The 284473-nt window shown below is 38.6% G+C and overlaps 103 non-coding genes across 103 annotated transcripts; 39 read left to right on the top strand and 64 right to left on the bottom strand.

Annotated features, from left to right (window-relative positions):
- Positions 1-1822: 1822 nt before the first annotated feature.
- On the bottom strand, positions 1823-1896 carry TRNAT-UGU (transfer RNA threonine (anticodon UGU)). Its single transcript has one exon. It is a non-coding gene; the product is annotated as a tRNA-Thr (tRNA).
- A 3118-nt stretch (positions 1897-5014) lies between these two features.
- On the bottom strand, positions 5015-5088 carry TRNAT-UGU (transfer RNA threonine (anticodon UGU)). The gene has a single exon. It is a non-coding gene; the product is annotated as a tRNA-Thr (tRNA).
- Positions 5089-15091: 10003 nt separating this feature from the next.
- On the bottom strand, positions 15092-15165 carry TRNAT-UGU (transfer RNA threonine (anticodon UGU)). The gene has a single exon. It is a non-coding gene; the product is annotated as a tRNA-Thr (tRNA).
- Positions 15166-15177: 12 nt separating this feature from the next.
- TRNAT-AGU (transfer RNA threonine (anticodon AGU)) lies at positions 15178-15251 on the top strand. Its single transcript has one exon. It is a non-coding gene; the product is annotated as a tRNA-Thr (tRNA).
- Positions 15252-17745: 2494 nt separating this feature from the next.
- TRNAT-AGU (transfer RNA threonine (anticodon AGU)) lies at positions 17746-17819 on the top strand. The gene has a single exon. It is a non-coding gene; the product is annotated as a tRNA-Thr (tRNA).
- A 1233-nt stretch (positions 17820-19052) lies between these two features.
- On the top strand, positions 19053-19126 carry TRNAT-AGU (transfer RNA threonine (anticodon AGU)). Its single transcript has one exon. It is a non-coding gene; the product is annotated as a tRNA-Thr (tRNA).
- A 1233-nt stretch (positions 19127-20359) lies between these two features.
- On the top strand, positions 20360-20433 carry TRNAT-AGU (transfer RNA threonine (anticodon AGU)). Its single transcript has one exon. It is a non-coding gene; the product is annotated as a tRNA-Thr (tRNA).
- Positions 20434-22928: 2495 nt separating this feature from the next.
- TRNAT-AGU (transfer RNA threonine (anticodon AGU)) lies at positions 22929-23002 on the top strand. The gene has a single exon. It is a non-coding gene; the product is annotated as a tRNA-Thr (tRNA).
- A 1233-nt stretch (positions 23003-24235) lies between these two features.
- Positions 24236-24309, top strand: TRNAT-AGU (transfer RNA threonine (anticodon AGU)). Its single transcript has one exon. It is a non-coding gene; the product is annotated as a tRNA-Thr (tRNA).
- A 1233-nt stretch (positions 24310-25542) lies between these two features.
- Positions 25543-25616, top strand: TRNAT-AGU (transfer RNA threonine (anticodon AGU)). The gene has a single exon. It is a non-coding gene; the product is annotated as a tRNA-Thr (tRNA).
- A 1233-nt stretch (positions 25617-26849) lies between these two features.
- TRNAT-AGU (transfer RNA threonine (anticodon AGU)) lies at positions 26850-26923 on the top strand. Its single transcript has one exon. It is a non-coding gene; the product is annotated as a tRNA-Thr (tRNA).
- A 2495-nt stretch (positions 26924-29418) lies between these two features.
- TRNAT-AGU (transfer RNA threonine (anticodon AGU)) lies at positions 29419-29492 on the top strand. Its single transcript has one exon. It is a non-coding gene; the product is annotated as a tRNA-Thr (tRNA).
- A 1233-nt stretch (positions 29493-30725) lies between these two features.
- Positions 30726-30799, top strand: TRNAT-AGU (transfer RNA threonine (anticodon AGU)). Its single transcript has one exon. It is a non-coding gene; the product is annotated as a tRNA-Thr (tRNA).
- Positions 30800-32032: 1233 nt separating this feature from the next.
- Positions 32033-32106, top strand: TRNAT-AGU (transfer RNA threonine (anticodon AGU)). Its single transcript has one exon. It is a non-coding gene; the product is annotated as a tRNA-Thr (tRNA).
- A 1233-nt stretch (positions 32107-33339) lies between these two features.
- On the top strand, positions 33340-33413 carry TRNAT-AGU (transfer RNA threonine (anticodon AGU)). Its single transcript has one exon. It is a non-coding gene; the product is annotated as a tRNA-Thr (tRNA).
- Positions 33414-34646: 1233 nt separating this feature from the next.
- On the top strand, positions 34647-34720 carry TRNAT-AGU (transfer RNA threonine (anticodon AGU)). Its single transcript has one exon. It is a non-coding gene; the product is annotated as a tRNA-Thr (tRNA).
- Positions 34721-35953: 1233 nt separating this feature from the next.
- TRNAT-AGU (transfer RNA threonine (anticodon AGU)) lies at positions 35954-36027 on the top strand. Its single transcript has one exon. It is a non-coding gene; the product is annotated as a tRNA-Thr (tRNA).
- A 1233-nt stretch (positions 36028-37260) lies between these two features.
- On the top strand, positions 37261-37334 carry TRNAT-AGU (transfer RNA threonine (anticodon AGU)). The gene has a single exon. It is a non-coding gene; the product is annotated as a tRNA-Thr (tRNA).
- A 1233-nt stretch (positions 37335-38567) lies between these two features.
- TRNAT-AGU (transfer RNA threonine (anticodon AGU)) lies at positions 38568-38641 on the top strand. The gene has a single exon. It is a non-coding gene; the product is annotated as a tRNA-Thr (tRNA).
- Positions 38642-39874: 1233 nt separating this feature from the next.
- Positions 39875-39948, top strand: TRNAT-AGU (transfer RNA threonine (anticodon AGU)). Its single transcript has one exon. It is a non-coding gene; the product is annotated as a tRNA-Thr (tRNA).
- A 1233-nt stretch (positions 39949-41181) lies between these two features.
- Positions 41182-41255, top strand: TRNAT-AGU (transfer RNA threonine (anticodon AGU)). The gene has a single exon. It is a non-coding gene; the product is annotated as a tRNA-Thr (tRNA).
- A 1233-nt stretch (positions 41256-42488) lies between these two features.
- Positions 42489-42562, top strand: TRNAT-AGU (transfer RNA threonine (anticodon AGU)). The gene has a single exon. It is a non-coding gene; the product is annotated as a tRNA-Thr (tRNA).
- A 1233-nt stretch (positions 42563-43795) lies between these two features.
- On the top strand, positions 43796-43869 carry TRNAT-AGU (transfer RNA threonine (anticodon AGU)). Its single transcript has one exon. It is a non-coding gene; the product is annotated as a tRNA-Thr (tRNA).
- Positions 43870-46364: 2495 nt separating this feature from the next.
- On the top strand, positions 46365-46438 carry TRNAT-AGU (transfer RNA threonine (anticodon AGU)). Its single transcript has one exon. It is a non-coding gene; the product is annotated as a tRNA-Thr (tRNA).
- Positions 46439-50195: 3757 nt separating this feature from the next.
- TRNAT-AGU (transfer RNA threonine (anticodon AGU)) lies at positions 50196-50269 on the top strand. The gene has a single exon. It is a non-coding gene; the product is annotated as a tRNA-Thr (tRNA).
- A 1233-nt stretch (positions 50270-51502) lies between these two features.
- TRNAT-AGU (transfer RNA threonine (anticodon AGU)) lies at positions 51503-51576 on the top strand. Its single transcript has one exon. It is a non-coding gene; the product is annotated as a tRNA-Thr (tRNA).
- Positions 51577-54071: 2495 nt separating this feature from the next.
- On the top strand, positions 54072-54145 carry TRNAT-AGU (transfer RNA threonine (anticodon AGU)). Its single transcript has one exon. It is a non-coding gene; the product is annotated as a tRNA-Thr (tRNA).
- A 2495-nt stretch (positions 54146-56640) lies between these two features.
- On the top strand, positions 56641-56714 carry TRNAT-AGU (transfer RNA threonine (anticodon AGU)). Its single transcript has one exon. It is a non-coding gene; the product is annotated as a tRNA-Thr (tRNA).
- A 2495-nt stretch (positions 56715-59209) lies between these two features.
- Positions 59210-59283, top strand: TRNAT-AGU (transfer RNA threonine (anticodon AGU)). The gene has a single exon. It is a non-coding gene; the product is annotated as a tRNA-Thr (tRNA).
- A 2495-nt stretch (positions 59284-61778) lies between these two features.
- On the top strand, positions 61779-61852 carry TRNAT-AGU (transfer RNA threonine (anticodon AGU)). Its single transcript has one exon. It is a non-coding gene; the product is annotated as a tRNA-Thr (tRNA).
- Positions 61853-66961: 5109 nt separating this feature from the next.
- Positions 66962-67035, top strand: TRNAT-AGU (transfer RNA threonine (anticodon AGU)). Its single transcript has one exon. It is a non-coding gene; the product is annotated as a tRNA-Thr (tRNA).
- A 1565-nt stretch (positions 67036-68600) lies between these two features.
- Positions 68601-68674, top strand: TRNAT-AGU (transfer RNA threonine (anticodon AGU)). The gene has a single exon. It is a non-coding gene; the product is annotated as a tRNA-Thr (tRNA).
- Positions 68675-70239: 1565 nt separating this feature from the next.
- On the top strand, positions 70240-70313 carry TRNAT-AGU (transfer RNA threonine (anticodon AGU)). Its single transcript has one exon. It is a non-coding gene; the product is annotated as a tRNA-Thr (tRNA).
- A 12416-nt stretch (positions 70314-82729) lies between these two features.
- On the top strand, positions 82730-82803 carry TRNAT-GGU (transfer RNA threonine (anticodon GGU)). Its single transcript has one exon. It is a non-coding gene; the product is annotated as a tRNA-Thr (tRNA).
- Positions 82804-87948: 5145 nt separating this feature from the next.
- On the top strand, positions 87949-88022 carry TRNAT-AGU (transfer RNA threonine (anticodon AGU)). Its single transcript has one exon. It is a non-coding gene; the product is annotated as a tRNA-Thr (tRNA).
- A 1704-nt stretch (positions 88023-89726) lies between these two features.
- TRNAT-AGU (transfer RNA threonine (anticodon AGU)) lies at positions 89727-89800 on the top strand. The gene has a single exon. It is a non-coding gene; the product is annotated as a tRNA-Thr (tRNA).
- Positions 89801-93640: 3840 nt separating this feature from the next.
- On the top strand, positions 93641-93714 carry TRNAT-AGU (transfer RNA threonine (anticodon AGU)). Its single transcript has one exon. It is a non-coding gene; the product is annotated as a tRNA-Thr (tRNA).
- A 1704-nt stretch (positions 93715-95418) lies between these two features.
- On the top strand, positions 95419-95492 carry TRNAT-AGU (transfer RNA threonine (anticodon AGU)). Its single transcript has one exon. It is a non-coding gene; the product is annotated as a tRNA-Thr (tRNA).
- Positions 95493-99332: 3840 nt separating this feature from the next.
- On the top strand, positions 99333-99406 carry TRNAT-AGU (transfer RNA threonine (anticodon AGU)). The gene has a single exon. It is a non-coding gene; the product is annotated as a tRNA-Thr (tRNA).
- Positions 99407-117529: 18123 nt separating this feature from the next.
- Positions 117530-117603, bottom strand: TRNAT-UGU (transfer RNA threonine (anticodon UGU)). Its single transcript has one exon. It is a non-coding gene; the product is annotated as a tRNA-Thr (tRNA).
- A 4488-nt stretch (positions 117604-122091) lies between these two features.
- TRNAT-UGU (transfer RNA threonine (anticodon UGU)) lies at positions 122092-122165 on the bottom strand. The gene has a single exon. It is a non-coding gene; the product is annotated as a tRNA-Thr (tRNA).
- Positions 122166-122956: 791 nt separating this feature from the next.
- TRNAT-UGU (transfer RNA threonine (anticodon UGU)) lies at positions 122957-123030 on the bottom strand. Its single transcript has one exon. It is a non-coding gene; the product is annotated as a tRNA-Thr (tRNA).
- A 791-nt stretch (positions 123031-123821) lies between these two features.
- On the bottom strand, positions 123822-123895 carry TRNAT-UGU (transfer RNA threonine (anticodon UGU)). Its single transcript has one exon. It is a non-coding gene; the product is annotated as a tRNA-Thr (tRNA).
- Positions 123896-124690: 795 nt separating this feature from the next.
- Positions 124691-124764, bottom strand: TRNAT-UGU (transfer RNA threonine (anticodon UGU)). Its single transcript has one exon. It is a non-coding gene; the product is annotated as a tRNA-Thr (tRNA).
- Positions 124765-126277: 1513 nt separating this feature from the next.
- Positions 126278-126351, bottom strand: TRNAT-UGU (transfer RNA threonine (anticodon UGU)). Its single transcript has one exon. It is a non-coding gene; the product is annotated as a tRNA-Thr (tRNA).
- A 2525-nt stretch (positions 126352-128876) lies between these two features.
- TRNAT-UGU (transfer RNA threonine (anticodon UGU)) lies at positions 128877-128950 on the bottom strand. Its single transcript has one exon. It is a non-coding gene; the product is annotated as a tRNA-Thr (tRNA).
- Positions 128951-131725: 2775 nt separating this feature from the next.
- On the bottom strand, positions 131726-131799 carry TRNAT-UGU (transfer RNA threonine (anticodon UGU)). Its single transcript has one exon. It is a non-coding gene; the product is annotated as a tRNA-Thr (tRNA).
- An 800-nt stretch (positions 131800-132599) lies between these two features.
- On the bottom strand, positions 132600-132673 carry TRNAT-UGU (transfer RNA threonine (anticodon UGU)). Its single transcript has one exon. It is a non-coding gene; the product is annotated as a tRNA-Thr (tRNA).
- Positions 132674-133011: 338 nt separating this feature from the next.
- On the bottom strand, positions 133012-133085 carry TRNAT-UGU (transfer RNA threonine (anticodon UGU)). The gene has a single exon. It is a non-coding gene; the product is annotated as a tRNA-Thr (tRNA).
- Positions 133086-135395: 2310 nt separating this feature from the next.
- Positions 135396-135469, bottom strand: TRNAT-UGU (transfer RNA threonine (anticodon UGU)). Its single transcript has one exon. It is a non-coding gene; the product is annotated as a tRNA-Thr (tRNA).
- Positions 135470-137864: 2395 nt separating this feature from the next.
- TRNAT-UGU (transfer RNA threonine (anticodon UGU)) lies at positions 137865-137938 on the bottom strand. The gene has a single exon. It is a non-coding gene; the product is annotated as a tRNA-Thr (tRNA).
- A 12206-nt stretch (positions 137939-150144) lies between these two features.
- Positions 150145-150218, top strand: TRNAT-AGU (transfer RNA threonine (anticodon AGU)). The gene has a single exon. It is a non-coding gene; the product is annotated as a tRNA-Thr (tRNA).
- A 5154-nt stretch (positions 150219-155372) lies between these two features.
- On the top strand, positions 155373-155446 carry TRNAT-AGU (transfer RNA threonine (anticodon AGU)). The gene has a single exon. It is a non-coding gene; the product is annotated as a tRNA-Thr (tRNA).
- Positions 155447-156495: 1049 nt separating this feature from the next.
- On the top strand, positions 156496-156569 carry TRNAT-AGU (transfer RNA threonine (anticodon AGU)). Its single transcript has one exon. It is a non-coding gene; the product is annotated as a tRNA-Thr (tRNA).
- Positions 156570-183274: 26705 nt separating this feature from the next.
- Positions 183275-183348, bottom strand: TRNAT-UGU (transfer RNA threonine (anticodon UGU)). Its single transcript has one exon. It is a non-coding gene; the product is annotated as a tRNA-Thr (tRNA).
- A 5503-nt stretch (positions 183349-188851) lies between these two features.
- TRNAT-UGU (transfer RNA threonine (anticodon UGU)) lies at positions 188852-188925 on the bottom strand. The gene has a single exon. It is a non-coding gene; the product is annotated as a tRNA-Thr (tRNA).
- A 5276-nt stretch (positions 188926-194201) lies between these two features.
- On the bottom strand, positions 194202-194275 carry TRNAT-UGU (transfer RNA threonine (anticodon UGU)). The gene has a single exon. It is a non-coding gene; the product is annotated as a tRNA-Thr (tRNA).
- A 3968-nt stretch (positions 194276-198243) lies between these two features.
- On the bottom strand, positions 198244-198317 carry TRNAT-AGU (transfer RNA threonine (anticodon AGU)). The gene has a single exon. It is a non-coding gene; the product is annotated as a tRNA-Thr (tRNA).
- Positions 198318-199510: 1193 nt separating this feature from the next.
- Positions 199511-199584, bottom strand: TRNAT-UGU (transfer RNA threonine (anticodon UGU)). The gene has a single exon. It is a non-coding gene; the product is annotated as a tRNA-Thr (tRNA).
- Positions 199585-202214: 2630 nt separating this feature from the next.
- On the bottom strand, positions 202215-202288 carry TRNAT-UGU (transfer RNA threonine (anticodon UGU)). The gene has a single exon. It is a non-coding gene; the product is annotated as a tRNA-Thr (tRNA).
- Positions 202289-204112: 1824 nt separating this feature from the next.
- On the bottom strand, positions 204113-204186 carry TRNAT-UGU (transfer RNA threonine (anticodon UGU)). Its single transcript has one exon. It is a non-coding gene; the product is annotated as a tRNA-Thr (tRNA).
- Positions 204187-205547: 1361 nt separating this feature from the next.
- TRNAT-UGU (transfer RNA threonine (anticodon UGU)) lies at positions 205548-205621 on the bottom strand. The gene has a single exon. It is a non-coding gene; the product is annotated as a tRNA-Thr (tRNA).
- Positions 205622-206982: 1361 nt separating this feature from the next.
- Positions 206983-207056, bottom strand: TRNAI-UAU (transfer RNA isoleucine (anticodon UAU)). Its single transcript has one exon. It is a non-coding gene; the product is annotated as a tRNA-Ile (tRNA).
- Positions 207057-208881: 1825 nt separating this feature from the next.
- On the bottom strand, positions 208882-208955 carry TRNAT-UGU (transfer RNA threonine (anticodon UGU)). Its single transcript has one exon. It is a non-coding gene; the product is annotated as a tRNA-Thr (tRNA).
- A 5287-nt stretch (positions 208956-214242) lies between these two features.
- TRNAT-UGU (transfer RNA threonine (anticodon UGU)) lies at positions 214243-214316 on the bottom strand. The gene has a single exon. It is a non-coding gene; the product is annotated as a tRNA-Thr (tRNA).
- Positions 214317-215046: 730 nt separating this feature from the next.
- Positions 215047-215120, bottom strand: TRNAT-UGU (transfer RNA threonine (anticodon UGU)). Its single transcript has one exon. It is a non-coding gene; the product is annotated as a tRNA-Thr (tRNA).
- A 730-nt stretch (positions 215121-215850) lies between these two features.
- TRNAT-UGU (transfer RNA threonine (anticodon UGU)) lies at positions 215851-215924 on the bottom strand. The gene has a single exon. It is a non-coding gene; the product is annotated as a tRNA-Thr (tRNA).
- A 730-nt stretch (positions 215925-216654) lies between these two features.
- On the bottom strand, positions 216655-216728 carry TRNAT-UGU (transfer RNA threonine (anticodon UGU)). Its single transcript has one exon. It is a non-coding gene; the product is annotated as a tRNA-Thr (tRNA).
- Positions 216729-219143: 2415 nt separating this feature from the next.
- On the bottom strand, positions 219144-219217 carry TRNAT-UGU (transfer RNA threonine (anticodon UGU)). The gene has a single exon. It is a non-coding gene; the product is annotated as a tRNA-Thr (tRNA).
- Positions 219218-221214: 1997 nt separating this feature from the next.
- On the bottom strand, positions 221215-221288 carry TRNAT-UGU (transfer RNA threonine (anticodon UGU)). Its single transcript has one exon. It is a non-coding gene; the product is annotated as a tRNA-Thr (tRNA).
- A 1997-nt stretch (positions 221289-223285) lies between these two features.
- On the bottom strand, positions 223286-223359 carry TRNAT-UGU (transfer RNA threonine (anticodon UGU)). The gene has a single exon. It is a non-coding gene; the product is annotated as a tRNA-Thr (tRNA).
- A 1603-nt stretch (positions 223360-224962) lies between these two features.
- TRNAT-UGU (transfer RNA threonine (anticodon UGU)) lies at positions 224963-225036 on the bottom strand. The gene has a single exon. It is a non-coding gene; the product is annotated as a tRNA-Thr (tRNA).
- A 2415-nt stretch (positions 225037-227451) lies between these two features.
- TRNAT-UGU (transfer RNA threonine (anticodon UGU)) lies at positions 227452-227525 on the bottom strand. Its single transcript has one exon. It is a non-coding gene; the product is annotated as a tRNA-Thr (tRNA).
- A 2415-nt stretch (positions 227526-229940) lies between these two features.
- On the bottom strand, positions 229941-230014 carry TRNAT-UGU (transfer RNA threonine (anticodon UGU)). The gene has a single exon. It is a non-coding gene; the product is annotated as a tRNA-Thr (tRNA).
- A 1997-nt stretch (positions 230015-232011) lies between these two features.
- On the bottom strand, positions 232012-232085 carry TRNAT-UGU (transfer RNA threonine (anticodon UGU)). Its single transcript has one exon. It is a non-coding gene; the product is annotated as a tRNA-Thr (tRNA).
- A 730-nt stretch (positions 232086-232815) lies between these two features.
- On the bottom strand, positions 232816-232889 carry TRNAT-UGU (transfer RNA threonine (anticodon UGU)). The gene has a single exon. It is a non-coding gene; the product is annotated as a tRNA-Thr (tRNA).
- Positions 232890-233619: 730 nt separating this feature from the next.
- On the bottom strand, positions 233620-233693 carry TRNAT-UGU (transfer RNA threonine (anticodon UGU)). The gene has a single exon. It is a non-coding gene; the product is annotated as a tRNA-Thr (tRNA).
- Positions 233694-234431: 738 nt separating this feature from the next.
- Positions 234432-234505, bottom strand: TRNAT-UGU (transfer RNA threonine (anticodon UGU)). The gene has a single exon. It is a non-coding gene; the product is annotated as a tRNA-Thr (tRNA).
- A 738-nt stretch (positions 234506-235243) lies between these two features.
- Positions 235244-235317, bottom strand: TRNAT-UGU (transfer RNA threonine (anticodon UGU)). Its single transcript has one exon. It is a non-coding gene; the product is annotated as a tRNA-Thr (tRNA).
- Positions 235318-236116: 799 nt separating this feature from the next.
- Positions 236117-236190, bottom strand: TRNAT-UGU (transfer RNA threonine (anticodon UGU)). Its single transcript has one exon. It is a non-coding gene; the product is annotated as a tRNA-Thr (tRNA).
- Positions 236191-236928: 738 nt separating this feature from the next.
- TRNAT-UGU (transfer RNA threonine (anticodon UGU)) lies at positions 236929-237002 on the bottom strand. The gene has a single exon. It is a non-coding gene; the product is annotated as a tRNA-Thr (tRNA).
- Positions 237003-238043: 1041 nt separating this feature from the next.
- Positions 238044-238117, bottom strand: TRNAT-UGU (transfer RNA threonine (anticodon UGU)). Its single transcript has one exon. It is a non-coding gene; the product is annotated as a tRNA-Thr (tRNA).
- A 799-nt stretch (positions 238118-238916) lies between these two features.
- Positions 238917-238990, bottom strand: TRNAT-UGU (transfer RNA threonine (anticodon UGU)). Its single transcript has one exon. It is a non-coding gene; the product is annotated as a tRNA-Thr (tRNA).
- A 799-nt stretch (positions 238991-239789) lies between these two features.
- Positions 239790-239863, bottom strand: TRNAT-UGU (transfer RNA threonine (anticodon UGU)). Its single transcript has one exon. It is a non-coding gene; the product is annotated as a tRNA-Thr (tRNA).
- A 1701-nt stretch (positions 239864-241564) lies between these two features.
- On the bottom strand, positions 241565-241638 carry TRNAT-UGU (transfer RNA threonine (anticodon UGU)). The gene has a single exon. It is a non-coding gene; the product is annotated as a tRNA-Thr (tRNA).
- Positions 241639-242437: 799 nt separating this feature from the next.
- Positions 242438-242511, bottom strand: TRNAT-UGU (transfer RNA threonine (anticodon UGU)). The gene has a single exon. It is a non-coding gene; the product is annotated as a tRNA-Thr (tRNA).
- Positions 242512-243213: 702 nt separating this feature from the next.
- Positions 243214-243287, bottom strand: TRNAT-UGU (transfer RNA threonine (anticodon UGU)). Its single transcript has one exon. It is a non-coding gene; the product is annotated as a tRNA-Thr (tRNA).
- Positions 243288-244836: 1549 nt separating this feature from the next.
- Positions 244837-244910, bottom strand: TRNAT-UGU (transfer RNA threonine (anticodon UGU)). Its single transcript has one exon. It is a non-coding gene; the product is annotated as a tRNA-Thr (tRNA).
- Positions 244911-248825: 3915 nt separating this feature from the next.
- On the bottom strand, positions 248826-248899 carry TRNAT-UGU (transfer RNA threonine (anticodon UGU)). The gene has a single exon. It is a non-coding gene; the product is annotated as a tRNA-Thr (tRNA).
- A 799-nt stretch (positions 248900-249698) lies between these two features.
- On the bottom strand, positions 249699-249772 carry TRNAT-UGU (transfer RNA threonine (anticodon UGU)). Its single transcript has one exon. It is a non-coding gene; the product is annotated as a tRNA-Thr (tRNA).
- Positions 249773-250820: 1048 nt separating this feature from the next.
- TRNAT-UGU (transfer RNA threonine (anticodon UGU)) lies at positions 250821-250894 on the bottom strand. The gene has a single exon. It is a non-coding gene; the product is annotated as a tRNA-Thr (tRNA).
- A 1048-nt stretch (positions 250895-251942) lies between these two features.
- TRNAT-UGU (transfer RNA threonine (anticodon UGU)) lies at positions 251943-252016 on the bottom strand. The gene has a single exon. It is a non-coding gene; the product is annotated as a tRNA-Thr (tRNA).
- A 799-nt stretch (positions 252017-252815) lies between these two features.
- TRNAS-UGA (transfer RNA serine (anticodon UGA)) lies at positions 252816-252889 on the bottom strand. Its single transcript has one exon. It is a non-coding gene; the product is annotated as a tRNA-Ser (tRNA).
- Positions 252890-253688: 799 nt separating this feature from the next.
- TRNAT-UGU (transfer RNA threonine (anticodon UGU)) lies at positions 253689-253762 on the bottom strand. Its single transcript has one exon. It is a non-coding gene; the product is annotated as a tRNA-Thr (tRNA).
- Positions 253763-254561: 799 nt separating this feature from the next.
- TRNAT-UGU (transfer RNA threonine (anticodon UGU)) lies at positions 254562-254635 on the bottom strand. The gene has a single exon. It is a non-coding gene; the product is annotated as a tRNA-Thr (tRNA).
- Positions 254636-262371: 7736 nt separating this feature from the next.
- On the bottom strand, positions 262372-262445 carry TRNAT-UGU (transfer RNA threonine (anticodon UGU)). Its single transcript has one exon. It is a non-coding gene; the product is annotated as a tRNA-Thr (tRNA).
- Positions 262446-266720: 4275 nt separating this feature from the next.
- On the bottom strand, positions 266721-266794 carry TRNAT-UGU (transfer RNA threonine (anticodon UGU)). The gene has a single exon. It is a non-coding gene; the product is annotated as a tRNA-Thr (tRNA).
- A 2542-nt stretch (positions 266795-269336) lies between these two features.
- TRNAT-UGU (transfer RNA threonine (anticodon UGU)) lies at positions 269337-269410 on the bottom strand. Its single transcript has one exon. It is a non-coding gene; the product is annotated as a tRNA-Thr (tRNA).
- A 1669-nt stretch (positions 269411-271079) lies between these two features.
- On the bottom strand, positions 271080-271153 carry TRNAT-UGU (transfer RNA threonine (anticodon UGU)). The gene has a single exon. It is a non-coding gene; the product is annotated as a tRNA-Thr (tRNA).
- A 3407-nt stretch (positions 271154-274560) lies between these two features.
- Positions 274561-274634, bottom strand: TRNAT-UGU (transfer RNA threonine (anticodon UGU)). The gene has a single exon. It is a non-coding gene; the product is annotated as a tRNA-Thr (tRNA).
- A 1669-nt stretch (positions 274635-276303) lies between these two features.
- Positions 276304-276377, bottom strand: TRNAT-UGU (transfer RNA threonine (anticodon UGU)). Its single transcript has one exon. It is a non-coding gene; the product is annotated as a tRNA-Thr (tRNA).
- Positions 276378-278911: 2534 nt separating this feature from the next.
- On the bottom strand, positions 278912-278985 carry TRNAT-UGU (transfer RNA threonine (anticodon UGU)). The gene has a single exon. It is a non-coding gene; the product is annotated as a tRNA-Thr (tRNA).
- Positions 278986-281519: 2534 nt separating this feature from the next.
- Positions 281520-281593, bottom strand: TRNAT-UGU (transfer RNA threonine (anticodon UGU)). The gene has a single exon. It is a non-coding gene; the product is annotated as a tRNA-Thr (tRNA).
- Positions 281594-284473: the final 2880 nt, after the last annotated feature.

Below are 284473 nucleotides of genomic sequence, written 5' to 3'. Positions count from 1 at the left end.
GGGTCTCCTGTTTACAAGACAGGCACTTTAGACAACTAAGCCACAGCGCTATGTACTTACCAAATGTATTAAAACTCTGAGCACTGGTTCATTTCTTATGCAGAAGAAACTCTAAATTTCACAATTGCACTATCACCATTGACGTAGCCATGGTAAGTTTGAGGTTGTACGTCAATGGAATTCCCATTTTTAAGATAGGAAGTTTGTTTCTGAGATGATGAAAACAAGGCACTGCTGAGATTCGAACTCAGGATCTCCTGTTTACAAGACAGGCGCTTTAACCAACTAAGCAACAGCGCCACAAAATTTCCAAGTGAAATGCAGGGAACACATAAGAATCAATCGAACATTGCAAGTGGTTAACTTAGCGAAACAACATTGAGTTGAGTTGTATTCCATGCACAGCAAAAACGTGGAACAGGATTTCATTTCCAGTCATGACAATTAAGAAAAAAAGTAAATTATGAATAGCATTCATTCAACGACATTGACAATTTGCAGTATGCAATAGATTCTGGTTCAATGACAAGGCCTTATGTTTTGAAATTCTATAATTGAATGATCCATCTTTTAGCACAGCTTCAATTTGGGACTTGTTTTTCTTCCAAGTTATGACACAGAATAGGCAGATTGAAGGAATGCCACAGCAGGGCCAAAAGGAGGAAAAATTAGGAAAGATTGAAAAGTTGGAATTAAAACCCTGAGGACTGGTTCATTTCTTATGCAGAAGAAATTCTTAAAATCACAATTGCATTATTAGTAGAGACGTAGCCACGGAAAATTTGAGTTATACGTCATTGAAATTCCCATTTCTTAGCTAGGAAGTTTGTTTCTGACATGAATGATGAAAACAAGACACTGCTGAGATTTGAACTCAGGGTCTCCTGTTTACAAGACAGGCACTTTAGACAACTAAGCCACAGCGCTACGTAGTTACCACATGTATTAAAACCCTGAGCACTGGTTCATTTCTTATGCAGAAGAAACTCTAAATTTCACAATTGCGCTATCACCATTGACGTAGCCATGGTAAGTTTGAGGTTGTACGTCAATGGAATTCCCATTTTTAAGATAGGAAGTTTGTTTCTGAGATGATGAAAACAAGGCACTGCTGAGATTCGAAACTCAGGATCTCATGTTTACAAGACAGGCGCTTTAACCAACTAAGCCACAGCGCCACAAAATTTCCACGTGAAATGCAGGGAACACATAAGAACCAATCGAACATTTCAAGTGGTTAACTTAGCGAAACAACATTGAGTCGAGTTGTATTCCATGCACAGCAAAAACGTGGAAGCACAGCTTCAATTTGGGACGTGTTTTTCTTCCAAGTTATGACACAGAATAGGCAGATTGAAGGAATGCCACAGCAGGGCCAAAAGGAGGAAAAATTAGGAAAGATTGAAAAGTTGGAATTAAAACCCTGAGGACTGGTTCATTTCTTATGCAGAAGAAATTCTTAAAATCAGAATTGCATTATTAGTAGAGACGTAGCCACAGAAAATTTGAGTTATACGTCATTGAAATTCCCATTTCTTAGATAGGAAGTTTGTTTCTGAGATGATGAAGACAAGGCACTGCTTAGATTTGAACTCAGGGTCTCCTGTTTACAAGACAGGCACTTTAGACAACTAAGCCACAGCGCTACGTACTTACCGAAAGTATTAAAACCCTGAGCACTGGTTCATTTCTTATGCAGAAGAAACTCTAAATTTCACAATTGCACTATCACCATTGACGTAGCCATGGTAAGTTTGAGGTTGTACGTCAATGGAATTCCCATTTTTAAGATAGGAAGTTTGTTTCTGAGATGATGAAAACAAGGCACTGCTGAGATTCGAACTCAGGATCTCCTGTTTACAAGACAGGCGCTTTAACCAACTAAGCCACAGCGCCACAAAATTTCCAAGTGAAATGCAGGGAACACATAAGAACCAATCGAACATTTCAAGTGGTTAACTTAGCGAAACAACATTGAGTTGAGTTGTATTCCATGCACAGCAAAAACGTGGAACAGGATTTCATTTCCAGTCATGACAATTAAGAAAAAAAGTAAATTTTGAATAGCATTCATTCAACGACATTGACAATTTGCAGTATGCAATAGATTCTGGTTCAATGACAAGGCCTTATGTTTTGAAATTCTATAATAGAATGATCCATCTTTTAGCACAGCTTCAATTTGGGACTTGTTTTTCTTCCAAGTTATGACACAGAATAGGCAGATTGAAGGAATGCCACAGCAGGGCCAAAAGGAGGAAAAATTAGGAAAGATTGAAAAGTTAGAATTAAGACCCTGAGGACTGGTTCATTTCTTATGCAGAAGAAATTCTTAAAATCACAATTGCATTCTTAGTAGAGACGTAGCCACAGAAAATTTGAGTTATACGTTATTGAAATTCCCATTTCTTAGATAGGAAGTTTGTTTCTGAGATGATGAAAACAAGGCACTGCTTAGATTTGAACTCAGGGTCTCCTGTTTACAAGACAGGCACTTTAGACAACTAAGCCACAGCGCTACGTACTTACCAAATGTATTAAAACTCTGAGCACTGGTTCATTTCTTATGCAGAAGAAACTCTAAATTTCACAATTGCACTATCACCATTGACGTAGCCATGGTAAGTTTGAGGTTGTACGTCAATGGAATTCCCATTTTTAAGATAGGAAGTTTGTTTCTGAGATGATGAAAACAAGGCACTGCTGAGATTCGAACTCAGGATCTCCTGTTTACAAGACAGGCGCTTTAACCAACTAAGCAACAGCGCCACAAAATTTCCAAGTGAAATGCAGGGAACACATAAGAATCAATCGAACATTGCAAGTGGTTAACTTAGCGAAACAACATTGAGTTGAGTTGTATTCCATGCACAGCAAAAACGTGGAACAGGATTTCATTTCCAGTCATGACAATTAAGAAAAAAAGTAAATTATGAATAGCATTCATTCAACGACATTGACAATTTGCAGTATGCAATAGATTCTGGTTCAATGACAAGGCCTTATGTTTTGAAATTCTATAATTGAATGATCCATCTTTTAGCACAGCTTCAATTTGGGACTTGTTTTTCTTCCAAGTTATGACACAGAATAGGCAGATTGAAGGAATGCCACAGCAGGGCCAAAAGGAGGAAAAATTAGGAAAGATTGAAAAGTTGGAATTAAAACCCTGAGGACTGGTTCATTTCTTATGCAGAAGAAATTCTTAAAATCACAATTGCATTATTAGTAGAGACGTAGCCACGGAAAATTTGAGTTATACGTCATTGAAATTCCCATTTCTTAGCTAGGAAGTTTGTTTCTGACATGAATGATGAAAACAAGGCACTGCTGAGATTTGAACTCAGGGTCTCCTGTTTACAAGACAGGCACTTTAGACAACTAAGCCACAGCGCTACGTACTTACCACATGTATTAAAACCCTGAGCACTGGTTCATTTCTTATGCAGAAGAAACTCTAAATTTCACAATTGCACTATCACCATTGACGTAGCCATGGTAAGTTTGAGGTTGTACGTCAATGGAATTCCCATTTATAAGATAGGAAGTTTGTTTCTGAGATGATGAAAACAAGGCACTGCTGAGATTCGAAACTCAGGATCTCATGTTTACAAGACAGGCGCTTTAACCAACTAAGCCACAGCGCCACAAAATTTCCACGTGAAATGCAGGGAACACATAAGAACCAATCGAACATTTCAAGTGGTTAACTTAGCGAAACAACATTGAGTCGAGTTGTATTCCATGCACAGCAAAAACGTGGAAGCACAGCTTCAATTTGGGACGTGTTTTTCTTCCAAGTTATGACACAGAATAGGCAGATTGAAGGAATGCCACAGCAGGGCCAAAAGGAGGAAAAATTAGGAAAGATTGAAAAGTTGGAATTAAAACCCTGAGGACTGGTTCATTTCTTATGCAGAAGAAATTCTTAAAATCAGAATTGCATTATTAGTAGAGACGTAGCCACAGAAAATTTGAGTTATACGTCATTGAAATTCCCATTTCTTAGCTAGGAAGTTTGTTTCTGACATGAATGATGAAAACAAGGCACTGCTGAGATTTGAACTCAGGGTCTCCTGTTTACAAGACAGGCACTTTAGACAACTAAGCCACAGCGCTACGTACTTACCACATGTATTAAAACCCTGAGCACTGGTTCATTTCTTATGCAGAAGAAACTCTAAATTTCACAATTGCGCTATCACCATTGACGTAGCCATGGTAAGTTTGAGGTTGTACGTCAATGGAATTCCCATTTTTAAGATAGGAAGTTTGTTTCTGAGATGATGAAAACAAGGCACTGCTGAGATTCGAAACTCAGGATCTCATGTTTACAAGACAGGCGCTTTAACCAACTAAGCCACAGCGCCACAAAATTTCCACGTGAAATGCAGGGAACACATAAGAACCAATCGAACATTTCAAGTGGTTAACTTAGCGAAACAACATTGAGTCGAGTTGTATTCCATGCACAGCAAAAACGTGGAAGCACAGCTTCAATTTGGGACGTGTTTTTCTTCCAAGTTATGACACAGAATAGGCAGATTGAAGGAATGCCACAGCAGGGCCAAAAGGAGGAAAAATTAGGAAAGATTGAAAAGTTGGAATAAAAACCCTGAGGACTGGTTCATTTCTTATGCAGAAGAAATTCTTAAAATCAGAATTGCATTATTAGTAGAGACGTAGCCACAGAAAATTTGAGTTATACGTCATTGAAATTCCCATTTCTTAGATAGGAAGTTTGTTTCTGAGATGATGAAGACAAGGCACTGCTTAGATTTGAACTCAGGGTCTCCTGTTTACAAGACAGGCACTTTAGACAACTAAGCCACAGCGCTACGTACTTACCGAAAGTATTAAAACCCTGAGCACTGGTTCATTTCTTATGCAGAAGAAACTCTAAATTTCACAATTGCACTATCACCATTGACGTAGCCATGGTAAGTTTGAGGTTGTACGTCAATGGAATTCCCATTTTTAAGATAGGAAGTTTGTTTCTGAGATGATGAAAACAAGGCACTGCTGAGATTCGAACTCAGGATCTCCTGTTTACAAGACAGGCGCTTTAACCAACTAAGCCACAGCGCCACAAAATTTCCAAGTGAAATGCAGGGAACACATAAGAACCAATCGAACATTTCAAGTGGTTAACTTAGCGAAACAACATTGAGTTGAGTTGTATTCCATGCACAGCAAAAACGTGGAACAGGATTTCATTTCCAGTCATGACAATTAAGAAAAAAAGTAAATTTTGAATAGCATTCATTCAACGACATTGACAATTTGCAGTATGCAATAGATTCTGGTTCAATGACAAGGCCTTATGTTTTGAAATTCTATAATAGAATGATCCATCTTTTAGCACAGCTTCAATTTGGGACTTGTTTTTCTTCCAAGTTATGACACAGAATAGGCAGATTGAAGGAATGCCACAGCAGGGCCAAAAGGAGGAAAAATTAGGAAAGATTGAAAAGTTAGAATTAAGACCCTGAGGACTGGTTCATTTCTTATGCAGAAGAAATTCTTAAAATCACAATTGCATTCTTAGTAGAGACGTAGCCACAGAAAATTTGAGTTATACGTTATTGAAATTCCCATTTCTTAGATAGGAAGTTTGTTTCTGAGATGATGAAAACAAGGCACTGCTTAGATTTGAACTCAGGGTCTCCTGTTTACAAGACAGGCACTTTAGACAACTAAGCCACAGCGCTACGTACTTACCAAATGTATTAAAACTCTGAGCACTGGTTCATTTCTTATGCAGAAGAAACTCTAAATTTCACAATTGCACTATCACCATTGACGTAGCCATGGTAAGTTTGAGGTTGTACGTCAATGGAATTCCCATTTTTAAGATAGGAAGTTTGTTTCTGAGATGATGAAAACAAGGCACTGCTGAGATTCGAACTCAGGATCTCATGTTTACAAGACAGGCGCTTTAACCAACTAAGCAACAGCGCCACAAAATTTCCAAGTGAAATGCAGGGAACACATAAGAATCAATCGAACATTGCAAGTGGTTAACTTAGCGAAACAACATTGAGTTGAGTTGTATTCCATGCACAGCAAAAACGTGGAACAGGATTTCATTTCCAGTCATGACAATTAAGAAAAAAAGTAAATTATGAATAGCATTCATTCAACGACATTGACAATTTGCAGTATGCAATAGATTCTGGTTCAATGACAAGGCCTTATGTTTTGAAATTCTATAATTGAATGATCCATCTTTTAGCACAGCTTCAATTTGGGACTTGTTTTTCTTCCAAGTTACGACACAGAATAGGCAGATTGAAGGAATGCCACAGCAGGGCCAAAAGGAGGAAAAATTAGGAAAGATTGAAAAGTTGGAATTAAAACCCTGAGGACTGGTTCATTTCTTATGCAGAAGAAATTCTTAAAATCACAATTGCATTACTAGTAGAGACGTAGCCACGGAAAATTTGAGTTATACGTCATTGAAATTCCCATTTCTTAGATAGGAAGTTTGTTTCTGAGATGAAAACAAGGTACTGCTGAGATTTGAACTCAGGGTCTCCTGTTTACAAGACAGGCACTTTAGACAACTAAGCCACAGCGCTACATACTTACCACATGTATTAAAACCCTGAGCACTGGTTCATTTCTTATGCAGAAGAAACTCTAAATTTCACAATTCAGTAGAGACGTAGCCATGGTAAATTTGAGGTTGTACGTCAATGGAATTCCCATTTTTCAGATAGGAAGTTTGTTTCTGAGATGATGAAAACAAGGTACTGCTGAGATTCGAACTCAGGATCTCCTGTTTACAAGACAGGCACTTTAACCAACTAAGCCACAGCGCCACAAAATTTCCACGTGAAATGCAGGGAACACTGTCATGATCCCAATGGCAGGGGATCACTAAAGGACAAGCACAGATACAAACAAGCTCTAGGGCGATGGAACCTGAGCTGACCGCGACCCTGAACCTAACACACAAATAAAAGTAGCCGGGGAACGTGCCTACGATGATCCTAGACGTCTCGCTCCAGCCGAAGATCTAACTTCCCCTATTAGAAGAAACACAGACCTCTCTTGCCTCCAGAGAAATCCCCCACAGAAATAGCAGCCCCCCACATATAATGACGGTGAAATGAGAGGAAAGCACATACGCAGTATGAAAACAGTTTCAGCAAAATGAGGCCCGCTAAAGCTAGATAGCAGAGGATACAAAAGTGAACTGCGCGGTCAGCGAAAAACCCTTCAAAAAACCATCCTGAAATTACTTGAACTCATGTGCCAACTCATGGTACATGAGGAGCAATTTCAGCCCACTAGAGCAACCAGCAGCAAGAATCACATATCTGCAGGCTGGACTAAAAACCAAATAAAGCAAAACACCAAAACAGGAAAATCCAAACTTAGCTTGACCAGAAGGTTCTAGGAGCAGGGAGCAGAGGTAACAAGACACACTGGATACATTGATAACCGGCGAGGAAATGCCAGCAAAGCCAGGTTAAATAGGAAACTCCCATATCCTGATGGAACAGGTGGAACCCAGAGACCAGGAAAGACAAGTCACCCAGTACCATCAGTAACCACCAGAGGGAGCCCAAAAACAGAACTCACAACAGTACCCCCCCCTTGAGGAGGGGTCACCGAACCCTCACGAGAACCACCAGGGCGACCAGGATGAGCCCTATGAAAAGCGCGAACCAAATCATCAGCATGAACATCCGAGGCAACAACCCAAGAATTATCCTCCTGACCATAACCCTTCCACTTGACCAAATACTGGAGTTTCCGTCTGGAAACACGAGAATCCAAGATCTTCTCCACAACATACTCCAATTCTCCCTCCACCAGCACTGGAGCAGGAGACTCAAGCGAAGGAACAACAGGTACCTCATACTTCCGCAACAACGACCGATGGAACACATTATGAATAGCAAACGATGCCGGGAGATCCAAACGAAACGACACAGGGTTAAGAATTTCCAAGATCCTATAGGGACCGATGAACCGAGGCTTGAACTTAGGAGAAGAGACCTTCATAGGAACAAAACGAGAAGACAACCACACCAAGTCCCCAACAAGAAGTCGAGGACCCACGCGGCGACGGCGATTAGCAAACTGCTGAGCCTTCTCCTGGGACAACTTCAAATTGTCCACCACATGACTCCAAATCCGATGCAACCTATCCACCACCATGTCCACTCCAGGACAATCAGAAGGTTCCACCTGACCAGAGGAAAAACGAGGATGAAACCCCGAATTACAAAAGAAAGGAGAAACCAAGGTAGCAGAACTAGCCCGATTATTAAGGGCAAACTCGGCCAGCGGCAAAAAGGTAACCCAGTCATCCTGATCAGCAGAAACAAAACACCTTAAATAAGTTTCCAAGGTCTGATTAGTTCGTTCCGTCTGGCCATTCGTCTGAGGATGGAATGCAGACGAAAAGGACAAATCAATGCCCATCTTAGCACAGAACGTCCGCCAAAATCTAGACACAAACTGGGATCCCCTGTCAGAAACGATGTTCTCAGGAATCCCATGCAAACGAACCACATTCTGAAAAAACAGAGGGACCAACTCAGAGGAGGAAGGCAACTTAGGCAAGGGTACCAGATGAACCATTTTAGAAAAGCGATCACACACAACTCAGATGACGGACATTTTTTGAGAGACAGGGAGATCCGAAATAAAGTCCATGGAAATGTGCGTCCAAGGCCTCTTCGGGATAGGCAAAGGTGACAACAATCCACTGGCCCGAGAACAGCAAGGCTTAGCCTGAGCACAAACCTCACAAGACTGCACAAAAGAACGCACATCCCTCGACAAGGAAGGCCACCAAAAAGACCTGGCCACCAAGTCTCTAGTACCAAATATTCCAGGATGACCTGCCAACGCAGAAGAATGGACCTCGGAGATGACTCTACTGGTCCAATTATCCGGAACAAACAGTCTCTCAGGCGGACAACGATCAGGTTTACCCGCCTGAAACTCCTGCAAAGCACGTCGCAAGTCTGGGGAGACAGCAGACAAAATCACCCCATCCCTAAGGATACCAGAGGGCTCAGAATTTCCAAGGGAGTCAGGCACAAAACTCCTAGAAAGAGCATCTGCCTTCACATTCTTTGAACCTGGCAGGTATGAAACCACAAAATTGAAACGAGAGAAAAACAGTGACCAACGAGCCTGTCTAGGATTCAGACGCCTGGCAGACTCAAGGTAAATCAAATTTTTGTGATCAGTCAAGACCACCACACGATGTCTAGCACCCTCTAGCCAATGACGCCACTCCTCAAATGCCCACTTCATGGCCAAAAGTTCCCGATTACCAACATCATAATTCCGCTCAGCCGGCGAAAACTTTCTAGAAAAAAAACGCGCATGGCTTCATCACTGAGCCATCGGAGCTTCTCTGTGACAAAACCGCCCCCGCTCCAATCTCGGAAGCATCAACCTCAACCTGAAAAGGGAGCGAAACATCTGGCTGACGCAACACAGGAGCAGAAGAAAACCGGCGCTTAAGTTCCTGAAAGGCCTCCACAGCCGCAGGAGACCAATTAGCAACATCAGCACCCTTCTTAGTCAAATCCGTCAAAGGCTTAACAACACTAGAAAAATTAGTTATAAAACGACGATAGAAATTAGCAAAGCCCAAGAACTTCTGTAGACTCTTAAGAGATGTAGGCTGCGTCCAGTCACAAATAGCCTGAACCTTGACGGGATCCATCTCAATAGTAGAAGGGGAAAAAATATACCCCAAGAAAGAAATCTTCTGGACTCCAAAGAGACACTTTGAGCCTTTTACAAACAAGGAATTGGCCCGCAGGACCTGAAACACCTTCCTGACCTGCTGAACATGAGACTCCCAGTCATCAGAAAAAACCAAAATATCATCCAAATACACAATCATAAATTTATCCAGATATTCACGGAAAATATCGTGCATAAAGGACTGGAAGACTGAAGGAGCATTAGAAAGTCCAAAAGGCATTACCAAATACTCAAAATGGCCCTCAGGCGTATTAAATGCGGTTTTCCACTCATCACCTTGCTTTATTCGTATAAGATTATACGCACCCCGAAGATCAATCTTAGTGAACCATTTAGCCCCCTTAATGCGAGCAAACAAATCAGTCAACAAAGGCAAAGGATACTGATATTTTACGGTAATCTTATTCAAAAGACGATAATCTATACAAGGCCTCAAGGAACCATCTTTTTTGGCCACGAAAAAAAAACCTGCTCCCAAAGGGGACAAAGATGGACGGATATGTCCCTTTTCCAAGGACTCCTTAACATAATCCCGCATAGCAGTATGCTCTGGCACTGACAGATTGAACAAACGACCTTTAGGAAATTTACTGCCTGGAATTAAATTTATATCACAATCGCAATCCCTGTGAGGAGGAAGCGAACTGAGCTTAGGCTCCTCAAAAACATCCCGATAGTCAGACAAAAACACAGGAATCTCAGAAGGAGTAGATGAAGCGATAGAAATCGGAGGTGCATCATCATGAACCCCCTGACAACCCCAGCTTAACACAGACATCGATTTCCAGTCAAGGACTGGATTATGAGTTTGTAACCATGGCAGACCAAGTACTAGAACATCATGCAAATTATACAGTACCAGGAAGCGAATCACCTCCTGATGAACGGGAGTCATACGCATGGTCACTTGTGTCCAGTACTGAGGTTTATTCATAGCCAAAGGTGTAGAGTCAATTCCCTTCAAAGGAATAGGGACTTCCAGAGGCTCCAGACTAAACCCACAGCGATTGGCAAATGACCAATCCATAAGACTCAGGGCAGCGCCTGAATCCACATAGGCATCGACGGAAATGGATGATAATGAACAAATCAGAGTCACAGACAGAATGAACTTAGACTGTAAAGTACTAATGGCAACAGACTTATCAACTTTTTTTGTGCGTTTAGAGCATGCTGATATAACATGAGCTGAATCACCACAATAAAAGCACAACCCTTTTTTCCGCCTATACTTTTGCCGTTCACTTCTGGACTGAATTCTATCACATTGCATTATCTCAGGTGACGGTTCAGACGACACCGCCAAATGATGCACAGGTTTGCGCTCCCGTAAACGCCGATCAATCTGAACAGCCATAGTCATAGACTCATTCAGACCAGCAGGCGCAGGGAACCCCACCATAACATCTTTAATGGCCTCAGAAAGGCCATCTCTGAACTTTGCAGCCAGAGTGCACTCATTCCACTGAGTAAGCACCGACCACTTCCAAAATTTTTGACAATAAATTTCTGCTTCATCTTGCCCCTGAGAGAGGGCCAACAAAGCTTTTTCAGCCTGAATCTCTTGGTTAGGTTCCTCATAGAGCAAACCCAATGCCAGAAAAAACGCATCCGCATTAAGCAACGCAGGGTCCCCTGGTGCCAATGCAAATGCCCAATCCTGAGGGTCACCCCGCAGGAAAGATATAATTATCTTGACTTGCTGAGCAGGGTCTCCAGAGGAGCGAGATTTCAAAGAAAGAAACAACTTGCAATTGTTCCTAAAATTCAGAAAACGAGATCTATCTCCAGAAAAAAACTCTGGGACAGGAATTCTAGGTTCAGACATAGGAGCATGTACAACAAAATCCTGTATATTTTGAACCTTAGTGGCAAGATTATTCAGGCTGGAAGCCAAACTCTGGACGTCCATGATAAACAGCTGGGATCAGAGCCATTCAAAGATTAAGAGGAGGAGGAAGTAACCAGGTTGCAATAAGGCTAGGCAGCAAACTCTGAGGGAAAGAGAAAGAAAAAAAAAAAAAAAAAAAACTTCCTCAGACTACTTATCCTCCTACTTCAGCCAATACAATTAACACTTTGTGGGCCGGTTATACTGTCATGATCCCAATGGCAGGGGATCACTAAAGGACAAGCACAGATACAAACAAGCTCTAGGGCGATGGAACCTGAGCTGACCGCGACCCTGAACCTAACACACAAATAAAAGTAGCCGGGGAACGTGCCTACGATGATCCTAGACGTCTCGCTCCAGCCGAAGATCTAACTTCCCCTATTAGAAGAAACACAGACCTCTCTTGCCTCCAGAGAAATCCCCCACAGAAATAGCAGCCCCCCACATATAATGACGGTGAAATGAGAGGAAAGCACATACGCAGTATGAAAACAGTTTCAGCAAAATGAGGCCCGCTAAAGCTAGATAGCAGAGGATACAAAAGTGAACTGCGCGGTCAGCGAAAAACCCTTCAAAAAACCATCCTGAAATTACTTGAACTCATGTGCCAACTCATGGTACATGAGGAGCAATTTCAGCCCACTAGAGCAACCAGCAGCAAGAATCACATATCTGCAGGCTGGACTAAAAACCAAATAAAGCAAAACACCAAAACAGGAAAATCCAAACTTAGCTTGACCAGAAGGTTCTAGGAGCAGGGAGCAGAGGTAACAAGACACACTGGATACATTGATAACCGGCGAGGAAATGCCAGCAAAGCCAGGTTAAATAGGAAACTCCCATATCCTGATGGAACAGGTGGAACCCAGAGACCAGGAAAGACAAGTCACCCAGTACCATCAGTAACCACCAGAGGGAGCCCAAAAACAGAACTCACAACAGAACACATAAGAACCAATCGAACATTTCAAGTGGTTAACTTAGCGAAACAACATTGAGTTGAGTTGTATTCCATGCACAGCAAAAACGTGGAACAGGATTTCATTTCCAGTCATAACAATTAAGAAAAAAAGTAAATTATGAATAGCATTCATTCAACGACATTGACAATTTGCAGTATGCAATAGATTCTGGTTCAATGACAAGGCCTTTTGTTTTGAAATTCTATAATTGAATGATCCATCTTTTAGCACAGCTTCAATTTGGGACTTGTTTTTCTTCCAAGTTATGACACAGAATAGGCAGATTGAAGGAATGCCACGGCAGGGCCAAAAGGAGGAAAAATTAGGAAAGATTGAAAAGTTGGAATTAAGACCCTGAGGACTGGTTCATTTCTTATGCAGAAGAAATTCTTAAAATCACAATTGCATTATTAGTAGAGACGTAGCCACGGAAAATTTGAGTTATACGTCATTGAAATTCCCATTTCTTAGCTGTGAAGTTTGTTTCTGACATGAATGATGAAAACAAGGCACTGCTGAGATTTGAACTCAGGGTCTCCTGTTTACAAGACAGGCACTTTAGACAACTAAGCCACAGCGCTACGTACTTACCACATGTATTAAAACCCTGAGCACTGGTTCATTTCTTATGCAGAAGAAACTCTAAATTTCACAATTGCACTATCAGTAGAGACGTAGCCATGGTAAGTTTGAGGTTGTACGTCAATGGAATTCCCATTTTTAAGATAGGAAGTTTGTTTCTGAGATGATGAAAACAAGGTACTGCTGAGATTCGAACTCAGGATCTCCTGTTTACAAGACAGGCGCTTTAACCAACTAAGCCACAGCGCCACAAAATTTCCACGTGAAATGCAGGGAACACATAAGAACCAATCGAACATTTCAAGTGGTTAACTTAGCAAAACAACATTGAGTTGAGTTGTATTCCATGCACAGCAAAAACGTGGAACAGGATTTCATTTCCAGTCATGACAATTAAGAAAAAAAGTAAATTATGAATAGCATTCATTCAACGACATTGACAATTTGCAGTATGCAATAGATTCTGGTTCAATGACAAGGCCTTATGTTTTGAAATTCTACAATTGAATGATTCATCTTTTAGCACAGCTTCAATTTGGGACTTGTTTTTCTTCCAAGTTATGACACAGAATAGGCAGATTGAAGGAATGCCACGGCAGGGCCAAAAGGAGGAAAAATTAGGAAAGATTGAAAAGTTGGAATTAAGACCCTGAGGACTGGTTCATTTCTTATGCAGAAGAAATTCTTAAAATCACAATTGCATTATTATTAGAGACGTAGCCACAGAAAATTTGAGTTATACGTCATTGAAATTCTCATTTCTTAGATAGGAAATTTGTTTCTGAGATGATGAAAACAAGGCACTGCTGAGATTTGAACTCAGGGTCTCCTGTTTACAAGACAGGCACTTTAGACAACTAAGCCACAGCGCTACGTACTTACCACATGTATTAAAACCCTAATCACTGGTTCATTTCTTATGCAGAAGAAACTCTAAATTTCACTATCAGTAGAGACGTAGCCATGGTAAGTTTGAGGTTGTACGTCAATGGAATTCCCATTTTTAAGATAGGAAGTTTGTTTCTGAGATGATGAAAACAAGGCACTGCTGAGATTTGAACTCAGGATCTCCTGTTTACAAGACAGGCGCTTTAGCCAACTAAGCCACAGCGCCACAAGCTTTCCTCGTGAAACGCAGGGAACACATAAGAACCAATCGAACATTTCAAGTGGTTAACTTAGCGAAACAACATTGAGTTGAGTTGTATTCCATGCACAGCAAAAACGTGGAACAGGATTTCATTTCCAGTCATAACAATTAAGAAAAAAAGTAAATTATGAATAGCATTCATTCAACGACATTGACAATTTGCAGTATGCAATAGATTCTGGTTCAATGACAAGGCCTTTTGTTTTGAAATTCTATAATTGAATGATCCATCTTTTAGCACAGCTTCAATTTGGGACTTGTTTTTCTTCCAAGTTATGACACAGAATAGGCAGATTGAAGGAATGCCACGGCAGGGCCAAAATGAGGAAAAATTAGGAAAGATTGAAAAGTTGGAATTAAGACCCTGAGGACTGGTTCATTTCTTATGCAGAAGAAATTCTTAAAATCACAATTGCATTATTAGTAGAGACGTAGCCACGGAAAATTTGAGTTATACGTCATTGAAATTCCCATTTCTTAGCTATGAAGTTTGTTTCTGACATGAATGATGAAAACAAGGCACTGCTGAGATTTGAACTCAGGGTCTCCTGTTTACAAGACAGGTACTTTAGACAACTAAGCCACAGCGCTACGTACTTACCACATGTATTAAAACCCTGAGCACTGGTTCATTTCTTATGCAGAAGAAACTCTAAATTTCACTATCAGTCGAGACTTAGCCATGGTAAGTTTGAGGTTGTACGTCAATGGAATTCCCATTTTTAAGATAGGAAGTTTGTTTCTGAGATGATGAAAACAAGGCACTGCTGAGATTTGAACTCAGGATCTCCTGTTTACAAGACAGGCGCTTTAACCAACTAAGCCACAGCGCCACAAGCGCTTGTGGCGCTGTGGCTTAGTTGGTTAAAGCGCCTGTCTAGTAAACAGGAGATCCTGAGTTCGAACCTCAGCAGTGCCTTGTTTTCATCATCTCAAAAAGAAACTTCCTATCTTAAAAATGGGAATTTCACTTGTATGAAACCTCAAATTTACCTTGGCTACGTCTTTACTCATAGTGCAATTGTGAGATGAAGAATGTCTTCTGTATATGGGCCAAAAAGGAAGAAAGATGGCATCAAGCATGACCACTTAAAATCAGTGGATTTTATTTTGAAATTCCTCCTCTTTATGCATCTGACTCGCTAAGCAGGCTTTCCAAAGTATCACACCTTTTTGTCCTTTGGCTTAGTTGGTCTAAGCGCCTGTTTAGTAAACAGAAAATCTTGATTTCGAACGTCAGCAGTGGTTTTCTTTCTTCATCTAAGTTTGGGTCATTTTAGCCAAAAAAAAGTGGACTTTTGTTCTTGTATGACATTAAACAAGTCTTTACCACAGTCATAACATAGTGCAGTTGAGAGAAAAAAAATCTCTGCTGTCGAAACGCTTAAAAAGGAATTAGACGATATAACTTTCTTTAGAGAATAAAGGATGGCATCAAGCATTTCAAAATAAAACCAGTGGAATTACACTTCTAACTCTGCAAAGTTTGATAGCAGCTTTCTTAAAAAGGAAGATAAACTTTCAAGCTTGACGTATCCACAGCTTTGGCTAGAAATGAAAACAAAACAATACAACATGAAACAAGCAGATTAAACCGACGAGGATGGGATTCAAACCCATGCATGCAGAGCACAATGGATTAGCAGTCCATCGCCTTAACCACTCAGCCACCTCGTCTACATGGCGCACATGCGCTAAGGAGAAAAGATGTAATGATTATTTTTACGGGTCAGTGTGTTTTCGTTGAAGATATTACAGTGTCTATTCTTTACAGTTAGATTGGGGCAAACTCTTTTGGCCCTGCTGTGGCATTCCTTCAATCTGCCTATTCTGTGTCATAACTTGGAAGAAAAACAAGTACCAAATTGAAGCTGTGCTAGAAGATGGATCATTCAATTATGGAACTTCAAAACCCAAGGCCTTGTCATCGATCCAGATTCTATTGCATTTTGCAAATTGTCAATGTCGTTGAATGAATGCTATTCATAATTTACTTGGTTTCTTAATTGTCATGACTGAGAATGAAATCCTGTTCCACGTTTCTGTGTGCACGGAATGAAACTCAACTCAATGTTGTCTTGTTAAGTTAACCACTTGAAAGGTTTGATCGGTGCTTACATCTTCCCTAGATTTCATAGGCTTTCCAGCTTGTGGTGCTGTGGCTTAGTTGGTTAAAGCGCCTGTCTAGTAAACAGGACATCCTGAGTTCGAATCTCAGCAGTGCCTTGTTTTCATCATCTCAAAAAGAAACTTCCTATCTTAAAAATGGGAATTTCACTTGCATGAAACCTCAAATTTACCTTGGCTACGTCTTTACTGATAGTGCAATTGTGAGATGAAGAATGTCTTCTGTATAAGGGCCAAAAAGGAAGAAAGATGGCATCAAGCATGACAACTTAAAACCAGTGGATTTTATTTTGAAATTCCTCCACTTTATGCATCTGACTCGCTAAGCAGGCTTTCCAAAGTATCACACCTTTTTGTCCTTTGGCTTAGTTGGTCTAAGCGCCTGTTTAGTAAAGAGAAAATCTTGATTTCGAACGTCAGCAGTGGTTTTCTTTCTTCATCTCAGTTTGGGTCATTTTAGCCAAAAAAAAGTGGACTTTTGTTCTTGTATGACATTAAACAAGTCTTTACCACAGTCATAACATAGTGCAGTTGAGAGAAAAAATATCTCTGCTGTCGAAACGCTTAAAAAGGAATTAGATGATATAACTTTCTTTAGAGAATAAAGGATGGCATCAAGCATTTCAAAATAAAACCAGTGGAATTACACTTCTAACTCTGCAAAGTTTGATAGCAGCTTTCTTAAAAAGGAAGATAAACTTTCAAGCTTGACGTATCTACCGCTTTGGCTAGAAATGAAAACAAAACAACCCATGCATGCAGAGCACAATGGATTAGCAGTCCATCGCCTTAACCACTCGGCCACCTCGTCTACATGGTGCACATGCGCTAAGGAGAAAAGATGTAATGATTATTTTTACGGGTCAGTGTGTTTTCGTTGAAGATATTACAGTGTCTATTCTTTACAGTTAGATTGGGGCAAACTCTTTTGGCCCTGCTGTGGCATTCCTTCAATCTGCCTATTCTGTGTCATAACTTGGAAGAAAAACAAGTACCAAATTGAAGCTGTGCTAGAAGATGGATCATTCAATTATGGAACTTCAAAACCCAAGGCCTTGTCATCGATCCAGATTCTATTGCATTTTGCAAATTGTCAATGTCGTTGAATGAATGCTATTCATAATTTACTTGGTTTCTTAATTGTCATGACTGAGAATGAAATCCTGTTCCACGTTTCTGTGTGCACGGAATGAAACTCAACTCAATGTTGTCTTGTTAAGTTAACCACTTGAAAGGTTTGATCGGTGCTTACATCTTCCCTAGATTTCATAGGCTTTCCAGCTTGTGGTGCTGTGGCTTAGTTGGTTAAAGCGCCTGTCTAGTAAACAGGAGATCCTGAGTTCGAATCTCAGCAGTGCCTTGTTTTCATCATCTCAAAAAGAAACTTCCTATCTTAAAAATGGGAATTTCACTTGCATGAAACCTCAAATTTACCTTGGCTACGTCTTTACTGATAGTGCAATTGTGAGATGAAGAATGTCTTCTGTATAAGGGCCAAAAAGGAAGAAAGATGGCATCAAGCATGACAACTTAAAACCAGTGGATTTTATTTTGAAATTCCTCCTCTTTATGCATCTGACTCGCTAAGCAGGCTTTCTAAAGTATCACACCTTTTTGTCCTTTGGCTTAGTTGGTCTAAGTGCCTGTTTAGTAAACAGAAAATCTTGATTTCGAACGTCAGCAGTGGTTTTCTTTCTTCATGTCAGTTTGGGTCATTTTAGCCAAAAAAAAGTGGACTTTTGTTCTTGTATGACATTAAACAAGTCTTTACCACAGTCATAACATAGTGCAGTTGAGAGAAAAAAAATCTCTGCTGTCGAAACGCTTAAAAAGGAATTAGACGATATAACTTTCTTTAGAGAATAAAGGATGGCATCAAGCTTTTCAAAATAAAACCAGTGGAATTACACTTCTACCTCTGCAAAGTTTGATAGCAGCTTTCTTAAAAAGGAAGATAAACTTTCAAACTTGACGTATCTACCGCTTTGGCTAGAAATGAAAACAAAACAATACAACATGAAACAAGCAGATTAAACCGACGAGGATGGGATTCAAACCCATGCATGCAGAGCACAATGGATTAGCAGTCCATCGCCTTAACCACTCGGCCACCTCGTCTACATGGTGCACATGCGCTAAGGAGAAAAGATGTAATGATTATTTTTACGGGTCAGTGTGTTTTCGTTGAAGATATTACAGTGTCTATTCTTTACAGTTAGATTGGGGCAAACTCTTTTGGCCCTGCTGTGGCATTCCTTCAATCTGCCTATTCTGTGTCATAACTTGGAAGAAAAACAAGTACCAAATTGAAGCTGTGCTAGAAGATGGATCATTCAATTATGGAACTTCAAAACCCAAGGCCTTGTCATCGATCCAGATTCTATTGCATTTTGCAAATTGTCAATGTCGTTGAATGAATGCTATTCATAATTTACTTGGTTTCTTAATTGTCATGACTGAGAATGAAATCCTGTTCCACGTTTCTGTGTGCACGGAATGAAACTCAACTCAATGTTGTCTTGTTAAGTTAACCACTTGAAAGGTTTGATCGGTGCTTACATCTTCCCTAGATTTCATAGGCTTTCCAGCTTGTGGTGCTGTGGCTTAGTTGGTTAAAGCGCCTGTCTAGTAAACAGGAGATCCTGAGTTCGAATCTCAGCAGTGCCTTGTTTTCATCATCTCAAAAAGAAACTTCCTATCTTAAAAATGGGAATTTCACTTGCATGAAACCTCAAATTTACCTTGGCTACGTCTTTACTGATAGTGCAATTGTGAGATGAAGAATGTCTTCTGTATAAGGGCCAAAAAGGAAGAAAGATGGCATCAAGCATGACAACTTAAAACCAGTGGATTTTATTTTGAAATTCCTCCTCTTTATGCATCTGACTCGCTAAGCAGGCTTTCTAAAGTATCACACCTTTTTGTCCTTTGGCTTAGTTGGTCTAAGTGCCTGTTTAGTAAACAGAAAATCTTGATTTCGAACGTCAGCAGTGGTTTTCTTTCTTCATGTCAGTTTGGGTCATTTTAGCCAAAAAAAAGTGGACTTTTGTTCTTGTATGACATTAAACAAGTCTTTACCACAGTCATAACATAGTGCAGTTGAGAGAAAAAAAATCTCTGCTGTCGAAACGCTTAAAAAGGAATTAGACGATATAACTTTCTTTAGAGAATAAAGGATGGCATCAAGCATTTCAAAATAAAACCAGTGGAATTACACTTCTACCTCTGCAAAGTTTGATAGCAGCTTTCTTAAAAAGGAAGATAAACTTTCAAACTTGACGTATCTACCGCTTTGGCTAGAAATGAAAACAAAACAATACAACATGAAACAAGCAGATTAAACCGACGAGGATGGGATTCAAACCCATGCATGCAGAGCACAATGGATTAGCAGTCCATCGCCTTAACCACTCGGCCACCTCGTCTACATGGCGCACATGCGCTAAGGAGAAAAGATGTAATGATTATTTTTACGGGTCAGTGTGTTTTCGTTGAAGATATTACAGTGTCTATTCTTTACAGTTAGATTGGGGCAAACTCTTTTGGCCCTGCTGTGGCATTCCTTCAATCTGCCTATTCTGTGTCATAACTTGGAAGAAAAACAAGTACCAAATTGAAGCTGTGCTAGAAGATGGATCATTCAATTATGGAACTTCAAAACCCAAGGCCTTGTCATCGATCCAGATTCTATTGCATTTTGCAAATTGTCAATGTCGTTGAATGAATGCTATTCATAATTTACTTGGTTTCTTAATTGTCATGACTGAGAATGAAATCCTGTTCCACGTTTCTGTGTGCACGGAATGAAACTCAACTCAATGTTGTCTTGTTAAGTTAACCACTTGAAAGGTTTGATCGGTGCTTACATCTTCCCTAGATTTCATAGGCTTTCCAGCTTGTGGTGCTGTGGCTTAGTTGGTTAAAGCGCCTGTCTAGTAAACAGGAGATCCTGAGTTCGAATCTCAGCAGTGCCTTGTTTTCATCATCTCAAAAAGAAACTTCCTATCTTAAAAATGGGAATTTCACTTGCATGAAACCTCAAATTTACCTTGGCTACGTCTTTACTGATAGTGCAATTGTGAGATGAAGAATGTCTTCTGTATAAGGGCCAAAAAGGAAGAAAGATGGCATCAAGCATGACAACTTAAAACCAGTGGATTTTATTTTGAAATTCCTCCTCTTTATGCATCTGACTCGCTAAGCAGGCTTTCTAAAGTATCACACCTTTTTGTCCTTTGGCTTAGTTGGTCTAAGTGCCTGTTTAGTAAACAGAAAATCTTGATTTCGAACGTCAGCAGTGGTTTTCTTTCTTCATGTCAGTTTGGGTCATTTTAGCCAAAAAAAAGTGGACTTTTGTTCTTGTATGACATTAAACAAGTCTTTACCACAGTCATAACATAGTGCAGTTGAGAGAAAAAAAATCTCTGCTGTCGAAACGCTTAAAAAGGAATTAGACGATATAACTTTCTTTAGAGAATAAAGGATGGCATCAAGCATTTCAAAATAAAACCAGTGGAATTACACTTCTACCTCTGCAAAGTTTGATAGCAGCTTTCTTAAAAAGGAAGATAAACTTTCAAACTTGACGTATCTACCGCTTTGGCTAGAAATGAAAACAAAACAATACAACATGAAACAAGCAGATTAAACCGACGAGGATGGGATTCAAACCCATGCATGCAGAGCACAATGGATTAGCAGTCCATCGCCTTAACCACTCGGCCACCTCGTCTACATGGCGCACACGCGCTAAGGAGAAAAGATGTAATGATTATTTTTACGGGTCAGTGTGTTTTCGTTGAAGATATTACAGTGTCTATTCTTTACAGTTAGATTGGGGCAAACTCTTTTGGCCCTGCTGTGGCATTCCTTCAATCTGCCTATTCTGTGTCATAACTTGGAAGAAAAACAAGTACCAAATTGAAGCTGTGCTAGAAGATGGATCATTCAATTATGGAACTTCAAAACCCAAGGCCTTGTCATCGATCCAGATTCTATTGCATTTTGCAAATTGTCAATGTCGTTGAATGAATGCTATTCATAATTTACTTGGTTTCTTAATTGTCATGACTGAGAATGAAATCCTGTTCCACGTTTCTGTGTGCACGGAATGAAACTCAACTCAATGTTGTCTTGTTAAGTTAACCACTTGAAAGGTTTGATCGGTGCTTACATCTTCCCTAGATTTCATAGGCTTTCCAGCTTGTGGTGCTGTGGCTTAGTTAATTAAAGCGCCTGTCTAGTTAACAGGAGATCCCGAGTTCGAATCTCAGCAGTGCCTTGTTTTCATCATCTCAAAAAGAAACTTCCTATCTTAAAAATGGGAATTTCACTTGCATGAAACCTCAAATTTACCTTGGCTACGTCTTTACTCATAGTGCAATTGTGAGATGAAGAATGTCTTCTGTATATGGGCCAAAAAGGAAGAAAGATGGCATCAAGCATGACCACTTAAAATCAGTGGATTTTATTTTGAAATTCCTCCTCTTTATGCATCTGACTCGCTAAGCAGGCTTTCTAAAGTATCACACCTTTTTGTCCTTTGGCTTAGTTGGTCTAAGTGCCTGTTTAGTAAACAGAAAATCTTGATTTCGAACGTCAGCAGTGGTTTTCTTTCTTCATCTCAGTTTGGGTCATTTTAGCCAAAAAAAAGGTGGACTTTTGTTCTTGTATGACATTAAACAAGTCTTTACCACAGTCAAAACATAGTGCAGTTGAGAGAAAAAAAATCTCTGCTGTCGAAACGCTTAAAAAGGAATTAGACGATATAACTTTCTTTAGAGAATAAAGGATGGCATCAAGCATTTCAAAATAAAACCAGTGGAATTACACTTCTAACTCTGCAAAGTTTGATAGCAGCTTTCTTAAAAAGGAAGATAAACTTTCAAGCTTGACGTATCTACCGCTTTGGCTAGAAATGAAAACAAAACAACCCATGCATGCAGAGCACAATGGATTAGCAGTCCATCGCCTTAACCACTCGGCCACCTCGTCTACATGGTGCACATGCGCTAAGGAGAAAAGATGTAATGATTATTTTTACGGGTCAGTGTGTTTTCGTTGAAGATATTACAGTGTCTATTCTTTACAGTTAGATTGGGGCAAACTCTTTTGGCCCTGCTGTGGCATTCCTTCAATCTGCCTATTCTGTGTCATAACTTGGAAGAAAAACAAGTACCAAATTGAAGCTGTGCTAGAAGATGGATCATTCAATTATGGAACTTCAAAACCCAAGGCCTTGTCATCGATCCAGATTCTATTGCATTTTGCAAATTGTCAATGTCGTTGAATGAATGCTATTCATAATTTACTTGGTTTCTTAATTGTCATGACTGAGAATGAAATCCTGTTCCACGTTTCTGTGTGCACGGAATGAAACTCAACTCAATGTTGTCTTGTTAAGTTAACCACTTGAAAGGTTTGATCGGTGCTTACATCTTCCCTAGATTTCATAGGCTTTCCAGCTTGTGGTGCTGTGGCTTAGTTGGTTAAAGCGCCTGTCTAGTAAACAGGAGATCCTGAGTTCGAATCTCAGCAGTGCCTTGTTTTCATCATCTCAAAAAGAAACTTCCTATCTTAAAAATGGGAATTTCACTTGCATGAAACCTCAAATTTACCTTGGCTACGTCTTTACTGATAGTGCAATTGTGAGATGAAGAATGTCTTCTGTATAAGGGCCAAAAAGGAAGAAAGATGGCATCAAGCATGACAACTTAAAACCAGTGGATTTTATTTTGAAATTCCTCCTCTTTATGCATCTGACTCGCTAAGCAGGCTTTCTAAAGTATCACACCTTTTTGTCCTTTGGCTTAGTTGGTCTAAGTGCCTGTTTAGTAAACAGAAAATCTTGATTTCGAACGTCAGCAGTGGTTTTCTTTCTTCATGTCAGTTTGGGTCATTTTAGCCAAAAAAAAGTGGACTTTTGTTCTTGTATGACATTAAACAAGTCTTTACCACAGTCATAACATAGTGCAGTTGAGAGAAAAAAAATCTCTGCTGTCGAAACGCTTAAAAAGGAATTAGACGATATAACTTTCTTTAGAGAATAAAGGATGGCATCAAGCATTTCAAAATAAAACCAGTGGAATTACACTTCTACCTCTGCAAAGTTTGATAGCAGCTTTCTTAAAAAGGAAGATAAACTTTCAAACTTGACGTATCTACCGCTTTGGCTAGAAATGAAAACAAAACAATACAACATGAAACAAGCAGATTAAACCGACGAGGATGGGATTCAAACCCATGCATGCAGAGCACAATGGATTAGCAGTCCATCGCCTTAACCACTCGGCCACCTCGTCTACATGGCGCACATGCGCTAAGGAGAAAAGATGTAATGATTATTTTTACGGGTCAGTGTGTTTTCGTTGAAGATATTACAGTGTCTATTCTTTACAGTTAGATTGGGGCAAACTCTTTTGGCCCTGCTGTGGCATTCCTTCAATCTGCCTATTCTGTGTCATAACTTGGAAGAAAAACAAGTACCAAATTGAAGCTGTGCTAGAAGATGGATCATTCAATTATGGAACTTCAAAACCCAAGGCCTTGTCATCGATCCAGATTCTATTGCATTTTGCAAATTGTCAATGTCGTTGAATGAATGCTATTCATAATTTACTTGGTTTCTTAATTGTCATGACTGAGAATGAAATCCTGTTCCACGTTTCTGTGTGCACGGAATGAAACTCAACTCAATGTTGTCTTGTTAAGTTAACCACTTGAAAGGTTTGATCGGTGCTTACATCTTCCCTAGATTTCATAGGCTTTCCAGCTTGTGGTGCTGTGGCTTAGTTGGTTAAAGCGCCTGTCTAGTAAACAGGAGATCCTGAGTTCGAATCTCAGCAGTGCCTTGTTTTCATCATCTCAAAAAGAAACTTCCTATCTTAAAAATGGGAATTTCACTTGCATGAAACCTCAAATTTACCTTGGCTACGTCTTTACTGATAGTGCAATTGTGAGATGAAGAATGTCTTCTGTATAAGGGCCAAAAAGGAAGAAAGATGGCATCAAGCATGACAACTTAAAACCAGTGGATTTTATTTTGAAATTCCTCCTCTTTATGCATCTGACTCGCTAAGCAGGCTTTCTAAAGTATCACACCTTTTTGTCCTTTGGCTTAGTTGGTCTAAGTGCCTGTTTAGTAAACAGAAAATCTTGATTTCGAACGTCAGCAGTGGTTTTCTTTCTTCATGTCAGTTTGGGTCATTTTAGCCAAAAAAAAGTGGACTTTTGTTCTTGTATGACATTAAACAAGTCTTTACCACAGTCATAACATAGTGCAGTTGAGAGAAAAAAAATCTCTGCTGTCGAAACGCTTAAAAAGGAATTAGACGATATAACTTTCTTTAGAGAATAAAGGATGGCATCAAGCATTTCAAAATAAAACCAGTGGAATTACACTTCTACCTCTGCAAAGTTTGATAGCAGCTTTCTTAAAAAGGAAGATAAACTTTCAAACTTGACGTATCTACCGCTTTGGCTAGAAATGAAAACAAAACAATACAACATGAAACAAGCAGATTAAACCGACGAGGATGGGATTCAAACCCATGCATGCAGAGCACAATGGATTAGCAGTCCATCGCCTTAACCACTCGGCCACCTCGTCTACATGGCGCACATGCGCTAAGGAGAAAAGATGTAATGATTATTTTTACGGGTCAGTGTGTTTTCGTTGAAGATATTACAGTGTCTATTCTTTACAGTTAGATTGGGGCAAACTCTTTTGGCCCTGCTGTGGCATTCCTTCAATCTGCCTATTCTGTGTCATAACTTGGAAGAAAAACAAGTACCAAATTGAAGCTGTGCTAGAAGATGGATCATTCAATTATGGAACTTCAAAACCCAAGGCCTTGTCATCGATCCAGATTCTATTGCATTTTGCAAATTGTCAATGTCGTTGAATGAATGCTATTCATAATTTACTTGGTTTCTTAATTGTCATGACTGAGAATGAAATCCTGTTCCACGTTTCTGTGTGCACGGAATGAAACTCAACTCAATGTTGTCTTGTTAAGTTAACCACTTGAAAGGTTTGATCGGTGCTTACATCTTCCCTAGATTTCATAGGCTTTCCAGCTTGTGGTGCTGTGGCTTAGTTGGTTAAAGCGCCTGTCTAGTAAACAGGAGATCCTGAGTTCGAATCTCAGCAGTGCCTTGTTTTCATCATCTCAAAAAGAAACTTCCTATCTTAAAAATGGGAATTTCACTTGCATGAAACCTCAAATTTACCTTGGCTACGTCTTTACTGATAGTGCAATTGTGAGATGAAGAATGTCTTCTGTATAAGGGCCAAAAAGGAAGAAAGATGGCATCAAGCATGACAACTTAAAACCAGTGGATTTTATTTTGAAATTCCTCCTCTTTATGCATCTGACTCGCTAAGCAGGCTTTCTAAAGTATCACACCTTTTTGTCCTTTGGCTTAGTTGGTCTAAGTGCCTGTTTAGTAAACAGAAAATCTTGATTTCGAACGTCAGCAGTGGTTTTCTTTCTTCATGTCAGTTTGGGTCATTTTAGCCAAAAAAAAGTGGACTTTTGTTCTTGTATGACATTAAACAAGTCTTTACCACAGTCATAACATAGTGCAGTTGAGAGAAAAAAAATCTCTGCTGTCGAAACGCTTAAAAAGGAATTAGACGATATAACTTTCTTTAGAGAATAAAGGATGGCATCAAGCATTTCAAAATAAAACCAGTGGAATTACACTTCTACCTCTGCAAAGTTTGATAGCAGCTTTCTTAAAAAGGAAGATAAACTTTCAAACTTGACGTATCTACCGCTTTGGCTAGAAATGAAAACAAAACAATACAACATGAAACAAGCAGATTAAACCGACGAGGATGGGATTCAAACCCATGCATGCAGAGCACAATGGATTAGCAGTCCATCGCCTTAACCACTCGGCCACCTCGTCTACATGGCGCACATGCGCTAAGGAGAAAAGATGTAATGATTATTTTTACGGGTCAGTGTGTTTTCGTTGAAGATATTACAGTGTCTATTCTTTACAGTTAGATTGGGGCAAACTCTTTTGGCCCTGCTGTGGCATTCCTTCAATCTGCCTATTCTGTGTCATAACTTGGAAGAAAAACAAGTACCAAATTGAAGCTGTGCTAGAAGATGGATCATTCAATTATGGAACTTCAAAACCCAAGGCCTTGTCATCGATCCAGATTCTATTGCATTTTGCAAATTGTCAATGTCGTTGAATGAATGCTATTCATAATTTACTTGGTTTCTTAATTGTCATGACTGAGAATGAAATCCTGTTCCACGTTTCTGTGTGCACGGAATGAAACTCAACTCAATGTTGTCTTGTTAAGTTAACCACTTGAAAGGTTTGATCGGTGCTTACATCTTCCCTAGATTTCATAGGCTTTCCAGCTTGTGGTGCTGTGGCTTAGTTGGTTAAAGCGCCTGTCTAGTAAACAGGAGATCCTGAGTTCGAATCTCAGCAGTGCCTTGTTTTCATCATCTCAAAAAGAAACTTCCTATCTTAAAAATGGGAATTTCACTTGCATGAAACCTCAAATTTACCTTGGCTACGTCTTTACTGATAGTGCAATTGTGAGATGAAGAATGTCTTCTGTATAAGGGCCAAAAAGGAAGAAAGATGGCATCAAGCATGACAACTTAAAACCAGTGGATTTTATTTTGAAATTCCTCCTCTTTATGCATCTGACTCGCTAAGCAGGCTTTCTAAAGTATCACACCTTTTTGTCCTTTGGCTTAGTTGGTCTAAGTGCCTGTTTAGTAAACAGAAAATCTTGATTTCGAACGTCAGCAGTGGTTTTCTTTCTTCATGTCAGTTTGGGTCATTTTAGCCAAAAAAAAGTGGACTTTTGTTCTTGTATGACATTAAACAAGTCTTTACCACAGTCATAACATAGTGCAGTTGAGAGAAAAAAAATCTCTGCTGTCGAAACGCTTAAAAAGGAATTAGACGATATAACTTTCTTTAGAGAATAAAGGATGGCATCAAGCATTTCAAAATAAAACCAGTGGAATTACACTTCTACCTCTGCAAAGTTTGATAGCAGCTTTCTTAAAAAGGAAGATAAACTTTCAAACTTGACGTATCTACCGCTTTGGCTAGAAATGAAAACAAAACAATACAACATGAAACAAGCAGATTAAACCGACGAGGATGGGATTCAAACCCATGCATGCAGAGCACAATGGATTAGCAGTCCATCGCCTTAACCACTCGGCCACCTCGTCTACATGGCGCACACGCGCTAAGGAGAAAAGATGTAATGATTATTTTTACGGGTCAGTGTGTTTTCGTTGAAGATATTACAGTGTCTATTCTTTACAGTTAGATTGGGGCAAACTCTTTTGGCCCTGCTGTGGCATTCCTTCAATCTGCCTATTCTGTGTCATAACTTGGAAGAAAAACAAGTACCAAATTGAAGCTGTGCTAGAAGATGGATCATTCAATTATGGAACTTCAAAACCCAAGGCCTTGTCATCGATCCAGATTCTATTGCATTTTGCAAATTGTCAATGTCGTTGAATGAATGCTATTCATAATTTACTTGGTTTCTTAATTGTCATGACTGAGAATGAAATCCTGTTCCACGTTTCTGTGTGCACGGAATGAAACTCAACTCAATGTTGTCTTGTTAAGTTAACCACTTGAAAGGTTTGATCGGTGCTTACATCTTCCCTAGATTTCATAGGCTTTCCAGCTTGTGGTGCTGTGGCTTAGTTAATTAAAGCGCCTGTCTAGTTAACAGGAGATCCCGAGTTCGAATCTCAGCAGTGCCTTGTTTTCATCATCTCAAAAAGAAACTTCCTATCTTAAAAATGGGAATTTCACTTGCATGAAACCTCAAATTTACCTTGGCTACGTCTTTACTCATAGTGCAATTGTGAGATGAAGAATGTCTTCTGTATATGGGCCAAAAAGGAAGAAAGATGGCATCAAGCATGACCACTTAAAATCAGTGGATTTTATTTTGAAATTCCTCCTCTTTATGCATCTGACTCGCTAAGCAGGCTTTCTAAAGTATCACACCTTTTTGTCCTTTGGCTTAGTTGGTCTAAGTGCCTGTTTAGTAAACAGAAAATCTTGATTTCGAACGTCAGCAGTGGTTTTCTTTCTTCATCTCAGTTTGGGTCATTTTAGCCAAAAAAAAGGTGGACTTTTGTTCTTGTATGACATTAAACAAGTCTTTACCACAGTCAAAACATAGTGCAGTTGAGAGAAAAAAAATCTCTGCTGTCGAAACGCTTAAAAAGGAATTAGACGATATAACTTTCTTTAGAGAATAAAGGATGGCATCAAGCATTTCAAAATAAAACCAGTGGAATTACACTTCTAACTCTGCAAAGTTTGATAGCAGCTTTCTTAAAAAGGAAGATAAACTTTCAAGCTTGACGTATCTACCGCTTTGGCTAGAAATGAAAACAAAACAACCCATGCATGCAGAGCACAATGGATTAGCAGTCCATCGCCTTAACCACTCGGCCACCTCGTCTACATGGTGCACATGCGCTAAGGAGAAAAGATGTAATGATTATTTTTACGGGTCAGTGTGTTTTCGTTGAAGATATTACAGTGTCTATTCTTTACAGTTAGATTGGGGCAAACTCTTTTGGCCCTGCTGTGGCATTCCTTCAATCTGCCTATTCTGTGTCATAACTTGGAAGAAAAACAAGTACCAAATTGAAGCTGTGCTAGAAGATGGATCATTCAATTATGGAACTTCAAAACCCAAGGCCTTGTCATCGATCCAGATTCTATTGCATTTTGCAAATTGTCAATGTCGTTGAATGAATGCTATTCATAATTTACTTGGTTTCTTAATTGTCATGACTGAGAATGAAATCCTGTTCCACGTTTCTGTGTGCACGGAATGAAACTCAACTCAATGTTGTCTTGTTAAGTTAACCACTTGAAAGGTTTGATCGGTGCTTACATCTTCCCTAGATTTCATAGGCTTTCCAGCTTGTGGTGCTGTGGCTTAGTTGGTTAAAGCGCCTGTCTAGTAAACAGGAGATCCTGAGTTCGAATCTCAGCAGTGCCTTGTTTTCATCATCTCAAAAAGAAACTTCCTATCTTAAAAATGGGAATTTCACTTGCATGAAACCTCAAATTTACCTTGGCTACGTCTTTACTGATAGTGCAATTGTGAGATGAAGAATGTCTTCTGTATAAGGGCCAAAAAGGAAGAAAGATGGCATCAAGCATGACAACTTAAAACCAGTGGATTTTATTTTGAAATTCCTCCTCTTTATGCATCTGACTCGCTAAGCAGGCTTTCTAAAGTATCACACCTTTTTGTCCTTTGGCTTAGTTGGTCTAAGTGCCTGTTTAGTAAACAGAAAATCTTGATTTCGAACGTCAGCAGTGGTTTTCTTTCTTCATGTCAGTTTGGGTCATTTTAGCCAAAAAAAAGTGGACTTTTGTTCTTGTATGACATTAAACAAGTCTTTACCACAGTCATAACATAGTGCAGTTGAGAGAAAAAAAATCTCTGCTGTCGAAACGCTTAAAAAGGAATTAGACGATATAACTTTCTTTAGAGAATAAAGGATGGCATCAAGCATTTCAAAATAAAACCAGTGGAATTACACTTCTACCTCTGCAAAGTTTGATAGCAGCTTTCTTAAAAAGGAAGATAAACTTTCAAACTTGACGTATCTACCGCTTTGGCTAGAAATGAAAACAAAACAATACAACATGAAACAAGCAGATTAAACCGACGAGGATGGGATTCAAACCCATGCATGCAGAGCACAATGGATTAGCAGTCCATCGCCTTAACCACTCGGCCACCTCGTCTACATGGTGCACATGCGCTAAGGAGAAAAGATGTAATGATTATTTTTACGGGTCAGTGTGTTTTCGTTGAAGATATTACAGTGTCTATTCTTTACAGTTAGATTGGGGCAAACTCTTTTGGCCCTGCTGTGGCATTCCTTCAATCTGCCTATTCTGTGTCATAACTTGGAAGAAAAACAAGTACCAAATTGAAGCTGTGCTAGAAGATGGATCATTCAATTATGGAACTTCAAAACCCAAGGCCTTGTCATCGATCCAGATTCTATTGCATTTTGCAAATTGTCAATGTCGTTGAATGAATGCTATTCATAATTTACTTGGTTTCTTAATTGTCATGACTGAGAATGAAATCCTGTTCCACGTTTCTGTGTGCACGGAATGAAACTCAACTCAATGTTGTCTTGTTAAGTTAACCACTTGAAAGGTTTGATCGGTGCTTACATCTTCCCTAGATTTCATAGGCTTTCCAGCTTGTGGTGCTGTGGCTTAGTTGGTTAAAGCGCCTGTCTAGTAAACAGGAGATCCTGAGTTCGAATCTCAGCAGTGCCTTGTTTTCATCATCTCAAAAAGAAACTTCCTATCTTAAAAATGGGAATTTCACTTGCATGAAACCTCAAATTTACCTTGGCTACGTCTTTACTGATAGTGCAATTGTGAGATGAAGAATGTCTTCTGTATAAGGGCCAAAAAGGAAGAAAGATGGCATCAAGCATGACAACTTAAAACCAGTGGATTTTATTTTGAAATTCCTCCTCTTTATGCATCTGACTCGCTAAGCAGGCTTTCTAAAGTATCACACCTTTTTGTCCTTTGGCTTAGTTGGTCTAAGTGCCTGTTTAGTAAACAGAAAATCTTGATTTCGAACGTCAGCAGTGGTTTTCTTTCTTCATGTCAGTTTGGGTCATTTTAGCCAAAAAAAAGTGGACTTTTGTTCTTGTATGACATTAAACAAGTCTTTACCACAGTCATAACATAGTGCAGTTGAGAGAAAAAAAATCTCTGCTGTCGAAACGCTTAAAAAGGAATTAGACGATATAACTTTCTTTAGAGAATAAAGGATGGCATCAAGCATTTCAAAATAAAACCAGTGGAATTACACTTCTACCTCTGCAAAGTTTGATAGCAGCTTTCTTAAAAAGGAAGATAAACTTTCAAACTTGACGTATCTACCGCTTTGGCTAGAAATGAAAACAAAACAATACAACATGAAACAAGCAGATTAAACCGACGACGATGGGATTCAAACCCATGCATGCAGAGCACAATGGATTAGCAGTCCATCGCCTTAACCACTCGGCCACCTCGTCTACATGGCGCACATGCGCTAAGGAGAAAAGATGTAATGATTATTTTTACGGGTCAGTGTGTTTTCGTTGAAGATATTACAGTGTCTATTCTTTACAGTTAGATTGGGGCAAACTCTTTTGGCCCTGCTGTGGCATTCCTTCAATCTGCCTATTCTGTGTCATAACTTGGAAGAAAAACAAGTACCAAATTGAAGCTGTGCTAGAAGATGGATCATTCAATTATGGAACTTCAAAACCCAAGGCCTTGTCATCGATCCAGATTCTATTGCATTTTGCAAATTGTCAATGTCGTTGAATGAATGCTATTCATAATTTACTTGGTTTCTTAATTGTCATGACTGAGAATGAAATCCTGTTCCACGTTTCTGTGTGCACGGAATGAAATTCAACTCAATGTTGTCTTGTTAAGTTAACCACTTGAAAGGTTTGATCGGTGCTTACATCTTCCCTAGATTTCATAGGCTTTCCAGCTTGTGGTGCTGTGGCTTAGTTGGTTAAAGCGCCTGTCTAGTAAACAGGAGATCCTGAGTTCGAATCTCAGCAGTGCCTTGTTTTCATCATCTCAAAAAGAAACTTCCTATCTTAAAAATGGGAATTTCACTTGCATGAAACCTCAAATTTACCTTGGCTACGTCTTTACTGATAGTGCAATTGTGAGATGAAGAATGTCTTCTGTATAAGGGCCAAAAAGGAAGAAAGATGGCATCAAGCATGACAACTTAAAACCAGTGGATTTTATTTTGAAATTCCTCCTCTTTATGCATCTGACTCGCTAAGCAGGCTTTCTAAAGTATCACACCTTTTTGTCCTTTGGCTTAGTTGGTCTAAGTGCCTGTTTAGTAAACAGAAAATCTTGATTTCGAACGTCAGCAGTGGTTTTCTTTCTTCATGTCAGTTTGGGTCATTTTAGCCAAAAAAAAGTGGACTTTTGTTCTTGTATGACATTAAACAAGTCTTTACCACAGTCATAACATAGTGCAGTTGAGAGAAAAAAAATCTCTGCTGTCGAAACGCTTAAAAAGGAATTAGACGATATAACTTTCTTTAGAGAATAAAGGATGGCATCAAGCATTTCAAAATAAAACCAGTGGAATTACACTTCTACCTCTGCAAAGTTTGATAGCAGCTTTCTTAAAAAGGAAGATAAACTTTCAAACTTGACGTATCTACCGCTTTGGCTAGAAATGAAAACAAAACAATACAACATGAAACAAGCAGATTAAACCGACGAGGATGGGATTCAAACCCATGCATGCAGAGCACAATGGATTAGCAGTCCATCGCCTTAACCACTCGGCCACCTCGTCTACATGGCGCACACGCGCTAAGGAGAAAAGATGTAATGATTATTTTTACGGGTCAGTGTGTTTTCGTTGAAGATATTACAGTGTCTATTCTTTACAGTTAGATTGGGGCAAACTCTTTTGGCCCTGCTGTGGCATTCCTTCAATCTGCCTATTCTGTGTCATAACTTGGAAGAAAAACAAGTACCAAATTGAAGCTGTGCTAGAAGATGGATCATTCAATTATGGAACTTCAAAACCCAAGGCCTTGTCATCGATCCAGATTCTATTGCATTTTGCAAATTGTCAATGTCGTTGAATGAATGCTATTCATAATTTACTTGGTTTCTTAATTGTCATGACTGAGAATGAAATCCTGTTCCACGTTTCTGTGTGCACGGAATGAAACTCAACTCAATGTTGTCTTGTTAAGTTAACCACTTGAAAGGTTTGATCGGTGCTTACATCTTCCCTAGATTTCATAGGCTTTCCAGCTTGTGGTGCTGTGGCTTAGTTGGTTAAAGCGCCTGTCTAGTAAACAGGAGATCCTGAGTTCGAATCTCAGCAGTGCCTTGTTTTCATCATCTCAAAAAGAAACTTCCTATCTTAAAAATGGGAATTTCACTTGCATGAAACCTCAAATTTACCTTGGCTACGTCTTTACTGATAGTGCAATTGTGAGATGAAGAATGTCTTCTGTATAAGGGCCAAAAAGGAAGAAAGATGGCATCAAGCATGACAACTTAAAACTAGTGGATTTTATTTTGAAATTCCTCCTCTTTATGCATCTGACTCGCTAAGCAGGCTTTCTAAAGTATCACACCTTTTTGTCCTTTGGCTTAGTTGGTCTAAGTGCCTGTTTAGTAAACAGAAAATCTTGATTTCGAACGTCAGCAGTGGTTTTCTTTCTTCATGTCAGTTTGGGTCATTTTAGCCAAAAAAAAGTGGACTTTTGTTCTTGTATGACATTAAACAAGTCTTTACCACAGTCATAACATAGTGCAGTTGAGAGAAAAAAAATCTCTGCTGTCGAAACGCTTAAAAAGGAATTAGACGATATAACTTTCTTTAGAGAATAAAGGATGGCATCAAGCATTTCAAAATAAAACCAGTGGAATTACACTTCTACCTCTGCAAAGTTTGATAGCAGCTTTCTTAAAAAGGAAGATAAACTTTCAAACTTGACGTATCTACCGCTTTGGCTGGAAATGAAAACAAAACAATACAACATGAAACAAGCAGATTAAACCGACGACGATGGGATTCAAACCCATGCATGCAGAGCACAATGGATTAGCAGTCCATCGCCTTAACCACTCGGCCACCTCGTCTACATGGCGCACATGCGCTAAGGAGAAAAGATGTAATGATTATTTTTACGGGTCAGTGTGTTTTCGTTGAAGATATTACAGTGTCTATTCTTTACAGTTAGATTGGGGCAAACTCTTTTGGCCCTGCTGTGGCATTCCTTCAATCTGCCTATTCTGTGTCATAACTTGGAAGAAAAACAAGTACCAAATTGAAGCTGTGCTAGAAGATGGATCATTCAATTATGGAACTTCAAAACCCAAGGCCTTGTCATCGATCCAGATTCTATTGCATTTTGCAAATTGTCAATGTCGTTGAATGAATGCTATTCATAATTTACTTGGTTTCTTAATTGTCATGACTGAGAATGAAATCCTGTTCCACGTTTCTGTGTGCACGGAATGAAACTCAACTCAATGTTGTCTTGTTAAGTTAACCACTTGAAAGGTTTGATCGGTGCTTACATCTTCCCTAGATTTCATAGGCTTTCCAGCTTGTGGTGCTGTGGCTTAGTTGGTTAAAGCGCCTGTCTAGTAAACAGGAGATCCTGAGTTCGAATCTCAGCAGTGCCTTGTTTTCATCATCTCAAAAAGAAACTTCCTATCTTAAAAATGGGAATTTCACTTGCATGAAACCTCAAATTTACCTTGGCTACGTCTTTACTGATAGTGCAATTGTGAGATGAAGAATGTCTTCTGTATAAGGGCCAAAAAGGAAGAAAGATGGCATCAAGCATGACAACTTAAAACCAGTGGATTTTATTTTGAAATTCCTCCTCTTTATGCATCTGACTCGCTAAGCAGGCTTTCTAAAGTATCACACCTTTTTGTCCTTTGGCTTAGTTGGTCTAAGTGCCTGTTTAGTAAACAGAAAATCTTGATTTCGAACGTCAGCAGTGGTTTTCTTTCTTCATGTCAGTTTGGGTCATTTTAGCCAAAAAAAAGTGGACTTTTGTTCTTGTATGACATTAAACAAGTCTTTACCACAGTCATAACATAGTGCAGTTGAGAGAAAAAAAATCTCTGCTGTCGAAACGCTTAAAAAGGAATTAGACGATATAACTTTCTTTAGAGAATAAAGGATGGCATCAAGCATTTCAAAATAAAACCAGTGGAATTACACTTCTACCTCTGCAAAGTTTGATAGCAGCTTTCTTAAAAAGGAAGATAAACTTTCAAACTTGACGTATCTACCGCTTTGGCTAGAAATGAAAACAAAACAATACAACATGAAACAAGCAGATTAAACCGACGAGGATGGGATTCAAACCCATGCATGCAGAGCACAATGGATTAGCAGTCCATCGCCTTAACCACTCGGCCACCTCGTCTACATGGCGCACACGCGCTAAGGAGAAAAGATGTAATGATTATTTTTACGGGTCAGTGTGTTTTCGTTGAAGATATTACAGTGTCTATTCTTTACAGTTAGATTGGGGCAAACTCTTTTGGCCCTGCTGTGGCATTCCTTCAATCTGCCTATTCTGTGTCATAACTTGGAAGAAAAACAAGTACCAAATTGAAGCTGTGCTAGAAGATGGATCATTCAATTATGGAACTTCAAAACCCAAGGCCTTGTCATCGATCCAGATTCTATTGCATTTTGCAAATTGTCAATGTCGTTGAATGAATGCTATTCATAATTTACTTGGTTTCTTAATTGTCATGACTGAGAATGAAATCCTGTTCCACGTTTCTGTGTGCACGGAATGAAACTCAACTCAATGTTGTCTTGTTAAGTTAACCACTTGAAAGGTTTGATCGGTGCTTACATCTTCCCTAGATTTCATAGGCTTTCCAGCTTGTGGTGCTGTGGCTTAGTTGGTTAAAGCGCCTGTCTAGTAAACAGGAGATCCTGAGTTCGAATCTCAGCAGTGCCTTGTTTTCATCATCTCAAAAAGAAACTTCCTATCTTAAAAATGGGAATTTCACTTGCATGAAACCTCAAATTTACCTTGGCTACGTCTTTACTGATAGTGCAATTGTGAGATGAAGAATGTCTTCTGTATAAGGGCCAAAAAGGAAGAAAGATGGCATCAAGCATGACAACTTAAAACCAGTGGATTTTATTTTGAAATTCCTCCTCTTTATGCATCTGACTCGCTAAGCAGGCTTTCTAAAGTATCACACCTTTTTGTCCTTTGGCTTAGTTGGTCTAAGTGCCTGTTTAGTAAACAGAAAATCTTGATTTCGAACGTCAGCAGTGGTTTTCTTTCTTCATGTCAGTTTGGGTCATTTTAGCCAAAAAAAAGTGGACTTTTGTTCTTGTATGACATTAAACAAGTCTTTACCACAGTCATAACATAGTGCAGTTGAGAGAAAAAAAATCTCTGCTGTCGAAACGCTTAAAAAGGAATTAGACGATATAACTTTCTTTAGAGAATAAAGGATGGCATCAAGCATTTCAAAATAAAACCAGTGGAATTACACTTCTACCTCTGCAAAGTTTGATAGCAGCTTTCTTAAAAAGGAAGATAAACTTTCAAACTTGACGTATCTACCGCTTTGGCTAGAAATGAAAACAAAACAATACAACATGAAACAAGCAGATTAAACCGACGACGATGGGATTCAAACCCATGCATGCAGAGCACAATGGATTAGCAGTCCATCGCCTTAACCACTCGGCCACCTCGTCTACATGGCGCACATGCGCTAAGGAGAAAAGATGTAATGATTATTTTTACGGGTCAGTGTGTTTTCGTTGAAGATATTACAGTGTCTATTCTTTACAGTTAGATTGGGGCAAACTCTTTTGGCCCTGCTGTGGCATTCCTTCAATCTGCCTATTCTGTGTCATAACTTGGAAGAAAAACAAGTACCAAATTGAAGCTGTGCTAGAAGATGGATCATTCAATTATGGAACTTCAAAACCCAAGGCCTTGTCATCGATCCAGATTCTATTGCATTTTGCAAATTGTCAATGTCGTTGAATGAATGCTATTCATAATTTACTTGGTTTCTTAATTGTCATGACTGAGAATGAAATCCTGTTCCACGTTTCTGTGTGCACGGAATGAAACTCAACTCAATGTTGTCTTGTTAAGTTAACCACTTGAAAGGTTTGATCGGTGCTTACATCTTCCCTAGATTTCATAGGCTTTCCAGCTTGTGGTGCTGTGGCTTAGTTGGTTAAAGCGCCTGTCTAGTAAACAGGAGATCCTGAGTTCGAATCTCAGCAGTGCCTTGTTTTCATCATCTCAAAAAGAAACTTCCTATCTTAAAAATGGGAATTTCACTTGCATGAAACCTCAAATTTACCTTGGCTACGTCTTTACTGATAGTGCAATTGTGAGATGAAGAATGTCTTCTGTATAAGGGCCAAAAAGGAAGAAAGATGGCATCAAGCATGACAACTTAAAACCAGTGGATTTTATTTTGAAATTCCTCCTCTTTATGCATCTGACTCGCTAAGCAGGCTTTCTAAAGTATCACACCTTTTTGTCCTTTGGCTTAGTTGGTCTAAGTGCCTGTTTAGTAAACAGAAAATCTTGATTTCGAACGTCAGCAGTGGTTTTCTTTCTTCATGTCAGTTTGGGTCATTTTAGCCAAAAAAAAGTGGACTTTTGTTCTTGTATGACATTAAACAAGTCTTTACCACAGTCATAACATAGTGCAGTTGAGAGAAAAAAAATCTCTGCTGTCGAAACGCTTAAAAAGGAATTAGACGATATAACTTTCTTTAGAGAATAAAGGATGGCATCAAGCATTTCAAAATAAAACCAGTGGAATTACACTTCTACCTCTGCAAAGTTTGATAGCAGCTTTCTTAAAAAGGAAGATAAACTTTCAAACTTGACGTATCTACCGCTTTGGCTAGAAATGAAAACAAAACAATACAACATGAAACAAGCAGATTAAACCGACGACGATGGGATTCAAACCCATGCATGCAGAGCACAATGGATTAGCAGTCCATCGCCTTAACCACTCGGCCACCTCGTCTACATGGCGCACATGCGCTAAGGAGAAAAGATGTAATGATTATTTTTACGGGTCAGTGTGTTTTCGTTGAAGATATTACAGTGTCTATTCTTTACAGTTAGATTGGGGCAAACTCTTTTGGCCCTGCTGTGGCATTCCTTCAATCTGCCTATTCTGTGTCATAACTTGGAAGAAAAACAAGTACCAAATTGAAGCTGTGCTAGAAGATGGATCATTCAATTATGGAACTTCAAAACCCAAGGCCTTGTCATCGATCCAGATTCTATTGCATTTTGCAAATTGTCAATGTCGTTGAATGAATGCTATTCATAATTTACTTGGTTTCTTAATTGTCATGACTGAGAATGAAATCCTGTTCCACGTTTCTGTGTGCACGGAATGAAACTCAACTCAATGTTGTCTTGTTAAGTTAACCACTTGAAAGGTTTGATCGGTGCTTACATCTTCCCTAGATTTCATAGGCTTTCCAGCTTGTGGTGCTGTGGCTTAGTTGGTTAAAGCGCCTGTCTAGTAAACAGGAGATCCTGAGTTCGAATCTCAGCAGTGCCTTGTTTTCATCATCTCAAAAAGAAACTTCCTATCTTAAAAATGGGAATTTCACTTGCATGAAACCTCAAATTTACCTTGGCTACGTCTTTACTGATAGTGCAATTGTGAGATGAAGAATGTCTTCTGTATAAGGGCCAAAAAGGAAGAAAGATGGCATCAAGCATGACAACTTAAAACCAGTGGATTTTATTTTGAAATTCCTCCTCTTTATGCATCTGACTCGCTAAGCAGGCTTTCTAAAGTATCACACCTTTTTGTCCTTTGGCTTAGTTGGTCTAAGTGCCTGTTTAGTAAACAGAAAATCTTGATTTCGAACGTCAGCAGTGGTTTTCTTTCTTCATGTCAGTTTGGGTCATTTTAGCCAAAAAAAAGTGGACTTTTGTTCTTGTATGACATTAAACAAGTCTTTACCACAGTCATAACATAGTGCAGTTGAGAGAAAAAAAATCTCTGCTGTCGAAACGCTTAAAAAGGAATTAGACGATATAACTTTCTTTAGAGAATAAAGGATGGCATCAAGCATTTCAAAATAAAACCAGTGGAATTACACTTCTACCTCTGCAAAGTTTGATAGCAGCTTTCTTAAAAAGGAAGATAAACTTTCAAACTTGACGTATCTACCGCTTTGGCTAGAAATGAAAACAAAACAATACAACATGAAACAAGCAGATTAAACCGACGAGGATGGGATTCAAACCCATGCATGCAGAGCACAATGGATTAGCAGTCCATCGCCTTAACCACTCGGCCACCTCGTCTACATGGCGCACACGCGCTAAGGAGAAAAGATGTAATGATTATTTTTACGGGTCAGTGTGTTTTCGTTGAAGATATTACAGTGTCTATTCTTTACAGTTAGATTGGGGCAAACTCTTTTGGCCCTGCTGTGGCATTCCTTCAATCTGCCTATTCTGTGTCATAACTTGGAAGAAAAACAAGTACCAAATTGAAGCTGTGCTAGAAGATGGATCATTCAATTATGGAACTTCAAAACCCAAGGCCTTGTCATCGATCCAGATTCTATTGCATTTTGCAAATTGTCAATGTCGTTGAATGAATGCTATTCATAATTTACTTGGTTTCTTAATTGTCATGACTGAGAATGAAATCCTGTTCCACGTTTCTGTGTGCACGGAATGAAACTCAACTCAATGTTGTCTTGTTAAGTTAACCACTTGAAAGGTTTGATCGGTGCTTACATCTTCCCTAGATTTCATAGGCTTTCCAGCTTGTGGTGCTGTGGCTTAGTTGGTTAAAGCGCCTGTCTAGTAAACAGGAGATCCTGAGTTCGAATCTCAGCAGTGCCTTGTTTTCATCATCTCAAAAAGAAACTTCCTATCTTAAAAATGGGAATTTCACTTGCATGAAACCTCAAATTTACCTTGGCTACGTCTTTACTGATAGTGCAATTGTGAGATGAAGAATATCTTCTGTATAAGGGCCAAAAAGGAAGAAAGATGGCATCAAGCATGACAACTTAAAACCAGTGGATTTTATTTTGAAATTCCTCCTCTTTATGCATCTGACTCGCTAAGCAGGCTTTCTAAAGTATCACACCTTTTTGTCCTTTGGCTTAGTTGGTCTAAGTGCCTGTTTAGTAAACAGAAAATCTTGATTTCGAACGTCAGCAGTGGTTTTCTTTCTTCATGTCAGTTTGGGTCATTTTAGTCAAAAAAAAGTGGACTTTTGTTCTTGTATGACATTAAACAAGTCTTTACCACAGTCATAACATAGTGCAGTTGAGAGAAAAAAAATCTCTGCTGTCGAAACGCTTAAAAAGGAATTAGACGATATAACTTTCTTTAGAGAATAAAGGATGGCATCAAGCATTTCAAAATAAAACCAGTGGAATTACACTTCTACCTCTGCAAAGTTTGATAGCAGCTTTCTTAAAAAGGAAGATAAACTTTCAAACTTGACGTATCTACCGCTTTGGCTAGAAATGAAAACAAAACAATACAACATGAAACAAGCAGATTAAACCGACGAGGATGGGATTCAAACCCATGCATGCAGAGCACAATGGATTAGCAGTCCATCGCCTTAACCACTCGGCCACCTCGTCTACATGGTGCACATGCGCTAAGGAGAAAAGATGTAATGATTATTTTTACGGGTCAGTGTGTTTTCGTTGAAGATATTACAGTGTCTATTCTTTACAGTTAGATTGGGGCAAACTCTTTTGGCCCTGCTGTGGCATTCCTTCAATCTGCCTATTCTGTGTCATAACTTGGAAGAAAAACAAGTACCAAATTGAAGCTGTGCTAGAAGATGGATCATTCAATTATGGAACTTCAAAACCCAAGGCCTTGTCATCGATCCAGATTCTATTGCATTTTGCAAATTGTCAATGTCGTTGAATGAATGCTATTCATAATTTACTTGGTTTCTTAATTGTCATGACTGAGAATGAAATCCTGTTCCACGTTTCTGTGTGCACGGAATGAAACTCAACTCAATGTTGTCTTGTTAAGTTAACCACTTGAAAGGTTTGATCGGTGCTTACATCTTCCCTAGATTTCATAGGCTTTCCAGCTTGTGGTGCTGTGGCTTAGTTGGTTAAAGCGCCTGTCTAGTAAACAGGAGATCCTGAGTTCGAATCTCAGCAGTGCCTTGTTTTCATCATCTCAAAAAGAAACTTCCTATCTTAAAAATGGGAATTTCACTTGCATGAAACCTCAAATTTACCTTGGCTACGTCTTTACTGATAGTGCAATTGTGAGATGAAGAATGTCTTCTGTATAAGGGCCAAAAAGGAAGAAAGATGGCATCAAGCATGACAACTTAAAACCAGTGGATTTTATTTTGAAATTCCTCCTCTTTATGCATCTGACTCGCTAAGCAGGCTTTCTAAAGTATCACACCTTTTTGTCCTTTGGCTTAGTTGGTCTAAGTGCCTGTTTAGTAAACAGAAAATCTTGATTTCGAACGTCAGCAGTGGTTTTCTTTCTTCATGTCAGTTTGGGTCATTTTAGCCAAAAAAAAGTGGACTTTTGTTCTTGTATGACATTAAACAAGTCTTTACCACAGTCATAACATAGTGCAGTTGAGAGAAAAAAAATCTCTGCTGTCGAAACGCTTAAAAAGGAATTAGACGATATAACTTTCTTTAGAGAATAAAGGATGGCATCAAGCATTTCAAAATAAAACCAGTGGAATTACACTTCTACCTCTGCAAAGTTTGATAGCAGCTTTCTTAAAAAGGAAGATAAACTTTCAAACTTGACGTATCTACCGCTTTGGCTAGAAATGAAAACAAAACAATACAACATGAAACAAGCAGATTAAACCGACGACGATGGGATTCAAACCCATGCATGCAGAGCACAATGGATTAGCAGTCCATCGCCTTAACCACTCGGCCACCTCGTCTACATGGCGCACATGCGCTAAGGAGAAAAGATGTAATGATTATTTTTACGGGTCAGTGTGTTTTCGTTGAAGATATTACAGTGTCTATTCTTTACAGTTAGATTGGGGCAAACTCTTTTGGCCCTGCTGTGGCATTCCTTCAATCTGCCTATTCTGTGTCATAACTTGGAAGAAAAACAAGTACCAAATTGAAGCTGTGCTAGAAGATGGATCATTCAATTATGGAACTTCAAAACCCAAGGCCTTGTCATCGATCCAGATTCTATTGCATTTTGCAAATTGTCAATGTCGTTGAATGAATGCTATTCATAATTTACTTGGTTTCTTAATTGTCATGACTGAGAATGAAATCCTGTTCCACGTTTCTGTGTGCACGGAATGAAACTCAACTCAATGTTGTCTTGTTAAGTTAACCACTTGAAAGGTTTGATCGGTGCTTACATCTTCCCTAGATTTCATAGGCTTTCCAGCTTGTGGTGCTGTGGCTTAGTTGGTTAAAGCGCCTGTCTAGTAAACAGGAGATCCTGAGTTCGAATCTCAGCAGTGCCTTGTTTTCATCATCTCAAAAAGAAACTTCCTATCTTAAAAATGGGAATTTCACTTGCATGAAACCTCAAATTTACCTTGGCTACGTCTTTACTGATAGTGCAATTGTGAGATGAAGAATGTCTTCTGTATAAGGGCCAAAAAGGAAGAAAGATGGCATCAAGCATGACAACTTAAAACCAGTGGATTTTATTTTGAAATTCCTCCTCTTTATGCATCTGACTCGCTAAGCAGGCTTTCTAAAGTATCACACCTTTTTGTCCTTTGGCTTAGTTGGTCTAAGTGCCTGTTTAGTAAACAGAAAATCTTGATTTCGAACGTCAGCAGTGGTTTTCTTTCTTCATGTCAGTTTGGGTCATTTTAGCCAAAAAAAAGTGGACTTTTGTTCTTGTATGACATTAAACAAGTCTTTACCACAGTCATAACATAGTGCAGTTGAGAGAAAAAAAATCTCTGCTGTCGAAACGCTTAAAAAGGAATTAGACGATATAACTTTCTTTAGAGAATAAAGGATGGCATCAAGCATTTCAAAATAAAACCAGTGGAATTACACTTCTACCTCTGCAAAGTTTGATAGCAGCTTTCTTAAAAAGGAAGATAAACTTTCAAACTTGACGTATCTACCGCTTTGGCTAGAAATGAAAACAAAACAATACAACATGAAACAAGCAGATTAAACCGACGAGGATGGGATTCAAACCCATGCATGCAGAGCACAATGGATTAGCAGTCCATCGCCTTAACCACTCGGCCACCTCGTCTACATGGCGCACACGCGCTAAGGAGAAAAGATGTAATGATTATTTTTACGGGTCAGTGTGTTTTCGTTGAAGATATTACAGTGTCTATTCTTTACAGTTAGATTGGGGCAAACTCTTTTGGCCCTGCTGTGGCATTCCTTCAATCTGCCTATTCTGTGTCATAACTTGGAAGAAAAACAAGTACCAAATTGAAGCTGTGCTAGAAGATGGATCATTCAATTATGGAACTTCAAAACCCAAGGCCTTGTCATCGATCCAGATTCTATTGCATTTTGCAAATTGTCAATGTCGTTGAATGAATGCTATTCATAATTTACTTGGTTTCTTAATTGTCATGACTGAGAATGAAATCCTGTTCCACGTTTCTGTGTGCACGGAATGAAACTCAACTCAATGTTGTCTTGTTAAGTTAACCACTTGAAAGGTTTGATCGGTGCTTACATCTTCCCTAGATTTCATAGGCTTTCCAGCTTGTGGTGCTGTGGCTTAGTTGGTTAAAGCGCCTGTCTAGTAAACAGGAGATCCTGAGTTCGAATCTCAGCAGTGCCTTGTTTTCATCATCTCAAAAAGAAACTTCCTATCTTAAAAATGGGAATTTCACTTGCATGAAACCTCAAATTTACCTTGGCTACGTCTTTACTGATAGTGCAATTGTGAGATGAAGAATGTCTTCTGTATAAGGGCCAAAAAGGAAGAAAGATGGCATCAAGCATGACAACTTAAAACCAGTGGATTTTATTTTGAAATTCCTCCTCTTTATGCATCTGACTCGCTAAGCAGGCTTTCTAAAGTATCACACCTTTTTGTCCTTTGGCTTAGTTGGTCTAAGTGCCTGTTTAGTAAACAGAAAATCTTGATTTCGAACGTCAGCAGTGGTTTTCTTTCTTCATGTCAGTTTGGGTCATTTTAGCCAAAAAAAAGTGGACTTTTGTTCTTGTATGACATTAAACAAGTCTTTACCACAGTCATAACATAGTGCAGTTGAGAGAAAAAAAATCTCTGCTGTCGAAACGCTTAAAAAGGAATTAGACGATATAACTTTCTTTAGAGAATAAAGGATGGCATCAAGCATTTCAAAATAAAACCAGTGGAATTACACTTCTACCTCTGCAAAGTTTGATAGCAGCTTTCTTAAAAAGGAAGATAAACTTTCAAACTTGACGTATCTACCGCTTTGGCTAGAAATGAAAACAAAACAATACAACATGAAACAAGCAGATTAAACCGACGAGGATGGGATTCAAACCCATGCATGCAGAGCACAATGGATTAGCAGTCCATCGCCTTAACCACTCGGCCACCTCGTCTACATGGCGCACACGCGCTAAGGAGAAAAGATGTAATGATTATTTTTACGGGTCAGTGTGTTTTCGTTGAAGATATTACAGTGTCTATTCTTTACAGTTAGATTGGGGCAAACTCTTTTGGCCCTGCTGTGGCATTCCTTCAATCTGCCTATTCTGTGTCATAACTTGGAAGAAAAACAAGTACCAAATTGAAGCTGTGCTAGAAGATGGATCATTCAATTATGGAACTTCAAAACCCAAGGCCTTGTCATCGATCCAGATTCTATTGCATTTTGCAAATTGTCAATGTCGTTGAATGAATGCTATTCATAATTTACTTGGTTTCTTAATTGTCATGACTGAGAATGAAATCCTGTTCCACGTTTCTGTGTGCACGGAATGAAACTCAACTCAATGTTGTCTTGTTAAGTTAACCACTTGAAAGGTTTGATCGGTGCTTACATCTTCCCTAGATTTCATAGGCTTTCCAGCTTGTGGTGCTGTGGCTTAGTTAATTAAAGCGCCTGTCTAGTTAACAGGAGATCCCGAGTTCGAATCTCAGCAGTGCCTTGTTTTCATCATCTCAAAAAGAAACTTCCTATCTTAAAAATGGGAATTTCACTTGCATGAAACCTCAAATTTACCTTGGCTACGTCTTTACTCATAGTGCAATTGTGAGATGAAGAATGTCTTCTGTATATGGGCCAAAAAGGAAGAAAGATGGCATCAAGCATGACCACTTAAAATCAGTGGATTTTATTTTGAAATTCCTCCTCTTTATGCATCTGACTCGCTAAGCAGGCTTTCTAAAGTATCACACCTTTTTGTCCTTTGGCTTAGTTGGTCTAAGTGCCTGTTTAGTAAACAGAAAATCTTGATTTCGAACGTCAGCAGTGGTTTTCTTTCTTCATCTCAGTTTGGGTCATTTTAGCCAAAAAAAAGGTGGACTTTTGTTCTTGTATGACATTAAACAAGTCTTTACCACAGTCAAAACATAGTGCAGTTGAGAGAAAAAAAATCTCTGCTGTCGAAACGCTTAAAAAGGAATTAGACGATATAACTTTCTTTAGAGAATAAAGGATGGCATCAAGCATTTCAAAATAAAACCAGTGGAATTACACTTCTAACTCTGCAAAGTTTGATAGCAGCTTTCTTAAAAAGGAAGATAAACTTTCAAGCTTGACGTATCTACCGCTTTGGCTAGAAATGAAAACAAAACAACCCATGCATGCAGAGCACAATGGATTAGCAGTCCATCGCCTTAACCACTCGGCCACCTCGTCTACATGGTGCACATGCGCTAAGGAGAAAAGATGTAATGATTATTTTTACGGGTCAGTGTGTTTTCGTTGAAGATATTACAGTGTCTATTCTTTACAGTTAGATTGGGGCAAACTCTTTTGGCCCTGCTGTGGCATTCCTTCAATCTGCCTATTCTGTGTCATAACTTGGAAGAAAAACAAGTACCAAATTGAAGCTGTGCTAGAAGATGGATCATTCAATTATGGAACTTCAAAACCCAAGGCCTTGTCATCGATCCAGATTCTATTGCATTTTGCAAATTGTCAATGTCGTTGAATGAATGCTATTCATAATTTACTTGGTTTCTTAATTGTCATGACTGAGAATGAAATCCTGTTCCACGTTTCTGTGTGCACGGAATGAAACTCAACTCAATGTTGTCTTGTTAAGTTAACCACTTGAAAGGTTTGATCGGTGCTTACATCTTCCCTAGATTTCATAGGCTTTCCAGCTTGTGGTGCTGTGGCTTAGTTGGTTAAAGCGCCTGTCTAGTAAACAGGAGATCCTGAGTTCGAATCTCAGCAGTGCCTTGTTTTCATCATCTCAAAAAGAAACTTCCTATCTTAAAAATGGGAATTTCACTTGCATGAAACCTCAAATTTACCTTGGCTACGTCTTTACTGATAGTGCAATTGTGAGATGAAGAATGTCTTCTGTATAAGGGCCAAAAAGGAAGAAAGATGGCATCAAGCATGACAACTTAAAACCAGTGGATTTTATTTTGAAATTCCTCCTCTTTATGCATCTGACTCGCTAAGCAGGCTTTCTAAAGTATCACACCTTTTTGTCCTTTGGCTTAGTTGGTCTAAGTGCCTGTTTAGTAAACAGAAAATCTTGATTTCGAACGTCAGCAGTGGTTTTCTTTCTTCATGTCAGTTTGGGTCATTTTAGCCAAAAAAAAGTGGACTTTTGTTCTTGTATGACATTAAACAAGTCTTTACCACAGTCATAACATAGTGCAGTTGAGAGAAAAAAAATCTCTGCTGTCGAAACGCTTAAAAAGGAATTAGACGATATAACTTTCTTTAGAGAATAAAGGATGGCATCAAGCATTTCAAAATAAAACCAGTGGAATTACACTTCTACCTCTGCAAAGTTTGATAGCAGCTTTCTTAAAAAGGAAGATAAACTTTCAAACTTGACGTATCTACCGCTTTGGCTAGAAATGAAAACAAAACAATACAACATGAAACAAGCAGATTAAACCGACGAGGATGGGATTCAAACCCATGCATGCAGAGCACAATGGATTAGCAGTCCATCGCCTTAACCACTCGGCCACCTCGTCTACATGGCGCACACGCGCTAAGGAGAAAAGATGTAATGATTATTTTTACGGGTCAGTGTGTTTTCGTTGAAGATATTACAGTGTCTATTCTTTACAGTTAGATTGGGGCAAACTCTTTTGGCCCTGCTGTGGCATTCCTTCAATCTGCCTATTCTGTGTCATAACTTGGAAGAAAAACAAGTACCAAATTGAAGCTGTGCTAGAAGATGGATCATTCAATTATGGAACTTCAAAACCCAAGGCCTTGTCATCGATCCAGATTCTATTGCATTTTGCAAATTGTCAATGTCGTTGAATGAATGCTATTCATAATTTACTTGGTTTCTTAATTGTCATGACTGAGAATGAAATCCTGTTCCACGTTTCTGTGTGCACGGAATGAAACTCAACTCAATGTTGTCTTGTTAAGTTAACCACTTGAAAGGTTTGATCGGTGCTTACATCTTCCCTAGATTTCATAGGCTTTCCAGCTTGTGGTGCTGTGGCTTAGTTAATTAAAGCGCCTGTCTAGTAAACAGGAGATCCCGAGTTCGAATCTCAGCAGTGCCTTGTTTTCATCATCTCAAAAAGAAACTTCCTATCTTAAAAATGGGAATTTCACTTGCATGAAACCTCAAATTTACCTTGGCTACGTCTTTACTCATAGTGCAATTGTGAGATGAAGAATGTCTTCTGTATATGGGCCAAAAAGGAAGAAAGATGGCATCAAGCATGACCACTTAAAATCAGTGGATTTTATTTTGAAATTCCTCCTCTTTATGCATCTGACTCGCTAAGCAGGCTTTCTAAAGTATCACACCTTTTTGTCCTTTGGCTTAGTTGGTCTAAGTGCCTGTTTAGTAAACAGAAAATCTTGATTTCGAACGTCAGCAGTGGTTTTCTTTCTTCATCTCAGTTTGGGTCATTTTAGCCAAAAAAAAGGTGGACTTTTGTTCTTGTATGACATTAAACAAGTCTTTACCACAGTCAAAACATAGTGCAGTTGAGAGAAAAAAAATCTCTGCTGTCGAAACGCTTAAAAAGGAATTAGACGATATAACTTTCTTTAGAGAATAAAGGATGGCATCAAGCATTTCAAAATAAAACCAGTGGAATTACACTTCTAACTCTGCAAAGTTTGATAGCAGCTTTCTTAAAAAGGAAGATAAACTTTCAAGCTTGACGTATCTACCGCTTTGGCTAGAAATGAAAACAAAACAACCCATGCATGCAGAGCACAATGGATTAGCAGTCCATCGCCTTAACCACTCGGCCACCTCGTCTACATGGCGCACACGCGCTAAGGAGAAAAGATGTAATGATTATTTTTACGGGTCAGTGTGTTTTCGTTGAAGATATTACAGTGTCTATTCTTTACAGTTAGATTGGGGCAAACTCTTTTGGCCCTGCTGTGGGATTCCTTCAATCTGCCTATTCTGTGTCATAACTTGGAAGAAAAACAAGTACCAAATTGAAGCTGTGCTAGAAGATGGATCATTCAATTATGGAACTTCAAAACCCAAGGCCTTGTCATCGATCCAGATTCTATTGCATTTTGCAAATTGTCAATGTCGTTGAATGAATGCTATTCATAATTTACTTGGTTTCTTAATTGTCATGACTGAGAATGAAATCCTGTTCCACGTTTCTGTGTGCACGGAATGAAACTCAACTCAATGTTGTCTTGTTAAGTTAACCACTTGAAAGGTTTGATCGGTGCTTACATCTTCCCTAGATTTCATAGGCTTTCCAGCTTGTGGTGCTGTGGCTTAGTTAATTAAAGCGCCTGTCTAGTTAACAGGAGATCCCGAGTTCGAATCTCAGCAGTGCCTTGTTTTCATCATCTCAAAAAGAAACTTCCTATCTTAAAAATGGGAATTTCACTTGCATGAAACCTCAAATTTACCTTGGCTACGTCTTTACTCATAGTGCAATTGTGAGATGAAGAATGTCTTCTGTATATGGGCCAAAAAGGAAGAAAGATGGCATCAAGCATGACCACTTAAAATCAGTGGATTTTATTTTGAAATTCCTCCTCTTTATGCATCTGACTCGCTAAGCAGGCTTTCTAAAGTATCACACCTTTTTGTCCTTTGGCTTAGTTGGTCTAAGTGCCTGTTTAGTAAACAGAAAATCTTGATTTCGAACGTCAGCAGTGGTTTTCTTTCTTCATCTCAGTTTGGGTCATTTTAGCCAAAAAAAAGGTGGACTTTTGTTCTTGTATGACATTAAACAAGTCTTTACCACAGTCAAAACATAGTGCAGTTGAGAGAAAAAAAATCTCTGCTGTCGAAACGCTTAAAAAGGAATTAGACGATATAACTTTCTTTAGAGAATAAAGGATGGCATCAAGCATTTCAAAATAAAACCAGTGGAATTACACTTCTAACTCTGCAAAGTTTGATAGCAGCTTTCTTAAAAAGGAAGATAAACTTTCAAGCTTGACGTATCTACCGCTTTGGCTAGAAATGAAAACAAAACAACCCATGCATGCAGAGCACAATGGATTAGCAGTCCATCGCCTTAACCACTCGGCCACCTCGTCTACATGGTGCACATGCGCTAAGGAGAAAAGATGTAATGATTATTTTTACGGGTCAGTGTGTTTTCGTTGAAGATATTACAGTGTCTATTCTTTACAGTTAGATTGGGGCAAACTCTTTTGGCCCTGCTGTGGCATTCCTTCAATCTGCCTATTCTGTGTCATAACTTGGAAGAAAAACAAGTACCAAATTGAAGCTGTGCTAGAAGATGGATCATTCAATTATGGAACTTCAAAACCCAAGGCCTTGTCATCGATCCAGATTCTATTGCATTTTGCAAATTGTCAATGTCGTTGAATGAATGCTATTCATAATTTACTTGGTTTCTTAATTGTCATGACTGAGAATGAAATCCTGTTCCACGTTTCTGTGTGCACGGAATGAAACTCAACTCAATGTTGTCTTGTTAAGTTAACCACTTGAAAGGTTTGATCGGTGCTTACATCTTCCCTAGATTTCATAGGCTTTCCAGCTTGTGGTGCTGTGGCTTAGTTGGTTAAAGCGCCTGTCTAGTAAACAGGAGATCCTGAGTTCGAATCTCAGCAGTGCCTTGTTTTCATCATCTCAAAAAGAAACTTCCTATCTTAAAAATGGGAATTTCACTTGCATGAAACCTCAAATTTACCTTGGCTACGTCTTTACTGATAGTGCAATTGTGAGATGAAGAATGTCTTCTGTATAAGGGCCAAAAAGGAAGAAAGATGGCATCAAGCATGACAACTTAAAACCAGTGGATTTTATTTTGAAATTCCTCCTCTTTATGCATCTGACTCGCTAAGCAGGCTTTCTAAAGTATCACACCTTTTTGTCCTTTGGCTTAGTTGGTCTAAGTGCCTGTTTAGTAAACAGAAAATCTTGATTTCGAACGTCAGCAGTGGTTTTCTTTCTTCATGTCAGTTTGGGTCATTTTAGCCAAAAAAAAGTGGACTTTTGTTCTTGTATGACATTAAACAAGTCTTTACCACAGTCATAACATAGTGCAGTTGAGAGAAAAAAAATCTCTGCTGTCGAAACGCTTAAAAAGGAATTAGACGATATAACTTTCTTTAGAGAATAAAGGATGGCATCAAGCATTTCAAAATAAAACCAGTGGAATTACACTTCTACCTCTGCAAAGTTTGATAGCAGCTTTCTTAAAAAGGAAGATAAACTTTCAAACTTGACGTATCTACCGCTTTGGCTAGAAATGAAAACAAAACAATACAACATGAAACAAGCAGATTAAACCGACGAGGATGGGATTCAAACCCATGCATGCAGAGCACAATGGATTAGCAGTCCATCGCCTTAACCACTCGGCCACCTCGTCTACATGGCGCACACGCGCTAAGGAGAAAAGATGTAATGATTATTTTTACGGGTCAGTGTGTTTTCGTTGAAGATATTACAGTGTCTATTCTTTACAGTTAGATTGGGGCAAACTCTTTTGGCCCTGCTGTGGCATTCCTTCAATCTGCCTATTCTGTGTCATAACTTGGAAGAAAAACAAGTACCAAATTGAAGCTGTGCTAGAAGATGGATCATTCAATTATGGAACTTCAAAACCCAAGGCCTTGTCATCGATCCAGATTCTATTGCATTTTGCAAATTGTCAATGTCGTTGAATGAATGCTATTCATAATTTACTTGGTTTCTTAATTGTCATGACTGAGAATGAAATCCTGTTCCACGTTTCTGTGTGCACGGAATGAAACTCAACTCAATGTTGTCTTGTTAAGTTAACCACTTGAAAGGTTTGATCGGTGCTTACATCTTCCCTAGATTTCATAGGCTTTCCAGCTTGTGGTGCTGTGGCTTAGTTGGTTAAAGCGCCTGTCTAGTAAACAGGAGATCCTGAGTTCGAATCTCAGCAGTGCCTTGTTTTCATCATCTCAAAAAGAAACTTCCTATCTTAAAAATGGGAATTTCACTTGCATGAAACCTCAAATTTACCTTGGCTACGTCTTTACTGATAGTGCAATTGTGAGATGAAGAATGTCTTCTGTATAAGGGCCAAAAAGGAAGAAAGATGGCATCAAGCATGACAACTTAAAACCAGTGGATTTTATTTTGAAATTCCTCCTCTTTATGCATCTGACTCGCTAAGCAGGCTTTCTAAAGTATCACACCTTTTTGTCCTTTGGCTTAGTTGGTCTAAGTGCCTGTTTAGTAAACAGAAAATCTTGATTTCGAACGTCAGCAGTGGTTTTCTTTCTTCATGTCAGTTTGGGTCATTTTAGCCAAAAAAAAGTGGACTTTTGTTCTTGTATGACATTAAACAAGTCTTTACCACAGTCATAACATAGTGCAGTTGAGAGAAAAAAAATCTCTGCTGTCGAAACGCTTAAAAAGGAATTAGACGATATAACTTTCTTTAGAGAATAAAGGATGGCATCAAGCATTTCAAAATAAAACCAGTGGAATTACACTTCTACCTCTGCAAAGTTTGATAGCAGCTTTCTTAAAAAGGAAGATAAACTTTCAAACTTGACGTATCTACCGCTTTGGCTAGAAATGAAAACAAAACAATACAACATGAAACAAGCAGATTAAACCGACGAGGATGGGATTCAAACCCATGCATGCAGAGCACAATGGATTAGCAGTCCATCGCCTTAACCACTCGGCCACCTCGTCTACATGGCGCACACGCGCTAAGGAGAAAAGATGTAATGATTATTTTTACGGGTCAGTGTGTTTTCGTTGAAGATATTACAGTGTCTATTCTTTACAGTTAGATTGGGGCAAACTCTTTTGGCCCTGCTGTGGCATTCCTTCAATCTGCCTATTCTGTGTCATAACTTGGAAGAAAAACAAGTACCAAATTGAAGCTGTGCTAGAAGATGGATCATTCAATTATGGAACTTCAAAACCCAAGGCCTTGTCATCGATCCAGATTCTATTGCATTTTGCAAATTGTCAATGTCGTTGAATGAATGCTATTCATAATTTACTTGGTTTCTTAATTGTCATGACTGAGAATGAAATCCTGTTCCACGTTTCTGTGTGCACGGAATGAAACTCAACTCAATGTTGTCTTGTTAAGTTAACCACTTGAAAGGTTTGATCGGTGCTTACATCTTCCCTAGATTTCATAGGCTTTCCAGCTTGTGGTGCTGTGGCTTAGTTAATTAAAGCGCCTGTCTAGTTAACAGGAGATCCCGAGTTCGAATCTCAGCAGTGCCTTGTTTTCATCATCTCAAAAAGAAACTTCCTATCTTAAAAATGGGAATTTCACTTGCATGAAACCTCAAATTTACCTTGGCTACGTCTTTACTCATAGTGCAATTGTGAGATGAAGAATGTCTTCTGTATATGGGCCAAAAAGGAAGAAAGATGGCATCAAGCATGACCACTTAAAATCAGTGGATTTTATTTTGAAATTCCTCCTCTTTATGCATCTGACTCGCTAAGCAGGCTTTCTAAAGTATCACACCTTTTTGTCCTTTGGCTTAGTTGGTCTAAGTGCCTGTTTAGTAAACAGAAAATCTTGATTTCGAACGTCAGCAGTGGTTTTCTTTCTTCATCTCAGTTTGGGTCATTTTAGCCAAAAAAAAGGTGGACTTTTGTTCTTGTATGACATTAAACAAGTCTTTACCACAGTCAAAACATAGTGCAGTTGAGAGAAAAAAAATCTCTGCTGTCGAAACGCTTAAAAAGGAATTAGACGATATAACTTTCTTTAGAGAATAAAGGATGGCATCAAGCATTTCAAAATAAAACCAGTGGAATTACACTTCTAACTCTGCAAAGTTTGATAGCAGCTTTCTTAAAAAGGAAGATAAACTTTCAAGCTTGACGTATCTACCGCTTTGGCTAGAAATGAAAACAAAACAACCCATGCATGCAGAGCACAATGGATTAGCAGTCCATCGCCTTAACCACTCGGCCACCTCGTCTACATGGTGCACATGCGCTAAGGAGAAAAGATGTAATGATTATTTTTACGGGTCAGTGTGTTTTCGTTGAAGATATTACAGTGTCTATTCTTTACAGTTAGATTGGGGCAAACTCTTTTGGCCCTGCTGTGGCATTCCTTCAATCTGCCTATTCTGTGTCATAACTTGGAAGAAAAACAAGTACCAAATTGAAGCTGTGCTAGAAGATGGATCATTCAATTATGGAACTTCAAAACCCAAGGCCTTGTCATCGATCCAGATTCTATTGCATTTTGCAAATTGTCAATGTCGTTGAATGAATGCTATTCATAATTTACTTGGTTTCTTAATTGTCATGACTGAGAATGAAATCCTGTTCCACGTTTCTGTGTGCACGGAATGAAACTCAACTCAATGTTGTCTTGTTAAGTTAACCACTTGAAAGGTTTGATCGGTGCTTACATCTTCCCTAGATTTCATAGGCTTTCCAGCTTGTGGTGCTGTGGCTTAGTTGGTTAAAGCGCCTGTCTAGTAAACAGGAGATCCTGAGTTCGAATCTCAGCAGTGCCTTGTTTTCATCATCTCAAAAAGAAACTTCCTATCTTAAAAATGGGAATTTCACTTGCATGAAACCTCAAATTTACCTTGGCTACGTCTTTACTGATAGTGCAATTGTGAGATGAAGAATGTCTTCTGTATAAGGGCCAAAAAGGAAGAAAGATGGCATCAAGCATGACAACTTAAAACCAGTGGATTTTATTTTGAAATTCCTCCTCTTTATGCATCTGACTCGCTAAGCAGGCTTTCTAAAGTATCACACCTTTTTGTCCTTTGGCTTAGTTGGTCTAAGTGCCTGTTTAGTAAACAGAAAATCTTGATTTCGAACGTCAGCAGTGGTTTTCTTTCTTCATGTCAGTTTGGGTCATTTTAGCCAAAAAAAAGTGGACTTTTGTTCTTGTATGACATTAAACAAGTCTTTACCACAGTCATAACATAGTGCAGTTGAGAGAAAAAAAATCTCTGCTGTCGAAACGCTTAAAAAGGAATTAGACGATATAACTTTCTTTAGAGAATAAAGGATGGCATCAAGCATTTCAAAATAAAACCAGTGGAATTACACTTCTACCTCTGCAAAGTTTGATAGCAGCTTTCTTAAAAAGGAAGATAAACTTTCAAACTTGACGTATCTACCGCTTTGGCTAGAAATGAAAACAAAACAATACAACATGAAACAAGCAGATTAAACCGACGAGGATGGGATTCAAACCCATGCATGCAGAGCACAATGGATTAGCAGTCCATCGCCTTAACCACTCGGCCACCTCGTCTACATGGCGCACACGCGCTAAGGAGAAAAGATGTAATGATTATTTTTACGGGTCAGTGTGTTTTCGTTGAAGATATTACAGTGTCTATTCTTTACAGTTAGATTGGGGCAAACTCTTTTGGCCCTGCTGTGGCATTCCTTCAATCTGCCTATTCTGTGTCATAACTTGGAAGAAAAACAAGTACCAAATTGAAGCTGTGCTAGAAGATGGATCATTCAATTATGGAACTTCAAAACCCAAGGCCTTGTCATCGATCCAGATTCTATTGCATTTTGCAAATTGTCAATGTCGTTGAATGAATGCTATTCATAATTTACTTGGTTTCTTAATTGTCATGACTGAGAATGAAATCCTGTTCCACGTTTCTGTGTGCACGGAATGAAACTCAACTCAATGTTGTCTTGTTAAGTTAACCACTTGAAAGGTTTGATCGGTGCTTACATCTTCCCTAGATTTCATAGGCTTTCCAGCTTGTGGTGCTGTGGCTTAGTTAATTAAAGCGCCTGTCTAGTAAACAAGAGATCCCGAGTTCGAATCTCAGCAGTGCCTTGTTTTCATCATCTCAAAAAGAAACTTCCTATCTTAAAAATGGGAATTTCACTTGCATGAAACCTCAAATTTACCTTGGCTACGTCTTTACTCATAGTGCAATTGTGAGATGAAGAATGTCTTCTGTATATGGGCCAAAAAGGAAGAAAGATGGCATCAAGCATGACCACTTAAAATCAGTGGTTTTTATTTTGAAATTCCTCCTCTTTATGCATCTGACTCGCTAAGCAGGCTTTCTAAAGTATCACACCTTTTTGTCCTTTGGCTTAGTTGGTCTAAGTGCCTGTTTAGTAAACAGAAAATCTTGATTTCGAACGTCAGCAGTGGTTTTCTTTCTTCATCTCAGTTTGGGTCATTTTAGCCAAAAAAAAGGTGGACTTTTGTTCTTGTATGACATTAAACAAGTCTTTACCACAGTCAAAACATAGTGCAGTTGAGAGAAAAAAAATCTCTGCTGTCGAAACGCTTAAAAAGGAATTAGACGATATAACTTTCTTTAGAGAATAAAGGATGGCATCAAGCATTTCAAAATAAAACCAGTGGAATTACACTTCTAACTCTGCAAAGTTTGATAGCAGCTTTCTTAAAAAGGAAGATAAACTTTCAAGCTTGACGTATCTACCGCTTTGGCTAGAAATGAAAACAAAACAACCCATGCATGCAGAGCACAATGGATTAGCAGTCCATCGCCTTAACCACTCGGCCACCTCGTCTACATGGTGCACATGCGCTAAGGAGAAAAGATGTAATGATTATTTTTACGGGTCAGTGTGTTTTCGTTGAAGATATTACAGTGTCTATTCTTTACAGTTAGATTGGGGCAAACTCTTTTGGCCCTGCTGTGGCATTCCTTCAATCTGCCTATTCTGTGTCATAACTTGGAAGAAAAACAAGTACCAAATTGAAGCTGTGCTAGAAGATGGATCATTCAATTATGGAACTTCAAAACCCAAGGCCTTGTCATCGATCCAGATTCTATTGCATTTTGCAAATTGTCAATGTCGTTGAATGAATGCTATTCATAATTTACTTGGTTTCTTAATTGTCATGACTGAGAATGAAATCCTGTTCCACGTTTCTGTGTGCACGGAATGAAACTCAACTCAATGTTGTCTTGTTAAGTTAACCACTTGAAAGGTTTGATCGGTGCTTACATCTTCCCTAGATTTCATAGGCTTTCCAGCTTGTGGTGCTGTGGCTTAGTTGGTTAAAGCGCCTGTCTAGTAAACAGGAGATCCTGAGTTCGAATCTCAGCAGTGCCTTGTTTTCATCATCTCAAAAAGAAACTTCCTATCTTAAAAATGGGAATTTCACTTGCATGAAACCTCAAATTTACCTTGGCTACGTCTTTACTGATAGTGCAATTGTGAGATGAAGAATGTCTTCTGTATAAGGGCCAAAAAGGAAGAAAGATGGCATCAAGCATGACAACTTAAAACCAGTGGATTTTATTTTGAAATTCCTCCTCTTTATGCATCTGACTCGCTAAGCAGGCTTTCTAAAGTATCACACCTTTTTGTCCTTTGGCTTAGTTGGTCTAAGTGCCTGTTTAGTAAACAGAAAATCTTGATTTCGAACGTCAGCAGTGGTTTTCTTTCTTCATGTCAGTTTGGGTCATTTTAGCCAAAAAAAAGTGGACTTTTGTTCTTGTATGACATTAAACAAGTCTTTACCACAGTCATAACATAGTGCAGTTGAGAGAAAAAAAATCTCTGCTGTCGAAACGCTTAAAAAGGAATTAGACGATATAACTTTCTTTAGAGAATAAAGGATGGCATCAAGCATTTCAAAATAAAACCAGTGGAATTACACTTCTACCTCTGCAAAGTTTGATAGCAGCTTTCTTAAAAAGGAAGATAAACTTTCAAACTTGACGTATCTACCGCTTTGGCTAGAAATGAAAACAAAACAATACAACATGAAACAAGCAGATTAAACCGACGAGGATGGGATTCAAACCCATGCATGCAGAGCACAATGGATTAGCAGTCCATCGCCTTAACCACTCGGCCACCTCGTCTACATGGCGCACACGCGCTAAGGAGAAAAGATGTAATGATTATTTTTACGGGTCAGTGTGTTTTCATTGAAGATATTACAGTGTCTATTCTTTACAGTTAGATTGGGGCAAACTCTTTTGGCCCTGCTGTGGGATTCCTTCAATCTGCCTATTCTGTGTCATAACTTGGAAGAAAAACAAGTACCAAATTGAAGCTGTGCTAGAAGATGGATCATTCAATTATGGAACTTCAAAACCCAAGGCCTTGTCATCGATCCAGATTCTATTGCATTTTGCAAATTGTCAATGTCGTTGAATGAATGCTATTCATAATTTACTTGGTTTCTTAATTGTCATGACTGAGAATGAAATCCTGTTCCACGTTTCTGTGTGCACGGAATGAAACTCAACTCAATGTTGTCTTGTTAAGTTAACCACTTGAAAGGTTTGATCGGTGCTTACATCTTCCCTAGATTTCATAGGCTTTCCAGCTTGTGGTGCTGTGGCTTAGTTAATTAAAGCGCCTGTCTAGTTAACAGGAGATCCCGAGTTCGAATCTCAGCAGTGCCTTGTTTTCATCATCTCAAAAAGAAACTTCCTATCTTAAAAATGGGAATTTCACTTGCATGAAACCTCAAATTTACCTTGGCTACGTCTTTACTCATAGTGCAATTGTGAGATGAAGAATGTCTTCTGTATATGGGCCAAAAAGGAAGAAAGATGGCATCAAGCATGACCACTTAAAATCAGTGGATTTTATTTTGAAATTCCTCCTCTTTATGCATCTGACTCGCTAAGCAGGCTTTCTAAAGTATCACACCTTTTTGTCCTTTGGCTTAGTTGGTCTAAGTGCCTGTTTAGTAAACAGAAAATCTTGATTTCGAACGTCAGCAGTGGTTTTCTTTCTTCATCTCAGTTTGGGTCATTTTAGCCAAAAAAAAGGTGGACTTTTGTTCTTGTATGACATTAAACAAGTCTTTACCACAGTCAAAACATAGTGCAGTTGAGAGAAAAAAAATCTCTGCTGTCGAAACGCTTAAAAAGGAATTAGACGATATAACTTTCTTTAGAGAATAAAGGATGGCATCAAGCATTTCAAAATAAAACCAGTGGAATTACACTTCTAACTCTGCAAAGTTTGATAGCAGCTTTCTTAAAAAGGAAGATAAACTTTCAAGCTTGAAGTATCTACCGCTTTGGTTAGAAATGAAAACAAAACAACCCATGCATGCAGAGCACAATGGATTAGCAGTCCATCGCCTTAACCACTCGGCCACCTCGTCTACATGGTGCACATGCGCTAAGGAGAAAAGATGTAATGATTATTTTTACGGGTCAGTGTGTTTTCGTTGAAGATATTACAGTGTCTATTCTTTACAGTTAGATTGGGGCAAACTCTTTTGGCCCTGCTGTGGCATTCCTTCAATCTGCCTATTCTGTGTCATAACTTGGAAGAAAAACAAGTACCAAATTGAAGCTGTGCTAGAAGATGGATCATTCAATTATGGAACTTCAAAACCCAAGGCCTTGTCATCGATCCAGATTCTATTGCATTTTGCAAATTGTCAATGTCGTTGAATGAATGCTATTCATAATTTACTTGGTTTCTTAATTGTCATGACTGAGAATGAAATCCTGTTCCACGTTTCTGTGTGCACGGAATGAAACTCAACTCAATGTTGTCTTGTTAAGTTAACCACTTGAAAGGTTTGATCGGTGCTTACATCTTCCCTAGATTTCATAGGCTTTCCAGCTTGTGGTGCTGTGGCTTAGTTGGTTAAAGCGCCTGTCTAGTAAACAGGAGATCCTGAGTTCGAATCTCAGCAGTGCCTTGTTTTCATCATCTCAAAAAGAAACTTCCTATCTTAAAAATGGGAATTTCACTTGCATGAAACCTCAAATTTACCTTGGCTACGTCTTTACTGATAGTGCAATTGTGAGATGAAGAATGTCTTCTGTATAAGGGCCAAAAAGGAAGAAAGATGGCATCAAGCATGACAACTTAAAACCAGTGGATTTTATTTTGAAATTCCTCCTCTTTATGCATCTGACTCGCTAAGCAGGCTTTCTAAAGTATCACACCTTTTTGTCCTTTGGCTTAGTTGGTCTAAGTGCCTGTTTAGTAAACAGAAAATCTTGATTTCGAACGTCAGCAGTGGTTTTCTTTCTTCATGTCAGTTTGGGTCATTTTAGCCAAAAAAAAGTGGACTTTTGTTCTTGTATGACATTAAACAAGTCTTTACCACAGTCATAACATAGTGCAGTTGAGAGAAAAAAAATCTCTGCTGTCGAAACGCTTAAAAAGGAATTAGACGATATAACTTTCTTTAGAGAATAAAGGATGGCATCAAGCATTTCAAAATAAAACCAGTGGAATTACACTTCTACCTCTGCAAAGTTTGATAGCAGCTTTCTTAAAAAGGAAGATAAACTTTCAAACTTGACGTATCTACCGCTTTGGCTAGAAATGAAAACAAAACAATACAACATGAAACAAGCAGATTAAACCGACGAGGATGGGATTCAAACCCATGCATGCAGAGCACAATGGATTAGCAGTCCATCGCCTTAACCACTCGGCCACCTCGTCTACATGGCGCACACGCGCTAAGGAGAAAAGATGTAATGATTATTTTTACGGGTCAGTGTGTTTTCGTTGAAGATATTACAGTGTCTATTCTTTACAGTTAGATTGGGGCAAACTCTTTTGGCCCTGCTGTGGGATTCCTTCAATCTGCCTATTCTGTGTCATAACTTGGAAGAAAAACAAGTACCAAATTGAAGCTGTGCTAGAAGATGGATCATTCAATTATGGAACTTCAAAACCCAAGGCCTTGTCATCGATCCAGATTCTATTGCATTTTGCAAATTGTCAATGTCGTTGAATGAATGCTATTCATAATTTACTTGGTTTCTTAATTGTCATGACTGAGAATGAAATCCTGTTCCACGTTTCTGTGTGCACGGAATGAAACTCAACTCAATGTTGTCTTGTTAAGTTAACCACTTGAAAGGTTTGATCGGTGCTTACATCTTCCCTAGATTTCATAGGCTTTCCAGCTTGTGGTGCTGTGGCTTAGTTAATTAAAGCGCCTGTCTAGTTAACAGGAGATCCCGAGTTCGAATCTCAGCAGTGCCTTGTTTTCATCATCTCAAAAAGAAACTTCCTATCTTAAAAATGGGAATTTCACTTGCATGAAACCTCAAATTTACCTTGGCTACGTCTTTACTCATAGTGCAATTGTGAGATGAAGAATGTCTTCTGTATATGGGCCAAAAAGGAAGAAAGATGGCATCAAGCATGACCACTTAAAATCAGTGGATTTTATTTTGAAATTCCTCCTCTTTATGCATCTGACTCGCTAAGCAGGCTTTCTAAAGTATCACACCTTTTTGTCCTTTGGCTTAGTTGGTCTAAGTGCCTGTTTAGTAAACAGAAAATCTTGATTTCGAACGTCAGCAGTGGTTTTCTTTCTTCATCTCAGTTTGGGTCATTTTAGCCAAAAAAAAGGTGGACTTTTGTTCTTGTATGACATTAAACAAGTCTTTACCACAGTCAAAACATAGTGCAGTTGAGAGAAAAAAAATCTCTGCTGTCGAAACGCTTAAAAAGGAATTAGACGATATAACTTTCTTTAGAGAATAAAGGATGGCATCAAGCATTTCAAAATAAAACCAGTGGAATTACACTTCTAACTCTGCAAAGTTTGATAGCAGCTTTCTTAAAAAGGAAGATAAACTTTCAAGCTTGACGTATCTACCGCTTTGGCTAGAAATGAAAACAAAACAACCCATGCATGCAGAGCACAATGGATTAGCAGTCCATCGCCTTAACCACTCGGCCACCTCGTCTACATGGTGCACATGCGCTAAGGAGAAAAGATGTAATGATTATTTTTACGGGTCAGTGTGTTTTCGTTGAAGATATTACAGTGTCTATTCTTTACAGTTAGATTGGGGCAAACTCTTTTGGCCCTGCTGTGGCATTCCTTCAATCTGCCTATTCTGTGTCATAACTTGGAAGAAAAACAAGTACCAAATTGAAGCTGTGCTAGAAGATGGATCATTCAATTATGGAACTTCAAAACCCAAGGCCTTGTCATCGATCCAGATTCTATTGCATTTTGCAAATTGTCAATGTCGTTGAATGAATGCTATTCATAATTTACTTGGTTTCTTAATTGTCATGACTGAGAATGAAATCCTGTTCCACGTTTCTGTGTGCACGGAATGAAACTCAACTCAATGTTGTCTTGTTAAGTTAACCACTTGAAAGGTTTGATCGGTGCTTACATCTTCCCTAGATTTCATAGGCTTTCCAGCTTGTGGTGCTGTGGCTTAGTTGGTTAAAGCGCCTGTCTAGTAAACAGGAGATCCTGAGTTCGAATCTCAGCAGTGCCTTGTTTTCATCATCTCAAAAAGAAACTTCCTATCTTAAAAATGGGAATTTCACTTGCATGAAACCTCAAATTTACCTTGGCTACGTCTTTACTGATAGTGCAATTGTGAGATGAAGAATGTCTTCTGTATAAGGGCCAAAAAGGAAGAAAGATGGCATCAAGCATGACAACTTAAAACCAGTGGATTTTATTTTGAAATTCTTCCTCTTTATGCATCTGACTCGCTAAGCAGGCTTTCTAAAGTATCACACCTTTTTGTCCTTTGGCTTAGTTGGTCTAAGTGCCTGTTTAGTAAACAGAAAATCTTGATTTCGAACGTCAGCAGTGGTTTTCTTTCTTCATGTCAGTTTGGGTCATTTTAGCCAAAAAAAAGTGGACTTTTGTTCTTGTATGACATTAAACAAGTCTTTACCACAGTCATAACATAGTGCAGTTGAGAGAAAAAAAATCTCTGCTGTCGAAACGCTTAAAAAGGAATTAGACGATATAACTTTCTTTAGAGAATAAAGGATGGCATCAAGCATTTCAAAATAAAACCAGTGGAATTACACTTCTACCTCTGCAAAGTTTGATAGCAGCTTTCTTAAAAAGGAAGATAAACTTTCAAACTTGACGTATCTACCGCTTTGGCTAGAAATGAAAACAAAACAATACAAAATGAAACAAGCAGATTAAACCGACGAGGATGGGATTCAAACCCATGCATGCACAGCACAATGGATTAGCAGTCCATCGCCTTAACCACTCGGCCACCTCGTCTACATGGCGCACATGCGCTAAGGAGAAAAGATGTAATGATTATTTTTACGGGTCAGTGTGTTTTCGTTGAAGATATTACAGTGTCTATTCTTTACAGTTAGATTGGGGCAAACTCTTTTGGCCCTGCTGTGGCATTCCTTCAATCTGCCTATTCTGTGTCATAACTTGGAAGAAAAACAAGTACCAAATTGAAGCTGTGCTAGAAGATGGATCATTCAATTATGGAACTTCAAAACCCAAGGCCTTGTCATCGATCCAGATTCTATTGCATTTTGCAAATTGTCAATGTCGTTGAATGAATGCTATTCATAATTTACTTGGTTTCTTAATTGTCATGACTGAGAATGAAATCCTGTTCCACGTTTCTGTGTGCACGGAATGAAACTCAACTCAATGTTGTCTTGTTAAGTTAACCACTTGAAAGGTTTGATCGGTGCTTACATCTTCCCTAGATTTCATAGGCTTTCCAGCTTGTGGTGCTGTGGCTTAGTTGGTTAAAGCGCCTGTCTAGTTAACAGGAGATCCCGAGTTCGAATCTCAGCAGTGCCTTGTTTTCATCATCTCAAAAAGAAACTTCCTATCTTAAAAATGGGAATTTCACTTGCATGAAACCTCAAATTTACCTTGGCTACGTCTTTACTCATAGTGCAATTGTGAGATGAAGAATGTCTTCTGTATAAGGGCCAAAAAGGAAGAAAGATGGCATCAAGCATGACAACTTAAAACCAGTGGATTTTATTTTGAAATTCCTCCTCTTTATGCATCTGACTCGCTAAGCAGGCTTTCTAAAGTATCACACCTTTTTGTCCTTTGGCTTAGTTGGTCTAAGTGCCTGTTTAGTAAACAGAAAATCTTGATTTCGAACGTCAGCAGTGGTTTTCTTTCTTCATGTCAGTTTGGGTCATTTTAGCCAAAAAAAAGTGGACTTTTGTTCTTGTATGACATTAAACAAGTCTTTACCACAGTCATAACATAGTGCAGTTGAGAGAAAAAAAATCTCTGCTGTCGAAACGCTTAAAAAGGAATTAGACGATATAACTTTCTTTAGAGAATAAAGGATGGCATCAAGCATTTCAAAATAAAACCAGTGGAATTACACTTCTACCTCTGCAAAGTTTGATAGCAGCTTTCTTAAAAAGGAAGATAAACTTTCAAACTTGACGTATCTACCGCTTTGGCTAGAAATGAAAACAAAACAATACAAAATGAAACAAGCAGATTAAACCGACGAGGATGGGATTCAAACCCATGCATGCACAGCACAATGGATTAGCAGTCCATCGCCTTAACCACTCGGCCACCTCGTCTACATGGCGCACATGCGCTAAGGAGAAAAGATGTAATGATTATTTTTACGGGTCAGTGTGTTTTCGTTGAAGATATTACAGTGTCTATTCTTTACAGTTAGATTGGGGCAAACTCTTTTGGCCCTGCTGTGGCATTCCTTCAATCTGCCTATTCTGTGTCATAACTTGGAAGAAAAACAAGTACCAAATTGAAGCTGTGCTAGAAGATGGATCATTCAATTATGGAACTTCAAAACCCAAGGCCTTGTCATCGATCCAGATTCTATTGCATTTTGCAAATTGTCAATGTCGTTGAATGAATGCTATTCATAATTTACTTGGTTTCTTAATTGTCATGACTGAGAATGAAATCCTGTTCCACGTTTCTGTGTGCACGGAATGAAACTCAACTCAATGTTGTCTTGTTAAGTTAACCACTTGAAAGGTTTGATCGGTGCTTACATCTTCCCTAGATTTCATAGGCTTTCCAGCTTGTGGTGCTGTGGCTTAGTTGGTTAAAGCGCCTGTCTAGTTAACAGGAGATCCCGAGTTCGAATCTCAGCAGTGCCTTGTTTTCATCATCTCAAAAAGAAACTTCCTATCTTAAAAATGGGAATTTCACTTGCATGAAACCTCAAATTTACCTTGGCTACGTCTTTACTCATAGTGCAATTGTGAGATGAAGAATGTCTTCTGTATAAGGGCCAAAAAGGAAGAAAGATGGCATCAAGCATGACAACTTAAAACCAGTGGATTTTATTTTGAAATTCCTCCTCTTTATGCATCTGACTCGCTAAGCAGGCTTTCTAAAGTATCACACCTTTTTGTCCTTTGGCTTAGTTGGTCTAAGTGCCTGTTTAGTAAACAGAAAATCTTGATTTCGAACGTCAGCAGTGGTTTTCTTTCTTCATGTCAGTTTGGGTCATTTTAGCCAAAAAAAAGTGGACTTTTGTTCTTGTATGACATTAAACAAGTCTTTACCACAGTCATAACATAGTGCAGTTGAGAGAAAAAAAATCTCTGCTGTCGAAACGCTTAAAAAGGAATTAGACGATATAACTTTCTTTAGAGAATAAAGGATGGCATCAAGCATTTCAAAATAAAACCAGTGGAATTACACTTCTACCTCTGCAAAGTTTGATAGCAGCTTTCTTAAAAAGGAAGATAAACTTTCAAACTTGACGTATCTACCGCTTTGGCTAGAAATGAAAACAAAACAATACAAAATGAAACAAGCAGATTAAACCGACGAGGATGGGATTCAAACCCATGCATGCACAGCACAATGGATTAGCAGTCCATCGCCTTAACCACTCGGCCACCTCGTCTACATGGCGCACATGCGCTAAGGAGAAAAGATGTAATGATTATTTTTACGGGTCAGTGTGTTTTCGTTGAAGATATTACAGTGTCTATTCTTTACAGTTAGATTGGGGCAAACTCTTTTGGCCCTGCTGTGGCATTCCTTCAATCTGCCTATTCTGTGTCATAACTTGGAAGAAAAACAAGTACCAAATTGAAGCTGTGCTAGAAGATGGATCATTCAATTATGGAACTTCAAAACCCAAGGCCTTGTCATCGATCCAGATTCTATTGCATTTTGCAAATTGTCAATGTCGTTGAATGAATGCTATTCATAATTTACTTGGTTTCTTAATTGTCATGACTGAGAATGAAATCCTGTTCCACGTTTCTGTGTGCACGGAATGAAACTCAACTCAATGTTGTCTTGTTAAGTTAACCACTTGAAAGGTTTGATCGGTGCTTACATCTTCCCTAGATTTCATAGGCTTTCCAGCTTGTGGTGCTGTGGCTTAGTTGGTTAAAGCGCCTGTCTAGTTAACAGGAGATCCCGAGTTCGAATCTCAGCAGTGCCTTGTTTTCATCATCTCAAAAAGAAACTTCCTATCTTAAAAATGGGAATTTCACTTGCATGAAACCTCAAATTTACCTTGGCTACGTCTTTACTCATAGTGCAATTGTGAGATGAAGAATGTCTTCTGTATATGGGCCAAAAAGGAAGAAAGATGGCATCAAGCATGACCACTTAAAATCAGTGGATTTTATTTTGAAATTCCTCCTCTTTATGCATCTGACTCGCTAAGCAGGCTTTCTAAAGTATCACACCTTTTTGTCCTTTGGCTTAGTTGGTCTAAGTGCCTGTTTAGTAAACAGAAAATCTTGATTTCGAACGTCAGCAGTGGTTTTCTTTCTTCATCTCAGTTTGGGTCATTTTAGCCAAAAAAAAGGTGGACTTTTGTTCTTGTATGACATTAAACAAGTCTTTACCACAGTCAAAACATAGTGCAGTTGAGAGAAAAAAAATCTCTGCTGTCGAAACGCTTAAAAAGGAATTAGACGATATAACTTTCTTTAGAGAATAAAGGATGGCATCAAGCATTTCAAAATAAAACCAGTGGAATTACACTTCTAACTCTGCAAAGTTTGATAGCAGCTTTCTTAAAAAGGAAGATAAACTTTCAAGCTTGACGTATCCACAGCTTTGGCTAGAAATGAAAACAAAACAACCCATGCATGCAGAGCACAATGGATTAGCAGTCCATCGCCTTAACCACTCGGCCACCTCGTCTACATGGTGCACATGCGCTAAGGAGAAAAGATGTAATGATTATTTTTACGGGTCAGTGTGTTTTCGTTGAAGATATTACAGTGTCTATTCTTTACAGTTAGATTGGGGCAAACTCTTTTGGCCCTGCTGTGGCATTCCTTCAATCTGCCTATTCTGTGTCATAACTTGGAAGAAAAACAAGTACCAAATTGAAGCTGTGCTAGAAGATGGATCATTCAATTATGGAACTTCAAAACCCAAGGCCTTGTCATCGATCCAGATTCTATTGCATTTTGCAAATTGTCAATGTCGTTGAATGAATGCTATTCATAATTTACTTGGTTTCTTAATTGTCATGACTGAGAATGAAATCCTGTTCCACGTTTCTGTGTGCACGGAATGAAACTCAACTCAATGTTGTCTTGTTAAGTTAACCACTTGAAAGGTTTGATCGGTGCTTACATCTTCCCTAGATTTCATAGGCTTTCCAGCTTGTGGTGCTGTGGCTTAGTTGGTTAAAGCGCCTGTCTAGTAAACAGGAGATCCTGAGTTCGAATCTCAGCAGTGCCTTGTTTTCATCATCTCAAAAAGAAACTTCCTATCTTAAAAATGGGAATTTCACTTGCATGAAACCTCAAATTTACCTTGGCTACGTCTTTACTCATAGTGCAATTGTGAGATGAAGAATGTCTTCTGTATATGGGCCAAAAAGGAAGAAAGATGGCATCAATCATGACCACTTAAAATCAGTGGATTTTATTTTGAAATTCCTCCTCTTTATGCATCTGACTCGCTAAGCAGGCTTTCTAAAGTATCACACCTTTTTGTCCTTTGGCTTAGTTGGTCTAAGCGCCTGTTTAGTAAACAGAAAATCTTGATTTCGAACGTCAGCAGTGGTTTTCTTTCTTCATCTCAGTTTGGGTCATTTTAGCCAAAAAAAAGTGGACTTTTGTTCTTGTATGACATTAAACAAGCCTTTACCACAGTCATAACATAGTGCAGTTGAGAGAAAAAAAATCTATGCTGTCGAAACGCTTAAAAAGGAATTAGACGATATAACTTTCTTTAGAGAATAAAGGATGGCATCAAGCATTTCAAAATAAAACCAGTGGAATTATACTTCTAAGTCTGCAAAGTTTGACAGCAGCTTTCTTAAAAAGGAAGATAAACTTTCAAGCTTGACGTATCTACCGCTTTGGCTAGAAATGAAAACAAAACAATACAACATGAAACAAGCAGATTAAACCGACGAGGATGGGATTCAAACCCATGCATGCAGAGCACAATGGATTAGCAGTCCATCGCCTTAACCACTCGGCCACCTCGTCTACATGGCACACATGCGCTAAGGAGAAAAGATGTAATGATTATTTTTACGGGTCAGTGTGTTTTCGTTGAAGATATTACAGTGTCTATTCTTTACAGTTAGATTGGGGCAAACTCTTTTGGCCCTGCTGTGGCATTCCTTCAATCTGCCTATTCTGTGTCATAACTTGGAAGAAAAACAAGTACCAAATTGAAGCTGTGCTAGAAGATGGATCATTCAATTATGGAACTTCAAAACCCAAGGCCTTGTCATCGATCCAGATTCTATTGCATTTTGCAAATTGTCAATGTCGTTGAATGAATGCTATTCATAATTTACTTGGTTTCTTAATTGTCATGACTGAGAATGAAATCCTGTTCCACGTTTCTGTGTGCACGGAATGAAACTCAACTCAATGTTGTCTTGTTAAAGGGAACCTGTCACCTGAATTTGGCGGGACTGGTTTTGGGTCATATGGGCGGAGTTTTCGGGTGTTTGATTCACCCTTTCCTTACCCGCTGGCTGCATGCTGGCTGCAATATTGGATTGAAGTTCATTCTCTGTCCTCCGTAGTACATGCCTGCACAAGGCAAGATTGCTTTGCGCAGGCGTGTACTATGGAGGACAGAGAATGAACTTCAATCCAATATTGCAGCCAGCATGCAGCCAGCGGGTAAAGAAAGGGTGAATCAAACACCCGAAAACTCCGCCCATATGACCCAAAACCAGTCCCGCCAAATTCAGGTGACAGAGTCCCTTTAAGTTAACCACTTGAAAGGTTTGATCGGTGCTTACATCTTCCCTAGATTTCATAGGCTTTCCAGCTTGTGGTGCTGTGGCTTAGTTGGTTAAAGCGCCTGTCTAGTAAACAGGAGATCCTGAGTTCGAATCTCAGCAGTGCCTTGTTTTCATCATCTCAAAAAGAAACTTCCTATCTTAAAAATGGGAATTACACTTGCATGAAACCTCAAATTTACCTTGGCTACGTCTTTACTCATAGTGCAATTGTGAGATGAAGAATGTCTTCTGTATATGAGCCAAAAAGGAAGAAAGATGGCATCAATCATGACCACTTAAAATCAGTGGATTTTATTTTGAAATTCCTCCTCTTTATGCATCTGACTTGCTAAGCAGGCTTTCTAAAGTATCACACCTTTTTGTCCTTTGGCTTAGTTGGTCTAAGCGCCTGTTTAGTAAACAGAAAATCTTGATTTCGAACGTCAGCAGTGGTTTTCTTTCTTCATCTCAGTTTGGGTCATTTTAGCCAAAAAAAAGTGGACTTTTGTTCTTGTATGACATTAAACAAGTCTTTACCACAGTCATAACATAGTGCAGTTGAGAGAAAAATAATCTCTGCTGTCGAAACGCTTAAAAAGGAATTAGACGATATAACTTTCTTTAGAGAATAAAGGATGGCATCAAGCATTTCAAAATAAAACCAGTGGAATTACACTTCTAACTCTGCAAAGTTTGATAGCAGCTTTCTTAAAGAGGAAGATAAACTTTCGAGCTTGACGTATCTACCGCTTTGGCTAGAAATGAAAACAAAACAATACAACATGAAACAAGCAGATTAAACCGACGAGGATGGGATTCAAACCCATGCATGCAGAGCACAATGGATTAGCAGTCCATCGCCTTAACCACTCGGCCACCTCGTCTACATGGCGCACATGCGCTAAGGAGAAAAGATGTAATGATTATTTTTACGGGTCAGTGTGTTTTCGTTGAAGATATTACAGTGTCTATTCTTTACAGTTAGATTGGGGCAAACTCTTTTGGGCCTGCTGTGGCATTCCTTCAATCTGCCTATTCTGTGTCATAACTTGGAAGAAAAACAAGTACCAAATTGAAGCTGTGCTAGAAGATGGATCATTCAATTATGGAACTTCAAAACCCAAGGCCTTGTCATCGATCCAGATTCTATTGCATTTTGCAAATTGTCAATGTCGTTGAATGAATGCTATTCATAATTTACTTGGTTTCTTAATTGTCATGACTGAGAATGAAATCCTGTTCCACGTTTCTGTGTGCACGGAATGAAACTCAACTCAATGTTGTCTTGTTAAAGGGAACCTGTCACCTGAATTTGGCGGGACTGGTTTTGGGTCATATGGGCGGAGTTTTCGGGTGTTTGATTCACCCTTTCCTTACCCGCTGGCTGCATGCTGGCTGCAATATTGGATTGAAGTTCATTCTCTGTCCTCCGTAGTACATGCCTGCACAAGGCAAGATTGCTTTGCGCAGGCGTGTACTATGGAGGACAGAGAATGAACTTCAATCCAATATTGCAGCCAGCATGCAGCCAGCGGGTAAAGAAAGGGTGAATCAAACACCCGAAAACTCCGCCCATATGACCCAAAACCAGTCCCGCCAAATTCAGGTGACAGAGTCCCTTTAAGTTAACCACTTGAAAGGTTTGATCGGTGCTTACATCTTCCCTAGATTTCATAGGCTTTCCAGCTTGTGGTGCTGTGGCTTAGTTGGTTAAAGCGCCTGTCTAGTAAACAGGAGATCCTGAGTTCGAATCTCAGCAGTGCCTTGTTTTCATCATCTCAAAAAGAAACTTCCTATCTTAAAAATGGGAATTTCACTTGCATGAAACCTCAAATTTACCTTGGCTACGTCTTTACTCATAGTGCAATTGTGAGATGAAGAATGTCTTCTGTATATGGGCCAAAAAGGAAGAAAGATGGTATCAATCATGACCACTTAAAATCAGTGGATTTTATTTTGAAATTCCTCCTCTTTATGCATCTGACTCGCTAAGCAGGCTTTCTAAAGTATCACACCTTTTTGTCCTTTGGCTTAGTTGGTCTAAGCGCCTGTTTAGTAAACAGAAAATCTTGATTTCGAACGTCAGCAGTGGTTTTCTTTCTTCATCTCAGTTTGGGTCATTTTAGCCAAAAAAAAGTGGACTTTTGTTCTTGTATGACATTAAACAAGTCTTTACCACAGTCATAACATAGTGCAGTTGAGAGAAAAAAAATCTCTGCTGTCGAAACGCTTAAAAAGGAATTAGACGATATAACTTTCTTTAGAGAATAAAGGATGGCATCAAGCATTTCAAAATAAAACCAGTGGAATTACACTTCTAACTCTGCAAAGTTTGATAGCAGCTTTCTTAAAGAGGAAGATAAACTTTCGAGCTTGACGTATCTACCGCTTTGGCTAGAAATGAAAACAAAACAATACAACATGAAACAAGCAGATTAAACCGACGAGGATGGGATTCAAACCCATGCATGCAGAGCACAATGGATTAGCAGTCCATCGCCTTAACCACTCGGCCACCTCGTCTACATGGCACACATGCGCTAAGGAGAAAAGATGTAATGATTATTTTTATGGGTCAGTGTGTTTTCGTTGAAGATATTACAGTGTCTATTCTTTACAGTTAGATTGGGGCAAACTCTTTTGGCCCTGCTGTGGCATTCCTTCAATCTGCCTATTCTGTGTCATAACTTGGAAGAAAAACAAGTACCAAATTGAAGCTGTGCTAGAAGATGGATCATTCAATTATGGAACTTCAAAAGCCAAGGCCTTGTCATCGATCCAGATTCTATTGCATTTTGCAAATTGTCAATGTCGTTGAATGAATGCTATTCATAATTTACTTGGTTTCTTAATTGTCTTGACTGAGAATGAAATCCTGTTCCACGTTTCTGTGTGCACGGAATGAAACTCAACTCAATGTTGTCTTGTTAAGTTAACCACTTGAAAGGTTTGATCGGTGCTTACATCTTCCCTAGATTTCATAGGCTTTCCAGCTTGTGGTGCTGTGGCTTAGTTGGTTAAAGCGCCTGTCTAGTAAACAGGAGATCCTGAGTTCGAATCTCCGCAGTGCCTTGTTTTCATCATCTCAATAAGAAACTTCCTATCTTAAAAATGAGAATTTCACTTGCATGAAACCTCAAAGTTACCTTGGCTACCTCTTTACTGATAGTGCAATTGTGAGATGAAGAATGTCTTCTGTATATGGGCCAAAAAGGAAGAAAGATGGCATCAAGCATGACCACTTAAAATCAGTGGATTTTATTTTGAAATTCCTCCTCTTTATGCATCTGACTCGCTAAGCAGGCTTTCTAAAGTATCACACCTTTTTGTCCTTTGGCTTAGTTGGTCTAAGCGCCTGTTTAGTAAACAGAAAATCTTGATTTCGAACGTCAGCAGTGGTTTTCTTTCTTCATCTCAGTTTGGGTCATTTTAGCCAAAAAAAAGTGGACTTTTGTTCTTGTATGACATTAAACAAGTCTTTACCACAGTCATAACATAGTGCAGTTGAGAGAAAAAAAATTTCTGCTGTCGAAACGCTTAAAAAGGAATTAGACGATATAACTTTCTTTAGAGAATAAAGGATGGCATCAAGCATTTCAAAATAAAACCAGTGGAATTACACTTCTAACTCTGCAAAGTTTGATAGCAGCTTTCTTAAAAAGGAAGATAAACTTTCAAGCTTGTCGTATCTACCGCTTTGGCTAGAAATGAAAACAACATGAAACAAGCAGATTAAACCGACGAGGATGGGATTCAAACCCATGCAAGCAGAGCACAATAGATTAGCAGTCCATCAGCCTTAAACACTCGGCCACCTCGTCTACATGGCGCACATGCGCTAAGGAGAAAAGATGTAATGATTATTTTTACGGGTCAGTGTGTTTTCGTTGAAGATATTACAGTGTCTATTCTTTACAGTTAGATTGGGGCAAACTCTTTTGGCCCTGCTGTGGCATTCCTTCAATCTGCCTATTCTGTGTCATAACTTGGAAGAAAAACAAGTACCAAATTGAAGCTGTGCTAGAAGATGGATCATTCAATTATGGAACTTCAAAACCCAAGGCCTTGTCATCGATCCAGATTCTATTGCATTTTGCAAATTGTCAATGTCGTTGAATGAATGCTATTCATAATTTACTTGGTTTCTTAATTGTCATGACTGAGAATGAAATCCTGTTCCACGTTTCTGTGTGCACGGAATGAAACTCAACTCAATGTTGTCTTGGTAAGTTAACCACTTGAAAGGTTTGATCGGTGCTTACATCTTCCCTAGATTTCATAGGCTTTCCAGCTTGTGGTGCTGTGGCTTAGTTGGTTAAAGCGCCTGTCTAGTAAACAGGAGATCCTGAGTTCGAATCTCCGCAGTGCCTTGTTTTCATCATCTCAATAAGAAACTTCATATCTTAAAAATGAGAATTTCACTTGCATGAAACCTCAAAGTTACCTTGGCTACCTCTTTACTGATAGTGCAATTGTGAGATGAAGAATGTCTTCTGTATATGGGCCAAAAAGGAAGAAAGATGGCATCAAGCATGACCACTTAAAATCAGTGGATTTTATTTTGAAATTCCTCCTCTTTATGCATCTGACTCGCTAAGCAGGCTTTCTAAAGTATCACACCTTTTTGTCCTTTGGCTTAGTTGGTCTAAGCGCCTGTTTAGTAAACAGAAAATCTTGATTTCGAACGTCAGCAGTGGTTTTCTTTCTTCATCTCAGTTTGGGTCATTTTAGCCAAAAAAAAGTGGACTTTTGTTCTTGTATGACATTAAACAAGTCTTTACCACAGTCATAACATAGTGCAGTTGAGAGAAAAAAAATTTCTGCTGTCGAAACGCTTAAAAAGGAATTAGACGATATAACTTTCTTTAGAGAATAAAGGATGGCATCAAGCATTTCAAAATAAAACCAGTGGAATTACACTTCTAACTCTGCAAAGTTTGATAGCAGCTTTCTTAAAAAGGAAGATAAACTTTCAAGCTTGTCGTATCTACCGCTTTGGCTAGAAATGAAAACAACATGAAACAAGCAGATTAAACCAACGAGGATGGGATTCAAACCCATGCAAGCAGAGCACAATAGATTAGCAGTCCATCAGCCTTAACCACTCGGCCACCTTGTCTACATGGCGCACATGCACTAAGGAGAAAAGATGTAATGATTATTTTTACGGGTCAGTGTGTTTTCGTTGAAGATATTACAGTGTCTATTCTTTACAGTTAGATTGGGGCAAACTCTTTTGGCCCTGCTGTGGCATTCCTTCAATCTGCCTATTCTGTGTCATAACTTGGAAGAAAAACAAGTACCAAATTGAAGCTGTGCTAGAAGATGGATCATTCAATTATGGAACTTCAAAACCCAAGGCCTTGTCATCGATCCAGATTCTATTGCATTTTGCAAATTGTCAATGTCGTTGAATGAATGCTATTCATAATTTACTTGGTTTCTTAATTGTCTTGACTGAGAATGAAATCCTGTTCCACGTTTCTGTGTGCACGGAATGAAACTCAACTCAATGTTGTCTTGTTAAGTTAACCACTTGAAAGGTTTGATCGGTGCTTACATCTTCCCTAGATTTCATAGTCTTTCCAGCTTGTGGTGCTGTGGCTTAGTTGGTTAAAGCGCCTGTCTAGTAAACAGGAGATCCTGAGTTCGAATCTCCGCAGTGCCTTGTTTTCATCATCTCAATAAGAAACTTCCTATCTTAAAAATGAGAATTTCACTTGCATGAAACCTCAAAGTTACCTTGGCTACCTCTTTACTGATAGTGCAATTGTGAGATGAAGAATGTCTTCTGTATATGGGCCAAAAAGGAAGAAAGATGGCATCAAGCATGACCACTTAAAATCAGTGGATTTTATTTTGAAATTCCTCCTCTTTATGCATCTGACTCGCTAAGCAGGCTTTCTAAAGTATCACACCTTTTTGTCCTTTGGCTTAGTTGGTCTAAGCGCCTGTTTAGTAAACAGAAAATCTTGATTTCGAACGTCAGCAGTGGTTTTCTTTCTTCATCTCAGTTTGGGTCATTTTAGCCAAAAAAAAGTGGACTTTTGTTCTTGTATGACATTAAACAAGTCTTTACCACAGTCATAACATAGTGCAGTTGAGAGAAAAAAAATTTCTGCTGTCGAAACGCTTAAAAAGGAATTAGACGATATAACTTTCTTTAGAGAATAAAGGATGGCATCAAGCATTTCAAAATAAAACCAGTGGAATTACACTTCTAACTCTGCAAAGTTTGATAGCAGCTTTCTTAAAAAGGAAGATAAACTTTCAAGCTTGTCGTATCTACCGCTTTGGCTAGAAATGAAAACAACATGAAACAAGCAGATTAAACCAACGAGGATGGGATTCAAACCCATGCAAGCAGAGCACAATAGATTAGCAGTCCATCAGCCTTAACCACTCGGCCACCTTGTCTACATGGCGCACATGCACTAAGGAGAAAAGATGTAATGATTATTTTTACGGGTCAGTGTGTTTTCGTTGAAGATATTACAGTGTCTATTCTTTACAGTTAGATTGGGGCAAACTCTTTTGGCCCTGCTGTGGCATTCCTTCAATCTGCCTATTCTGTGTCATAACTTGGAAGAAAAACAAGTACCAAATTGAAGCTGTGCTAGAAGATGGATCATTCAATTATGGAACTTCAAAACCCAAGGCCTTGTCATCGATCCAGATTCTATTGCATTTTGCAAATTGTCAATGTCGTTGAATGAATGCTATTCATAATTTACTTGGTTTCTTAATTGTCATGACTGAGAATGAAATCCTGTTCCACGTTTCTGTGTGCACGGAATGAAACTCAACTCAATGTTGTCTTGGTAAGTTAACCACTTGAAAGGTTTGATCGGTGCTTACATCTTCCCTAGATTTCATAGGCTTTCCAGCTTGTGGTGCTGTGGCTTAGTTGGTTAAAGCGCCTGTCTAGTAAACAGGAGATCCTGAGTTCGAATCTCCGCAGTGCCTTGTTTTCATCATCTCAATAAGAAACTTCATATCTTAAAAATGAGAATTTCACTTGCATGAAACCTCAAAGTTACCTTGGCTACCTCTTTACTGATAGTGCAATTGTGAGATGAAGAATGTCTTCTGTATATGGGCCAAAAAGGAAGAAAGATGGCATCAAGCATGACCACTTAAAATCAGTGGATTTTATTTTGAAATTCCTCCTCTTTATGCATCTGACTCGCTAAGCAGGCTTTCTAAAGTATCACACCTTTTTGTCCTTTGGCTTAGTTGGTCTAAGCGCCTGTTTAGTAAACAGAAAATCTTGATTTCGAACGTCAGCAGTGGTTTTCTTTCTTCATCTCAGTTTGGGTCATTTTAGCCAAAAAAAAGTGGACTTTTGTTCTTGTATGACATTAAACAAGTCTTTACCACAGTCATAACATAGTGCAGTTGAGAGAAAAAAAATTTCTGCTGTCGAAACGCTTAAAAAGGAATTAGACGATATAACTTTCTTTAGAGAATAAAGGATGGCATCAAGCATTTCAAAATAAAACCAGTGGAATTACACTTCTAACTCTGCAAAGTTTGATAGCAGCTTTCTTAAAAAGGAAGATAAACTTTCAAGCTAGTCGTATCTACCGCTTTGGCTAGAAATGAAAACAACATGAAACAAGCAGATTAAACCGACGAGGATGGGATTCAAACCCATGCAAGCAGAGCACAATAGATTAGCAGTCCATCAGCCTTAACCACTCGGCCACCTCGTCTACATGGCGCACATGCGCTAAGGAGAAAAGATGTAATGATTATTTTTACGGGTCAGTGTGTTTTCGTTGAAGATATTACAGTGTCTATTCTTTACAGTTAGATTGGGGCAAACTCTTTTGGCCCTGCTGTGGCATTCCTTCAATCTGCCTATTCTGTCATAACTTGGAAGAAAAACAAGTACCAAATTGAAGCTGTGCTAGAAGATGGATCATTCAATTATGGAACTTCAAAACCCAAGGCCTTGTCATCGATCCAGATTCTATTGCATTTTGCAAATTGTCAATGTCGTTGAATGAATGCTATTCATAATTTACTTGGTTTCTTAATTGTCTTGACTGAGAATGAAATCCTGTTCCACATTTCTGTGTGCACGGAATGAAACTCAACTCAATGTTGTCTTGTTAAGTTAACCACTTGAAAGGTTTGATCGGTGCTTACATCTTCCCTAGATTTCATAGGCTTTCCAGCTTGTGGTGCTGTGGCTTAGTTGGTTAAAGCGCCTGTCTAGTAAACAGGAGATCCTGAATTCGAATCTCCGCAGTGCCTTGTTTTCATCATCTCAATAAGAAACTTCCTATCTTAAAAATGAGAATTTCACTTGCATGAAACCTCAAAGTTACCTTGGCTACCTCTTTACTGATAGTGCAATTGTGAGATGAAGAATGTCTTCTGTATATGGGCCAAAAAGGAAGAAAGATGGCATCAAGCATGACCACTTAAAATCAGTGGATTTTATTTTGAAATTCCTCCTTTTTATGCATCTGACTCGCTAAGCAGGCTTTCTAAAGTATCACACCTTTTTGTCCTTTGGCTTAGTTGGTCTAAGCGCCTGTTTAGTAAACAGAAAATCTTGATTTCGAACGTCAGCAGTGGTTTTCTTTCTTCATCTCAGTTTGGGTCATTTTAGCCAAAAAAAAGTGGACTTTTGTTCTTGTATGACATTAAACAAGTCTTTACCACAGTCATAACATAGTGCAGTTGAGAGAAAAAAAATTTCTGCTGTCGAAACGCTTAAAAAGGAATTAGACGATATAACTTTCTTTAGAGAATAAAGGATGGCATCAAGCATTTCAAAATAAAACCAGTGGAATTACACTTCTAACTCTGCAAAGTTTGATAGCAGCTTTCTTAAAAAGGAAGATAAACTTTCAAGCTAGTCGTATCTACCGCTTTGGCTAGAAATGAAAACAACATGAAACAAGCAGATTAAACCGACGAGGATGGGATTCAAACCCATGCAAGCAGAGCACAATGGATTAGCAGTCCATCAGCCTTAACCACTCGGCCACCTCGTCTACATGGCGCACATGCGCTAAGGAGAAAAGATGTAATGATTATTTTTACGGGTCAGTGTGTTTTCGTTGAAGATATTACAGTGTCTATTCTTTACAGTTAGATTGGGGCAAACTCTTTTGGCCCTGCTGTGGCATTCCTTCAATCTGCCTATTCTGTCATAACTTGGAAGAAAAACAAGTACCAAATTGAAGCTGTGCTAGAAGATGGATCATTCAATTATGGAACTTCAAAACCCAAGGCCTTGTCATCGATCCAGATTCTATTGCATTTTGCAAATTGTCAATGTCGTTGAATGAATGCTATTCATAATTTACTTGGTTTCTTAATAGTGTTGAGCGATACCGTCCGATACTTGAAAGTATCGGTATCGGATAGTATCGGCCGATACCCGAAAAATATCGGATATCGCCGATACCGATATCCGATACCAATACAAGTCAATGGGACATCAAGTATCGGAATGTATCCTCATGGATCCCAGGGTCTGAAGGAGAGGAAACTCTCCTTCAGGCCCTGGGATCCATATTAAAGTGTAAAATAAAGAATTAAAATAAAAAATATTGTTATATTCACCTCTCCGGCGGCCCCTGGACATCAGCGGGAGGATCCGGCGTCCGGCACGGCTTCTTTCTTCAAAATGCGCGCCTTCAGGACCTGTGGAATGACGTCCCGGCTTCTGATTGGTCGCGTGCCGCCCATGTGACCGCCACGCGACCAATCAGAAGCCGCGACGTCATTCCTCAGGTCCTAGAAGGCGCTCATTCTAGGACTTTAGCTGAGGAATGACGTCGCGGCTTCTGATTGGTCGCGTGGCGGTCACATGGGCGGCACGCGACCAATCAGAAGCCGGGACGTCATTCCACAGGTCCTGAAGGCGCGCATTTTGAAGAAAGAAGCCGTGCCGGACGCCGGATCCTCCCGCTGATGTCCAGGGGCCGCCGGAGAGGTGAATATAACAATATTTTTTATTTTAATTCTTTATTTTACACTTCCGATACCGATACCCGATATCACAAAAATATCGGATCTCGGTATCGGAATTCCGATACCGCAAGTATCGGCCGATACCCGATACTTGCGGTATCGGAATGCTCAACACTATTTCTTAATTGTCTTGACTGAGAATGAAATCCTGTTCCACGTTTCTGTGTGCACGGAATGAAACTCAACTCAATGTTGTCTTGTTAAGTTAACCACTTGAAAGGTTTGATCGGTGCTTACATCTTCCCTAGATTTCATAGGCTTTCCAGCTTGTGGTGCTGTGGCTTAGTTGGTTAAAGCGCCTGTCTAGTAAACAGGAGATCCTGAATTCGAATCTCCGCAGTGCCTTGTTTTCATCATCTCAATAAGAAACTTCCTATCTTAAAAATGAGAATTTCACTTGCATGAAACCTCAAATTTACCTTGGCTACGTCTTTACTCATAGTGCAGTTGTGAGATGAAGAATGTCTTCTGTATATGGGCCAAAAAGGAAGAAAGATGGCATCAAGCATGACCACTTAAATTCAGTGGATTTTATTTTGAAATTCCTCCTCTTTATGCATCTGACTCGCTAAGCAGGCTTTCTAAAGTATCACACCTTTTTGTCCTTTGGCTTAGTTGGTCTAAGCGCCTGTTTAGTAAACAGAAAATCTTGATTTCGAACGTCAGCAGTGGTTTTCTTTCTTCATCTAAGTTTGGGTCATTTTAGCCAAAAAAAAGTGGACTTTTGTTCTTGTATGACATTAAACAAGTCTTTACCACAGTCATAACATAGTGCAGTTGTGAGAAAAAAAATCTATGCTGTCGAAACGCTTAAAAAGGAATTAGACGATATAACTTTCTTTAGAGAATAAAGGATGGCATCAAGCATTTCAAAATAAAACCAGTGGAATTACACTTCTAACTCTGCAAAGTTTGATAGCAGCTTTCTTAAAAAGGAAGATAAACTTTCAAGCTTGTCGTATCTACCGCTTTGGCTAGAAATGAAAACAAAACAATACAACATGAAACAAGCAGATTAAACCGACGAGGATGGGATTCAAACCCATGCAAGCAGAGCACAATGGATTAGCAGTCCATCGCCTAAACCACTCGGCCACCTCGTCTACATGGCGCACATGCGCTAAGGAGAAAAGATGTAATGATTATTTTTACGGGTCAGTGTGTTTTCGTTGAAGATATTACAGTGTCTATTCTTTACAGTTAGATTGGGGCAAACTCTTTTGGCCCTGCTGTGGCATTCCTTCAATCTGCCTATTCTGTGTCATAACTTGGAAGAAAAACAAGTACCAAATTGAAGCTGTGCTAGAAGATGGATCATTCAATTATGGAACTTCAAAAGCCAAGGCCTTGTCATCGATCCAGATTCTATTGCATTTTGCAAATTGTCAATGTCGTTGAATGAATGCTATTCATAATTTACTTGGTTTCTTAATTGTCTTGACTGAGAATGAAATCCTGTTCCACGTTTCTGTGTGCACGGAATGAAACTCAACTCAATGTTGTCTTGTTAAGTTAACCACTTGAAAGGTTTGATCGGTGCTTACATCTTCCCTAGATTTCATAGGCTTTCCAGCTTGTGGTGCTGTGGCTTAGTTGGTTAAAGCGCCTGTCTAGTAAACAGGAGATCCTGAGTTTGAATCTCCGCAGTGCCTTGTTTTCATCATCTCAATAAGAAACTTATCTTAAAAATGAGAATTTCACTTGCATGAAACCTCAAATTTACCTTGGCTACCTCTTTACTGATAGTGCAATTGTGAGATGAAGAATGTCTTCTGTATATGGGCCAAAAAGGAAGAAAGATGGCATCAAGCATGACCACTTAAAATCAGTGGATTTTATTTTGAAATTCCTCCTCTTTATGCATCTGACTCGCTAAGCAGGCTTTCTAAAGTATCACACCTTTTTGTCCTTTGGCTTAGTTGGTCTAAGCGCCTGTTTAGTAAACAGAAAATCTTGATTTCGAACGTCAGCAGTGGTTTTCTTTCTTCATCTCAGTTTGGGTCATTTTAGCCAAAAAAAAGTGGACTTTTGTTCTTGTATGACATTAAACAAGTCTTTACCACAGTCATAACATAGTGCAGTTGAGAGAAAAAAAATTTCTGCTGTCGAAACGCTTAAAAAGGAATTAGACGATATAACTTTCTTTAGAGAATGAAGGATGGCATCAAGCATTTCAAAATAAAACCAGTGGAATTACACTTCTAACTCTGCAAAGTTTGATAGCAGCTTTCTTAAAAAGGAAGATAAACTTTCAAGCTTGACGTATCTACCGCTTTGGCTAGAAATGAAAACAAAACAATACAACATGAAACAAGCAGATTTAACCGACGAGGATGGGATTCAAACCCATGCATGCAGAGCACAATGGATTAGCAGTCCATCGCCTTAACCACTCGGCCACCTCGTCCACATGGCGCACATGTGCTAAGGAGAAAAGATGTAAAGATTATTTTTACGGGTCAGTGTGTTTTCGTTGACGATATTTCAGTGTCTATTCTTTACAGTTAGATTGGGGCAAACTCTTTTGGCCCTGCTGTGGCATTCCTTCAATCTGCCTATTCTGTCATAACTTGGAAGAAAAACAAGTACCAAATTGAAGCTGTGCTAGAAGATGGATCATTCAATTATGGAACTTCAAAACCCAAGGCCTTGTCATCGATCCAGATTCTATTGCATTTTGCAAATTGTCAATGTCGTTAAATGAATGCTATTCATAATTTACTTGGTTTCTTAATTGTCATGACTGAGAATGAAATCCTGTTCCACGTTTCTGTGTGCACGGAATGAAACTCAACTCAATGTTGTCTTGTTAAGTTAACCACTTGAAAGGTTTGATCGGTGCTTACATCTTCCCTAGATTTCATAGGCTTTCCAGCTTGTGGTGCTGTGGCTTAGTTGGTTAAAGCGCCTGTCTAGTAAACAGGAGATCCTGAATTCGAATCTCCGCAGTGCCTTGTTTTCATCATCTCAATAAGAAACTTCCTATCTTAAAAATGAGAATTTCACTTGCATGAAACCTCAAAGTTACCTTGGCTACCTCTTTACTGATAGTGCAATTGTGAGATGAAGAATGTCTTCTGTATATGGGCCAAAAAGGAAGAAAGATGGCATCAAGCATGACCACTTAAAATCAGTGGATTTTATTTTGAAATTCCTCCTCTTTATGCATCTGACTCGCTAAGCAGGCTTTCTAAAGTATCACACCTTTTTGTCCTTTGGCTTAGTTGGTCTAAGCGCCTGTTTAGTAAACAGAAAATCTTGATTTCGAACGTCAGCAGTGGTTTTCTTTCTTCATCTCAGTTTGGGTCATTTTAGCCCAAAAAAAGTGGACTTTTGTTCTTGTATGACATTAAACAAGTCTTTACCACAGTCATAACATAGTGCAGTTGAGAGAAAAAAAATTTCTGCTGTCGAAACGCTTAAAAAGGAATTAAACGATATAACTTTCTTTAGAGAATGAAGGATGGCATCAAGCATTTCAAAATAAAACCAGTGGAATTACACTTCTAACTCTGCAAAGTTTGATAGCAGCTTTCTTAAAAAGGAAGATAAACTTTCAAGCTTGACGTATCTACCGCTTTGGCTACAAATGAAAACAAAACAATACAACATGAAACAAGCAGATTTAACCGACGAGGATGGGATTCAAACCCATGCATGCAGAGCACAATGGATTAGCAGTCCATCGCCTTAACCACTCGGCCACCTCGTCTACATGGCACACATGTGCTAAGGAGAAAAGATGTAATGATTATTTTTACGGGTCAGTGTGTTTTCGTTGAAGATATTTCAGTGTCTATTCTTTACAGTTAGATTGGGGCAAACTCTTTTGGCCCTGCTGTGGCATTCCTTCAATCTGCCTATTCTGTCATAACTTGGAAGAAAAACAAGTACCAAATTGAAGCTGTGCTAGAAGATGGATCATTCAATTATGGAACTTCAAAACCCAAGGCCTTGTCATCGATCCAGATTCTATTGCATTTTGCAAATTGTCAATGTCGTTAAATGAATGCTATTCATAATTTACTTGGTTTCTTAATTGTCATGACTGAGAATGAAATCCTGTTCCACATTTCTGTGTGCACGGAATGAAACTCAACTCAATGTTGTCTTGTTAAGTTAACCACTTGAAAGGTTTGATCGGTGCTTACATCTTCCCTAGATTTCACAGGCTTTCCAGCTTGTGGTGCTGTGGCTTAGTTGGTTAAAGCGCCTGTCTGGTAAACAGGAGATACTGAGTTCGAATCTCAGCAGTGCCTTGTTTTCATCATCTCTAAAAGAAACTTCCTATCTTAAAAATGGGAATTTCACTTGCATGAAACCTCAAATTTACCTTGGCTACGTTTTTACTCATAGTGCAGTTGTGAGATGAAGAATGTCTTCTGTATATGGGCCAAAAAGGAAGAAAGATGGCATCAAGCATGACCACTTAAATTCAGTGGATTTTATTTTGAAATTCCTCCTCTTTATGCATCTGACTCGCTAAGCAGGCTTTCTAAAGTATCACACCTTTTTGTCCTTTGGCTTAGTTGGTCTAAGCGCCTGTTTAGTAAACAGAAAATCTTGATTTCGAACGTCAGCAGTGGTTTTCTTTCTTCATCTAAGTTTGGGTCATTTTAGCCAAAAAAAAGTGGACTTTTGTTCTTGTATGACATTAAACAAGTCTTTACCACAGTCATAACATAGTGCAGTTGTGAGAAAAAAAATCTATGCTGTCGAAACGCTTAAAAAGGAATTAGACGATATAACTTTCTTTAGAGAATAAAGGATGGCATCAAGCATTTCAAAATAAAACCAGTGGAATTACACTTCTAACTCTGCAAAGTTTGATAGCAGCTTTCTTAAAAAGGAAGATAAACTTTCAAGCTTGTCGTATCTACCGCTTTGGCTAGAAATGAAAACAAAACAATACAACATGAAACAAGCAGATTAAATCGACGAGGATGGGATTCAAACCCATGCAAGCAGAGCACAATGGATTAGCAGTCCATCGCCTAAACCACTCGGCCACCTCGTCTACATGGCGCACATGCGCTAAGGAGAAAAGATGTAATGATTATTTTTACGGGTCAGTGTGTTTTCGTTGAAGATATTACAGTGTCTATTCTTTACAGTTAGATTGGGGCAAACTCTTTTGGCCCTGCTGTGGCATTCCTTCAATCTGCCTATTCTGTGTCATAACTTGGAAGAAAAACAAGTACCAAATTGAAGCTGTGCTAGAAGATGGATCATTCAATTATGGAACTTCAAAACCCAAGGCCTTGTCATCGATCCAGATTCTATTGCATTTTGCAAATTGTCAATGTCGTTGAATGAATGCTATTCATAATTTACTTGGTTTCTTAATTGTCTTGACTGAGAATGAAATCCTGTTCCACGTTTCTGTGTGCACGGAATGAAACTCAACTCAATGTTGTCTTGTTAAGTTAACCACTTGAAAGGTTTGATCGGTGCTTACATCTTCCCTAGATTTCATAGGCTTTCCAGCTTGTGGTGCTGTGGTTTAGTTGGTTAAAGCGCCTGTCTAGTAAACAGGAGATCCTGAGTTCGAATCTCCGCAGTGCCTTGTTTTCATCATCTCAATAAGAAACTTATCTTAAAAATGAGAATTTCACTTGCATGAAACCTCAAATTTACCTTGGCTACGTCTTTACTCATAGTGCAGTTGTGAGATGAAGAATGTCTTCTGTATATGGGCCAAAAAGGAAGAACGATGGCATCAAGCATGACCACTTAAATTCAGTGGATTTTATTTTGAAATTCCTCCTCTTTATGCATCTGACTCGCTAAGCAGGCTTTCTAAAGTATCACACCCTTTTGTCCTTTGGCTTAGTTGGTCTAAGCGCCTGTTTAGTAAACAGAAAATCTTGATTTCGAACGTCAGCAGTGGTTTTCTTTCTTCATCTCAGTTTGGGTCATTTTAGCCAAAAAAAAGTGGACTTTTGTTCTTGTATGACATTAAACAAGTCTTTACCACAGTCATAACATAGTGCAGTTGAGAGAAAAAAAATTTCTGCTGTCGAAACGCTTAAAAAGGAATTAGACGATATAACTTTCTTTAGAGAATGAAGGATGGCATCAAGCATTTCAAAATAAAACCAGTGGAATTACACTTCTAACTCTGCAAAGTTTGATAGCAGCTTTCTTAAAAAGGAAGATAAACTTTCAAGCTTGACGTATCTACCGCTTTGGCTAGAAATGAAAACAAAACAATACAACATGAAACAAGCAGATTTAACCGACGAGGATGGGATTCAAACCCATGCATGCAGAGCACAATGGATTAGCAGTCCATCGCCTTAACCACTCGGCCACCTCGTCCACATGGCGCACATGTGCTAAGGAGAAAAGATGTAAAGATTATTTTTACGGGTCAGTGTGTTTTCGTTGACGATATTTCAGTGTCTATTCTTTACAGTTAGATTGGGGCAAACTCTTTTGGCCCTGCTGTGGCATTCCTTCAATCTGCCTATTCTGTCATAACTTGGAAGAAAAACAAGTACCAAATTGAAGCTGTGCTAGAAGATGGATCATTCAATTATGGAACTTCAAAACCCAAGGCCTTGTCATCGATCCAGATTCTATTGCATTTTGCAAATTGTCAATGTCGTTAAATGAATGCTATTCATAATTTACTTGGTTTCTTAATTGTCATGACTGAGAATGAAATCCTGTTCCACGTTTCTGTGTGCACGGAATGAAACTCAACTCAATGTTGTCTTGTTAAGTTAACCACTTGAAAGGTTTGATCGGTGCTTACATCTTCCCTAGATTTCATAGGCTTTCCAGCTTGTGGTGCTGTGGCTTAGTTGGTTAAAGCGCCTGTCTAGTAAACAGGAGATCCTGAGTTCGAATCTCCGCAGTGCCTTGTTTTCATCATCTCTAAAAGAAACTTCCTATCTTAAAAATGGGAATTTCACTTGCATGAAACCTCTAATTTACCTTGGCTACGTCTTTACTCATAGTGCAGTTGTGAGATGAAGAATGTCTTCTGTATATGGGCCAAAAAGGAAGAAAGATGGCATCAAGCATGACCACTTAAATTCAGTGGATTTTATTTTGAAATTCCTCCTCTTTATGCATCTGACTCGCTAAGCAGGCTTTCTAAAGTATCACACCTTTCTGTCCTTTGGCTTAGTTGGTCTAAGCGCCTGTTTAGTAAACAGAAAATCTTGATTTCGAACGTCAGCAGTGGTTTTCTTTCTTCATCTCAGTTTGGGTCATTTTAGCCAAAAAAAAGTGGACTTTTGTTCTTGTATGACATTAAACAAGTCTTTACCACAGTCATAACATAGTGCAGTTGAGAGAAAAAAAATTTCTGCTGTCGAAACGCTTAAAAAGGAATTAGACGATATAACTTTCTTTAGAGAATGAAGGATGGCATCAAGCATTTCAAAATAAAACCAGTGGAATTACACTTCTAACTCTGCAAAGTTTGATAGCAGCTTTCTTAAAAAGGAAGATAAACTTTCAAGCTTGACGTATCTACCGCTTTGGCTACAAATGAAAACAAAACAATACAACATGAAACAAGCAGATTTAACCGACGAGGATGGGATTCAAACCCATGCATGCAGAGCACAATGGATTAGCAGTCCATCGCCTTAACCACTCGGCCACCTCGTCTACATGGCGCACATGTGCTAAGGAGAAAAGATGTAATGATCATTTTTACGGGTCAGTGTGTTTTCGTTGTTGATATTTCAGTGTCTATTCTTTACAGTTAGATTGGGGCAAACTCTTTTGGCCCTGCTGTGGCATTCCTTCAATCTGCCTATTCTGTCATAACTTGGAAGAAAAACAAGTACCAAATTGAAGCTGTGCTAGAAGATGGATCATTCAATTATGGAACTTCAAAACCCAAGGCCTTGTCATCGATCCAGATTCTATTGCATTTTGCAAATTGTCAATGTCGTTAAATGAATGCTATTCATAATTTACTTGGTTTCTTAATTGTCATGACTGAGAATGAAATCCTGTTCCACGTTTCTGTGTGCACGGAATGAAACTCAACTCAATGTTGTCTTGTTAAGTTAACCACTTGAAAGGTTTGATCGGTGCTTACATCTTCCCTAGATTTCATAGGCTTTCCAGCTTGTGGTGCTGTGGCTTAGTTGGTTAAAGCGCCTGTCTAGTAAACAGGAGATCCTGAGTTCGAATCTCCGCAGTGCCTTGTTTTCATCATCTCTAAAAGAAACTTCCTATCTTAAAAATGGGAATTTCACTTGCATGAAACCTCTAATTTACCTTGGCTACGTCTTTACTCATAGTGCAGTTGTGAGATGAAGAATGTCTTCTGTATATGGGCCAAAAAGGAAGAAAGATGGCATCAAGCATGACCACTTAAATTCAGTGGATTTTATTTTGAAATTCCTCCTCTTTATGCATCTGACTCGCTAAGCAGGCTTTCTAAAGTATCACACCTTTTTGTCCTTTGGCTTAGTTGGTCTAAGCGCCTGTTTAGTAAACAGAAAATCTTGATTTCGAACGTCAGCAGTGGTTTTCTTTCTTCATCTCAGTTTGGGTCATTTTAGCCAAAAAAAAGTGGACTTTTGTTCTTGTATGACATTAAACAAGTCTTTACCACAGTCATAACATAGTGCAGTTGAGAGAAAAAAAATTTCTGCTGTCGAAACGCTTAAAAAGGAATTAGACGATATAACTTTCTTTAGAGAATGAAGGATGGCATCAAGCATTTCAAAATAAAACCAGTGGAATTACACTTCTAACTCTGCAAAGTTTGATAGCAGCTTTCTTAAAAAGGAAGATAAACTTTCAAGCTTGACGTATCTACCGCTTTGGCTACAAATGAAAACAAAACAATACAACATGAAACAAGCAGATTTAACCGACGAGGATGGGATTCAAACCCATGCATGCAGAGCACAATGGATTAGCAGTCCATCGCCTTAACCACTCGGCCACCTCGTCTACATGGCGCACATGTGCTAAGGAGAAAAGATGTAATGATTATTTTTACGGGTCAGTGTGTTTTCGTTGACGATATTTCAGTGTCTATTCTTTACAGTTAGATTGGGGCAAACTCTTTTGGCCCTGCTGTGGCATTCCTTCAATCTGCCTATTCTGTCATAACTTGGAAGAAAAACAAGTACCAAATTGAAGCTGTGCTAGAAGATGGATCATTCAATTATGGAACTTCAAAACCCAAGGCCTTGTCATCGATCCAGATTCTATTGCATTTTGCAAATTGTCAATGTCGTTAAATGAATGCTATTCATAATTTACTTGGTTTCTTAATTGTCATGACTGAGAATGAAATCCTGTTCCACGTTTCTGTGTGCACGGAATGAAACTCAACTCAATGTTGTCTTGTTAAGTTAACCACTTGAAAGGTTTGATCGGTGCTTACATCTTCCCTAGATTTCATAGGCTTTCCAGCTTGTGGTGCTGTGGCTTAGTTGGTTAAAGCGCCTGTCTAGTAAACAGGAGATCCTGAGTTCGAATCTCAGCAGTGCCTTGTTTTCATCATCTCAAAAAGAAACTTCCTATCTTAAAAATGGGAATTTCACTTGCATGAAACCTCAAATTTACCTTGGCTACGTCTTTACTCATAGTGCAGTTGTGAGATGAAGAATGTCTTCTGTATATGGGCCAAAAAGGAAGAAAGATGGCATCAAGCATGACCACTTAAATTCAGTGGATTTTATTTTGAAATTCCTCCTCTTTATGCATCTGACTCGCTAAGCAGGCTTTCTAAAGTATCACACCTTTTTGTCCTTTGGCTTAGTTGGTCTAAGCGCCTGTTTAGTAAACAGAAAATCTTGATTTCGAACGTCAGCAGTGGTTTTCTTTCTTCATCTCAGTTTGGGTCATTTTAGCCCAAAAAAAGTGGACTTTTGTTCTTGTATGACATTAAACAAGTCTTTACCACAGTCATAACATAGTGCAGTTGAGAGAAAAAAAATTTCTGCTGTCGAAACGCTTAAAAAGGAATTAGACGATATAACTTTCTTTAGAGAATGAAGGATGGCATCAAGCATTTCAAAATAAAACCAGTGGAATTACACTTCTAACTCTGCAAAGTTTGATAGCAGCTTTCTTAAAAAGGAAGATAAACTTTCAAGCTTGACGTATCTACCGCTTTGGCTAGAAATGAAAACAAAACAATACAACATGAAACAAGCAGATTTAACCGACGAGGATGGGACTCAAACCCATGCATGCAGAGCACAATGGATTAGCAGTCCATCGCCTTAACCACTCGGCCACCTCGTCTACATGGCGCACATGTGCTAAGGAGAAAAGATGTAATGATCATTTTTACGGGTCAGTGTGTTTTCGTTGTTGATATTTCAGTGTCTATTCTTTACAGTTAGATTGGGGCAAACTCTTTTGGCCCTGCTGTGGCATTCCTTCAATCTGCCTATTCTGTCATAACTTGGAAGAAAAACAAGTACCAAATTGAAGCTGTGCTAGAAGATGGATCATTCAATTATGGAACTTCAAAACCCAAGGCCTTGTCATCGATCCAGATTCTATTGCATTTTGCAAATTGTCAATGTCGTTAAATGAATGCTATTCATAATTTACTTGGTTTCTTAATTGTCATGACTGAGAATGAAATCCTGTTCCACGTTTCTGTGTGCACGGAATGAAACTCAACTCAATGTTGTCTTGTTAAGTTAACCACTTGAAAGGTTTGATCGGTGCTTACATCTTCCCTAGATTTCATAGGCTTTCCAGCTTGTGGTGCTGTGGCTTAGTTGGTTAAAGCGCCTGTCTAGTAAACAGGAGATCCTGTCAGTGTGTTTTCGTTGACGATATTTCAGTGTCTATTCTTTACAGTTAGATTGGGGCAAACTCTTTTGGCCCTGCTGTGGCATTCCTTCAATCTGCCTATTCTGTCATAACTTGGAAGAAAAACAAGTACCAAATTGAAGCTGTGCTAGAAGATGGATCATTCAATTATGGAACTTCAAAACCCAAGGCCTTGTCATCGATCCAGATTCTATTGCATTTTGCAAATTGTCAATGTCGTTAAATGAATGCTATTCATAATTTACTTGGTTTCTTAATTGTCATGACTGAGAATGAAATCCTGTTCCACGTTTCTGTGTGCACGGAATGAAACTCAACTCAATGTTGTCTTGTTAAGTTAACCACTTGAAAGGTTTGATCGGTGCTTACATCTTCCCTAGATTTCATAGGCTTTCCAGCTTGTGGTGCTGTGGCTTAGTTGGTTAAAGCGCCTGTCTAGTAAACAGGAGATCCTGAGTTCGAATCTCAGCAGTGCCTTGTTTTCATCATCTCTAAAAGAAACTTCCTATCTTAAAAATGGGAATTTCACTTGCATGAAACCTCAAATTTACCTTGGCTACGTCTTTACTCATAGTGCAGTTGTGAGATGAAGAATGTCTTCTGTATATGGGCCAAAAAGGAAGAAAGATGGCATCAAGCATGACCACTTAAATTCAGTGGATTTTATTTTGAAATTCCTCCTCTTTATGCATCTGACTCGCTAAGCAGGCTTTCTAAAGTATCACACCTTTTTGTCCTTTGGCTTAGTTGGTCTAAGCGCCTGTTTAGTAAACAGAAAATCTTGATTTCGAACGTCAGCAGTGGTTTTCTTTCTTCATCTAAGTTTGGGTCATTTTAGCCAAAAAAAAGTGGACTTTTGTTCTTGTATGACATTAAACAAGTCTTTACCACAGTCATAACATAGTGCAGTTGTGAGAAAAAAAATCTATGCTGTCGAAACGCTTAAAAAGGAATTAGACGATATAACTTTCTTTAGAGAATAAAGGATGGCATCAAGCATTTCAAAATAAAACCAGTGGAATTACACTTCTAACTCTGCAAAGTTTGATAGCAGCTTTCTTAAAAAGGAAGATAAACTTTCAAGCTTGTCGTATCTACCGCTTTGGCTAGAAATGAAAACAAAACAATACACCATGAAACAAGCAGATTAAACCGACGAGGATGGGATTCAAACCAATGCAAGCAGAGCACAATGGATTAGCAGTCGATCGCCTAAACCACTCGGCCACCTCGTCTACATGGCGCACATGCGCTAAGGAGAAAAGATGTAATGATTATTTTTACGGGTCAGTGTGTTTTCGTTGAAGATATTACAGTGTCTATTCTTTACAGTTAGATTGGGGCAAACTCTTTTGGCCCTGCTGTGGCATTCCTTCAATCTGCCTATTCTGTGTCATAACTTGGAAGAAAAACAAGTACCAAATTGAAGCTGTGCTAGAAGATGGATCATTCAATTATGGAACTTCAAAACCCAAGGCCTTGTCATCGATCCAGATTCTATTGCATTTTGCAAATTGTCAATGTCGTTGAATGAATGCTATTCATAATTTACTTGGTTTCTTAATTGTCTTGACTGAGAATGAAATCCTGTTCCACGTTTCTGTGTGCACGGAATGAAACTCAACTCAATGTTGTCTTGTTAAGTTAACCACTTGAAAGGTTTGATCGGTGCTTACATCTTCCCTAGATTTCATAGGCTTTCCAGCTTGTGGTGCTGTGGCTTAGTTGGTTAAAGCGCCTGTCTAGTAAACAGGAGATCCTGAGTTCGAATCTCCGCAGTGCCTTGTTTTCATCATCTCAATAAGAAACTTATCTTAAAAATGAGAATTTCACTTGCATGAAACCTCAAATTTACCTTGGCTACGTCTTTACTCATAGTGCAGTTGTGAGATGAAGAATGTCTTCTGTATATGGGCCAAAAAGGAAGAAAGATGGCATCAAGCATGACCACTTAAATTCAGTGGATTTTATTTTGAAATTCCTCCTCTTTATGCATCTGACTCGCTAAGCAGGCTTTCTAAAGTATCACACCCTTTTGTCCTTTGGCTTAGTTGGTCTAAGCGCCTGTTTAGTAAACAGAAAATCTTGATTTCGAACGTCAGCAGTGGTTTTCTTTCTTCATCTCAGTTTGGGTCATTTTAGCCAAAAAAAAGTGGACTTTTGTTCTTGTATGACATTAAACAAGTCTTTACCACAGTCATAACATAGTGCAGTTGAGAGAAAAAAAATTTCTGCTGTCGAAACGCTTAAAAAGGAATTAGACGATATAACTTTCTTTAGAGAATGAAGGATGGCATCAAGCATTTCAAAATAAAACCAGTGGAATTACACTTCTAACTCTGCAAAGTTTGATAGCAGCTTTCTTAAAAAGGAAGATAAACTTTCAAGCTTGACGTATCTACCGCTTTGGCTAGAAATGAAAACAAAACAATACAACATGAAACAAGCAGATTTAACCGACGAGGATGGGATTCAAACCCATGCATGCAGAGCACAATGGATTAGCAGTCCATCGCCTTAACCACTCGGCCACCTCGTCCACATGGCGCACATGTGCTAAGGAGAAAAGATGTAAAGATTATTTTTACGGGTCAGTGTGTTTTCGTTGACGATATTTCAGTGTCTATTCTTTACAGTTAGATTGGGGCAAACTCTTTTGGCCCTGCTGTGGCATTCCTTCAATCTGCCTATTCTGTCATAACTTGGAAGAAAAACAAGTACCAAATTGAAGCTGTGCTAGAAGATGGATCATTCAATTATGGAACTTCAAAACCCAAGGCCTTGTCATCGATCCAGATTCTATTGCATTTTGCAAATTGTCAATGTCGTTAAATGAATGCTATTCATAATTTACTTGGTTTCTTAATTGTCATGACTGAGAATGAAATCCTGTTCCACGTTTCTGTGTGCACGGAATGAAACTCAACTCAATGTTGTCTTGTTAAGTTAACCACTTGAAAGGTTTGATCGGTGCTTACATCTTCCCTAGATTTCATAGGCTTTCCAGCTTGTGGTGCTGTGGCTTAGTTGGTTAAAGCGCCTGTCTAGTAAACAGGAGATCCTGAGTTCGAATCTCCGCAGTGCCTTGTTTTCATCATCTCTAAAAGAAACTTCCTATCTTAAAAATGGGAATTTCACTTGCATGAAACCTCTAATTTACCTTGGCTACGTCTTTACTCATAGTGCAGTTGTGAGATGAAGAATGTCTTCTGAATATGGGCCAAAAAGGAAGAAAGATGGCATCAAGCATGACCACTTAAATTCAGTGGATTTTATTTTGAAATTCCTCCTCTTTATGCATCTGACTCGCTAAGCAGGCTTTCTAAAGTATCACACCTTTTTGTCCTTTGGCTTAGTTGGTCTAAGCGCCTGTTTAGTAAACAGAAAATCTTGATTTCGAACGTCAGCAGTGGTTTTCTTTCTTCATCTCAGTTTGGGTCATTTTAGCCAAAAAAAAGTGGACTTTTGTTCTTGTATGACATTAAACAAGTCTTTACCACAGTCATAACATAGTGCAGTTGAGAGAAAAAAAATTTCTGCTGTCGAAACGCTTAAAAAGGAATTAGACGATATAACTTTCTTTAGAGAATGAAGGATGGCATCAAGCATTTCAAAATAAAACCAGTGGAATTACACTTCTAACTCTGCAAAGTTTGATAGCAGCTTTCTTAAAAAGGAAGATAAACTTTCAAGCTTGACGTATCTACCGCTTTGGCTACAAATGAAAACAAAACAATACAACATGAAACAAGCAGATTTAACCGACGAGGATGGGATTCAAACCCATGCATGCAGAGCACAATGGATTAGCAGTCCATCGCCTTAACCACTCGGCCACCTCGTCTACATGGCGCACATGTGCTAAGGAGAAAAGATGTAATGATTATTTTTACGGGTCAGTGTGTTTTCGTTGACGATATTTCAGTGTCTATTCTTTACAGTTAGATTGGGGCAAACTCTTTTGGCCCTGCTGTGGCATTCCTTCAATCTGCCTATTCTGTCATAACTTGGAAGAAAAACAAGTACCAAATTGAAGCTGTGCTAGAAGATGGATCATTCAATTATGGAACTTCAAAACCCAAGGCCTTGTCATCGATCCAGATTCTATTGCATTTTGCAAATTGTCAATGTCGTTAAATGAATGCTATTCATAATTTACTTGGTTTCTTAATTGTCATGACTGAGAATGAAATCCTGTTCCACGTTTCTGTGTGCACGGAATGAAACTCAACTCAATGTTGTCTTGTTAAGTTAACCACTTGAAAGGTTTGATCGGTGCTTACATCTTCCCTAGATTTCATAGGCTTTCCAGCTTGTGGTGCTGTGGCTTAGTTGGTTAAAGCGCCTGTCTAGTAAACAGGAGATCCTGAGTTCGAATCTCAGCAGTGCCTTGTTTTCATCATCTCAAAAAGAAACTTCCTATCTTAAAAATGGGAATTTCACTTGCATGAAACCTCAAATTTACCTTGGCTACGTCTTTACTCATAGTGCAGTTGTGAGATGAAGAATGTCTTCTGTATATGGGCCAAAAAGGAAGAAAGATGGCATCAAGCATGACCACTTAAATTCAGTGGATTTTATTTTGAAATTCCTCCTCTTTATGCATCTGACTCGCTAAGCAGGCTTTCTAAAGTATCACACCTTTTTGTCCTTTGGCTTAGTTGGTCTAAGCGCCTGTTTAGTAAACAGAAAATCTTGATTTCGAACGTCAGCAGTGGTTTTCTTTCTTCATCTCAGTTTGGGTCATTTTAGCCCAAAAAAAGTGGACTTTTGTTCTTGTATGACATTAAACAAGTCTTTACCACAGTCATAACATAGTGCAGTTGAGAGAAAAAAAATTTCTGCTGTCGAAACGCTTAAAAAGGAATTAGACGATATAACTTTCTTTAGAGAATGAAGGATGGCATCAAGCATTTCAAAATAAAACCAGTGGAATTACACTTCTAACTCTGCAAAGTTTGATAGCAGCTTTCTTAAAAAGGAAGATAAACTTTCAAGCTTGACGTATCTACCGCTTTGGCTAGAAATGAAAACAAAACAATACAACATGAAACAAGCAGATTTAACCGACGAGGATGGGACTCAAACCCATGCATGCAGAGCACAATGGATTAGCAGTCCATCGCCTTAACCACTCGGCCACCTCGTCTACATGGCGCACATGTGCTAAGGAGAAAAGATGTAATGATCATTTTTACGGGTCAGTGTGTTTTCGTTGTTGATATTTCAGTGTCTATTCTTTACAGTTAGATTGGGGCAAACTCTTTTGGCCCTGCTGTGGCATTCCTTCAATCTGCCTATTCTGTCATAACTTGGAAGAAAAACAAGTACCAAATTGAAGCTGTGCTAGAAGATGGATCATTCAATTATGGAACTTCAAAACCCAAGGCCTTGTCATCGATCCAGATTCTATTGCATTTTGCAAATTGTCAATGTCGTTAAATGAATGCTATTCATAATTTACTTGGTTTCTTAATTGTCATGACTGAGAATGAAATCCTGTTCCACGTTTCTGTGTGCACGGAATGAAACTCAACTCAATGTTGTCTTGTTAAGTTAACCACTTGAAAGGTTTGATCGGTGCTTACATCTTCCCTAGATTTCATAGGCTTTCCAGCTTGTGGTGCTGTGGCTTAGTTGGTTAAAGCGCCTGTCTAGTAAACAGGAGATCCTGTCAGTGTGTTTTCGTTGACGATATTTCAGTGTCTATTCTTTACAGTTAGATTGGGGCAAACTCTTTTGGCCCTGCTGTGGCATTCCTTCAATCTGCCTATTCTGTCATAACTTGGAAGAAAAACAAGTACCAAATTGAAGCTGTGCTAGAAGATGGATCATTCAATTATGGAACTTCAAAACCCAAGGCCTTGTCATCGATCCAGATTCTATTGCATTTTGCAAATTGTCAATGTCGTTAAATGAATGCTATTCATAATTTACTTGGTTTCTTAATTGTCATGACTGAGAATGAAATCCTGTTCCACGTTTCTGTGTGCACGGAATGAAACTCAACTCAATGTTGTCTTGTTAAGTTAACCACTTGAAAGGTTTGATCGGTGCTTACATCTTCCCTAGATTTCATAGGCTTTCCAGCTTGTGGTGCTGTGGCTTAGTTGGTTAAAGCGCCTGTCTAGTAAACAGGAGATCCTGAGTTCGAATCTCAGCAGTGCCTTGTTTTCATCATCTCTAAAAGAAACTTCCTATCTTAAAAATGGGAATTTCACTTGCATGAAACCTCAAATTTACCTTGGCTACGTCTTTACTCATAGTGCAGTTGTGAGATGAAGAATGTCTTCTGTATATGGGCCAAAAAGGAAGAAAGATGGCATCAAGCATGACCACTTAAATTCAGTGGATTTTATTTTGAAATTCCTCCTCTTTATGCATCTGACTCGCTAAGCAGGCTTTCTAAAGTATCACACCTTTTTGTCCTTTGGCTTAGTTGGTCTAAGCGCCTGTTTAGTAAACAGAAAATCTTGATTTCGAACGTCAGCAGTGGTTTTCTTTCTTCATCTAAGTTTGGGTCATTTTAGCCAAAAAAAAGTGGACTTTTGTTCTTGTATGACATTAAACAAGTCTTTACCACAGTCATAACATAGTGCAGTTGTGAGAAAAAAAATCTATGCTGTCGAAACGCTTAAAAAGGAATTAGACGATATAACTTTCTTTAGAGAATAAAGGATGGCATCAAGCATTTCAAAATAAAACCAGTGGAATTACACTTCTAACTCTGCAAAGTTTGATAGCAGCTTTCTTAAAAAGGAAGATAAACTTTCAAGCTTGTCGTATCTACCGCTTTGGCTAGAAATGAAAACAAAACAATACAACATGAAACAAGCAGATTAAACCGACGAGGATGGGATTCAAACCCATGCAAGCAGAGCACAATGGATTAGCAGTCGATCGCCTAAACCACTCGGCCACCTCGTCTACATGGCGCACATGCGCTAAGGAGAAAAGATGTAATGATTATTTTTACGGGTCAGTGTGTTTTCGTTGAAGATATTACAGTGTCTATTCTTTACAGTTAGATTGGGGCAAACTCTTTTGGCCCTGCTGTGGCATTCCTTCAATCTGCCTATTCTGTGTCATAACTTGGAAGAAAAACAAGTACCAAATTGAAGCTGTGCTAGAAGATGGATCATTCAATTATGGAACTTCAAAACCCAAGGCCTTGTCATCGATCCAGATTCTATTGCATTTTGCAAATTGTCAATGTCGTTGAATGAATGCTATTCATAATTTACTTGGTTTCTTAATTGTCTTGACTGAGAATGAAATCCTGTTCCACGTTTCTGTGTGCACGGAATGAAACTCAACTCAATGTTGTCTTGTTAAGTTAACCACTTGAAAGGTTTGATCGGTGCTTACATCTTCCCTAGATTTCATAGGCTTTCCAGCTTGTGGTGCTGTGGCTTAGTTGGTTAAAGCGCCTGTCTAGTAAACAGGAGATCCTGAGTTCGAATCTCCGCAGTGCCTTGTTTTCATCATCTCAATAAGAAACTTATCTTAAAAATGAGAATTTCACTTGCATGAAACCTCAAATTTACCTTGGCTACGTCTTTACTCATAGTGCAGTTGTGAGATGAAGAATGTCTTCTGTATATGGGCCAAAAAGGAAGAAAGATGGCATCAAGCATGACCACTTCAATTCAGTGGATTTTATTTTGAAATTCCTCCTCTTTATGCATCTGACTCGCTAAGCAGGCTTTCTAAAGTATCACACCCTTTTGTCCTTTGGCTTAGTTGGTCTAAGCGCCTGTTTAGTAAACAGAAAATCTTGATTTCGAACGTCAGCAGTGGTTTTCTTTCTTCATCTCAGTTTGGGTCATTTTAGCCAAAAAAAAGTGGACTTTTGTTCTTGTATGACATTAAACAAGTCTTTACCACAGTCATAACATAGTGCAGTTGAGAGAAAAAAAATTTCTGCTGTCGAAACGCTTAAAAAGGAATTAGACGATATAACTTTCTTTAGAGAATGAAGGATGGCATCAAGCATTTCAAAATAAAACCAGTGGAATTACACTTCTAACTCTGCAAAGTTTGATAGCAGCTTTCTTAAAAAGGAAGATAAACTTTCAAGCTTGACGTATCTACCGCTTTGGCTAGAAATGAAAACAAAACAATACAACATGAAACAAGCAGATTTAACCGACGAGGATGGGATTCAAACCCATGCATGCAGAGCACAATGGATTAGCAGTCCATCGCCTTAATCACTCGGCCACCTCGTCCACATGGCGCACATGTGCTAAGGAGAAAAGATGTAAAGATTATTTTTACGGGTCAGTGTGTTTTCGTTGACGATATTTCAGTGTCTATTCTTTACAGTTAGATTGGGGCAAACTCTTTTGGCCCTGCTGTGGCATTCCTTCAATCTGCCTATTCTGTCATAACTTGGAAGAAAAACAAGTACCAAATTGAAGCTGTGCTAGAAGATGGATCATTCAATTATGGAACTTCAAAACCCAAGGCCTTGTCATCGATCCAGATTCTATTGCATTTTGCAAATTGTCAATGTCGTTAAATGAATGCTATTCATAATTTACTTGGTTTCTTAATTGTCATGACTGAGAATGAAATCCTGTTCCACGTTTCTGTGTGCACGGAATGAAACTCAACTCAATGTTGTCTTGTTAAGTTAACCACTTGAAAGGTTTGATCGGTGCTTACATCTTCCCTAGATTTCATAGGCTTTCCAGCTTGTGGTGCTGTGGCTTAGTTGGTTAAAGCGCCTGTCTAGTAAACAGGAGATCCTGAGTTCGAATCTCCGCAGTGCCTTGTTTTCATCATCTCTAAAAGAAACTTCCTATCTTAAAAATGGGAATTTCACTTGCATGAAACCTCTAATTTACCTTGGCTACGTCTTTACTCATAGTGCAGTTGTGAGATGAAGAATGTCTTCTGAATATGGGCCAAAAAGGAAGAAAGATGGCATCAAGCATGACCACTTAAATTCAGTGGATTTTATTTTGAAATTCCTCCTCTTTATGCATCTGACTCGCTAAGCAGGCTTTCTAAAGTATCACACCTTTTTGTCCTTTGGCTTAGTTGGTCTAAGCGCCTGTTTAGTAAACAGAAAATCTTGATTTCGAACGTCAGCAGTGGTTTTCTTTCTTCATCTCAGTTTGGGTCATTTTAGCCAAAAAAAAGTGGACTTTTGTTCTTGTATGACATTAAACAAGTCTTTACCACAGTCATAACATAGTGCAGTTGAGAGAAAAAAAATTTCTGCTGTCGAAACGCTTAAAAAGGAATTAGACGATATAACTTTCTTTAGAGAATGAAGGATGGCATCAAGCATTTCAAAATAAAACCAGTGGAATTACACTTCTAACTCTGCAAAGTTTGATAGCAGCTTTCTTAAAAAGGAAGATAAACTTTCAAGCTTGACGTATCTACCGCTTTGGCTACAAATGAAAACAAAACAATACAACATGAAACAAGCAGATTTAACCGACGAGGATGGGATTCAAACCCATGCATGCAGAGCACAATGGATTAGCAATCCATCGCCTTAACCACTCGGCCACCTCGTCTACATGGCGCACATGTGCTAAGGAGAAAAGATGTAATGATTATTTTTACGGGTCAGTGTGTTTTCGTTGACGATATTTCAGTGTCTATTCTTTACAGTTAGATTGGGGCAAACTCTTTTGGCCCTGCTGTGGCATTCCTTCAATCTGCCTATTCTGTCATAACTTGGAAGAAAAACAAGTACCAAATTGAAGCTGTGCTAGAAGATGGATCATTCAATTATGGAACTTCAAAACCCAAGGCCTTGTCATCGATCCAGATTCTATTGCATTTTGCAAATTGTCAATGTCGTTAAATGAATGCTATTCATAATTTACTTGGTTTCTTAATTGTCATGACTGAGAATGAAATCCTGTTCCACGTTTCTGTGTGCACGGAATGAAACTCAACTCAATGTTGTCTTGTTAAGTTAACCACTTGAAAGGTTTGATCGGTGCTTACATCTTCCCTAGATTTCATAGGCTTTCCAGCTTGTGGTGCTGTGGCTTAGTTGGTTAAAGCGCCTGTCTAGTAAACAGGAGATCCTGAGTTCGAATCTCAGCAGTGCCTTGTTTTCATCATCTCTAAAAGAAACTTCCTATCTTAAAAATGGGAATTTCACTTGCATGAAACCTCAAATTTACCTTGGCTACGTCTTTACTCATAGTGCAGTTGTGAGATGAAGAATGTCTTCTGTATATGGGCCAAAAAGGAAGAAAGATGGCATCAAGCATGACCACTTAAATTCAGTGGATTTTATTTTGAAATTCCTCCTCTTTATGCATCTGACTCGCTAAGCAGGCTTTCTAAAGTATCACACCTTTTTGTCCTTTGGCTTAGTTGGTCTAAGCGCCTGTTTAGTAAACAGAAAATCTTGATTTCGAACGTCAGCAGTGGTTTTCTTTCTTCATCTAAGTTTGGGTCATTTTAGCCAAAAAAAAGTGGACTTTTGTTCTTGTATGACATTAAACAAGTCTTTACCACAGTCATAACATAGTGCAGTTGTGAGAAAAAAAATCTATGCTGTCGAAACGCTTAAAAAGGAATTAGACGATATAACTTTCTTTAGAGAATAAAGGATGGCATCAAGCATTTCAAAATAAAACCAGTGGAATTACACTTCTAACTCTGCAAAGTTTGATAGCAGCTTTCTTAAAAAGGAAGATAAACTTTCAAGCTTGTCGTATCTACCGCTTTGGCTAGAAATGAAAACAAAACAATACAACATGAAACAAGCAGATTAAACCGACGAGGATGGGATTCAAACCCATGCAAGCAGAGCACAATGGATTAGCAGTCCATTGCCTAAACCACTCGGCCACCTCGTCTACATGGCGCACATGCGCTAAGGAGAAAAGATGTAATGATTATTTTTACGGGTCAGTGTGTTTTCGTTGAAGATATTATAGTGTCTATTCTTTACAGTTAGATTGGGGCAAACTCTTTTGGCCCTGCTGTGGCATTCCTTCAATCTGCCTATTCTGTGTCATAACTTGGAAGAAAAACAAGTACCAAATTGAAGCTGTGCTAGAAGATGGATCATTCAATTATGGAACTTCAAAACCCAAGGCCTTGTCATCGATCCAGATTCTATTGCATTTTGCAAATTGTCAATGTCGTTGAATGAATGCTATTCATAATTTACTTGGTTTCTTAATTGTCTTGACTGAGAATGAAATCCTGTTCCACGTTTCTGTGTGCACGGAATGAAACTCAACTCAATGTTGTCTTGTTAAGTTAACCACTTGAAAGGTTTGATCGGTGCTTACATCTTCCCTAGATTTCATAGCCTTTCCAGCTTGTGGTGCTGTGGCTTAGTTGGTTAAAGCGCCTGTCTAGTAAACAGGAGATCCTGAGTTTGAATCTCCGCAGTGCCTTGTTTTCATCATCTCAATAAGAAACTTATCTTAAAAATGAGAATTTCACTTGCATGAAACCTCAAATTTACCTTGGCTACCTCTTTACTGATAGTGCAATTGTGAGAAGAATAATGTCTTCTGTATATGGGCCAAAAAGGAAGAAAGATGGCATCAAGCATGACAACTTAAAACCAGTGGATTTTATTTTGAAATGTATCCTCTTTATGCATCTGACTCTCTAAGCAGGCTTTCTAAAGTATCACACCTTTTTGTCCTTTGGCTTAGTTGGTCTAAGCGCCTTTTTAGTAAACAGAAAATCTTGATTTTGAACATCAGCAGTGGTTTTCTTTCTTCATCTCAGTTTGGGTGAGTAGTATATAAGGGCCAAAAAGGAAGAAAGATGGCATCAAGCATGACAACTTAAAACCAATGGATTTTATTTTGAAATTCCTCCTCTTTATGCATCTGACTCGCTAAGCAGGCTTTCTAAAGTATCACACCTTTTTGTCCTTTGGCTTAGTTGGTCTAAGCGCCTGTTTAGTAAACAGAAAATCTTGATTTCAAACGTCAGCAGTGGTTTTCTTTCTTCATCTCAGTTTGGGTCATTTTAGCCAAAAAAAGTGGACTTTTGTTCTTGTATGACATTAAACAAGTCTTTACCACAGTCATAACATAGTGCAGTTGAGAGAAAAAAAATCTCTGCTGTCGAAACGCTTAAAAAGGAATTAGACGATATAACTTTCTTTAGAGAATAAAGGATGGCATCAAGCATTTCAAAATAAAACCAGTGGAATTACACTTCTAACTCTGCAAAGTTTGATAGCAGCTTTCTTAAAAAGGAAGATAAACTTTCAAGCTTGACGTATCTACCGCTTTGGCTAGAAATGAAAACAAAACAATACAACATGAAACAAGCAGATTAAGGGCCAAAAAGGAAGAAAGATGGCATCAAGCATGACAACTTAAAACCAGTGGATTTTATTTTGAAATTTCTCCTCTTTATGCATCTGACTCTCTAAGCAGGCTTTCCAAAGTATCACACCTTTTTGTCCTTTGGCTTAGTTGGTCTAAGCGCCTGTTTAGTAAACAGAAAATCTTGATTTCGAACGTCAGCAGTGGTTTTCTTTCTTCATCTAAGTTTGGGTCATTTTAGCCAAAAAAAAGTGGACTTTTGTTCTTGTATGACATTAAACAAGTCTTTACCACAGTCATAACATAGTGCAGTTGTGAGAAAAAAAATCTATGCTGTCGAAACGCTTAAAAAGGAATTAGACGATATAACTTTCTTTAGAGAATAAAGGATGGCATCAAGCATTTCAAAATAAAACCAGTGGAATTACACTTCTAACTCTGCAAAGTTTGATAGCAGCTTTCTTAAAAAGGAAGATAAACTTTCAAGCTTGTCGTATCTACCGCTTTGGCTAGAAATGAAAACAAAACAATACAACATGAAACAAGCAGATTAAACCGACGAGGATGGGATTCAAACCCATGCAAGCAGAGCACAATGGATTAGCAGTCCATCGCCTAAACCACTCGGCCACCTCGTCTACATGGCGCACATGCGCTAAGGAGAAAAGATGTAATGATTATTTTTACGGGTCAGTGTGTTTTCGTTAAAGATATTACAGTGTCTATTCTTTACAGTTAGATTGGGGCAAACGCTTTTGGCCCTGCTGTGGCATTCCTTCAATCTGCCTATTCTGTGTCATAACTTGGAAGAAAAACAAGTACCAAATTGAAGCTGTGCTAGAAGATGGATCATTCAATTATGGAACTTCAAAACCCAAGGCCTTGTCATCGATCCAGATTCTATTGCATTTTGCAAATTGTCAATGTCGTTAAATGAATGCTATTCATAATTTACTTGGTTTCTTAATTGTCATGACAGAGAATGAAATCCTGTTCCACGTTTCTGTGTGCACGGAATGAAACTCAACTCAATGTTGTCTTGTTAAGTTAACCACTTGAAAGGTTTGATCGGTGCTTACATCTTCCCTAGATTTCATAGGCTTTCCAGCTTGTGGTGCTGTGGCTTAGTTGGTTAAAGCGCCTGTCTAGTAAACAGGAGATCCTGAGTTCGAATCTCAGAAGTGCCTTGTTTTCATCATCTCAAAAAGAAACTTCCTATCTTAAAAATGGGAATTTCACTTGCATGAAACCTCAAATTTACCTTGGCTACGTCTTTACTCATAGTGCAGTTGTGAGATGAAGAATGTCTTCTGTATATGGGCCAAAAAGGAAGAAAGATGGCATCAAGCATGACCACTTAAAATCAGTGGATTTTATTTTGAAATTCCTCCTCTTTATGCATCTGACTCGCTAAGCAGGCTTTCTAAAGTATCACACCTTTTTGTCCTTTGGCTTAGTTGGTCTAAGCGCCTTTTTAGTAAACAGAAAATCTTGATTTTGAACATCAGCAGTGGTTTTCTTTCTTCATCTCAGTTTGGGTGAGTAGTATATAAGGGCCAAAAAGGAAGAAAGATGGCATCAAGCATGACAACTTAAAACCAATGGATTTTATTTTGAAATTCCTCCTCTTTATGCATCTGACTCGCTAAGCAGGCTTTCTAAAGTATCACACCTTTTTGTCCTTTGGCTTAGTTGGTCTAAGCGCCTGTTTAGTAAACAGAAAATCTTGATTTCAAACGTCAGCAGTGGTTTTCTTTCTTCATCTCAGTTTGGGTCATTTTAGCCAAAAAAAGTGGACTTTTGTTCTTGTATGACATTAAACAAGTCTTTACCACAGTCATAACATAGTGCAGTTGAGAGAAAAAAAATCTCTGCTGTCGAAACGCTTAAAAAGGAATTAGACGATATAACTTTCTTTAGAGAATAAAGGATGGCATCAAGCATTTCAAAATAAAACCAGTGGAATTACACTTCTAACTCTGCAAAGTTTGATAGCAGCTTTCTTAAAAAGGAAGATAAACTTTCAAGCTTGACGTATCTACCGCTTTGGCTAGAAATGAAAACAAAACAATACAACATGAAACAAGCAGATTAAGGGCCAAAAAGGAAGAAAGATGGCATCAAGCATGACAACTTAAAACCAGTGGATTTTATTTTGAAATTTCTCCTCTTTATGCATCTGACTCTCTAAGCAGGCTTTCCAAAGTATCACACCTTTTTGTCCTTTGGCTTAGTTGGTCTAAGCGCCTGTTTAGTAAACAGAAAATCTTGATTTCGAACGTCAGCAGTGGTTTTCTTTCTTCATCTAAGTTTGGGTCATTATAGCCAAAAAAAAGTGGACTTTTGTTCTTGTATGACATTAAACAAGTCTTTACCACAGTCATAACATAGTGCAGTTGTGAGAAAAAAAATCTATGCTGTCGAAACGCTTAAAAAGGAATTAGACGATATAACTTTCTTTAGAGAATAAAGGATGGCATCAAGCATTTCAAAATAAAACCAGTGGAATTACACTTCTAACTCTGCAAAGTTTGATAGCAGCTTTCTTAAAAAGGAAGATAAACTTTCAAGCTTGTCGTATCTACCGCTTTGGCTAGAAATGAAAACAAAACAATACAACATGAAACAAGCAGATTAAACCGACGAGGATGGGATTCAAACCCATGCAAGCAGAGCACAATGGATTAGCAGTCCATCGCCTAAACCACTCGGCCACCTCGTCTACATGGCGCACATGCGCTAAGGAGAAAAGATGTAATGATTATTTTTACGGGTCAGTGTGTTTTCGTTAAAGATATTACAGTGTCTATTCTTTACAGTTAGATTGGGGCAAACGCTTTTGGCCCTGCTGTGGCATTCCTTCAATCTGCCTATTCTGTGTCATAACTTGGAAGAAAAACAAGTACCAAATTGAAGCTGTGCTAGAAGATGGATCATTCAATTATGGAACTTCAAAACCCAAGGCCTTGTCATCGATCCAGATTCTATTGCATTTTGCAAATTGTCAATGTCGTTAAATGAATGCTATTCATAATTTACTTGGTTTCTTAATTGTCATGACAGAGAATGAAATCCTGTTCCACGTTTCTGTGTGCACGGAATGAAACTCAACTCAATGTTGTCTTGTTAAGTTAACCACTTGAAAGGTTTGATCGGTGCTTACATCTTCCCTAGATTTCATAGGCTTTCCAGCTTGTGGTGCTGTGGCTTAGTTGGTTAAAGCGCCTGTCTAGTAAACAGGAGATCCTGAGTTCGAATCTCAGAAGTGCCTTGTTTTCATCATCTCAAAAAGAAACTTCCTATCTTAAAAATGGGAATTTCACTTGCATGAAACCTCAAATTTACCTTGGCTACGTCTTTACTCATAGTGCAGTTGTGAGATGAAGAATGTCTTCTGTATATGGGCCAAAAAGGAAGAAAGATGGCATCAAGCATGACCACTTAAAATCAGTGGATTTTATTTTGAAATTCCTCCTCTTTATGCATCTGACTCGCTAAGCAGGCTTTCTAAAGTATCACACCTTTTTGTCCTTTGGCTTAGTTGGTCTAAGCGCCTTTTTAGTAAACAGAAAATCTTGATTTTGAACATCAGCAGTGGTTTTCTTTCTTCATCTCAGTTTGGGTGAGTAGTATATAAGGGCCAAAAAGGAAGAAAGATGGCATCAAGCATGACAACTTAAAACCAATGGATTTTATTTTGAAATTCCTCCTCTTTATGCATCTGACTCGCTAAGCAGGCTTTCTAAAGTATCACACCTTTTTGTCCTTTGGCTTAGTTGGTCTAAGCGCCTGTTTAGTAAACAGAAAATCTTGATTTCAAACGTCAGCAGTGGTTTTCTTTCTTCATCTCAGTTTGGGTCATTTTAGCCAAAAAAAGTGGACTTTTGTTCTTGTATGACATTAAACAAGTCTTTACCACAGTCATAACATAGTGCAGTTGAGAGAAAAAAAATCTCTGCTGTCGAAACGCTTAAAAAGGAATTAGACGATATAACTTTCTTTAGAGAATAAAGGATGGCATCAAGCATTTCAAAATAAAACCAGTGGAATTACACTTCTAACTCTGCAAAGTTTGATAGCAGCTTTCTTAAAAAGGAAGATAAACTTTCAAGCTTGACGTATCTACCGCTTTGGCTAGAAATGAAAACAAAACAATACAACATGAAACAAGCAGATTAAGGGCCAAAAAGGAAGAAAGATGGCATCAAGCATGACAACTTAAAACCAGTGGATTTTATTTTGAAATTTCTCCTCTTTATGCATCTGACTCTCTAAGCAGGCTTTCCAAAGTATCACACCTTTTTGTCCTTTGGCTTAGTTGGTCTAAGCGCCTGTTTAGTAAACAGAAAATCTTGATTTCGAACGTCAGCAGTGGTTTTCTTTCTTCATCTAAGTTTGGGTCATTTTAGCCAAAAAAAAGTGGACTTTTGTTCTTGTATGACATTAAACAAGTCTTTACCACAGTCATAACATAGTGCAGTTGTGAGAAAAAAAATCTATGCTGTCGAAACGCTTAAAAAGGAATTAGACGATATAACTTTCTTTAGAGAATAAAGGATGGCATCAAGCATTTCAAAATAAAACCAGTGGAATTACACTTCTAACTCTGCAAAGTTTGATAGCAGCTTTCTTAAAAAGGAAGATAAACTTTCAAGCTTGTCGTATCTACCGCTTTGGCTAGAAATGAAAACAAAACAATACAACATGAAACAAGCAGATTAAACCGACGAGGATGGGATTCAAACCCATGCAAGCAGAGCACAATGGATTAGCAGTCCATCGCCTAAACCACTCGGCCACCTCGTCTACATGGCGCACATGCGCTAAGGAGAAAAGATGTAATGATTATTTTTACGGGTCAGTGTGTTTTCGTTAAAGATATTACAGTGTCTATTCTTTACAGTTAGATTGGGGCAAACGCTTTTGGCCCTGCTGTGGCATTCCTTCAATCTGCCTATTCTGTGTCATAACTTGGAAGAAAAACAAGTACCAAATTGAAGCTGTGCTAGAAGATGGATCATTCAATTATGGAACTTCAAAACCCAAGGCCTTGTCATCGATCCAGATTCTATTGCATTTTGCAAATTGTCAATGTCGTTAAATGAATGCTATTCATAATTTACTTGGTTTCTTAATTGTCATGACAGAGAATGAAATCCTGTTCCACGTTTCTGTGTGCACGGAATGAAACTCAACTCAATGTTGTCTTGTTAAGTTAACCACTTGAAAGGTTTGATCGGTGCTTACATCTTCCCTAGATTTCATAGGCTTTCCAGCTTGTGGTGCTGTGGCTTAGTTGGTTAAAGCGCCTGTCTAGTAAACAGGAGATCCTGAGTTCGAATCTCAGAAGTGCATTGTTTTCATCATCTCAAAAAGAAACTTCCTATCTTAAAAATGGGAATTTCACTTGCATGAAACCTCAAATTTACCTTGGCTACGTCTTTACTCATAGTGCAGTTGTGAGATGAAGAATGTCTTCTGTATATGGGCCAAAAAGGAAGAAAGATGGCATCAAGCATGACCACTTAAAATCAGTGGATTTTATTTTGAAATTCCTCCTCTTTATGCATCTGACTCGCTAAGCAGGCTTTCTAAAGTATCACACCTTTTTGTCCTTTGGCTTAGTTGGTCTAAGCGCCTGTTTAGTAAACAGAAAATCTTGATTTCAAACGTCAGCAGTGGTTTTCTTTCTTCATCTCAGTTTGGGTCATTTTAGCCAAAAAAAAGTGGACTTTTGTTCTTGTATGACATTAAACAAGTCTTTACCACAGTCATAACATAGTGCAGTTGAGAGAAAAAAAATCTCTGCTGTCGAAACGCTTAAAAAGGAATTAGACGATATAACTTTCTTTAGAGAATAAAGGATGGCATCAAGCATTTCAAAATAAAACCAGTGGAATTACACTTCTAACTCTGCAAAGTTTGATAGCAGCTTTCTTAAAAAGGAAGATAAACTTTCAAGCTTGACGTATCTACCGCTTTGGCTAGAAATGAAAACAAAACAATACAACATGAAACAAGCAGATTAAGGGCCAAAAAGGAAGAAAGATGGCATCAAGCATGACAACTTAAAACCAGTGGATTTTATTTTGAAATTTCTCCTCTTTATGCATCTGACTCTCTAAGCAGGCTTTCTAAAGTATCACACCTTTTTATCCTTTGGCTTAGTTGGTCTAAGCGCCTTTTTAGTAAACAGAAAATCTTGATTTCGAACGTCAGCAGTGGTTTTCTTTCTTCATCTCAGTTTGGGTCATTTCAGCCAAAAAAAAGTGGACTTTTGTTCTTGTATGACATTAAACAAGTCTTTACCACAGTCATAACATAGTGCAGTTGAGAGAAAAAAAATGTATGCTGTCGAAACGCTTAAAAAGGAATTAGACGATATAACTTTCTTTAGAGAATAAAGGATGGCATCAAGCATTTCAAAATAAAACCAGTGGAATTACACTTCTAACTCTGCAAAGTTTGATAGCAGCTTTCTTAAAAAGGAAGATAAACTTTCAAGCTTGACGTATCTACCGCTTTGGCTAGAAATGAAAACAAAACAATACAACATGAAACAAGCAGATTAAGGGCCAAAAAGGAAGAAAGATGGCATCAAGCATGACAACTTAAAACCAGTGGATTTTATTTTGAAATTTATCCTCTTTATGCATCTGACTCTCTAAGCAGGCTTTCTAAAGTATCACACCTTTTTGTCCTTTGGCTTAGTTGGTCTAAGCGCCTTTTTAGTAAACAGAAAATCTTGATTTTGAACGTCAGCAGTGGTTTTCTTTCTTCATCTCAGTTTGGGTGAGTAGTATATAAGGGCCAAAAAGGAAGAAAGATGGCATCAAGCATGACAACTTAAAACCAATGGATTTTATTTTGAAATTCCTCCTCTTTATGCATCTGACTCTCTAAGCAGGCTTTCTAAAGTATCACACCTTTTTGTCCTTTGGCTTAGTTGGTCTAAGCGCCTTTTTAGTAAACAGAAAATCTTGATTTTGAACGTCAGCAGTGGTTTTCTTTCTTCATCTCAGTTTGGGTGAGTAGTATATAAGGGCCAAAAAGGAAGAAAGATGGCATCAAGCATGTCAACTTAAAACCAATGGATTTTATTTTGAAATTCCTCCTCTTTATGCATCTGACTCGCTAAGCAGGCTTTCTAAAGTATCACACCTTTTTGTCCTTTGGCTTAGTTGGTCTAAGCGCCTGTTTAGTAAACAGAAAATCTTGATTTCGAACGTCAGCAGTGGTTTTATTTCTTCATCTCAGTTTTGGTCATTTTAGCCAAAAAAAAGTGGACTTTTGTTCTTGTATGACATTAAACAAGTCTTTACCACAGTCATAACATAGTGCAGTTGAGAGAAAAAAAATCTCTGCTGTCGAAACGCTTAAAAAGGAATTAGACGATATAACTTTCTTTAGAGAATAAAGGATGGCATCAAGCATTTCAAAATAAAACCAGTGGAATTACACTTCTAACTCTGCAAGGTTTGATAGCAGCTTTCTTAAAAAGGAAGATAAACTTTCAAGCTTGACGTATCTACCGCTTTGGCTAGAAATGAAAACAAAACAATACAACATGAAACAAGCAGATTAAGGGCCAAAAAGGAAGAAAGATGGCATCAAGCATGACAACTTAAAACCAGTGGATTTTATTTTGAAATTTCTCCTCTTTATGCATCTGACTCTCTAAGCAGGCTTTCTAAAGTATCACACCTTTTTATCCTTTGGCTTAGTTGGTCTAAGCGCCTTTTTAGTAAACAGAAAATCTTGATTTCGAACGTCAGCAGTGGTTTTCTTTCTTCATCTCAGTTTGGGTCATTTTAGCCAAAAAAAAGTGGACTTTTGTTCTTGTATGACATTAAACAAGTCTTTACCACAGTCATAACATAGTGCAGTTGAGAGAAAAAAAATCTATGCTGTCGAAACGCTTAAAAAGGAATTAGACGATATAACTTTCTTTAGAGAATAAAGGATGGCATCAAGCATTTCAAAATAAAACCAGTGGAATTACACTTCTAACTCTGCAAAGTTTGATAGCAGCTTTCTTAAAAAGGAAGATAAACTTTCAAGCTTGACGTATCTACCACTTTGGCTAGAAATGAAAACAAAACAATACAACATGAAACAAGCAGATTAACCCCTTCACCCCAAAGCCTGTTTTCACCTAAGTGACAGGGCCAATTTTTACAATTCTGACCACTGTCACTTTATGAAGTCATAACTCTGAAACGCTTCAACGGATCCTGGTGATTCTGACACTGTTTTCTCGTGACATATTGTACTTCATGATAGTGGTAAAACTTCTTCGATATGACTTGCATTTATTTGTGAAAAAAACAAAAATTTGTCGGAAATTATGAAAATTTAGCAATTTTCAAACTCTTAGTTTTTATGCCCTTAAATTAGAGAGTTATATCACATAATATAGTTAATAAACAACATTTCCCACATGTCTGCTTTACATCAGCACAATTTTGGAAACATAACTTTTTTTTGTTAGGACGTTATAAGGGTTAAAAGTTGACCAGCGATTTCTCATTTTTGCAACAAAATGTGCAAAACCATTTTTTTACGGACCACCTCACACTTGAAGTGACTTTGAGGGGTCTATATGACAGAAAATGCCCAAAAGTGACACCATTCTAAAAACTGCACCCCTCAAGGTACTCAAAACCACATTCAAAAAGTTTATTAACCCTTCAGGTGCTTCACAGGAATTTTTTGAATGTTTAAAAAAATTGAACATTTAACTTTTTTTTCACAAAATTTTTACTTCAGGTCCAATTTGTTTCATTTTACCAAGGGTAACAGGAGAAATTGGACCACAAAATTCGTTGTACAATTTGTCCTGAGTACGCCGATACCCCATATGTGGGGGTAAACCACTGTTTGGGCACATGGCAGAGCTCAGAAGGGAAGGAGCGCCATTTGACTTTTCAATGCAAGATTTGCTGGAATTGAGATCGGAGCCCATGTCACGATTGGAGAGCCCCTGATGTGCCTAAACAGTGGAAACCCCCACAAGTGACACCATTTTGGAAAGTAGACCCCCTAAGGAACTAATCTAGATGTGTGGTGAGCACTTTGAACCTCCAAGTGCTTCACAGAAGTTTATAATGTAGAGCCGTAAAAAAAATTTTTTTATTAATTTTCACAAAAAATGATCTTTTTGCCTCAAATGTTTTATTTTCCCAAGGGTAAAAGGATAAATTGGACCCAAAAAGTTGTTGTGCAATTTGTCCTGAGTACGTCGATACTTCATATATGGGGATAAACCACTGTTTGAGCGCATGGCAGAGCTCGGAAGGGAAGGAGTGCCATTTGACTTTTCAATGCAAAATTGGCTGGAATTGAGATCGGATGCCATGTCGCATTTGGAGAGCCCCTGACGTGCCTTAACAGTGGAAACCCCCCACAAGTGACCCCATTTTGGAAAGAAGACCCCCTAAGGAACTTATCTAGATGTGTGGTGAGCACTTTTAACCCCCAATTGTTTCACTAAAGTTTAGAATGTAGCATTGTGAAAATTAAAAAATCATTATTTCTTTCCACAAAATGATGTTTTAGCCCGAAATTTTTTTTTCCCAAGGGTAACAGGAGAAATTGGACCACAAATGTTATTGTCCAATTTGTCCTGAGTACGCTGATACCCCACATGTGGGGGGGAACCACAGTTTGAGTGCATGGCAGAGCTCGGAAGGGAAGGAGCACCGTTTGAAATGCAGACTTAGATGGAATGGACTGCAGGTGTCATGTTGCATTTGCAGAGCCCCTGATGTACCTAAACAGTAGAAACCCACCACAAGTGACCCCATATTGGAAACTAGACCCCCCAAGGAACTTATCTAGATGTGTTGTGAGAGCTTTGAACCAACAAGTGTTTCACTACAGTTTATAACGCAGAGCCGTGAAAATAAAAAATATTTTTTTTTCCACGAAAATGATATTTTATCCCCTATGTTTTTGTTTTCCCAAGGGTAACAGGACAAATTGGACCCCAAAAGTTGTCCAACTTGTCCTGAGATCGCTGATACCCCATATGTTGGGGGGAACCACTGTTTGGGTGCATGGCAGAGCTCGGAAGGGAAGGAGCGCCATTTGAAATGCAGACTTAGATGGATTGGTCTGCAGGCGTCATGTTGCATTTGCAGAGCCCCTGATGTACCTAAACAGTAGAAACCCCCCACAAGTGACCCCATATTGGAAACTAGACCCCCCAAGGAACTTATCTAGATGTGTTGTGAGAGCTTTGAACCAACAAGTGTTTCACTACAGTTTATAACGCAGAGCCGTGAAAATAAAAAATATTTTTTTTTCCACGAAAATGATATTTTATCCCCTATGTTTTTATTTTCCCAAGGGTAACAGGACAAATTGGACCCCAAAAGTTTTTGTCCAACTTGTCCTGAGAACGCTGATACCCCATATGTTGGGGGGAACCACTGTTTGGGTGCACGGCAGAGCTCGGAAGGGAAGGAGCGCCATTTGAAATGCAGACTTAGATGGATTGGTCTGTAGGCGTCATGTTGCATTTGCAGAGCCCCTGATGTACCTAAACAGTAGAAACCCCCCACAAGTGACCCCATATTGGAAACTAGACCCCCCAAGGAACTTATCTAGATGTGTTGTGAGAGCTTTGAACCAACAAGTGTTTCACTACAGTTTATAACGCAGAGCCGTGAAAATAGAAAATATTTTTTTTTCCACGAAAATGATATTTTATCCCCTATGTTCTTATTTTCCCAAGGGTAACAGGACAAATTGGACCCCAAAAGTTGTTGTCCAACTTGTCCTGAGAACGCTGATACCCCATATGTTGGGGGGAACCACTGTTTGGGTGCACGGCAGAGCTCGGAAGGGAAGGAGCGCCATTTGAAATGCAGACTTAGATGGATTGGTCTGTAGGCGTCATGTTGCATTTGCAGAGCCCCTGATGTACCTAAACAGTAGAAACCCCCCACAAGTGACCCCATATTGGAAACTAGACCCCCCAAGGAACTTATCTAGATGTGTTGTGAGAGCTTTGAACCAACAAGTGTTTCACTACAGTTTATAACGCAGAGCCGTGAAAATAAAAAATATTTTTTTTTCCACGAAAATGATATTTTATCCCCTATGTTTTTATTTTCCCAAGGGTAACAGGACAAATTGGACCCCAAAAGTTGTTGTCCAACTTGTCCTGAGAACGCTGATACCCCATATGTTGGGGGGAACCACTGTTTGGGCACACAGGAGAACTCGGAAGGGAAGGAGCCCTGTTTTACTTTTTCAAAGCAGAATTGGCTGGAATTGAGATCGGACGCCATGTCGCGTTTGGAGAGCCCCTGATGTGCCTAAACAGTGGAAACCCCCAATTATAACTGAAACCCTAACCCCAACCCTAGCCCTAGCCCTAACCCTAGCCCTAACCCTAGCCCTAACCCTAGCCCTAACCCTAGCCCTAGCCCTAACCCTAGCACTAATGGGAAAATGGAAATAAATACATTTTTTTACATTTTATTATTTTTCCCTAACTAAGGGGGTGATGAAGGGGGGTTTGATTTACTTTTATAGCGTTTTTTTGGCGGATTTTTATGATTGGCAGCTGTCACACACTAAAAGACGCTTTTTATTGCAAAAAATAGTTTTTGCATCACCACATTTTGAGAGCTATAATTTATCCATATTTTGGCCCACAGAATCATATGAGGTCTTGTTTTTTGCGGGACGAGTTGACGTTTTTATTGGTAACATTTTCGGGCAGATGACATTTTTTGATCGCTTTTTATTCGATTTTTGGGAGGCGGAATGAACAAAAACCAGCAATTCCTGAATTTCTTTTAGGGGGGGCGTTTATACCGTTCCACGTGTGGTAAAATGGATAAAGCAGTTTTATTCTTCGGGTCAGTACGATTACAGCGATACCTCATTTATGTAATTTCTTTTATGTTTTGGCGCTTTTACACAATAAAAACTATTTTATATAAAAAAATAATTGTTTTTGCATCGCATTATTCTGAGAGCTATAACTTTTTTATTTTTCTGCTGATGATGCTGCATGGCGGCTTCTTTTTGCGGGACAAGATGACGTTTTCAGCGGTACCATGGTTATTTATATCCGTCGTTTTGATCGCGTGTTATTCCACTTTTTGTTCGCCTGTATGATAATAAAACGTTGTTTTTTGCCTTGTTTTTTTTTTTTTTTTTTTGCGGTGTTCACTGAAGGGGTCAACTAGTGGGACAGTTTTATAGAGCGGGTCGTTACGGACGCGGCGATACCAAATATGTGTACATTTATTGTTTTTTTTTTTTTTTTACATAAATAAATGGATTTATTGGGAAATGTTTTATTTTTTTGGGGGGGGGATTTTTTTTTATTTTTTTTTACACATTCTATTTTTTTTTTTTTAACTTTCTAACATTGTCCCAGGGTGGGACATCTCTGTATTAGATCAGATCGTTGATCTGACACTGTGCATAGCACAGTGTCAGATCAACGATCTGACAGGCAGCTTAGCTGGCTCTCCAGCGCCTGCTCTCAGCAGGCGCCGGCTAGCCAGGTCACTTCATGACCCGGAAGGGGTCCGGCGGCCATCTTGGATCCGGGGACTCCTTCCGGGTCACCGGAGCAACGCGATCTCATTGCGTTGCTCCGGTGGGAGAGCGCAGGGAGCCCCCGTCCCTGCGCGATCCCCCTCTATGCCGCTGTCACTACTGACAGCGGCATCAGAGGGGTTAAATGCCCGCGATCGGCGATAGCGCCGATCGTGGGCATTGCTGCGGGGTGTCAGCTGTCATATACAGCTGACCCCCGCACCCGATCACCGCGGCGCTCAGCGCGAGACCGCGGTGATCGGTGCGCCGTACTAGTACTGCTGCTGGCACTAATGCAGTGCCGGCAGCGCAGTACTAGTACGGCGCATGTCGCGAAGGGGTTAAGGGCCAAAAAGGAAGAAAGATGGCATCAAGCATGACAACTTAAAACCAGTGGATTTTATTTTGAAATTTATCCTCTTTATGCATCTGACTCTCTAAGCAGGCTTTCTAAAGTATCACACCTTTTTGTCCTTTGGCTTAGTTGGTCTAAGCGCCTTTTTAGTAAACAGAAAATCTTGATTTTGAATGTCAGCAGTGGTTTTCTTTCTTCATCTCAGTTTGGGTGAGTAGTATATAAGGGCCAAAAAGAAAGAAAGATGGCATGAAGCATGACAACTTAAAACCAATGGATTTTATTTTGAAATTCCTCCTCTTTATGCATCTGACTCGCTAAGCAGGCTTTCTAAAGTATCACACCTTTTTGTCCTTTGGCTTAGTTGGTCTAAGCGCCTGTTTAGTAAACAGAAAATCTTGATTTCGAACGTCAGCAGTGGTTTTATTTCTTCATCTCAGTTTTGGTCATTTTAGCCAAAAAAAAGTGGACTTTTGTTCTTGTATGACATTAAACAAGTCTTTACCACAGTCATAACATAGTGCAGTTGAGAGAAAAAAAATCTCTGCTGTCGAAACGCTTAAAAAGGAATTAGACGATTTAACTTTCTTTAGAGAATAAAGGATGGCATCAAGCATTTCAAAATAAAACCAGTGGAATTACACTTCTAACTCTGCAAAGTTTGATAGCAGCTTTCTTAAAAAGGAAGATAAACATTCAAGCTTGACGTATCTACCGCTTTGGCTAGAAATGAAAACAAAACAATACAACATGAAACAAGCAGATTAAACCGACGAGGATGGGATTTGAACCCATGCATGCAGAGCACAATGGATTAGCAGTCCATCGCCTTAACCACTCGGCCACCTCGTCTACATGGTGCACATGCGCTAAGGAGAAAAGATGTAATGATTATTTTTACGGGTCAGTGTGTTTTCGTTGAAGATATTACAGTGTCTATTCTTTACAGTTAGATTGGGGCAAACTCTTTTGGCCCTGCTGTGGCATTCCTTCAATCTGCCTATTCTGTGTCATAACTTGGAAGAAAAACAAGTACCAAATTGAAGCTGTGCTAGAAGATGGATCATTCAATTATGGAACTTCAAAACACAAGGCCTTGTCATCGATCCAGATTCTATTGCATTCTGCAAATTGTCAATGTCGTTGAATGAATGCTATTCATAATTTCCTTGGTTTCTTAATTGTCATGACTGAGAATGAAATCCTGTTCCACGTTTCTGTGTGCATGGAATGAAACTCAACTCAATGTTGTCTTGTTAAGTTAACCACTTGAAAGGTTTGATCGGTGCTTACATCTTCCCTAGAGTTCATAGGCTTTCCAGCTTGTGGTGCTGTGGCTTAGTTGGTTAAAGCGCCTGTCTAGTAAACAGGAGATCCTGAGTTCGAATCTCAGGAGTGTCTTGTTTTCATCATCTCAAAAAGAAACTTCCTATCTTAAAAATGGGAATTTCACTTGCATGAAACCTCAAATTTACCTTGGCTACGTCTTTACTGATAGTGCAATTGTGAGATGAAGAATGTCTTCTGTATAAGGGCCAAAAAGGAAGAAAGATGGCATCAAGCATGACAACTTAAAACCAGTGGATTTTATTTTGAAATTCCTCCTCTTTATGCATCTGACTCGCTAAGCAGGCTTTCTAAAGTATCACACCTTTTTGTCCTTTGGCTTAGTTGGTCTAAGCGCCTGTTTAGTAAACAGAAAATCTTGATTTCGAACGTCAGCAGTGGTCTTCTTTCTACATCTCAGTTTAGGTCATTTTAGCCAAAAAAAAGTGGACTTTTGTTCTTGCATGACATTAAACAAGTCTTTACCACAGTCATAACATAGTGCAGTTGAGAGAAAAAAAATCTCTGCTGTCGAAACGCTTAAAAAGGAATTAGACGATATAACTTTCTTTAGAGAATAAAGGATGGCATCAAGCATTTCAAAATAAAACCAGTGGAATTACACTTCTAACTCTGCAAAGTTTGATAGCAGCTTTCTTAAAAAGGAAGATAAACTTTCAAGCTTGACGTATCTACCGCTTTGGCTAGAAATGAAAACAAAACAATACAACATGAAACAAGCAAATTAAACCAACGAGGATGGGATTTGAACCCATGCATGCAGAGCACAATGGAATAGCAGTCCATCGCCTTAACCACTCGGCCACCTCGCGCACATGCGCTAAACAGAAAAGATGTAATGATTATTTTTACGGGTCAGTGTGTTTTCGTTGAAGATTTTACAGTGTCTATTCTTTACAGTTAGATTGGGGCAGTATGCAATAGATTCTGGTTCAATGACAAGGCCTTATGTTTTGAAATTCTATAGTTGAATGATCCATCTTTTAGCACAGCTTCAATTTGGGACTTGTTTTTCTTCACAGAATAGGCAGATTGAAGGAATGCCACGGCAGGGCCAAAAGGAGGAAAAATTAGGAAAGATTGAAAAGTTGGAATTAAGACCCTGAGGACTGGTTCATTTCTTATGCAGCAGAAATTCTTAATATCACCATTGCATTATTAGTAGAGACGTAGCCACAGAAAATTTGAGTTATACGTCATTGAAATTCCCATTTCTTAGATAGGAAGTTTGTTTCTGAGATGAATGATGAAAACAAGGCACTGCTGAGATTTGAACTCAGGGTCGCCTGTTTACAAGACGTGCACTTCAGACAACTAAGCCACAGCGCCACAAGCTTTCCGCGTGAAATGCAGTGCACACATAAGAACCAATCGAGCATTTCAAGTGGTTAACTTAGCGAAACAACATTGAGTTGAGTTGTGTCCCATGCACATCAAAAACGTGGAACAGGATTTTATTTTCAGTCATGACAATTAAGAAACCAAGTAAATTATGAATAGCATTCATTCAAAACCCTGAGCACTGGTTCATTTCTTATGCAGAAGAAACTCTAAATTTCACTATCAGTAGAGACACAGCCATGGTAAGTTTGAGGTTGTACGTCAATGGAATTCCCATTTTAAGAAAGGAAGTTTGTTTCTGAGATGATGAAAACAAGGCACTGCTGAGATTCGAACTCAGGTTCTCCTGTTTACAAGACAGGCGCTTTAACCAACTAAGCCACAGCGCCACAAGCTTTCCACGTGAAATGCAGGGCACACATAAGAACCAATCGAGCATTTCAAGTGGTTAACTTAGCGAAACAACTGTGAGTTGAATTGTATTCCATGGACATCAAAAACATGGAACAGGATTTTATTTTCAGTCATTAAAATTAAGAAACCAAGTAAATTATGAATAGCATTCATTCAAAACCCTGAGCACTGGTTCATTTCTTATGCAGAAGAAACTCTAAATTTCACTATCAGTAGAGACATAGCCATGGTAAGTTTGAGGTTGTACGTCATTGAAGTTCTCATTTCTTACATAGGAAGTTTGTTTCTGAGATGATGAAAACAAGGCACTGCTGAGATTCGAACTCAGGATCTCCTTTTTACAAGACAGGCGCTTTAACCAACTAAGCCACAGCGCCACAAAATTTCCACGTGAAATGCAGGGAACACATAAGAACCAATCAAGCATTTCAAGTGGTTAACTTAGCGAAACAACATTGAGTTGAGTTGCATTCCATGCACAGCAAAAACTTGGAATAGGATTTTATTTTCAGTCATGACATTTAAGAAACTAAGTAAATTATGAATAGCATTCATTCAAAACCCTGAGCACTGGTTCATTTCTTATGCAGAAGAAACTCTAAATTTCACTGTCAGTAGAGACACAGCCTTGGTAAGTTTGAGGTTGTACGTCAATGGAATTCCCATTTTTAAGATAGGAAGTTTGTTTCTGAGATGATGAAATCAAGGCACTGCTGAGATTCGAACTCAGGATCTCCTGTTTACAAGACAGGCGCTTTAACCCAGAGGTCCCCAACTCCAGTCCTCAAGGCCCACCAACAGGTCATGTTTTCAGGATTTCCATTGCATTGCACAGGTGATGCAATTATTACCTGGGCAAGACTAAGGAAATCCTGAAAACATGACCTGTTGGTGGGCCTTGAGGACTGGAGTTGGGGACCTCTGCTTTAACCAACTAAGCCACAGCGCCACAAGCTTTCCACGTGAAATGCAGGGCGCACATAAGAACCAATCGAGCATTTCAAGTGGTTAACTTAGCGAAACAACTGTGAGTTGAATTGTATTCCATGCACATCAAAAACATGGAACAGGATTTTATTTTCAGTCATTAAAATTAAGAAACCAAGTAAATTATGAATAGCATTCATTCAAAACCCTGAGCACTGGTTCATTTCTTATGCAGAAGAAACTCTAAATTTCACTATCAGTAGAGACATAGCCATGGTAAGTTTGAGGTTGTACGTCATTGAAGTTCTCATTTCTTACATAGGAAGTTTGTTTCTGAGATGATGAAAACAAGGCACTGCTGAGATTCGAACTCAGGATCTCCTTTTTACAAGACAGGCGCTTTAACCAACTAAGCCACAGCGCCACAAAATTTCCACGTGAAATGCAGGGAACACATAAGAACCAATCAAGCATTTCAAGTGGTTAACTTAGCGAAACAACATTGAGTTGAGTTGCATTCCATGCACAGCAAAAACTTGGAATAGGATTTTATTTTCAGTCATGACATTTAAGAAACTAAGTAAATTATGAATAGCATTCATTCAAAACCCTGAGCACTGGTTCATTTCTTATGCAGAAGAAAATCTAAATTTCACTATCAGTAGAGACATAGCCATGGTAAGTTTGAGGTTGTACGTCATTGAAGTTCTCATTTCTTACATAGGAAGTTTGTTTCTGAGATGATGAAAACAAGGCACTGCTGAGATTCGAACTCAGGATCTCCTTTTTACAAGACAGGCGCTTTAACCAACTAAGCCACAGCGCCACAAAATTTCCACGTGAAATGCAGGGAACACATAAGAACCAATCAAGCATTTCAAGTGGTTAACTTAGCGAAACAACATTGAGTTGAGTTGCATTCCATGCACAGCAAAAACTTGGAATAGGATTTTATTTTCAGTCATGACATTTAAGAAACTAAGTAAATTATGAATAGCATTCATTCAAAACCCTGAGCACTGGTTCATTTCTTATGCAGAAGAAACTCTAAATTTCACAATTGCACCATCAGTAGAGACGTAGCCATGGTAAGTTTGAGGTTGTACGTCAATGGAATTAGCATTTTTAAGATAGGAAGTTTGTTTCTGAGATGATGAAAACAAGGAACTGCTGAGATTCGAACTCAGGATCTCCTGTTTACAAGACAGGCGCTTTAACCAACTAAGCCACAGCGCCACAAGCTTTCCACGTGAAATGCAGGGAACACATAAGAACCAATCGAACATTTCAAGTGGTTAACTTAGCGAAACAACATTGAGTTGAGTTGTATTCCATGCACAGCAAAAACGTGGAACAGGATTTCATTTCCAGTCATGACAATTAAGAAAAAAAGTAAATTATGAATAGCATTCATTCAACGACATCGACAATTTGCAGTATGCAATAGATTCTGGTTCAATGACAAGGCCTTATGTTTTGAAATTCTATAATTGAATGATCCATCTTTTAGCACAGCTTCAATTTGGGACTTGTTTTTCTTCCAAGTTATGACACAGAGTAGGCAGATTGAAGGAATGCCACGGCAGGGCCAAAAGGAGGAAAAATTAGGAAAGATTGAAAAGTTGGAATTAAGACCCTGAGGACTGGTTCATTTCTTATGCAGAAGAAATTCTTAAAATCACAATTGCATTATTAGTAGAGACGTAGCCACAGAAAATTTGAGTTATACGTCATTGAAATTCCCATTTCTTAGATAGGAAGTTTGTTTCTGAGATGATGAAAACAAGGCACTGCTGAGATTTGAACTCAGGGTCTCCTGTTTACAAGACAGGCACTTTAGACAACTAAGCCACAGCGCTAGATACTTACCACATGTATTAGAACCCTGAGCACTGGTTCATTTCTTATGCAGAAGAAACTCTAAATTTCACCATCAGTAGAGACATAGCCATGGTAAGTTTGAGGTTGTACGTCATTGAAATTCTCATTTCTTACATAGGAAGTTTGTTTCTGAGATGATGAAAACAAGGCACTGCTGAGATTCGAACTCAGGATCTCATGTTTACAAGACAGGCGCTTTAACCAACTAAGCCACAGCGCCACAAGATTTCCGCGTGAAATGCAGTGCACACATAAGAACCAATCGAGCATTTCAAGTGGTTAACTTAGCGAAACAACATTGAGTTGAGTTGTATTCCATGCACATCAAAAACGTGGAACAGGATTTTATTTTCAGTCATGACAATTAAGAAACCAAGTAAGTTATGAATAGCATTCATTCAAAACCCTGAGCACTGGTTCATTTCTTATGCAGAAGAAACTCGAAATTTCACTATCAGTAGAGACATAGCCATGGTAAGTTTGAGGTTGTACGTCAATGGAATTCCCATTTTTAAGATAGGAAGTTTGTTTCTGAGATGATGAAAACAAGGCACTGCTGAGATTCGAACTCAGGATCTCCTGTTTACAAGGCAGGCGCTTTAACCAACTAAGCCACAGCGCCACAAAATTTCTAAGTGAAATGCAGGGAACACATAAGAACCAATCGAACATTTCAAGTGGTTAACTTAGCGAAACAACATTGAGTTGAGTTGTATTCCATGCACATCAAAAACGTGGAACAGGATTTCATTTCCAGTCATGACAATTGAGAAAAAAAGTAAATTATGAATAGCATTCATTCAACGACATTGACAATTTGCAGTATGCAATAGATTCTGGTTCAATGACAAGGCCTTATGTTTTGAAATTCTATAATTGAATGATCCATCTTTTAGCACAGCTTCAATTTGGGACTTGTTTTTCTTCCAAGTTATCACACAGAATAGGCAGATTGAAGGAATGAAACGGCAGGGCTAAAAGGAGGAAAAATTAGGAAAGATTGAAAAGTTGGAGTTAAGACCCTGAGGACTGGTTCATTTCTTATGCAGAAGAAATTCTTAAAATCACAATTGCATTATTAGTAGAAACGTAACCACAGAAAATTTGAGTTATACGTCATTGAAATTATCATTTCTTAGATAGGAAGTTTGTTTCTGAGATGATGAAAACAAGGCACTGCTGAGATTTGAACTCAGGGTCTCCTGTTTACAAGACAGGCACTTTAGACAACTAAGCCACAGCGCTACGTACTTACCACATGTATTAAATCCCTGAGCACTGCTTCATTTCTTATGCAGAAGAAACTCTAAATTTCACTATCAGCATTGACGTAGCCATGGTAAGTTTGAGGTTGTACGTCAATGGAATTCCCATTTTTAAGATAGGAAGTTTGTTTCTGAGATGATGAAAACAAGGCACTGCTGAGATTTGAACTCAGGGTCTCCTGTTTACAAGACAGGCAATTTAGACAACCAAGCCACAGCGCTACATACTTACCACTTGTATTAAAACCCTGAGCACTGGTTCATTTCTTATGCAGAAGAAACTCTAAATTTCACTATCAGCATTGACGTAGCCATGGTAAGTTTGAGGTTGTACGTCAATGGAATTCCCATTTTTAAAATAGGAAGTTTGTTTCTGAGATGATGAAAACATGGCACTGCTGAGATTCGAACTCAGGATCTCCTGTTTACAAGACAGGCGCTTTAACCAACTAAGCCACAGCGCCACAAAATTTCCAAGTGAAATGCAGCGAACACATAAGAACCAATCGAACATTTCAAGTGGTTAACTTAGCGAAACAACATTGAGTTGAGTTGTATTCCATGCACAGCAAAAACGTGGAACAGGATTTCATTTCCAGTCATGACAATTAAGAAACAAAGTCAATTATGAATAGCATTCATTCAACGACATTGACAATTTGCAGTATGCAATAGATTCTGGTTCAATGACAAGGCCTTATGTTTTGAAATTCTATAATTGAATGATTCATCTTTTAGCACAGCTTCAATTTGGGACTTGTTTTTCTTCCAAGTTATGACACAGAATAGGCAGATTGAAGGAATGCCACGGCAGGGCCAAAAGGAGGAAAAATTAGGAAAGATTGAAAAGTTGGAATTAAGACCCTGAGGACTGGTTCATTTCTTATGCAGAAGAAATTCTTAAAATCACAATTGCATTATTAGTAGAGACGTAGCCACAGAAAATTTGAGTTATATGTCATTGAAATTCTCATTTCTTAGATAGGAAGTTTGTTTCTGAGATGATGAAAACAAGGCACTGCTGAGATTTGAACTCAGGGTCTCCTGTTTACAAGACAGGCACTTTAGACAACTAAGCCACAGCGCTACGTACTTACCACATGTATTAAAACCCTAATCACTGGTTCATTTCTTATGCAGAAGAAACTCTAAATTTCACTATCAGTAGAGACGTAGCCATGGTAAGTTTGAGGTTGTACGTCAATGGAATTACCATTTTTAAGATAGGAAGTTTGTTTCTGAGATGATGAAAACAAGGCACTGCTGAGATTCGAACTCAGGATCTCCTGTTTACAAGACAGGCGCTTTAACCAACTAAGCCACAGCGCCACAAAATTTCCACGTGAAATGCAGGGAACACATAAGAACCAATCGAACATTTCAAGTGGTTAACTTAGCGAAACAACATTGAGTTGAGTTGTATTCCATGCACAGCAAAAACGTGGAACAGGATTTCATTTCCAGTCATGACAATTAAGAAAAAAAGTAAATTATGAATAGCATTCATTCAATGACATTGACAATTTGCAGTATGCAATAGATTCTGGTTCAATGACAAGGCCTTATGTTTTGAAATTCTATAATTGAATGATTCATCTTTTAGCACAGCTTCAATTTGGGACTTGTTTTTCTTCCAAGTTATGACACAGAATAGGCAGATTGAAGGAATGCCACGGCAGGGCCAAAAGGAGGAAAAATTAGGAAAGATTGAAAAGTTGGAATTAAGACCCTGAGGACTGGTTCATTTCTTATGCAGAAGAAATTCTTAAAATCACAATTGCATTATTAGTAGAGACGTAGCCACAGAAAATTTGAGTTATACGTCATTGAAATTCTCATTTCTTAGATAGGAAGTTTGTTTCTGAGATGATGAAAACAAGGCACTGCTGAGATTTGAACTCAGGGTCTCCTGTTTACAAGACAGGCACTTTAGACAACTAAGCCACAGTGATACGTACTTACCACATGTATTAAAACCCTAATCACTGGTTCATTTCTTATGCAGAAGAAACTCTAAATTTCACCATCAGTAGAGACGTAGCCATGGTAAGTTTGAGGTTGTACGTCAATGGAATTCCCATTTTTAAGATAGGAAGTTTGTTAAAAAGATGATTAAAACAAGGCACTGCTGAGATTCGAACTCAGGATCTCCTGTTTACAAGACAGGCGCTTTAACCAACTAAGCCACAGCGCCACAAGCTTTCCACGTGAAATGCAGGGAACACATAAGAACCAATCGAACATTTCAAGTGGTTAACTTAGCGAAACAACATTGAGTTGAGTTGTATTCCATGCACAGCAAAAACGTGGAACAGGATTTCATTTTCAGTCATGACAATTAAGAAACCAAGTAAATTATGAATAGCATTCATTCAACGACATTGACAATTTGCAGTATGCAATAGATTCTGGTTCAATGACAAGGCCTTATGTTTTGAAATTCTATAATTGAATGATCCATCTTTTAGCACAGCTTCAATTTGGGACTTGTTTTTCTTCCAAGTTATGACACAGAATAGGCAGATTGAAGGAATGCCACGGCAGGGCCAAAAGGAGGAAAAATTAGGAAAGATTGAAAAGTTGGAATTAAGACCCTGAGGACTGGTTCATTTCTTATGCAGAAGAAATTCTTAAAATCACAATTGCATTATTAGTAGAGACGTAGCCACAGAAAATTTGAGTTATACGTCATTGAAATTCCCATTTCTTAGATAGGAAGTTTGTTTCTGAGATGAATGACGAAAACAAGGCACTGCTGAGATTTGAACTCAGGGTCTCCTGTTTACAAGACAGGCACTTTAGACAACTAAGCCACAGCGCTACGTACTTACCACATGTATTAAAACCCTGAGCACTGGTTCATTTCTTATGCAGAAGAAACTCTAAATTTCACCATCAGTAGAGACGTAGCCATGGTAAGTTTGAGGTTGTACGTCAATGGAATTCCCATTTTTAAGATAGGAAGTTTGTTTCTGAGATGATGAAAACAAGGCACTGCTGAGATTTGAACTCAGGATCTCCTGTTTACAAGACAGGCGCTTTAACCAACTAAGCCACAGCGCCACAAAATTTCCACCTGAAATGCAGGGAACACATAAGAACCAATCGAACATTTCAAGTGGTTAACTTAGCGAAACAACATTGAGTTGAGTTGTATTCCATGCACAGCAAAAACGTGGAAGCACAGCTTCAATTTGGGACTTGTTTTTCTTCCAAGTTATGACACAGAATAGGCAGATTGAAGGAATGCCATGGCAGGGCCAAAAGGAGGAAAAATTAGGAAAGATTGAAAAGTTGGAATTAAAACCCTGAGGACTGGTTCATTTCTTATGCAGAAGAAATTCTTAAAATCACAATTGCATTATTAGTAGAGACGTAGCCACGGAAAATTTGAGTTATAAATCATTGAAATTCCCATTTCTTAGATAGGAAGTTTGTTTCTGAGATGAATGATGAAAAGAAGGCTCTGCTGGGATATGAACTCAGGGTCTCCTGTTTACAAGACAGGCACTTTAGACAACTAAGCCACAGCGCTACGTACTTACCACATGTATTAAAACCCTGAGCACTGGTTCATTTCTTATGCAGAAGAAACTCTAAATTTCACAATTGCACTATCAGTAGAGACGTAGCCATGGTAAGTTTGAGGTTGTACGTCAATGGAATTCCCATTTTTAAGATAGGAAGTTTGTTTCTGAGATGATGAAAACAAGGTACTGCTGAGATTCGAACTCAGGATCTCCTGTTTACAAGACAGGTGCTTTAACCAACTAAGCCACAGCGCCACAAAATTTCCACGTGAAATGCAGGGAACACATAAGAACCAATCGAACATTTCAAGTGGTTAACTTAGCGAAACAACATTGAGTTGAGTTGTATTCCATGCACAGCAAAAACGTGGAACAGGATTTCATTTCCAGTCATGACAATTAAGAAAAAAAGTAAATTATGAATAGCATTCATTCAACGACATTGACAATTTGCAGTATGCAATAGATTCTGGTTCAATGACAAGGCCTTATGTTTTGAAATTCTATAATTGAATGATTCATCTTTTAGCACAGCTTCAATTTGAGACTTGTTTTTCTTCCAAGTTATGACACAGAATAGGCAGATTGAAGGAATGCCACGGCAGGGCCAAAAGGAGGAAAAATTAGGAAAGATTGAAAAGTTGGAATTAAGACCCTGAGGACTGGTTCATTTCTTATGCAGAAGAAATTCTTAAAATCACAATTGCATTATTAGTAGAGACGTAGCCACAGAAAATTTGAGTTATACGTCATTGAAATTCTCATTTCTTAGATAGGAAGTTTGTTTCTGAGATGATGAAAACAAGGCACTGCTGAGATTTGAACTCAGGGTCTCCTGTTTACAAGACAGGCACTTTAGACAACTAAGCCACAGCGCTACGTACTTACCACATGTATTAAAACCCTAATCACTGGTTCATTTCTTATGCAGAAGAAACTCTAAATTTCACTATCAGTAGAGACGTAGCCATGGTAAGTTTGAGGTTGTACGTCAATGGAATTCCCATTTTTAAGATAGGAAGTTTGTTTCTGAGATGATGAAAACAAGGCACTGCTGAGATTCGAACTCAGGATCTCCTGTTTACAAGACAGGCGCTTTAACCAACTAAGCCACAGCGCCACAAAATTTCCACGTGAAATGCAGGGAACACATAAGAACCAATCGAACATTTCAAGTGGTTAACTTAGCGAAACAACATTGAGTTGAGTTGTATTCCATGCACAGCAAAAACGTGGAACAGGATTTCATTTCCAGTCATGACAATTAAGAAAAAAAGTAAATTATGAATAGCATTCATTCAACGACATTGACAATTTGCAGTATGCAATAGATTCTGGTTCAATGACAAGGCCTTATGTTTTGAAATTCTATAATTGAATGATCCATCTTTTAGCACAGCTTCAATTTGGCACTTGTTTTTCTTCCAAGTTATGACACAGAATAGGCAGATTGAAGGAATGCCACGGCAGGGCCAAAAGGAGGAAAAATTAGGAAAGATTGAAAAGTTGGAATTAAGACCCTGAGGACTGGTTCATTTCTTATGCAGAAGAAATTCTTAAAATCACAATTGCATTATTAGTAGAGACGTAGCCACAGAAAATTTGAGTTATACGTCATTGAAATTCTCATTTCTTAGATAGGAAGTTTGTTTCTGAGATGATGAAAACAAGGCACTGCTGAGATTTGAACTCAGGGTCTCCTGTTTACAAGACAGGCACTTTAGACAACTAAGCCACAGCGCTACGTAGTTACCACATGTATTAAAACCCTAATCACTGGTTCATTTCTTATGCAGAAGAAACTCTAAATTTCACTATCAGTAGAGACGTAGCCATGGTAAGTTTGAGGTTGTACGTCAATGGATTTCCCATTTTTAAGATAGGAAGTTTGTTTCTGAGATGATGAAAACATGGCACTGCTGAGATTCGAACTCAGGATCTCCTGTTTACAAGACAGGCGCTTTAACCAACTATGCCACAGCGCCACAAAATTTCCAAGTGAAATGCAGGGAACACATAAGAACCAATCGAACATTTCAAGTGGTTAACTTAGCGAAACAACATTGAGTTGAGTTGTATTCCATGCACAGCAAAAACGTGGAACAGGATTTCATTTCCAGTCATGACAATTAAGAAAAAAAGTAAATTATGAATAGCATTCATTCAACGACATTGACAATTTGTAGTATGCAATAGATTCTGGTTCAATGACAAGGCCTTATGTTTTGAAATTCTATAATTGAATGATTCATCTTTTAGCACAGCTTCAATTTGGGACTTGTTTTTCTTCCAAGTTATGACACAGAATAGGCAGATTGAAGGAATGCCACGGCAGGGCCAAAAGGAGGAAAAATTAGGAAAGATTGAAAAGTTGGAATTAAGACCCTGACGACTGGTTCATTTCTTATGCAGAAGAAATTCTTAAAATCACAATTGCATTATTAGTAGAGACGTAGCCACAGAAAATTTGAGTTATACGTCATTGAAATTCTCATTTCTTAGATAGGAAGTTTGTTTCTGAGATGATGAAAACAAGGCACTGCTGAGATTTGAACTCAGGGTCTCCTGTTTACAAGACAGGCACTTTAGACAACTAAGCCACAGCGCTACGTACTTACCACATGTATTAAAACCCTAATCACTGGTTCATTTCTTATGCAGAAGAAACTCTAAATTTCACTATCAGTAGAGACGTAGCCATGGTAAGTTTGAGGTTGTACGTCAATGGAATTCCCATTTTTAAGATAGGAAGTTTGTTTCTGAAATGATGAAAACAAGGCATTGCTGAGATTCGAACTCAGGATCTCCTGTTTACAAGACAGGCGCTTTAACCAACTAAGCCACAGCGCCACAAAATTTCCACGTGAAATGCAGGGAACACATAAGAACCAATCGAACATTTCAAATGGTTAACTTAGCGAAACAACATTGAGTTGAGTTGTATTCCATGCACAGCAAAAACGTGGAACAGGATTTCATTTCCAGTCATAACAATTAAGAAAAAAAGTAAATTATGAATAGCATTCATTCAACGACATTGACAATTTGCAGTATGCAATAGATTCTGGTTCAATGACAAGGCCTTATGTTTTGAAATTCTATAATTGAATGATCCATCTTTTAGCACAGCTTCAATTTGGGACTTGTTTTTCTTCCAAGTTATGACACAGAATAGGCAGATTGAAGGAATGCCACGGCAGGGCCAAAAGGAGGAAAAATTAGGAAAGATTGAAAAGTTGGAATTAAGACCCTGAGGACTGGTTCATTTCTTATGCAGAAGAAATTCTTAAAATCACAATTGCATTATTAGTAGAGACGTAGCCACAGAAAATTTGAGTTATACGTCATTGAAATTCCCATTTCTTAGATAGGAAGTTTGTTTCTGAGATGAATGACGAAAACAAGGCACTGCTAAGATTTGAACTCAGGGTCTCCTGTTTACAAGACAGGCACTTTAGACAACTAAGCCACAGCGCTACGTACTTACCACATGTATTAAAACCCTGAGCACTGGTTCATTTCTTATGCAGAAGAAACTCTAAATTTCACTATCATTAGAGACGTAGCCATGGTAAGTTTGAGGTTGTACGTCAATGGAATTCCCATTTTTAAGATAGGAAGTTTGTTTCTGAGATGATGAAAACAAGGCACTGCTGAGATTTGAACTCAGGATCTCCTGTTTACAAGACAGGCGCTTTAACCAACTAAGCCACAGCGCCACAAGCTTTCCGCGTGAAATGCAGGGAACACATAAGAACCAATCGAACATTTCAAGTGGTTAACTTAGCGAAACAACATTGAGTTGAGTTGTATTCCATGCACAGCAAAAACGTGGAACAGGATTTCATTTTCAGTCATGACAATTAAGAAACCAAGTAAATTATGAATAGCATTCATTCAACGACATTGACAATTTGCAGTATGCAATAGATTCTGGTTCAATAACAAGGCCTTATGTTTTGAAATTCTATAATTGAATGATCCATCTTTTAGCACAGCTTCAATTTGGGACTTGTTTTTCTTCCAAGTTATGACACAGAATAGGCAGATTGAAGGAATGCCACGGCAGGGCCAAAAGGAGGAAAAATTAGGAAAGATTGAAAAGTTAGAATTAAGACCCTGATGACTGGTTCATTTCTTATGCAGAAGAAATTCTTAAAATCACAATTGCATTATTAGTAGAGACGTAGCCACAGAAAATTTGAGTTATACGTCATTGAAATTCTCATTTCTTAGATAAGAAGTTTGTTTCTGAGATGATGAAAACAAGGCACTGCTGAGATTTGAACTCAGGGTCTCCTGTTTACAAGAACAGGCACTTTAGACAACTAAGCCACAGCGCTACGTACTTACCACATGTATTAAAACCCTGCGCACTGGTTCATTTCTTATGCAGAAGAAATTCTTAAAATCACAATTGCATTATTAGTAGAGACGTAGCCACAGAAAATTTGAGTTATACGTCATTGAAATTCTCATTTCTTAGATAGGAAGTTTGTTTCTGAGATGATGAAAACAAGGCACTGCTGAGATTTGAACTCAGGGTCTCCTGTTTACAAGACAGGCACTTTAGACAACTAAGCCACAGCGCTACGTAGTTACCACATGTATTAAAACCCTAATCACTGGTTCATTTCTTATGCAGAAGAAACTCTAAATTTCACTATCAGTAGAGACGTAGCCATGGTAAGTTTGAGGTTGTACGTCAATGGATTTCCCATTTTTAAGATAGGAAGTTTGTTTCTGAGATGATGAAAACATGGCACTGCTGAGATTCGAACTCAGGATCTCCTGTTTACAAGACAGGCGCTTTAACCAACTATGCCACAGCGCCACAAAATTTCCAAGTGAAATGCAGGGAACACATAAGAACCAATCGAACATTTCAAGTGGTTAACTTAGCGAAACAACATTGAGTTGAGTTGTATTCCATGCACAGCAAAAACGTGGAACAGGATTTCATTTCCAGTCATGACAATTAAGAAAAAAAGTAAATTATGAATAGCATTCATTCAACGACATTGACAATTTGTAGTATGCAATAGATTCTGGTTCAATGACAAGGCCTTATGTTTTGAAATTCTATAATTGAATGATTCATCTTTTAGCACAGCTTCAATTTGGGACTTGTTTTTCTTCCAAGTTATGACACAGAATAGGCAGATTGAAGGAATGCCACGGCAGGGCCAAAAGGAGGAAAAATTAGGAAAGATTGAAAAGTTGGAATTAAGACCCTGACGACTGGTTCATTTCTTATGCAGAAGAAATTCTTAAAATCACAATTGCATTATTAGTAGAGACGTAGCCACAGAAAATTTGAGTTATACGTCATTGAAATTCTCATTTCTTAGATAGGAAGTTTGTTTCTGAGATGATGAAAACAAGGCACTGCTGAGATTTGAACTCAGGGTCTCCTGTTTACAAGACAGGCACTTTAGACAACTAAGCCACAGCGCTACGTACTTACCACATGTATTAAAACCCTAATCACTGGTTCATTTCTTATGCAGAAGAAACTCTAAATTTCACTATCAGTAGAGACGTAGCCATGGTAAGTTTGAGGTTGTACGTCAATGGAATTCCCATTTTTAAGATAGGAAGTTTGTTTCTGAAATGATGAAAACAAGGCATTGCTGAGATTCGAACTCAGGATCTCCTGTTTACAAGACAGGCGCTTTAACCAACTAAGCCACAGCGCCACAAAATTTCCACGTGAAATGCAGGGAACACATAAGAACCAATCGAACATTTCAAATGGTTAACTTAGCGAAACAACATTGAGTTGAGTTGTATTCCATGCACAGCAAAAACGTGGAACAGGATTTCATTTCCAGTCATAACAATTAAGAAAAAAAGTAAATTATGAATAGCATTCATTCAACGACATTGACAATTTGCAGTATGCAATAGATTCTGGTTCAATGACAAGGCCTTATGTTTTGAAATTCTATAATTGAATGATCCATCTTTTAGCACAGCTTCAATTTGGGACTTGTTTTTCTTCCAAGTTATGACACAGAATAGGCAGATTGAAGGAATGCCACGGCAGGGCCAAAAGGAGGAAAAATTAGGAAAGATTGAAAAGTTGGAATTAAGACCCTGAGGACTGGTTCATTTCTTATGCAGAAGAAATTCTTAAAATCACAATTGCATTATTAGTAGAGACGTAGCCACAGAAAATTTGAGTTATACGTCATTGAAATTCCCATTTCTTAGATAGGAAGTTTGTTTCTGAGATGAATGACGAAAACAAGGCACTGCTAAGATTTGAACTCAGGGTCTCCTGTTTACAAGACAGGCACTTTAGACAACTAAGCCACAGCGCTACGTACTTACCACATGTATTAAAACCCTGAGCACTGGTTCATTTCTTATGCAGAAGAAACTCTAAATTTCACTATCATTAGAGACGTAGCCATGGTAAGTTTGAGGTTGTACGTCAATGGAATTCCCATTTTTAAGATAGGAAGTTTGTTTCTGAGATGATGAAAACAAGGCACTGCTGAGATTTGAACTCAGGATCTCCTGTTTACAAGACAGGCGCTTTAACCAACTAAGCCACAGCGCCACAAGCTTTCCGCGTGAAATGCAGGGAACACATAAGAACCAATCGAACATTTCAAGTGGTTAACTTAGCGAAACAACATTGAGTTGAGTTGTATTCCATGCACAGCAAAAACGTGGAACAGGATTTCATTTTCAGTCATGACAATTAAGAAACCAAGTAAATTATGAATAGCATTCATTCAACGACATTGACAATTTGCAGTATGCAATAGATTCTGGTTCAATAACAAGGCCTTATGTTTTGAAATTCTATAATTGAATGATCCATCTTTTAGCACAGCTTCAATTTGGGACTTGTTTTTCTTCCAAGTTATGACACAGAATAGGCAGATTGAAGGAATGCCACGGCAGGGCCAAAAGGAGGAAAAATTAGGAAAGATTGAAAAGTTAGAATTAAGACCCTGATGACTGGTTCATTTCTTATGCAGAAGAAATTCTTAAAATCACAATTGCATTATTAGTAGAGACGTAGCCACAGAAAATTTGAGTTATACGTCATTGAAATTCTCATTTCTTAGATAAGAAGTTTGTTTCTGAGATGATGAAAACAAGGCACTGCTGAGATTTGAACTCAGGGTCTCCTGTTTACAAGAACAGGCACTTTAGACAACTAAGCCACAGCGCTACGTACTTACCACATGTATTAAAACCCTGCGCACTGGTTCATTTCTTATGCAGAAGAAACTCTAAATTTCACAATTGCACTATCAGTAGAGACGTAGCCATGGTAAGTTTGAGGTTGTACGTCAATGGAATTCCCATTTTTAAGATAAGAAGTTTGTTTCTGAGATGATGAAAACAAGGCACTGCTGAGATTTGAACTCAGGATCTCCTGTTTACAAGACAGGCGCTTTAACCAACTAAGCCACAGCGCCACAAGCTTTCCGCGTGAAATGCAGGGAACACATATGAACCAATCGAACATTTCAAGTGGTTAACTTAGCGAAACAGCATTGAGTTGAGTTGCATTCCATTCCATGCACAGCAAAAACATGGAACAGGATTTTTTCAGTCATGACAATTAAGAAACCAAGTAAATTATGAATAGCATTCATTCAAAACCCTGAGCACTGGTTCATTTCTTATGCAGAAGAAACTCTAAATTTCACAATTGCACTATCAGTAGAGACGTAGCCATGGTAAGTTTGAGGTTATACGTCAATGGAATTCCCATTTTTAAGATAGGAAGTTTATTTCTGAGATGATGAAAACAAGGCACTGCTGAGATTCGAACTCAGGATCTCCTGTTTACAAGACAGGCGCTTTAACCAACTAAGCCACAGCGCCACAAAATTGCCACGTGAAATGCAGGGAATACATAAGAACCAATCGAACATTTCAAGTGGTTAACTTAGCGAAACAACATTGAGTTGAGTTGTATTCCATGCACAGCAAAAACATGGAACAGGATTTTTTCAGTCATGACAATTAAGAAACCAAGTAAATTATGAATAGCATTCATTCAAAACCCTGAGCACTGGTTCATTTCTTATGCAGAAGAAACTCTAAATTTCACAATTGCACTATCAGTATAGACGTAGCCATGGTAAGTTTGAGGTTGTACGTCAATGGAATTCCCTTTTTTAAGATAGGAAGTTTGTTTCTAAGATGATGAAAACAAGGCACTGCTGAGATTCAAACTCAGATACAAGACAGATGCTTTAACAAACTAAGCCACAGCGCCACAAGCTTCCAACGTGAAATGCAGGGAACACATAAGAACCAATCGAACATTTCAAGTGGTTTACTTAGCGAAACAACATTGAGTTGAGTTGTATTCCATGCACAGCAAAAACTTTGAACAGGATTTCATTTTCAGTCATGACAATTAAGAAACCAAGTAAATTATGAATAGCATTCATTCAACGACATTGACAATTTGCAGTATGCAATAGATTCTGGTTCAATGACAAGGCATTATGTTTTGAAATTCTATAATTGAATGATCCATCTTTTAGCACAGCTTCAATTTGGGACTTGTTTTTCTTCCAAGTTATGACACAGAATAGGCAGATTGAAGGAATGCCACGGCAGGGCCAAAAGGAGGAAAAATTAGGAAAGATTGAAAAGTTGGAATTAAGACCCTGAGGACTGGTTCATTTCTTATGCAGAAGAAATTCTTAAAATCACAATTGCATTATTAGTAGAGACGTAGCCACAGAAAATTTGAGTTATACGTCATTGAAATTCTCATTTCTTAGATAAGAAGTTTGTTTCTGAGATGATGAAAACAAGGCACTGCTGAGATTTGAACTCAGGGTCTCCTGTTTACAAGACAGGCACTTTAGACAACTAAGCCACAGCGCTACGTACTTACCAAATGTATTAAAACCCTGCGCACTGGTTCATTTCTTATGCAGAAGAAACTCTAAATTTCACAATTGCACTATCAGTAGAGACGTAGCCATGGTAAGTTTGAGGTTGTACGTCAATGGAATTCCCATTTTTAAGATAGGAAGTTTGTTTCTGAGATGATGAAAACAAGGCACTGCTGAGATTTGAATTCAGGGTCTCCTGTTTACAAGACAGGCACTTTAGACAACTAAGCCACAGCGCTACGTACTTACCAAATGTATTAAAACCCTGAGCACTGGTTCATTTCTTATGCAGAAGAAACTCTAAATTTCACAATTGCACTATAACCATAGACGTAGCCATGGTAAGTTTGAGGTTGTACGTCAATGGATTTCCCATTTTTAAGATAGGAAGTTTGTTTCTGAGATGATGAAAACATGGCACTGCTGAGATTCGAACTCAGGATCTCCTGTTTACAAGACAGGCGTTTTAACCAACTATGCCACAGCGCCACAAAATTTCCAAGTGAAATGCAGGGAACACATAAGAACCAATCGAACATTTCAAGTGGTTAACTTAGCGAAACAACATTGAGTTGAGTTGTATTCCATGCACAGCAAAAACGTGGAACAGGATTTCATTTCCAGTCATGACAATTAAGAAAAAAAGTAAATTATGAATAGCATTCATTCAACGACATTGACAATTTGCAGTATGCAATAGATTCTGGTTCAATGACAAGGCCTTATGTTTTGAAATTCTATAATTGAATGATTCATCTTTTAGCACAGCTTCAATTTGGGACTTGTTTTTCTTCCAAGTTATGACACAGAATAGGCAGATTGAAGGAATGCCACGCAGGGCCAAAAGGAGGAAAAATTAGGAAAGATTGAAAAGTTGGAATTAAGACCCTGAGGACTGGTTCATTTCTTATGCAGAAGAAATTCTTAAAATCACAATTGCATTATTAGTAGAGACGTAGCCACAGAAAATTTGAGTTATACGTCATTGAAATTCTCATTTCTTAGATAGGAAGTTTGTTTCTGAGATGATGAAAACAAGGCACTGCTGAGATTTGAACTCAGGGTCTCCTGTTTACAAGACAGGCACTTTAGACAACTAAGCCACAGCGCTACGTACTTACCACATGTATTAAAACCCTAATCACTGGTTCATTTCTTATGCAGAAGAAACTCTAAATTTCACTAACAGTAGAGACGTAGCCATGGTAAGTTTGAGGTTGTACGTCGATGGAATTCCCATTTTTAAGATAGGAAGTTTGTTTCTGAAATGATGAAAACAAGGCACTGCTGAGATTCGAACTCAGGATCTCCTGTTTACAAGACAGGCGCTTTAACCAACTAAGCCACAGCGCCACAAGCTTTCCACGTGAAATGCAGGGAACACATAAGAACCAATCGAACATTTCAAGTGGTTAACTTAGCGAAACAACATTGAGTTGAGTTGTATTCCATGCACAGCAAAAACGTGGAACAGGATTTCATTTCCAGTCATGACAATTAAGAAAAAAAGTAAATTTTGAATAGCATTCATTCAACGACATTGACAATTTGCAGTATGCAATAGATTCTGGTTCAATGACAAGGCCTTATGTTTTGAAATTCTATAATAGAATGATCCATCTTTTAGCACAGCTTCAATTTGGGACTTGTTTTTCTTCCAAGTTATGACACAGAATAGGCAGATTGAAGGAATGCCACAGCAGGGCCAAAAGGAGGAAAAATTAGGAAAGATTGAAAAGTTAGAATTAAGACCCTGAGGACTGGTTCATTTCTTATGCAGAAGAAATTCTTAAAATCACAATTGCATTCTTAGTAGAGACGTAGCCACAGAAAATTTGAGTTATACGTTATTGAAATTCCCATTTCTTAGATAGGAAGTTTGTTTCTGAGATGATGAAAACAAGGCACTGCTTAGATTTGAACTCAAGGTCTCCTGTTTACAAGACAGGCACTTTAGACAACTAAGCCACAGCGCTACGTACTTACCAAATGTATTAAAACTCTGAGCACTGGTTCATTTCTTATGCAGAAGAAACTCTAAATTTCACAATTGCACTATCACCATTGACGTAGCCATGGTAAGTTTGAGGTTGTACGTCAATGGAATTCCCATTTTTAAGATAGGAAGTTTGTTTCTGAGATGATGAAAACAAGGCACTGCTGAGATTCGAACTCAGGATCTCCTGTTTACAAGACAGGCGCTTTAACCAACTAAGCAACAGCGCCACAAAATTTCCAAGTGAAATGCAGGGAACACATAAGAACCAATCGAACATTGCAAGTGGTTAACTTAGCGAAACAACATTGAGTTGAGTTGTATTCCATGCACAGCAAAAACGTGGAACAGGATTTCATTTCCAGTAATGACAATTAAGAAAAAAAGTAAATTATGAATAGCATTCATTCAACGACATTGACAATTTGCAGTATGCAATAGATTCTGGTTCAATGACAAGGCCTTATGTTTTGAAATTCTATAATTGAATGATCCATCTTTTAGCACAGCTTCAATTTGGGACTTGTTTTTCTTCCAAGTTATGACACAGAATAGGCAGATTGAAGGAATGCCACAGCAGGGCCAAAAGGAGGAAAAATTAGGAAAGATTGAAAAGTTGGAATTAAAACCCTGAGGACTGGTTCATTTCTTATGCAGAAGAAATTCTTAAAATCACAATTGCATTATTAGTAGAGACGTAGCCACGGAAAATTTGAGTTATACGTCATTGAAATTCCCATTTCTTAGCTAGGAAGTTTGTTTCTGACATGAATGATGAAAACAAGGCACTGCTGAGATTTGAACTCAGGGTCTCCTGTTTACAAGACAGGCACTTTAGACAACTAAGCCACAGCGCTACGTACTTACCACATGTATTAAAACCCTGAGCACTGGTTCATTTCTTATGCAGAAGAAACTCTAAATTTCACAATTGCACTATCACCATTGACGTAGCCATGGTAAGTTTGAGGTTGTACGTCAATGGAATTCCCATTTTTAAGATAGGAAGTTTGTTTCTGAGATGATGAAAACAAGGCACTGCTGAGATTCGAAACTCAGGATCTCATGTTTACAAGACAGGCGCTTTAACCAACTAAGCCACAGCGCCACAAAATTTCCACGTGAAATGCAGGGAACACATAAGAACCAATCGAACATTTCAAGTGGATAACTTAGCGAAACAACATTGAGTCGAGTTGTATTCCATGCACAGCAAAAACGTGGAAGCACAGCTTCAATTTGGGACTTGTTTTTCTTCCAAGTTATGACACAGAATAGGCAGATTGAAGGAATGCCACAGCAGGGCCAAAAGGAGGAAAAATTAGGAAAGATTGAAAAGTTGGAATTAAAACCCTGAGGACTGGTTCATTTCTTATGCAGAAGAAATTCTTAAAATCAGAATTGCATTATTAGTAGAGACGTAGCCACAGAAAATTTGAGTTATACGTCATTGAAATTCCCATTTCTTAGATAGGAAGTTTGTTTCTGAGATGATGAAGACAAGGCACAGCTTAGATTTGAACTCAGGGTCTCCTGTTTACAAGACAGGCACTTTAGACAACTAAGCCACAGCACTACGTACTTACCGAAAGTATTAAAACCCTGAGCACTGGTTCATTTCTTATGCAGAAGAAACTCTAAATTTCACAATTGCACTATCACCATTGACGTAGCCATGGTAAGTTTGAGGTTGTACGTCAATGGAATTCCCATTTTTAAGATAGGAAGTTTGTTTCTGAGATGATGAAAACAAGGCACTGCTGAGATTCGAACTCAGGATCTCCTGTTTACAAGACAGGCGCTTTAACCAACTAAGCCACAGCGCCACAAAATTTCCAAGTGAAATGCAGGGAACACATAAGAACCAATCGAACATTTCAAGTGGTTAACTTAGCGAAACAACATTGAGTTGAGTTGTATTCCATGCACAGCAAAAGCGTGGAACAGGATTTCATTTCCAGTCATGACAATTAAGAAAAAAAGTAAATTATGAATAGCATTCATTCAACGACATTGACAATTTGCAGTATGCAATAGATTCTGGTTCAATGACAAGGCCTTATGTTTTGAAATTCTATAATTGAATGATCCATCTTTTAGCATAGCTTCAATTTGGGACTTGTTTTTCTTCCAAGTTATGACACAGAATAGGCAGATTGAAGGAATGCCACAGCAGGGCCAAAAGGAGGAAAAATTAGGAAAGATTGAAAAGTTGGAATTAAAACCCTGAGGACTGGTTCATTTCTTATGCAGAAGAAATTCTTAAAATCACAATTGCATTACTAGTAGAGACGTAGCCACGGAAAATTTGAGTTATACGTCATTGAAATTCCCATTTCTTAGATAGGAAGTTTGTTTCTGAGATGATGAAAACAAGGTACTGCTGAGATTCGAACTCAGGATCTCCTGTTTACAAGACAGGCACTTTAACCAACTAAGCCACAGCGCCACAAAATTTCCACGTGAAATGCAGGGAACACTGTCATGATCCCAATGGCAGGGGATCACTAAAGGACAAGCACAGATACAAACAAGCTCTAGGGCGATGGAACCTGAGCTGACCGCGACCCTGAACCTAACACACAAATAAAAGTAGCCGGGGAACGTGCCTACGATGATCCTAGACGTCTCGCTCCAGCCGAAGATCTAACTTCCCCTATTAGAAGAAACACAGACCTCTCTTGCCTCCAGAGAAATCCCCCACAGAAATAGCAGCCCCCCACATATAATGACGGTGAAATGAGAGGAAAGCACATACGCAGTATGAAAACAGTTTCAGCAAAATGAGGCCCGCTAAAGCTAGATAGCAGAGGATACAAAAGTGAACTGCGCGGTCAGCGAAAAACCCTTCAAAAAACCATCCTGAAATTACTTGAACTCATGTGCCAACTCATGGTACATGAGGAGCAATTTCAGCCCACTAGAGCAACCAGCAGCAAGAATCACATATCTGCAGGCTGGACTAAAAACCAAATAAAGCAAAACACCAAAACAGGAAAATCCAAACTTAGCTTGACCAGAAGGTTCTAGGAGCAGGGAGCAGAGGTAACAAGACACACTGGATACATTGATAACCGGCGAGGAAATGCCAGCAAAGCCAGGTTAAATAGGAAACTCCCATATCCTGATGGAACAGGTGGAACCCAGAGACCAGGAAAGACAAGTCACCCAGTACCATCAGTAACCACCAGAGGGAGCCCAAAAACAGAACTCACAACAGTACCCCCCCCTTGAGGAGGGGTCACCGAACCCTCACGAGAACCACCAGGGCGACCAGGATGAGCCCTATGAAAAGCGCGAACCAAATCATCAGCATGAACATCCGAGGCAACAACCCAAGAATTATCCTCCTGACCATAACCCTTCCACTTGACCAAATACTGGAGTTTCCGTCTGGAAACACGAGAATCCAAGATCTTCTCCACAACATACTCCAATTCTCCCTCCACCAGCACTGGAGCAGGAGACTCAAGCGAAGGAACAACAGGTACCTCATACTTCCGCAACAACGACCGATGGAACACATTATGAATAGCAAACGATGCCGGGAGATCCAAACGAAACGACACAGGGTTAAGAATTTCCAAGATCCTATAGGGACCGATGAACCGAGGCTTGAACTTAGGAGAAGAGACCTTCATAGGAACAAAACGAGAAGACAACCACACCAAGTCCCCAACAAGAAGTCGAGGACCCACGCGGCGACGGCGATTAGCAAACTGCTGAGCCTTCTCCTGGGACAACTTCAAATTGTCCACCACATGACTCCAAATCCGATGCAACCTATCCACCACCATGTCCACTCCAGGACAATCAGAAGGTTCCACCTGACCAGAGGAAAAACGAGGATGAAACCCCGAATTACAAAAGAAAGGAGAAACCAAGGTAGCAGAACTAGCCCGATTATTAAGGGCAAACTCGGCCAGCGGCAAAAAGGTAACCCAGTCATCCTGATCAGCAGAAACAAAACACCTTAAATAAGTTTCCAAGGTCTGATTAGTTCGTTCCGTCTGGCCATTCGTCTGAGGATGGAATGCAGACGAAAAGGACAAATCAATGCCCATCTTAGCACAGAACGTCCGCCAAAATCTAGACACAAACTGGGATCCCCTGTCAGAAACGATGTTCTCAGGAATCCCATGCAAACGAACCACATTCTGAAAAAACAGAGGGACCAACTCAGAGGAGGAAGGCAACTTAGGCAAGGGTACCAGATGAACCATTTTAGAAAAGCGATCACACACAACTCAGATGACGGACATTTTTTGAGAGACAGGGAGATCCGAAATAAAGTCCATGGAAATGTGCGTCCAAGGCCTCTTCGGGATAGGCAAAGGTGACAACAATCCACTGGCCCGAGAACAGCAAGGCTTAGCCTGAGCACAAACCTCACAAGACTGCACAAAAGAACGCACATCCCTCGACAAGGAAGGCCACCAAAAAGACCTGGCCACCAAGTCTCTAGTACCAAATATTCCAGGATGACCTGCCAACGCAGAAGAATGGACCTCGGAGATGACTCTACTGGTCCAATTATCCGGAACAAACAGTCTCTCAGGCGGACAACGATCAGGTTTACCCGCCTGAAACTCCTGCAAAGCACGTCGCAAGTCTGGGGAGACAGCAGACAAAATCACCCCATCCCTAAGGATACCAGAGGGCTCAGAATTTCCAAGGGAGTCAGGCACAAAACTCCTAGAAAGAGCATCTGCCTTCACATTCTTTGAACCTGGCAGGTATGAAACCACAAAATTGAAACGAGAGAAAAACAGTGACCAACGAGCCTGTCTAGGATTCAGACGCCTGGCAGACTCAAGGTAAATCAAATTTTTGTGATCAGTCAAGACCACCACACGATGTCTAGCACCCTCTAGCCAATGACGCCACTCCTCAAATGCCCACTTCATGGCCAAAAGTTCCCGATTACCAACATCATAATTCCGCTCAGCCGGCGAAAACTTTCTAGAAAAAAAACGCGCATGGCTTCATCACTGAGCCATCGGAGCTTCTCTGTGACAAAACCGCCCCCGCTCCAATCTCGGAAGCATCAACCTCAACCTGAAAAGGGAGCGAAACATCTGGCTGACGCAACACAGGAGCAGAAGAAAACCGGCGCTTAAGTTCCTGAAAGGCCTCCACAGCCGCAGGAGACCAATTAGCAACATCAGCACCCTTCTTAGTCAAATCCGTCAAAGGCTTAACAACACTAGAAAAATTAGTTATAAAACGACGATAGAAATTAGCAAAGCCCAAGAACTTCTGTAGACTCTTAAGAGATGTAGGCTGCGTCCAGTCACAAATAGCCTGAACCTTGACGGGATCCATCTCAATAGTAGAAGGGGAAAAAATATACCCCAAGAAAGAAATCTTCTGGACTCCAAAGAGACACTTTGAGCCTTTTACAAACAAGGAATTGGCCCGCAGGACCTGAAACACCTTCCTGACCTGCTGAACATGAGACTCCCAGTCATCAGAAAAAACCAAAATATCATCCAAATACACAATCATAAATTTATCCAGATATTCACGGAAAATATCGTGCATAAAGGACTGGAAGACTGAAGGAGCATTAGAAAGTCCAAAAGGCATTACCAAATACTCAAAATGGCCCTCAGGCGTATTAAATGCGGTTTTCCACTCATCACCTTGCTTTATTCGTATAAGATTATACGCACCCCGAAGATCAATCTTAGTGAACCATTTAGCCCCCTTAATGCGAGCAAACAAATCAGTCAACAAAGGCAAAGGATACTGATATTTTACGGTAATCTTATTCAAAAGACGATAATCTATACAAGGCCTCAAGGAACCATCTTTTTTGGCCACGAAAAAAAAACCTGCTCCCAAAGGGGACAAAGATGGACGGATATGTCCCTTTTCCAAGGACTCCTTAACATAATCCCGCATAGCAGTATGCTCTGGCACTGACAGATTGAACAAACGACCTTTAGGAAATTTACTGCCTGGAATTAAATTTATATCACAATCGCAATCCCTGTGAGGAGGAAGCGAACTGAGCTTAGGCTCCTCAAAAACATCCCGATAGTCAGACAAAAACACAGGAATCTCAGAAGGAGTAGATGAAGCGATAGAAATCGGAGGTGCATCATCATGAACCCCCTGACAACCCCAGCTTAACACAGACATCGATTTCCAGTCAAGGACTGGATTATGAGTTTGTAACCATGGCAGACCAAGTACTAGAACATCATGCAAATTATACAGTACCAGGAAGCGAATCACCTCCTGATGAACGGGAGTCATACGCATGGTCACTTGTGTCCAGTACTGAGGTTTATTCATAGCCAAAGGTGTAGAGTCAATTCCCTTCAAAGGAATAGGGACTTCCAGAGGCTCCAGACTAAACCCACAGCGATTGGCAAATGACCAATCCATAAGACTCAGGGCAGCGCCTGAATCCACATAGGCATCGACGGAAATGGATGATAATGAACAAATCAGAGTCACAGACAGAATGAACTTAGACTGTAAAGTACTAATGGCAACAGACTTATCAACTTTTTTTGTGCGTTTAGAGCATGCTGATATAACATGAGCTGAATCACCACAATAAAAGCACAACCCTTTTTTCCGCCTATACTTTTGCCGTTCACTTCTGGACTGAATTCTATCACATTGCATTATCTCAGGTGACGGTTCAGACGACACCGCCAAATGATGCACAGGTTTGCGCTCCCGTAAACGCCGATCAATCTGAACAGCCATAGTCATAGACTCATTCAGACCAGCAGGCGCAGGGAACCCCACCATAACATCTTTAATGGCCTCAGAAAGGCCATCTCTGAACTTTGCAGCCAGAGTGCACTCATTCCACTGAGTAAGCACCGACCACTTCCAAAATTTTTGACAATAAATTTCTGCTTCATCTTGCCCCTGAGAGAGGGCCAACAAAGCTTTTTCAGCCTGAATCTCTTGGTTAGGTTCCTCATAGAGCAAACCCAATGCCAGAAAAAACGCATCCGCATTAAGCAACGCAGGGTCCCCTGGTGCCAATGCAAATGCCCAATCCTGAGGGTCACCCCGCAGGAAAGATATAATTATCTTGACTTGCTGAGCAGGGTCTCCAGAGGAGCGAGATTTCAAAGAAAGAAACAACTTGCAATTGTTCCTAAAATTCAGAAAACGAGATCTATCTCCAGAAAAAAACTCTGGGACAGGAATTCTAGGTTCAGACATAGGAGCATGTACAACAAAATCCTGTATATTTTGAACCTTAGTGGCAAGATTATTCAGGCTGGAAGCCAAACTCTGGACGTCCATGATAAACAGCTGGGATCAGAGCCATTCAAAGATTAAGAGGAGGAGGAAGTAACCAGGTTGCAATAAGGCTAGGCAGCAAACTCTGAGGGAAAGAGAAAGAAAAAAAAAAAAAAAAAAAACTTCCTCAGACTACTTATCCTCCTACTTCAGCCAATACAATTAACACTTTGTGGGCCGGTTATACTGTCATGATCCCAATGGCAGGGGATCACTAAAGGACAAGCACAGATACAAACAAGCTCTAGGGCGATGGAACCTGAGCTGACCGCGACCCTGAACCTAACACACAAATAAAAGTAGCCGGGGAACGTGCCTACGATGATCCTAGACGTCTCGCTCCAGCCGAAGATCTAACTTCCCCTATTAGAAGAAACACAGACCTCTCTTGCCTCCAGAGAAATCCCCCACAGAAATAGCAGCCCCCCACATATAATGACGGTGAAATGAGAGGAAAGCACATACGCAGTATGAAAACAGTTTCAGCAAAATGAGGCCCGCTAAAGCTAGATAGCAGAGGATACAAAAGTGAACTGCGCGGTCAGCGAAAAACCCTTCAAAAAACCATCCTGAAATTACTTGAACTCATGTGCCAACTCATGGTACATGAGGAGCAATTTCAGCCCACTAGAGCAACCAGCAGCAAGAATCACATATCTGCAGGCTGGACTAAAAACCAAATAAAGCAAAACACCAAAACAGGAAAATCCAAACTTAGCTTGACCAGAAGGTTCTAGGAGCAGGGAGCAGAGGTAACAAGACACACTGGATACATTGATAACCGGCGAGGAAATGCCAGCAAAGCCAGGTTAAATAGGAAACTCCCATATCCTGATGGAACAGGTGGAACCCAGAGACCAGGAAAGACAAGTCACCCAGTACCATCAGTAACCACCAGAGGGAGCCCAAAAACAGAACTCACAACAGTACCCCCCCCTTGAGGAGGGGTCACCGAACCCTCACGAGAACCACCAGGGCGACCAGGATGAGCCCTATGAAAAGCGCGAACCAAATCATCAGCATGAACATCCGAGGCAACCACCCAAGAATTATCCTCCTGACCATAACCCTTCCACTTGACCAAATACTGGAGTTTCCGTCTGGAAACACGAGAATCCAAGATCTTCTCCACAACATACTCCAATTCTCCCTCCACCAGCACTGGAGCAGGAGGCTCAAGCGAAGGAACAACAGGTACCTCATACTTCCGCAACAACGACCGATGGAACACATTATGAATAGCAAACGATGCCGGGAGATCCAAACGAAACGACACAGGGTTAAGAATTTCCAAGATCCTATAGGGACCGATGAACCGAGGCTTGAACTTAGGAGAAGAGACCTTCATAGGAACAAAACGAGAAGACAACCACACCAAGTCCCCAACAAGAAGTCGAGGACCCACGCGGCGACGGCGATTAGCAAACTGCTGAGCCTTCTCCTGGGACAACTTCAAATTGTCCACCACATGACTCCAAATCCGATGCAACCTATCCACCACCATGTCCACTCCAGGACAATCAGAAGGTTCCACCTGACCAGAGGAAAAACGAGGATGAAACCCCGAATTACAAAAGAAAGGAGAAACCAAGGTAGCAGAACTAGCCCGATTATTAAGGGCAAACTCGGCCAGCGGCAAAAAGGTAACCCAGTCATCCTGATCAGCAGAAACAAAACACCTTAAATAAGTTTCCAAGGTCTGATTAGGTCGTTCCGTCTGGCCATTCGTCTGAGGATGGAATGCAGACGAAAAGGACAAATCAATGCCCATCTTAGCACAGAACGTCCGCCAAAATCTAGACACAAACTGGGATCCCCTGTCAGAAACGATGTTCTCAGGAATCCCATGCAAACGAACCACATTCTGAAAAAACAGAGGGACCAACTCAGAGGAGGAAGGCAACTTAGGCAAGGGTACCAGATGAACCATTTTAGAAAAGCGATCACACACAACTCAGATGACGGACATTTTTTGAGAGACAGGGAGATCCGAAATAAAGTCCATGGAAATGTGCGTCCAAGGCCTCTTCGGGATAGGCAAAGGTGACAACAATCCACTGGCCCGAGAACAGCAAGGCTTAGCCCGAGCACAAACCTCACAAGACTGCACAAAAGAACGCACATCCCTCGACAAGGAAGGCCACCAAAAAGACCTGGCCACCAAGTCTCTAGTACCAAATATTCCAGGATGACCTGCCAACGCAGAAGAATGGACCTCGGAGATGACTCTACTGGTCCAATTATCCGGAACAAACAGTCTCTCAGGCGGACAACGATCAGGTTTACCCGCCTGAAACTCCTGCAAAGCACGTCGCAAGTCTGGGGAGACAGCAGACAAAATCACCCCATCCCTAAGGATACCAGAGGGCTCAGAATTTCCAAGGGAGTCAGGCACAAAACTCCTAGAAAGAGCATCCGCCTTCACATTCTTTGAACCTGGCAGGTATGAAACCACAAAATTGAAACGAGAGAAAAACAGTGACCAACGAGCCTGTCTAGGATTCAGACGCCTGGCAGACTCAAGGTAAATCAAATTTTTGTGATCAGTCAAGACCACCACACGATGTCTAGCACCCTCTAGCCAATGACGCCACTCCTCAAATGCCCACTTCATGGCCAAAAGTTCCCGATTACCAACATCATAATTCCGCTCAGCCGGCGAAAACTTTCTAGAAAAAAAACGCGCATGGCTTCATCACTGAGCCATCGGAGCTTCTCTGTGACAAAACCGCCCCCGCTCCAATCTCGGAAGCATCAACCTCAACCTGAAAAGGGAGCGAAACATCTGGCTGACGCAACACAGGAGCAGAAGAAAACCGGCGCTTAAGTTCCTGAAAGGCCTCCACAGCCGCAGGAGACCAATTAGCAACATCAGCACCCTTCTTAGTCAAATCCGTCAAAGGCTTAACAACACTAGAAAAATTAGTTATAAAACGACGATAGAAATTAGCAAAGCCCAAGAACTTCTGTAGACTCTTAAGAGATGTAGGCTGCGTCCAGTCACAAATAGCCTGAACCTTGACGGGATCCATCTCAATAGTAGAAGGGGAAAAAATATACCCCAAGAAAGAAATCTTCTGGACTCCAAAGAGACACTTTGAGCCTTTTACAAACAAGGAATTGGCCCGCAGGACCTGAAACACCTTCCTGACCTGCTGAACCTGAGACTCCCAGTCATCAGAAAAAACCAAAATATCATCCAAATACACAATCATAAATTTATCCAGATATTCACGGAAAATATCGTGCATAAAGGACTGGAAGACTGAAGGAGCATTAGAAAGTCCAAAAGGCATTACCAAATACTCAAAATGGCCCTCAGGCGTATTAAATGCGGTTTTCCACTCATCACCTTGCTTTATTCGTATAAGATTATACGCACCCCGAAGATCAATCTTAGTGAACCATTTAGCCCCCTTAATGCGAGCAAACAAATCAGTCAACAAAGGCAAAGGATACTGATATTTTACGGTAATCTTATTCAAAAGACGATAATCTATACAAGGCCTCAAGGAACCATCTTTTTTGGCCACGAAAAAAAAACCTGCTCCCAAAGGGGACAAAGATGGACGGATATGTCCCTTTTCCAAGGACTCCTTAACATAATCCTGCATAGCAGTATGCTCTGGCACTGACAGATTGAACAAACGACCTTTAGGAAATTTACTGCCTGGAATTAAATTTATAGCACAATCGCAATCCCTGTGAGGAGGAAGCGAACTGAGCTTAGGCTCCTCAAAAACATCCCGATAGTCAGACAAAAACACAGGAATCTCAGAAGGAGTAGATGAAGCGATAGAAATCGGAGGTGCATCATCATGAACCCCCTGACAACCCCAGCTTAACACAGACATTGATTTCCAGTCAAGGACTGGATTATGAGTTTGTAACCATGGCAGACCAAGTACTAGAACATCATGCAAATTATACAGTACCAGGAAGCGAATCACCTCCTGATGAACGGGAGTCATACGCATGGTCACTTGTGTCCAGTACTGAGGTTTATTCATAGCCAAAGGTGTAGAGTCAATTCCCTTCAAAGGAATAGGGACTTCCAGAGGCTCCAGACTAAACCCACAGCGATTGGCAAATGACCAATCCATAAGGCTCAGGGCAGCGCCTGAATCCACATAGGCATCGACGGAAATGGATGATAATGAACAAATCAGAGTCACAGACAGAATGAACTTAGACTGTAAAGTACTAATGGCAACAGACTTATCAACCTTTTTTGTGCGTTTAGAGCATGCTGATATAACATGAGCTGAATCACCACAATAAAAGCACAACCCTTTTTTCCGCCTATACTTTTGCCGTTCACTTCTGGACTGAATTCTATCACATTGCATTATCTCAGGTGACGGTTCAGACGACACCGCCAAATGATGCACAGGTTTGCGCTCCCGTAAACACCGATCAATCTGAACAGCCATAGTCATAGACTCATTCAGACCAGCAGGCGCAGGGAACCCCACCATAACATCTTTAATGGCCTCAGAAAGGCCATCTCTGAACTTTGCAGCCAGAGTGCACTCATTCCACTGAGTAAGCACCGACCACTTCCAAAATTTTTGACAATAAATTTCTGCTTCATCTTGCCCCTGAGAGAGGGCCAACAAAGCTTTTTCAGCCTGAATCTCTTGGTTAGGTTCCTCATAGAGCAAACCCAATGCCAGAAAAAACGCATCCGCATTAAGCAACGCAGGGTCCCCTGGTGCCAATGCAAATGCCCAATCCTGAGGGTCACCCCGCAGGAAAGATATAATTATCTTGACATGCTGAGCAGGGTCTCCAGAGGAGCGAGATTTCAAAGAAAGAAACAACTTGCAATTGTTCCTAAAATTCAGAAAACGAGATCTATCTCCAGAAAAAAACTCTGGGACAGGAATTCTAGGTTCAGACATAGGAGCATGTACAACAAAATCCTGTATATTTTGAACCTTAGTGGCAAGATTATTCAGGCTGGAAGCCAAACTCTGGACGTCCATGATAAACAGCTGGGATCAGAGCCATTCAAAGATTAAGAGGAGGAGGAAGTAACCAGGTTGCAATAAGGCTAGGCAGCAAACTCTGAGGGAAAGAGAAAGAAAAAAAAAAAAAACTTCCTCAGACTACTTATCCTCCTACTTCAGCCAATACAATTAACACTTTGTGGGCCGGTTATACTGTCATGATCCCAATGGCAGGGGATCACTAAAGGACAAGCACAGATACAAACAAGCTCTAGGGCGATGGAACCTGAGCTGACCGCGCCCCTGAACCTAACACACAAATAAAAGTAGCCGGGGAACGTGCCTACGATGATCCTAGACGTCTCGCTCCAGCCGAAGATCTAACTTCCCCTATTAGAAGAAACACAGACCTCTCTTGCCTCCAGAGAAATCCCCCACAGAAATAGCAGCCCCCCACATATAATGACGGTGAAATGAGAGGAAAGCACATACGCAGTATGAAAACAGTTTCAGCAAAATGAGGCCCGCTAAAGCTAGATAGCAGAGGATACAAAAGTGAACTGCGCGGTCAGCGAAAAACCCTTCAAAAAACCATCCTGAAATTACTTGAACTCATGTGCCAACTCATGGTACATGAGGAGCAATTTCAGCCCACTAGAGCAACCAGCAGCAAGAATCACATATCTGCAGGCTGGACTAAAAACCAAATAAAGCAAAACACCAAAACAGGAAAATCCAAACTTAGCTTGACCAGAAGGTTCTAGGAGCAGGGAGCAGAGGTAACAAGACACACTGGATACATTGATAACCGGCGAGGAAATGCCAGCAAATCCAGGTTAAATAGGAAACTCCCATATCCTGATGGAACAGGTGGAACCCAGAGACCAGGAAAGACAAGTCACCCAGTACCATCAGTAACCACCAGAGGGAGCCCAAAAACAGAACTCACAACAGAACACATAAGAACCAATCGAACATTTCAAGTGGTTAACTTAGCGAAACAACATTGAGTTGAGTTGTATTCCATGCACAGCAAAAACGTGGAACAGGATTTCATTTCCAGTCATAACAATTAAGAAAAAAAGTAAATTATGAATAGCATTCATTCAACGACATTGACAATTTGCAGTATGCAATAGATTCCGGTTCAATGACAAGGCCTTTTGTTTTGAAATTCTATAATTGAATGATCCATCTTTTAGCACAGCTTCAATTTGGGACTTGTTTTTCTTCCAAGTTATGACACAGAATAGGCAGATTGAAGGAATGCCACGGCAGGGCCAAAAGGAGGAAAAATTAGGAAAGATTGAAAAGTTGGAATTAAGACCCTGAGGACTGGTTCATTTCTTATGCAGAAGAAATTCTTAAAATCACAATTGCGTTATTAGTAGAGACGTAGCCACGGAAAATTTGAGTTATACGTCATTGAAATTCCCATTTCTTAGCTATGAAGTTTGTTTCTGACATGAATGATGAAAACAAGGCACTGCTGAGATTTGAACTCAGGGTCTCCTGTTTACAAGACAGGCACTTTAGACAACTAAGCCACAGCGCTACGTACTTACCACATGTATTAAAACCCTGAACACTGGTTCATTTCTTATGCAGAAGAAACTCTAAATTTCACTATCAGTCGAGACTTAGCCATGGTAAGTTTGAGGTTGTACGTCAATGGAATTCCCATTTTTAAGATAGGAAGTTTGTTTCTGAGATGATGAAAACAAGGCACTGCTGAGAACTCAGGATCTCCTGTTTACAAGACAGGCGCTTTAACCAACTAAGCCACAGCGCCACAAGCTTGTGGCGCTGTGGCTTAGTTGGTTAAAGCGCCTGTCTAGTAAACAGGAGATCCTGAGTTCGAACCTCAGCAGTGCCTTGTTTTCATCATCTCAAAAAGAAACTTCCTATCTTAAAAATGGGAATTTCACTTGCATGAAACCTCAAATTTACCTTGGCTACGTCTTTACTCATAGTGCAATTGTGAGATGAAGAATGTCTTCTGTATATGGGCCAAAAAGGAAGAAAGATGGCATCAAGCATGACCACTTAAAATCAGTGGATTTTATTTTGAAATTCCTCCTCTTTATGCATCTGACTCGCTAAGCAGGCTTTCCAAAGTATCACACCTTTTTGTCCTTTGGCTTAGTTGGTCTAAGCGCCTGTTTAGTAAACAGAAAATCTTGATTTCGAACGTCAGCAGTGGTTTTCTTTCTTCATCTCAGTTTGGGTCATTTTAGCCAAAAAAAAGTGGACTTTTGTTCTTGTATGACATTAAACAAGTCTTTACCACAGTCATAACATAGTGCAGTTGAGAGAAAAAAAATCTCTGCTGTCGAAACGCTTAAAAAGGAATTAGACGATATAACTTTCTTTAGAGAATAAAGGATGGCATCAAGCATTTCAAAATAAAACCAGTGGAATTACACTTCTAACTCTGCAAAGTTTGATAGCAGCTTTCTTAAAAAGGAAGATAAACTTTCAAGCTTGACGTATCTACAGCTTTGGCTAGAAATGAAAACAAAACAATACAACATGAAACAAGCAGATTAAACCGACGAGGATGGGATTCAAACCCATGCATGCAGAGCACAATGGATTAGCAGTCCATCGCCTTAACCACTCGGCCACCTCGTCTACATGGCGCAGATGCGCTAAGGAGAAAAGATGTAATGATTATTTTTACGGGTCAGTGTGTTTTCGTTGAAGATATTACAGTGTCTATTCTTTACAGTTAGATTGGGGCAAACTCTTTTGGCCCTGCTGTGGCATTCCTTCAATCTGCCTATTCTGTGTCATAACTTGGAAGAAAAACAAGTACCAAATTGAAGCTGTGCTAGAAGATGGATCATTCAATTATGGAACTTCAAAACCCAAGGCCTTGTCATCGATCCAGATTCTATTGCATTTTGCAAATTGTCAATGTCGTTGAATGAATGCTATTCATAATTTACTTGGTTTCTTAATTGTCATGACTGAGAATGAAATCCTGTTCCACGTTTCTGTGTGCACGGAATGAAACTCAACTCAATGTTGTCTTGTTAAGTTAACCACTTGAAAGGTTTGATCGGTGCTTACATCTTCCCTAGATTTCATAGGCTTTCCAGCTTGTGGTGCTGTGGCTTAGTTGGTTAAAGCGCCTGTCTAGTAAACAGGACATCCTGAGTTCGAATCTCAGCAGTGCTTTGTTTTCATAATCTCAAAAAGAAACTTCCTATCTTAAAAATGGGAATTTCACTTGCATGAAACCTCAAATTTACTTTGGCTACGTCTTTACTGATAGTGCAATTGTGAGATGAAGAATGTCTTCTGTATAAGGGCCAAAAAGGAAGAAAGATGGCATCAAGCATGACAACTTAAAACCAGTGGATTTTATTTTGAAATTCCTCCACTTTATGCATCTGACTCGCTAAGCAGGCTTTCCAAAGTATCACACCTTTTTGTCCTTTGGCTTAGTTGGTCTAAGCGCCTGTTTAGTAAACAGAAAATCTTGATTTCGAACGTCAGCAGTGGTTTTCTTTCTTCATCTAAGTTTTGGTCATTTTAGCCAAAAAAAAGTGGACTTTTGTTCTTGTATGACATTGAACAAGTCTTTACCACAGTCATAACATAGTGCAGTTGAGAGAAAAAAAATCTCTGCTGTCGAAACGCTTAAAAAGGAATTAGACGATATAACTTTCTTTAGAGAATAAAGGATGGCATCAAGCATTTCAAAATAAAACCAGTGGAATTACACTTCTAACTCTGCAAAGTTTGATAGCAGCTTTCTTAAAAAGGAAGATAAACTTTCAAGCTTGACGTATCTACCGCTTTGGCTAGAAATGAAAACAAAACAATACAACATGAAACAAGCAGATTAAACCGACGAGCATGGGATTCAAACCCATGCATGCAGAGCACAATGGATTAGCAGTCCATCGCCTTAACCACTCGGCCACCTCATCTACATGGCGCACATGCGCTAAGGAGAAATGATGTAATGATTATTTTGACGGGTCAGTGTGTTTTCGTTGAAGATATTACAGTGTCTATTCTTTACAGTTAGATTGGGGCAAACTATTTTGGCACTGCTGTGGCATTCCTTCAATCTGCCTATTCTGTGTCATAACTTGGAAGAAAAACAAGTACCAAATTGAAGCTGTGCTAGAAGATGGATCATTCAATTATGGAACTTCAAAACCCAAGGCCTTGTCATCGATCCAGATTCTATTGCATTTTGCAAATTGTCAATGTCGTTGAATGAATGCTATTCATAATTTACTTGGTTTCTTAATTGTTATGACTGAGAATGAAATCCTGTTCCATGTTTCTGTGTGCACGGAATGAAACTCAACTCAATGTTGTCTTGTTCAGTTAACCACTTGAAAGGTTTGATCGGTGCTTACATCTTCCCTAGATTTCATAGGCTTTCCAGCTTGTGGTGCTGTGGCTTAGTTGGTTAAAGCGCCTGTCTAGTAAACAGGACATCCTGAGTTCAAATCTCAGCAGTGCCTTGTTTTCATCATCTCAAAAAGAAACTTCCTATCTTAAAAATGGGAATTTCACTTGCATGAAACCTCAAATTTACCTTGGCTACGTCTTTACTGATAGTGCAATTGTGAGATGAAGAATGTCTTCTGTATAAGGGCCAAAAAGGAAGAAAGATAGCATCAAGCATGACAACTTAAAACCAGTGGATTTTATTTTGAAATTCCTCCTCTTTATGCATCTGACTCGCTAAGCAGGCTTTCCAAAGTATCACACCTTTTTGTCCTTTGGCTTAGTTGGTCTAAGCGCCTGTTTAGTAAACAGAAAATCTTGATTTCGAACGTCAGCAGTGGTTTTCTTTCTTCATCTAAGTTTGGGTCATTTTAGCCAAAAAAAAGTGGACTTTTGTTCTTGTATGATATTAAACAAGTCTTTACCACAGTCATAACATAGTGCAGTTGAGAGAAAAAAAATCTATGCTGTCGAAACGCTTAAAAAGGAATTAGACGATATAACTTTCTTTAGAGAATAAAGGATGGCATCAAGCATTTCAAAATAAAACCAGTGGAATTACACTTCTAACTCTGCAAAGTTTGATAGCAGCTTTCTTAAAAAGGAAGATAAACTTTCAAGCTTGACGTATCTACCGCTTTGGCTAGAAATGAAAACAAAACAATACAACATGAAACAAGCAGATGAAACTGACGAGGATGGGATGCAAACCCATGCATGCAGAGCACAATGGATTAGCAGTCCATCGCCTTAACCACTCGGCCACCTCGTCTACATGGCGCACATGCGCTAAGGAGAAAAGATGTAATGATTATTTTTACGGGTCAGTGTGTTTTCGTTGAAGATATTACAGTGTCTATTCTTTACAGTTAGATTGGGGCAAACTCTTTTGGCCCTGCTGTGGCATTCCTTCAATCTGCCTATTCTGTGTCATAACTTGGAAGAAAAACAAGTACCAAATTGAAGCTGTGCTAGAAGATGGATCATTCAATTATGGAACTTCAAAACCCAAGGCCTTGTCATCGATCCAGATTCTATTGCATTTTGCAAATTGTCAATGTCGTTGAATGAATGCTATTCATAATTTACTTGGTTTCTTAATTGTCATGACTGAGAATGAAATCCTGTTCCACGTTTCTGTGTGCACGGAATGAAACTCAACTCAATGTTGTCTTGTTAAGTTAACCACTTGAAAGGTTTGATCGGTGCTTACATCTTCCCTAGATTTCATAGGCTTTCCAGCTTGTGGTGCTGTGGCTTAGTTGGTTAAAGCGCCTGTCTAGTTAACAGGAGATCCCGAGTTCGAATCTCAGCAGTGCCTTGTTTTCATCATCTCAAAAAGAAACTTCCTATCTTAAAAATGGGAATTTCACTTGCATGAAACCTCAAATTTACCTTGGCTACGTCTTTACTCATAGTGCAATTGTGAGATGAAGAATGTCTTCTGTATATGGGCCAAAAAGGAAGAAAGATGGCATCAAGCATGACCACTTAAAATCAGTGGATTTTATTTTGAAATTCCTCCTCTTTATGCATCTGACTCGCTAAGCAGGCTTTCCAAAGTATCACACCTTTTTGTCCTTTGGCTTAGTTGGTCTAAGCGCCTGTTTAGTAAACAGAAAATCTTGATTTCGAACGTCAGCAGTGGTTTTCTTTCTTCATCTAAGTTTGGGTCATTTTAGCCAAAAAAAAGTGGACTTTTGTTCTTGTATGATATTAAACAAGTCTTTACCACAGTCATAACATAGTGCAGTTGAGAGAAAAAAAATCTATGCTGTCGAAACGCTTAAAAAGGAATTAGACGATATAACTTTCTTTAGAGAATAAAGGATGGCATCAAGCATTTCAAAATAAAACCAGTGGAATTACACTTCTAACTCTGCAAAGTTTGATAGCAGCTTTCTTAAAAAGGAAGATAAACTTTCAAGCTTGACGTATCTACCGCTTTGGCTAGAAATGAAAACAAAACAATACAACATGAAACAAGCAGATTAAACCGACGAGGATGGGATTCAAACCCATGCATGCAGAGCACAATGGATTAGCAGTCCATCGCCTTAACCACTCGGCCACCTCGTCTACATGGCGCACATGCGCTAAGGAGAAAAGATGTAATGATTATTTTTACGGGTCAGTGTGTTTTCGTTGAAGATATTACAGTGTCTATTCTTTACAGTTAGATTGGGGCAAACTCTTTTGGCCCTGCTGTGGCATTCCTTTAATCTGCCTATTCTGTGTCATAACTTGGAAGAAAAACAAGTACCAAATTGAAGCTGTGCTAGAAGATGGATCATTCAATTATGGAACTTCAAAACCCAAGGCCTTGTCATCGATCCAGATTCTATTGCATTTTGCAAATTGTCAATGTCGTTGAATGAATGCTATTCATAATTTACTTGGTTTCTTAATTGTCATGACTGAGAATGAAATCCTGTTCCACGTTTCTGTGTGCACGGAATGAAACTCAACTCAATGTTGTCTTGTTAAGTTAACCACTTGAAAGGTTTGATCGGTGCTTACATCTTCCCTAGATTTCATAGGCTTTCCAGCTTGTGGTGCTGTGGCTTAGTTGGTTAAAGCGCCTGTCTAGTAAACAGGAGATCCTGAGTTCGAATCTCAGCAGTGCCTTGTTTTCATCATCTCAAAAAGAAACTTCCTATCTTAAAAATGGGAATTTCACTTGCATGAAACCTCAAATTTACCTTGTCTACGTCTTTACTCATAGTGCAATTGTGAGATGAAGAATGTCTTTTGTATATGGGCCAAACAGGAAGAAAGATGGCATCAAGCATGACCACTTAAAATCAGTGGATTTTATTTTGAAATTCCTTCTCTTTATGCATCTGACTCGCTAAGCAGGCTTTCTAAAGTATCACACCTTTTTGTCCTTTGGCTTAGTTGGTCTAAGCGCCTGTTTAGTACACAGAAAATCTTGATTTCGAACGTCAGCAGTGGTTTTCTTTCTTCATCTCAGTTTGGGTCATTTTAGCCAAAAAAAGTGGACTTTTGTTCTTGTATGACATTAAACAAGTCTTTACCACAGTCATAACATAGTGCAGTTGAGAGAAAAAAAATCTCTGCTGTCGAAACGCTTAAAAAGGAATTAGACGATATAACTTTCTTTAGAGAATAAAGGATGGCATCAAGCATTTCAAAATAAAACCAGTGGAATTACACTTCTAACTCTGCAAAGTTTGATAGCAGCTTTCTTAAAAAGGAAGATAAACTTTCAAGCTTGACGTATCTACCGCTTTGGCTAGAAATGAAAACAAAACAATACAACATGAAACAAGCAGATTAAACCGACGAGGATGGGATTCAAACCCATGCATGCAGAGCACAATGGATTAGCAGTCCATCACCTTAACCACTCGGACACGTTGACTACATGGCGCACATGCGCTAAGGAGAAAAGATGTAATGATTATTTTTACGGGTCAGTGTGTTTTCGTTGAAGATATTACAGTGTCTATTCTTTACAGTTAGATTGGGGCAAACTCTTTTGGCCCTGCTGTGGCATTCCTTCAATCTGCCTATTCTGTGTCATAACTTGGAAGAAAAACAAGTACCAAATTGAAGCTGTGCTAGAAGATGGATCATTCAATTATGGAACTTCAAAACCCAAGGCCTTGTCATCGATCCAGATTCTATTGCATTTCATAGGCTTTCCAGCTTGTGGTGCTGTGGCTTAGTTGGTTAAAGCGCCTGTCTAGTAAACAGGAGATCCTGAGTTCGAATCTCAGCAGTGCCTTGTTTTCATCATCTCAAAAAGAAACTTCCTATCTTTAAAATGGGAATTTCACTTGCATGAAACCTCAAATTTACCTTGGCTACGTCTCTATTGATAGTGCAATTGTGAGATGAAGAATGTCTTCTGTATAAGGGCCAAAAAGGAAGAAAGATGGCATCAAGCATGACAACTTAAAACCAGTGGATTTTATTTTGAAATTCCTCCTCTTTATGCATCTGACTCGCTAAGCAGGCTTTCTAAAGTATCACACCTTTTTGTCCTTTGGCTTAGTTGGTCTAAGTGCCTGTTTAGTAAACAGAAAATCTTGATTTCGAACGTCAGCAGTGGTTTTCTTTCTTCATCTCAGTTTGGGTCATTTTAGCCAAAAAAAGGTGGACTTTTGTTCTTGTATGACATTAAACAAGTCTTTACCACAGTCAAAACATAGTGCAGTTGAGAGAAAAAAAATCTCTGCTGTCGAAACGCTTAAAAAGGAATTAGACGATATAACTTTCTTTAGAGAATAAAGGATGGCATCAAGCATTTCAAAATAAAACCAGTGGAATTACACTTCTAACTCTGCAAAGTTTGATAGCAGCTTTCTTAAAAAGGAAGATAAACTTTCAAGCTTGACGTATCTACCGCTTTGGCTAGAAATGAAAACAAAACAATACAACATGAAACAAGCAGAATAAACCGACGAGGATGGGATTCGAACCCATGCATGCAGAGCACAATGGATTAGCAGTCCATCGCCTTAACCACTCGGCCACCTCGTCTACATGGCGCACATGTGCTGAGGAGAAAAGATGTAATGATTATTTTTACGGGTCAGTGTGTTTTCGTTGAAGATATTACAGTGTCTATTCTTTACAGTTAGAAGAAAAACAAGCACCAAGTTGAAGCTGTGCTAGAAGATGGATCATTCAATTATGGAACTTCAAAACCCAAGGCCTTGTCATCGATCCAGATTCTATTGCATTTCATAGGCTTTCCAGCTTGTGGTGCTGTGGCTTAGTTGGTTAAAGCGCCTGTCTAGTAAACAGGAGATCCTGAGTTCGAATCTTAGCAGTGCCTTGTTTTCATCATCTCAAAAAGAAACTTCCTATCTTAAAAATGGGAATTTCACTTGCATGAAACCTCAAATTTACCTTGGCTACGTCTTTACTGATAGTGCAATTGTGAGATGAAGAATGTCTTCTGTATAAGGGCCAAAAAGGAAGAAAGATGGCATCAATCATGACAACTTAAAACCAGTGGATTTTATTTTGAAATTCCTCCTCTTTATGCATCTGACTCGCTAAGCAGGCTTTCTAAAGTATCACACCTTTTTGTCCTTTGGCTTAGTTGGTCTAAGTGCCTGTTTAGTAAACAGAAAATCTTGATTTCGAACGTCAGCAGTGGTTTTCTTTCTTCATCTCAGTTTGGGTCATTTTAGCCAAAAAAAGGTGGACTTTTGTTCTTGTATGACATTAAAAAAGTCTTTACCACAGTCAAAACATAGTGCAGTTGAGAGAAAAAAAATCTCTGCTGTCGAAACGCTTAAAAAGGAATTAGACGATATAACTTTCTTTAGAGAATAAAGGATGGCATCAAGCATTTCAAAATAAAACCAGTGGAATTACACTTCTAACTCTGCAAAGTTTGATAGCAGCTTTCTTAAAAAGGAAGATAAACTTTCAAGCTTGACGTATCTACCGCTTTGGCTAGAAATGAAAACAAAACAATACAACATGAAACAAGCAGAATAAACCGACGAGGATGGGATTCGAACCCATGCATGCAGAGCACAATGGATTAGCAGTCCATCGCCTTAACCACTCGGCCACCTCGTCTACATGGCGCACATGCGCTAAGGAGAAAAGATGTAATGATTATTTTTACGGGTCAGTGTGTTTTCATTGAAGATATTACAGTGTCTATTCTTTACAGTTAGATTGGGGCAAACTCTTTTGGCCCTGCTGTGGCATTCCTTCAATCTGCCTATTCTGTGTCATAACTTGGAAGAAAAACAAGCACCAAGTTGAAGCTGTGCTAGAAGATGGATCATTCAATTATGGAACTTCAAAACCCAAGGCGTTGTCATCGATCCAGATTCTATTGCATTTCGTAGGCTTTCCAGCTTGTGGTGCTGTGGCTTAGTTGGTTAAAGCGCCTGTCTAGTAAACAGGAGATCCTGAGTTCGAATCTTAGCAGTGCCTTGTTTTCATCATCTCAAAAAGAAACTTCCTATCTTAAAAATGGGAATTTCACTTGCATGAAACCTCAAATTTACCTTGGCTACGTCTTTACTGATAGTGCAATTGTGAGATGAAGAATGTCTTCTGTATAAGGGCCAAAAAGGAAGAAAGATGGCATCAATCATGACAACTTAAAACCAGTGGATTTTATTTTGAAATTCCTCCTCTTTATGCATCTGACTCGCTAAGCAGGCTTTCTAAAGTATCACACCTTTTTGTCCTTTGGCTTAGTTGGTCTAAGTGCCTGTTTAGTAAACAGAAAATCTTGATTTCGAACGTCAGCAGTGGTTTTCTTTCTTCATCTCAGTTTGGGTCATTTTAGCCAAAAAAAGGTGGACTTTTGTTCTTGTATGACATTAAAAAAGTCTTTACCACAGTCAAAACATAGTGCAGTTGAGAGAAAAAAAATCTCTGCTGTCGAAACGCTTAAAAAGGAATTAGACGATATAACTTTCTTTAGAGAATAAAGGATGGCATCAAGCATTTCAAAATAAAACCAGTGGAATTACACTTCTAACTCTGCAAAGTTTGATAGCAGCTTTCTTAAAAAGGAAGATAAACTTTCAAGCTTGACGTATCTACCGCTTTGGCTAGAAATGAAAACAAAACAATACAACATGAAACAAGCAGAATAAACCGACGAGGATGGGATTCGAACCCATGCATGCAGAGCACAATGGATTAGCAGTCCATCGCCTTAACCACTCGGCCACCTCGTCTACATGGCGCACATGCGCTAAGGAGAAAAGATGTAATGATTATTTTTACGGGTCAGTGTGTTTTCATTGAAGATATTACAGTGTCTATTCTTTACAGTTAGATTGGGGCAAACTCTTTTGGCCCTGCTGTGGCATTCCTTCAATCTGCCTATTCTGTGTCATAACTTGGAAGAAAAACAAGCACCAAGTTGAAGCTGTGCTAGAAGATGGATCATTCAATTATGGAACTTCAAAACCCAAGGCCTTGTCATCGATCCAGATTCTATTGCATTTCGTAGGCTTTCCAGCTTGTGGTGCTGTGGCTTAGTTGGTTAAAGCGCCTGTCTAGTAAACAGGAGATTCTGAGTTCGAATCTTAGCAGTGCCTTGTTTTCATCATCTCAAAAAGAAACTTCCTATCTTAAAAATGGGAATTTCACTTGCATGAAACCTCAAATTTACCTTGGCTACGTCTTTACTGATAGTGCAATTGTGAGATGAAGAATGTCTTCTGTATAAGGGCCAAAAAGGAAGAAAGATGGCATCAATCATGACAACTTAAAACCAGTGGATTTTATTTTGAAATTCCTCCTCTTTATGCATCTGACTCGCTAAGCAGGCTTTCTAAAGTATCACACCTTTTTGTCCTTTGGCTTAGTTGGTCTAAGTGCCTGTTTAGTAAACAGAAAATCTTGATTTCGAACGTCAGCAGTGGTTTTCTTTCTTCATCTCAGTTTGGGTCATTTTAGCCAAAAAAAGGTGGACTTTTGTTCTTGTATGACATTAAAAAAGTCTTTACCACAGTCAAAACATAGTGCAGTTGAGAGAAAAAAAATCTCTGCTGTCGAAACGCTTAAAAAGGAATTAGACGATATAACTTTCTTTAGAGAATAAAGGATGGCATCAAGCATTTCAAAATAAAACCAGTGGAATTACACTTCTAACTCTGCAAAGTTTGATAGCAGCTTTCTTAAAAAGGAAGATAAACTTTCAAGCTTGACGTATCTACCGCTTTGGCTAGAAATGAAAACAAAACAATACAACATGAAACAAGCAGAATAAACCGACGAGGATGGGATTCGAACCCATGCATGCAGAGCACAATGGATTAGCAGTCCATCGCCTTAACCACTCGGCCACCTCGTCTACATGGCGCACATGCGCTAAGGAGAAAAGATGTAATGATTATTTTTACGGGTCAGTGTGTTTTCATTGAAGATATTACAGTGTCTATTCTTTACAGTTAGATTGGGGCAAACTCTTTTGGCCCTGCTGTGGCATTCCTTCAATCTGCCTATTCTGTGTCATAACTTGGAAGAAAAACAAGCACCAAGTTGAAGCTGTGCTAGAAGATGGATCATTCAATTATGGAACTTCAAAACCCAAGGCCTTGTCATCGATCCAGATTCTATTGCATTTCGTAGGCTTTCCAGCTTGTGGTGCTGTGGCTTAGTTGGTTAAAGCGCCTGTCTAGTAAACAGGAGATTCTGAGTTCGAATCTTAGCAGTGCCTTGTTTTCATCATCTCAAAAAGAAACTTCCTATCTTAAAAATGGGAATTTCACTTGCATGAAACCTCAAATTTACCTTGGCTACGTCTTTACTGATAGTGCAATTGTGAGATGAAGAATGTCTTCTGTATAAGGGCCAAAAAGGAAGAAAGATGGCATCAATCATGACAACTTAAAACCAGTGGATTTTATTTTGAAATTCCTCCTCTTTATGCATCTGACTCGCTAAGCAGGCTTTCTAAAGTATCACACCTTTTTGTCCTTTGGCTTAGTTGGTCTAAGTGCCTGTTTAGTAAACAGAAAATCTTGATTTCGAACGTCAGCAGTGGTTTTCTTTCTTCATCTCAGTTTGGGTCATTTTAGCCAAAAAAAGGTGGACTTTTGTTCTTGTATGACATTAAAAAAGTCTTTACCACAGTCAAAACATAGTGCAGTTGAGAGAAAAAAAATCTCTGCTGTCGAAACGCTTAAAAAGGAATTAGACGATATAACTTTCTTTAGAGAATAAAGGATGGCATCAAGCATTTCAAAATAAAACCAGTGGAATTACACTTCTAACTCTGCAAAGTTTGATAGCAGCTTTCTTAAAAAGGAAGATAAACTTTCAAGCTTGACGTATCTACCGCTTTGGCTAGAAATGAAAACAAAACAATACAACATGAAACAAGCAGAATAAACCGACGAGGATGGGATTCGAACCCATGCATGCAGAGCACAATGGATTAGCAGTCCATCGCCTTAACCACTCGGCCACCTCGTCTACATGGCGCACATGCGCTAAGGAGAAAAGATGTAATGATTATTTTTACGGGTCAGTGTGTTTTCATTGAAGATATTACAGTGTCTATTCTTTACAGTTAGATTGGGGCAAACTCTTTTGGCCCTGCTGTGGCATTCCTTCAATCTGCCTATTCTGTGTCATAACTTGGAAGAAAAACAAGCACCAAGTTGAAGCTGTGCTAGAAGATGGATCATTCAATTATGGAACTTCAAAACCCAAGGCCTTGTCATCGATCCAGATTCTATTGCATTTCGTAGGCTTTCCAGCTTGTGGTGCTGTGGCTTAGTTGGTTAAAGCGCCTGTCTAGTAAACAGGAGATTCTGAGTTCGAATCTTAGCAGTGCCTTGTTTTCATCATCTCAAAAAGAAACTTCCTATCTTAAAAATGGGAATTTCACTTGCATGAAACCTCAAATTTACCTTGGCTACGTCTTTACTGATAGTGCAATTGTGAGATGAAGAATGTCTTCTGTATAAGGGCCAAAAAGGAAGAAAGATGGCATCAATCATGACAACTTAAAACCAGTGGATTTTATTTTGAAATTCCTCCTCTTTATGCATCTGACTCGCTAAGCAGGCTTTCTAAAGTATCACACCTTTTTGTCCTTTGGCTTAGTTGGTCTAAGTGCCTGTTTAGTAAACAGAAAATCTTGATTTCGAACGTCAGCAGTGGTTTTCTTTCTTCATCTCAGTTTGGGTCATTTTAGCCAAAAAAAGGTGGACTTTTGTTCTTGTATGACATTAAACAAGTCTTTACCACAGTCAAAACATAGTGCAGTTGAGAGAAAAAAAATCTCTGCTGTCGAAACGCTTAAAAAGGAATTAGACGATATAACTTTCTTTAGAGAATAAAGGATGGCATCAAGCATTTCAAAATAAAACCAGTGGAATTACACTTCTAACTCTGCAAAGTTTGATAGCAGCTTTCTTAAAAAGGAAGATAAACTTTCAAGCTTGACGTATCTACCGCTTTGGCTAGAAATGAAAACAAAACAATACAACATGAAACAAGCAGAATAAACCGACGAGGATGGGATTCGAACCCATGCATGCAGAGCACAATGGATTAGCAGTCCATCGCCTTAACCACTCGGCCACCTCGTCTACATGGCGCACATGCGCTAAGGAGAAAAGATGTAATGATTATTTTTACGGGTCAGTGTGTTTTCATTGAAGATATTACAGTGTCTATTCTTTACAGTTAGATTGGGGCAAACTCTTTTGGCCCTGCTGTGGCATTCCTTCAATCTGCCTATTCTGTGTCATAACTTGGAAGAAAAACAAGCACCAAGTTGAAGCTGTGCTAGAAGATGGATCATTCAATTATGGAACTTCAAAACCCAAGGCCTTGTCATCGATCCAGATTCTATTGCATTTCGTAGGCTTTCCAGCTTGTGGTGCTGTGGCTTAGTTGGTTAAAGCGCCTGTCTAGTAAACAGGAGATCCTGAGTTTGAATCTTAGCAGTGCCTTGTTTTCATCATCTCAAAAAGAAACTTCCTATCTTAAAAATGGGAATTTCACTTGCATGAAACCTCAAATTTACCTTGGCTACGTCTTTACTGATAGTGCAATTGTGAGATGAAGAATGTCTTCTGTATAAGGGCCAAAAAGGAAGAAAGATGGCATCAATCATGACAACTTAAAACCAGTGGATTTTATTTTGAAATTTCTCCTCTTTATGCATCTGACTCTCTAAGCAGGCTTTCTAAAGTATCACACCTTTTTGTCCTTTGGCTTAGTTGGTCTAAGCGCCTTTTTAGTAAACAGAAAATCTTGATTTTGAACATCAGCAGTGGTTTTCTTTCTTCATCTCAGTTTGGGTGAGTAGTATATAAGGGCCAAAAAGGAAGAAAGATGGCATCAATCATGACAACTTAAAACCAGTGGATTTTATTTTGAAATTCCTCCTCTTTATGCATCTGACTCGCTAAGCAGGCTTTCTAAAGTATCACACCTTTTTGTCCTTTGGCTTAGTTGGTCTAAGCGCCTGTTTAGTAAACAGAAAATCTTGATTTCAAACGTCAGCAGTGGTTTTCTTTCTTCATCTCAGTTTGGGTCATTTTAGCCAAAAAAAAGTGGACTTTTGTTCTTGTATGACATTAAACAAGTCTTTACCACAGTCATAACATAGTGCAGTTGAGAGAAAAAAAATCTCTGCTGTCGAAACGCTTAAAAAGGAATTAGACGATATAACTTTCTTTAGAGAATAAAGGATGGCATCAAGCATTTCAAAATAAAACCAGTGGAATTACACTTCTAACTCTGCAAAGTTTGATAGCAGCTTTCTTAAAAAGGAAGATAAACTTTCAAGCTTGACGTATCTACCGCTTTGGCTAGAAATGAAAACAAAACAATACAACATGAAACAAGCAGATTAAACCGACGAGGATGGGATTCAAACCCATGCATGCAGAGCACAATGGATTAGCAGTCCATCGCCTTAACCACTCGGCCACCTCGTCTACATGGCGCACATGCGCTAAGGAGAAAAGATGTAATGATTATTTTTACGGGTCAGTGTGTTTTCGTTGAAGATATTACAGTGTCTATTCTTTACAGTTAGATTGGGGCAAACTCTTTTGGCCCTGCTGTGGCATTCCTTCAATCTGCCTATTCTGTGTCATAACTTGGAAGAAAAACAAGTACCAAATTGAAGCTGTGCTAGAAGATGGATCATTCAATTATGGAACTTCAAAACCCAAGGCCTTGTCATCGATCCAGATTCTATTGCATTTTGCAAATTGTCAATGTCGTTGAATGAATGCTATTCATAATTTACTTGGTTTCTTAATTGTCATGACTGAGAATGAAATCCTGTTCCACGTTTCTGTGTGCACGGAATGAAACTCAACTCAATGTTGTCTTGTTAAGAAAACCACTTGAAAGGTTTGATCGGTGCTTACATCTTCCCTAGATTTCATGGGCTTTCCAGCTTGTGGTGCTGTGGCTTAGTTGGTTAAAGCGCCTGGCTAGTAAACAGGAGATCCTGAGTTCGAATCTCAGCAGTGCCTTGTTTTCATCATCTCAAAAAGAAACTTCCTATCTTAAAAATGGGAATTTCACTTGCATGAAACCTCAAATTTACCTTGGCTACGTCTTTACTCATAGTGCAGTTGTGAGATGAAGAATGTCTTCTGTATATGGGCCAAAAAGGAAGAAAGATGGCATCAAGCATGACCACTTAAAATCAGTGGATTTTATTTTGAAATTCCTCCTCTTTATGCATCTGACTCGCTAAGCAGGCTTTCTAAAGTATCACACCTTTTTGTCCTTTGGCTTAGTTGGTCTAAGCGACTGTTTAGTAAACAGAAAATCTTGATTTCAAACGTCAGCAGTGGTTTTCTTTCTTCATCTCAGTTTGGGTCATTTTAGCCAAAAAAAAGTGGACTTTTGTTCTTGTATGACATTAAACAAGTCTTTACCACAGTCATAACATAGTGCAGTTGAGAGAAAAAAAATCTCTGCTGTCGAAACGCTTAAAAAGGAATTAGACGATATAACTTTCTTTAGAGAATAAAGGATGGCATCAAGCATTTCAAAATAAAACCAGTGGAATTACACTTCTAACTCTGCAAAGTTTGATAGCAGCTTTCTTAAAAAGGAAGATAAACTTTCAAGCTTGACGTATCTACCGCTTTGGCTAGAAATGAAAGCAAAACAATACAACATGAAACAAGCAGATTAAGGGCCAAAAAGGAAGAAAGATGGCATCAAGCATGACAACTTAAAACCAGTGGATTTTATTTTGAAATTTCTCCTCTTTATGCATCTGACTCTCTAAGCAGGCTTTCTAAAGTATCACACCTTTTTATCCTTTGGCTTAGTTGGTCTAAGCGCCTTTTTAGTAAACAGAAAATCTTGATTTCGAACGTCAGCAGTGGTTTTCTTTCTTCATCTCAGTTTGGGTCATTTTAGCCAAAAAAAAGTGGACTTTTGTTCTTGTATGACATTAAACAAGTCTTTACCACAGTCATAACATAGTGCAGTTGAGAGAAAAAAAATCTATGCTGTCGAAACGCTTAAAAAGGAATTAGACGATATAACTTTCTTTAGAGAATAAAGGATGGCATCAAGCATTTCAAAATAAAACCAGTGGAATTACACTTCTAACTCTGCAAAGTTTGATAGCAGCTTTCTTAAAAAGGAAGATAAACTTTCAAGCTTGACGTATCTACCGCTTTGGCTAGAAATGAAAACAAAACAATACAACATGAAACAAGCAGATTAAGGGCCAAAAAGGAAGAAAGATGGCATCAAGCATGACAACTTAAAACCAGTGGATTTTATTTTGAAATGTATCCTCTTTATGCATCTGACTCTCTAAGCAGGCTTTCTAAAGTATCACACCTTTTTGTCCTTTGGCTTAGTTGGTCTAAGCGCCTTTTTAGTAAACAGAAAATCTTGATTTTGAACATCAGCAGTGGTTTTCTTTCTTCATCTCAGTTTGGGTGAGTAGTATATAAGGGCCAAAAAGGAAGAAAGATGGCATCAAGCATGACAACTTAAAACCAATGGATTTTATTTTGAAATTCCTCCTCTTTATGCATCTGACTCGCTAAGCAGGCTTTCTAAAGTATCACACCTTTTTGTCCTTTGGCTTAGTTGGTCTAAGCGCCTGTTTAGTAAACAGAAAATCTTGATTTCAAACGTCAGCAGTGGTTTTCTTTCTTCATCTCAGTTTGGGTCATTTTAGCCAAAAAAAGTGGACTTTTGTTCTTGTATGACATTAAACAAGTCTTTACCACAGTCATAACATAGTGCAGTTGAGAGAAAAAAAATCTATGCTGTCGAAACGCTTAAAAAGGAATTAGACGATATAACTTTCTTTAGAGAATAAAGGATGGCATCAAGCATTTCAAAATAAAACCAGTGGAATTACACTTTTTACTCTGCAAAGTTTGATAGCAGCTTTCTTAAAAAGGAAGATAAACTTTCAAGCTTGACGTATCTACCGCTTTGGCTAGAAATGAAAACAAAACAATACAACATGAAACAAGCAGATTAAGGGCCAAAAAGGAAGAAAGATGGCATCAAGCATGACAACTTAAAACCAGTGGATTTTATTTTGAAATTTCTCCTCTTTATGCATCTGACTCTCTAAGCAGGCTTTCTAAAGTATCACACCTTTTTGTCCTTTGGCTTAGTTGGTCTAAGCGACTGTTTAGTAAACAGAAAATCTTGATTTCAAACGTCAGCAGTGGTTTTCTTTCTTCATCTCAGTTTGGGTCATTTTAGCCAAAAAAAAGTGGACTTTTGTTCTTGTATGACATTAAACAAGTCTTTACCACAGTCATAACATAGTGCAGTTGAGAGAAAAAAAATCTCTGCTGTCGAAACGCTTAAAAAGGAATTAGACGATATAACTTTCTTTAGAGAATAAAGGATGGCATCAAGCATTTCAAAATAAAACCAGTGGAATTACACTTCTAACTCTGCAAAGTTTGATAGCAGCTTTCTTAAAAAGGAAGATAAACTTTCAAGCTTGACGTATCTACCGCTTTGGCTAGAAATGAAAGCAAAACAATACAACATGAAACAAGCAGATTAAGGGCCAAAAAGGAAGAAAGATGGCATCAAGCATGACAACTTAAAACCAGTGGATTTTATTTTGAAATTTCTCCTCTTTATGCATCTGACTCTCTAAGCAGGCTTTCTAAAGTATCACACCTTTTTATCCTTTGGCTTAGTTGGTCTAAGCGCCTTTTTAGTAAACAGAAAATCTTGATTTCGAACGTCAGCAGTGGTTTTCTTTCTTCATCTCAGTTTGGGTCATTTTAGCCAAAAAAAAGTGGACTTTTGTTCTTGTATGACATTAAACAAGTCTTTACCACAGTCATAACATAGTGCAGTTGAGAGAAAAAAAATCTATGCTGTCGAAACGCTTAAAAAGGAATTAGACGATATAACTTTCTTTAGAGAATAAAGGATGGCATCAAGCATTTCAAAATAAAACCAGTGGAATTACACTTCTAACTCTGCAAAGTTTGATAGCAGCTTTCTTAAAAAGGAAGATAAACTTTCAAGCTTGACGTATCTACCGCTTTGGCTAGAAATGAAAACAAAACAATACAACATGAAACAAGCAGATTAAGGGCCAAAAAGGAAGAAAGATGGCATCAAGCATGACAACTTAAAACCAGTGGATTTTATTTTGAAATGTATCCTCTTTATGCATCTGACTCTCTAAGCAGGCTTTCTAAAGTATCACACCTTTTTGTCCTTTGGCTTAGTTGGTCTAAGCGCCTTTTTAGTAAACAGAAAATCTTGATTTTGAACATCAGCAGTGGTTTTCTTTCTTCATCTCAGTTTGGGTGAGTAGTATATAAGGGCCAAAAAGGAAGAAAGATGGCATCAAGCATGACAACTTAAAACCAATGGATTTTATTTTGAAATTCCTCCTCTTTATGCATCTGACTCGCTAAGCAGGCTTTCTAAAGTATCACACCTTTTTGTCCTTTGGCTTAGTTGGTCTAAGCGCCTGTTTAGTAAACAGAAAATCTTGATTTCAAACGTCAGCAGTGGTTTTCTTTCTTCATCTCAGTTTGGGTCATTTTAGCCAAAAAAAGTGGACTTTTGTTCTTGTATGACATTAAACAAGTCTTTACCACAGTCATAACATAGTGCAGTTGAGAGAAAAAAAATCTCTGCTGTCGAAACGCTTAAAAAGGAATTAGACGATATAACTTTCTTTAGAGAATAAAGGATGGCATCAAGCATTTCAAAATAAAACCAGTGGAATTACACTTTTTACTCTGCAAAGTTTGATAGCAGCTTTCTTAAAAAGGAAGATAAACTTTCAAGCTTGACGTATCTACCGCTTTGGCTAGAAATGAAAACAAAACAATACAACATGAAACAAGCAGATTAAGGGCCAAAAAGGAAGAAAGATGGCATCAAGCATGACAACTTAAAACCAGTGGATTTTATTTTGAAATTTCTCCTCTTTATGCATCTGACTCTCTAAGCAGGCTTTCTAAAGTATCACACCTTTTTATCCTTTGGCTTAGTTGGTCTAAGCGACTTTTTAGTAAACAGAAAATCTTGATTTCGAACGTCAGCAGTGGTTTTCTTTCTTCATCTCAGTTTGGGTCATTTTAGCCAAAAAAAAGTGGACTTTTGTTCTTTTATGACATTAAACAAGTCTTTACCACAGTCATAACATAGTGCAGTTGAGAGAAAAAAAATCTATGCTGTCGAAACGCTTAAAAAGGAATTAGACGATATAACTTTCTTTAGAGAATAAAGGATGGCATCAAGCATTTCAAAATAAAACCAGTGGAATTACACTTCTAACTCTGCAAAGTTTGATAGCAGCTTTCTTAAAAAGGAAGATAAACTTTCAAGCTTGACGTATCTACCGCTTTGGCTAGAAATGAAAACAAAACAATACAACATGAAACAAGCAGATTAAGGGCCAAAAAGGAAGAAAGATGGCATCAAGCATGACAACTTAAAACCAGTGGATTTTATTTTGAAATTTCTCCTCTTTATGCATCTGACTCTCTAAGCAGGCTTTCCAAAGTATCACACCTTTTTGTCCTTTGGCTTAGTTGGTCTAAGCGCCTGTTTAGTAAACAGAAAATCTTGATTTCGAACGTCAGCAGTGGTTTTCTTTCTTCATCTCAGTTTGGGTCATTTTAGCCAAAAAAAAGTGGACTTTTGTTCTTGTATGACATTAAACAAGTCTTTACCACAGTCATAACATAGTGCAGTTGTGAGAAAAAAAATCTATGCTGTCGAAACGCTTAAAAAGGAATTGGACGATATAACTTTCTTTAGAGAATAAAGGATGGCATCAAGCATTTCAAAATAAAACCAGTGGAATTACACTTCTAACTCTGCAAAGTTTGATAGCAGCTTTCTTAAAAAGGAAGATAAACTTTCAAGCTTGTCGTATCTACCGCTTTGGCTAGAAATGAAAACAAAACAATACAACATGAAACAAGCAGATTAAACCGACGAGGATGGGATTCAAACCCATGCAAGCAGAGCACAATGGATTAGCAGTCCATCGCCTAAACCACTCGGCCACCTCGTCTACATGGCACACATGCGCTAAGGAGAAAAGATGTAATGATTATTTTTACGGGTCAGTGTGTTTTCGTTGAAGATATTACAGTGTCTATTCTTTACAGTTAGATTGGGGCAAACGCTTTTGGCCCTGCTGTGGCATTCCTTCAATCTGCCTATTCTGTGTCATAACTTGGAAGAAAAACAAGTACCAAATTGAAGCTGTGCTAGAAGATGGATCATTCAATTATGGAATTTCAAAACCCAAGGCCTTGTCATCGATCCAGATTCTATTGCATTTTGCAAATTGTCAATGTCGTTAAATGAATGCTATTCATAATTTACTTGGTTTCTTAATTGTCATGACAGAGAATGAAATCCTGTTCCACGTTTCTGTGTGCACGGAATGAAACTCAACTCAATGTTGTCTTGTTAAGTTAACCACTTGAAAGGTTTGATCGGTGCTTACATCTTCCCTAGATTTCATAGGCTTTCCAGCTTGTGGTGCTGTGGCTTAGTTGGTTAAAGCGCCTGTCTAGTAAACAGGAGATCCTGAGTTCGAATCTCAGAAGTGCCTTGTTTTCATCATCTCAAAAAGAAACTTCCTATCTTAAAAATGGGAATTTCACTTGCATGAAACCTCAAATTTACCTTGGCTACGTCTTTACTCATAGTGCAGTTGTGAGATGAAGAATGTCTTCTGTATATGGGCCAAAAAGGAAGAAAGATGGCATCAAGCATGACCACTTAAAATCAGTGGATTTTATTTTGAAATTCCTCCTCTTTATGCATCTGACTCGCTAAGCAGGCTTTCTAAAGTATCACACCTTTTTGTCCTTTGGCTTAGTTGGTCTAAGCGCCTGTTTAGTAAACAGAAAATCTTGATTTCAAACGTCAGCAGTGGTTTTCTTTCTTCATCTCAGTTTGGGTCATTTTAGCCAAAAAAAAGTGGACTTTTGTTCTTGTATGACATTAAACAAGTCTTTACCACAGTCATAACATAGTGCAGTTGAGAGAAAAAAAATCTCTGCTGTCGAAACGCTTAAAAAGGAATTAGACGATATAACTTTCTTTAGAGAATAAAGGATGGCATCAAGCATTTCAAAATAAAACCAGTGGAATTACACTTCTAACTCTGCAAAGTTTGATAGCAGCTTTCTTAAAAAGGAAGATAAACTTTCAAGCTTGACGTATCTACCGCTTTGGCTAGAAATGAAAACAAAACAATACAACATGAAACAAGCAGATTAAGGGCCAAAAAGGAAGAAAGATGGCATCAAGCATGACAACTTAAAACCAGTGGATTTTATTTTGAAATTTCTCCTCTTTATGCATCTGACTCTCTAAGCAGGCTTTCTAAAGTATCACACCTTTTTATCCTTTGGCTTAGTTGGTCTAAGCGCCTTTTTAGTAAACAGAAAATCTTGATTTCGAACGTCAGCAGTGGTTTTCTTTCTTCATCTCAGTTTGGGTCATTTTAGCCAAAAAAAAGTGGACTTTTGTTCTTGTATGACATTAAACAAGTCTTTACCACAGTCATAACATAGTGCAGTTGAGAGAAAAAAAATGTATGCTGTCGAAACGCTTAAAAAGGAATTAGACGATATTACTTTCTTTAGAGAATAAAGGATGGCATCAAGCATTTCAAAATAAAACCAGTGGAATTACACTTCTAACTCTGCAAAGTTTGATAGCAGCTTTCTTAAAAAGGAAGATAAACTTTCAAGCTTGACGTATCTACCGCTTTGGCTAGAAATGAAAACAAAACAATACAACATGAAACAAGCAGATTAAGGGCCAAAAAGGAAGAAAGATGGCATCAAGCATGACAACTTAAAACCAGTGGATTTTATTTTGAAATTTATCCTCTTTATGCATCTGACTCTCTAAGCAGGCTTTCTAAAGTATCACACCTTTTTGTCCTTTGGCTTAGTTGGTCTAAGCGCCTTTTTAGTAAACAGAAAATCTTGATTTTGAACGTCAGCAGTGGTTTTCTTTCTTCATCTCAGTTTGGGTGAGTAGTATATAAGGGCCAAAAAGGAAGAAAGATGGCATCAAGCATGACAACTTAAAACCAATGGATTTTATTTTGAAATTCCTCCTCTTTATGCATCTGACTCGCTAAGCAGGCTTTCTAAAGTATCACACCTTTTTGTCCTTTGGCTTAGTTGGTCTAAGCGCCTGTTTATTAAACAGAAAATCTTGATTTCGAACGTCAGCAGTGGTTTTATTTCTTCATCTCAGTTTTGGTCATTTTAGCCAAAAAAAAGTGGACTTTTGTTCTTGTATGACATTAAACAAGTCTTTACCACAGTCATAACATAGTGCAGTTGAGAGAAAAAAAATCTATGCTGTCGAAACGCTTAAAAAGGAATTAGACGATATAACTTTCTTTAGAGAATAAAGGATGGCATCAAGCATTTCAAAATAAAACCAGTGGAATTACACTTCTAACTCTGCAAGGTTTGATAGCAGCTTTCTTAAAAAAGAAGATAAACTTTCAAGCTTGACGTATCTACCGCTTTGGCTAGAAATGAAAACAAAACAATACAACATGAAACAAGCAGATTAAGGGCCAAAAAGGAAGAAAGATGGCATCAAGCATGACAACTTAAAACCAGTGGATTTTATTTTGAAATTTCTCCTCTTTATGCATCTGACTCTCTAAGCAGGCTTTCTAAAGTATCACACCTTTTTATCCTTTGGCTTAGTTGGTCTAAGCGCCTTTTTAGTAAACAGAAAATCTTGATTTCGAACGTCAGCAGTGGTTTTCTTTCTTCATCTCAGTTTGGGTCATTTTAGCCAAAAAAAAGTGGACTTTTGTTCTTGTATGACATTAAACAAGTCTTTACCACAGTCATAACATAGTGTAGTTGAGAGAAAAAAAATCTATGCTGTCGAAACACTTAAAAAGGAATTAGACGATATAACTTTCTTTAGAGAATAAAGGATGGCATCAAGCATTTCAAAATAAAACCAGTGGAATTACACTTCTAACTCTGCAAAGTTTGATAGCAGCTTTCTTAAAAAGGAAGATAAACTTTCAAGCTTGACGTATCTACCGCTTTGGCTAGAAATGAAAACAAAACAATACAACATGAAACAAGCAGATTAACCCCTTCACCCCAAAGCCTGATTTCACCTAAGTGACAGGGCCAATTTTTACAATTCTGACCACTGTCACTTTATGAGGTCATAACTCTGAAACGCTTCAACGGATCCTGGTGATTCTGACACTGTTTTCTCGTGACATATTGTACTTCATGATAGTGGTAAAACTTCTTCGATATGACTTGCATTTATTTGTGAAAAAAACAAAAATTTGTCGGAAATTATGAAAATTTAGCAATTTTCAAACTCTAAGTTTTTATGCCCTTAAATTAGAGAGTTATATCACATAATATAGTTAATAAACAACATTTCCCACATGTCTGCTTTACATCAGCACAATTTTGGAAACATAACTTTTTTTTGTTAGGACGTTATAAGGGTTAAAAGTTGACCAGCGATTTCTCATTTTTGCAACAAAATTTGCAAAACCATTTTTTTACGGACCACCTCACACTTGAAGTGACTTTGAGGGGTCTATATGACAGAAAATGCCCAAAAGTGACACCATTCTAAAAACTGCACCCCTCAAGGTACTCAAAACCACATTCAAAAAGTTTATTAACCCTTCAGGTGCTTCACAGGAATTTTTTGAATGTTTAAAAAAATTGAACATTTAACTTTTTTTTCACAAAATTTTTACTTCAGGTCCAATTTGTTTCATTTTACCAAGGGTAACAGGAGAAATTGGACCACAAAATTCGTTGTACAATTTGTCCTGAGTACGCCGATACCCCATATGTGGGGGTAAACCACTGTTTGGGCACATGGCAGAGCTCAGAAGGGAAGGAGCGCCATTTGACTTTTCAATGCAAGATTTGCTGGAATTGAGATCGGAGCCCATGTCACGATTGGAGAGCCCCTGATGTGCCTAAACAGTGGAAACCCCCACAAGTGACACCATTTTGGAAAGTAGACCCCCTAAGGAACTAATCTAGATGTGTGGTGAGCACTTTGAACCTCCAAGTGCTTCACAGAAGTTTATAATGTAGAGCCGTAAAAAAAAATTTTTTATTAATTTTCACAAAAAATGATCTTTTTGCCCCAAATGTTTTATTTTCCCAAGGGTAAAAGGATAAATTGGACCCCAAAAGTTGTTGTGCAATTTGTCCTGAGTACGTCGATACTTCATATATGGGGATAAACCACTGTTTGAGCGCATGGCAGAGCTCGGAAGGGAAGGAGTGCCATTTGACTTTTCAATGCAAAATTGGCTGGAATTGAGATCGGATGCCATGTCGCATTTGGAGAGCCCCTGACGTGCCTTAACAGTGGAAACCCCCCACAAGTGACCCCATTTTGGAAAGAAGACCCCCTAAGGAACTTATCTAGATGTGTGGTGAGCACTTTTAACCCCCAATTGTTTCACTAAAGTTTAGAATGTAGCATTGTGAAAATTAAAAAATCATTATTTCTTTCCACAAAATGATGTTTTAGCCCGAAATTTTTTTTTCCCAAGGGTAACAGGAGAAATTGGACCACAAATGTTATTGTACAATTTGTCCTGAGTACGCTGATACCCCACATGTGGGGGGGAACCACAGTTTGAGTGCATGGCAGAGCTCGGAAGGGAAGGAGCACCGTTTGAAATGCAGACTTAGATGGAATGGACTGCAGGTGTCATGTTGCATTTGCAGAGCCCCTGATGTACCTAAACAGTAGAAACCCACCACAAGTGACCCCATATTGGAAACTAGACCCCCCAAGGAACTTATCTAGATGTGTTGTGAGAGCTTTGAACCAACAAGTGTTTCACTACAGTTTATAACGCAGAGCTGTGAAAATAAAAAATATTTTTTTTTCCACGAAAATGATATTTTATCCCCTATGTTTTTATTTTCCCAAGGGTAACAGGACAAATTGGACCCCAAAAGTTTTTGTCCAACTTGTCCTGAGAACGCTGATACCCCATATGTTGGGGGGAACCACTGTTTGGGTGCACGGCAGAGCTCGGAAGGGAAGGAGCGCCATTTGAAATGCAGACTTAGATGGATTGGTCAGTAGGTGTCATGTTGCATTTGCAGAGCCCCTGATGTACCTAAACAGTAGAAACCCCCCACAAGTGACCCCATATTGGAAACTAGACCCCCCAAGGAACTTATCTAGATGTGTTGTGAGAGCTTTGAACCAACAAGTGTTTCACTACAGTTTATAACGCAGAGCCGTGAAAATAGAAAATATTTTTTTTTCCACGAAAATGATATTTTATCCCCTATGTTTTTATTTTCCCAAGGGTAACAGGACAAATTGGACCCCAAAAGTTGTTGTCCAACTTGTCCTGAGAATGCTGATACCCCATATGTTGGGGGGAACCACTGTTTGGGTGCACGGCAGAGCTCGGAAGGGAAGGAGCGCCATTTGAAATGCAGACTTAGATGGATTGGTCTGTAGGCGTCATGTTGCATTTGCAGAGCCCCTGATGTACCTAAACAGTAGAAACCCCCCACAAGTGACCCCATATTGGAAACTAGACCCCCCAAGGAACTTATCTAGATGTGTTGTGAGAGCTTTGAACCAACAAGTGTTTCACTACAGTTTATAACGCAGAGCCGTGAAAATAAAAAATATTTTTTTTTCCACGAAAATGATATTTTATCCCCTATGTTTTTATTTTCCCAAGGGTAACAGGACAAATTGGACCCCAAAAGTTGTTGTCCAACTTGTCCTGAGAACGCTGATACCCCATATGTTGGGGGGAACCACTGTTTGGGCACACAGGAGAACTCGGAAGGGAAGGAGCCCTGTTTTACTTTTTCAAAGCAGAATTGGCTGGAATTGAGATCGGACGCCATGTCGCGTTTGGAGAGCCCCTGATGTGCCTAAACAGTGGAAACCCCCAATTATAACTGAAACCCTAACCCCAACCCTAGCCCTAGCCCTAACCCTAGCCCTAACCCTAGCCCTAACCCTAGCCCTAGCCCTAACCCTAGCCCTAACCCTAGCACTAATGGGAAAATGGAAATAAATACATTTTTTTACATTTTATTATTTTTCCCTAACTAAGGGGGTGATGAAGGGGGGTTTGATTTACTTTTATAGCGTTTTTTTGGCGGATTTTTATGATTGGCAGCTGTCACACACTAAAAGACGCTTTTTATTGCAAAAAATAGTTTTTGCATCACCACATTTTGAGAGCTATAATTTATCCATATTTTGGCCCACAGAATCATATGAGGTCTTGTTTTTTGCGGGACGAGTTGACGTTTTTATTGGTAACATTTTCGGGCAGATGACATTTTTTGATCGCTTTTTATTCCGATTTTTGGGAGGCGGAATGAACAAAAACCAGCAATTCCTGAATTTCTTTTAGGGGGGGCGTTTATACCGTTCCACGTGTGGTAAAATGGATAAAGCAGTTTTATTCTTCGGGTCAGTACGATTACAGCGATACCTCATTTATGTAATTTCTTTTATGTTTTGGCGCTTTTACACAATAAAAACTATTTTATATAAAAAAATAATTGTTTTTGCATCGCATTATTCTGAGAGCTATAACTTTTTTATTTTTCTGCTGATGATGCTGCATGGCGGCTTCTTTTTGCGGGACAAGATGACGTTTTCAGCGGTACCATGGTTATTTATATCCGTTGTTTTGATCGCGTGTTATTCCACTTTTTGTTCGCCTGTATGATAATAAAACGTTGTTTTTTGCCTTGTTTTTTTTTTTTTTTTTTTGCGGTGTTCACTGAAGGGGTTAACTAGTGGGACAGTTTTATAGAGCGGGTCGTTACGGACGCGGCGATACCAAATATGTGTACATTTATTGTTTTGTTTTTTTTTTTACATAAATAAATGGATTTATTGGGAAATGTTTTTTTTTTTGGGGGGGGGATTTTTTTTTATTTTTTTTTACACATTCTATTTTTTTTTTTTTAACTTTCTAACATTGTCCCAGGGTGGGACATCTCTGTATTAGATCAGATCGTTGATCTGACACTGTGCATAGCACAGTGTCAGATCAACGATCTGACAGGCAGCTTAGCTGGCTCTCCAGCGCCTGCTCTCAGCAGGCGCCGGCTAGCCAGGTCACTTCATGACCCGGAAGGGGTCCGGCGGCCATCTTGGATCCGGGGACTCCTTCCGGGTCACCGGAGCAACGCGATCTCATTGCGTTGCTCCGGTGGGAGAGCGCAAGGAGCCCCCGTCCCTGCGCGATCCCCCTCTATGTCGCTGTCACTACTGACAGCGGCATCAGAGGGGTTAAATGCCCGCGATCGGCGATAGCGCCGATCGTGGGCATTGCTGCGGGGTGTCAGCTGTCATATACAGCTGACCCCCGCACCCGATCACCGCGGCGCTCAGCGCGAGACCGCGGTGATCGGTGCGCCGTACTAGTACTGCTGCTGGCACTAATGCAGTGCCGGCAGCGCAGTACTAGTACGGCGCATGTCGCGAAGGGGTTAAGGGCCAAAAAGGAAGAAAGATGGCATCAAGCATGACAACTTAAAACCAGTGGATTTTATTTTGAAATTTATCCTCTTTATGCATCTGACTCTCTAAGCAGGCTTTCTAAAGTATCACACCTTTTTGTCCTTTGGCTTAGTTGGTCTAAGCGCCTTTTTAGTAAACAGAAAATCTTGATTTTGAATGTCAGCAGTGGTTTTCTTTCTTCATCTCAGTTTGGGTGAGTAGTATATAAGGGCCAAAAAGGAAGAAAGATGGCATGAAGCATGACAACTTAAAACCAATGGATTTTATTTTGAAATTCCTCCTCTTTATGCATCTGACTCGCTAAGCAGGCTTTCTAAAGTATCACACCTTTTTGTCCTTTGGCTTAGTTGGTCTAAGCGCCTGTTTAGTAAACAGAAAATCTTGATTTCGAACGTCAGCAGTGGTTTTATTTCTTCATCTCAGTTTTGGTCATTTTAGCCAAAAAAAAGTGGACTTTTGTTCTTGTATGACATTAAACAAGTCTTTACCACGGTCATAACATAGTGCAGTTGAGAGAAAAAAAATCTCTGCTGTCGAAACGCTTAAAAAGGAATTAGACGATATAACTTTCTTTAGAGAATAAAGGATGGCATCAAGCATTTCAAAATAAAACCAGTGGAATTACACTTCTAACTCTGCAAAGTTTGATAGCAGCTTTCTTAAAAAGGAAGATAAACATTCAAGCTTGACGTATCTACCGCTTTGGCTAGAAATGAAAACAAAACAATACAACATGAAACAAGCAGATTAAACCGACGAGGATGGGATTTGAACCCATGCATGCAGAGCACAATGGATTAGCAGTCCATCGCCTTAACCACTCGGCCACCTCGTCTACATGGTGCACATGCGCTAAGGAGAAAAGATGTAATGATTATTTTTACGGGTCAGTGTGTTTTCGTTGAAGATATTACAGTGTCTATTCTTTACAGTTAGATTGGGGCAAACTCTTTTGGCCCTGCTGTGGCATTCCTTCAATCTGCCTATTCTGTGTCATAACTTGGAAGAAAAACAAGTACCAAATTGAAGCTGTGCTAGAAGATGGATCATTCAATTATGGAACTTCAAAACACAAGGCCTTGTCATCGATCCAGATTCTATTGCATTCTGCAAATTGTCAATGTCGTTGAATGAATGCTATTCATAATTTCCTTGGTTTCTTAATTGTCATGACTGAGAATGAAATCCTGTTCCACGTTTCTGTGTGCATGGAATGAAACTCAACTCAATGTTGTCTTGTTAAGTTAACCACTTGAAAGGTTTGATCGGTGCTTACATCTTCCCTAGAGTTCATAGGCTTTCCAGCTTGTGGTGCTGTGGCTTAGTTGGTTAAAGCGCCTGTCTAGTAAACAGGAGATCCTGAGTTCGAATCTCAGGAGTGTCTTGTTTTCATCATCTCAATAAGAAACTTCCTATCTTAAAAATGGGAATTTCACTTGCATGAAACCTCAAATTTACCTTGGCTACGTCTTTACTGATAGTGCAATTGTGAGATGAAGAATGTCTTCTGTATAAGGGCCAAAAAGGAAGAAAGATGGCATCAAGCATGACAACTTAAAACCAGTGGATTTTATTTTGAAATTCCTCCTCTTTATGCATCTGACTCGCTAAGCAGGCTTTCTAAAGTATCACACCTTTTTGTCCTTTGGCTTAGTTGGTCTAAGCGCCTGTTTAGTAAACAGAAAATCTTGATTTCGAACGTCAGCAGTGGTCTTCTTTCTACATCTCAGTTTAGGTCATTTTAGCCAAAAAAAAGTGGACTTTTGTTCTTGCATGACAAAGGAATTAGACGATATAACTTTCTTTAGAGAATAAAGGATGGCATCAAGCATTTCAAAATAAAACCAGTGGAATTACACTTCTAACTCTGCAAAGTTTGATAGCAGCTTTCTTAAAAAGGAAGATAAACTTTCAAGCTTGACGTATCTACAGCTTTGGCTAGAAATGAAAACAAAACAATACAACATGAAACAAGCAAATTAAACCAACGAGGATGGGATTTGAACCCATGCATGCAGAGCACAATGGAATAGCAGTCCATCGCCTTAACCACTCGGCCACCTCGCGCACATGCGCTAAAGAGAAAAGATGTAATGATTATTTTTACGGGTCAGTGTGTTTTCGTTGAAGATTTTACAGTGTCTATTCTTTACAGTTAGATTGGGGCAGTATGCAGTAGATTCTGGTTCAATGACAAGGCCTTATGTTTTGAAATTCTATAGTTGAATGATCCATCTTTTAGCACAGCTTCAATTTGGGACTTGTTTTTCTTCACAGAATAGGCAGATTGAAGGAATGCCACGGCAAGGCCAAAAGGAGGAAAAATTAGGAAAGATTGAAAAGTTGGAATTAAGACCCTGAGGACTGGTTCATTTCTTATGCAGCAGAAATTCTTAATATCACCATTGCATTATTAGTAGAGACGTAGCCACAGAAAATTTGAGTTATAAGTCATTGAAATTCCCATTTCTTAGATAGGAAGTTTGTTTCTGAGATGAATGATGAAAACAAGGCACTGCTGAGATTTGAACTCAGGGTCTCCTGTTTACAAGACGTGCACTTCAGACAACCAAGCCACAGCGCCACAAGCTTTCCGCGTGAAATGCAGTGCACACATAAGAACCAATCGAGCATTTCAAGTGGTTAACTTAGCGAAACAACATTGAGTTAAGTTGTGTCCCATGCACATCAAAAACGTGGAACAGGATTTTATTTTCAGTCATGACAATTAAGAAACCAAGTAAATTATGAATAGCATTCATTCAAAACCCTGAGCACTGGTTCATTTCTTATGCAGAAGAAACTCTAAGTTTCACAATTGCACTATCAGTAGAGACGTAGCCATGGTAAGTTTGAGGTTGTACGTCAATGGAATTCCCATTTTTAAGATAGGAAGTTTGTTTCTGAGATGATGAAAACAAGTCACTGCTGAGATTCGAACTTAAGATCTCCTGTTTACAAGACAGGCGCTTTAACCAACTAAGCCACAGCGCCACAAAATTTCCACGTGAAATGCAGGGAACACATAAGAACCAATCGAACATTTCAAGTGGTTAACTTAGCGAAACAACATTGATTTGAGTTGTATTCCATGCACAGCAAAAACGTGGAACAGGATTTCATTTCCAGTCATGACAATTAAGAAAAAAAGTAAATTATGAATAGCATTCATTCAACGACATTGACAATTTGCAGTATGCAATAGATTCTGGTTCAAAGACAAGGCCTTATGTTTTGAAATTCTATAATTGAATGATCCATCTTTTAGCACAGCTTCAATTTGGGACTTGTTTTTCTTCCAAGTTATGACACAGAGTAGGCAGATTGAAGGAATGCCACGGCAGGGCCAAAAGGAGGAAAAATTAGGAAAGATTGAAAAGTTGGATTTAAGACCCTGAGGACTGGTTCATTTCTTATGCAGAAGAAACTCTTAAAATCACAATTGCATTATTAGTAGAGACGTAGCCACAGAAAATTTGAGTTATACGTCATTGAAATTCCCATTTCTTAGATAGGAAGTTTGTTTCTGAGATGATGAAAACAAGGCACTGCTGAGATTTGAACTCAGTGTCTCCTGTTTACAAGACAGGCACTTAAGACAACTAAGCCACAGCGCTACATACTTACCACATGTATTAAAACCCTGAGCACTGGTTCATTTCTTATGCAGAAGAAACTCTAAATTTCACAATTGCACTATCAGCATTGACGTAGCCATGGTAAGTTTGAGGTTGTACGTCAATGGAATTCCCATTTTTAAGATAGGAAGTTTGTTTCTGAGATGATGAAAACAAGGCACTGCTGAGATTCGAACTCAGGATCTCCTGTTTACAAGACAGGCGCTTAAACCAACTAGGCCACAGCGCCACAAAATTTCCACGTGAAATGCAGGGAACACATAAGAACCAATCAAGCATTTCAAGTGGTTAACTTAGCGAAACAACATTGAGTTGAGTTGAATTCCATGCACAGCAAAAACGTGGAATACGATTTTATTTTTAGTCGTGACAATTAAGAAACTAAGTAAATTATGAATAGCATTCATTCAAAACCCTGAGCACTGGTTCATTTCTTATGCAGAAGAAACTCTAAGTTTCACAATTGCACTATCAGTAGAGACGTAGCCATGGTAAGTTTGAGGTTGTACGTCAATGGAATTCCCATTTTTAAGATAGGAAGTTTGTTTCTGAGATGATGAAAACAAGGCACTGCTGAGATTCGAACTTAGGATCTCCTGTTTACAAGACAGGCGCTTTAACCAACTAAGCCACAGCGCCACAAAATTTCCATGTGAAATGCAGGGAACACATAAGAACCAATCGAACATTTCAAGTGGTTAACTTAGCGAAACAACATTGATTTGAGTTGTATTCCATGCACAGCAAAAACGTGGAACAGGATTTCATTTCCAGTCATGACAATTAAGAAAAAAAGTAAATTATGAATAGCATTCATTCAACGACATTGACAATTTGCAGTATGCAATAGATTCTGGTTCAATGACAAGGCCTTATGTTTTGAAATTCTATAATTAAATGATCCATCTTTTAGCACAGCTTCAATTTGGGACTTGTTTTTCTTCCTAGTTATGACACAGAATAGGCAGATTGAAGGAATGCCACGGCAGGGCCAAAAGGAGGAAAAATTAGGAAAGATTGAAAAGTTGGAGTTAAGACCCTGAGGACTGGTTCATTTCTTATGCAGAAGAAATTCTTAAAATCACAATTACATTATTAGTAGAAACGTAACCACAGAAAATTTGAGTTATACGTCATTGCAATTCTTATTTCTTAAATAGGAAGTTTGTTTCTGAGATGATGAAAACAAGGCACTGCTGAGATTTGAACTCAGGGTCTCCTGTTTACAAGGCAGGCACTTTAGACAACTAAGCCACAGCGCTACATACTTACCACATGTATTAAAACCCTGAGCACTGGTTCATTTCTTATGCAGAAGAAACTCTAAATTTCACAATTGCACTATCAGCATTGACGTAGCCATGGTAAGTTTGAGGTTGTACGTCAATGGAATTCCCATTTTTAAGATAGGAAGTTTGTTTCTGAGATGATGAAAGCAAGGCACTGCTGAGATTCGAACTCAGGATCTCCTGTTTACAAGACAGGCGCTTAAACCAACTAGGCCACAGCGCCACAAAATTTCCACGTGAAATGCAGGGAACACATAAGAACCAATCAAGCATTTCAAGTGGTTAACTTAGCGAAACAACATTGAGTTGAGTTGAATTCCATGCACAGCAAAAACGTGGAATACGATTTTATTTTTAGTCGTGACAATTAAGAAAAAAAGTAAATTATGAATAGCATTCATTCAACGACATTGACAATTTGCAGTATGCAATAGATTCTCGTTCAATGACAAGGCCTTATGTTTTGAAATTCTATAATTAAATGATCCATCTTTTAGCACAGCTTCAATTTGGGACTTGTTTTTCTTCCTAGTTATGACACAGAATAGGCAGATTGAAGGAATGCCACGGCAGGGCCAAAAGGAGGAAAAATTAGGAAAGATTGAAAAGTTGGAGTTAAGACCCCGAGGACTGGTTCATTTCTTATGCAGAAGAAATTCTTAAAATCACAATTACATTATTAGTAGAAACGTAACCACAGAAAATTTGAGTTATACGTCATTGCAATTCTCATTTCTTTGATAGGAAGTTTGTTTCTGAGATGATGAAAACAAGGCACTGCTGAGATTTGAACTCAGGGTCTCCTGTTTACAATACAGGCACTTTAGACAACTAAGCCACAGCGCTACGTACTTACCACATGTATTAATACCCTGAGCACTGCTTCATTTCTTATGCAGAAGAAACTCTAAATTTCACAATTGCACTATCAGTGGAGACATAGCCATGCTAAGTTTGAGGTTGTACGTCAATGGAATTCCCAATTTTAAGATAGGAAGTTTGTTTCTGAGATGATGAAAACAAGGCACTGCTGAGATTCGAACTCAGGATCTCCTGTTTACAAGACAGGCGCTTTAACCAACTAAGCCACAGCGCCACAAGCTTTCCACGTGAAATACAGGGAACACATAAGAACCAATCGAACATTTCAAGTGGTTAACTTAGCGAAACAACATTGAGTTGAGTTGTATTCCATGCACAGCAAAAACGTGGAACAGGATTTCATTTCCAGTCATGACAATTAAGAAAAAAAGTAAATTATGAATAGCATTCATTCAACGACATCGACAATTTGCAGTATGCAATAGATTCTGGTTCAATGACAAGGCCTTATGTTTTGAAATTCTATAATTTAATGATCCATCTTTTAGCACAGCTTCAATTTGGGACTTGTTTTTCTTCCAAGTTATGACACAGAGTAGGCAGATTGAAGGAATGCCACGGCAGGGCCAAAAGGAGGAAAAATTAGGAAAGATTGAAAAGTTGGATTTAAGACCCTGAGGACTGGTTCATTTCTTATGCAGAAGAAATTCTTAAAATCACAATTGCATTATTAGTAGAGACGTAGCCACAGAAAATTTGAGTTATACGTCATTGAAATTCCCATTTCTTAGATAGGAAGTTTGTTTCTGAGATGATGAAAACAAGGCACTGCTGAGATTTGAACTCAGTGTCTCCTGTTTACAAGACAGGCACTTAAGACAACTAAGCCACAGCGCTACATACTTACCACATGTATTAAAACCCTGAGCACTGGTTCATTTCTTATGCAGAAGAAACTCTAAATTTCACAATTGCACTATCAGCATTGACGTAGCCATGGTAAGTTTGAGGTTGTACGTCAATGGAATTCCCATTTTTAAGATAGGAAGTTTGTTTCTGAGATGATGAAAACAAGGCACTGCTAAGATTCGAACTCAGGATCTCCTGTTTACAAGACAGGCGCTTTAACCAACTAGGCCACAGCGCCACAAAATTTCCACGTGAAATGCAGGGAACACATAAGAACCAATCAAGCATTTCAAGTGGTTAACTTAGCGAAACAACATTGAGTTGAGTTGAATTCCATGCACAGCAAAAACGTGGAATACGATTTTATTTTTAGTCGTGACAATTAAGAAACTAAGTAAATTATGAATAGCATTCATTCAAAACCCTGAGCACTGGTTCATTTCTTATGCAGAAGAAACTCTAAATTTCACTATCAGTAGAGACATAGCCATGGTAAGTTTGAGGTTGTACGTCAATGGAATTCCCATTTTTATGATAGGAAGTTTGTCTCTGAGATGATGAAAACAAGGCACTGCTGAGATTCGAACTCAGGATCTCCTGTTTACAAGTTAGGCGCTTTAACCAACTAAGCCACAGCGCCACAAAATTTCCACGTGAAATGCAGGGAACACATAAGAACCAATCAAGCATTTCAAGAGGGGACGGGAAGAAAAACATTAGACTTGAACAAAGAAGATCCAGGAAAACATACTCAGAAGGGAGGTAAGAACATTTCTAAAACAATCCACAGCGAGGAGATTGGAACAAATCAAAATCCTCTAAACTGCATGCTCGCAAACGCCAGAAGCCTGACAAACAAGATGGAAGAACTAGAAGCAGAAATATCTACAGGTAACTTTGACATAGTGGGAATAACCGAGACATGGTTAGATGAAAGCTATGACTGGGCAGTTAACTTACAGGGTTACAGTCAGTTTAGAAAGGATCGTAAAAATCGGAGAGGAGGAGGGGTTTGTCTCTATGTAAAGTCTTGTCTAAAGTCCACTTTAAGGGAGGATATTAGCGAAGGGAATGAGGAAGTCGAGTCCATATGGGTCGAAATTCATGGAGGGAAAAATGGTAACAAAATTCTCATTGGGGTCTGTTACAAACCCCCAAATATAACAGAAACCATGGAAAGTCTACTTCTAAAGCAGATAGATGAAGCTGCAACCCATAATGAGGTCCTGGTTATGGGGGACTTTAACTACCCGGATATTAACTGGGAAACAGAAACCTGTGAAACCCATAAAGGCAACAGGTTTCTGCTAATAACCAAGAAAAATTATCTTTCACAATTGGTGCAGAATCCAACCAGAGGAGCAGCACTTTTAGACCTAATACTATCTAATAGACCTGACAGAATAACAAATCTGCAGGTGGTCGGGCATCTAGGAAATAGCGACCACAATATTGTACAGTTTCACCTGTCTTTCACTAGGGGGACTTGTCAGGGAGTCACAAAAACACTGAACTTTAGGAAGGCAAAGTTTGACCAGCTTAGAGATGCCCTTAATCTGGTAGACTGGGACAATATCCTCAGAAATAAGAATACAGATAATAAATGGGAAATGTTTAAGAACATCCTAAATAGGCAGTGTAAGCGGTTTATACCTTGTGGGAATAAAAGGACTAGAAATAGGAAAAACCCAATGTGGTTAAACAAAGAAGTAAGACAGGCAATTAACAGTAAAAAGAAAGCATTTGCACTACTAAAGAAGGATGGCACCATTGAAGCTCTAAAAAACTATAGGGAGAAAAATACTTTATCTAAAAAACTAATTAAAGCTGCCAAAAAGGAAACAGAGAAGCACATTGCTAAGGAGAGTAAAACTAATCCCAAACTGTTCTTCAACTATATCAATAGTAAAAGAATAAAAACAGAAAATGTAAGCCCCTTAAAAAATAGTGAGGAAAGAATGGTTGTAGATGACGAGGAAAAAGCTAACATATTAAACACCTTCTTCTCCACGGTATTCACGGTGGAAAATGAAATGCTAGGTGAAATCCCAAGAAACAATGAAAACCCTATATTAAGGGTCACCAATCTAACCCAAGAAGAGGTGCGAAACCGGCTAAATAAGATTAAAATAGATAAATCTCCGGGTCCGGATGGCATACACCCACGAGTACTAAGAGAACTAAGTAATGTAATAGATAAACCATTATTTCTTATTTTTAGGGACTCTATAGCGACAGGGTCTGTTCCGCAGGATTGGCGCATAGCAAATGTGGTGCCAATATTCAAAAAGGGCTCTAAAAGTGAACCTGGAAATTATAGGCCAGTAAGTCTAACCTCTATTGTTGGTAAAATATTTGAAGGGTTTCTGAGGGATGTTATTCTGGATTATCTCAATGAGAATAACTGTTTAACTCCATATCAGCATGGGTTTATGAGAAATCGCTCCTGTCAAACCAATCTAATCAGTTTTTATGAAGAGGTAAGCTATAGGCTGGACCACGGTGAGTCATTGGACGTGGTATATCTCGATTTTTCCAAAGCGTTTGATACCGTGCCGCACAAGAGGTTGGTACACAAAATGAGAATGCTTGGTCTGGGGGAAAATGTGTGTAAATGGGTTAGTAACTGGCTTAGTGATAGAAAGCAGAGGGTGGTTATAAATGGTATAGTCTCTAACTGGGTCGCTGTGACCAGTGGGGTACCGCAGGGGTCAGTATTGGGACCTGTTCTCTTCAACATATTCATTAATGATCTGGTAGAAGGTTTACACAGTAAAATATCGATATTTGCAGATGATACAAAACTATGTAAAGCAGTTAATACAAGAGAAGATAGTATTCTGCTACAGATGGATCTGGATAAGTTGGAAACTTGGGCTGAAAGGTGGCAGATGAGGTTTAACAATGATAAATGTAAGGTTATACACATGGGAAGAAGGAATCAATGTCACCATTACACACTGAATGGGAAACCACTGGGTAAATCTGACAGGGAGAAGGACTTGGGGATCCTAGTTAATGATAAACTTACCTGGAGCAGCCAGTGCCAGGCAGCAGCTGCCAAGGCAAACAGGATCATGGGGTGCATTAAAAGAGGTCTGGATACACATGATGAGAGCATTATACTGCCTCTGTACAAATCCCTAGTTAGACCGCACATGGAGTACTGTGTCCAGTTTTGGGCACCGGTGCTCAGGAAGGATATAATGGAACTAGAGAGAGTACAAAGGAGGGCAACAAAATTAATAAAGGGGATGGGAGAACTACAATACCCAGATAGATTAGCGAAATTAGGATTATTTAGTCTAGAAAAAAGACGACTGAGGGGCGATCTAATAACCATGTATAAGTATATAAGGGGACAATACAAATATCTCGCTGAGGATCTGTTTATACCAAGGAAGGTGACGGGCACAAGGGGGCATTCTTTGCGTCTGGAGGAGAGAAGGTTTTTCCACCAACATAGAAGAGGATTCTTTACTGTTAGGGCAGTGAGAATCTGGAATTGCTTGCCTGAGGAGGTGGTGATGGCGAACTCAGTCGAGGGGTTCAAGAGAGGCCTGGATGTCTTCCTGGAGCAGAACAATATTGTATCATACAATTAGGTTCTGTAGAAGGACGTAGATCTGGGGATTTATTATGATGGAATATAGGCTGAACTGGATGGACAAATGTCTTTTTTCGGCCTTACTAACTATGTTACTATGTTACTATGTTACTAAGTGGTTAACTTAGCGAAACAACATTGAGTTGAGTTGCATTCCATGCACAGCAAAAACATGGAACAGGATTTTATTTTCAGTCATGACAATTAAGAAACCAAGTAAATTATGAATAGCATTCATTCAAATCCCTGAGCACTGGTTCATTTCTTATGCAGAAGAAACTCTAAATTTCACTATCAGTAGAGACACAGCCATGGTAAGTATGAGGTTGTACGTCAATGGAATTCCCATTTTTAAGATAGGAAGTTTGTTTCTGAGATGATGAAAACAAGGCACTGCTGAGATTCGAACTTAGGATCTCCTGTTTACAAGACAGGCGCTTTAACCAACTAAGCCACAGCGCCACAAAATTTCCACGTGAAATGCAGGGAACACATAAGAACCAATCGAACATTTCAAGTGGTTAACTTAGCGAAACAACATTGAGTTGAGTTGTATTCCATGCACAGCAAAAACGTGGAACAGGATTTCATTTCCAGTCATGACAATTAAGAAAAAAAGTAAATTATGAACAGCATTCATTCAACGACATTGACAATTTGCAGTATGCAATAGATTCTGGTTCAATGACAAGGCCTTATGTTTTGAAATTCTATAATAGAATGATCCATCTTTTAGCACAGCTTCAATTTGGGACTTGTTTTTCTTCCAAGTTATGACACAGAATAGGCAGATTGAAGGAATGCCACGGCAGGGCTAAAAGGAGGAAAAATTAGGAAAGATTGAAAAGTTGGATTTAAGACCCTGAGGACTGGTTCATTTTTTATGCAGAAGAAATTCTTAAAATCACAATTGCATTATTAGTAGAAACGTAACCACAGAAAATTTGAGTTATACGTCATTGAAATTCTCATTTCTTAGATAGGAAGTTTGTTTCTGAGATGATGAAAAAAAGGCACTGCTGAGATTTGAACTCAGGGTCTCCTGTTTACAAGACAGGCACTTTAGACAACTAAGCCACAGAGCTACGTACTTACCACATGTAGTAAAACCCTGAGCACTGCTTCATTTCTTATGCAGAAGAAACTCTAAATTTCACAATTGCACTATCAGTAGAGACATAGCCATGCTAAGTTTGAGGTTGTACGTCAATGGAATTCCCATTTTTAAGATAGGAAGTTTGTTTCTGAGATGATGAAAACAAGGCACTGCTGAGATTCGAACTCAGGATCTCCTGTTTACAAGACAGGCGCTTTAACCAACTAAGCCACAGCGCCACAAAATTTCCACGTGAAATGCAGGGAACACATAAGAACCAATCGAAAATTTCAAGTGGTTAACTTAGCGAAACAACATTGAGTTGAGTTGTATTCCATGCACAGCAAAAACGTGGAACAGGATTTCATTTCCAGTCATGACAATTAAGAAAAAAAAGAAGACACAAAAGAGAATAGTAAAACCAAAAACACTCAGTTTGAAAAAATGTTGCAGTAATCCGCAAGTGCTAGTAAAAGATGTAAAAAACAGGGTATTTGGTTGATAAGTTTTTTGCAAAAAATGTATACTAAGCTGCTCTACCAATCTTCACGGTATACCCTTATCAGAGCAGTCCTAACTAATGTATGCAATCCCTATCTCATGTATTTAAAAACCTGATCATCTGTATATAACCTGTGTGAACAGGGTTCAGAGAGGAAAAATCCATGTGTGCATACAGGGCAGAACAAGCTGTTCTGTGTCTTCAGGTTTCTTGGTGGTGTGTGAACATGATCATACAGACTTGTTCACTGTGCAGGTAGCCCATGTGTTCCTGTTTCCATAATTGTTCTCTTGTGTCTACAAGACTGGGGAGTTCCACCACTCCTCTTGGGCTATCTGCACTGAAGCTGTTCTGCCCTGTATGCACACATGGATTTTTCCTCTCTGAACCCTGTTCACACAGGTTATATACAGATGATCAGGTTTTTAAATACATCAGATAGGGATTGCATACATTAGTTAGGACTGCTCTGATAAGGGTATACCGTGAAGATTGGTAGAGCAGCTTAGTATACATTTTTTGCAAAAAACGTATCAACCAAATACCCTGTTTTTTACATCTTTTACTAGCACTTGCGGATTACTGCAACATTTTTTCAAACTGAGTGTTTTTGGTTTTACTATTCTCTTTTGTGTCTTCAGGTTTCTTGGTGGTGTGTGAACATGATCATACAGACTTGTTCACTGTGCAGGTAGCCCATGTGTTCCTGTTTCCATAATTGTTCTCTTGTGTCTACAAGACTGGGGAGTTCCACCACTCCTCTTGGGCTATCTGCACAGAAGCTGTTCTGCCCTGTATGCACACATGGATTTTTCCTCTCTGAACCCTGTTCACACAGGTTATATACAGATGATCAGGTTTTTAAATACATCAGATAGGGATTGCATACATTAGTTAGGACTGCTCTGATAAGGGTATACCGTGAAGATTGGTAGAGCAGCTTAGTATACATTTTTTGCAAAAAACGTATCAACCAAATACCCTGTTTTTTACATCTTTTACTAGCACTTGCGGATTACTGCAACATTTTTTCAAACTGAGTGTTTTTGGTTTTACTATTCTCTTTTGTGTCTTCAGGTTTCTTGGTGGTGTGTGAACATGATCATACAGACTTGTTCACTGTGCAGGTAGCCCATGTGTTCCTGTTTCCATAATTGTTCTCTTGTGTCTACAAGACTGGGGAGTTCCACCACTCCTCTTGGGCTATCTGCACTGAATCTGTTCTGCCCTGTATGCACACATGGATTTTTCCTCTCTGAACCCTGTTCACACAGGTTATATACAGATGATCAGGTTTTTAAATACATCAGATAGGGATTGCATACATTAGTTAGGACTGCTCTGATAAGGGTATACCGTAAAGATTGGTAGAGCAGCTTAGTATACATTTTTTGCAAAAAACGTATCAACCAAATACCCTGTTTTTTACATCTTTTACTAGCACTTGCGGATTACTGCAACATTTTTTCAAACTGAGTGTTTTTGGTTTTACTATTCTCTTTTATGTCTTCAGGTTTCTTGGTGGTGTGTGAACATGATCATACAGACTTGTTCACTGTGCAGGTAGCCCATGTGTTCCTGTTTCCATAATTGTTCTCTTGTGTCTACAAGACTGGGGAGTTCCACCACTCCTCTTGGGCTATCTGCACAGAAGCTGTTCTGCCCTGTATGCACACATGGATTTTTCCTCTCTGAACCCTGTTCACACAGGTTATATACAGATGATCAGGTTTTTAAATACATCAGATAGGGATTGCATACATTAGTTAGGACTGCTCTGATAAGGGTATACCGTGAAGATTGGTAGAGCAGCTTAGTATACATTTTTTGCAAAAAACGTATCAACCAAATACCCTGTTTTTTACATCTTTTACTAGCACTTGCGGATTACTGCAACATTTTTTCAAACTGAGTGTTTTTGGTTTTACTATTCTCTTTTGTGTCTTCAGGTTTCTTGGTGGTGTGTGAACATGATCATACAGACTTGTTCACTGTGCAGGTAGCCCATGTGTTCCTGTTTCCATAATTGTTCTCTTGTATCTACAAGACTGGGGAGTTCCACCACTCCTCTTGGGCTATCTGCACTGAAGCTGTTCTGCCCTGTATGCACACATGGATTTTTCCTCCCTGAACCCTGTTCACACAGGTTATATACAGATGATCAGGTTTTTAAATACATCAGATAGGGATTGCATACATTAGTTAGGACTGCTCTGATAAGGGTATACCGTGAAAATTGGTAGAGCAGCTTAGTATACATTTTTTGCAAAAAACGTATCAACCAAATACCCTGTTTTTTACATCTTTTACTAGCACTTGCGGATTACTGCAACATTTTTTCAAACTGAGTGTTTTTGGTTTTACTATTCTCTTTTGTGTCTTCAGGTTTCTTGGTGGTGTGTGAACATGATCATACAGACTTGTTCACTGTGCAGGTAGCCCATGTGTTCCTGTTTCCATAATTGTTCTCTTGTGTCTACAAGACTGGGGAGTTCCACCACTCCTCTTGGGCTATCTGCACAGAAGCTGTTCTGCCCTGTATGCACACATGGATTTTTCCTCTCTGAACCCTGTTCACACAGGTTATATACAGATGATCAGGTTTTTAAATACATCAGATAGGGATTGCATACATTAGTTAGGACTGCTCTGATAAGGGTATACCGTGAAGATTGGTAGAGCAGCTTAGTATAGATTTTTTGCAAAAAACGTATCAACCAAATACCCTGTTTTTTACATCTTTTACTAGCACTTGCGGATTACTGCAACATTTTTTCAAACTGAGTGTTTTTGGTTTTACTATTCTCTTTTGTGTCTTCAGGTTTCTTGGTGGTGTGTGAACATGATCATACAGACTTGTTCACTGTGCAGGTAGCCCATGTGTTCCTGTTTCCATAATTGTTCTCTTGTGTCTACAAGACTGGGGAGTTCCACCACTCCTCTTGGGCTATCTGCACAGAAGCTGTTCTGCCCTGTATGCACACATGGATTTTTCCTCTCTGAACCCTGTTCACACAGGTTATATACAGATGATCAGGTTTTTAAATACATCAGATAGGGATTGCATACATTAGTTAGGACTGCTCTGATAAGGGTATACCGTGAAGATTGGTAGAGCAGCTTAGTATACATTTTTTGCAAAAAACGTATCAACCAAATACCCTGTTTTTTACATCTTTTACTAGCACTTGCGGATTACTGCAACATTTTTTCAAACTGAGTGTTTTTGGTTTTACTATTCTCTTTTGTGTCTTCAGGTTTCTTGGTGGTGTGTGAACATGATCATACAGACTTGTTCACTGTGCAGGTAGCCCATGTGTTCCTGTTTCCATAATTGTTCTCTTGTGTCTACAAGACTGGGGAGTTCCACCACTCCTCTTGGGCTATCTGCACAGAAGCTGTTCTGCCCTGTATGCACACATGGATTTTTCCTCTCTGAACCCTGTTCACACAGGTTATATACAGATGATCAGGTTTTTAAATACATCAGATAGGGATTGCATACATTAGTTAGGACTGCTCTGATAAGGGTATACCGTGAAGATTGGTAGAGCAGCTTAGTATACATTTTTTGCAAAAAACGTATCAACCAAATACCCTGTTTTTTACATCTTTTACTAGCACTTGCGGATTACTGCAACATTTTTTCAAACTGAGTGTTTTTGGTTTTACTATTCTCTTTTGTGTCTTCAGGTTTCTTGGTGGTGTGTGAACATGATCATACAGACTTGTTCACTGTGCAGGTAGCCCATGTGTTCCTGTTTCCATAATTGTTCTCTTGTGTCTACAAGACTGGGGAGTTCCACCACTCCTCTTGGGCTATCTGCACAGAAGCTGTTCTGCCCTGTATGCACACATGGATTTTTCCTCTCTGAACCCTGTTCACACAGGTTATATACAGATGATCAGGTTTTTAAATACATCAGATAGGGATTGCATACATTAGTTAGGACTGCTCTGATAAGGGTATACCGTGAAGATTGGTAGAGCAGCTTAGTATAGATTTTTTGCAAAAAACGTATCAACCAAATACCCTGTTTTTTACATCTTTTACTAGCACTTGCGGATTACTGCAACATTTTTTCAAACTGAGTGTTTTTGGTTTTACTATTCTCTTTTGTGTCTTCAGGTTTCTTGGTGGTGTGTGAACATGATCATACAGACTTGTTCACTGTGCAGGTAGCCCATGTGTTCCTGTTTCCATAATTAAGAAAAAAAGTAAATTATGAATAGCATTCATTCAACGACATTGACAATTTGCAGTATGCAATAGATTCTGGTTCAATGACAAGGCCTTATGTTTTGAAATTCTATAATAGAATGATCCATCTTTTAGCACAGCTTCAATTTGGGACTTGTTTTTCTTCCAAGTTATGACACAGAATAGGCAGATTGAAGGAATGCCACAGCAGGGCTAAAAGGAGGAAAAATTAGGAAAGATTGAAAAGTTGGAGTTAAGACCCTGAGGACTGGTTCATTTCTTATGCAGAAGAAATTCTTAAAATCACAATTGCATTATTAGTAGAGACGTAGCCATGGAAAATTTGAGTTATACGTCATTGAAATTCCCATTTCTTAGATAGGAAGTTTGTTTCTGAGATGATGAAAACAAGGCACTGCTGAGATTCGAACTCAGTATCTCCTGTTTACAAGACAGGCGCTTTAACCAACTAAGCCACAGCGCCACAAGCTTTCCGCGTGAAATGCAGGGCACACATAAGAACCAATCGAGCATTTCAAGTGGTTAACTTAGCGAAACAACATTGAGTTGAGTTGTATTCCATGCACAGCAAAAACGTGGAACAGGATTTTATTTTCAGTCATGACAATTATGAAACCAAGTCAATTATGAATAGCATTCATTCAAAACCCTGAGCACTGGTTCATTTCTTATGCAGAAGAAACTCTAAATTTCACTATCAGTAGAGACATAGCCATGGTAAGTTTGAGGTTGTACGTCAATGGAATTCCCATTTTTATGATAGGAAGTTTGTTTCTGAGATGATGAAAACAAGGCACTGCTGAGATTCGAACTCAGGATCTCCTGTTTACAAGACAGGCGCTTTAACCAACTAAGCCACAGCGCCACAAAATTTCCACGTGAAATGCAGGGAACACATAAGAACCAATCAAGCATTTCAAGTGGTTAACTTAGCGAAACAACATTGAGTTGAGTTGCATTCAATGCACAGCAAAAACATGGAACAGGATTTTATTTTCAGTCATGACAATTAAGAAACCAAGTAAATTATGAATAGCATTCATTCAAAACCCTGAGCACTGGTTCATTTCTTATGCAGAAGAAACTCTAAATTTCACTATCAGTAGAGACACAGTCATGGTAAGTTTGAGGTTGTACGTCAATGGAATTCCCATTTTTAAGATGGGAAGTTTGTTTCTGAGATGATGAAAACAAGGCACTGCTGAGATTCGAACTTAGGATCTCCTGTTTACAAGACAGGCGCTTTAACCAACTAAGCCACAGCGCCACAAGCTTTCCACGTGAAATGCAGGGAACACATAAGAACCAATCGAACATTTCAAGTGGTTAACTTAGCGAAACAACATTGAGTTGAGTTGTATTCCATGCACAGCAAAAACGTGGAACAGGATTTCATTTCCAGTCATGACAATTAAGAAAAAAAAGAAGACACAAAAGAGAATAGTAAAACCAAAAACACTCAGTTTGAAAAAATGTTGCAGTAATCCGCAAGTGCTAGTAAAAGATGTAAAAAACAGGGTATTTGGTTGATACGTTTTTTGCAAAAAATGTATACTAAGCTGCTCTACCAATCTTCACGGTATACCCTTATCAGAGCAGTCCTAACTAATGTATGCAATCCCTATCTCATGTATTTAAAAACCTGATCATCTGTATATAACCTGTGTGAACAGGGTTCAGAGAGGAAAAATCCATGTGTGCATACAGGGCAGAACAAGCTGTTCTGTGTCTTCAGGTTTCTTGGTGGTGTGTGAACATGATCATACAGACTTGTTCACTGTGCAGGTAGCCCATGTGTTCCTGTTTCCATAATTGTTCTCTTGTGTCTACAAGACTGGGGAGTTCCACCACTCCTCTTGGGCTATCTGCACAGAAGCTGTTCTGCCCTGTATGCACACATGGATTTTTCCTCTCTGAACCCTGTTCACACAGGTTATATACAGATGATCAGGTTTTTAAATACATCAGATAGGGATTGCATACATTAGTTAGGACTGCTCTGATAAGGGTATACCGTGAAGATTGGTAGAGCAGCTTAGTATACATTTTTTGCAAAAAACGTATCAACCAAATACCCTGTTTTTTACATCTTTTACTAGCACTTGCGGATTACTGCAACATTTTTTCAAACTGAGTGTTTTTGGTTTTACTATTCTCTTTTGTGTCTTCAGGTTTCTTGGTGGTGTGTGAACATGATCATACAGACTTGTTCACGGTGCAGGTAGCCCATGTGTTCCTGTTTCCATAATTGTTCTCTTGTGTCTACAAGACTGGGGAGTTCCACCACTCCTCTTGGGCTATCTGCACTGAAGCTGTTCTGCCCTGTATGCACACATGGATTTTTCCTCTCTGAACCCTGTTCACACAGGTTATATACAGATGATCAGGTTTTTAAATACATCAGATAGGGATTGCATACATTAGTTAGGACTGCTCTGATAAGGGTATACCGTGAAGATTGGTAGAGCAGCTTAGTATACATTTTTTGCAAAAAACGTATCAACCAAATACCCTGTTTTTTACATCTTTTACTAGCACTTGCGGATTACTGCAACATTTTTTCAAACTGAGTGTTTTTGGTTTTACTATTCTCTTTTGTGTCTTCAGGTTTCTTGGTGGTGTGTGCACATGATCATACAGACTTGTTCACTGTGCAGGTAGCCCATGTGTTCCTGTTTCCATAATTGTTCTCTTGTATCTACAAGACTGGGGAGTTCCACCACTCCTCTTGGGCTATCTGCACTGAAGCTGTTCTGCCCTGTATGCACACATGGATTTTTCCTCCCTGAACCCTGTTCACACAGGTTATATACAGATGATCAGGTTTTTAAATACATCAGATAGGGATTGCATACATTAGTTAGGACTGCTCTGATAAGGGTATACCGTGAAAATTGGTAGAGCAGCTTAGTATACATTTTTTGCAAAAAACGTATCAACCAAATACCCTGTTTTTTACATCTTTTACTAGCACTTGCGGATTACTGCAACATTTTTTCAAACTGAGTGTTTTTGGTTTTACTATTCTCTTTTGTGTCTTCAGGTTTCTTGGTGGTGTGTGAACATGATCATACAGACTTGTTCACTGTGCAGGTAGCCCATGTGTTCCTGTTTCCATAATTGTTCTCTTGTGTCTACAAGACTGGGGAGTTCCACCACTCCTCTTGGGCTATCTGCACAGAAGATGTTCTGCCCTGTATGCACACATGGATTTTTCCTCTCTGAACCCTGTTCACACAGGTTATATACAGATGATCAGGTTTTTAAATACATCAGATAGGGATTGCATACATTAGTTAGGACTGCTCTGATAAGGGTATACCGTGAAGATTGGTAGAGCAGCTTAGTATACATTTTTTGCAAAAAACGTATCAACCAAATACCCTGTTTTTTACATCTTTTACTAGCACTTGCGGATTACTGCAACATTTTTTCAAACTGAGTGTTTTTGGTTTTACTATTCTCTTTTGTGTCTTCAGGTTTCTTGGTGGTGTGTGAACATGATCATACAGACTTGTTCACTGTGCAGGTAGCCCATGTGTTCCTGTTTCCATAATTGTTCTCTTGTGTCTACAAGACTGGGGAGTTCCACCACTCCTCTTGGGCTATCTGCACAGAAGCTGTTCTGCCCTGTATGCACACATGGATTTTTCCTCTCTGAACCCTGTTCACACAGGTTATATACAGATGATCAGGTTTTTAAATACATCAGATAGGGATTGCATACATTAGTTAGGACTGCTCTGATAAGGGTATACCGTGAAGATTGGTAGAGCAGCTTAGTATACATTTTTTGCAAAAAACGTATCAACCAAATACCCTGTTTTTTACATCTTTTACTAGCACTTGCGGATTACTGCAACATTTTTTCAAACTGAGTGTTTTTGGTTTTACTATTCTCTTTTGTGTCTTCAGGTTTCTTGGTGGTGTGTGAACATGATCATACAGACTTGTTCACTGTGCAGGTAGCCCATGTGTTCCTGTTTCCATAATTGTTCTCTTGTGTCTACAAGACTGGGGAGTTCCACCACTCCTCTTGGGCTATCTGCACAGAAGCTGTTCTGCCCTGTATGCACACATGGATTTTTCCTCTCTGAACCCTGTTCACACAGGTTATATACAGATGATCAGGTTTTTAAATACATCAGATAGGGATTGCATACATTAGTTAGGACTGCTCTGATAAGGGTATACCGTGAAGATTGGTAGAGCAGCTTAGTATACATTTTTTGCAAAAAACGTATCAACCAAATACCCTGTTTTTTACATCTTTTACTAGCACTTGCGGATTACTGCAACATTTTTTCAAACTGAGTGTTTTTGGTTTTACTATTCTCTTTTGTGTCTTCAGGTTTCTTGGTGGTGTGTGAACATGATCATACAGACTTGTTCACTGTGCAGGTAGCCCATGTGTTCCTGTTTCCATAATTAAGAAAAAAAGTAAATTATGAATAGCATTCATTCAACGACATTGACAATTTGCAGTATGCAATAGATTCTGGTTCAATGACAAGGCCTTATGTTTTGAAATTCTATAATAGAATGATCCATCTTTTAGCACAGCTTCAATTTGGGACTTGTTTTTCTTCCAAGTTATGACACAGAATAGGCAGATTGAAGGAATGCCACAGCAGGGCTAAAAGGAGGAAAAATTAGGAAAGATTGAAAAGTTGGAGTTAAGACCCTGAGGACTGGTTCATTTCTTATGCAGAAGAAATTCTTAAAATCACAATTGCATTATTAGTAGAGACGTAGCCATGGAAAATTTGAGTTATACGTCATTGAAATTCCCATTTCTTAGATAGGAAGTTTGTTTCTGAGATGATGAAAACAAGGCACTGCTGAGATTCGAACTCAGGATCTCCTGTTTACTAGACAGGCGCTTTAACCAACTAAGCCACAGCGCCACAAAATTTCCACGTGAAATGCAGGGAACACATAAGAACCAATCAAGCATTTCAAGTGGTTAACTTAGCGAAACAACATTGAGTTGAGTTGCATTCAATGCACAGCAAAAACATGGAACAGGATTTTATTTTCAGTCATGACAATTAAGAAACCAAGTAAATTATGAATAGCATTCATTCAAAACCCTGAGCACTGGTTCATTTCTTATGCAGAAGAAACTCTAAATTTCACTATCAGTAGAGACACAGTCATGGTAAGTTTGAGGATGTACGTCAATGGAATTCCCATTTTTAAGATGGGAAGTTTGTTTCTGAGATGATGAAAACAAGGCACTGCTGAGATTCGAACTTAGGATCTCCTGTTTACAAGACAGGCGCTTTAACCAACTAAGCCACAGCGCCACAAGATTTCCACGTGAAATGCAGGGAACACATAAGAACGAATCGAACATTTCAAGTGGTTAACTTAGCGAAACAACATTGAGTTGAGTTGTATTCCATGCACAGCAAAAACGTGGAACAGGATTTCATTTCCAGTCATGACAATTAAGAAAAAAAGTAAATTGTGAATAGCATTCATTCAACGACATCGACAATTTGCAGTATGCAATAGATTCTGGTTCAATGACAAGGCCTTATGTTTTGAAATTCTATAATTGAATGATCCATCTTTTAGCACAGCTTCAATTTGGGACTTGTTTTTCTTCCAAGTTATGACACAGAATAGGCAGATTGAAGGAATACCACAGCAGGGCCAAAAGGAGGAAAAATTAGGAAAGATTGAAAAGTTGGAATTAAGACCCTGAGAACTGGTTCATTTCTTATGCAGAAGAAATTCTTAAAATCACAATTGCATTATTAGTAGAGACGTAGCCACAGAAAATTTGAGTTATACGTCATTGAAATTCCCATTTCTTAGATAGGAAGTTTGTTTCTGAGATGATGAAAACAAGGCACTGCTGAGATTTGAACTCAGGGTCTCCTGTTTACAAGACAGGCAGTTTAGACAACTAAGCCACAGCACTACGTACTTACCACATGTATTAAAACCCTGAGCACTGGTTCATTTCTTATGCAGAAGAAATTCTAAATTTCACTATCAGTAGAGACATAGCCATGGTAAGTTTGAGGTTGTACGTCAATGGAATTCCCATTTTTAAGATAGGAAGTTTGTTTCTGAGATGATGAAAACAAGGCACTGCTGAGATTCGAACTCAGGATCTCCTGTTTACAAGACAGGCGCTTTAACCAACTAAGCCACAGCGCCACAAGCTTTCGCGTGATATGCAGGGCACACATAAGAACCAATCGAGCATTTCAAGTGGTTAACTTAGTAAAACAACATTGAGTTGAGTTGTATTCCATGCACAGCAAAAACGTGGAACAGGATTTTATTTTCAGTTATGACAATTAAGAAACAAAGTCAATTATGAATAGCATTCATTCAAAACCCTGAGCACTGGTTCATTTCTTATGCAGAAGAAACTCTAAATTTCACTATCAGTAGAGACACAGCCATGGTAAGTTTGAGGTTGTACATCAATGGAATTCCCATTTTTAAGATAGGAAGTTTGTTTCTGAGATGATGAAATCAAGGCACTGCTGAGATTCGAACTCAGGATCTCCTGTTTACAATACAGGCGCTTTAACCAACTAAGCCACAGCGCCACAAGCTTTCCACGTGAAATGCAGGGCACACATAAGAACCAATCTAGCATTTCAAGTGGTTAACTTAGCGTAACAACATTGACTTGAATTGTATTCCATGCACATCAAAAACATGGAACAGGATTTTATTTTCAGTCATTAAAATTAAGAAACCAAGTAAATTATGAATAGCATTCATTCAAAACCCTGAGCACTGGTTCATTTCTTATGCAGAAGAAACTCTAAATTTCACTATCAGTAGAGACATAGCCATGGTAAGTTTGAGGTTGTACGTCATTGAAGTTCTCATTTCTTACATAGGAAGTTTGTTTCTGAGATGATGAAAACAAGGCACTGCTGAGATTCGAACTCAGGATCTCCTTTTTACAAGACAGGCGCTTTAACCAACTAAGCCACAGTGCCACAAAATTTCCACGTGAAATGCAGGGAACACATAAGAACCAATCAAGCATTTCAAGTGGTTAACTTAGCGAAACAACATTGAGTTGAGTTGCATTCCATGCACAGCAAAAACTTGGAATAGGATTTTATTTTCAGTCATGACATTTAAGAAACTAAGTAAATTATGAATAGCATTCATTCAAAACCCTGAGCACTGGTTCATTTCTTATGCAGAAGAAACTCTAAATTTCACAATTGAGTGGTGGAACTCCCCAGTCTTGTAGACACAAGAGAACAATTATGGAAACAGGAACACATGGGCTACCTGCACAGTGAACAAGTCTGTATGATCATGTTCACACACCACCAAGAAACCTGAAGACACAAAAGAGAATAGTAAAACCAAAAACACTCAGTTTGAAAAAATGTTGCAGTAATCCGCAAGTGCTAGTAAAAGATGTAAAAAACAGGGTATTTGGTTGATACGTTTTTTGCAAAAAATGTATACTAAGCTGCTCTACCAATCTTCACGGTATACCCTTATCAGAGCAGTCCTAACTAATGTATGCAATCCCTATCTGATGTATTTAAAAACCTGATCATCTGTATATAACCTGTGTGAACAGGGTTCAGAGAGGAAAAATCCATGTGTGCATACAGGGCAGAACAAGCTGTTCTGTGTCTTCAGGTTTCTTGGTGGTGTATGAACATGATCATACAGACTTGTTCACTGTGCAGGTAGCCCATGTGTTCCTGTTTCCATAATTGTTCTCTTGTGTCTACAAGACTGGGGAGCTCCACCACTCCTCTTGGGCTATCTGCACAGAAGCTGTTCTGCCCTGTATGCACACATGGATTTTTCCTCTCTGAACCCTGTTCACACAGGTTATATACAGATGATCAGGTTTTTAAATACATCAGATAGGGATTGCATACATTAGTTAGGACTGCTCTGATAAGGGTATACCGTGAAGATTGGTAGAGCAGCTTAGTATACATTTTTTGCAAAAAACGTATCAACCAAATACCCTGTTTTTTACATCTTTTACTAGCACTTGCGGATTACTGCAACATTTTTTCAAACTGAGTGTTTTTGGTTTTACTATTCTCTTTTGTGTCTTCAGGTTTCTTGGTGGTGTGTGAACATGATCATACAGACTTGTTCACTGTGCAGGTAGCCCATGTGTTCCTGTTTCCATAATTAAGAAAAAAAGTAAATTATGAATAGCATTCATTCAACGACATTGACAATTTGCAGTATGCAATAGATTCTGGTTCAATGACAAGGCCTTATGTTTTGAAATTCTATAATAGAATGATCCATCTTTTAGCACAGCTTCAATTTGGGACTTGTTTTTCTTCCAAGTTATGACACAGAATAGGCAGATTGAAGGAATGCCACAGCAGGGCTAAAAGGAGGAAAAATTAGGAAAGATTGAAAAGTTGGAGTTAAGACCCTGAGGACTGGTTCATTTCTTATGCAGAAGAAATTCTTAAAATCACAATTGCATTATTAGTAGAAATGTAACCACAGAAAATTTGAGTTACACGTCATAGAAATTCTCATTTCTTAGATAGGAAGTTTGTTTCTGAGATGATGAAAACAAGGCACTGCTGAGATTTGAACTCAGGGTCTCCTGTTTACAAGACAGGCAGTTTAGACAACTAAGCCACAGCACTACGTACTTACCACATGTATTAAAACCCTGAGCACTGGTTCATTTCTTATGCAGAAGAAATTCTAAATTTCACTATCAGTAGAGACATAGCCATGCTAAGTTTGAGGTTGTACGTCAATGGAATTCCCATTTTTAAGATAGGAAGTTTGTTTCTGAGATGATGAAAACAAGGCACTGCTGAGATTCGAACTCAGGATCTCCTGTTTACAAGACAGGCGCTTTAACCAACTAAGCCACAGCGCCACAAGCTTTCCATGTGAAATGCAGGGAACACATAAGAACCAATCGAACATTTCAAGTGGTTAACTTAGCGAAACAACATTGAGTTGAGTTGAATTCCATGCACAGCAAAAACGTGGAACAGGATTTCATTTCCAGTCATGACAATTAAGAAAAAAAGTAAATTATGAATAGCATTCATTCAACGACATCGACAATTTGCAGTATGCAATAGATTCTGGTTCAATGACAAGGCCTTATGTTTTGAAATTCTATAATTGAATGATCCATCTTTTAGCACAGCTTCAATTTGGGACTTGTTTTTCTTCCAAGTTATGACACAGAGTAGTCAGATTGAAGGAATGCCATGGCAGGGCCAAAAGGAGGAAAAATTAGGAAAGATTGAAAAGTTGGAATTAAGACCCTGAGGACTGGTTCATTTCTTATGCAGAAGAAATTCTTAAAATCACAATTGCATTATTAGTAGAGACGTAGCCATGGAAAATTTGAGTTATACGTCATTGAAATTCCCATTTCTTAGATAGGAAGTTTGTTTCTGAGATGATGAAAACAAGGCACTGCTGAGATTCGAACTCAGTATCTCCTGTTTACAAGACAGGCGCTTTAACCAACTAAGCCACAGCGCCACAAGCTTTCCGCGTGAAATGCAGGGCACACATAAGAACCAATCGAGCATTTCAAGTGGTTAACTTAGCGAAACAACATTGAGTTGAGTTGTATTCCATGCACAGCAAAAACGTGGAACAGGATTTTATTTTCAGTCATGACAATTATGAAACCAAGTCAATTATGAATAGCATTCATTCAAAACCCTGAGCACTGGTTCATTTCTTATGCAGAAGAAACTCTAAATTTCACTATCAGTAGAGACATAGCCATGGTAAGTTTGAGGTTGTACGTCATTGAAGTTCTCATTTCTTACATAGGAAGTTTGTTTCTGAGATGATGAAAACAAGGCACTGCTGAGATTCGAACTCAGGATCTCCTGTTTACAAGTTAGGCGCTTTAACCAACTAAGCCACAGAGCCACAAAATTTCCACGTGAAATGCAGGGAACACATAAGAACCAATCAAGCATTTCAAGTGGTTAACTTAGCGAAACAACATTGAGTTGAGTTGTATTCCATGCACAGCAAAAACGTGGAACAGGATTTCATTTCCAGTCATGACAATTAAGAAAAAAAGTAAATTATGAATAGCATTCATTCAACGACATCGACAATTTGCAGTATGCAATAGATTCTTGTTCAATGACAAGGCCTTATGTTTTGAAATTCTATAATTGAATGATCCATCTTTTAGCACAGCTTCAATTTGGGACTTGTTTTTCTTCCAAATTATGACACAGAGTAGGCAGATTGAAGGAATGCCACGGCAGGGCCAAAAGGGGGAAAAATTAGGAAAGATTGAAAAGTTGGAATTAAGACCCTGAGGACTGGTTTATTTCTTATGCAGAAGAAATTCTTAAAATCACAATTGCATTATTAGTAGAGACGTAGCCACAGAAAATTTGAGTTATACGTCATTGAAATTCCCATTTCTTAGATAGGAAGTTTGTTTCTGAGATGATGAAAACAAGGCACTGCTGAGATTTGAACTCAGGGTCTCCTGTTTACAAGACAGGCACTTTAGACAACTAAGCCACAGCGCTAGATACTTACCACATGTATTAAAACCCTGAGCACTGGTTCATTTCTTATGCAGAAGAAACTCTAAATTTCACAATTGCACTATCAGCATTGACGTAGCCATGGTAAGTTTGAGGTTGTAAGTCATTGAAGTTCTCATTTCTTACATAGGAAGTTTGTTTCTGAGATGATGAAAACAAGGCACTGCTGAGATTCGAACTCAGGATCTCCTGTTTACAAGACAGGCGCTTTAACCAACTAAGCCACAGCGCCACAAGCTTTCCATGTGAAATGCAGGGAACACATAAGAACCAATCGAACATTTCAAGTGGTTAACTTAGCGAAACAACATTGAGTTGAGTTGAATTCCATGCACAGCAAAAACGTGGAACAGGATTTCATTTCCAGTCATGACAATTAAGAAAAAAAGTAAATTATGAATAGCATTCATTCAACGACATCGACAATTTGCAGTATGCAATAGATTCTGGTTCAATGACAAGGCCTTATGTTTTGAAATTCTATAATTGAATGATCCATCTTTTAGCACAGCTTCAATTTGGGACTTGTTTTTCTTCCAAGTTATGACACAGAGTAGTCAGATTGAAGGAATGCCATGGCAGGGCCAAAAGGAGGAAAAATTAGGAAAGATTGAAAAGTTGGAATTAAGACCCTGAGGACTGGTTCATTTCTTATGCAGAAGAAATTCTTAAAATCACAATTGCATTATTAGTAGAGACGTAGCCATGGAAAATTTGAGTTATACGTCATTGAAATTCCCATTTCTTAGATAGGAAGTTTGTTTCTGAGATGATGAAAACAAGGCACTGCTGAGATTCGAACTCAGTATCTCCTGTTTACAAGACAGGCGCTTTAACCAACTAAGCCACAGCGCCACAAGCTTTCCGCGTGAAATGCAGGGCACACATAAGAACCAATCGAGCATTTCAAGTGGTTAACTTAGCGAAACAACATTGAGTTGAGTTGTATTCCATGCACAGCAAAAACGTGGAACAGGATTTTATTTTCAGTCATGACAATTATGAAACCAAGTCAATTATGAATAGCATTCATTCAAAACCCTGAGCACTGGTTCATTTCTTATGCAGAAGAAACTCTAAATTTCACTATCAGTAGAGACATAGCCATGGTAAGTTTGAGGTTGTACGTCATTGAAGTTCTCATTTCTTACATAGGAAGTTTGTTTCTGAGATGATGAAAACAAGGCACTGCTGAGATTCGAACTCAGGATCTCCTGTTTACAAGTTAGGCGCTTTAACCAACTAAGCCACAGAGCCACAAAATTTCCACGTGAAATGCAGGGAACACATAAGAACCAATCAAGCATTTCAAGTGGTTAACTTAGCGAAACAACATTGAGTTGAGTTGCATTCCATGCACAGCAAAAACTTGGAATAGGATTTTATTTTCAGTCATGACATTTAAGAAACTAAGTAAATTATGAATAGCATTCATTCAAAACCCTGAGCACTGGTTCATTTCTTATGCAGAAGAAACTCTAAATTTCACAATTGCACTATCAGTAGAAACATAGCCATGCTAAGTTTGAGGTTGTACGTCAATGGAATTCCCATTTTTAAGATAGGAAGTTTGTTTCTGAGATGATGAAAACAAGGCACTGCTGAGATTCGAACTCAGGATCTCCTGTTTACAAGACAGGCGCTTTAACCAACTAAGCCACAGCGCCACAAGCTTTCCATGTGAAATGCAGGGAACACATAAGAACCAATCGAACATTTCAAGTGGTTAACTTAGCGAAACAACATTGAGTTGAGTTGAATTCCATGCACAGCAAAAACGTGGAACAGGATTTCATTTTCAGTCATGACAATTAAGAAAAAAAGTAAATTATGAATAGCATTCATTCAACGACATCGACAATTTGCAGTATGCAATAGATTCTGGTTCAATGACAAGGGCTTATGTTTTGAAATTCTATAATTGAATGATCCATCTTTTAGCACAGCTTCAATTTGGGACTTGTTTTTCTTCCAAGTTATGACACAGAGTAGTCAGATTGAAGGAATGCCATGGCAGGGCCAAAAGGAGGAAAAATTAGGAAAGATTGAAAAGTTGGAATTAAGACCCTGAGGACTGGTTCATTTCTTATGCAGAAGAAATTCTTAAAATCACAATTGCATTATTAGTAGAGACGTAGCCATGGAAAATTTGAGTTATACGTCATTGAAATTCCCATTTCTTAGATAGGAAGTTTGTTTCTGAGATGATGAAAACAAGGCACTGCTGAGATTCGAACTCAGTATCTCCTGTTTACAAGACAGGCGCTTTAACCAACTAAGCCACAGCGCCACAAGCTTTCCGCGTGAAATGCAGGGCACACATAAGAACCAATCGAGCATTTCAAGTGGTTAACTTCGCGAAACAACATTGAGTTGAGTTGTATTCCATGCACAGCAAAAACGTGGAACAGGATTTTATTTTCAGTCATGACAATTATGAAACCAAGTCAATTATGAATAGCATTCATTCAAAACCCTGAGCACTGGTTCATTTCTTATGCAGAAGAAACTCTAAATTTCACTATCAGTAGAGACATAGCCATGGTAAGTTTGAGGTTGTACGTCATTGAAGTTCTCATTTCTTACATAGGAAGTTTGTTTCTGAGATGATGAAAACAAGGCACTGCTGAGATTCGAACTCAGGATCTCCTGTTTACAAGTTAGGCGCTTTAACCAACTAAGCCACAGAGCCACAAAATTTCCACGTGAAATGCAGGGAACACATAAGAACCAATCAAGCATTTCAAGTGGTTAACTTAGCGAAACAACATTGAGTTGAGTTGCATTCCATGCACAGCAAAAACTTGGAATAGGATTTTATTTTCAGTCATGACATTTAAGAAACTAAGTAAATTATCAATAGCATTCATTCAAAACCCTGAGCACTGGTTCATTTCTTATGCAGAAGAAACTCTAAATTTCACAATTGCACTATCAGTAGAGACATAGCCATGCTAAGTTTGAGGTTGTACGTCAATGGAATTCCCATTTTTAAGATAGGAAGTTTGTTTCTGAGATGATGAAAACAAGGCACTGCTGAGATTCGAACTCAGGATCTCCTGTTTATAAGACAGGCGCTTTAACCAACTAAGCCACAGCGCCACAAGCTTTCCATGTGAAATGCAGGGAACACATAAGAACCAATCGAACATTTCAAGTGGTTAACTTAGCGAAACAACATTGAGTTGAGTTGAATTCCATGCACAGCAAAAACGTGGAACAGGATTTCATTTTCAGTCATGACAATTAAGAAAAAAAGTAAATTATGAATAGCATTCATTCAACGACATCGACAATTTGCAGTATGCAATAGATTCTGGTTCAATGACAAGGGCTTATGTTTTGAAATTCTATAATTGAATGATCCATCTTTTAGCACAGCTTCAATTTGGGACTTGTTTTTCTTCCAAGTTATGACACAGAGTAGTCAGATTGAAGGAATGCCATGGCAGGGCCAAAAGGAGGAAAAATTAGGAAAGATTGAAAAGTTGGAATTAAGACCCTGAGGACTGGTTCATTTCTTATGCAGAAGAAACTCTAAATTTCACAATTGCACTATCAGTAGAGACATAGCCATGCTAAGTTTGAGGTTGTACGTCAATGGAATTCCCATTTTTAAGATAGGAAGTTTGTTTCTGAGATGATGAAAACAAGGCACTGCTGAGATTCGAACTCAGTATCTCCTGTTTACAAGACAGGCGCTTTAACCAACTAAGCCACAGAGCCACAAAATTTCCACGTGAAATGCAGGGAACACATAAGAACCAATCAAGCATTTCAAGTGGTTAACTTAGCGAAACAACATTGAGTTGAGTTGCATTCCATGCACAGCAAAAACTTGGAATAGGATTTTATTTTCAGTCATGACATTTAAGAAACTAAGTAAATTATGAATAGCATTCATTCAACACCCTGAGCACTGGTTCATTTCTTATGCAGAAGAAACTCTAAATTTCACAATTGCACTATCAGTAGAGACATAGCCATGCTAAGTTTGAGGTTGTACGTCAATGGAATTCCCATTTTTAAGATAGGAAGTTTGTTTCTGAGATGATGAAAACAAGGCACTGCTGAGATTCGAACTCAGGATCTCCTGTTTATAAGACAGGCGCTTTAACCAACTAAGCCACAGCGTCACAAGCTTTCCACGTGAAATGCAGGGAACACATAAGAACCAATCGAACATTTCAAGTGGTTAACTTAGCGAAACAACATTGAGTTGAGTTGTATTCCATGCACAGCAAAAACGTGGAACAGGATTTCATTTCCAGTCATGACAATTAAGAAAAAAAGTAAATTATGAATAGCATTCATTCAACGACATCGACAATTTGCAGTATGCAATAGATTCTTGTTCAATGACAAGGCCTTATGTTTTGAAATTCTATAATTGAATGATCCATCTTTTAGCACAGCTTCAATTTGGGACTTGTTTTTCTTCCAAGTTATGACACAGAGTAGGCAGATTGAAGGAATGCCACGGCAGGGCCAAAAGGGGGAAAAATTAGGAAAGATTGAAAAGTTGGAATTAAGACCCTGAGGACTGGTTTATTTCTTATGGAGAAGAAATTCTTAAAATCACAATTGCATTATTAGTAGAGACGTAGCCACAGAAAATTTGAGTTATACGTCATTGAAATTCCCATTTCTTAGATAGGAAGTTTGTTTCTGAGATGATGAAAACAAGGCACTGCTGAGATTTGAACTCAGGGTCTCCTGTTTACAAGACAGGCACTTTAGACAACTAAGCCACAGCGCTAGATACTTACCACATGTATTAAAACCCTGAGCACTGGTTCATTTCTTATGCAGAAGAAACTCTAAATTTCACTATCAGCATTGACGTAGCCATGGTAAGTTTGAGGTTGTAAGTCATTGAAGTTCTCATTTCTTACATAGGAAGTTTGTTTCTGAGATGATGAAAACAAGGCACTGCTGAGATTCGAACTCAGGATCTCCTGTTTACAAGACAGGCGCTTTAACCAACTAAGCCACAGCGCCACAAGCTTTCCACGTGAAATGCAGGGCACACATAAGAACCAATCGAGCATTTCAAGTGGTTAACTTAGCGAAACAACTGTGAGTTGAATTGTATTCCATGGACATCAAAAACATGGAACAGGATTTTATTTTCAGTCATTAAAATTAAGAAACCAAGTAAATTATGAATAGCATTCATTCAAAACCCTGAGCACTGGTTCATTTCTTATGCAGAAGAAACTCTAAATTTCACTATCAGTAGAGACATAGCCATGGTAAGTTTGAGGTTGTACGTCATTGAAGTTCTCATTTCTTACATAGGAAGTTTGTTTCTGAGATGATGAAAACAAGGCACTGCTGAGATTCGAACTCAGGATCTCCTTTTTACAAGACAGGCGCTTTAACCAACTAAGCCACAGCGCCACAAAATTTCCACGTGAAATGCAGGGAACACATAAGAACCAATCAAGCATTTCAAGTGGTTAACTTAGCGAAACAACATTGAGTTGAGTTGCATTCCATGCACAGCAAAAACTTGGAATAGGATTTTATTTTCAGTCATGACATTTAAGAAACTAAGTAAATTATGAATAGCATTCATTCAAAACCCTGAGCACTGGTTCATTTCTTATGCAGAAGAAACTCTAAATTTCACTATCAGTAGAGACACAGCCATGGTAAGTTTGAGGTTGTACGTCAATGGAATTCCCATTTTTAAGATAGGAAGTTTGTTTCTGAGATGATGAAATCAAGGCACTGCTGAGATTCGAACTCAGGATCTCCTGTTTACAAGACAGGCGCCTTAACCAACTAAGCCACAGCGCCACAAGCTTTCCACGTGAAATGCAGGGCGCACATAAGAACCAATCGAGCATTTCAAGTGGTTAACTTAGCGAAACAACTGTGAGTTGAATTGTATTCCATGCACATCAAAAACATGGAACAGGATTTTATTTTCAGTCATTAAAATTAAGAAACCAAGTAAATTATGAATAGCATTCATTCAAAACCCTGAGCACTGGTTCATTTCTTATGCAGAAGAAACTCTAAATTTCACTATCAGTAGAGACATAGCCATGGTAAGTTTGAGGTTGTACGTCAATGGAATTCCCATTTTTAAGATAGGAAGTTTGTTTCTGAGATGATGAAAACAAGGCACTGCTGAGATTCGAACTCAGTATCTCCTGTTTACAAGACAGGCGCTTTAACCAACTAAGCCACAGAGCCACAAAATTTCCACGTGAAATGCAGGGAACACATAAGAACCAATCAAGCATTTCAAGTGGTTAACTTAGCGAAACAACATTGAGTTGAGTTGCATTCCATGCACAGCAAAAACTTGGAATAGGATTTTATTTTCAGTCATGACATTTAAGAAACTAAGTAAATTATGAATAGCATTCATTCAACACCCTGAGCACTGGTTCATTTCTTATGCAGAAGAAACTCTAAATTTCACAATTGCACTATCAGTAGAGACATAGCCATGCTAAGTTTGAGGTTGTACGTCAATGGAATTCCCATTTTTAAGATAGGAAGTTTGTTTCTGAGATGATGAAAACAAGGCACTGCTGAGATTCGAACTCAGGATCTCCTGTTTATAAGACAGGCGCTTTAACCAACTAAGCCACAGCGTCACAAGCTTTCCACGTGAAATGCAGGGAACACATAAGAACCAATCGAACATTTCAAGTGGTTAACTTAGCGAAACAACATTGAGTTGAGTTGTATTCCATGCACAGCAAAAACGTGGAACAGGATTTCATTTCCAGTCATGACAATTAAGAAAAAAAGTAAATTATGAATAGCATTCATTCAACGACATCGACAATTTGCAGTATGCAATAGATTCTTGTTCAATGACAAGGCCTTATGTTTTGAAATTCTATAATTGAATGATCCATCTTTTAGCACAGCTTCAATTTGGGACTTGTTTTTCTTCCAAGTTATGACACAGAGTAGGCAGATTGAAGGAATGCCACGGCAGGGCCAAAAGGGGGAAAAATTAGGAAAGATTGAAAAGTTGGAATTAAGACCCTGAGGACTGGTTTATTTCTTATGGAGAAGAAATTCTTAAAATCACAATTGCATTATTAGTAGAGACGTAGCCACAGAAAATTTGAGTTATACGTCATTGAAATTCCCATTTCTTAGATAGGAAGTTTGTTTCTGAGATGATGAAAACAAGGCACTGCTGAGATTTGAACTCAGGGTCTCCTGTTTACAAGACAGGCACTTTAGACAACTAAGCCACAGCGCTAGATACTTACCACATGTATTAAAACCCTGAGCACTGGTTCATTTCTTATGCAGAAGAAACTCTAAATTTCACTATCAGCATTGACGTAGCCATGGTAAGTTTGAGGTTGTAAGTCATTGAAGTTCTCATTTCTTACATAGGAAGTTTGTTTCTGAGATGATGAAAACAAGGCACTTCTGAGATTCGAACTCAGGATCTCCTGTTTACAAGACAGGCGCTTTAACCAACTAAGCCACAGCGCCACAAGCTTTCCACGTGAAATGCAGGGCACACATAAGAACCAATCGAGCATTTCAAGTGGTTAACTTAGCGAAACAACTGTGAGTTGAATTGTATTCCATGGACATCAAAAACATGGAACAGGATTTTATTTTCAGTCATTAAAATTAAGAAACCAAGTAAATTATGAATAGCATTCATTCAAAACCCTGAGCACTGGTTCATTTCTTATGCAGAAGAAACTCTAAATTTCACTATCAGTAGAGACATAGCCATGGTAAGTTTGAGGTTGTACGTCATTGAAGTTCTCATTTCTTACATAGGAAGTTTGTTTCTGAGATGATGAAAACAAGGCACTGCTGAGATTCGAACTCAGGATCTCCTTTTTACAAGACAGGCGCTTTAACCAACTAAGCCACAGCGCCACAAAATTTCCACGTGAAATGCAGGGAACACATAAGAACCAATCAAGCATTTCAAGTGGTTAACTTAGCGAAACAACATTGAGTTGAGTTGCATTCCATGCACAGCAAAAACTTGGAATAGGATTTTATTTTCAGTCATGACATTTAAGAAACTAAGTAAATTATGAATAGCATTCATTCAAAACCCTGAGCACTGGTTCATTTCTTATGCAGAAGAAACTCTAAATTTCACTATCAGTAGAGACACAGCCATGGTAAGTTTGAGGTTGTACGTCAATGGAATTCCCATTTTTAAGATAGGAAGTTTGTTTCTGAGATGATGAAATCAAGGCACTGCTGAGATTCGAACTCAGGATCTCCTGTTTACAAGACAGGCGCCTTAACCAACTAAGCCACAGCGCCACAAGCTTTCCACGTGAAATGCAGGGCGCACATAAGAACCAATCGAGCATTTCAAGTGGTTAACTTAGCGAAACAACTGTGAGTTGAATTGTATTCCATGCACATCAAAAACATGGAACAGGATTTTATTTTCAGTCATTAAAATTAAGAAACCAAGTAAATTATGAATAGCATTCATTCAAAACCCTGAGCACTGGTTCATTTCTTATGCAGAAGAAACTCTAAATTTCACTATCAGTAGAGACATAGCCATGGTAAGTTTGAGGTTGTACGTCATTGAAGTTCTCATTTCTTACATAGGAAGTTTGTTTCTGAGATGATGAAAACAAGGCACTGCTGAGATTCGAACTCAGGATCTCCTTTTTACAAGACAGGCGCTTTAACCAACTAAGCCACAGCGCCACAAAATTTCCACGTGAAATGCAGGGAACACATAAGAACCAATCAAGCATTTCAAGTGGTTAACTTAGCGAAACAACATTGAGTTGAGTTGCATTCCATGCACAGCAAAAACTTGGAATAGGATTTTATTTTCAGTCATGACATTTAAGAAACTAAGTAAATTATGAATAGCATTCATTCAAAACCCTGAGCACTGGTTCATTTCTTATGCAGAAGAAACTCTAAATTTCACAATTGCACTATCAGTAGAGACATAGCCATGCTAAGTTTGAGGTTGTACGTCACTGGAATTCCCATTTTTAAGATAGGAAGTTTGTTTCTGAGATGATGAAAACAAGGCACTGCTGAGATTCGAACTGTTTACAAGACAGGCACTTTAACCAACTAAGCCACAGCGCCACAAGCTTTCCACGTGAAATGCAGGGAACACATAAGAACCAATCGAACATTTCAAGTGGTTAACTTAGCGAAACAACATTGAGTTGAGTTGTATTCCATGCACAGCAAAAACGTGGAACAGGATTTCATTTCCAGTCATGACAATTAAGAAAAAAAGTAAATTATGAATAGCATTCATTCAACGACATCGACAATTTGCAGTATGCAATAGATTCTTGTTCAATGACAAGGCCTTATGTTTTGAAATTCTATAATTGAATGATCCATCTTTTAGCACAGCTTCAATTTGGGACTTGTTTTTCTTCCAAGTTATGACACAGAGTAGGCAGATTGAAGGAATGCCACGGCAGGGCCAAAAGGAGGAAATATTAGGAAAGATTGAAAAGTTGGAATTAAGACCCTGAGGACTGGTTCATTTCTTATGCAGAAGAAATTCTTAAAATCACAATTGCATTATTAGTAGAGACGTAGCCACAGAAAATTTGAGTTATACGTCATTGAAATTCCCATTTCTTAGATAGGAAGTTTGTTTCTGAGATGATGAAAACAAGGCACTGCTGAGATTTGAACTCAGGGTCTCCTGTTTACAAGACAGGCACTTTAGACAAATAAGCCACAGCGCTAGATACTTACCACATGTATTAAAACCCTGAGCACTGGTTCATTTCTTATGCAGAAGAAACTCTAAATTTCACAATTGCACTATCAGCATTGACGTAGCCATGGTAAGTTTGAGGTTGTAAGTCATTGAAGTTCTCATTTCTTACATAGGAAGTTTGTTTCTGAGATGATGAAAACAAGGCACTGCTGAGATTCGAACTCAGGATCTCCTTTTTACAAGACAGGCGCTTTAACCAACTAAGCCACAGCGCCACAAAATTTCCACGTGAAATGCAGGGAACACATAAGAACCAATCAAGCATTTCAAGTGGTTAACTTAGCGAAACAACATTGAGTTGAGTTGCATTCCATGCACAGCAAAAACTTGGAATAGGATTTTATTTTCAGTCATGACATTTAAGAAACTAAGTAAATTATGAATAGCATTCATTCAAAACCCTGAGCACTGGTTCATTTCTTATGCAGAAGAAACTCTAAATTTCACTATCAGTAGAGACACAGCCATGGTAAGTTTGAGGTTGTACGTCAATGGAATTCCCATTTTTAAGATAGGAAGTTTGTTTCTGAGATGATGAAATCAAGGCACTGCTGAGATTCGAACTCAGGATCTCCTGTTTACAAGACAGGCGCTTTAACCAACTAAGCCACAGCGCCACAAGCTTTCCACGTGAAATGCAGGGCGCACATAAGAACCAATCGAGCATTTCAAGTGGTTAACTTAGCGAAACAACTGTGAGTTGAATTGTATTCCATGCACATCAAAAACATGGAACAGGATTTTATTTTCAGTCATTAAAATTAAGAAACCAAGTAAATTATGAATAGCATTCATTCAAAACCCTGAGCACTCGTTCATTTCTTATGCAGAAGAAACTCTAAATTTCACTATCAGTAGAGACATAGCCATGGTAAGTTTGAGGTTGTACGTCATTGAAGTTCTCATTTCTTACATAGGAAGTTTGTTTCTGAGATGATGAAAACAAGGCACTGCTGAGATTCGAACTCAGGATCTCCTTTTTACAAGACAGGCGCTTTAACCAACTAAGCCACAGCGCCACAAAATTTCCACGTGAAATGCAGGGAACACATAAGAACCAATCAAGCATTTCAAGTGGTTAACTTAGCGAAACAACATTGAGTTGAGTTGCATTCCATGCACAGCAAAAACTTGGAATAGGATTTTATTTTCAGTCATGACATTTAAGAAACTAAGTAAATTATGAATAGCATTCATTCAAAACCCTGAGCACTGGTTCATTTCTTATGCAGAAGAAACTCTAAATTTCACTATCAGTAGAGACACAGCCATGGTAAGTTTGAGGTTGTACGTCAATGGAATTCCCATTTTTAAGATAGGAAGTTTGTTTCTGAGATGATGAAATCAAGGCACTGCTGAGATTCGAACTCAGGATCTCCTGTTTACAAGACAGGCGCTTTAACCAACTAAGCCACAGCGCCACAAGCTTTCCACGTGAAATGCAGGGCGCACATAAGAACCAATCGAGCATTTCAAGTGGTTAACTTAGCGAAACAACTGTGAGTTGAATTGTATTCCATGCACATCAAAAACATGGAACAGGATTTTATTTTCAGTCATTAAAATTAAGAAACCAAGTAAATTATGAATAGCATTCATTCAAAACCCTGAGCACTCGTTCATTTCTTATGCAGAAGAAACTCTAAATTTCACTATCAGTAGAGACATAGCCATGGTAAGTTTGAGGTTGTACGTCATTGAAGTTCTCATTTCTTACATAGGAAGTTTGTTTCTGAGATGATGAAAACAAGGCACTGCTGAGATTCGAACTCAGGATCTCCTTTTTACAAGACAGGCGCTTTAACCAACTAAGCCACAGCGCCACAAAATTTCCACGTGAAATGCAGGGAACACATAAGAACCAATCAAGCATTTCAAGTGGTTAACTTAGCGAAACAACATTGAGTTGAGTTGCATTCCATGCACAGCAAAAACTTGGAATAGGATTTTATTTTCAGTCATGACATTTAAGAAACTAAGTAAATTATGAATAGCATTCATTCAAAACCCTGAGCACTGGTTCATTTCTTATGCAGAAGAAACTCTAAATTTCACTATCAGTAGAGACACAGCCATGGTAAGTTTGAGGTTGTACGTCAATGGAATTCCCATTTTTAAGATAGGAAGTTTGTTTCTGAGATGATGAAATCAAGGCACTGCTGAGATTCGAACTCAGGATCTCCTGTTTACAAGACAGGCGCTTTAACCAACTAAGCCACAGCGCCACAAGCTTTCCACGTGAAATGCAGGGCGCACATAAGAACCAATCGAGCATTTCAAGTGGTTAACTTAGCGAAACAACTGTGAGTTGAATTGTATTCCATGCACATCAAAAACATGGAACAGGATTTTATTTTCAGTCATTAAAATTAAGAAACCAAGTAAATTATGAATAGCATTCATTCAAAACCCTGAGCACTCGTTCATTTCTTATGCAGAAGAAACTCTAAATTTCACTATCAGTAGAGACATAGCCATGGTAAGTTTGAGGTTGTACGTCATTGAAGTTCTCATTTCTTACATAGGAAGTTTGTTTCTGAGATGATGAAAACAAGGCACTGCTGAGATTCGAACTCAGGATCTCCTTTTTACAAGACAGGCGCTTTAACCAACTAAGCCACAGCGCCACAAAATTTCCACGTGAAATGCAGGGAACACATAAGAACCAATCAAGCATTTCAAGTGGTTAACTTAGCGAAACAACATTGAGTTGAGTTGCATTCCATGCACAGCAAAAACTTGGAATAGGATTTTATTTTCAGTCATGACATTTAAGAAACTAAGTAAATTATGAATAGCATTCATTCAAAACCCTGAGCACTGGTTCATTTCTTATGCAGAAGAAACTCTAAATTTCACTATCAGTAGAGACACAGCCATGGTAAGTTTGAGGTTGTACGTCAATGGAATTCCCATTTTTAAGATAGGAAGTTTGTTTCTGAGATGATGAAATCAAGGCACTGCTGAGATTCGAACTCAGGATCTCCTGTTTACAAGACAGGCGCTTTAACCAACTAAGCCACAGCGCCACAAGCTTTCCACGTGAAATGCAGGGCGCACATAAGAACCAATCGAGCATTTCAAGTGGTTAACTTAGCGAAACAACTGTGAGTTGAATTGTATTCCATGCACATCAAAAACATGGAACAGGATTTTATTTTCAGTCATTAAAATTAAGAAACCAAGTAAATTATGAATAGCATTCATTCAAAACCCTGAGCACTCGTTCATTTCTTATGCAGAAGAAACTCTAAATTTCACTATCAGTAGAGACATAGCCATGGTAAGTTTGAGGTTGTACGTCATTGAAGTTCTCATTTCTTACATAGGAAGTTTGTTTCTGAGATGATGAAAACAAGGCACTGCTGAGATTCGAACTCAGGATCTCCTTTTTACAAGACAGGCGCTTTAACCAACTAAGCCACAGCGCCACAAAATTTCCACGTGAAATGCAGGGAACACATAAGAACCAATCAAGCATTTCAAGTGGTTAACTTAGCGAAACAACATTGAGTTGAGTTGCATTCCATGCACAGCAAAAACTTGGAATAGGATTTTATTTTCAGTCATGACATTTAAGAAACTAAGTAAATTATGAATAGCATTCATTCAAAACCCTGAGCACTGGTTCATTTCTTATGCAGAAGAAACTCTAAATTTCACAATTGCACTATCAGTAGAGACATAGCCATGCTAAGTTTGAGGTTGTACGTCAATGGAATTCCCATTTTTAAGATAGGAAGTTTGTTTCTGAGATGATGAAAACAAGGCACTGCTGAGATTCGAACTCAGGATCTCCTGTTTACAAGACAGGCGCTTTAACCAACTAATCCACAGCGCCACAAGCTTTCCACGTGAAATGCAGGGAACACATAAGAACCAATCGAACATTTCAAGTGGTTAACTTAGCGAAACAACATTGAGTTGAGTTGTATTCCATGCACAGCAAAAACGTGGAACAGGATTTCATTTCCAGTCATGACAATTAAGAAAAAAAGTAAATTATGAATAGCATTCATTCAACGACATCGACAATTTGCAGTATGCAATAGATTCTGGTTCAATGACAAGGCCTTATGTTTTGAAATTCTATAATTGAATGATCCATCTTTTAGCACAGCTTCAATTTGGGACTTGTTTTTCTTCCAAGTTATGACACAGAGTAGGCAGATTGAAGGAATGCCACGGCAGGGCCAAAAGGAGGAAAAATTAGGAAAGATTGAAAAGTTGGAATTAAGACCCTGAGGACTGGTTCATTTCTTATGCAGAAGAAATTCTTAAAATCACAATTGCATTATTAGTAGAGACGTAGCCACAGAAAATTTGAGTTATACGTCATTGAAATTCCCATTTCTTAGATAGGAAGTTTGTTTCTGAGATGATGAAAACAAGGCACTGCTGAGATTTGAACTCAGGGTCTCCTGTTTACAAGACAGGCACTTTAGACAACTAAGCCACAGCGCTAGATACTTACCACATGTATTAGAACCCTGAGCACTGGTTCATTTCTTATGCAGAAGAAACTCTAAATTTCACTATCAGTAGAGACACAGCCATGGTAAGTTTGAGGTTGTACGTCAATGGAATTCCCATTTTTAAGATAGGAAGTTTGTTTCTGAGATGATGAAATCAAGGCACTGTTGAGATTCGAACTCAGGATCTCCTGTTTACAAGACAGGCGCTTTAACCAACTAAGCCACAGCGCCACAAGCTTTCCACGTGAAATGCAGGGCGCACATAAGAACCAATCGAGCATTTCAAGTGGTTAACTTAGCGAAACAACTGTGAGTTGAATTGTATTCCATGCACATCAAAAACATGGAACAGGATTTTATTTTCAGTCATTAAAATTAAGAAACCAAGTAAATTATGAATAGCATTCATTCAAAACCCTGAGCACTCGTTCATTTCTTATGCAGAAGAAACTCTAAATTTCACTATCAGTAGAGACATAGCCATGGTAAGTTTGAGGTTGTACGTCATTGAAGTTCTCATTTCTTACATAGGAAGTTTGTTTCTGAGATGATGAAAACAAGGCACTGCTGAGATTCGAACTCAGGATCTCCTTTTTACAAGACAGGCGCTTTAACCAACTAAGCCACAGCGCCACAAAATTTCCACGTGAAATGCAGGGAACACATAAGAACCAATCAAGCATTTCAAGTGGTTAACTTAGCGAAACAACATTGAGTTGAGTTGCATTCCATGCACAGCAAAAACTTGGAATAGGATTTTATTTTCAGTCATGACATTTAAGAAACTAAGTAAATTATGAATAGCATTCATTCAAAACCCTGAGCACTGGTTCATTTCTTATGCAGAAGAAACTCTAAATTTCACAATTGCACTATCAGTAGAGACATAGCCATGCTAAGTTTGAGGTTGTACGTCAATGGAATTCCCATTTTTAAGATAGGAAGTTTGTTTCTGAGATGATGAAAACAAGGCACTGCTGAGATTCGAACTCAGGATCTCCTGTTTACAAGACAGGCGCTTTAACCAACTAAGCCACAGCGCCACAAGCTTTCCACGTGAAATGCAGGGAACACATAAGAACCAATCGAACATTTCAAGTGGTTAACTTAGCGAAACAACATTGAGTTGAGTTGTATTCCATGCACAGCAAAAACGTGGAACAGGATTTCATTTCCAGTCATGACAATTAAGAAAAAAAGTAAATTATGAATAGCATTCATTCAACGACATCGACAATTTGCAGTATGCAATAGATTCTGGTTCAATGACAAGGCCTCATGTTTTGAAATTCTATAATTGAATGATCCATCTTTTAGCACAGCTTCAATTTGGGACTTGTTTTTCTTCCAAGTTATGACACAGAGTAGGCAGATTGAAGGAATGCCACGGCAGGGCCAAAAGGAGGAAAAATTAGGAAAGATTGAAAAGTTGGAATTAAGACCCTGAGGACTGGTTCATTTCTTATGCAGAAGAAATTCTTAAAATCACAATTGCATTATTAGTAGAGACGTAGCCACAGAAAATTTGAGTTATACGTCATTGAAATTCCCATTTCTTAGATAGGAAGTTTGTTTCTGAGATGATGAAAACAAGGCACTGCTGAGATTTGAACTCAGGGTCTCCTGTTTACAAGACAGGCACTTTAGACAACTAAGCCACAGCGCTAGATACTTACCACATGTATTAGAACCCTGAGCACTGGTTCATTTCTTATGCAGAAGAAACTCTAAATTTCACTATCAGTAGAGACATAGCCATGGTAAGTTTGAGGTTGTACGTCATTGAAGTTCTCATTTCTTACATAGGAAGTTTGTTTCTGAGATGATGAAAACAAGGCATTGCTGAGATTCGAACTCAGGATCTCCTGTTTACAAGACAGGCGCTTTAACCAACTAAGCCACAGCGCCACAAGCTTTCCACGTGAAATGCAGGGCACACATAAGAACCAATCGAGCATTTCAAGTGGTTAACTTAGCGAAACAACATTGAGTTGAATTGTATTCCATGCACATCAAAAACATGGAACAGGATTTTATTTTCAGTCATTAAAATTAAGAAACCAAGTAAATTATGAATAGCATTCATTCAAAACCCTGAGCACTGGTTCATTTCTTATGCAGAAGAAACTCTAAATTTCACTATCAGTAGAGACATAGCCATGGTAAGTTTGAGGTTGTACGTCATTGAAGTTCTCATTTCTTACATAGGAAGTTTGTTTCTGAGATGATGAAAACAAGGCACTGCTGAGATTCGAACTCAGGATCTCCTTTTTACAAGACAGGCGCTTTAACCAACTAAGCCACAGCGCCACAAAATTTCCACTTGAAATGCAGGGAACACATAAGAACCAATCAAGCATTTCAAGTGGTTAACTTAGCGAAACAACATTGAGTTGAGTTGCATTCCATGCACAGCAAAAACTTGGAATAGGATTTTATTTTCAGTCATGACATTTAAGAAACTAAGTAAATTATGAATAGCATTCATTCAAAACCCTGAGCACTGGTTCATTTCTTATGCAGAAGAAACTCTAAATTTCACTATCAGTAGAGACATAGCCATGGTAAGTTTGAGGTTGTACGTCATTGAAGTTCTCATTTCTTACATAGGACGTTTGTTTCTGAGATGATGAAAACAAGGCACTGCTGAGATTCGAACTCAGGATCTCCTTTTTACAAGACAGGCGCTTTAACCAACTAAGCCACAGCGCCACAAAATTTCCACTTGAAATGCAGGGAACACATAAGAACCAATCAAGCATTTCAAGTGGTTAACTTAGCGAAACAACTGTGAGTTGAATTGTATTCCATGCACATCAAAAACATGGAACAGGATTTTATTTTCAGTCATTAAAATTAAGAAACCAAGTAAATTATGAATAGCATTCATTCAAAACCCTGAGCACTCGTTCATTTCTTATGCAGAAGAAACTCTAAATTTCACTATCAGTAGAGACATAGCCATGGTAAGTTTGAGGTTGTACGTCATTGAAGTTCTCATTTCTTACATAGGAAGTTTGTTTCTGAGATGATGAAAACAAGGCACTGCTGAGATTCGAACTCAGGATCTCCTGTTTACAAGACAGGCGCTTTAACCAACTAAGCCACAGCGCCACAAGCTTTCCACGTGAAATGCAGGGAACACATAAGAACCAATCGAACATTTCAAGTGGTTAACTTAGCGAAACAACATTGAGTTGAGTTGTATTCCATGCACAGCAAAAACGTGGAACAGGATTTCATTTCCAGTCATGACAATTAAGAAAAAAAGTAAATTATGAATAGCATTCATTCAACGACATCGACAATTTGCAGTATGCAATAGATTCTGGTTCAATGACAAGGCCTTATGTTTTGAAATTCTATAATTGAATGATCCATCTTTTAGCACAGCTTCAATTTGGGACTTGTTTTTCTTCCAAGTTATGACACAGAGTAGGCAGATTGAAGGAATGCCACGGCAGGGCCAAAAGGAGGAAAAATTAGGAAAGATTGAAAAGTTGGAATTAAGACCCTGAGGACTGGTTCATTTCTTATGCAGAAGAAATTCTTAAAATCACAATTGCATTATTAGTAGAGACGTAGCCACAGAAAATTTGAGTTATACGTCATTGAAATTCCCATTTCTTAGATAGGAAGTTTGTTTCTGAGATGATGAAAACAAGGCACTGCTGAGATTTGAACTCAGGGTCTCCTGTTTACAAGACAGGCACTTTAGACAACTAAGCCACAGCGCTAGATACTTACCACATGTATTAGAACCCTGAGCACTGGTTCATTTCTTATGCAGAAGAAACTCTAAATTTCACTATCAGTAGAGACATAGCCATGGTAAGTTTGAGGTTGTACGTCATTGAAGTTCTCATTTCTTACATAGGAAGTTTGTTTCTGAGATGATGAAAACAAGGCATTGCTGAGATTCGAACTCAGGATCTCCTGTTTACAAGACAGGCGCTTTAACCAACTAAGCCACAGCGCCACAAGCTTTCCACGTGAAATGCAGGGCACACATAAGAACCAATCGAGCATTTCAAGTGGTTAACTTAGCGAAACAACATTGAGTTGAATTGTATTCCATGCACATCAAAAACATGGAACAGGATTTTATTTTCAGTCATTAAAATTAAGAAACCAAGTAAATTATGAATAGCATTCATTCAAAACCCTGAGCACTGGTTCATTTCTTATGCAGAAGAAACTCTAAATTTCACTATCAGTAGAGACATAGCCATGGTAAGTTTGAGGTTGTACGTCATTGAAGTTCTCATTTCTTACATAGGAAGTTTGTTTCTGAGATGATGAAAACAAGGCACTGCTGAGATTCGAACTCAGGATCTCCTTTTTACAAGACAGGCGCTTTAACCAACTAAGCCACAGCGCCACAAAATTTCCACTTGAAATGCAGGGAACACATAAGAACCAATCAAGCATTTCAAGTGGTTAACTTAGCGAAACAACATTGAGTTGAGTTGCATTCCATGCACAGCAAAAACTTGGAATAGGATTTTATTTTCAGTCATGACATTTAAGAAACTAAGTAAATTATGAATAGCATTCATTCAAAACCCTGAGCACTGGTTCATTTCTTATGCAGAAGAAACTCTAAATTTCACTATCAGTAGAGACATAGCCATGGTAAGTTTGAGGTTGTACGTCATTGAAGTTCTCATTTCTTACATAGGACGTTTGTTTCTGAGATGATGAAAACAAGGCACTGCTGAGATTCGAACTCAGGATCTCCTTTTTACAAGACAGGCGCTTTAACCAACTAAGCCACAGCGCCACAAAATTTCCACTTGAAATGCAGGGAACACATAAGAACCAATCAAGCATTTCAAGTGGTTAACTTAGCGAAACAACTGTGAGTTGAATTGTATTCCATGCACATCAAAAACATGGAACAGGATTTTATTTTCAGTCATTAAAATTAAGAAACCAAGTAAATTATGAATAGCATTCATTCAAAACCCTGAGCACTCGTTCATTTCTTATGCAGAAGAAACTCTAAATTTCACTATCAGTAGAGACATAGCCATGGTAAGTTTGAGGTTGTACGTCATTGAAGTTCTCATTTCTTACATAGGAAGTTTGTTTCTGAGATGATGAAAACAAGGCACTGCTGAGATTCGAACTCAGGATCTCCTGTTTACAAGACAGGCGCTTTAACCAACTAAGCCACAGCGCCACAAGCTTTCCACGTGAAATGCAGGGAACACATAAGAACCAATCGAACATTTCAAGTGGTTAACTTAGCGAAACAACATTGAGTTGAGTTGTATTCCATGCACAGCAAAAACGTGGAACAGGATTTCATTTCCAGTCATGACAATTAAGAAAAAAAGTAAATTATGAATAGCATTCATTCAACGACATCGACAATTTGCAGTATGCAATAGATTCTGGTTCAATGACAAGGCCTTATGTTTTGAAATTCTATAATTGAATGATCCATCTTTTAGCACAGCTTCAATTTGGGACTTGTTTTTCTTCCAAGTTATGACACAGAGTAGGCAGATTGAAGGAATGCCACGGCAGGGCCAAAAGGAGGAAAAATTAGGAAAGATTGAAAAGTTGGAATTAAGACCCTGAGGACTGGTTCATTTCTTATGCAGAAGAAATTCTTAAAATCACAATTGCATTATTAGTAGAGACGTAGCCACAGAAAATTTGAGTTATACGTCATTGAAATTCCCATTTCTTAGATAGGAAGTTTGTTTCTGAGATGATGAAAACAAGGCACTGCTGAGATTTGAACTCAGGGTCTCCTGTTTACAAGACAGGCACTTTAGACAACTAAGCCACAGCGCTAGATACTTACCACATGTATTAGAACCCTGAGCACTGGTTCATTTCTTATGCAGAAGAAACTCTAAATTTCACTATCAGTAGAGACATAGCCATGGTAAGTTTGAGGTTGTACGTCATTGAAGTTCTCATTTCTTACATAGGAAGTTTGTTTCTGAGATGATGAAAACAAGGCATTGCTGAGATTCGAACTCAGGATCTCCTGTTTACAAGACAGGCGCTTTAACCAACTAAGCCACAGCGCCACAAGCTTTCCACGTGAAATGCAGGGCACACATAAGAACCAATCGAGCATTTCAAGTGGTTAACTTAGCGAAACAACATTGAGTTGAATTGTATTCCATGCACATCAAAAACATGGAACAGGATTTTATTTTCAGTCATTAAAATTAAGAAACCAAGTAAATTATGAATAGCATTCATTCAAAACCCTGAGCACTGGTTCATTTCTTATGCAGAAGAAACTCTAAATTTCACTATCAGTAGAGACATAGCCATGGTAAGTTTGAGGTTGTACGTCATTGAAGTTCTCATTTCTTACATAGGAAGTTTGTTTCTGAGATGATGAAAACAAGGCACTGCTGAGATTCGAACTCAGGATCTCCTTTTTACAAGACAGGCGCTTTAACCAACTAAGCCACAGCGCCACAAAATTTCCACTTGAAATGCAGGGAACACATAAGAACCAATCAAGCATTTCAAGTGGTTAACTTAGCGAAACAACATTGAGTTGAGTTGCATTCCATGCACAGCAAAAACTTGGAATAGGATTTTATTTTCAGTCATGACATTTAAGAAACTAAGTAAATTATGAATAGCATTCATTCAAAACCCTGAGCACTGGTTCATTTCTTATGCAGAAGAAACTCTAAATTTCACAATTGCACTATCAGTAGAGACATAGCCATGCTAAGTTTGAGGTTGTACGTCAATGGAATTCCCATTTTTAAGATAGGAAGTTTGTTTCTGAGATGATGAAAACAAGGCACTGCTGAGATTCGAACTCAGGATCTCCTGTTTACAAGACAGGCACTTTAACCAACTAAGCCACAGCGCCACAAGCTTTCCACGTGAAATGCAGGGAACACATAAGAACCAATCGAACATTTCAAGTGGTTAACTTAGCGAAACAACATTGAGTTGAGTTGTATTCCATGCACAGCAAAAACGTGGAACAGGATTTCATTTCCAGTCATGACAATTAAGAAAAAAAGTAAATTATGAATAGCATTCATTCAACGACATCGACAATTTGCAGTATGCAATAGATTCTGGTTCAATGACAAGGCCTTATGTTTTGAAATTCTATAATTGAATGATCCATCTTTTAGCACAGCTTCAATTTGGGACTTGTTTTTCTTCCAAGTTATGACACAGAGTAGGCAGATTGAAGGAATGCCACGGCAGGGCCAAAAGGAGGAAAAATTATGAAAGATTGAAAAGTTGGAATTAAGACCCTGAGGACTGGTTCATTTCTTATGCAGAAGAAATTCTTAAAATCACAATTGCATTATTAGTAGAGACGTAGCCACAGAAAATTTGAGTTATACGTCATTGAAATTCCCATTTCTTAGATAGGAAGTTTGTTTCTGAGATGATGAAAACAAGGCACTGCTGAGATTTGAACTCAGGGTCTCCTGTTTACAAGACAGGCACTTAAGACAACTAAGCCACAGCGCTAGATACTTACCACATGTATTAAAACCCTGAGCACTGGTTCATTTCTTATGCAGAAGAAACTCTAAATTTCACAATTGCACTATCAGCATTGACGTAGCCATGGTAAGTTTGAGGTTGTAAGTCATTGAAGTTCTCATTTCTTACATAGGAAGTTTGTTTCTGAGATGATGAAAACAAGGCACTGCTGAGATTCGAACTCTGGATCTCCTGTTTACAAGACAGGCGCTTTAACCAACTAAGCCACAGCGCCACAAGCTTTCCACGTGAAATGCAGGGCACAAATAAGAACCAATCGAGCATTTCAAGTGGTTAACTTAGCGAAACAACTGTGAGTTGAATTGTATTCCATGCACATCAAAAACATGGAACAGGATTTTATTTTCAGTCATTAAAATTAAGAAACCAAGTAAATTATGAATAGCATTCATTCAAAACCCTGAGCACTGGTTCATTTCTTATGCAGAAGAAACTCTAAATTTCACTATCAGTAGAGACATAGCCATGGTAAGTTTGAGGTTGTACGTCATTGAAGTTCTCATTTCTTACATAGGAAGTTTGTTTCTGAGATGATGAAAACAAGGCACTGCTGAGATTCGAACTCAGGATCTCCTTTTTACAAGACAGGCGCTTTAACCAACTAAGCCACAGCGCCACAAAATTTCCACTTGAAATGCAGGGAACACATAAGAACCAATCAAGCATTTCAAGTGGTTAACTTAGCGAAACAACATTGAGTTGAGTTGCATTCCATGCACAGCAAAAACTTGGAATAGGATTTTATTTTCAGTCATGACATTTAAGAAACTAAGTAAATTATGAATAGCATTCATTCAAAACCCTGAGCACTGGTTCATTTCTTATGCAGAAGAAACTCTAAATTTCACTATCAGTAGAGACATAGCCATGGTAAGTTTGAGGTTGTACGTCATTGAAGTTCTCATTTCTTACATAGGAAGTTTGTTTCTGAGATGATGAAAACAAGGCACTGCTGAGATTCGAACTCAGGATCTCCTTTTTACAAGACAGGCGCTTTAACCAACTAAGCCACAGCGCCACAAAATTTCCACTTGAAATGCAGGGAACACATAAGAACCAATCAAGCATTTCAAGTGGTTAACTTAGCGAAACAACTGTGAGTTGAATTGTATTCCATGCACATCAAAAACATGGAACAGGATTTTATTTTCAGTCATTAAAATTAAGAAACCAAGTAAATTATGAATAGCATTCATTCAAAACCCTGAGCACTGGTTCATTTCTTATGCAGAAGAAACTCTAAATTTCACTATCAGTAGAGACATAGCCATGGTAAGTTTGAGGTTGTACGTCATTGAAGTTCTCATTTCTTACATAGGAAGTTTGTTTCTGAGATGATGAAAACAAGGCACTGCTGAGATTCGAACTCAGGATCTCCTTTTTACAAGACAGGCGCTTTAACCAACTAAGCCACAGCGCCACAAAATTTCCACGTGAAATGCAGGGAACACATAAGAACCAATCAAGCATTTCAAGTGGTTAACTTAGCGAAACAACATTGAGTTGAGTTGCATTCCATGCACAGCAAAAACTTGGAATAGGATTTTATTTTCAGTCATGACATTTAAGAAACTAAGTAAATTATGAATAGCATTCATTCAAAACCCTGAGCACTGGTTCATTTCTTATGCAGAAGAAACTCTAAATTTCACAATTGCACTATCAGTAGAGACATAGCCATGCTAAGTTTGAGGTTGTACGTCAATGGAATTCCCATTTTTAAGATAGGAAGTTTGTTTCTGAGATGATGAAAACAAGGCACTGCTGAGATTCGAACTCAGGATCTCCTGTTTACAAGACAGGCGCTTTAACCAACTAAGCCACAGCGCCACAAGCTTTCCACGTGAAATGCAGGGAACACATAAGAACCAATCGAACATTTCAAGTGGTTGACTTAGCGAAACAACATTGAGTTGAGTTGTATTCCATGCACAGCAAAAACGTGGAACAGGATTTCATTTCCAGTCATGACAATTAAGAAAAAAAGTAAATTATGAATAGCATTCATTCAACGACATCGACAATTTGCAGTATGCAATAGATTCTGGTTCAATGACAAGGCCTTATGTTTTGAAATTCTATAATTGAATGATCCATCTTTTAGCACAGCTTCAATTTGGGACTTGTTTTTCTTCCAAGTTATGACACAGAGTAGGCAGATTGAAGGAATGCCACGGCAGGGCCAAAAGGAGGAAAAATTATGAAAGATTGAAAAGTTGGAATTAAGACCCTGAGGACTGGTTCATTTCTTATGCAGAAGAAATTCTTAAAATCACAATTGCATTATTAGTAGAGACGTAGCCACAGAAAATTTGAGTTATACGTCATTGAAATTCCCATTTCTTAGATAGGAAGTTTGTTTCTGAGATGATGAAAACAAGGCACTGCTGAGATTTGAACTCAGGGTCTCCTGTTTACAAGACAGGCACTTAAGACAACTAAGCCACAGCGCTAGATACTTACCACATGTATTAAAACCCTGAGCACTGGTTCATTTCTTATGCAGAAGAAACTCTAAATTTCACAATTGCACTATCAGCATTGACGTAGCCATGGTAAGTTTGAGGTTGTAAGTCATTGAAGTTCTCATTTCTTACATAGGAAGTTTGTTTCTGAGATGATGAAAACAAGGCACTGCTGAGATTCGAACTCTGGATCTCCTGTTTACAAGACAGGCGCTTTAACCAACTAAGCCACAGCGCCACAAGCTTTCCACGTGAAATGCAGGGCACAAATAAGAACCAATCGAGCATTTCAAGTGGTTAACTTAGCGAAACAACTGTGAGTTGAATTGTATTCCATGCACATCAAAAACATGGAACAGGATTTTATTTTCAGTCATTAAAATTAAGAAACCAAGTAAATTATGAATAGCATTCATTCAAAACCCTGAGCACTGGTTCATTTCTTATGCAGAAGAAACTCTAAATTTCACTATCAGTAGAGACATAGCCATGGTAAGTTTGAGGTTGTACGTCATTGAAGTTCTCATTTCTTACATAGGAAGTTTGTTTCTGAGATGATGAAAACAAGGCACTGCTGAGATTCGAACTCAGGATCTCCTTTTTACAAGACAGGCGCTTTAACCAACTAAGCCACAGCGCCACAAAATTTCCACTTGAAATGCAGGGAACACATAAGAACCAATCAAGCATTTCAAGTGGTTAACTTAGCGAAACAACATTGAGTTGAGTTGCATTCCATGCACAGCAAAAACTTGGAATAGGATTTTATTTTCAGTCATGACATTTAAGAAACTAAGTAAATTATGAATAGCATTCATTCAAAACCCTGAGCACTGGTTCATTTCTTATGCAGAAGAAACTCTAAATTTCACTATCAGTAGAGACATAGCCATGGTAAGTTTGAGGTTGTACGTCATTGAAGTTCTCATTTCTTACATAGGAAGTTTGTTTCTGAGATGATGAAAACAAGGCACTGCTGAGATTCGAACTCAGGATCTCCTTTTTACAAGACAGGCGCTTTAACCAACTAAGCCACAGCGCCACAAAATTTCCACTTGAAATGCAGGGAACACATAAGAACCAATCAAGCATTTCAAGTGGTTAACTTAGCGAAACAACTGTGAGTTGAATTGTATTCCATGCACATCAAAAACATGGAACAGGATTTTATTTTCAGTCATTAAAATTAAGAAACCAAGTAAATTATGAATAGCATTCATTCAAAACCCTGAGCACTGGTTCATTTCTTATGCAGAAGAAACTCTAAATTTCACTATCAGTAGAGACATAGCCATGGTAAGTTTGAGGTTGTACGTCATTGAAGTTCTCATTTCTTACATAGGAAGTTTGTTTCTGAGATGATGAAAACAAGGCACTGCTGAGATTCGAACTCAGGATCTCCTTTTTACAAGACAGGCGCTTTAACCAACTAAGCCACAGCGCCACAAAATTTCCACGTGAAATGCAGGGAACACATAAGAACCAATCAAGCATTTCAAGTGGTTAACTTAGCGAAACAACATTGAGTTGAGTTGCATTCCATGCACAGCAAAAACTTGGAATAGGATTTTATTTTCAGTCATGACATTTAAGAAACTAAGTAAATTATGAATAGCATTCATTCAAAACCCTGAGCACTGGTTCATTTCTTATGCAGAAGAAACTCTAAATTTCACAATTGCACTATCAGTAGAGACATAGCCATGCTAAGTTTGAGGTTGTACGTCAATGGAATTCCCATTTTTAAGATAGGAAGTTTGTTTCTGAGATGATGAAAACAAGGCACTGCTGAGATTCGAACTCAGGATCTCCTGTTTACAAGACAGGCGCTTTAACCAACTAAGCCACAGCGCCACAAGCTTTCCACGTGAAATGCAGGGAACACATAAGAACCAATCGAACATTTCAAGTGGTTAACTTAGCGAAACAACATTGAGTTGAGTTGTATTCCATGCACAGCAAAAACGTGGAACAGGATTTCATTTCCAGTCATGACAATTAAGAAAAAAAGTAAATTATGAATAGCATTCATTCAACGACATCGACAATTTGCAGTATGCAATAGATTCTGGTTCAATGACAAGGCCTTATGTTTTGAAATTCTATAATTGAATGATCCATCTTTTAGCACAGCTTCAATTTGGGACTTGTTTTTCTTCCAAGTTATGACACAGAGTAGGCAGATTGAAGGAATGCCACGGCAGGGCCAAAAGGAGGAAAAATTAGGAAAGATTGAAAAGTTGGAATTAAGACCCTGAGGACTGGTTCATTTCTTATGCAGAAGAAATTCTTAAAATCACAATTGCATTATTAGTAGAGACGTAGCCACAGAAAATTTGAGTTATACGTCATTGAAATTCCCATTTCTTAGATAGGAAGTTTGTTTCTGAGATGATGAAAACAAGGCACTGCTGAGATTTGAACTCAGGGTCTCCTGTTTACAAGACAGGCACTTTAGACAACTAAGCCACAGCGCTAGATACTTACCACATGTATTAGAACCCTGAGCACTGGTTCATTTCTTATGCAGAAGAAACTCTAAATTTCACTATCAGTAGAGACACAGCCATGGTAAGTTTGAGGTTGTACGTCAATGGAATTCCCATTTTTAAGATAGGAAGTTTGTTTCTGAGATGATGAAATCAAGGCACTGTTGAGATTCGAACTCAGGATCTCCTGTTTACAAGACAGGCGCTTTAACCAACTAAGCCACAGCGCCACAAGCTTTCCACGTGAAATGCAGGGCGCACATAAGAACCAATCGAGCATTTCAAGTGGTTAACTTAGCGAAACAACTGTGAGTTGAATTGTATTCCATGCACATCAAAAACATGGAACAGGATTTTATTTTCAGTCATTAAAATTAAGAAACCAAGTAAATTATGAATAGCATTCATTCAAAACCCTGAGCACTCGTTCATTTCTTATGCAGAAGAAACTCTAAATTTCACTATCAGTAGAGACATAGCCATGGTAAGTTTGAGGTTGTACGTCATTGAAGTTCTCATTTATTACATAGGAAGTTTGTTTCTGAGATGATGAAAACAAGGCACTGCTGAGATTCGAACTCAGGATCTCCTTTTTACAAGACAGGCGCTTTAACCAACTAAGCCACAGCGCCACAAAATTTCCACGTGAAATGCAGGGAACACATAAGAACCAATCAAGCATTTCAAGTGGTTAACTTAGCGAAACAACATTGAGTTGAGTTGCATTCCATGCACAGCAAAAACTTGGAATAGGATTTTATTTTCAGTCATGACATTTAAGAAACTAAGTAAATTATGAATAGCATTCATTCAAAACCCTGAGCACTGGTTCATTTCTTATGCAGAAGAAACTCTAAATTTCACTATCAGTAGAGACATAGCCATGGTAAGTTTGAGGTTGTACGTCATTGAAGTTCTCATTTCTTACATAGGAAGTTTGTTTCTGAGATGATGAAAACAAGGCACTGCTGAGATTCGAACTCAGGATCTCCTTTTTACAAGACAGGCGCTTTAACCAACTAAGCCACAGCGCCACAAAATTTCCACGTGAAATGCAGGGAACACATAAGAACCAATCAAGCATTTCAAGTGGTTAACTTAGCGAAACAACATTGAGTTGAGTTGCATTCCATGCACAGCAAAAACTTGGAATAGGATTTTATTTTCAGTCATGACATTTAAGAAACTAAGTAAATTATGAATAGCATTCATTCAAAACCCTGAGCACTGGTTCATTTCTTATGCAGAAGAAACTCTAAATTTCACTATCAGTAGAGACACAGCCATGGTAAGTTTGAGGTTGTACGTCAATGGAATTCCCATTTTTAAGATAGGAAGTTTGTGTCTGAGATGATGAAATCAAGGCACTGCTGAGATTCGAACTCAGGATCTCCTGTTTACAAGACAGGCGCTTTAACCAACTAAGCCACAGCGCCACAAGCTTTCCACGTGAAATGCAGGGCGCACATAAGAACCAATCGAGCATTTCAAGTGGTTAACTTAGCGAAACGACTGTGAGTTGAATTGTATTCCATGCACATCAAAAACATGGAACAGGATTTTATTTTCAGTCATTAAAATTAAGAAACCAAGTAAATTATGAATAGCATTCATTCAAAACCCTGAGCACTGGTTCATTTCTTATGCAGAAGAAACTCTAAATTTCACTATCAGTAGAGACATAGCCATGGTAAGTTTGAGGTTGTACGTCATTGAAGTTCTCATTTCTTACATAGGAAGTTTGTTTCTGAGATGATGAAAACAAGGCACTGCTGAGATTCGAACTCAGGATCTCCTTTTTACAAGACAGGCGCTTTAACCAACTAAGCCACAGCGCCACAAAATTTCCACGTGAAATGCAGGGAACACATAAGAACCAATCAAGCATTTCAAGTGGTTAACTTAGCGAAACAACATTGAGTTGAGTTGCATTCCATGCACAGCAAAAACTTGGAATAGGATTTTATTTTCAGTCATGACATTTAAGAAACTAAGTAAATTATGAATAGCATTCATTCAAAACCCTGAGCACTGGTTCATTTCTTATGCAGAAGAAACTCTAAATTTCACTATCAGTAGAGACACAGCCATGGTAAGTTTGAGGTTGTACGTCAATGGAATTCCCATTTTTAAGATAGGAAGTTTGTGTCTGAGATGATGAAATCAAGGCACTGCTGAGATTCGAACTCAGGATCTCCTGTTTACAAGACAGGCGCTTTAACCAACTAAGCCACAGCGCCACAAGCTTTCCACGTGAAATGCAGGGCACACATAAGAACCAATCGAGCATTTCAAGTGGTTAACTTAGCGAAACAACTGTGAGTTGAATTGTATTCCATGCACATCAAAAACATGGAACAGGATTTTATTTTCAGTCATTAAAATTAAGAAACCAAGTAAATTATGAATAGCATTCATTCAAAACCCTGAGCACTGGTTCATTTCTTATGCAGAAGAAACTCTAAATTTCACTATCAGTAGAGACATAGCCATGGTAAGTTTGAGGTTGTACGTCATTGAGGTTCTCATTTCTTACATAGGAAGTTTGTTTCTGAGATGATGAAAACAAGGCACTGCTGAGATTCGAACTCAGGATCTCCTTTTTACAAGACAGGCGCTTTAACCAACTAAGCCACAGCGCCACAAAATTTCCACGTGAAATGCAGGGAACACATAAGAACCAATCAAGCATTTCAAGTGGTTAACTTAGCGAAACAACATTGAGTTGAGTTGCATTCCATGCACAGCAAAAACTTGGAATAGGATTTTATTTTCAGTCATGACATTTAAGAAACTAAGTAAATTATGAATAGCATTCATTCAAAACCCTGAGCACTGGTTCATTTCTTATGCAGAAGAAACTCTAAATTTCACTATCAGTAGAGACACAGCCATGGTAAGTTTGAGGTTGTACGTCAATGGAATTCCCATTTTTAAGATAGGAAGTTTGTGTCTGAGATGATGAAATCAAGGCACTGCTGAGATTCGAACTCAGGATCTCCTGTTTACAAGACAGGCGCTTTAACCAACTAAGCCACAGCGCCACAAGCTTTCCACGTGAAATGCAGGGCGCACATAAGAACCAATCGAGCATTTCAAGTGGTTAACTTAGCGAAACAACTGTGAGTTGAATTGTATTCCATGCACATCAAAAACATGGAACAGGATTTTATTTTCAGTCATTAAAATTAAGAAACCAAGTAAATTATGAATAGCATTCATTCAAAACCCTGAGCACTGGTTCATTTCTTATGCAGAAGAAACTCTAAATTTCACTATCAGTAGAGACATAGCCATGGTAAGTTTGAGGTTGTACGTCATTGAAGTTCTCATTTCTTACATAGGAAGTTTGTTTCTGAGATGATGAAAACAAGGCACTGCTGAGATTCGAACTCAGGATCTCCTTTTTACAAGACAGGCGCTTTAACCAACTAAGCCACAGCGCCACAAAATTTCCACGTGAAATGCAGGGAACACATAAGAACCAATCAAGCATTTCAAGTGGTTAACTTAGCGAAACAACATTGAGTTGAGTTGCATTCCATGCACAGCAAAAACTTGGAATAGGATTTTATTTTCAGTCACGACATTTAAGAAACTAAGTAAATTATGAATAGCATTCATTCAAAACCCTGAGCACTGGTTCATTTCTTATGCAGAAGAAACTCTAAATTTCACAATTGCACTATCAGTAGAGACATAGCCATGCTAAGTTTGAGGTTGTACGTCAATGGAATTCCCATTTTTAAGATAGGAAGTTTGTTTCTGAGATGATGAAAACAAGGCACTGCTGAGATTCGAACTCAGGATCTCCTGTTTACAAGACAGGCGCTTTAACCAACTAAGCCACAGCGCCACAAGCTTTCCACGTGAAATGCAGGGAACACATAAGAACCAATCGAACATTTCAAGTGGTTAACTTAGCGAAAGAACATTGAGTTGAGTTGTATTCCATGCACAGCAAAAACGTGGAACAGGATTTCATTTCCAGTCATTAAAATTAAGAAACCAAGTAAATTATGAATAGCATTCATTCAAAACCCTGAGCACTGGTTCATTTCTTATGCAGAAGAAACTCTAAATTTCACTATCAGTAGAGACATAGCCATGGTAAGTTTGAGGTTGTACGTCATTGAAGTTCTCATTTCTTACATAGGAAGTTTGTTTCTGAGATGATGAAAACAAGGCACTGCTGAGATTCGAACTCAGGATCTCCTTTTTACAAGACAGGCGCTTTAACCAACTAAGCCACAGAGCCACAAAATTTCCACTTGAAATGCAGGGAACACATAAGAACCAATCAAGCATTTCAAGTGGTTAACTTAGCGAAACAACATTGAGTTGAGTTGCATTCCATGCACAGCAAAAACTTGGAATAGGATTTTATTTTCAGTCATGACATTTAAGAAACTAAGTAAATTATGAATAGCATTCATTCAAAACCCTGAGCACTGGTTCATTTCTTATGCAGAAGAAACTCTAAATTTCACAATTGCACTATCAGTAGAGACATAGCCATGCTAAGTTTGAGGTTGTACGTCAATGGAATTCCCATTTTTAAGATAGGAAGTTTGTTTCTGAGATGATGAAAACAAGGCACTGCTGAGATTCGAACTCAGGATCTCCTGTTTACAAGACAGGCACTTTAACCAACTAAGCCACAGCGCCACAAGCTTTCCACGTGAAATGCAGGGAACACATAAGAACCAATCGAACATTTCAAGTGGTTAACTTAGCGAAACAACATTGAGTTGAGTTGTATTCCATGCACAGCAAAAACGTGGAACAGGATTTCTTTTCCAGTCATGACAATTAAGAAAAAAAGTAAATTATGAATAGCATTCATTCAACGACATCGACAATTTGCAGTATGCAATAGATTCTGGTTCAATGACAAGGCCTTATGTTTTGAAATTCTATAATTGAATGATCCATCTTTTAGCACAGCTTCAATTTGGGACTTGTTTTTCTTCCAAGTTATGACACAGAGTAGGCAGATTGAAGGAATGCCACGGCAGGGCCAAAAGGAGGAAAAATTAGGAAAGATTGAAAAGTTGGAATTAAGACCCTGAGGACTGGTTCATTTCTTATGCAGAAGAAATTCTTAAAATCACAATTGCATTATTAGTAGAGACGTAGCCACAGAAAATTTGAGTTATACGTCATTGAAATTCCCATTTCTTAGATAGGAAGTTTGTTTCTGAGATGATGAAAACAAGGCACTGCTGAGATTTGAACTCAGGGTCTCCTGTTTACAAGACAGGCACTTTAGACAACTAAGCCACAGCGCTAGATACTTACCACATGTATTAAAACCCTGAGCACTGGTTCATTTCTTATGCAGAAGAAACTCTAAATTTCACAATTGCACTATCAGCATTGACGTAGCCATGGTAAGTTTGAGGTTGTAAGTCATTGAAGTTCTCATTTCTTACATAGGAAGTTTGTTTCTGAGATGATGAAAACAAGGCACTGCTGAGATTCGAACTCAGGATCTCCTGTTTACAAGACAGGCGCTTTAACCAACTAAGCCACAGCGCCACAAGCTTTCCACGTGAAATGCAGGGAACACATAAGAACCAATCGAACATTTCAAATGGTTAACTTAGCGAAAGAACATTGAGTTGAGTTGTATTCCATGCACAGCAAAAACGTGGAACAGGATTTCATTTCCAGTCATTAAAATTAAGAAACCAAGTAAATTATGAATAGCATTCATTCAAAACCCTGAGCACTGGTTCATTTCTTATGCAGAAGAAACTCTAAATTTCACTATCAGTAGAGACATAGCCATGGTAAGTTTGAGGTTGTACGTCATTGAAGTTCTCATTTCTTACATAGGAAGTTTGTTTCTGAGATGATGAAAACAAGGCACTGCTGAGATTCGAACTCAGGATCTCCTTTTTACAAGACAGGCGCTTTAACCAACTAAGCCACAGAGCCACAAAATTTCCACTTGAAATGCAGGGAACACATAAGAACCAATCAAGCATTTCAAGTGGTTAACTTAGCGAACCAACATTGAGTTGAGTTGCATTCCATGCACAGCAAAAACTTGGAATAGGATTTTATTTTCAGTCATGACATTTAAGAAACTAAGTAAATTATGAATAGCATTCATTCAAAACCCTGAGCACTGGTTCATTTCTTATGCAGAAGAAACTCTAAATTTCACAATTGCACTATCAGTAGAGACATAGCCATGCTAAGTTTGAGGTTGTACGTCAATGGAATTCCCATTTTTAAGATAGGAAGTTTGTTTCTGAGATGATGAAAACAAGGCACTGCTGAGATTCGAACTCAGGATCTCCTGTTTACAAGACAGGCACTTTAACCAACTAAGCCACAGCGCCACAAGCTTTCCACGTGAAATGCAGGGAACACATAAGAACCAATCGAACATTTCAAGTGGTTAACTTAGCAAAACAACATTGAGTTGAGTTGTATTCCATGCACAGCAAAAACGTGGAACAGGATTTCATTTCCAGTCATGACAATTAAGAAAAAAAGTAAATTATGAATAGCATTCATTCAACGACATCGACAATTTGCAGTATGCAATAGATTCTGGTTCAATGACAAGGCCTTATGTTTTGAAATTCTATAATTGAATGATCCATCTTTTAGCACAGCTTCAATTTGGGACTTGTTTTTCTTCCAAGTTATGACACAGAGTAGGCAGATTGAAGGAATGCCACGGCAGGGCCAAAAGGAGGAAAAATTATGAAAGATTGAAAAGTTGGAATTAAGACCCTGAGGACTGGTTCATTTCTTATGCAGAAGAAATTCTTAAAATCACAATTGCATTATTAGTAGAGACGTAGCCACAGAAAATTTGAGTTATACGTCATTGAAATTCCCATTTCTTAGATAGGAAGTTTGTTTCTGAGATGATGAAAACAAGGCACTGCTGAGATTTGAACTCAGGGTCTCCTGTTTACAAGACAGGCACTTTAGACAACTAAGCCACAGCGCTAGATACTTACCACATGTATTAAAACCCTGAGCACTGGTTAATTTCTTATGCAGAAGAAACTCTAAATTTCACAATTGCACTATCAGCATTGACGTAGCCATGGTAAGTTTGAGGTTGTGCGTCAGTGGAATTCCCATTTTTAAGATAGGAAGTTTGTTTCTGAGATGATGAAAACAAGGCACTGCTGAGATTTGAACTCAGGGTCTCCTGTTTACAAGACAGGCACTTTAGACAACTAAGCCACAGCGCTAGATACTTACCACATGTATTAAAACCCTGAGCACTGGTTCATTTCTTATGCAGAAGAAACTCTAAATTTCACTATCAGCATTGACGTAGCCATGGTAAGTTTGAGGTTGTACGTCAATGGAATTCCCATTTTTAAGATAGGAAGTTTGTTTCTGAGATGATGAAAACAAGGCACTGCTGAGATTCGAACTCAGGATCTCCTGTTTACAAGACAGGCGCTTTAACCAACTAAGCCACAGCGCCACAAAATTTCCAAGTGAAATGCAGTGAACACATAAGAACCAATCGAACATTTCAAGTGGTTAACTTAGCGAAACAACATTGAGTTGAGTTGTATTCCATGCACAGCAAAAACGTGAAACAGGATTTCATTTCCAGTCATGACAATTAAGAAAAAAAGTAAATTATGAATAGCATTCATTCAACGACATCGACAATTTGCAGTATGCAATAGATTCTGGTTCAATGACAAGGCCTTATGTTTTGAAATTCTATAATTGAATGATCCATCTTTTAGCACAGCTTCAATTTGGGACTTGTTTTTCTTCCAAGTTATGACACAGAATAGGCAGATTGAAGGAATGCCACAGCAGGGCCAAAAGGAGGAAAAATTAGGAAAGATTGAAAAGTTGGAATTAAAACCCTGAGGACTGGTTCATTTCTTATGCAGAAGAAATTCTTAAAATCACAATTGCATTATTAGTAGAGACGTAGCCACGGAAAATTTGTGTTATACGTCATTGAAATTCCAATTTATTAGCTAGGAAGTTTGTTTCTGAGATGATGAAAACAAGGCACTGCTGAGATTTGAACTCAGGGTCTCCTGTTTACAAGATAGGCACTTTAGACAACTAAGCCACAGCGCTACGTACTTACCACATGTATTAAAACCCTGAGCACTGGTTCATTTCTTATGCAGAAGAAATTCTTAAAATCACAATTGCATTATTAGTAGAGACGTAGCCATGGTAAGTTTGAGGTTGTACGTCAATGGAATTCCCATTTTTAAGATAGGAAGTTTGTTTCTGAGATGATGAAAACAAGGCACTGCTGAGATTCGAACTCAGGATCTCCTGTTTACAAGACAGGCGCTTTAACCAACTAAGCCACAGCGCCACAAGCTTTCCACGTGAAATGCAGGGAACACATAAGAACCAATCAAACATTTCAAGTGGTTGACTTAGCGAAACAACATTGAGTTGAGTTGTATTCCATGCACAGCAAAAACGTGGAACAGGATTTCATTTTCAGTCATGACAATTAAGAAACCAAGTAAATTATGAATAGCATTCATTCAACGACATTGACAATTTGCAGTATGCAATAGATTCTGGTTCAATGACAAGGCCTTATGTTTTGAAATTCTATAATTGAATGATCCATCTTTTAGCACAGCTTCAATTTGGGACTTGTTTTTCTTCCAAGTTATGACACAGAATAGGCAGATTGAAGGAATGCCACAGCAGGGCCAAAAGGAGGAAAAATTAGGAAAGATTGAAAAGTTGGAATTAAAACCCTGAGGACTGGTTCATTTCTTATGCAGAAGAAATTCTTAAAATCACAATTGCATTATTAGTAGAGACGTAGCCACGGAAAATTTGAGTTATACGTCATTGAAATTCCCATTTCTTAGCTAGGAAGTTTGTTACTGAGATGATGAAAACAAGGCACTGCTGAGATTTGAACTCAGGGTCTCCTGTTTACAAGACAGGCACTTTAGACAACTAAGCCACAGCGCTACGTACTTACCACATGTATTAAAACCCTGAGCACTGGTTCATTTCTTATGCAGAAGAAATTCTTAAAATCACAATTGCATTATTAGTAGAGACGTAGCCATGGTAAGTTTGAGGTTGTACGTCAATGGAATTCCCATTTTTAAGATAGGAAGTTTGTTTCTGAGATGATGAAAACAAGGCACTGCTGAGATTTGAACTCAGGATCTCCTGTTTACAAGACAGGCGCTTTGACCAACTAAGCCACAGCGCCACAAGATTTCCACGTGAAATGCAGGGAACACATAAGAACCAATCGAACATTTCAAGTGGTTGACTTAGCGAAACAACATTGAGTTGAGTTGTATTCCATGCACAGCAAAAACGTGGAACAGGATTTCATTTTCCCGTCTTGTTTTGAAATTCTATAATTGAATGATCCATCTTTTAGCACAGCTTCAATTTGGGACTTGTTTTTCTTCCAAGTTATGACACAGAATAGGCAGATTGAAGGAATGCCACAGCAGGGCCAAAAGGAGGAAAAATTAGGAAAGATTGAAAAGTTGGAATTAAAACCCTGAGGACTGGTTCATTTCTTATGCAGAAGAAATTCTTAAAATCACAATTGCATTATTAGTAGAGACGTAGCCACGGAAAATTTGTGTTATACATCATTGAAATTCCCATTTCTTAGCTAGGAAGTTTGTTTCTGAGATGATGAAAACAAGGCACTGCTGAGATTTGAACTCAGGGTCTCCTGTTTACAAGACAGGCACTTTAGACAACTAAGCCACAGCGCTACGTACTTACCACATGTATTAAAACCCTGAGCACTGGTTCATTTCTTATGCAGAAGAAACTCTAAATTTCACAATTGCACTATCACCATTGACGTAGCCATGGTAAGTTTGAGGTTGTACGTCAATGGAATTCCCATTTTTAAGCTAGGAAGTTTGTTTCTGAGATGATGAAAACAAGGCACTGCTGAGATTTGAACTCAGGGTCTCCTGTTTACAAGACAGGCACTTTAGACAACTAAGCCACAGCGCTACGTACTTACCACATGTATTAAAACCCTGAGCACTGGTTCATTTCTTATGCAGAAGAAACTCTAAATTTCACAATTGCACTATCACCATTGACGTAGCCATGGTAAGTTTGAGGTTGTACGTCAATGGAATTCCCATTTTTAAGCTAGGAAGTTTGTTTCTGAGATGATGAAAACAAGGCACTGCTGAGATTTGAACTCAGGGTCTCCTGTTTACAAGACAGGCACTTTAGACAACTAAGCCACAGCGCTACGTACTTACCACATGTATTAAAACCCTGAGCACTGGTTCATTTCTTATGCAGAAGAAACTCTAAATTTCACAATTGCACTATCACCATTGACGTAGCCATGGTAAGTTTGAGGTTGTACGTCAATGGAATTCCCATTTTTAAGATAGGAAGTTTGTTTCTGAGATGATGAAAACAAGGCACTGCTGAGATTTGAACTCAGGGTCTCCTGTTTACAAGACAGGCACTTTAGACAACTAAGCCACAGCGCTACGTACTTACCACATAAATTAAAACCCTGAGGACTGGTTCATTTCTTATGCAGAATAAACTCTAAATTTCACAATTGCACTATTAGTAGAGACGTAGCCACGGAAAATTTGTGTTATACGTCATTGAAATTCCAATTTATTAGCTAGGAAGTTTGTTTCTGAGATGATGAAAACAAGGCACTGCTGAAATTTGAACTCAGGGTCTCCTGTTTACAAGATAGGCACTTTAGACAACTAAGCCACAGCGCTACGTACTTACCACATGTATTAAAACCCTGAGCACTGGTTCATTTCTTATGCAGAAGAAATTCTTAAAATCACAATTGCATTATTAGTAGAGACGTAGCCATGGTAAGTTTGAGGTTGTACGTCAATGGAATTCCCATTTTTAAGATAGGAAGTTTGTTTCTGAGATGATGAAAACAAGGCACTGCTGAGATTCGAACTCAGGATCTCCTGTTTACAAGACAGGCGCTTTAACCAACTAAGCCACAGCGCCACAAGCTTTCCACGTGAAATGCAGGGAACACATAAGAACCAATCAAACATTTCAAGTGGTTGACTTAGCGAAACAACATTGAGTTGAGTTGTATTCCATGCACAGCAAAAACGTGGAACAGGATTTCATTTTCAGTCATGACAATTAAGAAACCAAGTAAATTATGAATAGCATTCATTCAACGACATTGACAATTTGCAGTATGCAATAGATTCTGGTTCAATGACAAGGCCTTATGTTTTGAAATTCTATAATTGAATGATCCATCTTTTAGCACAGCTTCAATTTGGGACTTGTTTTTCTTCCAAGTTATGACACAGAATAGGCAGATTGAAGGAATGCCACAGCAGGGCCAAAAGGAGGAAAAATTAGGAAAGATTGAAAAGTTGGAATTAAAACCCTGAGGACTGGTTCATTTCTTATGCAGAAGAAATTCTTAAAATCACAATTGCATTATTAGTAGAGACGTAGCCACGGAAAATTTGAGTTATACGTCATTGAAATTCCCATTTCTTAGCTAGGAAGTTTGTTACTGAGATGATGAAAACAAGGCACTGCTGAGATTTGAACTCAGGGTCTCCTGTTTACAAGACAGGCACTTTAGACAACTAAGCCACAGCGCTACGTACTTACCACATGTATTAAAACCCTGAGCACTGGTTCATTTCTTATGCAGAAGAAATTCTTAAAATCACAATTGCATTATTAGTAGAGACGTAGCCATGGTAAGTTTGAGGTTGTACGTCAATGGAATTCCCATTTTTAAGATAGGAAGTTTGTTTCTGAGATGATGAAAACAAGGCACTGCTGAGATTTGAACTCAGGATCTCCTGTTTACAAGACAGGCGCTTTGACCAACTAAGCCACAGCGCCACAAGATTTCCACGTGAAATGCAGGGAACACATAAGAACCAATCGAACATTTCAAGTGGTTGACTTAGCGAAACAACATTGAGTTGAGTTGTATTCCATGCACAGCAAAAACGTGGAACAGGATTTCATTTTCCCGTCTTGTTTTGAAATTCTATAATTGAATGATCCATCTTTTAGCACAGCTTCAATTTGGGACTTGTTTTTCTTCCAAGTTATGACACAGAATAGGCAGATTGAAGGAATGCCACAGCAGGGCCAAAAGGAGGAAAAATTAGGAAAGATTGAAAAGTTGGAATTAAAACCCTGAGGACTGGTTCATTTCTTATGCAGAAGAAATTCTTAAAATCACAATTGCATTATTAGTAGAGACGTAGTCACGGAAAATTTGTGTTATACGTCATTGAAATTCCCATTTCTTAGCTAGGAAGTTTGTTTCTGAGATGATGAAAACAAGGCACTGCTGAGATTTGAACTCAGAGTCTCCTGTTTACAAGACAGGCACTTTAGACAACTAAGCCACAGCGCTACGTACTTACCACATGTATTAAAACCCTGAGCACTGGTTCATTTCTTATGCAGAAGAAATTCTTAAAATCACAATTGCATTATTAGTAGAGACGTAGCCATGGTAAGTTTAAGGTTGTACGTCAATGGAATTCCCATTTTCAAGATAGGAAGTTTGTTTCTGAGATGATGAAAACAAGGCACTGCTGAGATTCGAACTCAGGATCTCCTGTTTACAAGACAGGCGCTTTAACCAACTAAGCCACAGCGCCACAAGCTTTCCACGTGAAATGCAGGGAACACATAAGAACCAATCGAACATTTCAAGTGGTTGACTTAGCGAAACAACATTGAGTTGAGTTGTATTCCATGCACAGCAAAAACGTGGAACAGGATTTCATTTTCAGTCATGACAATTAAGAAACCAAGTAAATTATGAATAGCATTCATTCAACGACATTGACAATTTGCAGTATGCAATAGATTCTGGTTCAATGACAAGGCCTTATGTTTTGAAATTCTATAATTGAATGATCCATCTTTTAGCACAGCTTCAATTTGGGACTTGCTTTTCTTCCAAGTTATGACACAGAATAGGCAGATTGAAGGAATGCCACAGCAGGGCCAAAAGGAGGAAAAATTAGGAAAGATTGAAAAGTTGGAATTAAAACCCTGAGGACTGGTTCATTTCTTATGCAGAAGAAATTCTTAAAATCATAATTGCATTATTAGTAGAGACGTAGCCACGGAAAATTTGTGTTATAAGTCATTGAAATTCCCATTTCTTAGCTAGGAAGTTTGTTTCTGAGATGATGAAAACAAGGCACTGCTGAGATTTGAACTCAGGGTCTCCTGTTTACAAGACAGGCACTTTAGACAACTAAGCCACAGCGCTACGTACTTACCACATGTATTAAAACCCTGAGCACTGGTTCATTTCTTATGCAGAAGAAACTCTAAATTTCACAATTGCACTATCACCATTGACGTAGCCATGGTAAGTTTGAGGTTGTACGTCAATGGAATTCCCATTTTTAAGCTAGGAAGTTTGTTTCTGAGATGATGAAAACAAGGCACTGCTGAGATTTGAACTCAGGGTCTCCTGTTTACAAGACAGGCACTTTAGACAACTAAGCCACAGCGCTACGTACTTACCACATGTATTAAAACCCTGAGCACTGGTTCATTTCTTATGCAGAAGAAACTCTAAATTTCACAATTGCACTATCACCATTGACGTAGCCATGGTAAGTTTGAGGTTGTACGTCAATGGAATTCCCATTTTTAAGCTAGGAAGTTTGTTTCTGAGATGATGAAAACAAGGCACTGCTGAGATTTGAACTCAGGGTCTCCTGTTTACAAGACAGGCACTTTAGACAACTAAGCCACAGCGCTACGTACTTACCACATGTATTAAAACCCTGAGCACTGGTTCATTTCTTATGCAGAAGAAACTCTAAATTTCACAATTGCACTATCACCATTGACGTAGCCATGGTAAGTTTGAGGTTGTACGTCAATGGAATTCCCATTTTTAAGATAGGAAGTTTGTTTCTGAGATGATGAAAACAAGGCACTGCTGAGATTTGAACTCAGGGTCTCCTGTTTACAAGACAGGCACTTTAGACAACTAAGCCACAGCGCTACGTACTTACCACATAAATTAAAACCCTGAGGACTGGTTCATTTCTTATGCAGAATAAACTCTAAATTTCACAATTGCACTATCAGTAGAGACGTAGCCATGGTAAGTTTGAGGTTGTACGTCAATGGAATTCACATTTTTAAGATAGGAAGTTTGTTTCTGAGATGATGAAAACAAGGCACTGCTGAGATTCGAACTCAGGATCTCCTGTTTACAAGACAGGCGCTTTAACCAACTAAGCCACAGCGCCACAAGCTTTCCACGTGAAATGCAGGGAACACATAAGAACCAATCGAACATTTCAAGTGGTTAACTTAGCGAAACAACATTGAGTTGAGTTGTATTCCATGCACAGCAAAAACGTGGAACAGGATTTCATTTTCAGTCATGACAATTAAGAAACCAACTAAATTATGAATAGCATTCATTCAACGACATTGACAATTTGCAGTATGCAATAGATTCTGGTTCAATGACAAGGCCTTATGTTTTGAAATTCTATAATTGAATGATCCATCTTTTAGCACAGCTTCAATTTGGGACTTGTTTTTCTTCCAAGTTATGACACAGAATAGGCAGATTGAAGGAATGCCACAGCAGGGCCAAAAGGAGGAAAAATTAGGAAAGATTGAAAAGTTGGAATTAAAACCCTGAGGACTGGTTCATTTCTTATGCAGAAGAAATTCTTAAAATCACAATTGCATTATTAGTAGAGACGTAGCCACGGAAAATTTGTGTTATACGTCATTGAAATTCCCATTTCTTAGCTAGGAAGTTTGTTTCTGAGATGATGAAAACAAGGCACTGCTGAGATTTGAACTCAGGGTCTCCTGTTTACAAGACAGGCACTTTAGACAACTAAGCCACAGCGCTACGTACTTACCACATGTATTAAAACCCTGAGCACTGGTTCATTTCTTATGCAGAAGAAATTCTTAAAATCACAATTGCATTATTAGTAGAGACGTAGCCACGGAAAATTTGTGTTATAAGTCATTGAAATTCCCATTTCTTAGCTAGGAAGTTTGTTTCTGAGATGATGAAAACAAGGCACTGCTGAGATTTGAACTCAGGGTCTCCTGTTTACAAGACAGGCACTTTAGACAACTAAGCCACAGCGCTACGTACTTACCACATGTATTAAAACCCTGAGCACTGGTTCATTTCTTATGCAGAAGAAATTCTTAAAATCACAATTGCATTATTAGTAGAGACGTAGCCATGGTAAGTTTGAGGTTGTACGTCAATGGAATTCCCATTTTTAAGATAGGAAGTTTGTTTCTGAGATGATGAAAACAAGACACCGCTGAGATTCGAACTCAGGATCTCCTGTTTACAAGACAGGCGCTTTAACCAACTAAGCCACAGCGCCACAAGCTTTCCACGTGAAATGCAGGGAACACATAAGAACCAATCGAACATTTCAAGTGGTTGACTTAGCGAAACAACATTGAGTTGAGTTGTATTCCATGCACAGCAAAAACGTGGAACAGGATTTCATTTTCAGTCATGACAATTAAGAAACCAAGTAAATTATGAATAGCATTCATTCAACGACATTGACAATTTGCAGTATGCAATAGATTCTGGTTCAATGACAAGGCCTTATGTTTTGAAATTCTATAATTGAATGATCCATCTTTTAGCACAGCTTCAATTTGGGACTTGTTTTTCTTCCAAGTTATGACACAGAATAGGCAGATTGAAGGAATGCCACAGCAGGGCCAAAAGGAGGAAAAATTAGGAAAGATTGAAAAGTTGGAATTAAAACCCTGAGGACTGGTTCATTTCTTATGCAGAAGAAATTCTTAAAATCACAATTGCATTATTAGTAGAGACGTAGCCACAGAAAATTTGTGTTATACGTCATTGAAATTCCCATTTCTTAGCTAGGAAGTTTGTTTCTGAGATGATGAATACAAGGCACTGCTGAGATTTGAACTCAGGGTCTCCTGTTTACAAGACAGGCACTTTAGACAACTAAGCCACAGCGCTACGTACTTACCACATGTATTAAAACCCTGAGCACTGGTTCATTTCTTATGCAGAAGAAATTCTTAAAATCACAATTGCATTATTAGTAGAGACGTAGCCATGGTAAGTTTGAGGTTGTACGTCAATGGAATTCCCATTTTTAAGATAGGAAGTTTGTTTCTGAGATGATGAAAACAAGGCACCGCTGAGATTCGAACTCAGGATCTCCTGTTTACAAGACAGGCGCTTTAACCAACTAAGCCACAGCACCACAAGCTTTCCACGTGAAATGCAGGGAACACATAAGAACCAATCGAACATTTCAAGTGGTTGACTTAGCGACACAACATTGAGTTGAGTTGTATTCCATGCACAGCAAAAACGTGGAACAGGATTTCATTTTCAGTCATGACAATTAAGAAACCAAGTAAATTATGAATAGCATTCATTCAACGACATTGACAATTTGCAGTATGCAATAGATTCTGGTTCAATGACAAGGCCTTATGTTTTGAAATTCTATAATTGAATGATCCATCTTTTAGCACAGCTTCAATTTGGGACTTGTTTTTCTTCCAAGTTATGACACAGAATAGGCAGATTGAAGGAATGCCACAGCAGGGCCAAAAGGAGGAAAAATTAGGAAAGATTGAAAAGTTGGAATTAAAACCCTGAGGACTGGTTCATTTCTTATGCAGAAGAAATTCTTAAAATCACAATTGCATTATTAGTAGAGACGTAGCCACGGAAAATTTGTGTTATACGTCATTGAAATTCCCATTTCTTAGCTAGGAAGTTTGTTTCTGAGATGAGGAAGACAAGGCACTGCTGAGATTTGAACTCAGGGTCTCCTGTTTACAAGACAGGCACTTTAGACAACTAAGCCACAGCGCTACGTTCTTACCACATGTATTAAAACCCTGAGCACTGGTTCATTTCTTATGCAGAAGAAATTCTTAAAATCACAATTGCATTATTAGTAGAGACGTAGCCACGGAAAATTTGTGTTATACGTCATTGAAATTCACATTTCTTAGCTAGGAAGTTTGTTTCTGAGATGATGAAGACAAGGCACTGCTGAGATTTGAACTCAGGGTCTCCTGTTTACAAGACAGGCACTTTAGACAACTAAGCCATAGCGCTACGTACTTACCACATGTATTAAAACCCTGAGCACTGGTTCATTTCTTATGCAGAAGAAACTCTAAATTTCACAATTGCACTATCAGTAGAGACGTAGCCATGGTAAGTTTGAGGTTGTACGTCAATGGAATTCACATTTTTAAGATAGGAAGTTTGTTTCTGACATGATGAAAAGAAGGCACTGCTGAGATTCGAACTCAGGATCTCCTGTTTACAAGACAGGCGCTTTAACCAACTAAGCCACAGCACACAAGCTTTCCACGTGAAATGCAGGGAACACATAAGAACCAATCGAACATTTCAAGTGGTTAACTTAGCGAAACAACATTGAGTTGAGTTGTATTCCATGCACAGCAAAAACGTGGAACAGGATTTCATTTTCAGTCATGACAATTAAGAAACCAAGTAAATTATGAATAGCATTCATTCAACGACATTGACAATTTGCAGTATGCAATAGATTCTGGTTCAATGACAAGGCCTTATGTTTTGAAATTCTATAATTGAATGATCCATCTTTTAGCACAGCTTCAATTTGGGACTTGCTTTTCTTCCAAGTTATGACACAGAATAGGCAGATTGAAGGAATGCCACAGCAGGGCCAAAAGGAGGAAAAATTAGGAAAGATTGAAAAGTTGGAATTAAAACCCTGAGGACTGGTTCATTTCTTATGCAGAAGAAATTCTTAAAATCATAATTGCATTATTAGTAGAGACGTAGCCACGGAAAATTTGTGTTATAAGTCATTGAAATTCCCATTTCTTAGCTAGGAAGTTTGTTTCTGAGATGATGAAAACAAGGCACTGCTGAGATTTGAACTCAGGGTCTCCTGTTTACAAGACAGGCACTTTAGACAACTAAGCCACAGCGCTACGTACTTACCACATGTATTAAAACCCTGAGCACTGGTTCATTTCTTATGCAGAAGAAATTCTTAAAATCACAATTGCATTATTAGTAGAGACGTAGCCATGGTAACTTTGAGGTTGTACGTCAATGGAATTCCCATTTTTAAGATAGGAAGTTTGTTTCTGAGATGATGAAAACAAGGCACTGCTGAGATTCGAACTCAGGATCTCCTGTTTACAAGACAGGCGCTTTAACCAACTAAGCCACAGCGCCACAAGCTTTCCACGTGAAATGCAGGGAACACATAAGAACCAATCGAGCATTTCAAGTGGTTGACTTAGCGAAACAACATTGAGTTGAGTTGTATTCCATGCACAGCAAAAACGTGGAACAGGATTTCATTTTCAGTCATGACAATTAAGAAACCAAGTAAATTATGAATAGCATTCATTCAACGACATTGACAATTTGCAGTATGCAATAGATTCTGGTTCAATGACAAGGCCTTATGTTTTGAAATTCTATAATTGAATGATCCATCTTTTAGCACAGCTTCAATTTGGGACTTGCTTTTCTTCCAAGTTATGACACAGAATAGGCAGATTGAAGGAATGCCACAGCAGGGCCAAAAGGAGGAAAAATTAGGAAAGATTGAAAAGTTGGAATTAAAACCCTGAGGACTGGTTCATTTCTTATGCAGAAGAAATTCTTAAAATCACAATTGCATTATTAGTAGAGACGTAGTCACGGAAAATTTGTGTTATACGTCATTGAAATTCCCATTTCTTAGCTAGGAAGTTTGTTTCTGAGATGATGAAAACAAGGCACTGCTGAGATTTGAACTCAGAGTCTCCTGTTTACAAGACAGGCACTTTAGACAACTAAGCCACAGCGCTACGTACTTACCACATGTATTAAAACCCTGAGCACTGGTTCATTTCTTATGCAGAAGAAATTCTTAAAATCACAATTGCATTATTAGTAGAGACGTAGCCATGGTAAGTTTGAGGTTGTACGTCAATGGAATTCCCATTTTTAAGATAGGAAGTTTGTTTCTGAGATGATGAAAACAAGGCACTGCTGAGATTCGAACTCAGGATCTCCTGTTTACAAGACAGGCGCTTTAACCAACTAAGCCACAGCGCCACAAGCTTTCCACGTGAAATGCAGGGAACACATAAGAACCAATCGAACATTTCAAGTGGTTGACTTAGCGAAACAACATTGAGTTGAGTTGTATTCCATGCACAGCAAAAACGTGGAACAGGATTTCATTTTCAGTCATGACAATTAAGAAACCAAGTAAATTATGAATAGCATTCATTCAACGACATTGACAATTTGCAGTATGCAATAGATTCTGGTTCAATGACAAGGCCTTATGTTTTGAAATTCTATAATTGAATGATCCATCTTTTAGCACAGCTTCAATTTGGGACTTGTTTTTCTTCCAAGTTATGACACAGAATAGGCAGATTGAAGGAATGCCACAGCAGGGCCAAAAGGAGGAAAAATTAGGAAAGATTGAAAAGTTGGAATTAAAACCCTGAGGACTGGTTCATTTCTTATGCAGAAGAAATTCTTAAAATCACAATTGCATTATTAGTAGAGACGTAGCCACGGAAAATTTGTGTTATACGTCATTGAAATTCCCATTTCTTAGCTAGGAAGTTTGTTTCTGAGATGAGGAAGACAAGGCACTGCTGAGATTTGAACTCAGGGTCTCCTGTTTACAAGACAGGCACTTTAGACAACTAAGCCACAGCGCTACGTTCTTACCACATGTATTAAAACCCTGAGCACTGGTTCATTTCTTATGCAGAAGAAATTCTTAAAATCACAATTGCATTATTAGTAGAGACGTAGCCACGGAAAATTTGTGTTATACGTCATTGAAATTCACATTTCTTAGCTAGGAAGTTTGTTTCTGAGATGATGAAGACAAGGCACTGCTGAGATTTGAACTCAGGGTCTCCTGTTTACAAGACAGGCACTTTAGACAACTAAGCCACAGCGCTACGTACTTACCACATGTATTAAAACCCTGATCACTGGTTCATTTCTTATGCAGAAGAAACTCTAAATTTCACAATTGCACTATCAGTAGAGACGTAGCCATGGTAAGTTTGAGGTTGTACGTCAATGGAATTCACATTTTTAAGATAGGAAGTTTGTTTCTGACATGATGAAAAGAAGGCACTGCTGAGATTCGAACTCAGGATCTCCTGTTTACAAGACAGGCGCTTTAACCAACTAAGCCACAGCGCCACAAGCTTTCCACGTGAAATGCAGGGAACACATAAGAACCAATCGAACATTTCAAGTGGTTAACTTAGCGAAACAACATTGAGTTGAGTTGTATTCCATGCACAGCAAAAACGTGGAACAGGATTTCATTTTCAGTCATGACAATTAAGAAACCAAGTAAATTATGAATAGCATTCATTCAACGACATTGACAATTTGCAGTATGCAATAGATTCTGGTTCAATGACAAGGCCTTATGTTTTGAAATTCTATAATTGAATGATCCATCTTTTAGCACAGCTTCAATTTGGGACTTGCTTTTCTTCCAAGTTATGACACAGAATAGGCAGATTGAAGGAATGCCACAGCAGGGCCAAAAGGAGGAAAAATTAGGAAAGATTGAAAAGTTGGAATTAAAACCCTGAGGACTGGTTCATTTCTTATGCAGAAGAAATTCTTAAAATCACAATTGCATTATTAGTAGAGACGTAGCCACGGAAAATTTGTGTTATACGTCATTGAAATTCCCATTTCTTAGCTAGGAAGTTTGTTTCTGAGATGAGGAAGACAAGGCACTGCTGAGATTTGAACTCAGGGTCTCCTGTTTACAAGACAGGCACTTTAGACAACTAAGCCACAGCGCTACGTTCTTACCACATGTATTAAAACCCTGAGCACTGGTTCATTTCTTATGCAGAAGAAATTCTTAAAATCACAATTGCATTATTAGTAGAGACGTAGCCACGGAAAATTTGTGTTATACGTCATTGAAATTCACATTTCTTAGCTAGGAAGTTTGTTTCTGAGATGATGAAGACAAGGCACTGCTGAGATTTGAACTCAGGGTCTCCTGTTTACAAGACAGGCACTTTAGACAACTAAGCCACAGCGCTACGTACTTACCACATGTATTAAAACCCTGAGCACTGGTTCATTTCTTATGCAGAAGAAATTCTTAAAATCACAATTGCAATATTAGTAGAGACGTAGCCATGGTAAGTTTGAGGTTGTACGTCAATGGAATTCCCATTTTTAAGATAGGAAGTTTGTTTCTGAGATGATGAAAACAAGGCACTGCTGAGATTCGAACTCAGGATCTCCTGTTTACAAGACAGGCGCTTTAACCAACTAAGCCACAGCGCCACAAGCTTTCCACGTGAAATGCAGGGAACACATAAGAACCAATCGAACATTTCAAGTGGTTGACTTAGCGAAACAACATTGAGTTGAGTTGTATTCCATGCACAGCAAAAACGCGGAACAGGATTTCATTTTCAGTCATGACAATTAAGAAACCAAGTAAATTATGAATAGCATTCATTCAACGACATTGACAATTTGCAGTATGCAATAGATTCTGGTTCAATGACAAGGCCTTATGTTTTGAAATTCTATAATTGAATGATCCATCTTTTAGCACAGCTTCAATTTGGGACTTGCTTTTCTTCCAAGTTATGACACAGAATAGGCAGATTGAAGGAATGCCACAGCAGGGCCAAAAGGAGGAAAAATTAGGAAAGATTGAAAAGTTGGAATTAAAACCCTGAGGACTGGTTCATTTCTTATGCAGAAGAAATTCTTAAAATCACAATTGCATTATTAGTAGAGACGTAGTCACGGAAAATTTGTGTTATACGTCATTGAAATTCCCATTTCTTAGCTAGGAAGTTTGTTTCTGAGATGATGAAAACAAGGCACTGCTGAGATTTGAACTCAGGGTCTCCGGTTTACAAGACAGGCACTTTAGACAACTAAGCCACAGCGCTACGTACTTACCACATGTATTAAAACGCTGAGCACTGGTTCATTTCTTATGCAGAAGAAACTCTAAATTTCACAATTGCACTATCAGTAGAGACGTAGCCATGGTAAGTTTGAGGTTGTACGTCAATGGAATTCACATTTTTAAGATAGGAAGTTTGTTTCTGAGATGATGAAAACAAGGCACTGCTGAGATTCGAACTCAGGATCTCCTGTTTTCAAGACAGGCGCTTTAACCAACTAAGCCACAGCGCCACAAGCTTTCCACGTGAAATGCAGGGAACACATAAGAACCAATCGAACATTTCAAGTGGTTAACTTAGCGAAACAACATTGAGTTGAGTTGTATTCCATGCACAGCAAAAACGTGGAACAGGATTTCATTTTCAGTCATGACAATTAAGAAACCAAGTAAATTATGAATAGCATTCATTCAACGACATTGACAATTTGCAGTATGCAATAGATTCTGGTTCAATGACAAGGCCTTATGTTTTGAAATTCTATAATTGAATGATCCATCTTTTAGCACAGCTTCAATTTGGGACTTGTTTTTCTTCCAAGTTATGACACAGAATAGGCAGATTGAAGGAATGCCACAGCAGGGCCAAAAGGAGGAAAAATTAGGAAAGATTGAAAAGTTGGAATTAAAACCCTGAGGACTGGTTCATTTCTTATGCAGAAGAAATTCTTAAAATCACAATTGCATTATTAGTAGAGACGTAGCCACGGAAAATTTGTGTTATACGTCATTGAAATTCCCATTTCTTAGCTAGGAAGTTTGTTTCTGAGATGATGAAAACAAGGCACTGCTGAGATTTGAACTCAGGGTCTCCGGTTTACAAGACAGGCACTTTAGACAACTAAGCCACAGCGCTACGTACTTACCACATGTATTAAAACCCTGAGCACTGGTTCATTTCTTATGCAGAAGAAATTCTTAAAATCACAATTGCAATATTAGTAGAGACGTAGCCATGGTAAGTTTGAGGTTGTACGTCAATGGAATTCCCATTTTTAAGATAGGAAGTTTGTTTCTGAGATGATGAAAACAAGGCACTGCTGAGATTCGAACTCAGGATCTCCTGTTTACAAGACAGGCGCTTTAACCAACTAAGCCACAGCGCCACAAGCTTTCCACGTGAAATGCAGGGAACACATAAGAACCAATCGAACATTTCAAGTGGTTGATTTAGCGAAACAACATTGAGTTGAGTTGTATTCCATGCACAGCAAAAACGTGGAACAGGATTTCATTTTCAGTCATGACAATTAAGAAACCAAGTAAATTATGAATAGCATTCATTCAACGACATTGACAATTTGCAGTATGCAATAGATTCTGGTTCAATGACAAGGCCTTATGTTTTGAAATTCTATAATTGAATGATCCATCTTTTAGCACAGCTTCAATTTGGGACTTGCTTTTCTTCCAAGTTATGACACAGAATAGGCAGATTGAAGGAATGCCACAGCAGGGCCAAAAGGAGGAAAAATTAGGAAAGATTGAAAAGTTGGAATTAAAACCCTGAGGACTGGTTCATTTCTTATGCAGAAGAAATTCTTAAAATCACAATTGCATTATTAGTAGAGACGTAGTCACGGAAAATTTGTGTTATACGTCATTGAAATTCCCATTTCTTAGCTAGGAAGTTTGTTTCTGAGATGATGAAAACAAGGCACTGCTGAGATTTGAACTCAGAGTCTCCTGTTTACAAGACAGGCACTTTAGACAACTAAGCCACAGCGCTACGTACTTACCACATGTATTAAAACCCTGAGCACTGGTTCATTTCTTATGCAGAAGAAATTCTTAAAATCACAATTGCATTATTAGTAGAGACGTAGCCATGGTAAGTTTAAGGTTGTACGTCAATGGAATTCCCATTTTCAAGATAGGAAGTTTGTTTCTGAGATGATGAAAACAAGGCACTGCTGAGATTCGAACTCAGGATCTCCTGTTTACAAGACAGGCGCTTTAACCAACTAAGCCACAGCGCCACAAGCTTTCGACGTGAAATGCAGGGAACACATAAGAACCAATCGAACATTTCAAGTGGTTAACTTAGCGAAACAACATTGAGTTGAGTTGTATTCCATGCACAGCAAAAACGTGGAACAGGATTTCATTTTCAGTCATGACAATTAAGAAACCAAGTAAATTATGAATAGCATTCATTCAACGACATTGACAATTTGCAGTATGCAATAGATTATGGTTCAATGACAAAGCCTTATGTTTTGAAATTCTATAATTGAATGATCCATCTTTTAGCACAGCTTCAATTTGGGACTTGTTTTTCTTCCAAGTTATGACACAGAATAGGCAGATTGAAGGAATGCCACGGCAGGGCCAAAAGGAGGAAAAATTAGGAAAGATTGAAAAGTTGGAATTAAAACCCTGAGGACTGGTTCATTTCTTATGCAGAAGAAATTCTTAAAATCACAATTGCATTATTAGTAGAGACGTAGCCACGGAAAATTTGAGTTATACGTCATTGAAATTCCCATTTCTTAGCTATGAAGTTTGTTTCTGACATGAATGATGAAAACAAGGCACTGCTGAGATTTGAACTCAGGGTCTCCTGTTTACAAGACAGGCACTTTAAACAACTAAGCCACAGCGCTACGTACTTACCACATGTATTAAAACCCTGAGCACTGGTTCATTTCTTATGCAGAAGAAACTCTAAATTTCACTATCAGTCGAGACGTAGCCATGGTAAGTTTGAGGTTGTACGTCAATGGAATTCCAATTTTTAAGATAGGAAGTTTGTTTTTGAGATGATGAAAACAAGGCACTGCTGAGATTTGAACTCAGGATCTCCTGTTTACAAGACAGGCACTTTAACCAACTAAGCCACAGCGCCACAAGCTTTCCACGTGAAATGCAGGGAACACATAAGAACCAATCGAACATTTCAAGTGGTTAACTTAGCGAAACAACATTGAGTTGAGTTGTATTCCATGCACAGCAAAAACGTGGAACAGGATTTCATTTTCAGTCATGACAATTAAGAAACCAAGTAAATTATGAATAGCATTCATTCAACGACATTGACAATTTGCAGTATGCAATAGATTCTGGTTCAATGACAAGGCCTTATGTTTTGAAATTCTATAATTGAATGATCCATCTTTTAGCACAGCTTCAATTTGGGACTTGTTTTTCTTCCAAGTTATGACACAGAATAGGCAGATTGAAGGAATGCCACAGCAGGGCCAAAAGGAGGAAAAATTAGGAAAGATTGAAAAGTTGGAATTAAAACCCTGAGGACTGGTTCATTTCTTATGCAGAAGAAATTCTTAAAATCACAATTGCATTATTAGTAGAGACGTAGCCACAGAAAATTTGAGTTATACGTCATTGAAATTCCCATTTCTTAGATAGGAAGTTTGTTTCTGAGATGATGAAAACAAGGCACTGCTGAGATTTGAACTCAGGGTCTCCTGTTTACAAGACAGGCACTTTAGACAACTAAGCCACAGCGCTACGTACTTACCACATGTATTAAAACCCTGAGCACTGGTTCATTTCTTATGCAGAAGAAACTCTAAATTTCACAATTTCACTTGAAATCTAAGATTTCAAGTGGTTAACTTAGCGAAACAACATTGAGTTGAGTTGTATTCCATGCACAGCAAAAACGTGGAACAGGATTTCATTTTCAGTAATGACAATTAAGAAACCAAGTAAATTATGAATAGCATTCATTCAACGACATTGACAATTTGCAGTATGCAATAGATTATGGTTCAATGACAAGGCCTTATGTTTTGAAATTCTATAATTGAATGATCCATCTTTTAGCACAGCTTCAATTTGGGACTTGTTTTTCTTCCAAGTTATGACACAGAATAGGCAGATTGAAGGAATGCCACAGCAGGGCCAAAAGGAGGAAAAATTAGGAAAGATTGAAAAGTTGGAATTAAAACCCTGAGGACTGGTTCATTTCTTATGCAGAAGAAATTCTTAAAATCACAATTGCATTATTAGTAGAGACGTAGCCACGGAAAATTTGAGTTATACGTCATTGAAATTCCCATTTCTTAGCTATGAAGTTTGTTTCTGACATGAATGATGAAAACAAGGCACTGCTGAGATTTGAACTCAGGGTCTCCTGTTTACAAGACAGGCACTTTAAACAACTAAGCCACAGCGCTACGTACTTACCACATGTATTAAAACCCTGAGCACTGGTTCATTTCTTATGCAGAAGAAACTCTAAATTTCACTATCAGTCGAGACGTAGCCATGGTAAGTTTGAGGTTGTACGTCAATGGAATTCACATTTTTAAGATAAGAAGTTTGTTTTTGAGATGATGAAAACAAGGCACTGCTGAGATTTGAACTCAGGATCTCCTGTTTACAAGACAGGCACTTTAACCAACTAAGCCACAGCGCCACAAGCTTTCCACGTGAAATGCAGGGAATACATAAGAACCAATCGAACATTTCAAGTGGTTAACTTAGCGAAACAACATTGAGTTGAGTTGTATTCCATGCACAGCAAAAACGTGGAACAGGATTTCATTTTCAGTCATGACAATTAAGAAACCAAGTAAATTATGAATAGCATTCATTCAACGACATTGACAATTTGCAGTATGCAATAGATTCTGGTTCAATGACAAGGCCTTATGTTTTGAAATTCTATAATTGAATGATCCATCTTTTAGCACAGCTTCAATTTGGGACTTGTTTTTCTTCCAAGTTATGACACAGAATAGGCAGATTGAAGGAATGCCACAGCAGGGCCAAAAGGAGGAAAAATTAGGAAAGATTGAAAAGTTGGAATTAAAACCCTGAGGACTGGTTCATTTCTTATGCAGAAGAAATTCTTAAAATCACAATTGCATTATTAGTAGAGACGTAGCCACGGAAAATTTGTGTTATACGTCATTGAAATTCCCATTTCTTAGCTAGGAAGTTTGTTTCTGAGATGATGAAAACAAGGCACTGCTGAGATTTGAACTCAGGGTCTCCTGTTTACAAGACAGGCACTTTAGACAACTAAGCCACAGCGCTACGTACTTGCCACATGTATTAAAACCCTGAGCACTGGTTCATTTCTTATGCAGAAGAAACTCTAAATTTCACAATTGCACTATCAGTAGAGACGTAGCCATGGTAAGTTTGAGGTTGTACGTCAATGGAATTCCCATTTTTAAGATAGGAAGTTTGTTTCTGAGATGATGAAAACAAGGCACTGCTGAGATTCGAACTCAGGATCTCCTGTTTACAAGACAGGCTCTTTAACCAACTAAGCCACAGCGCCACAAGCTTTCCACGTGAAATGCAGGGAACACATAAGAACCAATCGAACATTTTAAGTGGTTAACTTAGCGAAACAACATTGAGTTGAGTTGTATTCCATGCACAGCAAAAACGTGGAACAGGATTTCATTTTCAGTCATGACAATTAAGAAACCAAGTAAATTATGAATAGCATTCATTCAACGACATTGACAATTTGCAGTATGCAATAGATTCTGGTTCAATGACAAGGCCTTATGTTTTGAAATTCTATAATTGAATGATCCATCTTTTAGCACAGCTTCAATTTGGGACTTGCTTTTCTTCCAAGTTATGACACAGAATAGGCAGATTGAAGGAATGCCACAGCAGGGCCAAAAGGAGGAAAAATTAGGAAAGATTGAAAAGTTGGAATTAAAACCCTGAGGACTGGTTCATTTCTTATGCAGAAGAAATTCTTAAAATCACAATTGCATTATTAGTAGAGACGTAGCCACGGAAAATTTGAGTTATACGTCATTGAAATTCCCAATTCTTAGCTAGGAAGTTTGTTTCTGAGATGATGAAAACAAGGCACTGCTGAGATTTGAACTCAGGGTCTCCTGTTTACAAGACAGGCACTTTAGACAACTAAGCCACAGCGCTACGTACTTGCCACATGTATTAAAACCCTGAGCACTGGTTCATTTCTTATGCAGAAGAAACTCTAAATTTCACAATTGCACTATCAGTAGAGACGTAGCCATGGTAAGTTTGAGGTTGTACGTCAATGGAATTCCCATTTTTAAGATAGGAAGTTTGTTTCTGAGATGATGAAAACAAGGCACTGCTGAGATTCGAACTCAGGATCTCCTGTTTACAAGACAGGCTCTTTAACCAACTAAGCCACAGCGCCACAAGCTTTCCACGTGAAATGCAGGGAACACATAAGAACCAATCGAACATTTCAAGTGGTTAACTTAGCGAAACAACATTGAGTTGAGTTGTATTCCATGCACAGCAAAAACGTGGAACAGGATTTCATTTTCAGTCATGACAATTAAGAAACCAAGTAAATTATGAATAGCATTCATTCAACGACATTGACAATTTGCAGTATGCAATAGATTCTGGTTCAATGACAAGGCCTTATGTTTTGAAATTCTATAATTGAATGATCCATCTTTTAGCACAGCTTCAATTTGGGACTTGCTTTTCTTCCAAGTTATGACACAGAATAGGCAGATTGAAGGAATGCCACAGCAGGGCCAAAAGGAGGAAAAATTAGGAAAGATTGAAAAGTTGGAATTAAAACCCTGAGGACTGGTTCATTTCTTATGCAGAAGAAATTCTTAAAATCACAATTGCATTATTAGTAGAGACGTAGCCACGGAAAATTTGAGTTATACGTCATTGAAATTCCCAATTCTTAGCTAGGAAGTTTGTTTCTGAGATGATGAAAACAAGGCACTGCTGAGATTTGAACTCAGGGTCTCCTGTTTACAAGACAGGCACTTTAGACCAGAGGTCCCCAACTCCAGTCCTCAAGGCCCACCAACATGTCATGTTTTCAGGATTTCCTTAGTTTTGCCCAGGTAATAATTGCATCACCTGTGCAATGCAAAGGAAATCCTGAAAACATGACCTGTTGGTGGGCCTTGAGGACTGGAGTTGGGGACCTCTGCTTTAGACAACTAAGCCACAGCGCTACGTACTTGCCACATGTATTAAAACCCTGAGCACTGGTTCATTTCTTATGCAGAAGAAACTCTAAATTTCACAATTGCACTATCAGTAGAGACGTAGCCATGGTAAGTTTGAGGTTGTACGTCAATGGAATTCCCATTTTTAAGATAGGAAGTTTGTTTCTGAGATGATGAAAACAAGGCACTGCTGAGATTCGAACTCAGGATCTCCTGTTTACAAGACAGGCTCTTTAACCAACTAAGCCACAGCGCCACAAGCTTTCCACGTGAAATGCAGGGAACACATAAGAACCAATCGAACATTTCAAGTGGTTAACTTAGCGAAACAACATTGAGTTGAGTTGTATTCCATGCACAGCAAAAACGTGGAACAGGATTTCATTTTCAGTCATGACAATTAAGAAACCAAGTAAATTATGAATAGCATTCATTCAACGACATTGACAATTTGCAGTATGCAATAGATTCTGGTTCAATGACAAGGCCTTATGTTTTGAAATTCTATAATTGAATGATCCATCTTTTAGCACAGCTTCAATTTGGGACTTGCTTTTCTTCCAAGTTATGACACAGAATAGGCAGATTGAAGGAATGCCACAGCAGGGCCAAAAGGAGGAAAAATTAGGAAAGATTGAAAAGTTGGAATTAAAACCCTGAGGACTGGTTCATTTCTTATGCAGAAGAAATTCTTAAAATCACAATTGCATTATTAGTAGAGACGTAGCCACGGAAAATTTGAGTTATACGTCATTGAAATTCCCAATTCTTAGCTAGGAAGTTTGTTTCTGAGATGATGAAAACAAGGCACTGCTGAGATTTGAACTCAGGGTCTCCTGTTTACAAGACAGGCACTTTAGACAACTAAGCCACAGCGCTACGTACTTGCCACATGTATTAAAACCCTGAGCACTGGTTCATTTCTTATGCAGAAGAAACTCTAAATTTCACAATTGCACTATCAGTAGAGACGTAGCCATGGTAAGTTTGAGGTTGTACGTCAATGGAATTCCCATTTTTAAGATAGGAAGTTTGTTTCTGAGATGATGAAAACAAGGCACTGCTGAGATTCGAACTCACGATCTCCTGTTTACAATACAGGCGCTTTCACCAACTAAGCCACAGCACCACAAGCTTTCCACGTGAAACGCATGGAACACATAAGAACCAATCGAACATTTCAAGTGGTTAACTTAGCAAAACAACATTGAGTTGAGTTGTATTCCATGCACAGCAAAAACGTGGAACAGGATTTCATATTCAGTCATGACAATTAAGAAACCAAGTAAATTATGAATAGCATTCATTCAACGACATTGACAATTTGCAGTATGCAATAGATTCTGGTTCAATGACAAGGCCTTATGTTTTGAAATTCTATAATTGAATGACCCATCTTTTAGCACAGCTTCAATTTGGGACTTGTTTTTCTTCCAAGTTATGACACAGAATAGGCAGATTGAAGGAATGCCACAGCAGGGCCAAAAGGAGGAAAAATTAGGAAAGAATGAAAAGTTGGAATTAAAACCCTGAGGACTGGTTCATTTCTTATGCAGAAGAAATTCTTAAAATCACAATTGCATTATTAGTAGAGACGTAGCCACGGAAAATTTGAGTTATACGTCATTGAAATTCCCATTTCTTAGATAGGAAGTTTGTTTCTGAGATGAAAACAAGGTACTGCTGAGATTTGAACTCAGGGTCTCCTGTTTACAAGACAGGAACTTTAGACAACTAAGCCACAGCGCTACGTACTTACCACATGTATTAAAACCCTGAGCACTGGTTCATTTCTTATGCAGAAGAAACTCTAAATTTCACAATTGCACTATCAGTAGAGACGTAGCCATGGTAAGTTTGAGGTTGTACGTCAATGGAATTCCCATTTTTAAGATAGGAAGTTTGTTTCTGAGATGATGAAAACAAGGCACTGCTGAAATTCGAACTCAGGATCTCCTGTTTACAAGACAGGCGCTTTAACCAACTAAGCCACAGCGCCACAATCTTTCCTCGTGAAATGCAGGGAACACATAAGAACCAATCGAACATTTCAAGTGGTTAACTTAGCGAAACAACATTGAGTTGAGTTGTATTCCATGCACAGCAAAAACGTGGAACAGGATTTCATTTTCAGTCATGACAATTAAGAAACCAAGTAAATTATGAATAGCATTCATTCAACGACATTGACAATTTGCAGTATGCAATAGATTCTGGTTCAATGACAAGGCCTTATGTTTTGAAATTCTATAATTGAATGATCCATCTTTTAGCACAGCTTCAATTTGGGACTTGTTTTTCTTCCAAGTTATGACACAGAATAGGCAGATTGAAGGAATGCCACAGCAGGGCCAAAAGGAGGAAAAATTAGGAAAGATAGAAAAGTTGGAATTAAAACCCTGAGGACTGGTTCATTTCTTATGCAGAAGAAATTCTTAAAATCACAATTGCATTATTAGTAGAGACGTAGCCAAGGAAGATTTGAGTTATACGTCATTGAAATTCCCATTTCTTAGCTAGGAAGTTTGTTTCTGAGATGATGAAGACAAGGAACTGCTGAGATTTGAACTCAGGGTCTCCTGTTTACAAGACAGGCACTTTAGACAACTAAGCCACAGCGCTACGTACTTACCACATGTATTAAAACCCTGAGCACTGGTTCATTTCTTATGCAGAAGAAACTCTAAATTTCACAATTGCACTATCAGTATTGACGTAGCCATGGGAAGTTTGAGGTTGTACGTCAATGGAATTCCCATTTTTAAGATAGGAAGTTTGTTTCTGAGATGATGAAAACAAGGCACTGCTGAGATTCGAACTCAGGATCTCCTGTTTACAAGACAGGCGCTTTAACCAACTAAGCCACAGCGCCACAAAATTTCCACGTGAAATGCAGGGAACACATAAGAACCAATCGAACATTTCAAGTGGTTAACTTAGCGAAACAACATTGAGTTGAGTTGTATTCCATGCACAGCAAAAACGTGGAACAGGATTTCATATTCAGTCATGACAATTAAGAAACCAAGTAAATTATGAATAGCATTCATTCAACGACATTGACAATTTGCAGTATGCAATAGATTCTGGTTCAATGACAAGGCCTTATGTTTTGAAATTCTATAATTGAATGATCCTTCTTTTAGCACAGCTTCAATGTGGGACTTGTTTTTCTTCCAAGTTATGACACAGAATAGGCAGATTGAAGGAATTTCCACAGCAGGGCCAAAAGGAGGAAAAATTAGGAAAGATTGAAAAGTTGGAATTAAAACCCTGAGGACTGGTTCATTTCTTATGCAGAAGAAATTTTTTAAATCACAATTGCATTATTAGTAGAGACGTAGCCACGGAAAATTTGAGTTATACGTCATTGAAATTCCCAATTCTTAGCTAGGAAGTTTGTTTCTGAGATGATGAAGACAAGGCACTGCTGAGATTTGAACTCAGGGTCTCCTGTTTACAAGACAGGCACTTTAGACAACTAAGCCACAGCGCTACGTACTTACCACATGTATTAAAACCCTGAGCACTGGTTCATTTCTTATGCAGAAGAAACTCTAAATTTCACAAATGCACTATCAGTAGAGACGTAGCCATGGTAAGTTTGAGGTTGTACGTCAATGGAATTCCCATTTTCAAGATAGGAAGTTTGTTTCTGAGATGATGAAAACAAGGCACTACTGAGATTCGAACTCAGGATCTCCTGTTAACAATACAGGTGCTTTAACCAACTAAGCCACAGCACCACAAGCTTTCCATGTGAAATGCAGGGAACACATAAGAACCAATCGACCATTTCAAGTGGTTAACTTAGCGAAACAACATTGAGTTGAGTTGTATTCCATGCACAGCAAAAACGTGGAACAGGATTTCATATTCAGTCATGACAATTAAGAAACCAAGTAAATTATGAATAGCATTCATTCAACGACATTGACAATTTGCAGTATGCAATAGATTCTGGTTCAATGACAAGGCCTTATGTTTTGAAATTCTATAATTGAATGATTCATCTTTTAGCACAGCTTCAATTTGGGACTTGTTTTTCTTCCAAGTTATGACACAGAATAGGCAGATTGAAGGAATGCCACAGCAGGGCCAAAAGGAGGAAAAATTAGGAAAGATTGAAAAGTTGGAATTAAAACCCTGAGGACTGGTTCATTTCTTATGCAGAAGAAATTCTTAAAATCACAATTGCATTATTAGTAGAGACGTAGCCACGGAAAATTTGAGTTATACGTCATTGAAATTCCCATTTCTTAGATAGGAAGTTTGTTTCTGAGATGAAAACAAGGTACTGCTGAGATTTGAACTCAGGGTCTCCTGTTTACAAGACAGGCACTTTAGACAACTAAGCCACAGCGCTACGTACTTACCACATGTATTAAAACCCTGAGCACTGGTTCATTTCTTATGCAGAAGAAACTCTAAATTTCACTATCAGTCGAGACGTAGCCATGGTAAGTTTGAGGTTGTACGTCAATGGAATTCCCATTTTTAAGATAGGAAGTTTGTTTCTGAGATGATGAAAACAACGCACTACTGAGATTCGAGCTCAGGATCTCCTGTTTACAATACAAGCGCTTTAACCAACTAAGCCACAGCACCACAAGCTTTCCATGTGAAATGCAGGGAACACATAAGAATTAATCGACCATTTCAAGTGGTTAACTTAGCGAAACAACATTGAGTTGAGTTGTATTCCATGCACAGCAAAAACGTGGAACAGGATTTCATATTCAGTCATGACAATTAAGAAACCAAGTAAATTATGAATAGCATTCATTCAACGACATTGACAATTTGCAGTATGCAATAGATTCTGGTTCAATGACAAGGCCTTATGTTTTGAAATTCTATAATTGAATGACCCATCTTTTAGCACAGCTTCAATTTGGGACTTGTTTTTCATCCAAGTTATGACACAGAATAGGCAGATTGAAGGAATGCCACAGCAGGGCCAAAAGGAGGAAAAATTAGGAAAGAATGAAAAGTTGGAATTAAAACCCTGAGGACTGGTTCATTTCTTATGCAGAAGAAATTCTTAAAATCACAATTGCATTATTAGTAGAGACGTAGCCACGGAAAATTTGAGTTATACGTCATTGAAATTCCCATTTCTTAGATAGGAAGTTTGTTTCTGAGATGAAAACAAGGTACTGCTGAGATTTGAACTCAGGGTCTCCTGTTTACAAGACAGGCACTTTAGACAACTAAGCCACAGCGCTACGTACTTACCACATGTATTAAAACCCTGAGCACTGGTTCATTTCTTATGCAGAAGAAACTCTAAATTTCACAATTGCACTATCAGTAGAGACGTAGCCATGGTAAGTTTGAGGTTGTATGTCAATGGAATTCCCATTTTTAAGATAGGAAGTTTGTTTCTGAGATGATGAAAACAAGGCACTGCTGAGATTCGAACTCAGGATCTCCTGTTTACAATACAGGCGCTTTAACCAACTAAGCCACAGCGCCACAAGCTTTCCACGTGAAACGCAGGGAACACATAAGAATCAATCGAACATTTCAAGTGGTTTACTTAGCGAAACAACATTGAGTTGAGTTGTATTCCATGCACAGCAAAAACGTGGAACAGGATTTCATATTCAGTCATGACAATTAAGAAACCAAGTAAATTATGAATAGCATTCATTCAACGACATTGACAATTTGCAGTATGCAATAGATTCTGGTTCAATGACAAGGCCTTATGTTTTGAAATTCTATAATTGAATGATCCATCTTTTAGCACAGCTTCAATTTGGGACTTGTTTTTCTTCCAAGTTATGACACAGAATAGGCAGATTGAAGGAATGCCACAGCAGGGCCAAAAGGAGGAAAAATTAGGAAAGATTGAAAAGTTGGAATTAAAACCCTGAGGACTGGTTCATTTCTTATGCAGAAGAAATTTTTTAAATCACAATTGCATTATTAGTAGAGACGTAGCCATGGAAAATTTGAATTATACGTCATTGAAATTCCCAATTCTTAGCTAGGAAGTTTGTTTCTGAGATGATGAAGACAAGGCACTGCTGAGATTTGAACTCAGGGTCTCCTGTTTACAAGACAGGCACTTTAGACAACTAAGCCACAGCGCTACGTACTTACCACATGTATTAAAACCCTGAGCACTGGTTCATTTCTTATGCAGAAGAAACTCTAAATTTCACAATTGCACTATCAGTAGAGACGTAGCCATGGTAAGTTTGAGGTTGTACGTCAATGGAATTCCCATTTTTAAGATAGGAAGTTTGTTTCTGAGATGATGAAAACAAGGCACTGCTGAAATTCGAACTCAGGATCTCCTGTTTACAAGACAGGCGCTTTAACCAACTAAGCCACAGCGCCACAATCTTTCCTCGTGAAATGCAGGGAACACATAAGAACCAATCGACCATTTCAAGTGGTTAACTTAGCGAAACAACATTGAGTTGAGTTGTATTCCATGCACAGCAAAAACGTGGAACAGGATTTCATATTCAGTCATGACAATTAAGAAACCAAGTAAATTATGAATAGCATTCATTCAACGACATTGACAATTTGCAGTATGCAATAGATTCTGGTTCAATGACAAGGCCTTATGTTTTGAAATTCTATAATTGAATGATTCATCTTTTAGCACAGCTTCAATTTGGGACTTGTTTTTCTTCCAAGTTATGACACAGAATAGGCAGATTGAAGGAATGCCACAGCAGGGCCAAAAGGAGGAAAAATTAGGAAAGATTGAAAAGTTGGAATTAAAACCCTGAGGACTGGTTCATTTCTTATGCAGAAGAAATTCTTAAAATCACAATTGCATTATTAGTAGAGACGTAGCCACGGAAAATTTGAGTTATACGTCATTGAAATTCCCATTTCTTAGATAGGAAGTTTGTTTCTGAGATGAAAACAAGGTACTGCTGAGATTTGAACTCAGGGTCTCCTGTTTACAAGACAGGCACTTTAGACAACTAAGCCACAGCGCTACGTACTTACCACATGTATTAAAACCCTGAGCACTGGTTCATTTCTTATGCAGAAGAAACTCTAAATTTCACAATTGCACTATCAGTATTGACGTAGCCATGGGAAGTTTGAGGTTGTACGTCAATGGAATTCCCATTTTTAAGATAGGAAGTTTGTTTCTGAGATGATGAAAACAAGGCACTGCTGAGATTCGAACTCAGGATCTCCTGTTTACAAGACAGGCGCTTTAACCAACTAAGCCACAGCGCCACAAAATTTCCACGTGAAATGCAGGGAACACATAAGAACCAATCGAACATTTCAAGTGGTTAACTTAGCGAAACAACATTGAGTTGAGTTGTATTCCATGCACAGCAAAAACGTGGAACAGGATTTCATATTCAGTCATGACAATTAAGAAACCAAGTAAATTATGAATAGCATTCATTCAACGACATTGACAATTTGCAGTATGCAATAGATTCTGGTTCAATGACAAGGCCTTATGTTTTGAAATTCTATAATTGAATGATCCATCTTTTAGCACAGCTTCAATGTGGGACTTGTTTTTCTTCCAAGTTATGACACAGAATAGGCAGATTGAAGGAATGCCACAGCAGGGCCAAAAGGAGGAAAAATTAGGAAAGATTGAAAAGTTGGAATTAAAACCCTGAGGACTGGTTCATTTCTTATGCAGAAGAAATTTTTTAAATCACAATTGCATTATTAGTAGAGACGTAGCCACGGAAAATTTGAGTTATACGTCATTGAAATTCCCAATTCTTAGCTAGGAAGTTTGTTTCTGAGATGATGAAGACAAGGCACTGCTGAGATTTGAACTCAGGGTCTCCTGTTTACAAGACAGGCACTTTAGACAACTAAGCCACAGCGCTACGTACTTACCACATGTATTAAAACCCTGAGAACTGGTTCATTTCTTATGCAGAAGAAACTCTAAATTTCACAATTGCACTATCAGTAGAGACGTAGCCATGGTAAGTTTGAGGTTGTATGTCAATGGAATTCCCATTTTTAAGATAGGAAGTTTGTTTCTGCGATGATGAAAACAAGGCACTGCTGAGATTCGAACTCAGGATCTCCTGTTTACAATACAGGCGCTTTAACCAACTAAGCCACAGCGCCACAAGCTTTCCACGTGAAACGCAGGGAACACATAAGAACCAATCGAACATTTCAAGTGGTTTACTTAGCGAAACAACATTGAGTTGAGTTGTATTCCATGCACAGCAAAAACGTGGAACAGGATTTCATATTCAGTCATGACAATTAAGAAACCAAGTAAATTATGAATAGCATTCATTCAACGACATTGACAATTTGCAGTATGCAATAGATTCTGGTTCAATGACAAGGCCTTATGTTTTGAAATTCTATAATTGAATGATCCATCTTTTAGCACAGCTTCAATTTGGGACTTGTTTTTCTTCCAAGTTATGACACAGAATAGGCAGATTGAAGGAATGCCACAGCAGGGCCAAAAGGAGGAAAAATTAGGAAAGATTGAAAAGTTGGAATTAAAACCCTGAGGACTGGTTCATTTCTTATGCAGAAGAAATTTTTTAAATCACAATTGCATTATTAGTAGAGACGTAGCCATGGAAAATTTGAATTATACGTCATTGAAATTCCCAATTCTTAGCTAGGAAGTTTGTTTCTGAGATGATGAAGACAAGGCACTGCTGAGATTTGAACTCAGGGTCTCCTGTTTACAAGACAGGCACTTTAGACAACTAAGCCACAGCGCTACGTACTTACCACATGTATTAAAACCCTGAGCACTGGTTCATTTCTTATGCAGAAGAAACTCTAAATATCACAATTGCACTATCAGTAGAGACGTAGCCATGGTAAGTTTGAGGTTGTACGTCAATGGAATTCCCATTTTTAAGATAGGAAGTTTGTTTCTGAGATGATGAAAACAACGCACTACTGAGATTCGAGCTCAGGATCTCCTGTTTACAATACAGGCGCTTTAACCAACTAAGCCACAGCACCACAAGCTTTCCATGTGAAATGCAGGGAACACATAAGAACCAATCGACCATTTCAAGTGGTTAACTTAGCGAAACAACATTGAGTTGAGTTGTATTCCATGCACAGCAAAAACGTGGAACAGGATTTCATATTCAGTCATGACAATTAAGAAACCAAGTAAATTATGAATAGCATTCATTCAACGACATTGACAATTTGCAGTATGCAATAGATTCTGGTTCAATGACAAGGCCTTATGTTTTGAAATTCTATAATTGAATGACCCATCTTTTAGCACAGCTTCAATTTGGGACTTGTTTTTCTTCCAAGTTATGACACAGAATAGGCAGATTGAAGGAATGCCACAGCAGGGCCAAAAGGAGGAAAAATTAGGAAAGAATGAAAAGTTGGAATTAAAACCCTGAGGACTGGTTCATTTCTTATGCAGAAGAAATTCTTAAAATCACAATTGCATTATTAGTAGAGACGTAGCCACGGAAAATTTGAGTTATACGTCATTGAAATTCCCATTTCTTAGATAGGAAGTTTGTTTCTGAGATGAAAACAAGGTACTGCTGAGATTTGAACTCAGGGTCTCCTGTTTACAAGACAGGCACTTTAGACAACTAAGCCACAGCGCTACGTACTTACCACATGTATTAAAACCCTGAGCACTGGTTCATTTCTTATGCAGAAGAAACTCTAAATTTCACAATTGCACTATCAGTATTGACGTAGCCATGGGAAGTTTGAGGTTGTACGTCAATGGAATTCCCATTTTTAAGATAGGAAGTTTGTTTCTGAGATGATGAAAACAAGGCACTGCTGAGATTCGAACTCAGGATCTCCTGTTTACAAGACAGGCGCTTTAACCAACTAAGCCACAGCGCCACAAAATTTCCACGTGAAATGCAGGGAACACATAAGAACCAATCGAACATTTCAAGTGGTTAACTTAGCGAAACAACATTGAGTTGAGTTGTATTCCATGCACAGCAAAAACGTGGAACAGGATTTCATATTCAGTCATGACAATTAAGAAACCAAGTAAATTATGAATAGCATTCATTCAACGACATTGACAATTTGCAGTATGCAATAGATTCTGGTTCAATGACAAGGCCTTATGTTTTGAAATTCTATAATTGAATGATCCATCTTTTAGCACAGCTTCAATTTGGGACTTGTTTTTCTTCCAAGTTATGACACAGAATAGGCAGATTGAAGGAATGCCACAGCAGGGCCAAAAGGAGGAAAAATTAGGAAAGATTGAAAAGTTGGAATTAAAACCCTGAGGACTGGTTCATTTCTTATGCAGAAGAAATTTTTTAAATCACAATTGCATTATTAGTAGAGACGTAGCCATGGAAAATTTGAATTATACGTCATTGAAATTCCCAATTCTTAGCTAGGAAGTTTGTTTCTGAGATGATGAAGACAAGGCACTGCTGAGATTTGAACTCAGGGTCTCCTGTTTACAAGACAGGCACTTTAGACAACTAAGCCACAGCGCTACGTACTTACCACATGTATTAAAACCCTGAGCACTGGTTCATTTCTTATGCAGAAGAAACTCTAAATATCACAATTGCACTATCAGTAGAGACGTAGCCATGGTAAGTTTGAGGTTGTACGTCAATGGAATTCCCATTTTTAAGATAGGAAGTTTGTTTCTGAGATGATGAAAACAACGCACTACTGAGATTCGAGCTCAGGATCTCCTGTTTACAATACAGGCGCTTTAACCAACTAAGCCACAGCACCACAAGCTTTCCATGTGAAATGCAGGGAACACATAAGAACCAATCGACCATTTCAAGTGGTTAACTTAGCGAAACAACATTGAGTTGAGTTGTATTCCATGCACAGCAAAAACGTGGAACAGGATTTCATATTCAGTCATGACAGTTAAGAAACCAAGTAAATTATGAATAGCATTCATTCAACGACATTGACAATTTGCAGTATGCAATAGATTCTGGTTCAATGACAAGGCCTTATGTTTTGAAATTCTATAATTGAATGACCCATCTTTTAGCACAGCTTCAATTTGGGACTTGTTTTTCTTCCAAGTTATGACACAGAATAGGCAGATTGAAGGAATGCCACAGCAGGGCCAAAAGGAGGAAAAATTAGGAAAGAATGAAAAGTTGGAATTAAAACCCTGAGGACTGGTTCATTTCTTATGCAGAAGAAATTCTTAAAATCACAATTGCATTATTAGTAGAGACGTAGCCACGGAAAATTTGAGTTATACGTCATTGAAATTCCCATTTCTTAGATAGGAAGTTTGTTTCTGAGATGAAAACAAGGTACTGCTGAGATTTGAACTCAGGGTCTCCTGTTTACAAGACAGGCACTTTAGACAACTAAGCCACAGCGCTACGTACTTACCACATGTATTAAAACCCTGAGCACTGGTTCATTTCTTATGCAGAAGAAACTCTAAATTTCACAATTGCACTATCAGTATTGACGTAGCCATGGGAAGTTTGAGGTTGTACGTCAATGGAATTCCCATTTTTAAGATAGGAAGTTTGTTTCTGAGATGATGAAAACAAGGCACTGCTGAGATTCGAACTCAGGATCTCCTGTTTACAAGACAGGCGCTTTAACCAACTAAGCCACAGCGCCACAAAATTTCCACGTGAAATGCAGGGAACACATAAGAACCAATCGAACATTTCAAGTGGTTAACTTAGCGAAACAACATTGAGTTGAGTTGTATTCCATGCACAGCAAAAACGTGGAACAGGATTTCATATTCAGTCATGACAATTAAGAAACCAAGTAAATTATGAATAGCATTCATTCAACGACATTGACAATTTGCAGTATGCAATAGATTCTGGTTCAATGACAAGGCCTTATGTTTTGAAATTCTATAATTGAATGATCCATCTTTTAGCACAGCTTCAATGTGGGACTTGTTTTTCTTCCAAGTTATGACACAGAATAGGCAGATTGAAGGAATGCCACAGCAGGGCCAAAAGGAGGAAAAATTAGGAAAGATTGAAAAGTTGGAATTAAAACCCTGAGGACTGGTTCATTTCTTATGCAGAAGAAATTTTTTAAATCACAATTGCATTATTAGTAGAGACGTAGCCACGGAAAATTTGAGTTATACGTCATTGAAATTCCCAATTCTTAGCTAGGAAGTTTGTTTCTGAGATGATGAAGACAAGGCACTGCTGAGATTTGAACTCAGGGTCCCCTGTTTACAAGACAGGCACTTTAGACAACTAAGCCACAGCGCTACGTACTTACCACATGTATTAAAACCCTGAGCACTGGTTCATTTCTTATGCAGAAGAAACTCTAAATTTCACTATCAGTAGAGACGTAGCCATGGTAAGTTTGAGCTTGTATGTCAATGGAATTCCCATTTTTAAGATAGGAAGTTTGTTTCTGAGATGATGAAAACAAGGCACTGCTGAGATTCGAACTCAGGATCTCCTGTTTACAATACAGGCGCTTTAACCAACTAAGCCACAGCGCCACAAGCTTTCCACGTGAAACGCAGGGAACACATAAGAACCAATCGAACATTTCAAGTGGTTTACTTAGCGAAACAACATTGAGTTGAGTTGTATTCCATGCACAGCAAAAACGTGGAACAGGATTTCATATTCAGTCATGACAATTAAGAAACCAAGTAAATTATGAATAGCATTCATTCAACGACATTGACAATTTGCAGTATGCAATAGATTCTGGTTCAATGACAAGGCCTTATGTTTTGAAATTCTATAATTGAATGATCCATCTTTTAGCACAGCTTCAATTTGGGACTTGTTTTTCTTCCAAGTTATGACACAGAATAGGCAGATTGAAGGAATGCCACAGCAGGGCCAAAAGGAGGAAAAATTAGGAAAGATTGAAAAGTTGGAATTAAAACCCTGAGGACTGGTTCATTTCTTATGCAGAAGAAATTTTTTAAATCACAATTGCATTATTAGTAGAGACGTAGCCATGGAAAATTTGAATTATACGTCATTGAAATTCCCAATTCTTAGCTAGGAAGTTTGTTTCTGAGATGATGAAGACAAGGCACTGCTGAGATTTGAACTCAGGGTCTCCTGTTTACAAGACAGGCACTTTAGACAACTAAGCCACAGCGCTACGTACTTACCACATGTATTAAAACCCTGAGCACTGGTTCATTTCTTATGCAGAAGAAACTCTAAATTTCACAATTGCACTATCAGTATTGACGTAGCCATGGGAAGTTTGAGGTTGTACGTCAATGGAATTCCCATTTTTAAGATAGGAAGTTTGTTTCTGAGATGATGAAAACAAGGCACTGCTGAGATTCGAACTCAGGATCTCCTGTTTACAATACAGGCGCTTTAACCAACTAAGCCACAGCGCCACAAGCTTTCCACGTGAAACGCAGGGAACACATAAGAACCAATCGAACATTTCAAGTGGTTTACTTAGCGAAACAACATTGAGTTGAGTTGTATTCCATGCACAGCAAAAACGTGGAACAGGATTTCATATTCAGTCATGACAATTAAGAAACCAAGTAAATTATGAATAGCATTCATTCAACGACATTGACAATTTGCAGTATGCAATAGATTCTGGTTCAATGACAAGGCCTTATGTTTTGAAATTCTATAATTGAATGATCCATCTTTTAGCACAGCTTCAATTTGGGACTTGTTTTTCTTCCAAGTTATGACACAGAATAGGCAGATTGAAGGAATGCCACAGCAGGGCCAAAAGGAGGAAAAATTAGGAAAGATTGAAAAGTTGGAATTAAAACCCTGAGGACTGGTTCGTTTCTTATGCAGAAGAAATTTTTTAAATCACAATTGCATTATTAGTAGAGACGTAGCCATGGAAAATTTGAATTATACGTCATTGAAATTCCCAATTCTTAGCTAGGAAGTTTGTTTCTGAGATGATGAAGACAAGGCACTGCTGAGATTTGAACTCAGGGTCTCCTGTTTACAAGACAGGCACTTTAGACAACTAAGCCACAGCGCTACGTACTTACCACATGTATTAAAACCCTGAGCACTGGTTCATTTCTTATGCAGAAGAAACTCTAAATTTCACAATTGCACTATCAGTAGAGACGTAGCCATGGTAAGTTTGAGGTTGTACGTCAATGGAATTCCCATTTTTAAGATAGGAAGTTTGTTTCTGAGATGATGAAAACAACGCACTACTGAGATTCGAGCTCAGGATCTCCTGTTTACAATACAGGCGCTTTAACCAACTAAGCCACAGCACCACAAGCTTTCCATGTGAAATGCAGGGAACACATAAGAACCAATCGACCATTTCAAGTGGTTAACTTAGCGAAACAACATTGAGTTGAGTTGTATTCCATGCACAGCAAAAACGTGGAACAGGATTTCATATTCAGTCATGACAATTAAGAAACCAAGTAAATTATGAATAGCATTCATTCAACGACATTGACAATTTGCAGTATGCAATAGATTCTGGTTCAATGACAAGGCCTTATGTTTTGAAATTCTATAATTGAATGACCCATCTTTTAGCACAGCTTCAATTTGGGACTTGTTTTTCTTCCAAGTTATGACACAGAATAGGCAGATTGAAGGAATGCCACAGCAGGGCCAAAAGGAGGAAAAATTAGGAAAGAATGAAAAGTTGGAATTAAAACCCTGAGGACTGGTTCATTTCTTATGCAGAAGAAATTCTTAAAATCACAATTGCATTATTAGTAGAGACGTAGCCACGGAAAATTTGAGTTATACGTCATTGAAATTCCCATTTCTTAGATAGGAAGTTTGTTTCTGAGATGAAAACAAGGTACTGCTGAGATTTGAACTCAGGGTCTCCTGTTTACAAGACAGGCACTTTAGACAACTAAGCCACAGCGCTACGTACTTACCACATGTATTAAAACCCTGAGCACTGGTTCATTTCTTATGCAGAAGAAACTCTAAATTTCACAATTGCACTATCAGTATTGACGTAGCCATGGGAAGTTTGAGGTTGTACGTCAATGGAATTCCCATTTTTAAGATAGGAAGTTTGTTTCTGAGATGATGAAAACAAGGCACTGCTGAGATTCGAACTCAGGATCTCCTGTTTACAAGACAGGCGCTTTAACCAACTAAGCCACAGCGCCACAAAATTTCCACGTGAAATGCAGGGAACACATAAGAACCAATCGAACATTTCAAGTGGTTAACTTAGCGAAACAACATTGAGTTGAGTTGTATTCCATGCACAGCAAAAACGTGGAACAGGATTTCATATTCAGTCATGACAATTAAGAAACCAAGTAAATTATGAATAGCATTCATTCAACGACATTGACAATTTGCAGTATGCAATAGATTCTGGTTCAATGACAAGGCCTTATGTTTTGAAATTCTATAATTGAATGATCCATCTTTTAGCACAGCTTCAATTTGGGACTTGTTTTTCTTCCAAGTTATGACACAGAATAGGCAGATTGAAGGAATGCCACAGCAGGGCCAAAAGGAGGAAAATTAGGAAAGATTGAAAAGTTGGAATTAAAACCCTGAGGACTGGTTCATTTCTTATGCAGAAGAAATTTTTTAAATCACAATTGCATTATTAGTAGAGACGTAGCCATGGAAAATTTGAATTATACGTCATTGAAATTCCCAATTCTTAGCTAGGAAGTTTGTTTCTGAGATGATGAAGACAAGGCACTGCTGAGATTTGAACTCAGGGTCTACCTGTTTACAAGACAGGCACTTTAGACAACTAAGCCACAGCGCTACGTACTTACCACATGTATTAAAACCCTGAGCACTGGTTCATTTCTTATGCAGAAGAAACTCTAAATATCACAATTGCACTATCAGTAGAGACGTAGCCATGGTAAGTTTGAGGTTGTACGTCAATGGAATTCCCATTTTTAAGATAGGAAGTTTGTTTCTGAGATGATGAAAACAACGCACTACTGAGATTCGAGCTCAGGATCTCCTGTTTACAATACAGGCGCTTTAACCAACTAAGCCACAGCACCACAAGCTTTCCATGTGAAATGCAGGGAACACATAAGAACCAATCGACCATTTCAAGTGGTTAACTTAGCGAAACAACATTGAGTTGAGTTGTATTCCATGCACAGCAAAAACGTGGAACAGGATTTCATATTCAGTCATGACAATTAAGAAACCAAGTAAATTATGAATAGCATTCATTCAACGACATTGACAATTTGCAGTATGCAATAGATTCTGGTTCAATGACAAGGCCTTATGTTTTGAAATTCTATAATTGAATGACCCATCTTTTAGCACAGCTTCAATTTGGGACTTGTTTTTCTTCCAAGTTATGACACAGAATAGGCAGATTGAAGGAATGCCACAGCAGGGCCAAAAGGAGGAAAAATTAGGAAAGAATGAAAAGTTGGAATTAAAACCCTGAGGACTGGTTCATTTCTTATGCAGAAGAAATTCTTAAAATCACAATTGCATTATTAGTAGAGACGTAGCCACGGAAAATTTGAGTTATACGTCATTGAAATTCCCATTTCTTAGATAGGAAGTTTGTTTCTGAGATGAAAACAAGGTACTGCTGAGATTTGAACTCAGGGTCTCCTGTTTACAAGACAGGCACTTTAGACAACTAAGCCACAGCGCTACGTACTTACCACATGTATTAAAACCCTGAGCACTGGTTCATTTCTTATGCAGAAGAAACTCTAAATTTCACAATTGCACTATCAGTATTGACGTAGCCATGGGAAGTTTGAGGTTGTACGTCAATGGAATTCCCATTTTTAAGATAGGAAGTTTGTTTCTGAGATGATGAAAACAAGGCACTGCTGAGATTCGAACTCAGGATCTCCTGTTTACAAGACAGGCGCTTTAACCAACTAAGCCACAGCGCCACAAAATTTCCACGTGAAATGCAGGGAACACATAAGAACCAATCGAACATTTCAAGTGGTTAACTTAGCGAAACAACATTGAGTTGAGTTGTATTCCATGCACAGCAAAAACGTGGAACAGGATTTCATATTCAGTCATGACAATTAAGAAACCAAGTAAATTATGAATAGCATTCATTCAACGACATTGACAATTTGCAGTATGCAATAGATTCTGGTTCAATGACAAGGCCTTATGTTTTGAAATTCTATAATTGAATGATCCATCTTTTAGCACAGCTTCAATGTGGGACTTGTTTTTCTTCCAAGTTATGACACAGAATAGGCAGATTGAAGGAATGCCACAGCAGGGCCAAAAGGAGGAAAAATTAGGAAAGATTGAAAAGTTGGAATTAAAACCCTGAGGACTGGTTCATTTCTTATGCAGAAGAAATTTTTTAAATCACAATTGCATTATTAGTAGAGACGTAGCCACGGAAAATTTGAGTTATACGTCATTGAAATTCCCAATTCTTAGCTAGGAAGTTTGTTTCTGAGATGATGAAGACAAGGCACTGCTGAGATTTGAACTCAGGGTCTCCTGTTTACAAGACAGGCACTTTAGACAACTAAGCCACAGCGCTATGTACTTACCACATGTATTAAAACCCTGAGCACTGGTTCATTTCTTATGCAGAAGAAACTCTAAATTTCACTATCAGTAGAGACGTAGCCATGGTAAGTTTGAGGTTGTATGTCAATGGAATTCCCATTTTTAAGATAGGAAGTTTGTTTCTGAGATGATGAAAACAAGGCACTGCTGAGATTCGAACTCAGGATCTCCTGTTTACAATACAGGCGCTTTAACCAACTAAGCCACAGCGCCACAAGCTTTCCACGTGAAACGCAGGGAACACATAAGAACCAATCGAACATTTCAAGTGGTTTACTTAGCGAAACAACATTGAGTTGAGTTGTATTCCATGCACAGCAAAAACGTGGAACAGGATTTCATATTCAGTCATGACAATTAAGAAACCAAGTAAATTATGAATAGCATTCATTCAACGACATTGACAATTTGCAGTATGCAATAGATTCTGGTTCAATGACAAGGCCTTATGTTTTGAAATTCTATAATTGAATGATCCATCTTTTAGCACAGCTTCAATTTGGGACTTGTTTTTCTTCCAAGTTATGACACAGAATAGGCAGATTGAAGGAATGCCACAGCAGGGCCAAAAGGAGGAAAAATTAGGAAAGATTGAAAAGTTGGAATTAAAACCCTGAGGACTGGTTCATTTCTTATGCAGAAGAAATTTTTTAAATCACAATTGCATTATTAGTAGAGACGTAGCCATGGAAAATTTGAATTATACGTCATTGAAATTCCCAATTCTTAGCTAGGAAGTTTGTTTCTGAGATGATGAAGACAAGGCACTGCTGAGATTTGAACTCAGGGTCTCCTGTTTACAAGACAGGCACTTTAGACAACTAAGCCACAGCGCTACGTACTTACCACATGTATTAAAACCCTGAGCACTGGTTCATTTCTTATGCAGAAGAAACTCTAAATTTCACAATTGCACTATCAGTAGAGACGTAGCCATGGTAAGTTTGAGGTTGTACGTCAATGGAATTCCCATTTTTAAGATAGGAAGTTTGTTTCTGAGATGATGAAAACAACGCACTACTGAGATTCGAGCTCAGGATCTCCTGTTTACAATACAGGCGCTTTAACCAACTAAGCCACAGCACCACAAGCTTTCCATGTGAAATGCAGGGAACACATAAGAACCAATCGACCATTTCAAGTGGTTAACTTAGCGAAACAACATTGAGTTGAGTTGTATTCCATGCACAGCAAAAACGTGGAACAGGATTTCATATTCAGTCATGACAATTAAGAAACCAAGTAAATTATGAATAGCATTCATTCAACGACATTGACAATTTGCAGTATGCAATAGATTCTGGTTCAATGACAAGGCCTTATGTTTTGAAATTCTATAATTGAATGACCCATCTTTTAGCACAGCTTCAATTTGGGACTTGTTTTTCTTCCAAGTTATGACACAGAATAGGCAGATTGAAGGAATGCCACAGCAGGGCCAAAAGGAGGAAAAATTAGGAAAGAATGAAAAGTTGGAATTAAAACCCTGAGGACTGGTTCATTTCTTATGCAGAAGAAATTCTTAAAATCACAATTGCATTATTAGTAGAGACGTAGCCACGGAAAATTTGAGTTATACGTCATTGAAATTCCCATTTCTTAGATAGGAAGTTTGTTTCTGAGATGAAAACAAGGTACTGCTGAGATTTGAACTCAGGGTCTCCTGTTTACAAGACAGGCACTTTAGACAACTAAGCCACAGCGCTACGTACTTACCACATGTATTAAAACCCTGAGCACTGGTTCATTTCTTATGCAGAAGAAACTCTAAATTTCACAATTGCACTATCAGTATTGACGTAGCCATGGGAAGTTTGAGGTTGTACGTCAATGGAATTCCCATTTTTAAGATAGGAAGTTTGTTTCTGAGATGATGAAAACAAGGCACTGCTGAGATTCGAACTCAGGATCTCCTGTTTACAAGACAGGCGCTTTAACCAACTAAGCCACAGCGCCACAAAATTTCCACGTGAAATGCAGGGAACACATAAGAACCAATCGAACATTTCAAGTGGTTAACTTAGCGAAACAACATTGAGTTGAGTTGTATTCCATGCACAGCAAAAACGTGGAACAGGATTTCATATTCAGTCATGACAATTAAGAAACCAAGTAAATTATGAATAGCATTCATTCAACGACATTGACAATTTGCAGTATGCAATAGATTCTGGTTCAATGACAAGGCCTTATGTTTTGAAATTCTATAATTGAATGATCCATCTTTTAGCACAGCTTCAATGTGGGACTTGTTTTTCTTCCAAGTTATGACACAGAATAGGCAGATTGAAGGAATGCCACAGCAGGGCCAAAAGGAGGAAAAATTAGGAAAGATTGAAAAGTTGGAATTAAAACCCTGAGGACTGGTTCATTTCTTATGCAGAAGAAATTTTTTAAATCACAATTGCATTATTAGTAGAGACGTAGCCACGGAAAATTTGAGTTATACGTCATTGAAATTCCCAATTCTTAGCTAGGAAGTTTGTTTCTGAGATGATGAAGACAAGGCACTGCTGAGATTTGAACTCAGGGTCTCCTGTTTACAAGACAGGCACTTTAGACAACTAAGCCACAGCGCTATGTACTTACCACATGTATTAAAACCCTGAGCACTGGTTCATTTCTTATGCAGAAGAAACTCTAAATTTCACTATCAGTAGAGACGTAGCCATGGTAAGTTTGAGGTTGTATGTCAATGGAATTCCCATTTTTAAGATAGGAAGTTTGTTTCTGAGATGATGAAAACAAGGCACTGCTGAGATTCGAACTCAGGATCTCCTGTTTACAATACAGGCGCTTTAACCAACTAAGCCACAGCGCCACAAGCTTTCCACGTGAAATGCAGGGAACACATAAGAACCAATCGAACATTTCAAGTGGTTTACTTAGCGAAACAACATTGAGTTGAGTTGTATTCCATGCACAGCAAAAACGTGGAACAGGATTTCATATTCAGTCATGACAATTAAGAAACCAAGTAAATTATGAATAGCATTCATTCAACGACATTGACAATTTGCAGTATGCAATAGATTCTGGTTCAATGACAAGGCCTTATGTTTTGAAATTCTATAATTGAATGATCCATCTTTTAGCACAGCTTCAATTTGGGACTTGTTTTTCTTCCAAGTTATGACACAGAATAGGCAGATTGAAGGAATGCCACAGCAGGGCCAAAAGGAGGAAAAATTAGGAAAGATTGAAAAGTTGGAATTAAAACCCTGAGGACTGGTTCATTTCTTATGCAGAAGAAATTTTTTAAATCACAATTGCATTATTAGTAGAGACGTAGCCATGGAAAATTTGAATTATACGTCATTGAAATTCCCAATTCTTAGCTAGGAAGTTTGTTTCTGAGATGATGAAGACAAGGCACTGCTGAGATTTGAACTCAGGGTCTCCTGTTTACAAGACAGGCACTTTAGACAACTAAGCCACAGCGCTACGTACTTACCACATGTATTAAAACCCTGAGCACTGGTTCATTTCTTATGCAGAAGAAACTCTAAATTTCACAATTGCACTATCAGTAGAGACGTAGCCATGGTAAGTTTGAGGTTGTACGTCAATGGAATTCCCATTTTTAAGATAGGAAGTTTGTTTCTGAGATGATGAAAACAACGCACTACTGAGATTCGAGCTCAGGATCTCCTGTTTACAATACAGGCGCTTTAACCAACTAAGCCACAGCACCACAAGCTTTCCATGTGAAATGCAGGGAACACATAAGAACCAATCGACCATTTCAAGTGGTTAACTTAGCGAAACAACATTGAGTTGAGTTGTATTCCATGCACAGCAAAAACGTGGAACAGGATTTCATATTCAGTCATGACAATTAAGAAACCAAGTAAATTATGAATAGCATTCATTCAACGACATTGACAATTTGCAGTATGCAATAGATTCTGGTTCAATGACAAGGCCTTATGTTTTGAAATTCTATAATTGAATGACCCATCTTTTAGCACAGCTTCAATTTGGGACTTGTTTTTCTTCCAAGTTATGACACAGAATAGGCAGATTGAAGGAATGCCACAGCAGGGCCAAAAGGAGGAAAAATTAGGAAAGAATGAAAAGTTGGAATTAAAACCCTGAGGACTGGTTCATTTCTTATGCAGAAGAAATTCTTAAAATCACAATTGCATTATTAGTAGAGACGTAGCCACGGAAAATTTGAGTTATACGTCATTGAAATTCCCATTTCTTAGATAGGAAGTTTGTTTCTGAGATGAAAACAAGGTACTGCTGAGATTTGAACTCAGGGTCTCCTGTTTACAAGACAGGCACTTTAGACAACTAAGCCACAGCGCTACGTACTTACCACATGTATTAAAACCCTGAGCACTGGTTCATTTCTTATGCAGAAGAAACTCTAAATTTCACAATTGCACTATCAGTATTGACGTAGCCATGGGAAGTTTGAGGTTGTACGTCAATGGAATTCCCATTTTTAAGATAGGAAGTTTGTTTCTGAGATGATGAAAACAAGGCACTGCTGAGATTCGAACTCAGGATCTCCTGTTTACAAGACAGGCGCTTTAACCAACTAAGCCACAGCGCCACAAAATTTCCACGTGAAATGCAGGGAACACATAAGAACCAATCGAACATTTCAAGTGCTTAACTTAGCGAAACAACATTGAGTTGAGTTGTATTCCATGCACAGCAAAAACGTGGAACAGGATTTCATATTCAGTCATGACAATTAAGAAACCAAGTAAATTATGAATAGCATTCATTCAACGACATTGACAATTTGCAGTATGCAATAGATTCTGGTTCAATGACAAGGCCTTATGTTTTGAAATTCTATAATTGAATGATCCATCTTTTAGCACAGCTTCAATGTGGGACTTGTTTTTCTTCCAAGTTATGACACAGAATAGGCAGATTGAAGGAATGCCACAGCAGGGCCAAAAGGAGGAAAAATTAGGAAAGATTGAAAAGTTGGAATTAAAACCCTGAGGACTGGTTCATTTCTTATGCAGAAGAAATTTTTTAAATCACAATTGCATTATTAGTAGAGACGTAGCCACGGAAAATTTGAGTTATACGTCATTGAAATTCCCAATTCTTAGCTAGGAAGTTTGTTTCTGAGATGATGAAGACAAGGCACTGCTGAGATTTGAACTCAGGGTCTCCTGTTTACAAGACAGGCACTTTAGACAACTAAGCCACAGCGCTACGTACTTACCACATGTATTAAAACCCTGAGCACTGGTTCATTTCTTATGCAGAAGAAACTCTAAATTTCACAATTGCACTATCAGTAGAGACGTAGCCATGGTAAGTTTGAGGTTGTATGTCAATGGAATTCCCATTTTTAAGATAGGAAGTTTGTTTCTGAGATGATGAAAACAAGGCACTGCTGAGATTCGAACTCAGGATCTCCTGTTTACAATACAGGCGCTTTAACCAACTAAGCCACAGCGCCACAAGCTTTCCACGTGAAACGCAGGGAACACATAAGAACCAATCGAACATTTCAAGTGGTTTACTTAGCGAAACAACATTGAGTTGAGTTGTATTCCATGCACAGCAAAAACGTGGAACAGGATTTCATATTCAGTCATGACAATTAAGAAACCAAGTAAATTATGAATAGCATTCATTCAACGACATTGACAATTTGCAGTATGCAATAGATTCTGGTTCAATGACAAGGCCTTATGTTTTGAAATTCTATAATTGAATGATCCATCTTTTAGCACAGCTTCAATTTGGGACTTGTTTTTCTTCCAAGTTATGACACAGAATAGGCAGATTGAAGGAATGCCACAGCAGGGCCAAAAGGAGGAAAAATTAGGAAAGATTGAAAAGTTGGAATTAAAACCCTGAGGACTGGTTCATTTCTTATGCAGAAGAAATTTTTTAAATCACAATTGCATTATTAGTAGAGACGTAGCCATGGAAAATTTGAATTATACGTCATTGAAATTCCCAATTCTTAGCTAGGAAGTTTGTTTCTGAGATGATGAAGACAAGGCACTGCTGAGATTTGAACTCAGGGTCTCCTGTTTACAAGACAGGCACTTTAGACAACTAAGCCACAGCGCTACGTACTTACCACATGTATTAAAACCCTGAGCACTGGTTCATTTCTTATGCAGAAGAAACTCTAAATTTCACAATTGCACTATCAGTAGAGACGTAGCCATGGTAAGTTTGAGGTTGTACGTCAATGGAATTCCCATTTTTAAGATAGGAAGTTTGTTTCTGAGATGATGAAAACAACGCACTACTGAGATTCGAGCTCAGGATCTCCTGTTTACAATACAGGCGCTTTAACCAACTAAGCCACAGCACCACAAGCTTTCCATGTGAAATGCAGGGAACACATAAGAACCAATCGACCATTTCAAGTGGTTAACTTAGCGAAACAACATTGAGTTGAGTTGTATTCCATGCACAGCAAAAACGTGGAACAGGATTTCATATTCAGTCATGACAATTAAGAAACCAAGTAAATTATGAATAGCATTCATTCAACGACATTGACAATTTGCAGTATGCAATAGATTCTGGTTCAATGACAAGGCCTTATGTTTTGAAATTCTATAATTGAATGACCCATCTTTTAGCACAGCTTCAATTTGGGACTTGTTTTTCTTCCAAGTTATGACACAGAATAGGCAGATTGAAGGAATGCCACAGCAGGGCCAAAAGGAGGAAAAATTAGGAAAGAATGAAAAGTTGGAATTAAAACCCTGAGGACTGGTTCATTTCTTATGCAGAAGAAATTCTTAAAATCACAATTGCATTATTAGTAGAGACGTAGCCACGGAAAATTTGAGTTATACGTCATTGAAATTCCCATTTCTTAGATAGGAAGTTTGTTTCTGAGATGAAAACAAGGTACTGCTGAGATTTGAACTCAGGGTCTCCTGTTTACAAGACAGGCACTTTAGACAACTAAGCCACAGCGCTACGTACTTACCACATGTATTAAAACCCTGAGCACTGGTTCATTTCTTATGCAGAAGAAACTCTAAATTTCACAATTGCACTATCAGTAGAGACGTAGCCATGGTAAGTTTGAGGTTGTATGTCAATGGAATTCCCATTTTTAAGATAGGAAGTTTGTTTCTGAGATGATGAAAACAAGGCACTGCTGAGATTCGAACTCAGGATCTCCTGTTTACAATACAGGCGCTTTAACCAACTAAGCCACAGCGCCACAAGCTTTCCACGTGAAACGCAGGGAACACATAAGAACCAATCGAACATTTCAAGTGGTTTACTTAGCGAAACAACATTGAGTTGAGTTGTATTCCATGCACAGCAAAAACGTGGAACAGGATTTCATATTCAGTCATGACAATTAAGAAACCAAGTAAATTATGAATAGCATTCATTCAACGACATTGACAATTTGCAGTATGCAATAGATTCTGGTTCAATGACAAGGCCTTATGTTTTGAAATTCTATAATTGAATGATC

This window comes from Ranitomeya imitator, chromosome 7 (genome assembly GCF_032444005.1).
Source record: "Ranitomeya imitator isolate aRanImi1 chromosome 7, aRanImi1.pri, whole genome shotgun sequence".
NCBI classification, from domain to species: Eukaryota; Metazoa; Chordata; class Amphibia; order Anura; family Dendrobatidae; genus Ranitomeya; species Ranitomeya imitator.
This window is presented reverse-complemented; position numbering and strand designations above follow the sequence as displayed.